The following is a 255,275-nucleotide window of genomic DNA, read 5'->3' on the forward strand; positions in this document are numbered from 1 at the left end:
ACTACCTTTGAAAATGATCTGTATTTGAATTGATTTTTCTTCTTTTTCTTTTGATTCATTCGTAACCCCAAAAACATAAAATCGGGGCTCTTTTTATAGCAAGAAAATATCATTTATTTCTCTATTTTTTTCTATTTTTTTACACTATATTTTTTGCTTTTGGACTCTCCTAGTCTGTTTTGCAGGTACAGACGTGGCGGCACACGTGGAGGAGGCGGCGCGAAGAGTGGTGCATTTTTGGCTACTGTTGCGGCGGCTGAAGATTGGATACAAAAAATCTCCCGTTTCAGTGCGTTTAGACCATTTTTTTGAAATCAATCGCACTGATATTGGTGTTTGGATTTTACCCATTGCCGCACTGGAGTCTTCTCATCATGCTGTAGTATCAGTGGCGCCACTGGAGGTTCTACATGCAGTGAGAATTTGCAACTCCATTTGAAAGATGGAAAGTACCTTTTCATCCATGCTTTTTACTTTTTCTTTTATCCTTTTACATCTAATTTTCTATTTAAGAATTTCAAATAATATTATTAATTTAATATATACAATCTTCATATTAAATTTAATAAGTATTTTTTATAATTAAAAATTAAAAATTATTTATTATTTTAAATTATTTATAATTAAAAATTTCTAGTAATAATGAAACTTGTTATGTCTTATGTTATTATATTTTTTAATTAAAAATCATCTATTTAGATACTTCAAAATTTGATCTAAGTATAATGTTACTATTTATGAAAATAATATTTATCATTGTTATAAAAAATATTTAACTTTAAAAAATTAAAAATAATTATCATTTTATCTAATAAATAATTTAAATTAATTATATAATTCATTAAAATATTGGAAGATACATTTTAATATTTTATTAATTTAATTTATAAATTCAAATATTTTAATAATTTTAAAAAAGTAAAATAATTTAAAAACTTCTATTATATATCAATTCTAATCTGATGTCCTTAATAGTCATTTTTTATTCTTATCTCACCGTTACAGCTGCGTTTGAATCCAAACACACACTCCACCATTGTTTCTAATCTCACCGCTACAATATCCAATCTCACCGCTACAGTAACTAATCTCACCGCCACCGCTGTTTTTAACCTCACCGGAGGTAAACACACCGCCCATCCAAACTAAGCCTTAGGCTGTTAGGGTTTTTTGTTTCTGAAAAAAAATTTGTTTTGGGCCATACTGGGTTTGGGCTAATTATTTGGGTTGATTGGGTTAGGTTAGTGAGTTTTGGGTTAAAACGATTTGGGCTAAAATTGGGCTTTTATCATTATATATTTTATTTGGTTTTAATATTTGTATATGGGCCGGGTAAATTTTGGGTTTGTACAACCAATTGAGTGAGTGATTGAATTTGTCAAGGGAGTTAACGATCAAGTTTAAACGACTCGCACAATTGAGACCATTGATTTGAACGATGTCCTTCATTGAGGAATTAAATCGTGGAAGCTACTTTTAGGGTTATTCACTTGGTAAAGGTTAGCTATCAAGACATTATTGCAGTTATATTACATATGGAATGGTTGGTGGTTTGAGGTTTTCCTTGACCACTATAACCGACTTATTGATTGGAGGAGAAAATCTATTGTTTGGGATCAGTTTGAAACCGAAGTTAAAATCTCGCCTGAAGCTGGAGTTTTCGTCTTATTAATTTTTACTCAAACTTAATTTCCATTGTATTTTTATCTATACTATTTTCTAAGCTCCTTACTGAGTTGCTATCACTCTCAACTAGGCCAGCAATTGATTTAAAAATTACGAAAATGCCTTTCTATAATTAAAATAAATTATGTTATTCGAGGGTACTTTTAGTCTTTTTATTTAAAAAATCAATAAAAATATGCATATGTTGGGATTTTAACCCGAACCAATCGCACTAGTAAAACCTTTAATTTCTCACATTTATTTTGATATTTTTATACATTTTTGTTTTAATAAGCACAATTTATTATCTCCATCAGTTGTATATGTTGATAATGTTGTTCATTGAGTTTGTGTCAGAAGTCAACTCAACACAACACCATGATAAAAAAATTGTAGTGCATTTAGTATTGTTAATATCATGTATTTATTTTAATATCGTACATATTTCATGGGATATTATTAATCAGTTTCAAACTATACGTTTCATTATTTATTGTGTGTTATTTTTAAAAACATATATGTTCTAAATTCGTAGTTCTCCCGCGCATACATGTGATAGGATTTCTAATTTTTATTAAATTTTTATTATTTATTTTAGATTTAGATTTAACCCCCTTTTCTTTAATATCGTAGATTTGTATAAATCTTAGTCATAATAAATCATAAAATTGATCAGTCTAGTCTTTATGGAATCAACGCTACTCCATATATTGCAAATTTTGATTTTACGTGTAAGATTTATTTTTTTTAGTTGACCAGAGATGAATCATAAATTATTTGAGGCCAAAGTGTAATTTTATCATTATGCTAACATGTAATTTGACAAAAAATTTAATCTCCATTAAATAGCAAATCTACCAATGAGAGGAGGGAAAAAAAATCCGAAGTTGCAAAACACAAGTAGAAAACAAAAGCAAAAACCCAACAAACTAAAACCCTAATTTCTGACCCCAAATTCAAAATACTATGAACAAAAAAGAAACAAACAAATAAGCCTTAGTGTCCTCAAGACTTGCTTTTCCTACTGTTACTGAAAGCACAGCAACCGACAGAGTATACAATGATGAGGCAAACTAGGAAGATAATGTTGACCACCATTACTTTCTTCCAAGAACTCCTTAGGTTGTCTATAAAACCAGCTTTACATGCTTGGCAATCGAAACATAATGTGCCCAAATCATTGCTCCATGTATTGCAATCGGTGTTGTTGATGAAGACACCATTGCCTTTGGTCCAGTTTGTTGGTCCTAGGAAGGTGAATTGACAGTCGTTTGATGGCTTACAACAACCGGACTGCAAAATAAAACATGAAACACATAAATGGAAAGTCCAAAATATATAAAGAAAAAAAAACCCAATTTAAGTCATGAAATAAACAAATTTAATATGAAAGTATTCATGGATCGAGTTAAATTAAATATTTGTAAATTGTCACACCTTACGAGATCACTTCGCAACTTACAACCTCATAAGCTAAGGTCACCTATTGACAAATCAATGACAAAACATTTACCATCCATACATTACATTTATCTGTTATCTTGACATGATAACTCATATTTAGAAGAGATACTATTAAGCTGACTAAGCTTTAAGAAATATGAAACCAATAAAAGAATGGCATGTGGTACTTTGGGAAAGACTAACGATGTCTGTTATAAAATCCTACACATATCTCCCTTCCTTCTTGGCTTCTTCTAACTCCAACCATTCTTAATTACATACAACCTCCACCTATACAACCATATTCTCCAATCATCGTCCACCATCATAATTTACACCTTATATCAACAAGAATCATCCATATATATTTCTTTATTTTCCTTAGATATATACGTTATTTTTATTTAATATTTTATAATTTTTTATTTTTATTAAAATTTTAAACTTAAACAACCTATTAACTTAATATAATTTCAATGTTCACGTTATAATATTATATATTTAATTTGTATACCACATAAATTACAAAATATATAAAACTAAAACAACATATTATAACACTTAAAATTAGTCAAGCTAAATAAATTCAAACCTTAAATATATTTTAACTCAAATTCTACTTATATTTTAAATATTTATTTTTTAAGACTAAATATCTTTTATCTATAATTTTATTTCGAGTCTCTATTCAAGACTTGAACTATTAACCCGACTCAAAAATCAATTTAATTTTCAAAAAATAATACGACGTACCTGTATGGCAGACAAATGCACCTTATAAAACTCTGTTACACTCTCATTCATATGCTGGTTATGAAAATCACTGCAAACTTTACTATCAACCAAACAGCTCTTAATCTTAAACCAATTATTCTCATCACTAACCCTCTTTTGCAACCAATTCGAATAATCCCCCAACCGGTATTCCTTATACCCTTTCCCTGACAAGACCCTTCCCGCCCCTTTATTTGTTACCACGAAAGCGAAAATCGTGCCGGCAATGCCGAGCACGATGAGGATGAACATAACGACGAGGTAAAGCCAGAGCAACCATTTCACGTGACAGCATGCGCCGACGAATCCAGCCAATGAGACTACCATGAGGAAAACTCCGACGATGATGATGGGTTTGTCGAGAAAACGTTCGCATTCAGTTATGGCTTTACGGCTGAGCCAGATGCCGGCTACGAGGATGGGGATCGAGAGGAGGAAGGTTACGAAGTTGAGGATACCGAGTAGGTTGTTGCTCAGGCGGAACGACATCGTTTTTGGGATTTTCTTTGTTGGTTTTCTCTATTAGGTCGGTTTTTTTTTTTTTTTGTTATGATGGAAGGAAAAAAAAAACAGTGATCTTATTGGAGGGCTAATGGAATGTTTATTGTCACGCGCCGTACGCGTTTTTGTAACTGCATTTGTTCCACGTGGCTAAATCATATTTAATCCAGATTTATGAGATAAGTTGGTTTAACCCACGGAAGACCGTTCTGTTTTTTTTATTAAATCCACATAACCAATTGGACTTTAGGTGCCAATTGGGCTTTAATAATATATAATTATTTGATATATTATAAATTCTAAATATATTTTAAATAATTAAAAACACTATGTTGGTTTTTTTGGTCGGGTTGATTTGAAAATTAAAAAATTGATTACCGATCGGAATAACCAACAAAATTGAATCCATAATCGAAAAAATTGCCCAACCTGTTCACTCACATTGATATTAGGTCCTAAATTAATTGCTAGGCACCCCCTATTCACTCTCCTTGTAGAAAGAATCATTTTAATCGAGTTTTGGCTTTGTCAAGGTTGAAGTTTTGAAAATCTTAAAATCTCTGTGTTTAAATTTTTATCCTATGTAAAACATGTATTGGTTCCATCCGAATATATTTCAATTTAAGTTCTACAAAATTTAAGCTCTATCCGAATTTATTCTAGTTATGAGTTGGATTGTATTGATTAGTTTTAGTTTTAATTATTTAAATATTATATTATTTGTAATTACGGTTTCAACAATACCTTGTTTAACTGAAAATTATTTAAATATAAAATAAAATTAGATATATTTTATATTTTAACTTATTTTTGTATATGTGTATAATTTCATAAAGTAATCACTTATAAAATAGTAAAAATCACACTAATAAAAAGGAGAACACTCCACAAAGAATATGTCTTCCATTTCATATGATTAGTATAATTATTAAGGAGGAATATAATGTAAAATTAAATTAATTTTATATATTTTCAAAAATATATATCATTAATATTTTAAAAAATTTCAATATTTTTATTGGTATAATTCTAAATTTCATCCTTCTAATTTAGAAAATTTGAGAAACTAATCTTCATAATTTAATTTATTAAAATCCGACTTCCGTACATTACTAAAACTAAGAAGTAAGAAGTTAGTCAAGTTATTAACCAAAACGTGAAATTGAACTAATAATTTTTGTTAATTTATTGCATATAAATTATTGAACTGTTGATTTTTACTAATTCCTTGCGTATAAATCAATGATTTCACGATAAAGTTTATCAATGTCACCTAATTAAACTTAACTTGTTAGTTTTATAAAAGTACGAGAACCAAATTCTAAAAAATTAAAATAGAAATATTAATTTTTCAATTTTTATAAACTAGAGGGAGGATTTCACAATAAAACCTACTTTTTTTTATCATACTGAACAAATTGATATACACATTTAATTTACTTAAAACTCAATATGCAATATAGCTTATATAGGCAAATAAAACATAAAATACGATAATCATATGAAAAATATTAAGGTTAAAATATGCTTTTTTTTAGTCCCTGTACTTTTTCTACATTTGGAATTTAGTTTCTCTAGTTTTAACTTTAAAATCTTAGTCCATCCATTTTCCAAATCTCAAAATTTAGGGTTAATTGTTATTTCTATTAGAACTTTTTTTTGAATTTGAAATAAAAAAACATACTCAATTCAAAGCCATTTAACAGAAAATGATATTGCTATGAACTTAAATTTCAATAGGAAACCTTTAACAGGGTTAACAATTGAATTTATATTTTTAAATCTGAAAAATAAATAGACTAAATTCTTGAAATAAAAGTAAAAGGACTAAATAGTAAAAAATGAAGAGTACAAGGGCTTGGAACACATTTTAAGCAAATTTTAATCTCATAAACATTACAAAATTTTAACGGTATTAACAATTGAACTTGTATTTTTAAATTTGAAAGGTAGAGGAGCTAAATTCCTTGAATGAAAGGATTAAATAGCAAAAAATGAAGATTACAAGGACTCAGATCAAACATTTTAACCAAATATTAATTGCATAAACATTACAAAATTATGTAAATTATATACAAATTTGTATGAATTTCAAAGGAAACAGATTCATAACCTTTCCCTACAATCTCTCAATCTCTCCAACGATAACCCGTACGCTAAGCACGTTCAAAGAACAAGACCTGGTAAAAACCATGACACACAAGCCCCCTTATCCCCAAAAGTACTGCATAAAATCCATCCCTAGATACTTTCCCCTTCACTTGAACACACACAGTCTATAGCACTAACTGAAGCTCTACTTTCTCACTTCAATGGCGGATGAACCTAACATCACACCACCACCACCAGCAGAAACTGAACCAACACCCGACCCCGAAAACAACACCCAAACCAAACAAGACAAAGGTTCAAAGAAGAACATGTTCAAAGACCTCAAAGTGAAACATGTTACAGGGATATTATCATTGGTATCCTTTGTGTTTTCACTTCCGATCCTTGCTTCTGTCACTTGGTTGCTGTATATGAAAAGTTATGACTGTGAGTGGTTGTTTAAGTTGCCGAGGTTACAGATTGGGATCAGTGTTGGGTTGATTTTAGTGTTCTTGGTTTGTAACGGGGCGTTGTTGTTTCTACGGGCACGGTGGCCGATGGTGGCGATTATTGTTGTGACGGTGCCGTTGACGTTGATGTTTACTGTTGGATTGGCATTGCTTGGTTCTAACAGTTTGGAATCGAGGAGGGTACCGGCGACGCCGTTGTGGTTTAAGATGAAGGTTGACGATGATGGGCTTTGGAATAATCTTAAAGGGTGTATTTATGATGTTCATGTGTGTCAAGATTTGGCTGCTTCGTCGATGCCGTTGAAGCCGAGTGATTTCAATAAGAAGAAATTATCATACGTCGAGGTACATTAGCATATCATCACACCGCTATTTGCATCTTGGTTGAGTTCGACTTGAAAACAATTTGATAACTATCAAGTCGAGCTCGAGCTCATGCTTAAGTAGCTGAAGCTATCGATCGAACCAAATTCAAGATTAGTAATACTAGGCTCGAACTTATCGAGGATTTCATTTTCAATATATATTTTACATTGCTAGATTACATTATTAACCTCAATATATATTATCAACCCTAAACTTAATCATGGAGTCGAACTTGAGCTTAGATACATATGAGCTTAATCAAGCTTAATTTAGTATGTAAAATAGCTAAACAAGTTTAATCGAGCTCAAGCTCGAGCTTGCTAGTATTCGAATCTGACTCCACTTAATTACATCCCTAATTCGTTCCACATAATTTGACATAATTTGATCTCTCTATTTTATAACTTAGTTAGTCCAAATAGTTAATTAGTAATATCACTAATTAATTCTTTTAGTTAAATTAGTAACAAGGACATTTTCTTAAAAACGTTGTTGTACTCATCTTTAGGTCAAATTATGATTTTGATCTGCTACTATTTTTAAATTTAAAATTTAGTCATTACACTTTAATTTAACATAACTTGATCCCTCTACTTTATAATATTATTAGCCAATCCAAATAGTTAACACCGCTATTTATTCCTGTTTAAAATAAGACATGTATTTTTTTTAACTCATCCTTAAATCAAATTATAATTTTGCCATTCTTGCATGTTTAAATTTAGAATGTAGTCATTATACTTGAATTACACGATCACTCAATTTAATTCAAATAATTAATACGAATAACTATTCTAGTTAAACACTAATTCTTTTTTTTCATAAACCAGCTTCTAACTCTTTAGGTTGGCATCAGTTTTTTATTGAGGTTAAGGAAAAAGTCCACATCAACATTTAACATATCAAATTATGCCGAATTGAAGTACAGGAATGTTACCCCTTAATTACCACCAAATACGTCATGGATACCTTGTCTTAACTCTTCTCATTAGAACTCTTAGTGGTGACTCATCGTTCGAGCGAACACCTCACCCAACAAATCCCAACAATCCGTCCACATCAAGCTGATCCCACTCGCTGATAGCACCACCCTACCAAGACTAATTAGTATAGTCCACTTGTTTGCCAATGCTCCAACCACAAAACGAGATGTGGCATCTAGGAATACTCGTATATATAAATTGAAACCTCAATCAGAGGGCTAAAGTAACCCAAAATACCTAATTTTTCCTCCTATACGTACCTACCTCTGGCCATTGAACGACTCTTTGCCCAATAGAGTGAACCGTTCTAAAACACGACCACCTCATCTGTATATGATCAAGGGAATAACTCCCAATTTTGAGTATGATAGAGATAAAAATCATAATTTCACTTTAACCCTTTTTTTTTGGTGGCAAATTACTAATTATGTAGTTATGTGCCCTTTTTTTTTAAGTCCGGATGTTGCACACCACCAGAAGAGTGCCACATGCGGTACGTAAACGCCACTTTCTGGGAAAAAGACGATACACCGGAAACCGATCCGTCGGTAAACGCCGACTGTAATGCATGGAAGAACGACAGGGACGTATTGTGTTACGATTGCCAAAGCTGTAAACAAGGTTACGTCAAGGCATTGAAAAGCAAATGGTCCAAACTTGGGGTGTTCTTGGTTTCCATGGCGGTGTTTCTCATTGCTTGTCATATGGCTCTGTTCTTGGCTACCATGTGGGAGATCCACTGTACATGATGGTAGCGCAGTGAGCGAGAGATGCATGAAAAAGTTCAATTCTTTGGTATTTTTGGTTATAGCCCTTTTTCTTTTGTTTTTTGCTATTTAATCCTTAGGGTTTCGTTTGGTTAAATAACTTGTTTTAATTGCTAGACCCTAGACGTCTAAGAGGAGAGTAGTCATGTTTTTGTTCTAGTACGATTCGTGTCGTTTTGGTGTATTTCGATGTATCATTTCAGGTTAAATGGTATTTAATGTTTTGTCTAAGATTTATAACTTATAAATTATATTTACGTTTAAAAGTGTTTATGAGTCGAACTAGGTAGGGTTTAAACCGATTCATGCATGTTTTTAGTTGCTAGCTTGAGTTCTAATTAGCCCATGGTTCAAATCTTTGCTATGTCATGGGAATGATATTCGGCCTAGGTGGATTTTGTGTTAATGCCATTGCATGCTAAATATGAAGCTTGTTAATGATGCATGTGATGGTGGATTGATGATTTTTGAATCTTCTTTTTAGCATTTTTGAGTGAGACATTAAGTTCTTTGTTTAACCATGACCAAAAATTGAAATGGTATGGTGTTGTGATGCATTCGGCCATGGTAGGAATTAGAAGGGAAAAATATGGTTGTTGTTAGATGAAGTAGAGTCTAACGAATGAGCACATATGTGCATTAGTTGCTAGATGAAGAAGAATAGGCTAGCAAGTTGTGTGCTAAGGCCGAATATAATTTTTGTATATTAATGAATAATGCATGTGTTAAATTGATGGAAAGGGAGAGGATGCTTTACTAGTGTATATATGTGTGTATTAGCCAAGTTTTGAACTTGAAACAAAATGGTGTTTAGTCAATACAAGTGACCATACTTGTAGAATGTATTAAGTGTTGCAATCGGCCCCAACATAGACATGCATATTCGGCCTTAGGAAGGAGATTGGTACAATTTTGGTTGAACTTCGAAATGGCATGTATAGGACTACCCTTTTTGTTGGGGGTCATGGACTCTTTGGACTTGTATAATTTTGGATAGCCATGCGAAAATGGCTTATATATGTTTGAGTATAATGTTATAATCATTTGGTATGGATATGGGTATTGAGAGGTGTGGATATGCTTAACAAGGATTGGCCATGGGAATGGTTAATCACTATCATAATTTGTGCTATTTATGCTAAAAGGGCTAGTTGAATCATGGAAACTATGAAATAGGTAAAGTCTACCTTAAAGGCAGATGCTGACAGCAGCAGTGATGTAGATTTGGAAAATCACTAAAAATAGTAGGAAGGGAATTAAATAGTGAATAAATTATGTAAACGAACCTTGATGAATCTATTTTCATAGGAAAGTAACGAAACGATCATATGGACAGTATGTTAAGAGATATTCAGGTTCTCGTAAGACAGGGCCAGAACGGTTTCTGGATTCCCTGTTTCGACTTTGGAAATTCATTATAAATTAACCGGAGATAATTAGGAGTCATGCCATATATGTATAGATTCCTCTTTGAGTCTAGTTTCTATAGAAACAAACGACATCAGTATTGAAGCCCTGTACAGGGAGATATCCAAGTCGTAATGCGCAAAGGTCAGTGTAGTCGATCCCTGTAACATGGGAGACTTTGACTAATAAACTGTACTAATTGGCCCAACCAAAAATTCTAGAAAAAAATATGTAGATGGACATATGAGTCTAGTATCATTCTTGCAATTTCGGCTCAATAGCCACACACAAAGAGCATGATTTATTGTTAAATGTGCATGGTTATTTGAATGATGTCCGGGCTAAGTCCCGAAGGCTTTGTGCTAAGTGACCATATCCGGACTAAGATCCGAAGGCATTTGTGCGAGATACTAATTCCGGGCTAAGCCCAAAGGCATTTGTGCGAGTTACTAAATCCGGGTTAAGTCCCGAAGGCATTTGTGCGAGTTACTATAACCGGGCTATGTCCCGAAGGCATTTGAACGAGTAGCTATATCCGGTTAAATTTCGAAGGTACGTGATTTGGGAATGAATGATCTTGCTGTAAAAATTTCAGTTAATACGCTTGAAACATCCCAACATTGAGGTATGTTTCGTATGTGCTTTGAATTAGTTGAGCCCTTACAAATAAGTATTCGCTCAGTTGATAAATGAGCTACCGGCCTTTGGCTAAGTTGATCTTTGTGTATGAATAAAAGGGTTGGTAATGTGAAGTAAGTATGATATTGAAAAATTGTGCATATGAAATTATCCGTTTAGCTACATGAATGCTATACTTTTGTTGTGCTGGAATCCCTTGCTCAAAACTTACTAAGCATAAATTGCTTACTCCGTCTCCTTGATTCTCTGTTTTATAGATTTTGGTTCTCCAGCTATCGGACTCGGGATTTTGAAGTCGAAGTCGCCCACACTATCAAAGCCCCCCCCTTTTGGTACAATTTTGGTTGAACTTCGAAATGGCATGTATAGGACTACCCTTTTTGTTGGGGTCATGGACCCTTTGGACTTGTATAATTTTGGATAGCCATGCGAAAATGGCTTATATATGTTTGAGTATAATGTTATAATCATTTGGTATGGATATGGTTATTGAGAGGTGTGGATATGCTTAACAAGGATTGGCCATGGGAATGGTTAATCACTATCATAATTTGTGCTATTTATGCTAAAAGGGCTAGTTGAATCATGGAAACTATGAAATAGGTAAAGTCTACCTTAAAGGCAGATGCTGACAGCAGCAGTGATGTAGATTTGGAAAATCACTAAAAATAGTAGGAAGGGAATTAAATAGTGAATAAATTATGTAAACGAACCTTGATGAATCTATTTTCATAGGAAAGTAACGAAAAGATCATATGGACAGTATGTTAAGATATATTCAGGTTCTCGTAAGACAGGGCCAGAACGGTTTCTGGATTCCCTGTTTCGACTTTGGAAATTCATTATAAATTAACCGGAGATAATTAGGAGTCATGCCATATATGTATAGATTCCTCTTTGAGTTTAGTTTCTATAGAAACAAACGACATCAGTATTGAAGCCCTGTACAGGGAGATATCCAAGTCGTAATGCGCAAAGGTCAGTGTAGTCGATCCCTGTAACGTGGGAGACTTTGACTAATAAACTGTACTAATTGGCCCAACCAAAAATTCTAGAAAAAAATATGTAGATGGGCATATGAGTCTAGTTTCAGGGAAAATTTACGGAACTGGATTCCGAGTTTCTGAACTCAAGATATGATTTTTAAAGCGACTAGTATGCAGATTGGCAGTGTCTGGGAAATTTTTTTATAAGTGGTTTAAAGTCTGTTAACACCTCGTGTTCGACTCCGGTGACGGTCTCGGGTTCGGGGTGTTACATTTGATTGGTATCGGACCTAAGTATGATATTATTTATAACTTATAAATAACATTTTCCCCAAAAAGTGCTCTCAAGAAAGTATTTGGGCTTGGATAGGTAACCTAACCCTTGAACAAGTTTACTTACATTATACATATTTATAAATCTTTTTATGTAAATCTATGTGTGGATTTAAATAAAAAATTGTACCCACATTTCAAGTTAGTGGTGTGCGTTGGAATCGAGAGAAAAAATTTCGAGTTAATTGAGTTGAGTTTTATTTTACCATTCTAACTCAATTTAAAAAAAAAATCAAATCGAGTTAAGTCGAATGATAATTGAGCAAGTTGATCATAAATTTGTTTGAGTTAAATTAAAAAAAATAGATATGTCAAATTAAAATTTATCATTATGGTAAAAAGAATAATTTAACATTATTTATATAATTTTTTAAATTTTTGAAGATTATTTTGAATTTTTGTAATTTTTTCAAGAGAGACTAATTTTTTTATTTTCAAAATTAGAAAGAACTCAGTGGTATATATTGTTTTTTTTAGTTCATTCGAGTAGTAAAAATTCAACTTGACTCAAACTTGAAAATTCAATTTACTTATTTGATTTTATTTGAAAAATTGAATAACTCAAAATTCAAGTTTTTCGATTTTACGAGTCGAATTGAGTTTTACTTACCTTCATTTCAAACTGAATCAAACATAGTATTAATGAGTTTCAATACTCCTAATACTTTTCTAAACTCGACCCAAATTTGATTTCACCTAACTTAAATAAAACTAACTTGCTCCGTTTTAATACCATAATCATTAAGATTTTGAAGATGAGATATTGATTCTAGGTAACATTGGAGATGAACATTGCTAGGGCCAACTTAATAAGTAGTAGAAACATGACATCAAATTATAATATATGGTTGAGGAGCATGGAATAATTTATCCAATTTAATTATATGGTGCATCAATTGTATAAAGATAGCATCAAGTTTGTGGTTAAGAGTTTTATTGTCTACTTGAGGACCACTTCTAAAATGAGGTTTAAAAATAAATAACACAACTAAAATAGGAATATAGGAATGTAATTCATTGGTGTTGATGATATGTGATGAATGAAAATGGCACTATATAAAAATTTAATTTATTTATAATAAATATAAAATTAATAAAAGTGTTAAATGGAAGTTGTTTCATTTTAAAAAATATTCAAAGTGTCATTCGTCGGGAGTTAATGGAAGATCCCTCAACAGATCAATAGTATCCTCAGTCGGGGTTTTCTCTCCCAACTTTGTTGAGAGCCCAAGTGCTTGAGGCTGCTTGAAGAGGCAACGAGTTTAATAGAGCGGGAGTTCCTCGTCAAGTAGAACCAGGGTAACGTAGACATGGGTTCAAACTCTACCAAGCATTAATGTTTACATTTCCTTAAGTAAAATACCAACAATGATCCATCAATTTATAACAGATGACACTTCAAAAATTTCTCCGAAAGAACTCCTCAACAAAAAGTACAACTAGTAGCTCACCTAATAACTCATAACTTATTCACAGAGTGGCCTTAAACTTTAGGTTAAATTCTATTTTCATCCTTAAACTTTAAAATCCAACCATTGATAAGGGAGAACATAAGTTGGTAGTCATTCAGTTAAACTGATTTCAATTAATCAGTTTTTTCTCAGTTAAACTGGTTTTGGTTTCAATTAAAATGGTTTTGATGGTGAGTTATTAAAATTCATAATCGATTTAATTAATTTAATCAACTAAATGTATATCATTTTTAATTATTTTTAATACCTAACAAATATAAATAATATAATATAATTAAAAAATTATTCATTTTCAACCGCTTGAATTATTATTTATATAATACAATTTTAAATTTTATTTAATTTCTATTTAAACGGCACTCAAGGTCATTAAACTATTAATAAGTTTATGTTTTGGGTATTTAACTTCAAAAAATTACAAAATGGTCGTTGAACTATTTGAAAGTTTTTATTTAATCACTGGACTATTAAAATTATTGTTGTATGGACTTCTTTATTCGCACCGCCTACATCAATCAAAAACTCTCTTTCATCTTCTCTTCTACAGTTTAATCTTTTCATGAAATAGCTTCGAATGTCACAAATCTACAAACCAAAATCCAAACAACTTTCTTCTCTAATGTCCAACACTAAACGTCAAAACGACTTGTATCTATGATAAGTTCTCCTACTCATCAATGTGTACTGAGTCACCAAACCCATTGTTGAATTGTCGCTCAAAGCTCACTAACTAAACTTTTAAAAAGAAAATTAAGCATCCCAGTGACTTAGATAAAAAAAAAGTCTGAATTATTCAATAATGAAAACATTCGAATAATTCATTGACTATTTTATAACTTTTTGAAGTTGAGTGATCAAAACGTAAACATACTAATACTTTTATAACCTTAGATGCAATTTACCCTTAATTTTTAACATTATTTCTATTTAAAAACAAAAACAAATTTTGTGCCAATTTTAACCTAATGGAGAGTTGGAGCTAAAAACCAAAAGCAACCCCTTAAAGGCGTTGGACGTCAATACATGTCACTACTTTGAGGGTAACCAACCATTACCCTCCCCCTTTCCTCACCTTTCCCCCTTCCCTTTATTGATAGGTTCATGAAAAAAAAATTTAAACCTCGCCTCTCATTTTTTTCCTTCACACCCATTATTTATTTTCCCTCAAATTTTCATTTACGTGATCATTTAAGCAAACCCCTTTTTTTCTCTCTCTTCATCTTGTAATTCCAAAAAAGAAAGTTAGGAATTAAGAGAAAGAATGCCGTCCCTGGAAGATGAACTGTTCCCATCGACACCAGGGAAATTTAAAATCGATAGAGGCCATAATATTAACCGTCAATTCCACCGTTGTTTCGCTTCAACCAGCACCATGTTTATATGGGCACTTTTCTTAATCGCTTTAACGGCGTCGTATTTAAGTTTCCAAAGCTTCGTCGATTCCGGTAACCGGTATTTCACCGCTTCATGGGGTGGAATCCAATGGGAGAAACAAATCCGTAACTCCGCTAAAACTAATCGTCCCGGTGGAATGTCGGTACTGGTGACCGGCGCCGCCGGTTTCATCGGTTCCCATGTTTCACTCGCTTTGAAAAAACGCGGCGACGGCGTCGTTGGGCTTGATAATTTTAATAACTATTATGACCCTTCGTTGAAGAAAGCAAGGCAATCATTGTTACATAGCCAAGCCATTTTAGTCGTTGAAGGTGACTTAAACGACGTTAAGCTGATGGCTAAGCTTTTCGACTTGGTGGCTTTTACTCAAGTTATGCATTTAGCGGCTCAAGCCGGTGTAAGGTACGCCATGGAAAATCCTAGCTCTTACGTTCATAGTAATATAGCCGGTCTCGTTACCCTTCTTGAAACTTGTAAGTCGGCTAATCCCCAGCCGGCTATCGTTTGGGCTTCTTCCAGCTCCGTTTACGGCTTAAACGATAAAGTTCCTTTCTCCGAATTAGACCGGACTGACCAGCCGGCTAGCTTATACGCCGCCACCAAAAAAGCCGGTGAAGAAATTACCCATACTTATAACCATATTTACGGTTTAGCAATAACCGGGTTAAGATTCTTTACTGTTTATGGTCCATGGGGAAGACCCGATATGGCGTATTTCTCGTTCACGAGAAATATATTACAAGGGAAAACAATCACGATATATCGTGGGAAAAACAAAGCGGATTTAGCACGAGATTTTACATATATTGATGATATCGTGAAAGGTTGTTTAGGATCGTTGGATACATCCGGGAGAAGTACCGGGTCGGGTGGTAAAAAACGGGGACCCGCACCGTATAGGAATTTTAATTTGGGTAATACGACGCCGGTTAAGGTTCCGACGTTGGTGAATATACTGGAGAAACATTTGAGGGTTAAAGCGAAAAGGAAGATTATGGAAATGCCTGGAAACGGCGACGTTCCGTACACACATGCGAATATTAGTTTGGCCCGAAGAGAATTCGGGTATAAACCGACAACCGATTTGCAAACCGGGTTGAAAAAATTTGTTAGATGGTATTTATCTTATTATGGTTATAATCGTAAAGATGTTTGGTAATTTTTTTTTTACTTTTTTTTTATAATTTAGGGTTTTCTTTTTTAAAAAGAAAAACCAGTTCAAAAGGAAAAAAAATGAGAGTTTTTTTAGGGAAAAAAATGAAATTATGTTTTTTTTCTTCTTTTGTAAGTAAAGTTTAAAGATATTTTCTTAAATTATTTTTATTTTAAATAAATATAATTATATATGTATGCAATATTTTTACGTAATATGATGTTATATCAATAATTATGTTAGTGAATCAAATTAACATTTAATGTATAAAATTACACAAAATCAAAGTAACTAAATTAAAATACATAGGACAAAAACCATATTAGGTATAGTACACTTTGAAAAAATAATAATAATGTTTTAATTTTAATGCAATAGGATTTTATTTCTTTTTTAAATCAAATTATAATTTTAAGATACATATTAAATTATTGATTGAGCTTTAGGGCATTGACGTAGTTGTTGCTGTAACAATAAAGAAGATATGGGTTCAAGCACATTTAAGCATGTGTTATCGTTCGATTTATAAGTGAGGAAATTTATGAGTAATTTAGGTATTATATCAAAAAATATATACTACATTATGTGTATATATACAAGGATAAAACAATAATTAGTTTTGAGCTTGGAAACTATTCGCAACTAGATCCTTGAATTTTTTTTGTTAAAATTAATTTTAAAATTTAACATTTTTTTCAATTTAATCTCTAAATTTAAATTCAAGGAAGAAATTAGCTCCAAAATTTGTAGCTTTATCTTTTAATCTAATTATTTTCCTCTAAAACCAAAACTAAAAGCCAACTTGATTCTCAAAATAATAATTAAGAAAAAAAACCAAGAAGAATCTAATATAATCTCCTAAGTTTATCTTCCAAATATCTATGTTGAAACTGAAACATAAAAGGATATCTGTTTTCGTTAGACCGGATGGATTCATGTATAACATTAATTTTTTCGGACCACATTTAGATTGGATTAAATTTCTTTTAAATTGAGGTCAAGTTAGGTTCAGGTTATGGTAGTAGAATTTCAAGGCGGTTTGGGGTCGGCAAGAAATCGTCTCACCCTACCTCGTTGTCATCTCTGTTCAAGAGAGATGATATGGTACTCTGAGATTGTGTCACATTATTACTTGAAATTTTAAAATATATATAAAATCAAAAAAATATTAGAAGCTATAAAGAAATTATTATGTTTTTTTAAAAGTGACTATATTACACGGTCTCATAGTGCGACATCATTATATTTTCACAAAATTCAAATTCAAGTACCAAATCGAGAAAAACTGTCAAATTTCAAAATTAATGTTAACCAAAAAAATTCAAGGACTCAATATAAAAAATTATCAAATTTAAGGACTAAACATTGATTTATCTTCTATATATAACTAATAATGTTAAGGAATTGTGTTCTAAAAGGAAATGAGTCATTGAAAGCTAATTCAGCATTGCTTTTCAAAATACTTTTGAAAAATGCCATAATAACATTTTTAAAAAGTTTAATTAAGTGTCGAAAAACGCTTTTAAAAATATAAAATGTTCATTTTAGATATAATGTTATAAAATAGAAAATATGTGTTTAAATTATTTTCAAATTCGTTAGTATTATGATACTTCAATAAAATTGTTAGAAAATAATTTATTGTAGCTCATTAATAGTACTTTAGTTTATGAAATATAAAATTTAAAATTTTTAAGTAATTAATATAAATTATTTATAAAATTTAATTTAAATACGTAAACTATATCTTAAATGTTAAAATATATAATAAGAGTAAAATTATGATTTTAAAATATAAATAATATAATAAAATGAATAGCTCAAACAATTTCGCTAGTTGTTCGAATCAAGTATTAAAATTTATCTTTTTTTTCTACACACTAACATTAAAGCTCAATTAGACTCGTGAGGTAATGAAATCGAGTTGTTTTTGGGTCACAAATTCTTTTTTTTTTTACAATAAAGATAAAAAAAAAAGAGACAAAGGCAATGTACGTATATATTGGAACAAAATATTTGCATAGTTTTGAAAGGAAAATATAAATTAATCCAAAAAATATGATATTGCAAAGTTATTCAAAATAAGCCTGTGGATGAAATCCGAATAGTTCAAACCAAAGCATAATTTATCATCTCCCTCCAACACCATTGGCTGATCGATGGGCAAAATGAAAAGATAAATAAGTAAAACAGTCACATACAAAAATATCCCCTTGGCAACACGACCAAAAACAAAAAAAATTCAAACAAACACTAGTAATTTTGTTCACAATAAATAAGTAATCCGACTAAATGATAATTTGGCTATAGTCCAACTCGCAAGCTTTCTTAAGAAAACCAACAATGGTTAAGGCTTCAGCGGAAGGGGGCCTAACTAGTGCGCAAAGCTCGCACACACAAACCCTTCCGAGGCACTAACAATGGCACCACAAACTGCACTCCTCTCATCACCACTCCACACGACATTGATGTTGATCTTCAAGTGCCCCTCACAAGGAGGCTCCTAATGAGCCACTTTTGGTCTACTAGGAAGCAACGGAGCTAACAAAAGGTTATGGACTCGAAAGTCACGATGGAAAGTCCTAACACGGATCACAATGTCTTGAGGGGTCAAAATCCGTCCTTCTCACTTATAACTTCAAGGGTTTTCTTTTTGGCATTTGTTATATATATTTTTTTGGTAAAAAAATTTATTTGTTCCCTCTCAATTTTAATCTCAGTAAATTGATATCTCAAAAAAAATTTAAAGTAACTTAATTCATATTAATTTCAAAAATGAATAGCTAACAACAATTAATCATAATAAATTTAACCCTCTAATAAAATCTAAAAAATTATAAAATATATACAGTAAACATAGTTTTTTAGATATTGGAAAAGAAAAAACATTGTTCTTTAGAAATATAGATAAGTTCCAAATAAAAATGAAATTTATAGGATTAGTTTCTGAGATAATGTAACTGTTGGCCCTTAAATTTGACAAATAGATCTACATTGGTTTTTGAATTTTTTTTTTTATTTACTTTAACCTCCTAAGTTGAAAATCGTGATTTATTTAAGTCTATTCTATTACTGACTGTGAAAAAAAAGAATATAATGTAACTTTTGACTCCTGAACTTGACAAGTATATCTATATTGGCACTTAAACTTGACAAACACGTTCACTTCGGTACCAGTACTTTTTTTGGTCCATTTGAAACTTTCATTTTGATCTCTAAACTTGAAAAATCTAAAAGTTTGATGATGTTTGCATTTTGAGATTGTACTACGTTATTACTTGAAAAATTAAAAAAAATTAGATGATATGTTGTAATCTCAGAGTAAAATTGAACCGTAAATAATTTAAATCACTAATTAATTTAATCGATTCGATAAACCAATAATAATTAAATAAATAATAATAAACTCATAAAAATATTAATTATTGATGATCGAATAAACTAACGCCATAATCGAAATTTAGTTCAAAATTGATAATGGAAAAAACCGAATTACTATTACAAGTCCATCAGGTTCAAAATACACATAATCTATTTAAGTCCAGACCGAATTATCAAATACAAATTAACGAATACTTAAAAACTGGATTGGTTGGGGTGCGCAAGGCCCGAACAATAGTGCAACACTTGGGCTACGCTTGAGAGCCCCAGTAGCAAGCTACTGTGATGGACCCTCCCCCTTAAAAAATAAATTTAATATCGTGTGGACCATTGGCCCACGTATCAGATATTAAACTGATAAGAACAGATACTACACTTGATCTTAGCCAAAAGGCCGAGAAAGGTATGCTTAGTCTCGTCATGGTTCGCTCTATTTAAAGCCAGCTTCTCGCCTATTCTCATGTTAGCTTCCTGATGTGGGATTTCTAGTTAAGCCAACTATAAAGGCCTCGAATAAAAGACTGAAACCCTTACTGAATACGGGCCACTTGGGACTTTGATTCAAGAATCAAGGCACCATCAATGAAATGTAAAAATTGTGGTTGAGGTAAAAATATAATAAATTTGTTGATGCAAAGTTCGGGTTTAGAGGTTTGTGGACAGTTCACTTTTGGAAGGTGAAGAGTGATCTTGGAAGTATAGTTAAAACAAGAGAGGAGAAAGATGGATTCTCGATGATCCCCAAATAGGGTATTACAGGCCTCACCAAAAGCTGGTTTATATACATTCTTAAGGACCCATCTTCTCTCTTTTCTCATCATATTCCCAAGACCACTCGATTTTACGATTCTCCACCCTCCGAAGATGAACAGTCCTCCAATCTCCAAACTCGAACCTTATATCAACAAAATTCAACATTATGAACAAGATAATTCAACAAGAAAATTTGTGGTTTAAGCTGCAATTTCGATGGATCCAAAACACTGCAATTTGCAATGGTAAGTCACACCAGGGAAGCAGCAATGGCAAACATCATTAGTTTTATTATCTATGTTGAAGTGGAAATGAATTAGACCACGTGGGAACACAAAAAACATATCCCATGGGGTGATTTTGAGAGGGGGTTTAGGCCACCATAGGGTGCAGAGCCGATTTGGGCCGAACACTTCCGGTTTGGTCCAAGTTGAAAACATTTTCCAGGTTTACAACATGAAATGCGTTAACATGCAAAGCTAACTGTGCTGCTTGCTTCAGTTCACATATGACAATCTGCCAGGCAACATAAGCCAAGCCATCCACAAGTTGGGATTCAAATGGTTCAAAGGCTATTTTGATCTGATAATATCGAAACCCGAAACAGGTAAAAAAAAAATCAAAGGGCGTCAATCATGTCCAACCTCACATCCGAGTCTGAGTAACACAAGAATAAGATAAAGTTAGGTAATTTCCTCGGTTTTTCTTTCATCGAGAAACCGGACTCATATTTGCCTGTATGAAAATACATATATGAAAAAGCTCAACCAAAAAGCAATTTTTGAATCAAAGTTCATTTTATATGCAAAACTATCTATTTTTAATCACAAACTCTAACAGGCAAATCAAAAGATATACAGTATATGTGCACCATTTTTAGCTCACCATGCCTTGATTTATACTGGTGCTTGTATATATTGATTCCAACATCAAATGCTTGAATTACAGCCAAAAGTACAGCATTGCCTGTTTTGCACAAAAATTGGTCACATTATCAAATACTTATGGATGCTAGAGAGTGATAAAAAGAAAAGGGCAATCACAAAACATACCTCTGTAAGAGGAACTAAATCCACCTCGGCCGAACGAGAGGCCAGTTCCAGTTTCTTTGGTCTCCAATTTTGCATCTCGGATTGTATTAAATTCAACTGTTCTCTTACATCCTTCAACAAATTCAATTCCTCTTCCCTTGCTTCTACAATTTCATCATGCCTTGCATTGTTTCTCCCACTCTCAAGCTGTTCAACTCTCTGGCTAAGTTGTTTCAACTTGGACTGATAGTCGGTAACATCGGTAGTAGCTCGGCAAATAAGACCCGATTTGCAATCAGCATCTGTATGATCTATCAGTTTATTATATAAACTTTTGTCATGGTTTACACTTAGGACCTTATTAACCTTTACACATTCAGTTCCATATTCATCTCTTAGTTTACATGATACTTTCTCAGGCTTTGCACTTAAAAAGTTATTCATCTTTATGCAATCAATCTCGTCTTTCACAGGCAATCCCAAAGTATCTTCCATGATCAAATCCGGTTTTGTTAGCCGATCATCGCTTCCCAAAACCGACTTACCGATACATTTTTCCTTTTTCGCTCTGGTTTCAGTAACTTCAAAGATATCATGAACAATACTAGTGCAACAAGCAGTACTCGAAATGGACCTTTCTAATGAATCTTCATGAGATTTTGAGACATCTGAATTTTTCTTTAGCTCACAATCTGAAATCTCTTTCACCTTTTCGTCCAATAGTCTGATTTGTTCCAAATAAGATTTAAAGTCCCCGGTCGTTGAATTCACTGAACTCCTCCTCGATTCTGACCCTAAACCACAAACTACCATATCGGAACTCCCTGTATCCGCGCTCGAACACAAATCTTGTACCGGTCCCAGATTGTTTTCACCGTCATTACTATTCTTTTTAGCACCAAAACCTATTGGTAAACTAGCAGGCAAAGAACTAAGTCTCTTAACAGTAGATTTAATACCCTTTTCACCAATGAATCCATCGGTTTTCTCGGTCGATTGAATCATTGTAAACTGTGATTCGAGATCATTCAAATCATCATACCCTAAGCTTAAAAGTTTATACCTATAAGATTGGATTTGGAACTCAAGTGAAGATATCTCCATTTCTTTTTGATACACAAGTTCTTCAAGTATTGCTAGTGATTCTTCAGCGTGACCAATCTTCTCTTCAGCTAACCTCTTGTATTGACTTGCTTCCATTTTCATTGCTGCCTTTTCACCTTGTAGGCGAAGTATCATCGACAAGGCTTCATTCGTGGCAGTCGCCGAGGATTCTCGTTCGACATCGAGCTCGGAATATAGCTTTTGAAGAAGCTGTTGCTGTGAACGAAGGGTGTCTTTTAGAACTGTGACATCAGTTTCTTGTGTTGGCAATGGTGCAGCAGAGCTTGCATCCATGGAGGATTAATGTTGGTTCTAATTCTTTTTTTCCTTACGAATATTAAGCACACAGGAAATTATGAATGGTTCTTTATATATTCATCTGAAATGCAAAGGAAAATACTTTTTCCAAGAAAGTGACAAAATAAAATAAAAAATCAAACACAGTAAAATGCAAAACAATGATTTATTTTATTTCCATAAAAGAAACATGTACTTAACTACCAAATAAAAAGTACATTACCATAATTAGGAATTTAAATTTGAGTGATGACAAGTTTTTCTTTGCTGTGCAACTAATTGCAGGAGTCTTGGCAGCATTTGGTTTTTGGTTGATTTAATTCTTAACCTTTTGCAATTAGGTACACATTGGTAAACTCTTTTTGCGGGGGTTATTTTGGTACCTGGACTAATAACTAGGTCTACCGTGATATTTAAACCCAAAAATTTGATAATGTGACACTTTAAAATTATATCACACTTTTACGAAGTCTAAAATCGGATACAAAACATGGACCTATCACACTTTTACGGAGTCTAAAATCGGATACCAATATGGACTAGTTGCAAGATAGTAGAAAGGGGAGTCAATAGCCTTGACTCCAAAAATGGTAATTCTATCATTTAATTCCTTTAAAATATATGAAATTATAAAATAATATTATTATAAATTTACATTTTAACTCTCATAAAAATATATAATTTAATTTTGTTTCTCTCTATAAAAGCTTTTCAGGATTCCCCTGGTTTCACCTTGCTTAATTATTAAGTTTAAGTACTAAAATGAAATATATATATATATAAATATCAAAGTGAATTTAATTGTTGGTAAAAAATTAGCTTATACAATATATTTATATTTTAATTTTCTTCTCAAAATTAATAACCCATTTCGATTTTTTTACCATAATTATTTATATTTTTGTTTAAATAAAATTTGAAACTTTACCTCGAATTAATATTTGATAAAATAATTCAAACCCATCAATTTAGACTTAAAAATGGATTTACTTTTTCCAAAATTTTCAAAGGCTGTTCGAAGTAACTTTAGATAATATTCACCACTTTTTTTTCAATATATAACACTAGTTTTAATATATTTTATTTAGATAATAAGTTCATTTCGCTATTTAAATTTTATGATCTTAATTCTTTAACTTTTACCGAGAAAAATTTAAGAACAAAAAATAAAATAAAAGAACTTTACCGAGAAAATTTAAAGCAATCAGATACCATAAAGGCAATACATATTTACCGCCAAAGATTCAAAAACAAAATTCAAATCACAATCTAAAAAGTTCTTCAACGAACAAAAGGTACCTTTTTTAATTTGCAGAAAATACAAACAAGTTTGATCCTCGGAGAAGCCGGCTTTGATTTACACGAACAAAAGCGATCAATTCCGAAATTCAAACAGCTCACTATTCGAACACCGAATTTTTCTACAAAGTTTCAGCTTTTATTTCTTTTCCATTAAAGAAACTCGAACAAGAAATAAGATATGAAAGCTTGGCTTGTGCTTTTCATTGCATTTAAAAAGAAGAGAGAAACAGAGAGAGAGAAAGAGAAAAGAAAATTGGTGTTTGGAAACTGCTTGGGAAAGTGGAGGTTTAAAAATAAAACGTAAGAATAAATTTCGGAAACATCAAAAAAGCAGAGATTTAGACAATGGTGTGAATTTATAGTGATTATGAATAGGGATAAGTCAATATTTAGTCACTAAATTTGTTAATTATTTTTATTTTATCTTTAAACCTTTCTTCACATTAGTCTCAAAAGTTGGGTGTTTTTATCAATTTGGTCCCTAAATTTAGATTCCATTAAATTTTGATAACGTGACATATTGATATTGTGTTATATTATTACCTGTTTTTTAAAATATATTTCAAAGTGTCACATCATTATATTTTTACCGAATAAGTTCATATATTAAATTAAAAGAATTGATAAATTTTCAGACTAATGTGAATAAAAAAAATTTTAAATACCAAATTATAATTTTTTTGCCAATTTCATACACTAAATATCATATTATTTAGGATTTTAAGTTTTAAAAGTGATTACTAAAAAAAGTGTTAAAGTTAGATTTTGTTAATTAAATTTAGATATTTATTTAATTAACGAAATCGTCACAAATTTATTGTAAGAAATGAAATCTAAATCATATGTAAAAGATTTGTGTGTAAAAAAAAAACTTTAAATGCATTAGATTCAAAGCAATTTACACTTTTGATTCGTTTATATTTAAAATATTTCACGTTAAATTTAAATTTAATGTTTCCAATGATATTTTTGAAAATAGATTGGTGGTTGAACCGATTGAGCTATCGATTTTTAGTTTGACTAATTCATCTGGTTTAAATTAAATAAATTTTTAAAAATTTTAAGTTTTTTTTTTTGCTTGGTTCAAACCATCTGTATCGGTTCATGAATCAATTAGTTTTTTATCTTATTTTGGATGGATGTACTGACCAGCTCTAAGTTCGATTTTGTAAACATTGCTTGTCAATGGTGCATTAACATTATTAGCAAAAGCTAAGGTTTTGAGATTTATGCTTAGGATCGACTCCACATTGCGTAAAACATGTGTGAATTGTTTCTAAATTTATTCTAACTTATATTCCATCGTATATGAGTTCTCTAGAGAACTATTCTAGTTTGACTCTAGATATTAGTATGATTACACTCTATAATACTTAATTATGATTGTAATTGAAATTGTACTTGTGCAACTAATCCAATCAATTAAATTAAGGTTAAAATACATCATAAATCCTTGTACTTTTAGAATTTAATCCATGTAATTTTATTTATAAGAATTTAATCTCTTTTCTTTTTCAAATATCAGATTTAATTGTTAACACTATTTTTTTATTAAATTTATTAATATGACATTTTGAAATAAGAAATAATGATTTGTGTAACTAAAAAAATGTCAATATAGTAAATCTAAATTTAACCCAATAAATAATTGAATCTAAATTTTAAAATTTTTAAAATAAAATATTAATTTTTAAAATAAAAATGCATACTAAAATTTAAATTTACGAGAAGAATCGAAAATATTGTCTTTGTTTTTATATGAATTTGGTCTTATTGGGTGGAACATCATGATTAAATTGTGAATTATAATTAATCATTACATTTGTTGGAAGCCTTTCATGATTAAAATGTCCGTTAGAAGTTAAAAAAACCTCTAAAAGCATTATCTTAACGGTTACTAAAAGCAGGTCCACATGTCTTGCCTTTGCCGCCGACCATTTCATTTGATATGTACATTGCCAGTCTCACACGGTAATAACGTCTAGGTGTCATTAAACAATTGCATGACAGTGTTTAATTTCCGAACCAGCTTTGATTCATCTCCTGCGTTGTATTAGAGGTTGCGATCATTATTTTCAAAATTATATTAAATGGATGGATAGTTAGATTGAAAATTGAATAGAATATCGATTTAAAATACGAGATTAGATTAAGTACATGAGAATTAATTAAATTAATGCTTAAAATAATGTTTTAATAATTTATTTAATTGAAACGATTAAATTGATTGAACAGAAATCAATAATTTAATCTGTTCAATCATTAGTTCGATTCTAAAAACATTCGTCATGGTTTTACTAATATCTTCTCCTCTTTGGTGGGTTTTTCTTTTTCAGCTCGAGAGTCTGTGTTTTATGCCTATGTGCTAGAGGCAAAGTAAAAAATTATTTCAAGGGACTAAACTAAAATTTTACTATCATTTTAAAGAGTTAAATTGATCAATTTACCATTTGGGGCAGGGGCGAAGCTCCTTTATGTTTTCCTGATCAGTTGGGGCCTTATTGTCCATCTCATGCGTTGTCATTTTTCGATTTATTTAAAGGAAGTTTGTTTATGAAAAAATTTAAGTAGGTTTAATTGTAAATTTCATCCTTCTACTTTATAAAAACTGAAAAATTAATCATTCTATTTTAATTTGTTAAAAATTGATCATCGTACTTTATTAAACTATTGGTTTTACTAATTTGTTGGTATAAATTATTAAACTGTTGACTTTTGTTAATTTATTGCATAGAAATTATTGCACTATTGATTTCCAAGGGCAATGGTTTAGTGGCTGTGATTAGCAGTGTCACTCAATTTAATTAACTTCTCTTTTCTTCTTTTATAAATTACAAGAATCAATTTTTAGAAAGTTAAAGTAGAAGGACTAATTTATCAATTTCTACAAGATATAAGCACCAACTTCAGAATTAGACACAACAATAAAATTTATGACCGACCAATAATTTAGAACTACGAAATTAGCAAATGTAGCATGAGAGTTTCACATGGACACTCGAAATTTCATAAGTTGACATAAATATTTTAAGATATGTTAAGTGTCACGATCTGCTAACTATTATATAATTTTTATTGTGGATTAACTTCTATAATTTATTTTTAATCTAATTTCTTTGAGGTAGGACTATTTTTAAAAAAATAAAAACTTGATCGTGTAATTATTTTCAAGACGTGACATTTAATAAGTTTGGGCTTGAAACCTTAGTATATACAATCTTCTTCTTGAGTTACGGATTGATTTGATCAGTTCTCAAATTAATCGAAATTTCTAACTTTTTTTTTTGAGTTATGAGCTTTCGTTTTTGTTGTTTTTTAATTGGATAAACTATACCTAAAGTTATTAAAATTTTAGTAAGTTTATATTTTAGTCACTTAACTTTAAAAAGTTACAAAACAATCACTGAACTATTCAAAAATTTTCATTTTAAGTCATTTGTCTGTTAAGTTTTTTTTTAATAAAAAGTCCTACCAGTGAGCTTCAAATAATGATTAGATGATTGGTACGGTAGTTCAATACCAATCAATGAGTAAAATAATATACCTTATATCAAAGTCAATCTAACAGTCAGCATCAGAGATAAAAAAAAATACTTGAATTCATGACGTTTAAAGTTGTTTTATGAACAAAAATTAAATTATTGAAGAGAAGAAAAATAAAAACCTAAATCAAATTAATTTAATTTAATTAATTAATTAATTTAATTTTATCCGAAATATACGTACCCCTCCAAATCTCTTCAATCGTAAAGCTCTCAACAACTATGATTTTGGTTGCTTAGACATCAAATGGTGCCCCTAGACTTTCTTCAAAGTCGAAACACAAGACTTTAAGTGTAATTATTGTATTGAAAATTTGCAATAATTACATGTAAGACCTATTTTGCTTGCTTAGACATCAAATGATGTACAATTCATAAATAGGTGTTACCTTACATGTATTTATTGTATTGAAAATTTGCAAAGTTAATAATGACACTTTACTTTTATTTCTTAATATAACTAGTTTTTAACGTGTTAGGTGTTTAATTTTTAATTGTTGTTACTTATTATTAACAATGTTAATTTCTCTTAATTTTTAAATAATATATAAATTTCAATATTATAATACTGTTTGTACAATTTTTTATTCCGCTGTTAAAATATAAAATAATAATATTTATCTTTACATATGAAAAATCAAATTTAATTATTTAAATTATTTAAATTTTCAAGCATTTCATGAAATTTATTTTATAAATATAAAAAAATTAAACGTTACATGTATACGATTATAAATGAAAATATTTAAAATTATTTTTACAGCATGTAGATTGAGTTTTAGCTCAGTTGCTATTAAAATAATTAAAGATGGCATAGATTTAAACACGTTCAAACACGTATTATTATTTGATTTAAGGATTTAAGGAGTGTTATAGATAACAGTAAAGATTGTACAAAAAAATTTATTTATACTCTTTTAAAATTAAAAAAAAATCAACAATTTAATTGGGTGATTATTGACTCGAAATAAAAACTTACATAGACAATTCATCAATAAGTAGTTGGAAGAAGTGAAAGAGAAAATAGATTTTTCTCCAAGTATGTGCATAAAGTTTAAATCCTGAAGTCGACATTGTTGAGAGGATTTTATTAGAATATTATCTCGACTTGAAAAATATTATACTCAAATCGTGAAACAGATGATAATACATGTGATTATAAAAGAAAATGAATAATTTAATAGTAATTAAGACATGAATAATTATTTACTATACTGACAATGCATGATTAAGAATAAAATTGTTCATTGGTTGAATAAGGCTTAGTTACAAAAAGCTTTCTAGCCGCCTAACTCAAAAGCCTATTTCATTGTTCAAAGTATTAATAATAAAAAAAAGTATATTTTTGTAATTAAATTTAAATATATATTTTTTATTATTTAAATTAAAATTTGAGTTGACTTAAAGACAAAAACTCTTGTTCAAGCTCGATTCAAATCGAGTTGTCTTATCGAGATAGACAAGTTATTTTTTAAGTAGTTTTAATCAATACACCACTAAGTATTAGTTAATACTTAAAATAAATAAATAAACGAAACATGTGTTAGTCTATCAAATTTGATTGTGAAATTAAGAGTATGTTTGGTTGGGTGTATTGGCATAGCCAATACACCCCTAATCGGTGGGCCCACTTAATCCCATGTTTGGTTGGGTGTATTGCCCTAATACGGGCCTATTACGTTACGTACGCAATCCTTATTTTCTCTGCTTCAACGCTGATTTCCAATCCCTTCCAAAAGAAAGGATTAGCTAATCGGTGTCTGTTTTACCCTTCCCAGCAGAAATCGTTCTCTACCCCACCCTCTCCCTCTCCCTCTCCCTCCCAACATCAACAGAAGTTGCCATTGAACCAAACCTCCACCCGCTCAGATCTTTCGCTGACTTTCATATTGGCATCTTTCACCAACATCAACAGAAGCGGCAAGTGCTTCTTCTCTTTTTTTACTTAATTTGGATTTTTAATTTTCTTCCTCGTGATTGTTTTGTTGACAAAAAACAGATTTGTGTTCTTCAACTATGGTGGGTTTTGCCTGTTGAAATTAGGGTTTTTTTGGGGATAAATTATCAATTCTCCTGCATTATCATTCTATCTTGTATCCTTCAGTTGTCTGTTGAAATAAGTCTAGTTTGGAGTAGAAAGTTAAAAATGCGTGGATTAGGCTTCTGTTTTTTTTTCCCTTTATTTCGCCATTCAAACTTCATGTGTGGTGAAGCCGTTATATAATGATAAAGTATGATTGAGTTTATAATGTCGTAATTACATGGTGGATTTTAATTTCTAAGCAAGAAGTTCTGTGGCTGAACTTTCTGTTTTGTCGTGGCCAAGCAGGAGTTTTAATTGTGAAATGGTCTCTGAGGATACTGTCCATGCATTAAAAATGAATAGCTGATTAATAATCTTGACAACTGCGGAGAACTTCTGATCTATTGCATTCTCATTTTTTGGAGTTTTTGTTTCATTAGATCAATTCATTTTATACAACTTTTCTTGCTTTTGTTTGAATATTTGTTTTATGCTGTTTCTCTTTTCTTGGATTTTAATTTTGATCTAAAGTCACTTGATTTTTGGATTTTAGTTTTGATCTGAAGTTACTTAAAAAGTAGCATCTATAATCTTCAAGATGTTCGATTTTCAGTATTTCTGGGTCTTATTATGGCTTGTTTGTCGAGAAATTCTAATGTGTGGTTTTGGATATAGGTTTAGTTGAGGCAAAAGTACCATGTAACCTTTTAGTTGAATGTTTTACATGTGGAGTAGTGTATAATCTATCATATGTTTTACACACTGCTGGGAGGTACTTAGTTAAGCGTTTTAGAAAGGCTCAGTGCCCCATTGTTGAGAGGCTTACAAACTCATTGATGATGCATGGCCGATACAATGGAAAGAAACTTATGGCAGTCAGGATTGTGAAGCATGCTATGGAAATTATTTATCTCCTGACTGATCAGAACCCAATTCAAGTCATTGTTGATGCCATTATCAACAGGTGGCCTATATGACCTTTAAGAATTTCCTTTTTCAAATGTATCACTAGCTGACTTTAATCTTTAAAGTAGCAGATGATGTTAATTAAAACATCTTCCAATTCTGGGTTATCTTTGTTGGATCAATCTTTGATAATCCTTGTTGATTTTTGATTGATATAACAGTGGACCTCGTGAAGATGCTACTCGTATTGGTTCTGCTGGTGTTGTGAGGCGTCAGGCTGTTGATATTTCTCCTCTTCGTCGAGTGAATCAAGCCATCTATCTCCTCACCACTGGTAATCGTGAGTCTGCATTCAGAAACATTAAAACTATCGCTGAATGTTTAGCTGATGAGCTTATTAACGCAGCAAAGGGATCATCTAACAGGTAAATAACAGCCTTTGAACTCCCGTGTTTGAACCTTATTTTGCTTTGAAACTAGGAACTGTCCTTGCAATCCCATTTATTTACCACAGCTTGCTTCATCATTCTTGTGTTGTTTGTGCAGCTATGCCATCAAGAAGAAGGACGAAATCGAGAGAGTTGCCAAGGCCAATCGTTGAGGAATTGGTAGGACTTTGCATAAACCATGGCAGTGGACACTTCTGTTTTTTATTCAGTACTTTATAAGTTACCTATTTTGTGTTCCGAACATAATATGAATGTTCCGTTATTTAAGTTGAGATGTTATTGAAGAAAGCATATCCTGTTTTGGTTATATATGTTGTACTTATTTTGCCATGGTTTGAAGCTGTTGAGTTCATCTTTGCTGCAAACAAAGAGATGAGAGTGCTTGATGTGGTTGTTTTGACCACATTAAATCGCCCTGCCTGTTGCTGATAATTAGTACTTAAAAAAGAGACAATTAAAGGAAGAAATCAAATTGAGTTTTTCCAATTATTGAGCAGATGAAATTATACAAGTCTTTCAAAAATATTGTTTTGAATTTCTAACCCAGCCAATAGAAGCAAAGAAATAAATATTAATTGGAGCAATTGTACAAACTTCTATTTGAAGTTAAATACAAAGGCCGTAACACTATTGAAATCAAGCCTTTCAACCTGCATTAACAATGGAAGAGACTGCAGTTCATCAACGTCAAATTTTATATGTTTTATGAACATGATTCTCTCTATCTACAGATAAATAAATTTTTTTTTGGAACTTTATACTACAAAAGTCGATTTAATAATCCCCGTTCTAATACTGCTTATGTTGTTTGGCTTGTTTCAGTTGGAAATATAATTTATTAGTTATAATTATTTTAAATTTTATTAAATCATATATTTTAATTAAAATATATTTAATATTAATTATTTCAAATTTTCTTTTATAGTATCATATATTATGATTTGAGTAAATTCATATAAGAATATTAATTATTAAGAATTTTATTAAATTATATATTTTAATTATTTAATAATAATTATGTTACTTTATATTTTACAGTATCATATATTATGATTTGAGTAAATTCATATAAGAATATTAATTATTAAGAATTTTATTAAATTATATATTTTAATTATAATATATTTAATAATAATTATGTTTAAATATGATTAAATTATTTATTATTGATATTAATAATCTTATTAAAATTTAAATAACAATAACAATAATAATTTACCAAAACAAATTTCTGCTAATTATAAGAATTTTATTAAATTATATATTATTAATTAAAATATATTTAATAATAATTATGTTTAAATATGATTAAAATATGTATTACTGATAATAATAATCTTATTAAAATTTAAATAACAATAACAATAATCATTTACCAAAACAAATTTATGCTAAGGGTATTCTAGTCATTTTAGTTTTTTCCATTATGCTATTACATCTCTATTCCATTCAACCAAACACAAGATTACTATTACGCCTCTATTCCATTACATTCAACCAAACAGTTGATTTGCTATTACACCTCTATTCCAATACACCTCTAATCCATTACACCTCTAATCCAATACACCTCTAATCCAATACAGCGAACCAAACGTGCCCTAAAAGAATTCATTGCACATGCAAATAAGTATTTAAATATATATAGGAACCTAATTAAACTGAGTCAAGTCCGAATACTTCTAAGTTCAAGTTTATCTCAAAATTTGAAACTTGATATTCGACTCCAGTTCAATCAAGTATCTATTTTTAAGTTCGAGCTTGACTTGAGATAAAATCAAGCTACTCAAGCTCAATTAATATAATTTATCAAGCTTGATCTCGGCTTGATAATTAAATTTAGAGTTAATAATATATATTAAGAGTAATATTGTAATTTAATAATATATCGTTTAACTAATGTATTATCAAACTCAAATTCAGCTCGATTAATAGCTTAAATGGCTCGAGCTCAATAATTATCAAATCAAATTTGATAACTTTTTCAAATTAAACTTAAATAATATCTCATCTACACTTACCGATATATTAAATAAAAAAAATAAACAGTAGAGTCCTAGTGTAGTAACAGTACACCCTCGACTCAGATTCATTAAAAAAAAGAAAAAGAAAATAGAATAAATAAGTAAAGAGAGCATCAAATTTCTTTAACAGAGGGGCTAGTAATTTTTGAAGGTTTGATTTCCTTTTGATCTCTTTTATATTTAATTATTTGCCCTAATTTGATTCGTTCCCCCTTAAGTTTGTTTTTTAAATTTATTTAAAACGCTATTCATCACTTGGATTTGATTTCGATTGCTCCGATCTGCAAATGTTTTTTTTTTCATATTTTTTTTTCTTATCATCTTCTTTTATAAAAGGCAATATATGAAGTTCCTGGATTTTGTTACTATTTATTTTTTGTTAGTTTACAGTTGAAATTAACCCCTTTTTTTTTGCAGATTTCTTTTAAATAACCGGAAGCTGGGAGTTAACTTCAAAATTTGAAGGGAGAAAAATGGTACGCCGATGATCTCTCTCTCTTTCTCTCGTTTTAGTTCATGTGCATGTGCTGGTGCATTTTAATGTAAATTTAGTGGCAACTTTTTTTCCCAATTTCTTAGTAATTTAGCCTGGTTGAGCATAAAGGATTTGAGATATAGCTGCAGTTGGTGGAATTGGATGAATTGCGATGGACTTGATAGCTTATAGTTACCGTAAATTATTATTAAAAGGATGAAAGTGCTATGAGAAAATGAAAACAATTTGTAGATCTAAATTAGTTTTAGTTGCAGTATTTGATGATTGATGACTTCAAGGTCTAGTTGAAGGAGAGTGAAATAGGCAAACGGCTCGACCTGTGGGGGACTTCGTAGTGGTGAATGGAACCGAGAACATAACTTTGTGCTTAAATTTTAAAAAGTTAAAAACTTATGTCACTCGAATTCAGATGCGAGTGTCAGATATTGGAATGTGTTCGACACGAGTAGGTTAACTTTTTTCTTATGTTTTTCCGTGTAATTGGAGGATTCTATATCTCATATCCATATTTGTAGATGTTTTGGACATAGGTACTTAAAAGAAAAATGAAGAGTTGGATAAACATAGTTAAAAACTGGTTTTGTTACTCCTCGTTAGGTGGAGACCAAATGTTTCTAGACTACATAGCCTAGCCCCAATGTTTATTCACTTGTTCAGGTGTTACTTACAAAGAAAGATGTAGTTCCAATCTGGCTGGTTTTTTATCTGAAATTCTCTGTCTAGTTGGAGTGTGGGATTTACTAAAATTCAGGATTGTTTGCTTGAATCCTTGTGGTTGATTTTGGCTTGTTCAAATAGCAATTAACATTTATCATCTTGTCAAACAGTGAATATATCCAACAGCAGCTTTCTTGTGGTTGGTAGGGACTACTGAAAAGTGTCGTGAGTTGGACTGTCTTGTGAACATAATGATAGATCATTAGATAAAGGATTTATTTGTGTTGTTGAAAAGCTTTGAAGCAAAATAGATTTGTTTGAAAACTTCCACAACTGCTCTTTTATGCATCAAATAACCAATTCCATCATTTCTAATTAAAAGAATCAGCGCTGAGGAACTCTAAACAGTTCTTCCATGCAAGGACTGGAGCAGTAAGTGTAATACAACCAAATGAGTCATAAAAGCAAAATAGTCAAGTATATTTTTTTTTCTTAGGCCAATGTTTTATGCGTGGAAGACATTGAATATATTGTCAATAGTTATTCCTATTTAGCTTATTTTTCTATTTATTAAGCAACTTGAAGCATTTTTCTGTTATATTCAAGTATAGCCTTTGAACTTTGGATTGATTGCCACAAATTTTATAGGCTATGTACATCCGTGTGAAGCGTAGCAAGACAACATACTTTATCCAGTGTGATCCAACTGAAACTACCCTAGACATTAAGCAAAAGTTGCATACCCTCATTGATCAACCTGTTAATGATCAGCGTTTGATCCTTATGAGTAATGGGGATATATTAGAGGATTCAAAAACTTTGGCAGACCAGAAGGTATGAGTTACATTCTCTTTTCCCTCATCCTATGCTGAAAAATCTTTCTGGCTGCATTTTGATATCTTACCACTGATTTTATTTTCCCATATGACACTCTAATTTCAGGTTGAAAATGATGCTGTTGTGGCACTGACCTTGAGAAAAGGTTGTTTCTTTTTATTAGTTTTCTTCTTTTGCAGCTTTCATTTCCTTGAAATGTTTCTTATTGCACATCATCCATTTACTGTAATTCTTATTTGTTAGCTTAAGTGATTTGGATCAAAAGTAGAAGAATCTTTTCCTGCCACAAGAGAAGCTATAATATATATACTTTCTAACTTGAGTCTTTGAAGATAGGTTGCCTCGCGTTTATGAGGAAATACTATTTTCTGTATTTCATTTGGTAGGTTAGAGATGACTTTGTTTCATTTACTATGTTATAAAACAAGTGAAGAAGCTTTTATTATCACTGGAATACTTGCAAACATTCAATAAATTGCATAGGATAGTGCTCTTATTTGCTATAAGCCATGCACGTTTTGTGTCTTAGATGAATGTGTAAAATGGCCTCTAAATTATTTCACTTTTCTTAAATAAGCCCTTATACACTTATTATACCCAAATAAACCCTTTTCTTTTGAGTGGTACCTAAATAAGCCTTTATTTCAAATGAAATATTGATTTAAGAGTTTATTTAGGTATAAAGTAAAGGTTGTTGGTTTCTTTAAGTACAAGTTAAAGATGAAGGACTCATTTGGATACAAAGTAATGGCTTAGCGCCTATGACTAGGGTTTTTTTTTTCTCTCTTCCCTCTCTAAAACTTCAGCTGCTAGAGAATGAGTCTTTGATTTGTGAATGGTGGCCACCGCTGCCTTTGTCCCTTTTCTCCTCCCTTGGTGGAGGTCTTCTCTGTGCTCTCCATGAGTAGAACTATCTAGAGCCTGGTAGGCTTTCTTTCTTTCTTTCTCCCTCCCTCCCTCACTTTCTTTGTTCTTCTTAAACAGCCCAGGTTCTCCATGTGCCTCCAATGTTGAATACTTTTCATTTCAAGTTTTTCTGTTAATCACAGCCAGCTTTCAACACACCTCCCTTCAAGATATTGAACTCACTTCCCTACTTTGTTTACCTGTCTGCTCCACCGCACAAGATCTTTGAACCTTGTCTGTGAACTGGCATGGCATTGACAACACCTCCTCTGACTCTCTCAAGTTCCTCTTTGGCTCTTTATGGAAAAGCCATTCAGTGGTGATGATGTGAATTTCCCCTTTAACTCTCTCGAGGTCCTCTTTAAACTATTGCCTCTCTTAGTATGTGACAATGGTTAAGTTGGGATGTCTCTTCTCCATTTAAATTGTCAAAATCATGAACGAAGTGGAACTTTTTCTGGAATCTTCCAGAAGTAGTATCTAGCCTTCCTGAAAAGTTGTGTTAACTTTTTAAAAAGTCGGTTGAGTACTGCCTTTTATTCCTTTAGATGCATTGTTTGACATGCCTTCTTCTGCATGCATGAAATGGCTCGGGGCAACTTTCTTGCATTTTGTTCTCTTTCTCTATCTCTTCAACTTCTCCGTCTTAATGTGTTTTTATATCTTTTAGGGCTGCATCTTCATGTCTGTGCCGAAACTAAGATTTAGGTTGTCTGTTACGATATCTTATATACCTAAGCCTATATTCGAAGTGGAAAAATGCCAACCCCGACGATCATTGCTGCTGCAGTTGAATATATGTTTCTCTCTTCATCAGTCTAACTAGCTCTATATTGCAATGCATTTTATATTATCAACTGTCGAGTCTTGGCAAACTTGATCTCTCAGTTTGGAGATGGATTCTATTATTGTAGTCTTGAAATGAGCGTATCACCGATATGGGTAGTTGTTAACTCATGCCTTACTTATTGTTTAGCCAGAAAGTATGAAGTTGCATCTTTCTGGCATCGTACATCATGCAATGAGAAATGAGTAATAAGAAGCATATCGTGTATTGCAACATCCGGTCTTACCATATAGTTCATGCATCTCACCTTAGTTCAATCAGCATTTTTATAAGCTTCGGTTTTTTCCTGCATGCAGATGACAACGAGTTCGAGGATGTCAACATAGTAAAACCAAACGATTTCTACCAATCTCGTGACACAGATAGTGGAAATTGGTAAGACCACAAACGGATTCTAGAAGAGGTTAAAGCTGATGAACACGGAGAAGGAGTCTCAGCGACGCAGATGTATGGTAAGCCTGATATTTTCGACGTTCCCATGATCTTTTGTGCCATGGAACTGTTTTAACAAACGGTAATTTCATGTATTAACTCTTAAAATCAACTGTGAAGATAGGAAGTTTTATGGTAAATAATGTTGAATTGGCATTCTTGTTGGTGAGATCTCATTATATATATCTAATTATAATCTTTATTTTACTTGTTGAGGGATAAATTTTTTTTCTTGAAAGTTGAGTGAATTACATATATAGCCTTCAAATATTTTAGAATTTGCAAAAATGAACTTGAAATTGCCATTTGCCATTTTCACGGGGATATATTTATCCATAAATTTTGTTTTAATGTGCAGTTTGATATATGAACTTTGATTGGATGCAATTATATACATAGAATTTGAATTGTAGTTTGATTTTGATTTGATTATGCACAGTTAAATAAATGAATACATATATTTATTTGCATATTGGATTAATATAATAGTTTGTGCATGCAATATATCAGCATAAAAATGGTGCTAATTTGATAATGTTATTAGTGATTTCTGAAAATTGAATTAAATTAAAATTTCATGTATAAAATCGCACTAATTCATGTGTATAAATTTAATATTTATCCCTATTTTCAAACATCCTTAAAATTTTAGTAATTATTTATCTCGGGTCGATAGATTTGAGTACGTGTTTAACATAAATATATTTATTTGTTTTTATCAAATGTGAATAAATGAATTCTATAATAGCTTTTTGCCTATATCCAAGCTTATTCTGAGTTTGAAAAGCTTAAAATTGGAAGTTAGTTCAAAAATATCTTAATTCAAGATGATCTAAATTCAAAATAAACACGAACCTAACATAATTTGGTTAGAAAACTAGTGTTTTCAAAATCGAATCGGCCAGTCGGATCGATTTAGTCATAAATTAACTGATACATAGATTTGAAACATGGCAAAAAATCAGTTAATCTACGAACCAGTACAGACTAATAGAACCAAGTTATTTTATAAATTTTTGAAAAATATAAAACTTTTAATAATTTATTTGATTTGAATAGGATGAATTGAGAACTGTTGACTCGATCAATTTGATCACCTATTTGATTCCAAAAATTTTCGAAAAAAAAAAGAGCAATTTTTTATACAATGAGCCTAGAACTGTCCATAACCCTCCCTACCCTTAAATGCAAGGATAAACGTGCTTCAACAGGTTTGAATTTATGTCCTCCTACTCTAAAAATAATGCTTATGTCAATCGAATTATAACTCATAAAAAACACACGCACAATCTTTTAATTTATCACTTCTAATATAATTATAGTCATAGCCTCATCCTAAGAATAACAAAAATTCACCCTGAAAAAATGGCATACTATCAAAATGTAGTTTAAATTTTCAAAATGCACTTTTATTTTTTTGATGAATTACAATAATAGGGCAAAACTTGAATAACTAACGCGACTTGAACTCAGGCCACACTTGGGGCGGTGGATATCTTGACTATTAGGCCATCACATAGGGTTCGAATTGCATTTTTTTTATACTATATTTTTTGAAAAAACGTATATAAATTATCCTCTAAAAATAATCAATAATAAGATAAATTATTATATACACCGACTATGGTTAAAATTGGTTATGTTTTGTATAGAAAACTATTAATGAGAATTGTACACATATACCATATTATTACCTAAAAAAATGTAACAAATGGAAGAAAAAGCCAATGAAAGTTACATGTCATAGAAGGAGACAAGTTGTAATCACATGCATAAATAAAAATTGGAAATTTTTGTCAATAATTTGTGGCTCAAATCTTAATGATAAGTAATGACTATAGGTCAAATTTCGGACCAAAAATAATATATATATATTGAATGTTTTAGAACCAATAATTGTGATGAGATACATTGCATAAACAAAAGATGGGTCTTCTACATGCCATGGGACTTTTCATGGGACAATCTATAAAATACAATATAACAGAGTTTGCTTGCTTATCATGAAATGTTCCGGTTGAGAATTAAGTTGTATAATTTTATAAGAGTTAAAATATAATTTTATTATCTTAATAAAAAAATTAAATCAAGATTTTATTATTTTTTAGGGTTAAAGTATAATCTTACTTAAAACTTCATAAATTTTAAAGGGTCGAAAAATAAAATTACTATTTTATGGGGTCGAGCCCTTGTTAGGCCCTCTTACTGTCGCCCATATTTAAAGGTTTGCTTAAAACTTTGAGAAGGTTAGGTAAAAAAATTAAATTCAATTAAAATATGAGTTGATTTCGGGCTCAAACATTTAAGACTCAAATCCGATCCATCTTCAAAGTTTGTAATATATTAGATTATTTAATTTAAGATACATAAAAATTAAATTTATACCGATAATGTAAACATTAAAAAGATATTAAATTATCTATGTAAAAAATTTTAATAAATAAAAAAGTATAAAAATTATTTAATATCAAATTAAAATAATATACATATGTTTCAAAAAAATATTTAAAATAATATGGATGAGTGTTGCGACCGAGCATTATAATTAAAAGAAATTCAATATCATATGATTAATAAACACCCATGAAATAAATAAATAATTATGGAAGTAAAATAAGCTAACTAAAATCAGCATATTAAAAAGAGAGCATAAAGCCTCGTTGTCAAAATAAAAATATTTCCAAACATTTATTTTATTGAACCCTAGATTAAATAAACAAGAGCATGATAATATTGGACATCACATGCAAATTCGATTGTATTGAACATGGTAGGAATAAAATAAGATATAAATTTAAAATAAATATTAAAAAAATGTAGGGTTGACATGCGTCGGATTAGCTGATGTAGCCGGTTTCGTATCAGTTCCGACCGTATTGGTTGATATGCACCATCCTGATAGAAAACTAGAGCAATTGATTCTCTATTCCGCATCATGAAAACTTCGGTCTATACCGATTGCACCGGTTCATTCCACTCAATTTCAATCACACCCGCTGAAACTTTATGCGTCGATTAATGTATGCATAATATTGAACGGAATGTTTTTATGATATATTTTTCTAAGTATGAGAAGATATTTTTTTCCTTATTTATTTCGAATTTACTGAACAATGAAATATTATTTTAGAAGCTTATTGATGATTGTTTTATATAATTGATTAATATTTTATATTTGAAAATTATTTAATCTCGTTTATTTTGTATTTGTAAACGTATATTGAATGTTTATTTTAAAATATTGACCAATACAAAATGATACATCGAAATAAATTGATATACACATCAATTTCGGTAAAAAAAAAACAGTACACCCACCAACATAGTACTGATTATAAGTAAATTCAATTAGACATCATCCAATTATATTTTTTTCTTTTTTTATCACTTAACTATGAAAAATTATAAAATGGTCCTTAATTATTTAATTTTGTCTTTTTTTTTCACTAATTGATTAACGTAAAAACGAAAATATCTAAAAATTTAAATAATTGGGTGATCAAAAAAGACAAAAATAAATAATTACGTAATTATTTTATAATTTTTTCATAATTAAATGATAAAAAGAAAAAATATATAATTGAGAGACCTTAAATTATTAACAAAAGCAAGGGCTAGGATCAAGCAAAATAGCTGTAAGATTCAAATAATGGGTTACTTTTTCATTGAAGTTGCAGCCGAAAGCAGTGGTCAAACATATGTATACACACACATACATATTGTAAAACTAAAAAGAAGCCGTCATCAATGGGGGAAAGGGACTCATTCCATGTGCAATAAATCATAATATATGGTTTGTACCATGATTAAAAGATTGGATTAATTGAACCAAAAGAAAAATTGGATCGAATTTATCGGTTAGATTAAGTGGATAAATTATAATAATATGTTTATTCTGATAAGTGTACAATATTTTAATATGTTATCAATTTAATTGTAAGGTTAAAATTTGTAATTTTTGCAATTGTTTTACGATTTTTGAAAACTAATAATTTTAAAATTCGAGATTATCCTTTCTAATAATATTGTCTCCTATTTTCAAACTTGAATTAATTACTTTTAATATATATATACCTATATATTGTAAATTTTATCTAGTATTGAATATGCTTTGTTTACATTCAAATTCGATTTAAGTATAAAATCCGAATTTATTCTTATTATGTAAACAATTTTAATCAAACTTAATCAAATAATTTTGAATGCCTCGAGTTTTATTTCGAATCTTATAAAATTCAATCCAACTTGAATTTGAGCTTTTACAATCTCAAGTGAATTATATTCAATTAAATCCTAAACCCTATAATTAATATACATTCAGGGACATAATTAGGGGGCTGATATGGTCTCGGCCTCCCTAAAATGAAAATTTTTTCATTTAGGCCTTTTGAAATTTTTTAAAACTTTAAATTAGTAAATGTAAAATTACACTTTGTCCCCCTAAAAATGACAAAAAAATTGATTTAATCATTTAAAAATTATAAAAAATATATGCTATCAAAATGATGAAATTGCATTTTTACTTACAATTTAATTTCAGCCCCTAAAAAATTTTTGATCGTGCCCCTGTTTACATTATGCGTATAAATTATCAATAATAAATCATAATAAATTTCAAATGGATATTGATGTGTGTGTATAAATAAATATTAATGTAAAAGCTTATGTTTATAATAATTTGTGGAAGCACTTAATATTGATTAAAAAGTCAAAAAGCAAAACACAAACAATGAAAGAGGGAAAAAAAAAGTGAAATGGCAAAAATGATGCATTTGGCAAATGGAAGACTAATATATCAAAATATTAATTTTCCTTTTCAATTCAACATATATTTTGGTTCATGAAAATTATTTTTTCGGAATTCATAATTATCTCTCTTAAATTATGGTTAGCATTCTAATATAGTTATTTTAAAACGTTTTATTTGAGTCATCAAATAATCGGTGTCTTATCAGTCAGATTCTTATGTCATTTTACTTGTTAGCTTGGGCATTAAAAGTTGGCTCATATCAAGACTAGGGTATAACGTGAATCAAATTTTAATTACGTTAGCACCTCTTGAATAGATAGCCTAGATATGACAAGTTAAAAGAAGTTCTAATTTTTAATATCGATGCATTCTTTTCTTTTTAACACATCAAATTCAAAGTTTTTTATGTAGTAGGTATAGATGTGTGCAAAATTTGGCCAAATGCGTAAATAAAGGGAGGCATGTGGTGGCATTGCCCCTCCCCAAAATGATAAAATTATCTTGTACCCCTTCAAATTTTAATAAATTACAAGTTAGTATAATAATAAATTTACATTTTGACCTCCAAAAATTTATAATTCATATTTGATCTCTCTAAAATAAGTTTCTAGCTTCGTCCCTGATTTTAGCCAATGTATTTTAAATATACTCCACAACACATTTGAGCTAATATTCAACGCCCGAGCTGGTTGTGAGGCTGACAAAAGGACCCGATCGATATGTTATTTTATAAATTAAATTAAAACATTTTAAAATTTAGAAATTAAGTTCGAATCATAACATTTAAATTACCATAATCTCAAATATGATGTAATTCAACTCACCTAATTAATATGATAAAGGAAAAGGGCACTCTTTTGAAGCAAAATGAATCAATTGGTAAACACTTTCGTGCAATTAGAATAAAGTATGAAGTGAAGGAAGTCCATATATGTAAATGTCCCTTTTCTCTCAAGTCTCAAGCCATTTTGCTTGGCTTTTATTTCACAAAGTCTTGGCCACTTATTATTGTATGCCTTTTGCACCTAACTTCATTTATCATCAAAATTTACATTATTTCAGTTTCATCATCAAGGGTTAATTTATCAACCTTCAATTTCATGTATGTAACTTATAATCTATGCCAATAAAGCCTTCACTCTTAAGTTATTACGAGGTCGATACAATAATTTTGAGGTCTCAAGTTCGAGTCTCATTTTATATAAATCTATAAAAAAAATTTCAGATTTATTATTGTTAGTCAGGTTATGTTTGATAAACTGAAAAATTAAATATTAAAAAAATAAGTACAGAAAATTAAAGTTATAAAATCTATTTAGTATATTATTTAAAATTAAATATAGAATATAATTAAATTATCTAATTAAATGAAAAAAAATAGAAACAATGCCTTGAGAATAGTTCATAATTGACTATTAATTTTTTAAACTATTTTTACTAATTTAATTGATATTATTTGACTGCAATTTAAATGAGTTTTTAACATTTCTAATTGCTAGTTAGTAGAATAGGCTGCGCCACCTTTGACTTGGGACGTGATGCATGGGCCAATAAGGAATTGCCATGTCACAATTTTATTTTCTTTGTTGACCAATTTGTACATTGGTGGGTCCAGGCGGCGTTATTATGTGGTTACGTAAACACCGCAACACAAAATAGTTCCTAGGAATAAGGAATATATAGAAAGAATAATTAAATATGAGTCTAAATTAGGAAATTTTAAAAAAATGGGCATAAAAATTAAAAATTTGAATTAGCCTTTTTTAATTAAATTTTATATCTTTTAAATTAATTTAAAAATAAATGTTCTTTAAAATTATTATTTCTCAAAAAGAATATCTAAAAAAATTAAAATTGATTATAGCAAATTCATAAAGTAAAAATATTTGCTGTTATAAAGCTTCATCGATGGGCGAAGTTGGAATTTTGTTAGAGATGGAATTAAATTATAAAGTTTGTATAAAATAAAAGTGTAATTTTATCTTGTATTAACTTGTAATTTTATAATTTTTTAATTGATTAAATAATTTTCTTTCCATTTTTTGACACAAATTACAATTTTACCACCTTATGACTTTTGATTCCATTATTTATAAGAGACTAAAAGTTAATTTATCCATTTAAATACCAAATAAATAATTACTACTAAAAATAATCACCATCTGAAAACTACTTTTTATATTTAATTTAATCTTCTTTCAGTATATAATTATTTTTAATAAACATTATTTTTTTCGTTAGCGTATTATAATGTTTATTTATACTACCAATGAGGCTTTGAAATAGTCGACATTTGGTTTTTGAATATATAAGCTTAAGATTCACCTTTCGCAACCATGTGTATGGCTCTTCAAGTCCCATACTGTTATCATGAGTGAGTTTTCGTTCGAGTTGGTCTACTTTTTAATTTTTTTTTTGTGTTATAATTGTTTTGTTCTATTTTATAATTATTTTAAAAATTCTATTATAAAGCAAATAAGTATAATGACAAATTTAGCCGTAAACATGTATATATTTCGTCAATTTGGCATTTATTTATTTTTTAACCAAATTTGACCTTCAACCTTTTAAAAATAACACTTAAAGAGTCAAATGATTTTTCTAATGAAAATATTGATTAAAATATTAAAATTTTAAACATGATAGCCCACATGGTAATCCACATATACTTCACGTTAAGTTTTTTAGATTTTTTATAAACTTATTTTTAAAATATTTTTATAATTTTTAAACTATTTGTTGTCGTGGTATATAAGAAAAATAGTGACATGTTAGAATGAATGACACATGAACTATCACATGAGTTACCACGCTAACATCGTTAAAAATTAACGTTTTAATCAACATTTTCAATAAAGAAAAACGATTTGACCTTTTTTGAAAGGTTAATAGCTAAATTTAGCTAAAAAATAACAAAGGTCAAATTGAAAAAGAAATAAACATTAATAACTAAATTTATCATTATACCAAGTAAATATTTGTCTTAACGTGTATGAAGCAATTGTTAAAATTTTTATCAGAGATATATTTGACACATGTTTAAATCCCGCCAACCCAATTCCCACCTGCAACATTATATCAAAATATATTTAAATGCAAAACTTAACTTAGTTATGAGGTGACATTTAAACAAATTTAAAATTTAGATTTCAACGTGTACATTAAATTTCTAGCAAATTCGGAATTTGAATCCCATTTTCTAACATCTATATATAGTAAATACAAATTTGAATCTCAACATTAAATTATTTATTTTTCTAATAAATTTAAAATTCGAATTTCATCATATACAATTTTTTTCTTAAATTGAAATTGCAACTATCTTAGTATAGGTTCTGATCATATTTATTTATTTATTGTACATGATGCTTAGAATTACTTATAATCTCTTCTCAACCCATAAATAGGAGGATAATGTACTTCAACGCACTTAAACCCACGTCTTCCTACGTTGATAACAATACACATGTCAATCAAATTAAGATTTGACGGGCAAAATTAAATAAATTTTAAAATTAAAGATGATGACAATGATTTCAATTGATATTATTAATATTCTTAAAAGCCAAAAAGAACCTACCCAATGAACAAGACTTAACATCCACCTCACAAAGTGAAAACAAAAAAGAAAATTTGAGTTAATTGATGAATCCCCTTTGAGAGAAACCACACATAATGTCACATCCCCTTTAGCTACCTTACCAAACGAATTTACATTTTAAATAATTCAATTTAATCATAATGGATTTTTGATTTATTTGTTAATATTTATATATATATTTTATACTTGTTAATTTGTCTATTTAATTAACAATTAGGACCTTCGATTTTTATTTTTATAGAATTTTTAAAATTTCACAAATATATTTACTGTTCTTTATTTTTATTTTTTGCCTTTTAAAAATTACTCTATCTTTTTTCTTTTTAGTATGACTTGATTTTGATAGTTTTTTACGTGTCACAGGGGTGAAGTCGAGAATTTTTTTCTCTAAGGTGGGGAGAGTGTTAAGAATAATATAGTTGTGTTAGTTTGTAATAGTTGTAACTCCAAAAGCCGTTAGTTTGTTGATAGTCAGCGGTTAGTTGGTTACAGCAGTTTCTGAACATGTGTATAAATACATGCATTTACTGCATGTTCATTATGTGAAAAATATTATTCTTCAGAGTTTCATCAGTGTTTTGCTTATAGTTTAACATGGTATCAATCTTCTAGTATCCTGGTATTGTTTTCTCTTCTATCCGCTGTGCAGTTCCTTGGCAAATGGCATGCAGTGCTCCTGATGGGGTCGTTGACAACAGGTTGTTTTCTACAAAGAAGATTAGTGTTTTTCTTGATGATAATACATACCTGTTATGGAGGCAGCAGGTTCTTTTGGCACTAAAAGCGCATAAGCTTCAAGGCTTCTTGGATTGGCAGCAAGTTCCTCCCGCTCAACTTATCGATGATGGTAATGGTGGTTTTCATGCAAACCCAGAATTTGAGTGTTTTGAGCAGCAAGACAGTGCGCTTGCCTCGTGGTTGTTATCTTCCATTAGTCAAGCCGTTTTACCTTATTTGATTGGTATGGACACAAGTGCTAAAATCTGGAATGCCATTGTCACCTTATATGGCAGTAAAACTACCTCCAAGTTGATGTTCTATCGCCGATCCTTGCACTCTCAACGCAAGGGTGATGTGAGTATGGAGGATTTTTTGATGAACGTTAAAAGCTGTTGTGATAACTTAGCTAGCTGTGGTGAAGTCATTAGCGACCATGAACACGTAACAGCAATTCTCAATGGTTTGCCATCTGAGTATGAATCTATCATTTCTATTATTACAGCCAGTCAAGTCCCTTATACAGTTCAAGAAGTAACCTCAATGCTTCTTGATGCTGAAACTCGTCAGCAGGTGGTTAATTGTGAAATCTCTAGTTCGGCAAACATGGTCTCTCATCAAAGTTCAGAGGCTTCTAATAATACTGGCTCCATACCTGCTTATAGGCCATCGTCTTCTAATCAAGGGCGTGGGAGAGGGCGCTCTGCTAACTCAAGAATTCAATGTCAGTTATGTGGTAGGGCTGGACATCTAGTCGATCGTTGCTACTATCGCTTCGACTCCTTCTACAAAAGTAATAACTATCGACCTCTACCACAAGAAAATTTTTGTATGGTCAGTTCCGCTCCTACTACAGTACCATGGTCACCTCCTGCTCAGCAAAATGTTCAATGGTGTCCACCAGGTTGGTGTTTCTCAGCTCCTCCAACTTCTATTTGGCCTAATTCGTTTGTTGGTAGCCCTTCCCAACAGGTTAACATGCCCACTTCCGGTATAACACAACCTCAAGCCTATGTGGCAACTCCTGAAACTGCAACAGATAACTCCTGGTATCAGGACTCAGGTGCCACGCATCATCTTACAAATTCGGCTACCACAATTAGTGATGGTGAATCATACAAAGGTCCAAGTAAGGTGTTTGTTGGGAATGGTTCAGCTCTCCCTGTTTTGACTACTGGGCAATCATCTCTTCTTACACGGTCTCGGCCATTGTTCATGCGATCGTTATTGTTTGTTCCTGGCATCACTAAAAATCTTTTATCTGTGTCCAAGTTTGCTAAGGACAACAGAGTGATGTTTGAGTTTTTTCCTACTCAGTGTCAGGTGCGTGATTTGCAAACTAAAGAGGTTCTTTTGAAAGGTTCCGTGCATCATGGGTTGTACAGGCTCCATCTCAACAAGTCCTCTGCAGGTGGATTGTTTTCTACGTGTGCTCAGTGTCTTACAGCTAGCAAAATGCTGCCTCTCAATATTTGGCATTCTAGGCTAGGCCACCCGTGTCAAGCTATTCTGTCAAAGGCACTTCTAAGATGTAATATTCAGTTTGCTGATAATAATAAAGCAGTTGAGTGTGTTGCTTGTCATTTAGGGAAAGAACATAAACTTTCTTTGTCTAAATCGAATACTACATATAGTTCACCTCTTCAGTTGATAGTTACTGATGTATCGGGACCGGCTCCACTGATGTTCAATGGTTTTCGGTACTATGCTGCTTTCACTGATGCATACTCACGTTATACATGGCTTTATTTCTTAAAGAAAAAGTCAGAGCTTGTTACTGTGTTTCCACAGTTTCATCGTCAAGCTGAAAGAGTACTTGGTGCAAAGCTTCAAATGCTACAAACAGATGGGGGAGGGGAGTTTCAAGCATTGAAAAGCTATTTAACGCAACATGGCATTGTCCAGCGCCTCTCTTGTCCATATACATCTGCTCAGAATGGTCTCGTTGAGCGCAAACATAGACAAGTGGTTGAAACGAGTCTATCTATGCTTGCTCATGCTGCTATGCCCTTGAAATTCTGGAATGAAGCTTTTTGCAATGCTGTGTTTCTGATCAACAGGTTACCCTCTCACCCTTTAGGAGATATATCACCTTATGAAAAGCTATTTAAAACAAAACCAGACTATTCCTTTCTTCGCATATTTGGTTGCCTGTGTTTTCCCAATCTACGGCCTTTCACCAAAATAAAACTTCAATTCCGATCTTCACCCTGTGTGTTTCTCGGCTACTCTCCGATGCATAAAGGTTACAAATGCCAAGATTCAACTGGTAAAATTTATGTTACTCGTCATGCTACTTTTCATGAAAACACATTTCCATACAGAACTTTTTCTTTAACACCTGTCACATCTAGTCCTGTGCCCCAGTCTAGTGCAAAACTTTTTGTTTTAGCTCCTAGTCAAACAAACAGTACTAGCACACCAACCATAACTACATCTAATACTCATTCTATGACACCTAGCCCTTCACCTGCCACGTCTGCGTCACATCCTGATTATCAAAATATATCACAAGACATGTCTAATCCACCTGACTCACCTAGACCGTCTACATCTCAACCTCTCACACATGTCTCACCTACTTCAACTCTCTCGCCTAGACTACAAACTTCACACCCTTCACATCCTATCCCTCTTAACACACATTCCATGGTCACCAGAAGTAAGGTCGGAATTTTCAAACCAAAAGTCTATTTGAGCACAGCATCTTGCTCATCTTCTGAGGTGCCCTCAGATATTCACACTGCAATGGCATCTGAGTGTTGGCAGGCTGCCATTCGCGATGAGCTTCAAGCATTGGCTCGCAACAATACTTGGACCATCTGTCCGCTACCAGAGAATCGAAGAGCTGTTGGGTGCAAGTGGCTTTTTAAGGTTAAAAAGAAAATTGATGGTTCGGTAGACAGGTACAAAGCTCGGTTGGTAGCAAAAGGTTTCTCTCAACATGCAGGGATTAATTTTCGGGACACTTTTAGTCCGGTAGTTCGCGCATCCACGATTCGTACTGTTCTTGCTCTTGCTGTTATGCAAGGATGGTCGTTGAGGCAAGTTGATATCAACAATGCTTTTCTTAATGGTGAGCTTACTGAAGAGTTGTACATGGAGCAACCCCCTGGCTTTGAAGTTTTCGAGGCCTCCGGTCAGAAACTTGTCTGTAAGCTACAAAAAGCTCTCTATGGCCTGAGACAAGCTCCTCGCACATGGTTTCAAACACTCAGACAGTATCTTGTTGAGCAGCTTCAGTTTCGAGCATCCAAAGCTGACTCCTCATTGTTTATTCGAGAGTCTGACGGGCAGACTACGCTACTCATGGTTTATGTTGATGACATTGTTCTTACGGGCAGTTCGGATCATGATATGGCAGATGTTGTTCTTCAGCTGCATAAAAAATTTGCTCTCAAGGATATGGGAGAACTCAACTTTTTCTTGGGCATTGAAGTGCAGCGCACTACACAGGGACTACTACTCAGTCAAAAGAAGTATGTTGCTGAACTACTTCAAAAAGCTGGAATGGCCGGGGCAACTCCTACTCCAACACCCATGGTAAGCACCCCCAAGTTGGTAACCTCAGATGGCAGTCCTCAGTTGGTTGATGCTCACTTATACAGAAGCGTTGTCGGAATGCTACAATATGTATGCATCACACGACCTGAGTTGTCATTCAGTGTTAATAAACTAAACCAGTTCATGAACTCTCCGAGTGAAACACATTGGAAGGCCATCAAGCGTGTCTTGAGATATTTAATTGGCACAATGGATTATGGACTGTTTCTTTCAGCAGGTCAACTTGAGCTAGTTTGTTATTCTGATGCTGACTGGGCCTCGTCAGTGGAAGATCGATGATCAACTTCAGGGTATGTGGTGTTCCTAGGTCCCAATCCAATTGCTTGGAGTTCAAAGAAGCAGCCAGTTGTATCAAGTTCATGGCTGAAGCAGAATATCGCAGCCTAGCAAATTGTGTTGCTGAACTTTTGTGGCTTCAACAGCTGTTAAAAGAAGTGGGCATCTCATCATCTAAGTTGCCGGTAATTTGGTGCGACAATTCTATTGGAACCCACCCATTGTTTGAAAAGTCAAAAAGGGTGGGCACCGAAAGTAGAAAGTAAAATTGGTTAGCAAGTTGGGTTAAAAGTTGGCATGGGATAATTGCAATTTTGGTCCCTAATTGTATAGGGACATTGCAAGTTGATCCTTGAACCTCAACTATAAATAGGCCTAACCATTTCTTACTTTCTTCATCCCACACTTGCCATTCTCTACTTAAGGCAATTGTTCTCTCTCCCTATTTGTAAACTTTCACTTGTATTTTTGGAGTGAAATATATTTGGTAGTGCCCGAGGACGTAGGCAAAATTTGCTGAACCTCGTTAAAATTCTAGTGTTCTTTATTTTTGTTCTGCATATTTTGCAAGTGTCATTGTAGTGATTTATTGTGCTATTAAATTACGATAGAGGGATATTCTGGCTAGGAAAGATCTGGTATGTAAGCGATCCTCGTGATCCACCTCTCTTTCCTGGGAATTGAACTTAGTGTGATTTTTTAGTACAATAATTTTACTCTTTCACACGCTTCCGCGCAACAATTGGTACCAGAGCCAGGTTCGTACTTGGGGAATACGACCGTTTACGGTACTATTCACGTATACGGCACTATTCACGTATACGGTACTATTTACGTATATGGCACTATTCACGTATACGGTACTGTTCACGTATACAGTAGTTGGGATTGAGGAGAAAATGGCAGCAGCATCGTCATCAGCAAGGACTACTGTGACAAATGCAAAATTTGAAGTAGAGAAATTTGACGGTACCAATAATTTTGGTATGTGGCAGTGTGAGATCCTGGATGTCTTATGTCAGCAAGAGCTGGATATAACCCTTGAAGAAAAACCTGACAAGATGGATGACAAGGAGTGGGCCAAGATCAATAGACAGGCGTGTGGTACAATCCGCCTATGTTTGGCCAAAGAGCAAAAGTACTCCGTCATGAGGGAGACATCAGCGAAGAAGCTGTGGGATATATTAGAAGAAAAGTTTCTAACGAAAAGTCTTGAAAATAGGCTTTATATGAAAAAGAAACTTTTTCGGTTCATGTATGCACCTGGTATGTCGATGAATGACCATGTGAACTCATTCAATAAAATTTTAGCAGACTTGCTAAATTTGGATGAGAAATTTGAAGATGAAGACAATGCATTATTGTTGTTGAATTCCCTTCCTGATGAATATGATCATCTTACCACCACATTGCTTCATGGGAAAGATTCAATCACATTTGATGCAGTCTGTAGTGCGTTGTATAGATCTGAGACTCGAAAGAAAGATAAAAGAGATCACAGAGATACAACTGCAGAAGTCTTAACAGTAAGAGGTCGTTCACACAGCAGCAAACCTGGTAGAAGGGGTAAGTCCAAAGGGAGACCCGCCAAAGATGAATGTGCCTTTTGTCGTGAGAAAGGGCATTGGAAAAAGAATTGTCCTAAGTTACAAAAGGGCAAGTCTATTTCTAATGCATGTGTAGCGGAGCATGATGAGGAGTCAGACTTTAGCTTGGTTGGCATGGCAATAGCATGTCAAACGGATGAGTGGATATTGGATTCGGGATGTACTTACCATATGTGTCCTAATAAGGACTGGTTTTCTAGTCTTGAAGAACTAAAAGGTTGAGTTGTTTTTATGGGCAATGATAGTGCCTGTAAGACAATGGGTGTAGGTACAATCAAATTGAAGAACCATGACGGCTCAATCCAAGTTCTGACAGATGTTCGCTATGTACCCAGCTTGAAGAAAAATCTCATCTCATTAGGGGCCCTAGAATCTAAAGGGCTCACAATCACTTTGAAAGATGGATTACTAAAGGTAGTAGCTGGGGTATTGACGGTGATGAAAGGCACTAGAAGAAATAACTTGTACTATTTAAATGGAAGTACAGTTATTGGATCAACATCAACAGCTTCTGCGAAAGATGCAGATTCAGAGGCTACCAGGTTATGGCATAGGCGATTGGGACATGCTGGTGAAAAAGCTTTGCAGACTTTGGCGAAGCAAGGCTTGTTGAAAGGTGCAAATTCTTGCAAATTGGAATTCTGTGAACATTGTGTTCTGGGCAAGCAGACGAGGGTAAAATTTGGTTCAGCAATTCACAATACGAAAGGAATTCTGGACTATGTTCACAGTGATGTGTGGGGACCTACCAAAGTGGCTTCTTTGGGAGGTATGCACTATTTTGTCACTTTTCTTGATGATTATTCAAGAAAAGTATGGGTGTATCTAATGAAAAGAAAAAATGAAGTTTTGGATGCATTTCTGAAGTGGAAGAAGATGGTGGAGACTCAGACAGGTCGAAAGGTCAAACGACTTCGATCAGATAATGGTACTGAGTACAAAAATGATCCATTTCTACAAGTATGTCAAGATGAGGGCATTGTGCGACACTTCACTGTTCGAGATACACCACAGCAGAATGGGGTGGCAGAACGCATGAATCGGACTATACTGGAGAAAGTTCGATGTATGTTGTCCAATGCTGGATTGGGCAAGGAATTTTGGGCTGAGGCAGTTACATATGCGTGCCATCTAATTAACCGATTGCCATCAGCTGCAATAAATGGAAAAACTCCTATGGAGATGTGGACTGGTAAACCTGCTACTGATTATGATTCTTTACATGTTTTTGGTTCCACTGCATATTATCATGTAAAAGAATCTAAGTTAGACCCAAGAGCAAAGAAAGCATTATTCATGGGTATAACTGGTGGTGTAAAAGGATACCGTCTCTGGTGTCCTGATACAAGGAAGATTGTTTTCAGTAGAGATGTAACTTTTGATGAATCAACCATGATGAAGAACGAGGATTCACAAAAGGATGACAAAACCAGTAGTACTTTGCAGCAGGGGGAGTTTGAAAAGGTTAATGATGATCCAGCTAATATTGAAAGAACAAATGATGAAGAAGTTTCGACCCAAGAACTTCTACAGCAACAAGATTCAATTGCATATAGGAGGCCAAGAAGAGAGATTCATAAGCCTGCTCGCTTTGATGATATGGTGGCCTATGCACTTCCAATTGCAGATGATGATGTTCCTTCCACTTACACAGAAGCAATAAGTAACTCTGATGGTGTAAAGTGGAAGCAAGCTATGAATGAAGAAATACAGTCTCTTCATAAAAATAGGACTTGGGAGTTGGTGAGACTGCCCAAGGGAAAGAAGGCAATTGGATGCAAATGGGTATATGCAAAGAAGGAAGGATTTCCTGGTAAAAATGAAATTCGATACAAGGCTAGATTGGTAGCAAAGGGTTACGCTCAGAAAGAAGGAATAGACTACAATGAAGTGTTTTCTCCAGTTGTGAAGCATTCGTCTATTCGAATTTTGCTAGCCTTGGTTGCGCAATATGATCTTGAACTAGTTCAGCTTGATGTGAAGACAGCATTTTTACACGGTGATTTGGAAGAGGAAATCTATATGACTCAGCCTGATGGATTCAATGTTGCTGATAAAGAAAATTGGGTTTGCAAACTGACAAAGTCGCTTTATGGATTGAAACAATCTCCGAGGCAGTGGTACAAGCGATTTGATCAGTTCATGAAAGGGCAAAGGTACACAAGAAGTAAATTTGATCATTGCGTATATTTTCAGAAGCTACAAGAAGGAACTTTCATATACTTGCTCTTATATGTTGATGATATGCTGATAGCATCTAAGAGCAAAGTTGAGATTGAGAGATTGAAGACTCAACTCAATCTCGAGTTTGAGATGAAAGATCTAGGTGAAGCTAAGAAGATTCTTGGCATGGAAATATGTAGAGATAGAGCTCATGGCAGAGTTAGCTTGTCTCAGAAGCAGTATTTGAAGAAAGTACTACAGCAGTTTGGCATGAACGAGCAGACCAAACCTGTAAGTACCCCGTTGGCTTCTCATTTCAAGCTTTCTGCACAACTATCCCCTTCGACGAATACGGAACGAGAATACATGTTGCAAGTTCCGTATTCTAATGCAGTGGGTAGCTTGATGTATGCAATGGTGTGTACAAGACCCGACATTTCACAGGCAGTTAGTATAGTGAGCAGGTATATGCATAATCCTGGAAAAGGACATTGGCAAGCTGTGAAATGGATTCTACGGTATATTCAGAAGACCGTGGATGTTGGATTACTGTTCAAGCAGGATAATACACTTGGTAAAGGTGTTATTGGGTACGTTGATTCTGACTATGCCGGTGATTTGGACAAGCGAAGATCAACCACCGGTTATGTGTTTACACTTGCTGGAGGACCAATAAGTTGGAAGTCTACACTACAGTCTACAGTTGCATTGTCAACCACAGAAGCCGAGTACATGGCTGTAACAGAGGCTGTAAAGGAGGCTATTTGGTTACAAGGTATAGCTAAAACCTTGGGGTTGGTTCAGGAGCATATTAACGTGTATTGTGATAGTCAAAGTGCTATTCATTTAGCAAAGAATCAAGTCTATCATGCACGTACAAAACATATCGACGTACGATTCCATTTTGTGCGGGAAATTATTGAAGAGGGGAAAATTTGTCTTCAGAAGATCAAGACTGCAAATAATCCCGCAGATATGATGACCAAGGTGGTAACAGCAACCAAGTTCGAACATTGTTTGAACTTGATTAATATCCTGCAAGTTTAACAGTTGAAGAAGGCACTATCAAGTATTGTTGTCAAAGGCAGAAAGAATTGTGTGAAGATAAGATTATCCTAATCAAATCTTCAAGGTGGAGATTATTGGAACCCACCCATTGTTTGAAAAGTCAAAAAGGGTGGGCACCGAAAGTAGAAAGTAAAATTGGTTGGCAAGTTGGGTTAAAAGTTGGCATGGGATAATTGCAATTTTGGTCCCTAATTGTATAGGGACATTGCAAGTTGATCCTTGAACCTCAACTATAAATAGGCCTAACCATTTCTTACTTTCTTCATCCCACACTTGCCATTCTCTACTTAAGGCAATTGTTCTCTCTCCCTATTTGTAAACTTTCACTTGTATTTTTGGAGTGAAATATATTTGGTAGTGCCCGAGGACGTAGGCAAAATTTGCTGAACCTCGTTAAAATTCTAGTGTTCTTTATTTTTGTTCTGCATATTTTGCAAGTGTCATTGTAGTGATTTATTGTGCTATTAAATTACGATAGAGGGATATTCTGGCTAGGAAAGATCTGGTATGTAAGCGATCCTCGTGATCCACCTCTCTTTCCTGGGAATTGAACTTAGTGTGATTTTTTAGTACAATAATTTTACTCTTTCACACGCTTCCGCGCAACAAATTCTGCTGCAGTGTCTGTGGCTGAGAATCCCACACAACATGCAAAAATGAAGCATGTTGAAATAGATCATCAATTTGTTAGGGAGAAAATCCATGCAGGACTTCTACAAGTCAATTTCATACCATATGAACAGCAGATTGTTGATGTTCTAACTAAACCAATCACACCTAAGATGTTTTCTGCTTTTCGACATGCTCTTGGAGTCTTATCACTCAATGAGCTTAAAACTCAAAAACCAACCAGTTAGGGGAATGTTAAGAATAATGCAGTTGTGTTAGTTTGTAACAGTTGTAACTCCAAAAGCCGTTAGTTTGTTGATAGTCAACGGTTAGTTGGTTACAGCAGTTTCTGAACATGTGTATAAATACATGCATTTACTGCATGTTCATTATGTGAAAAATATTATTCTTCAGAGTTTCATCAGTGTTTTGCTTATAGTTTAACAGAGAGGAGCAAAGTTAAATATTTTACGGGAATTAAAATATAATTTTATCATCGTATTAACTTATAACTTTATTGATTTTAATAAGGATTAAAACATAAAATTATTATTCTTGGAGATAATTTGCAAATTTATCATATATTTTAAGTTTTACAAATTTTAAAGGGCTTAAAAGAAATTTTTTCCATCATGACCAGCTCCCTTAGCATCTCACAATTTGATTTGTTAGTTGATGAAGTAAGATTAACAATTCGTGCAAAATAAAAGTAGAAGCCAAAATTCTTTAGCACCAAGGGTTTTAGAACTTAACCTATCAGCACACTATTTTGTCGATTCAATTGGTTTATTTGGTTCGACTAAATAAATTATTAATAGAATCATAAAAAATTTAAAAATTAAAAAATTGATTCAATTGATTTGTATCAGTTACTGATCAACCATCTCAATACATTTCTTCGAATTGGGTACCCTTATCAATTTTTGGTCCAATTGGTCTGAATGGATGGACCGATCTAATTCAAACAACCTTGTTTAGCACCAACGTAGTTTGAAAAAACGAACATGAGATCCAACTGATTGAACCTCTAGTTTTCAATTCAATTGGTTAAACTGGTTAATTCAATCATTTAGAAAATATAAAAGATATAAATTACTAATAATTTAAAAATTAAAGAAAAGATAAAAAATAATAAAATTTGGAAAATTATATTAAAAAAAACCAAAGTTTAACATGAATAAAAAAAACAATGAAACGCTTATTTTTATAAAATATATTTAAAAAAACTTTTTTTTTCCATTCCAATTCTCAATTTTTTATTGGTTCCTATCAAATCTTTGATTTTATTTAATGAGTTATTAAAATTAATTAATTTTTAATTCAACCGATTGAAATAATCAGTTTAATTTTTACAACTCTGACTACTAAACTAAAAATCAAGTACAACTATAGGGACTAATTGAATATTTAACTTTTTTTTAATGCGAAAAAAAGTTTCCAATTTATGATAAAATCTAAATTTATTAAATGTAACTCTTATTATTCAGGTTTTACTTAAACTTTCTTTACCAATTAAATAAAATTTATTCTCCCATCCCACTAAAATTTTAACATTTTGACTTTTAGCATCCAAAATGTTTCAACTTTGACTTACTTATTTCTTAAAGTTTATCATAGACAAAAAATTGAAAAATATATTATGAAAACTCTGAATGATTTAGTTATTAAATATGTTTCTAAAAAATTTTAATTAATTAAATTATTTGAAATAACTGAGGTCAAAGTATGACCCAAAATGTCAACTATGGCAAAGAGTAATAGAATATAGATTAAAATATGCTATAGGTTTCTATATTATTCTAAAATTTAGAATTTAGTCTCTATGTTTTTATTTCTAAAAATTTTAGTCTCTTTATTTTTCAAATTTCAAAATTCAGGTTCAATTATTAATATTGTAATTTTTTTTGTTAAATTTGTTAGTGTGTCATTTTGAAATAAAAAGAATACTTATTTGATAGCAATGTAACTAAAAAATGACGTTGGAATGAACCTAAATTTAATAAAATAATTTAACAGTGTTAACAATTGGACATGAATTTTTAGATTTAGAAATTAAAGAGACTAAACTCCTGGAAATAAAAATATAAAAACTAAATTTCAAATAATCAAATAATACAGGGACTTATAGCACATTTTAATCTAATATATATAGGTGTGCGAAGTCCAAATCAAATGGGGGTATTAAAAATAATTTTATTTTTTTCCCCAATAAAACAACAAAGTTTTCATAAATTTATAGAGGATTTTGATTTCAGGTGGCAGATATTAATGCAATTTAAATGTTATTAGTTGGTTTATTTGATTGCAACTTAAAGTAATGTTTTTAATTGGCAATGAATTTAATTGTTTTGTTGGTAGTGATTTTGATGTATTGTAAAATTCTCCCTGGTTTTGGAAAATTTAAAATTAATATGAACTTTTCCATAATTAAATATTTTTAACAATCAGCACTAACAATGTTTTTTTTTTAGTTTTCACTAGAATAAATACGAGAAATTATTTTATGCACCCTTCTCACCACATCATTCATGGTCCTTTTCCAATTATTTAACGACATTTTAGCAAAATTTTCCCATGTAATTGATATATTATTTTAGTAATTTTTTACCCTCAACTTGAACCTCAAATCTTAAACCCTGAACCTGAACTCGAGTTTCAAGTTTAAAGTTTGGATTTAGGTTCAGGTTTAGGATTCGGGGTGAAAAAATTACTAAAATTATGTATTAATGATATGGAAAATTTTGTTGAAATGCCATTAAATAATTAGAAAGAAACCATGAATGATGTGGTGGGAATGATTCATAAAATAACTTCTCAATAAATACAATACAATTGTAAACCTAATTAAAATATATCAATTATTTTAATAAATTAAATAGTATAATAAAATAATTTTTTAATTATTATTAAACCATTTCTACGGTATTAAAAATTTGATATACTAAAAATTAGTACCGAGTGTTCTTCAATTCTCATTTTTATTATTTTCTTAATAGTAAATAAATTTATCATAATAGTTTGTAAATAATATATTATTAGTATAATTATAATATATTAGATTAGATTATATAATTATGTTATTTCTAAAGTTTTAGATATGAAATATAAAATATAAAATTATTTATTATATAAATAACTAAAATTTGATACTTAAAACTAAAGTAATATAATATATATTTTTAAATTTTCTAGTTAATGAAAAAAATTAATAGTTTAAAGAAAAAAGTTTATTTAACTAAAATATTCTAACAAAAGCAGAACTCTCTAGTGTAATAATTTTTGGGTAACCTACTATTAATAAATTTATGTTTTGGTTATTTAATTTTAAAATATTACAAAATAGTCGTTAAACTATTAAAAAGTTTTTGTTTAAGCCACTAAACTATTAGAAAGTTTTTATTTAAGTCATTGAATCGTTCGAATGTTTTTTATTTAAGTTATTGGACTGTTAAATTTTTTTAAAATTTCGGATAGCGAGTTCCAAGTGATGATTCAAGTTCGACGATCGGTATGGTGGATTAATACCCATTGGCGAGTAGAAAAATATAACTTAGATTCAAGCCGATTTGACAGTCAGTGTCAAAGGTTAGGGAAGAGAATTGTTTGGATTTTGGTTTGCAAATTTGTGACATTTAAAGTCGTTTCATGAAAAATAAACTATAGAATAAAACGGGAATGAGCGCTTTCGATTGGTGGAGGCGATGCGAACAGAGTATGCCATACAACAACGATTTTAACAGTTCAATGACTTAAATAAAAAAATCGAATAGTTCAATGTCCAAAAACGTAGATTTACTAATAATTTATTAACACAGGATGTAGTTTAACGTAATTTTTATCAAATAAATACGATAAAGCTTCATAAGTAATAAAAATATATTTAAAATGATAAAATCAAAGGATGATATAATTTGTGGCTCATGAAATTGGCAACTAGGTCCATTTTGATACTTATTCTATTTTGGTCGTTAAACTTAGTAATTAGATCCATTTTGGTCATTGAACTTGGATACTGTCAATATCTAATGATGTGTGACTAGTGCTACTGGAATAAAACCAGATCAGACAAATTGTGAACTAATTAGTATAACAGCCCAAATAAAAAGGTTGAATCAATTGACTCGAAAACTACTTGAAATTGGTAAATCTCGAAAATTAGGACAAAAATCGACAGTTAAACAAGATGAACCGATTTAATAAAATCTCTTATTTTTTTCTTATAAAATTTTAATTATTGTTGGTTAGATGGTCAAACCAATCAAACTGGTTGAATCGAAAATTGATAGTATAACTTGTTTAACCAATTGTCCAATTATTAAAACACTGAATATGTCACTCTGATATTGTACCGCATTATCTTGAACTTAATTATCAAGTTAGGGGCTAAAAATTATATTATGTCTAAAATCAACCATATATGAATTAGTTATTTTTTAAATTCATCCTTTTATAAATTTATTAAATATTTCCTAAAAAACTAAATTAACAATAAATAAGTAAATAAATGTAGAAAAGAAAATGTCAATAAAAGTAGGTGGCGCGAAAACAACTGCCTTACTCAGTTTTCTTCTCTCTCTCAACTGAAAAAAAAAATAACAGTTTCCTGCCTTTTTCCCTCATCTTTTATTCAAACTTTTTTATTTAAATTTCTTTTATTTTTTCCTCGAATTTATCACTTTATTTTCGCACTTTTTTTGTGAGTTAAATCTCTCTTCCTTTTTTCTCTCGAAAAGAAACTGAAAATTTTTTTCAATACGTTTCCATCTCCCGCCGGAATATTCCTTCTCCGATCACCCTCCAGTTATCCGTCCTTTCTTCTCCGGCGATCACTCGTATTGGTTGCTTCTTCTTCTTCTTTTTATCTTGAATCTCAACGAATTACAGTTAATTCTCTTTGATTGAATCGCTTTGGAATATAAACTTTTTCCAGATCGGTAAGAGGTGAGATTTTATTTATTTAATTTAATAATTTTTTTTCTTTCTTCTTTATCTTGAGATTTGTTTTACAAGTAATTTTCAGCTTTCTGCTTTAAAATTTCTTCTTGCTTTGTTGATTACTTGTATTAGTATAAAAACACCAAAAATAAATAAAAATTAATTAGTTTAAATTTATCGTGAGATTTGTTTTTCAAGTAATTTTCAGCTTTCTGCTTTAAAATTTGTTTCTTACTTTGTTAATCGCTTTGATTAGTATGAAAAACACAATAATGATTACGAATAAAATTAGTTTAAATTTAATGTTTCTTTTATTTTGGTTGCTATTTTTAGCAGTTGGATTCAAATGAACAAACCTCTGCAACTTTGTCACTGATAGATTTGCATAAAAACAGTTATTTTTTTAATCACTCTATTTTTTGTCTTCAATTTCAGAGACATAACACTGTCAAATCCAGACACTACATGATTTTGGATTCTTTTCATTTTAAAAAAATTTAAACCCTCGTTTAAAATTTTAAAATCTCTAAACTATCCTGTGATTTTCCATTGATTTTCGTTCCTCAATCAATAATTTTAAAATATATATAAAAATATTTATACGGATGAATACTATGTTTTTTATCTGTATATTTACAGTTTTTTTATTTATATAACAAATTTTAAACTATTATTTAAAGTTTTCACTGTTAATTCATGGGGATGGACACTGATCTTCTTGCACGTGGTCCTCCATCTCTTTCCCCATATCATTCACCAACATTAGCACCGCAAGAAAACTTCAATTTTGTTATTTTCTTTATCCAATTATTTAATTTCTTAAACCAATTAGGATACAAACAAACAATCCTACATATTTTTCATAGTTTGTTGAACTGCACTTAAAATTTTAATTTATTGTTAATTTTTACTGTCATTTAGTTAATCAAACATGTGATCCCAGGTAAAAAAAATCCCATGTGATCAATGTATGTATTTTTATGGGAAGATAGGACATTTAAAAAAAAATTAAAAATTGATTCGATTGTTTGTTGTGATCGTTTTCATTGAATTCCTTTTCATGGAAAGTGGGTGAGAAAGAAGGGAAAGAAGCCAGCGTGGGCTGTTTTATTTATTTTTGTGAGTGAAAAAAAATCAATGAACCCTTCATTGTGGTTATTGTACCAGCCCCGCTGACCATGCATTCCCGTGACAAAAGTAGATATATTAACATTATAAAAATTAATTGACAATTAGAGTGAAATTGGTTTCTTTTTATGTTACTCAGGTACTTAAAATTTAGATATGTATTTGATGATTTCATGAAAAGTTATACTTCATACTTATATGGCGGTAATGCATCGAATTAGTGTTTTAAACATGAATATTTGAGGAAAAATGAAAAGTTGGAGTAATTTTTATATGTATGTATATATATATTCTTTTTTCTCTCTCCCCTAAGCACCTTTCTTCTAGCTGTCTTCTTATCCTACACCCCCCACCACCAGGAAACAAAAGACCAGTGGAGAGTTTGACAGTATAGTTTCTCCAATATTCCCATAGGGGACCTCTTAGTGCAATTGCATTTGCAAATTTATGTGAGATTTTGATTTAACCAGAAGCCATAGTGATGACCGTTAATCTATGTTGGATAGAATTCTACTGTAATTTCTGAACCCCCTCCAACCCCGATTGTGCCCGGTGCTGTTTTATCTTCTCAGTCTCATTCTTATGGCTTGATCTGCTTGGATTTGGGCTTTTCTTGATTAATAAGCTATGCCCATTTCAGTTAATTTCTTGTAATTCTCTAATTCTTTTATCAGTCAGATCTGGGTATCTGTAAAGATGTCCTCTTTTTTTTTTTCCTATGGTGTTTGTAATTATAACTTTGCTTTCTGCCATTCTGTAAGCATCTAACTTTTGGCTTATGCATTTGTGGCAGATTTATTGAAGGGGAAAGCATCTTCTTTTTAAGCTGCTGGAGTTATTCCAGTTATGTGTGGGATTCATGTAAAGGTTAGGCTGTTAAATGTAGTTTAGTTCTATTTATAGAAAATCCCATCAATGTGGTCTAGTTTGGAAGGTTTGGATGGATATATGTGAATCAGAGAGACGATTGCCAAAGCTTGCAGCTGTGGATACCACAAGGCCTCCTCTTGTTCCTGCTGAAAAAAACAATGCACCACTCACGACTCGACAGCCTCGAACTAGGGAAGTTAGTTCGAGGTTTAAAGCACCCAGTCCTTCGACAACGTTTGGTCCCAGGCGTTGTCCATCTCCAAACCTTTCTAGAGCAATCTCTTCTCCTTCCCAGTTGCCGCAAAATAGAGCTGTATCGGCTGAGAGGAAACGCCCCTCAACACCACCTTCGCCTCGAAGTCCATCTACACCAGTTCATGATTCATCAATAGCTGTGCAGATACCATCTAGAAGGCTATCAACAGGCCGCACACCTGAAAGTTTATGGCCTTCTACTATGAGAAGTCTTAGTGTTTCATTTCAGTCTGATACGATTTCAATTCCTGTTAGCAAAAAGGAAAAAGAAAAACCAGTTACTAATGTTTCATTGGATCGTACTTTGAGACCTTCTTCAAATGTGTCTCATAGACAACAGTCTGAGAAATCTACCTTATCACGCAAGCCTACTCCAGAGAGAAAGAGTAGTCCTCTTAAAGGGAAGAATGCACCTGATCAATCTGAAAATGCTAAGCCAGTTGAAGGTTTGCCTGGCCGATTGATAGATCAGCATAGATGGCCTAGTAGAATTCGTGGGAAATTATCTTCCAATTCATTGAATGGAAGTGTGGATCTGGGTGATAATAGGATTGTCAAAAGTTTATCCACTCCAGTTCCAGGAACTGGGTTATCTTCACCGAAGAGAATGCCAATGTCTGATAGTTCGGGTAAACCTCTAAAGAAATTTGCTAACGACACTACCAGTTTGTTATCACTCAGTGAAATTAGTCGAATAAGACCTGAGGTAATTTCAATCGATGATAAATCTCTGCGAGTATCTGGACCTGCAAGGCTCCTTTCTGCAAGTTCATTGGACAAAATGGCACTGGCAACTCATGCGCTCAAATCTCTGTCTTTGTCTGCTCCTGGATCACGACCTCACACACCAAATAGGACCTCTGTTTCTAGGGGTGCCAGTCCTTCTCGGGCAAGACCTTCCACTCCACCTCCAAGAGGGGTCAGTGCAACTACAAGGAGAGTCAGTCCATCTCGGATGAGGACATCCACCTTATCTAGTCAATCCCACAGCTCAACTTCAGTTCTTAGTTTTATTGCAGATATTAAGAAGGGAAGAAAAGGTGCAAACTACATAGAGGATGCTCATCAACTGCGTCTTCTTTATAATCGATATTTGCAGTGGCGATTTGCTAATGCCCGAGCAGAAGCTGTGCTGTACATTCAGAAAGTTACTGTAGAGGTAGAATTCTGCTCTAAACAAACAACTCTGCCCTGAAAAATATTAGCATATGCAAGGGAGATAGTCTTTGATGGTTTGAATAGGATAAATTTTCAATTGTTTGCTTCTTTCTATCACGATCCACAATGATCAGCTTCCTACCGTGATGAATTTCTTGACAGTATAGTATGCCTGTATGCACTTAGAGTACAGAAATGGCATGGGTAGTGAATTTTCAATTCTATCCTATGTTTATCAAAGAAAATTTTGATCTGTTGTTGCAGGAAATTTTGTACAATGTCTGGAAGGCTACTTTGGGTCTATGGGATGCCGTGATCAAGAAAAAGATCAATTTGCAGCAGTTGAAGTTAGAGCTCAAGCTGAACACGGTTTTGAATGATCAAGTAATGCCTGCCTCTATTTCTTCTTTGATAGCAAACTTTTATTCCCCTCATACATGTTCGATGTTAGAAGTGCTTTTATATTTATGTTTGAAATTGTACTAATAGTCTATGTGCATTTTTAGTTGTGCAACTCCTGGTAAAGATACAGGAAGTTATTCAGTGCATGCTTATGTATCTGCTTTATACCTTCAGGTCTAAACAGTTATATTTTAAGGAAATGAGGGTTCAAACTTGAATACGCCTTTTATGTGTCAAGTGTGTATTGGTACCTTCAGTAAGGGAACAAAATTCGGTTAAATGTGATAACATATCGCAACTGACTCTCTGTTGCATAAACACGAAAAGTATGCAAGTCAAGGTGTCAAGTGTGTATTGGTACCCTTCAGTAAGGATTTTCCTTGCCAACCTGGTCTGGCCCGGCCCATGACACCTCCTTTCCGAAGTGGCCTTCACTTGATAACTATTATTATTATTCTAACTGTTACTGTTACAAGGACATCACAGTTACAACTTTTAGATAAACTCCTTTTATGTTTATTGATATCGAATAGATGGAAGACAAAAAATTTATTATCTACATAAATTATATAGTCTTACATTTGGTTAAACAGTTTATGATCAACTGCTTATGTCTCCAAAAGTTCGATATAAGGTCTTATCTCACTCATTTTAAGAATATTTACTGACAGTTGGCATATTAGTATAGATACTTTTTCACTGAATTTCCATTATCTAAATGCATGTGTATCTGATTCATGCAGATGGGATATCTCAACAATTGGGCACTACTTGAAAGAGATCATATAAGTTCTTTAGCTGGAGCAGTAGAAGATCTGGAGGCAAGCACTCTGCGTCTTCCCGTAGCTGGAGGGGCAAGGGTAAGTTAGTTTACAAGAATACTTAAAATTGATATCTGAAAAGAGACAATATTGACATCAATACTGCATTTCGTGCTCTTCAGGCAGATATCGAATCATTGAAAGCTGCTATTTCCTCTGCTGTTGATGTGATGCAGGCTATGGGCTCCTCCATTTGTTCTTTACTCTCAAAGGTGTTTTACCTTCCTAATCTCCTTATTTCCCCTGTTTCTCGACCTAAATCCCTGACATTATAAGGAGAGAAAACAAATGTCAATGCCGTAGTTGATTTTATCCCGTGCTGCTCCAATGTGTGACAGATGGTTGATTCCGATATTAGCTTGAGGTTTTTCTTGCTGATTTATCTTTGATTTGGTTGTGGAAGCTTAATTGTATTTCAACATTATATGTGATGTAGGTTGAAGGAATAAACAATTTGGTCTCCGAGCTTGCTGCAATAGCTACTCTAGAGAAAAACATGCTCGACCAATGTGAAGCTCTCATGGCTTCAACTGCGGCTATGCAGGTGAGGACACATTACATGCTTGCCGATCTCCAAATTCTTGGATTGTAAATATCATGCATGTAATGAGAAATATGGCAAGGCATGAGAATAGGATTGAAAGCTATTTTCCTCTTAAAGAGAGCGAGAAGAGTTAAGGAGGGTTGAATTTGATGTTTCAAGTGGTACTTGTCATCTTCCACATGGAACATGACATATTCGGATCCCTTTTGGCCAAAGCCAACCTTCTTGTGGAAGAAAGGCTTTAACTCAGTATCAAGTTAACTCAGTTTATTTAATCATGCTGAAGTAGAAGTTTCTTTCATGTGTTAATGAGGGATATGAAAGAAAAATTTCAGCATGAAGCTTGATAGGTAATAGTTGGAATGCTCATACATGCGTGCCACGTGAGATCTTCCTTCTGCTTACCTGATTAGCTTACTTGGACTCGGGTCTGTGTTAGATACGGATCTGTATCGGACACGAATTTATGGGTAAAAGTATCATGGAGGCTCTTATACTATGAGTTAGATTGCATTTTTGCCTTTTTTACTTAAAAAATAGACAAATTAGTTTCTGTATGTTAGATTAAAGAGTAAATTGATCGTTCTGTTAAAAATTTCATACATTTCTACTGTTAAAAACTGGTCCTTATACATCAGCATGAGGTACATGTGGCACGCCATGTGTCATTTATTTGGTTTTTAGCAATAGGAATGGATCAAATTTTTAATAGAAAAGATTTTTGCTCTTTGATTTATTGTACAGGTCTTAATTTGCACATTTTTAAATAGAGAGGGCAAAATGCAATCTTGACATTTAGTATAGACTTCCATGGTATTTTTACCTGAACTTATAGTTCATAGAGGGTCAATATCTTCATAACAATATTCAAATATAAATCGAACATGTATACTATTAGACATAGATACTTAAAGAAAAAATATGGATATCCATCCCCAATATGCCATCGCTATCGAATTGGCTGGCTGGCTATTGTCAGCTCATCCCATACATGTGCCACCTGAGCTGGCTAAAATGGATTTCTGCAATTTGCAAACTTATTCTAATGCATATAGTTACTTTGTCTTATTTCACATGCATGGATGGATGCATGCATGTATATATGTATGTATTTGACAGTTTTTGGTGGTGTAATTGAACAGTTAGAAGAGTACAGTCTTAGGTCTCATCTCTTACAAACAAAACAAGCTTTGGAGAGGAATAAGCAACCAATGATGGCAGCCAAAACATTATTTCCATGGCCATAAAAAAAAAAACCAGCTGGTAAGCTAATAATATTCTGCCAATATATTATTATTATCCTTTTTTAACTTAAATGGTAATTTTTTCTTATTTCATTTTTTTTACCCTTTCAAAAGATGGAGTTACTGGCTCTGTTCTTTTTCCCTACGTGTAATTTTTGTATTACCATATGAAGAAAAAAAAAAGGCAAAGGAAGCAAAATATTTGAGTTCAATGCTGAGGTAAATTTTAATTCGAGTTTTAACCTAGTTAATTTATGTAATTATTTCTAAAAAATGGTATTTAATAAATTTAAGGTTCGTATTTTAGCATTTGTAAAATGTATTCGAGTCATGAACCTAATGTGAATTAAAATTTCAAATCAACATTGAATTATTTTGTCATTAAATCAATGTAATTTGACGTATTAATTAAAATTAGTATATAAAAATTTTATGATTAAAAACTAATTTTGACATAGAGTAAATGATGATTAAAAGAATTGAAGTTTTGTATTAAATTAATTTGGCCACCATCTCATTATTGAGAATTCTCCAAGCTTGAATGGTAAAAAGACTAATACAATTTTAATTTATTCAATTTTAGTAAATGTCTCGAGGTAAGGTTAAATTATAAGAGGTGTTTATGAATGGAATGGTTGATTTAATTTGGTCAATTTAGTTTACTTTGGGTAGGGTTTGGGTTTTCAATATCTGATTGGCTTCGTTCAGCTCGTATTAATATTGAAAAATAATAAAACATAAAAATTATATATTTTTATAATTAAATTTAAATTTAATTCAAGTTTAATTTGAGTTAATTCGTGAACATTTCTAAACCACACAAATTTAACTTATAAGTATTTACTCAAATTTGAAAACGACGAAGTCATCTCAAATAAACTTTTTGAAAAGATTAGTACGAGTCCTTTTATTACTTTCCAATACTAACAACTCTGATTAGTCACATCAAGTTAAATTGGTAGTTCTCACTTTAAACAATTATCATTTTAGAATTTCCATCTAAGAGACTCATAGAATGTCTCCAAACCTTTTATCAAGGTTGTTTGAATCCAATTGTATCAATTAGTTGGATCAAGAATTGATCGAAGTATCAATTTGGAGAAAGGTAATGAATCGATTGATCTAGAACTGATAAGAACCGGTTAAATTGGGCAAAAAATTTGATTAAATCAAATTTTTAATATTTTTTTATATATTTTTAATAATTTATTCAATCAAACTGATCAAATTGATCAGATTGAAAAATTGTTGGTCTAACCGGTTCAGCCACTAACTCAGTATCAGAAATCTTCCCCTTAACTAAAACCCCTGTCTTACAAGGTGGGCTTTCTTTTTATCAATACTCTCTGCACATCTTGTCAACTTTTGTATCATCAGGTTTTAAGTTATAATTGTGTTAAAAAGATTAAATAAAATTTTTATTCAAATTAAACTGATTGAAAAATCGAAAGTATGTCTTATACATTTTAAAGTAAAAAATTGATTGGACTGATTACCCTATTTTTTAGGTGAATTTTGTAAGTTTACAAGTAAAGTTAAAATTTATTACTTTTAAATATAATATAATATAAGGACTATATATCAATTTATAAACTTAATCAAAAGTCCTGCCCCAAAAGCTCAACTTATATTAACCTTAGACAAAAAAATTCATAAGCTGGAACCCAGCACATATTCATATTTATTAATTAAAAATTTTATTTAAGTCTAATTGAAAATATAAAAATATATTTATAAAAAATAAAATTTTATAATAATAATTAAAAGTCTCCAACTGATTTTTCTAAAATTCCATAAAACTTGTTTCAATTTTTTTCTATAAAACTGATCAGTTCATTTGGTCGAAAGCATAACTAAAATGAATATTAATAATATTTAATACATATTGGATTTTATTTTAATTGAATTAAAGTATTGGTTCTGATTTATTTCAGAGCATGCAAAATAAGGTTCTAACTATTAAGAATGAAGGGCAAAGTTGTCAATCAATGCCAAAGAAATCTACACAAACAAGGATAACGATAACGTATGAAAAATATTAATTTCACAAGACATCCTCAAACTATAATGAATATTTTAACTTGGTCCCTAAATTTTAAATTATTCTAATTAAATCCTCAAAATATTAGTGTTATATCAACCAGGTCCTTCTGTCCACTAGCCTAACTATCAATTTAGGTGTTTAATGGTTTAGATCTAACGTGATGCATATTAGAAGTGTATTATTATAAGGACAATTTGGATCTAATGAATTAAAGAAAGAAAATAACATCATAAATTTTGTTGACACATTTTCTTTTAAACATATCATATCTAAGTCAATGATTTTTGGAACTAAATCAGTGGTCATATTGATTAGGCCACCGATTCTTGATTCAATCGACAAAAAAAACTGAAATAAGAAATAGAAAAAAAAAAACAAAAACATAGATACATATAACAATAATGACATTAACATCAATTATACACTCCTATTTAAGTTAGTTTTTTTCTCATTTTTAATATTTTTTAAGTATTTGGATGGGTTGGGTCAATTGGGCCTTTTTATCTGTTGGGCTATTACTTGGGCCGAAAACATAAAAAATCAATTCTTTTATCAGTTTACCACTTGCGATTCAACTCCGATTCAGAGTGGTTCGTTCTAAAATCGGTTTAACTCCTTCGTCAAAATTGATATATTGTTCAGTTCTTGTCTTTCCGGTCTAACTGGTTGGTCTAAATCAATTTAAACAGGATAGACACACATGTTTACAATACAATTCACATGTTTTAAATACACATAATGTCAAATATGGACCAACATTTAACACTTAAATTTATGGTTATGCTAATTGAAGAACTTGAATTAGGTTGAACAGATATTGTACACCTATTAGGTTGATTGAAGGAACTTAAATGATACAACATTAATATTTTGAGGATTAAATTAGAATACATAAAAATTTAGAGACCAATTTAAAATTTAGACAATAGTTTAAGGATGTCTCGTTAATTAACCCAAAATAAATTAAAAAATAAAAAAATCCATTGTTTTTCATCTTTACCATTTTCGTGTAGCTCCTTTCTTCTCCTTTTGGTTCTTAAAAAGAGAAAGAAAGAAAATCACTTTCATCGCTTCTCTCTCTAAAATCCATTTAAAAAAAAAAATTATTATTATCTTTCTATTTGTATTCAGATTCAGCGTTTTACAAATCCTCGATTTATCTGTTTTTTTTTCTTCTAAATTTTTGTTGTAATCCGACGGTGGAGATTGAATCTCGCGTGAAAAAAGATCGAGGTATGCAGCAAGGTGATCAGACGGTGTTGAGCTTAAGGCCTGGTGGTGGTCGAGGGGGCAGACTCTTCGGTGGTCCTTCATCATCATCGTCGTCGTCGTCGTCTTCTTCCCTAGCCTTTGGTTCTGTTTCTTCTGATCTTCTTCTCTTTCGTCCTCATGGCGGTGCTTCCTCTTTCTCTATTAAGGTTCATCTCTTTCCCGATCTAATCCTTTTTGATGTTATATTCACATATATATAATATATGCATATATGTGATGTTTTTATATTGATTTGGATTTGATTTGAATTTTATATTTTCTTTGCTATTGGAATTAGTTAGGCTTTTTTTTTATTTAAAAATTGTTAGTGTAGCTGCTATTAGGTAATGTTTTTTCTTTTTGGTTTAATATAAGATCCTTAGCAAGTACATTTGATTTTTATCATTAATATTGTTGGATTCTATATCTTCAATTGCCTGATTGATTCTTCTGGATTGTTAATCTGAATATTAACATGCTTTATATTGAAATATTGTTGATCAATTGCTTTACTGTTTTAGGCTGGAGACTCACGATTCGAGGGTCGTGAACGTGTGCGGTACACTAGGGACCAGCTTCTACAGCTTAGGGAGGTGATTGTCCAATCTTGTTCTTTGTACTATACTTCATATGTGAATCAGAAATATATTATTGTTGCATTTTTCTTTAGAAATCAACCAGGAAAGAACAAGAACATGTCTTTTATTTGTATGCAAGGAAGTTGTCCAACATTTTTCGCGTTCTGCTTCAGTTATATCGAGTTGGTCATGCAAATAAGTTGTTCATAGGTGTTTGTTTTTTGTTTCAGTTTTATTTGGTTGAGACCATACAATGGCACTTTGCTTGATACGGTATCTGATTATATCCTGCTTGCCTTCTCTTAGGCGGTAGAAGTTATTGATGAGATTCTTAAAATCAAAGGAGAAATCAAGTTGGAGCTCTTTGGTGAAGATCAAAACAGGGGTCGTGCTGAAAGCATTGTAAGCCTTCTCTTGCCTTCATGGAATTACTGTATTGCAAATATATCCACCAAGTCATCATTCTTTGTTAATACTTGTTGCTTTGGTTTCTGAACTTTTTGCTAGCCATCATCAAATCAGAGTCAGAATCGTTACTCTGAACCTGATAATCGTGATTGGCGTAACCGTTCAGCACAGTTTCATTCTTCTGGAGAGGAGAGGTTCTGGGAAGCTCTTCGGGACAGAGAATCTGGAAACCGATATGACTTTAGACAACCCGAAGCTAATCAATTTAATCGTCAAGATCAACTCAATTCTCAGTTCTCAAAGGCCTCTTATGATCAAAGGGTAATTAAAATAAAAAGATACAAACCTTTTTTCTCTATAGAGTTCCCTCTATCTTCAGATTTTTACTGTTTGCCTTTGATGTTGTCTGAATTACTAAAATGCTACTTTTTTTTGTTCTTGGAGGTGTTGGGTATGTATTTGAAGCATCTTGCAACATATTACTTTGTCATTAGAATGTTTAAAAGCTAGGCATCATCGTGCTGGAATCAGCAATTCTGCTCCACTTGATTCCTTAACCTCTACGTATTTATATGGAGTCAGAGTAATTGTTCAATAAGTTGAGTCTGTAATGACTACTCTGAATTTTATTTAAATGTGTTTTTTTATGATGATGAGATGGTTCAGAACCTTACATTTTGGGAATTTCTTTCTTTTATTTGTTAACCCATTTGTTTCAGGGTCATTGCAATAGTATTAGTTATGAAGCATGTCAGGTACTTGGCTCAGACACCAATTCCCGTATTGATAATATTCAAGGAACTCTATCACTTGTAGTGTCTTGTTTTAATTTTTAGCTTTGTATTTATTCCTTTTAAGAACTGAGTTTATCCCCGTACACTATGGCTGCCATTTGGGTTTGGCATTTCATTTGGTTTCCTTTGTTGATATAGGGAGGACCAACTCCAACTTTGATCAAGGCTGAGGTACCATGGTCAGCTAGAAGGGGAAACCTTTCAGAGAAGGAGCGTGTTCTAAAGACTGTAAAAGGGTAAATATGTTGAAAATATATTTTCTGCATCATATATGTGTCTAATTTTGTTACAAACCATAAAAGCGTGTTTCTTGCATTATATATGTATCTCTGATTTCTATTGAGAAAACATAAAGATATATTTTATGCAGGATTTAATCTTAGATTAGGCATAATTACTCCCTTAAAATCTATGCAGCAAATAGACGTTGCAGTACATTTCTTTTTGTTTCTTAATAAGTTACTGAAACAAGGCATTATTGTGAACATCTGCTATTCAAATTTATTAAGGTCTATGAAGTTCTTAAATTCAGAGTTTATTTATTTATTTCTTTTTACTGTAGTTGGTAACTAACACTTTAGTTTTGGAAGTTGCTAAATATGAAAAAGAGCAAATATATCATCTGATTATCCCTTGCAAGCATTGGATTCCATTGTAAAGAAAAAACTTACCAAACCATTTTTTAAATTCTATCGAGTTCTCAACTTTGGAGTCTAATATGTTTTCTCAACATGGTTGGTATCTCTTTTTTTTTTTTTGGAGCTACTGATGTGGGTGCTTTCATGATGACAAAATTTGTCAGTGGTTTTTATTTTGTTAACCATGCTTGATAGGAACCAAGGCAATTCTTTCCTTCTCACTGAATTTTGTGCAATTAACAATGAATTATTGGTTTTCTCTGAATGGATCTGTTCTCTGTGTAGGATATTGAACAAGCTTACTCCAGAGAAGTATGACCTTCTTAAGGGTCAACTTATTGATTCTGGTATCACATCAGCTGATATCTTGAAGGTTGTTATTTGCTTGATTCTGTTATTCTTTTTGGAAATGCTATATTGTGCTCTTTTCCTGTTACCAGCGCAAGATAAAACTAATGATGGTATTTGTGTGTGTTTTTTTACAGGAGGTTATTTCTATAATATTTGACAAGGCTGTTTTGGAACCCACGTTTTGCCCTATGTATGCTCGATTTTGTGCTGATCTTAACGATAAGCTCCCCTCATTCCCACCCGAAGAACCTGGTGGAAAAGAAATAACATTCAAGCGAGTCCTCTTAAATAACTGCCAAGAAGCATTTGAGGGAGCTGACAAGCTCAGGGAAGAAGTGAGGCTGATGACTGCCCCTGAGCAAGAGATGGAGCGTAGGGATAAAGAAAGGATGGTCAAGCTTCGTACCCTTGGTAACATTCGTTTAATTGGTGAGCTTTTGAAGCAGAAAATGGTACCTGAAAAGATAGTCCATCACATTGTACAGGTTATTGCCAATACTTCCTTTCTCATCAATGGCACTTGGATTTCTAGAAAGTTATGGGAAATCATTTGTTGCTTATTCTGTCAAACAGGAACTTTTGGGGCCCGATACTAAAGCTTGCCCTGCAGAGGAGAATGTTGAAGCCATCTGTCAGTTCTTCAACACTATTGGAAAGCAGCTTGATGAGAGCCCAAAATCACGGCGCATAAATGATTCGTACTTCAGCAGACTGAAGGAATTGACTGCAAATCCTCAACTAGCACCAAGACTGAGATTTATGGTTCGTGATGTTCTTGATCTTCGCGCAAACAACTGGGTCCCTAGGCGTGAAGAGGTCAGCTAATAGATGCCATCAAATTTTTTGGGTTAGATTAGATAGAAGTTTCTGTTATGTCCTTTTGAACAGGTTTTAACTCCCAGCTCTTTTTTGTATTTGTTTTTCTGCAGGTGAAAGCCAAAACAATTACTGAAATCCATTCCGAGGCTGAAAAAAATCTCGGGTTACGTCCAGGTGCTACTGCAAGTATTAGAAATAGTCCTGTTTCTGGTGGTCCTATAAGTCCTGGTAACTGGGGTATGATGCCTGGAATGCCGGGAACTCGAAGAATGCCTGGTATGCCTGGAATAGACAATGATAATTGGGAAGTCCCTAGGACCCGATCAATGCCAAGGGGAGATAAATCTGGAGGACATATCCCGTCACCATTAGTCGATAAATCGTCTTTAATGAATCCAAGGCTGTTGCCTCAAGGCAGTGCTGGCCTAATGACTGGTAGGACAAGTGCCCTGTTACAGGGAAGTTCGACTCCTCCTGCTCAGCCATCCAACTCTCTTTTGGGTGCTGAGCCTCCAGCCCAACCTACCAGACCTGTGCCTGTGGCTGCTGTTTCTCCCGTTGTGGAGAAACCACTAGATCCGGCTGCTAAACTAAATACAGACGAGCTTTGGAGGAAAACACAGGCACTGTTAGAGGAATATTTCAGTGTTAGGCTGCTTGATGAAGCATTACAATGCGTGGAAGAACTAAAATCTCCGTTGTACCACCCTGAGTTTGTGAAAGAAGCTATCTCGATTGCCTTGGAGAAAAGCCCACCTTGTGTTGAACCAGTTTCGAAGCTTCTAGAATACTTGTTTATTAAGAAAGTTCTTACAGCTACAGACCTAGGGACCGGATGCTTGCTCTACGGTGCCTTATTGGATGATATCGGCATTGATTTACCCAAAGCACCGAACAACTTCGGAGAAATAATTGGGACACTCGTTTTGGTTGGGGGATTAGATATTAAAGTGTTGAAAGAAGTTCTTAAGAAGATGGAAGACGACCTATACAAGAAAGCTGTATTTAATGCAACAATGAGGATCATTAGCTCAAATCCTTCAGGACAAGCCATATTGGATGCACAGGCATCCGAGGTCGAGGCCAGTCAGAATCTACTCTAATGTCTCGATACAATGAACTTCCACTTATCTCCACTTCAACACAACATTGTCCACGGATTTCCCCCTGTTTTTGAGGCCCGCAACTTGTATTTTAAAGTGGAACTGCACAAGGACAGGTAAAGTTACTTATCGAGTTGTACATTTCTCCGAGGTCATAGCGTATTATTAAAGAAACAAAAAAGAAGGAACGAACCGTAATGCCACAGAATTTTCCCTCGGCCTCAGATCTAGCTAATATATGCCAAAAAAGTAGTGAAGGGAAGAATGGATACCCCTTTTAAGGAATCTAGTTGTTTTGTATTTGATTAGATTTTCTTATAATTTTTCTTTTTAAGTTTGGTTGACTTAAGAACTCAGTCCCATAAATCTCCTTAAACCACTGAATTTTCCTGGTTTTTTTTTTTTTTTTGGCATATGATGTTTCATTTTTTTCACAATTTGGGAATCAATGCATTCACTGAATCCATGACTTAGGGACCTAAAGGTTCATGTATTTGTTTTGTGTTTTTGAGATATTTTTATGTTTATGTGAATTTTTGATACGTTAATAATTTGTATTATATAAATTTTGAGATGTTCATGGTATTCGAAATGTTATTTTCTCATGTCGTATTCGTTTTGCGGTAACTCGTGTCTACTTCTTGATGCATAGGGTCTTATTATGTAATATTTCGATTTTGATTTTGGTTATAATTTTAAATAAATAAATAAAATTGATTTTTATATGTTTGGATTAATTTGGTTGGACTTGAATATCATTTGTTTAAGAACTTAAATCTGACTTGTTTGAACTTGAATATGAATATATACTCAAGTTGATATTTCAAGTATATTTGTTTGTAAAATAAATTATATTATTTTAAAGATATATTTTTATCATTTTATGTTTTTCGTATCTTTTATATAGACAACATCCACAAAATAATTCCAATTAAAACCTAATTTATTATTTATATTTAACATTTTTATAATTTTTTACTAAAACTAATTTCGACATCTTAAAATGGTAACAGTAAAATGTCAATCAAGGAAAAAGATTGGATGCTCAATAGCTAAAATAAGAGCACTAAAATGTTTTGATTTGAAACAAGAAAATATATCAAAACATAGAGAAAAGAAAATGAAGCCAACATACATTCATCTAAAACATAAATCAATCCACGCCATAAGTGTCACATAGTTTCAACTGTTCCACACCATGTTAAAACTAAGGAATTAGCAACAAATATTAATTTTGAATAACAAAGAGGAGCCCCCAGCATGATTTTTACAAAAAAGTTCCTAAAAAAAATTTAAAATTATCATCCATACCTGGTCCCATTACAGTCAAAACCAAGAAAAAAACAACTGTTTAAAAGGATCAAAGTAACAATCTTAGCTTTGCTCCTCGTTTTCCAAAGCATCCTCAGCCGCAGCAGCTGCCATCAACTCATCGAATTTCTCCGATTTCCCCAGAAGTATTTCAATCTATACAGAAAAATTGACCTGATGATGTTAGCCTCTAATATTAAGGCAAAGTTCAACCATCTTTTGAGAATATAAGAGCAGAGCATATATGATTAACCCCAATGCTTTTGCCATAAGGACATAACTCGTCATGGACTTCGTACTAATACGAGAGTAAATGCATATCCAAAACAGTCGCCTAAGCTAATTAATAGAGGTATGGGTTTCAATGGTGACAGCAACTGTTCAGCCCTAGTGCCTAAAACTTCTAAAATTTCTTTTTTATGAGCAGGTAAGTATCAACGGTTCCATCATGGCTTACAAGTGAATTTTCCAATCCCAATCCCAAAAGAGGCCAACGTTGTACCATGCCGTGAGTTTGAAAAGACCAACAAATGACAAAAAAAAAAATGCTGTTTCATCCCATTTTTCTATTGCAGAAGTGATGTCTCATCACTTCATGACAACCATTGGTTTGATTTTATTGATACCCTACTGAAAGCAATGGGGTCAATATGATAGCCTACATCGCTCCGACTCCTTATTTTTCTTGAAATAACGATGTCCAATGCATATCCAGACAATAGGTATATACAGATGAGACCCTTGAGGATTCTACTACTACATGCATACCGGTATGTATCCCCGTATACCTATGTCTGAGTAACATAATATGAACCGGGTCATAAATGTAATTTAAAGTAAACCATTTCAATTATGTTAGCAACTTACTTTTGCTTTTTGAACAGGTCGTCCCCCCGATTCCTCTCGCATATCAATGGTAGAAGTCATAATTTCTGGTATACAATACATATAGTAAGTTCAAGTTCTCAACACGAGATTGAATGCTAAAAGCTATCTTATTAAGGTTAAAGAACCTCACTTTTCTCAACAGCCAGTCCGTTGTTCTTCAATATCTCAGCAATGGTAACGACCGTAGCAATAGCTGCAGACAGTATTTAAATGCATGTCGTAAGGAAAAGAAATAGTAAAGCAATTTTTTTCCCAACACATTTTCATACGTGCACACCAACTCTAGTACACAAGCCGATGTGAGATTCATAGCTTCTCTCTAGGACCATGATACATAGCAACACATCCATGAATTACAAAACCACAAGCGATGTACACATATTTGGACATAGGTTCGAGAAAATATAACACATGAAAGATGCTCGAAATACATAAAAAATAAAATTGAACATACATCCAACCAGGGGCGAAGGGAGGCCCCCCCCCCCTCCCAATGAAAAATGGCAGCTTTAGACCTCAAAATTCATAAAATCCTAAGTTAATATATGGTAAAATTATAGTTTGGCACCAAAAATGCTAGAATTTCGATTTAGTCCTTTTGAAAACCACAAATATATAAAGATATAATCCAATATAAGGACGAAATTACATTTTAACTCTTCATAACAGTAAAAAAAAAGTGCAAAGAAGAATACCCATTCCAAGAGCAGAGAGTTCCACTTCATTGTATTGCTGCATATATCTCTGCCAAAAATGGAATCCAAAAAAAACATAAATAATTAAGAAAATTATGGGATTTTTCACATCAAGCAATGAAATAAAATGACATTTAAAAAACCCAAAATCATATACTAAAACACTAACAACAAAAAATCAAAAACTAAAACACTGCTACTACAGTTCAAGCAGGCAAAAGCAGATCAACAAGGGGAAAACAGAGAGATTTAAGCAAAAATAAATAAAACCCAGAAAAGAGAAGCAAAAAGGGTATTAAACAGTGAAACCTTAGCAAGATTAACGTAGAAAAAGAGGGGTTTTTTAGTATTGGAGACTTGAATACGGTTCTTCTTGTTGTTGTTGTTTGAAGCTGATGAATCCATGATGTTCAAGTTGTTTACTCCCTCTGTTATGCCCTCCATTTTTTGTTCCTTCAAATAAAAGAGATCCCCAACTAGCTATGTAACTGCTCCCTCACCAAAGTAAATGAGAAAAAAAAAAAAAAAGCTTAAAGGGGAAGAACAAGGTTTTCAGTTTAAAGGCTCAAAAACCCTTGAAATTGGCCCCCTTTTTCACCAGTCCTCCTCCTCCCCTTTCAACCTTTGTTCCCTTTTTCTTTTCTTTTTTTTTAAATATTTGCACTACAAAACAAAGTCGTTTTAAGTTTATCTAGAGGCTCAACATTTATGAGCCTAGCCCTAGAGTTTTAAAGAATTCGGTAAACCACACCCAATTATGTTTTTTACCACTAATTATGAAAATTTATAAAAACGGTTATGTAATTATTTGATTTTTTCTTTTTTATCACCCAATTATCTTAAATTTTTGGGTATTTTTATTTCAATATTAGTCAGTTGGTAATTAAAAAAGACAAAATTTAATAGTTAAATGACTATTTTGTAACGTTTCTATTAGAAAAACCGAATTAAATTAATTATTTTATTATTAAATTGATTAATTTAGTATATTTATATTTAACATAATTAATACTTTGAAAGGAATCAACTTTTTTATTTAACAGAGTTAATATTTTAAATTTTTTTATAATTTTACAAAATTTAAACTCTCTCTTTTTTTTTTTATAATTTGGCTTTATTGCATTCATTTTAATATTAATTTGAAAGAAATTAATTTAATTCAACCGTTAAAAAGCCCTCATGGATCACCAGTGGGCTCCAATGTGAGGTGTTTGGCAGCACACCAGTGAGCATAAAGCTCCGGTAGACTGATTTAGAAGTCCGAAAACAGGGTAATTATTATTTTACTTCTCTAATTCTTCTTTTATTATTTATTTTATTTAATACACATATCATAATTTTAATATGTCATTATTTAATATAATTTAATTTTTAATGTTTTTATAATTTTTATTTATAATTTAACATAAATACAATTTAATTTATATTGTATTATTTGATTTAAATATAATTTATAAAATACTTTTATACATTTTAATTTAATATCCCACCACTAATTTTTATCAATTTGATTATCATTATTTAAACTTTAGTCAATTTGTATTTTTTTTAGATGAAATTTTGATTAAATAATTAAAATTTTAATGACACTTATGTCACAGCCTGTTTAATAATCGATGTGTTTAAACAAAAACTTTTTTTTCCCTCTTTATAGCCTTTTAATTTAACTTTCTTGTTTTGAAGTTACAAATACAAACAATACACATTTGAATCTCTAATCAAAGACCAACCGACACAAAAAGCACAATCAAATCAATAATAAAAATATATCTGAATATAATCCAAAATAAACATGGATAAAATGTACGCATGGTAAACAAAACTAAAATCTCGATTTACAAAATCCGAACATAAAATTTAAAAGTTATCACGATTTCAACCTTATAATGCCATTTTAACTTTTAAATGTTAATGTATTTAAACTTTAACCAAAAGGGTGGTTCAATCGATTAAACTGTTATTTATTAATCTAATCTATTTGTTCGGTTCAATTGATTAAAGTATTAAAAATATTAAAAACAAAAAAAAAATCAATTCAATCGATTCAACCGACAAATCCAATCAGTCTAAACTTTTCTTACGATTCAATCCTCAATCAATTTCAATCATCAATCTATTTTTAAATTGTTTATGGTTATGTAAATAAAATGTTTCACTTGAAATTGGAAATAATAAATTTCAAAATATTTAAATAATATAAAAATTAAATTAATCAATTTGATAATAAAATAATTAATTTAATCCAATCCCTCACAAACTTGGCCAATACTTCTTCAATCGTCGAAACTATTTTAAAAAATTTTAACGTCAATGCCTTAATGAATGTGAAATAGATACTCTGAGGAGGATGTTGGCGTTTCGTACTCTGCCTGTCATTCGTGACAATGGGCTCACTTTTCATAAATATTCAAATAAACAATACAATAAATAATATCCATTATTATTAAATGGTTAAAACCCTAAAATAAATAACCATTTTTTCCATTCCATCGTTCTATATAAATTAACTTTTACAAATTTTTTTACTTGTACCAAGTAAACGACAATATTTTAATCACCGAATCAATAATTAAATCATTAATTTTTTTATTCTAACAGAAATTTAATAATTAATTAAAAATTTAAAATTCATAAAATCTTCTACAACTTAATTTGCAAAATAATAATTAACATTAAAAGCAAAATATTTAAATCAAACTAAACCAACCAATACAAAAATTGACAAAACACCAATCTTTAGAAAAATAATATCGAACCAATTGAAATGTAATGTGAATCATTACGTCACGAACCATTTTTTTAAATAATTTTTTTAACAATTAGCTTAGCCGATTCATCCACCTTCCGGTTTTAAAACACTAATTAAAATCTAAATTAAAATCTAAATTACTGGTCTACCTAAACAAAATATTAATGTTTAAAATACTTCTTTTTAATATTTATAATATGATAAAATAAATTGATGCAAAAATCATAAATTGTAATGTACGTAGCATCTAAGATGATTATTATTTTCCCCAAAAAAAAGATGATTAATATTCTTTTTGATAATTTACTTTTATGATTAAGATTAGAGAGAACCAAAGTTCCAATTGTCATGTTTTGCTACTTCATTGCATTGCTAATAGAGGTTTTTTTTTCCTAAAGCATAAAATTAATATATTTTTTTTTAAAAATCCCTTTATAATTTTTTATACCCATGCATTTCCTTTAAAGGGTTCCATCAGCTGCATTTGAACTGCCATTTCCACCTCTCCTGCTAGCAGTTGTGTTCTTCACTATCTGCATCCACATTTAAAATATTTAATATTTAAACAAAATATTTCAATTTCATAAACATTTTAACTATTTAAAATTTAACGTCTAAAAAATGATAAAAATACCATGAAAATTCTTATACTAAAAGCCAAATTACATTTTGCCCTTATTTATGTTAGATCAAAGAATTATTTGATATTTTTAATAAAAACTTCGTTCATTTTTATTGTCAAAAATTAATCATTGCATATCAACATGATATACTATCTGGTTTTTTCGTCAACCATACGAATGTTAACTATAAAAATAGATTAAATTTGTATTAAAAGCAATCAATTTGCTTTTTTATCTACTTTATAAGGATTAATTTACTTATTTTTAAGTAGAAAAATAAAATTCAATTGAACTCCTAATACTACTCTATAGTAATTTTACCGTTTAGCCCTTCTTCCTAACTTACCTAACTCCTGACACTGCATCTGCAATATGCTATTCCTATTTACTTTAGGAAATTTCTAAAAAAGAAAAAAACTCTTGAACTTTCCATAAGCTTAAAATTGGGTAAGAAATCCTATAGTTTTATAAGAACATTACAATATTCATCGTATTTTTTGAGAAAATCCTTAACTATATTCTATTTCAAGTAATGGATTTTAAGGTTGAAAACACTGTATATTTGTGTTCGAAATGTAATTTTCAACTTCAAGATCCCGACAAAGAATACTAAATATCCCAAATGCTTCCAATTGGAATGATAATTATGAGGTGAAAGTGATGTTACGTGGTGGTGATGATGATCATGTTATGTTGATGTATGGATGGATTTAAAGAGAAAAAAAGATGATAAAAAATTAATTTACTTGTCGAAGCATCTGATTCTCATTGTGCAACGTGGATAGCCTCTCTTCTAGTTCAGAGTTCTTCTTCTCCAAGTCTCTAACTCTGGTTTCCAGTTCATTCAAGTACGCCTTTTTCCTTTCCCTTGCTTGTTGCGCTGATACTCTGTTCCTCAACAACCTATTTTCAAAAAAATAAAATGTATATTGTTGATTTACCATAATGCCACTACCAAGGGTGAAACGGTAATTCCCAGATATAGTTTTACCTCTTTAAGCGCTTGTTTTCTTTATCCGCTGGGCTTCTCCCTCTCTTTCTCTGACCGCCTTCACCCGATGGTTGAGGCCGGTCCGGTCGGGTCAGTGAACCGGGTTCGCGACCGGCGGCCGGAGCTGCTGATGCTTCGCCTCCTATCTCAGGCACTCTCCGGATCTCTTCATCACTTTCCATACCTTTGAAACAAAAAAAAGAAAAAGAAAAACAAATATACAGATCAAATTTTCAGTGCAATCAATGAAAATGCGGTTGATCTGGATCGATTTTCTCGAGAAAATAAAAAGAAAAATACACAAAAAAGGCTAAAAGCTTTACAAATACCATTTTCTACTAACGAATTGCCGGGTGATGAGTTTAGTAACTCTTTTTTCATAATAAAGAACAAAAAAACGAACCATATAAATCATTTTCTCATGAAATTTTGAAATTTAAACGTCGTTTTATAGCTTTAAAAAATGGCTAACCTTCTTTGACTTCAACTTGAAGAGCAGAGCTTGAAGATCTCTCACTGCTTGAAGGTAAGGAACTAGCTGCTATTGAACTCGTTCCTTGTTCTTGCATTTCTTCGTTATAGAAAAAATAAAATTAAATTAAAAAAAATCCGAGAGATTTTTTGGGGAAATGGGAAGAAAAGCGGGATATCTATTAATGTTAATGGAACAAAAATTAGAAAGAGTGTTTGCAGTGTTGCAGAAAAAATTTTAGCCGTTGGATTTGTTATGAATCTAAGGGATGTTAGTGAATGAACGTGGAGTTATGGTAGCCATGAGGAGTGTCGTTAATCAAAGGCTAAGGGAAGATAAACGTGGAGGAACGATATCCGTTTGATTTGGAATTGATCGTACGGTTGGGTGGGAACTGAGAGGATGGGATGCAATGAATTGGGACCACGTTGTGCTGACTGACTTCTGCAAATATATTTTTTGTTACAATATGAGTCGAGTCCCCGTTTTTTCGTATCTTTTGGATTTAGTTTTTTTACTTTTGGAATAAGTATATAAAATATTTTATTAAATTTATATTTATTACAATATTATTCTTTTATTACATATATTCTAAATGAATATGTTTAACATTAAAATATTATACTAGCGAATTTAACGACAAAAAATAATATTTGTGTATAATTTGATTAAAATATCCTTTTATTTAAGAGAACAATATAAACCAATAATAAATCTGACTTGAGCCTATTACACAAATATTTTAAAGTTATAAATTTAATATTTTAACCAATATTTCTTTTAATTTTGATAAATATATTTTTACATAATTATTTTTGACCCTCAGTGTACCATAATTTAATCGTATATATTACTGAATTATTTTTTGTAATAAAAATTTCACGTACAATTTTGGAATGATGTACATAAAATAAATTAAAATACGATACAATAGGATTAAAACTAATATAAGTTGATAATTATATTAATATTAAAAATATAAATATCTTCAATCAAAATATATAAATATCTGAATTATTGATCCAATAAATATATATATGGTTGTATATATTTGGGTTGCTCACGTGCACGAACGTGTTTTTTGCACTGTAAGATTTTTTATTATAATAAAAAATATATATAAAAATAACCTACGTTGTCCAAAAGGGCAAGGATTATTAAATATAATAAAAATAGGGATTTATTTTTTAAAATAAGTAAATTAATTTTTAATATTTTGATACTCAAAATTAAATTTTCCATTGAATGTCCTAAAACTCAATATTATCTGCATTTTTTCTGAATATATATATGCCCAAGAAAAATACATTTAATATTCATATAGAAATATATGCAATTTTATCATATGAAACCCCCAAAATATCTTTTGTTTTCTTTTATTATTATTATAAATTTTGTGTGATGATTTAATATGTCTAAATAATGAAGCCAGCTGCTGCAAAAATCCATGATAGTTAATCGTTAGCTACAAAATTATGTATTCATCACTATTCTAACTTTGGTAAGAAATTTTGGGGTTTAGTTGAAATTTAATGAATTTTTTTATCGAGTTTAATTTAGTACAAAGATCAATTTGCTCGAGTTTGCTCGATTAAACTCATTTACCTAAAAAAACTTTTTTCCTATAATCAACGAATTTTTTTAATATTAATTATTTTTAAAAGTTAAGTGAGAAAGAATTGAACCATATGCCAATGAAGTAATACATATATAATGCATAATTAAATTTTATATTTAAGATTAATGTAATTTTTTACCCTTAAACTTAAAATTAGATTCATTTTGATACCTCAACTTTTTTTGAGGGTTCACTTCGATACATATGTCTTTTTGTTCACTTTGGTACCTGAACTTAACAACTAGGTCTATTTTGATCCATAAACTTAGAAAAATGTAAAAGTTTAATGGTGCGATGTTGAAAGATCATGCTATGTCACTACCTAAAAATTAAAAATTTTAAACTTTTCAAATGATAACTAAAACAATCTCAGAGTGACATCACGTCAAAGCCTAACGGAATCCAAGTTTGAGAATCAAAACAGAATTAGTTGTTAAATTCAGATATCATAATGGACAAGAACATATAAGTATCAGAGTGGAACAAGTTGTCAAATTTAATGACTAAAAATGATATTAACCCTTATCTATATTGAATTAAAATTTTCATTTATGTTAGATAATAATTAAATTTAGATTTATATTAAAAAATAAATTAACAAAAAAGAGAAGTCGATGCATCGAGTGATAAAGAGTTTAATATATTATTGAGTAAAATATCGAATTCAAATATCATAATTGAAAAAAAACAACTCTGATGAGAGCTTTGCTCCCATTTATAAGTTCTATCCGGTTCAATTTCAAATTTAAGTAAAAAGTGATTGAAATAAACTTCCTTTAAAAAGACTAAGAAAATTGAATGGTCCCTCTTTTCTTATATGCTAGGAACTTTCACAAATTATAGCAATGGAAAAGTCATTTTTCACACCCCAAACCCTAAAAAGATTTGGATTCTTTTCTCATTGCTTGGATTTTTGCTTTTAATAAATCCAAACCCATTAAAATTTTCCCCAAAAAAGTAGGAAATTTTACCCATTTTATACAGTTTTAAAGTCTAAATGAATGAATTATTTTGGGTAGAAACTTGCACGTGATATTTGGGCAATGCCATTAATGGCTATGACTTGTATAGGGAGAACATTAGATGTTAAATTTGCAATTAGTTAGTTGAAACCTAAGATCCATTAGTTCACATGTAGTAATTAATATTGTATAAACGTGATATAAGTAATAAATCAACACCACGTCGCGTTTTAAACACAGTAAAGTTATAACAGTTTTTACAAGCACTAAACTGAATAATTAACAACCAAATCAATTCAAACTAATTACACCAACTAACCAAAACAAATCCGAAAGAGAAATCGCATATTTACATGTTTAACACACGCATCATATTTATATTTGTGTTTAGGACTTGGACTGTTTTGATAATTTATATCGTATTTATATTAGCACCATTAATACGAAAAAAATTATAACACGTTTCATGCATATATGAATTGCCAATATACCACTTAAAAAAAGAACTAAACACGATAAACTTGCAATTACGACAAACACGAAATGAAAATGTGACTAATTTATGTCACTCAGACTCAGGTGTGAGGGCTAGATTTAGGTTTTTCTAAGTTTTTTTTTGTTGTTGTTGTATTTAGAGGATCCTTACAAGTCATCCTTATCTCTGTGTCTCGGACATAATATACTTCAAGAAAAATGAAGAGTACGAGTAACTTAAACTATAACCCCCTAATTTAAATCTCCGCTCTTGAATGGAACTGTAGAGTTCTAGTTGGAAACGACGACATTAAGCTGAAACCGGGTTATCTAAGTTAGCAGAATGAGGTTAGATAAAGCAGATTCGGGAAACAAAATAGATTCGAATAATGAATATCTAAAGATTCGGTCAAAGTGTCATAAAAGCTCCTGTACTAAGAGTTAGATTGCATTTTGCACATCTATTAAAAAAATTGGATCAAAGAGCAAATTAATCATTTCTATAAAATAATTCATTTATTTATACTGTTAAAAACTGACGTGCCACGTGTACATCATATTGGTGTACAAAGACCAGCTTTTAACCGTAGGAACGGATGAAATTTTATCAGAAGGACTAGCTCGCTTTTTGATCTAACCTACAAGAATTAATTTACCTATTTTTGGAGTAGAGGGCAAAATGCAATCTGACTCGGCTTCTATGGTACTTTTACCCTAAAGATTCCTATCCGAATCCACAACAAATAATAAACCTTACATCACCACAGTAAAAGAACGCATTGAATAGTGTCGGTTACCCAATTTTTTACTATACATTGTCATCCCTAAACAGTAAACACCATTTTCCTGTTCAAATAGATTTGAGGAAACATAGGCTTTTCAGGAAATAAAGATTATTTACATTTCCGAGAAGCAGCGCACATGTAATGTAACCGCATTGTTCTAGATGCTGAACGTGCGGCGTGTTTCAATCCGAAAAAACTGTTTCAGAACCATACCTTCGATATGGCTGGCGATGCTCAGGAACTCCATCCTCGTTGCGCTTATCCTCGAACCATTTTACGACTCTTTTTCGGGGCAAATTTGTTACTTGCACGATGCTGCTAATCATTGTGTTCTGCATTGTTCATGTAGAGCATTTGATATGTGAGATCATGCTCCCACAAAACAAACTTTAAGATCGAAAAGAGCAAAGAAAATACAGCATTTCTTCCCAACATGATAAGCATATCGAAACAAACTAGGAAACCTGAGGCTTGACCGAACAGGCAGCATATATAGATATAGAAATAAGCATCATAGTATATGGATTACTCAAATGCTATGTTGCTCTGATTATTCATATTTGGACACCGGGTAATAGGGGTACAATCAGTTTACAAAAAAACTCAGAAAAATTGAGCTTGTATCCAATACTCAACCCCGAGTCAGAATTGTATTAGTTTTCTGATAATTCCCCACAGATCGAAAGTACCCTAAATATAAACTTCTGAAATCAATTCCAATCCTCAAATAATATTAGCCCAAAACCACTCTATATTACTTCCAATAACTGCTCAGAGGCTCAAACACTCACCGACATTGACATGTACAATGATCAATTCAAGAACATAGATAAAGTGGTAGTAATATAAATGAATTTTCTTCAATTGGACTTACAGTAGGTCGCTTCGATCTTCGATAAACTTTTTCGAGGGTGTCGATTTGCACTTTCTTCAATCTTTTTTGAGCAGACCATCTTTGTTGCATCACATGGATAGGCTCTTTCACCTTGGGTTCATGTTTCACATTATCCATTGTTGTCTCAAATGCCAGGGTTTCTACATGTTTGGTTTCAGGCATTGGTTCCGGTTCTGGTTCTGATTCTGGTTCCGGTTCCTTGTTAACTGGTTCATCAGGCAACGTAGCACTTATCATTAGAAGCTCCGGGGGTGGCTCACGGAGCAATTCGAGGACCACAGCGCGGTCAAGACATAGCTCTGCAGCAAGAGTTTTAATCTAGGAAAGCAAGGAAAACAAAGATAGATTTAGCATTACAAAGCAACGATTTTTTAGTGCTAATATGCTCCTTATATTTGAAGAATCAAACATAGATATCGAACATGGGTACTTTCATGAAGGAAAATGAAAAGTCCAAACAATAAGTATACTCAATGAAACAAGCATGATACTCCTTCCAGAGAAGTTTTTAAAGTATTGTCCGTCTAGAGTCAACGGATCTTTCAACGGGGTCGGGTTGGTATTGCTCCCGCCGTGAACTTGGCTCTTCAGGCAAACTCTTCAAGCATAATTCTAAAGGTAACATTCAAACATCTAAATTACTAAAAACAAGAAATCTGCCAAACCCAATTAAATTTGAGATAAAATTAACAATTGGGTTATCCGCTTTCAATTCATTGATTCACTTTTTGCAGCGATAAATGCAGTGTATACATGTATATATATATGAACAACTCACACTGGTTTTACGGCGGCCGACTTTGAGAGCAGCGGCCAATCTTCGAAGCTGCCAATTCTTAAGCTTGACAGGCCTTTCTTCTACTTCATCGTCGTTGCCGTCTTCCTCGCCGTCATCTTCCACCTCTTCTTCAGCATCGTTCGGGGCTGAGCTAAATCCTTCAAAATCGAAATCCCCAAATGCTTCAGCCAAATCATTCGCAAGCCTATCGATGTCTTCTTCATTTATCTCATCACCTTCATCATCGTCATCTTCCATGTCTGGATTATCATTCTTAAGGTCTTCTTCCAGCTGTTTGAAAAGAGCTTCGAACGGGTCTCCCTCAAAATCCTCCTCTTCCTTCTCCACTAATCCTTTTTTCTTCTCTTTCTTCAATCTCTTTTTCTTCTCAGTGCTTGCCGGCTGGTTGTTCCGGCGGCGAGAGTACGCCACCGTATATCGGCGGCGAGACTGAGGTGCCGGAAGAAGATTGAAATATCTCGGTTGAGCTACGTAAACGCGTCCTCTGTATGAAGATTGCAAAATCCGTACGGATATTGAAGAGTTCACTGACAAAGCAGAAGCCATTGAAGCAAAACTTGAAGAAACAAAAATAAGGGTTTATGGTTTATGATTTTAGCTTTATCCATTTGGTTAGATCGGTGGCGAAAAAAACCAAACCGAAATACGGTTCATAATAAATAAAAGCTTAATTGTAAATTGACCCCTAAACTATAATTCATTTCTTAGATTGGTCTTTAAAGTTTTTGGAGTCAAAAGTATTACCTAAACTATTAATTTGGTCTTATTTTACCTAAAAAGGTTATTATTGGATGCAATGTTATAAATGAGATATTGGTGCTTAAGTTTGATTATAATAAATTTGAACTCAGTTAGTTAATTATCGAGCCAAGTTCAAGCTGAAATTGAGCTCAGTAATACTCAATACTTACCAACCTTATAAAATTAAATTTTATTATTGTAAATATTTATTTTATTAAATTATATTATTGCCTTTAATATATAAGGTAAACTATATTGGACTCATCATTAGTAAAAAAATTGTCACCTAATTATGAAAAATTATAAAATGGTCACTCGATTATTCAATTTTATCTTTTCTGGTCACCAATGGACTAATAGTGACAACTTTTAAAATTGATAAAATAGTAACTTTAACCTTCAATATTTATAATTGTGTCAATTTAGTTTTTATTCCAAAAAATCTAACTCTTAACATTTACATATTATGCAATTTTTTTTTAGTTTTGATTTTGTTTATGACTTCAGTCACACAACATGTATAAGTTATAATCTAAATTGTTCTCACTCTTATTCCATGTGTCTTGTATCAATTTGATTCTATTTTATAAAGGTAAACTACGCCCAATCTTACTAAACTATTAATAAGTTTACGTTTTGATTATTCAATTTTACAAGATTACAGAATGATCTTAAATTGTTCTAAAGTTTTCATTCAAGTCATTCAATCTCAGATACCGACAATCGGATTAACTTGGATCTAAGATATGTTCTTGTACTAATTGATGTGTACCGATTCACTATACCGATCATTGAATCATCACTCAGAGCTCGCTAGCTAGACTTAAAAAAAATTAATAACTCAATGACTTAAATAAAAACTTCCAAACAGTTTAGCGATTTAAATGAAAATTTTTGAATAATTTAGTAATCATTTTGTAATTTTTTGAAGTTGAATGATCAAAAAGTAAACTTACTAATAATTTAGTGACCTTGGTGTAGTTTACCCAAAAATAATTTATTATTTGTATTTATCGTTTCGACTCATTATCTTAATTTTATGTGAATTATTATTCGATCCAAGCATTGCTGTCATAAAACCAGCACCATTACAAGATCCATACCAAAAATCATCACTGTCGCTGTTTGTTCATTTCTGGGGTTTCTTCTATTTTTTCACTTCAAAGCTCTCTGTGAATGGCAGCTTCGGCATCATCATCATCATCATCATCATCATCATCAACAACAACAAAAACGATACCGGCGAGGAAAAGGGGATGGCTCAGCAACATCTCCTCAATTTCATCACGGATTTATTTCTTCCTTATCTTCCTTCAGATCCCACTTTTCAGGTCAAACCCCATTTTTTTCTCTCTTCTAAGTTCATATCCCTTCTCTCTTGGATGTTAATTTTAGCCGTGTTTTTAGCACTAGTTGTAGAATTTGTTGAGGATCTGTTTTTTTAGAATTGGATTTGATTAAAAGAAATAGTGAATTAGAAAAGGAAGCACCAAAAAGAAGCTATGAAATGTTGAAATTGATGCTTGATGTTTAATGGATCTTGTGATAATGTTGTTTTATGGTAATTTGTTGTGAGGGTTGACTTTTGGGGACTTGCCATTGTTATAAGAATTGGCCAACTGGTAAGGGCTTTTAAGGTTGTTCTAAAGGTTCTCCATGGTTCAAAGTACCACGGAATGGAGCGCAACAGTGCTTTAGGTTTGGATTCAGTGTTATTATAGCACTGAAAACGTGAATCGGGCAAAAAGATTTGGATCTAGTTGATGGACAACTTGGAATATGAACGATGATTCAATGTTCCTCAGTGATCATATTGAACATAAACCGAATCCTCGAATCACCATCAGTTCAGCTAATGCTAAATATTTAGTAAACCTAGTCGAAAGTGAGCCCGTGATTGTGATTTTGTTAACCAAAGTGAGCAATGTTTTGAATGTTACTTAGCGAAAGAGGAAGCCATTGTGTCTAACAGTATGTCCATAGGTTATGGAACACAAGATATGGAGAGGTGCCCTTGAGGATATATATTGAATGAATTCAAGGGTTCGTTTGTTTCATGAAAAATGAATCCTGAAAATGGACTTTTGAGAATTTTTTATATTTTCAGTAAAATATTTTCTGTTGGTTGGTTGTTTTCCCAGAAAATCTGGATTGACGTAAAAGGAATTCGGTTTATTCTTATTTTCTTTGCTTCTGCTTCTATTCTTAGGGGATCAATCCATTTTTGCTTGGCTTTAGCTTCTATACAAGAAGGGATTGATTCCGTTAATACTTAGGTTGATGACATTTTTTTATCCTTTAGCTTTCGAATGTCTTATGATTATCTGGTTTTTGTTCCTGAAAATGCAATTCTTGCTTTTATTTCTGAGATGCGGAATGGCACAAAGTCCTAAGTTACTGTTTTTTTCAAAATCCTTGTCTAGTGGCTCTACATGTATTCTACCTGATCTAGCATTCACTGCGATAAACCAGAATATGATTTCATGGGGCTTCCTTCATCACCTTTTTCTCTTTTGGCAGGATCCCATGCAGATCCGGAATGTGTTCAACTCCAATTCATGTCACATCTTCCCAGTTGATCGCAAGTGACATCTTTCCTGTACCTGTGGTGAAGGCAATCCTTTTTCCCGGAGCCATTACAAATGGCCTTGCCAAGAATTGGACTGTTCCGAGCTGGGACAACTTGTTAAACACGTATAACTTAACTAGTATAAAGGAATCCTCTGCATTACCCGATCTCCAGCGCTTAGAGGTTATTATCCTTGACTTTTTAATCCTTTTTTCTAATTTTTAGTTTTTAATGGATTTCCAGTATATGTGTGAAGAAATTTACTGTTATGTTACCAGTAGACCTTGTAGGGAAGCATGCACGTAATCTTAAGGGTCCCCACAATAGTTATTTGTTAACCGAAAAACATCAAAGCCGAGCATGATTTGGATTTGATCATTGTCTCTAGGGGTGTGAGAACAAGATACCTATAATCAAAAGACTTGATTTGGATTTGGACTTGGACTTGGCTTTAGCTTGAAAGACTCAATTTAGATTTTGTCATTTTCGAGCAGAGCATAAGCTTTAGCAGCTCGAGCTAACTGAGTTCAAGTAACTTACGAGCCTAATTGAGTTTTTTATTTTAGTTATTATTGAAGAAGTTTCCGTTCAATCTCTGATTTGAGCATAAGAATAGAGCTCGTTTTTTTGCTTAGTTAAATAAGCTTATTGGTAAAAAGACCATCTTTAGTCCTTTTCAATTTCGATATTGAGCAAATTGGCCCCTCTATTAAAATTCGAAGCAATTTAATCCCTATCAATTTTGAAAGTGAGCAACTAAGGAAAATTAATCATGTCATCATTGTTTTTGTCAATTGTACATAATTTTGATTGGTATAATAACAAATTTAGCCCTCAAAGTTTATGCATTAAATTTAGCCTGCATTATTTGTGTAAATGTGTAAATGTTCTAAATTTGTTGAATTTTTTTAGAATGAAGACTAAATTGACACAATATGTAAATATCTAGGGCTAAATTTGTTGTTATACCAATCAAAATTATGTATAATTGATGTAAGACAATAATGTTGTGATTAATTGTCCTTGCTCATTTTCAAAATTGACAATAATTAAATTGCTCCGATTTTTTTGAGCAGCACGAATTTGCTCAATTTCAAAATCAAGAGTTATTGGAGAGGTCTTTTTACCAAGCTTATTTGAGCTTAATCAAATGAGCTCGAGCAGTTCTGTTTTGATCTCAAATCGAACTTATTTTCTTCCCTTATAGTCTTCACCATACTTGCCACAATAGTCATCCAAATTAGTTTCCTATAAAAAATACAATCCCATAACCACATCTTGTTTATTTTGTTCTCGTACAGGTTCTAGCAGGAAGCTACTTTTGTGTGTCAGGAGCACTCGTGGGACTTCTAAAACCCGGAAGAATGAGCATGTTTGGGACACTGCTCGTAATATGGGGTCTCGTCAAGGAAGGGATCATAGGAAAACCGGCAAATACCGATCTTACAAAAGCTGTATACGTATATCCAACAATGGTGCTTGCACTAATTTGTGCCTTGTCATCGATCAAGTACGACGTAAAGAAAGTTATGAGAACTGCCCCTGCACGACCAATTGCAAAGCCTCTTCAGAGCTCTTCCAAATCTAAGCTGAAATAATCGGAAAAAAAAAAACCTCGAGTGAAAAGCTATTCTAACATTTACTTTTATACTGAACTCTTGTAACCTGTCAGCTGAAGTGTCTTTCCTTATAAATTCCGGAAATAACCTCATTCGCTGCTTTGAGTTTATTAGTTTTTAACCAATGTTGGATCTGCATACCATGCTTCAAAACTACAGATTCGAGCTTGAGAGATGCTGTGCATCCATGTTCGTTTACCACAGGCAGGCAAGGCTGTGAAATAAAGGGCTAGAATCTGTAGTTCAAAGCTGTTGCTAGCAGGCATGGCATCGAGTTCAGTAATTTGCAGAAGCTTCCATCTATTTTCGTGCTTAGCCTCGATTTAGTATCTTGTTTTCAGCCATTGATTTTTGTTCATCCTTTAGCTTCTGTTTTTTTCAGGTTTCTTGCTTTGATATTTGTTTTGTGTTTTGAATTAATTAAGTGTCATTGTGAGATTTTCATTAATTGCTTTCCTTAACTGCATTGAGAACTTTCATTTGTGAGATTTTATACATAGCATCTAGCTGAGTCAAGCTTGTACTCGAGCTTAACTCAAAATTTGGAGCTTGATATTCAGCTCAAGTTCAACCGGACATCTATTTTAAGCTTGGGTTTAGCTCAAGACGTAATCAAATTACTTGAGCTTGATTTATTTCATTTATTAATTTTTGTATTTAAGCTCAACTAAGCTTGCACATATTCAAGCTCGGCTCGATAATTAAGTTTAGGGTTAATAATATATTAATAGCAATAATGTAATTTAATAATATAAAAAATAGAACATATATTAAAAATGAAAAGCTTAATAAGGTTTGCGAACTATTTGAGTCAAGTATTATTAAATTTGAATTTAGCTTGATTAATAGTTCAAGTTGCTTGAGGTCGAGCACAAGCTTGGCTCGATAATGATCAAATCAATTTTGACTCAAAAAAGAGTCAAACTTAAGTAACTTACCACCATTAGTGTCTCATTTGCACCTTTAATTGTGATGAGAGAAGTGGAAGAGTTTATAGGAAATAAACTAATAATTTATATATCACAAATTGACATTTAAATTATACTCATTTTATTATTTTAGTATATATATTTTTTTCAATTTGATAGATGAACTATATTTTTGTCTTAATTTATATCAAAAAAATAAAAATTTCCATGTAAATGTTGTACACTTGAGTAATTTTATAGAGAAAATGATAATTTAGGTATGAAATTTTAAAAAAATCAAATACAAAAATAAGAAAACAATTATAATTGAGGGGCAAGATATGATTTATTCTAGCTAATAACCCATGACAAAGTTCATCATAGAATCTAAGTTCATGGATCAACTTGTTCAAAAGTTATCAATTTTTTAGACTAATGTGAATAAAAAAAGTTTTGAGACCAAGTTGGAAAAAAGTTTCCAAGTTCATGGACTGAGAACAAATTATGCCTTAAAAAATTCAGACCCAACATAAAAATTCTTAATTTGATCAAAACGACACAGTTTCCTATATTTTGAAAGGCCTCGGGCACAGCTTAACTTGAACAAAAAAGCCAAACAAGAAAAACGCGGCGGCGGTTGATGAAGAAAGGGAAAGAAATGGCGGAAACCATATGTCAAAGCACAAAGGATCCATGGCGAGTCTTAGAATTCTATAGTGGCATTGGTGGCATGGTTGGTATTTCTTAAAAACCCTCCTAAAACCCCAAAAATCTTAATTTGTTTCCTTTTTTTCAGTGAATTAGTATTTAATTTTTACAATGACATTTTTTTCTTTCACATTTCACTGTTTTAGAGGTATTCTCTAATGAAAGCTGGCGTCAACTATCATGTAATCGAAGCCTTCGAGATCAACGATAAAGCTAATGATGTTTATCAGCACAATTTTGGTCACCGCCCTTATCAGGTTCTCTGTAATGGGTTTTCTTGAATGATTTTTTATATGTTTTGGAATTATATATATATTTTAGATTCAACCCAGTTTATTTAATTTAGTTTCTTTTTTCCTTTTTAGTGATTTCTGGTTATGGTTCACCGTAATTTTTTGTTTTCAGTTTCTATGCATTGGTGGGGGGAGAATTACATTATAAATTTTGGGGGTCAAAATGCAATTTTACCGTTACAAATTTTTAATTTTTGGAGGACTAAACTACAATTTTACCATTGGAGGATGGGTTGAAGGCCCCTTCCCCTGCTTAGGCTATTGAAACAATGGAAGTTCTTATTATTTACATGTTTATGTTTTCGAATTATGATTTTTTACTTTTAGAATCAACCCAATATATTGATTTAGTTTCTTTTTACCTTTTTAGTGATTTCTGGTTATGGTTCACTGTAATCTTTTAGACTTAGGGGTGAGTCAGAAATTTTATAGTGGGGACAGAATCAAATTGTAAATTTTTTGGATCAAAATGCAATTTCACCAATGTATTAGCTTACAAAGATTTTTAATTTTTGAAGGACTAAACTACAATTTTACCATTGAGGGGTGAAGGCCCCTTGCCCTGCTTAGGTTACTGCAACAATGGAAGTTCTTATTATTTACATGCGCATGTTTTCGAATTATGATTTTTTATTCTTAGAGTCAACCCAGTTTGTTAATTTAGTTTCTTTTCACCTTTTTAGTGATTTCTGGTTATAGTTCACTGTAAATTTCCACTCAGTTTCTATGCATTGGTGTTAGGCTCAGGGCAAAATCAGAAATTTTATATTGAGGACATAATTAAATTATAATTTTTTGGGGTCAAAATGCTATTTTATCATTATAACTTTTCAATTTTTGGAGGACTAAACTACAATTTTACCATTGGAGGGTGGGGGAAGGCCCCTGTCCCTGCTTAAGCTACTGAAACAATGGGAGTTTGCTGTAATTTTTTCCGTTTTCGGTTTCTATGCGTTGTTCTTAGGCAACTCGAGCAATGGGAGTTATTATTTATATGTTTATGTTTTGTTGAACAATATTGGTCAAGACAGGGAAATATTCAGAGCCTAACTGAAGTCGATCTTGATAGTTATCAAGCAAATGTGTGGCTTCTTTCACCTCCTTGTCAACCATATACTAGACAAGGTGAAGCTTACTAATGTTGCATATTACACTTTAAATGGATTATTCGAGTAGTTGATGGATAGCTCTTTGAATATGGGGAAACATGTTCTTGTGTTTTGTTTTGTTAGGTCTCCAGAAACACTCTGCCGATGCTCGAGCGTTTTCATTTCTTAATATTCTCGAACTTATGCCACGTATGTCAAAACCTCCAGATATGTTACTTGTAGAAAATGTTGTCGGATTCGAGGTATGTTTCTCGAGGACGTTAACATGACCCGTATTTGTAACATGAGGTGTTTTTACTTCTCATCTTTCTAATCTCTTTGTCTCGGTGTGCAGAAACGTTGCAGACTTCAGATACTCATGCAAAAATGGTAGAAGTATTGGTAAATTCCGGTCTTGTTACGCAGGAGTTTATTTTGAGCCCACTTCAATTCGGTGTTCCTTATTCCAGACCACGCTATTTTTGCCTGGTTATCTCTCTCTCTGTCTCATATTTAGAATGTTCTATCAGTCATTCGACAGCTTATCTCTCAATATTTAGAATATTTTCTGCTATATCGAGCACTGGAATGTTACAATGAACAAATTCATTTCACTTCAACCAATGGTTATGCTTTAATCCTGAACTTCATTTATCCTATGTTCTTCCAGTTTGTTTATTCCTGCATGCATATCGTTTCTTTTTCCGTGTGCGTGCACGTGTGATTACTTGTTAATTTTATATTCGAAGAATTTCGTATAATTTATGGTGTACTTGTGCAGGCAAAACGAAAGCCTTTATCTTTTCAGTACCAGCTGTTCAATAACCAGCTTCTCTTGTCTCCGAGCCCGTTATTTGGTAACAATGAGAAGACAGTGATCGGTGAAAACAGTCAATCACAAGAGAACTGGGATAACTTAATTGATTCTTGCCAGCCAATAGAAAACTTTCTTGAATTTACATCTTCAAGTGATCAAGTAGACACGGAAACCGGTCCTTTCGCGAATGCTGAAGTTTCTGGAAATGACCAGGAAACTTCAGAGACATTTGTCGAAGGAGATGAATTCGATTTTGGTGCTATAGATCAGTTTGTAGTTCCATTAAGTCTAATCGAGAGGTGGGGAAGTGCTATGGGTATCTTTACGTCATCATTTAACTTTTCTCGATCCCAACTTCTATTTTGATGCAATTACCGATTCTTTTTGCTTAAAAGTAATCCTTAATGAAGTTTAGATATTGTTTACCCGGATTCGAAACGGTGTTGATGTTTTACGAAAAGCTATTATCGGTATGTGAAAGGTACCGGCTCCCTTTTGGCAACTATCCAGGTAAAGTTTCCTTCTTAGGATACCGATGTCTATTATGGTATGCTCGTGTAGGTTTTGTTGGTAAAAGTATCATGGATATCCCTGTGCTAGGAGTCAGATTAAATTTTACCCCATTTACTTAAAAATTGGAAAAATTAGTCCCTGTACGTTAGAATAAAGAGCAAATTGATCCTTTCTGTTAAAATTTCACCCATTTTTACTGTTAAAACCTAATATAGCTGATAGAATAACCAGACAGTTACGCGTGATGTGTCACGTGTACCTCATACTGATGTACAGGAACCAATTTTTAACAACAGAAATAGATGAAATTTTGAACAGAAAAACTAATTTGTTCTTTGCCTATTTTTTTAGTAAAGGTACAAAATGCAATCTGACTCCTAATATAAGGGCCTTTATGTTATTTTAACCAGGTTTTGTTCCTTTTATGATATGATATGATTTAATATGATATATATATGTGAATGGTCAATTTGCAGCCAAAGAACAAGGGAAAAACATCTTCCTTAAAGGAGCAGTGCCTTAGATATTTTACTCCGAGGGAGGTACATGTTTCTCAACGTTTATATTGATCCCTGGTTTTCGGTTCTCATTTACGAATTCTAACGAGTTTTCTTCGAAAATGATCAGGTAGCCAATTTGCATTCTTTTCCAAAAGATTTTCAGTTCCCAAAGCACATAAGCCTTAGACAACGGTACGATGTTGGCATTTTAGACTATTTCCATTGTTTCAACAAAATCGGAGTTAATCTAAACTAATTTTTTGATGCAGTTACGCGATGCTTGGAAATAGTTTAAGTGTAGCCGTTGTTGCCCCCTTACTCCAGTACATGTTTGCTAACCGTCATGATTTTTCAGCACAAGAATTACATTAACACCGGATGCATATCTATTTCACTTCTTCAGACACACGACCTTTGCGTGTCCAAAGTTCTTAAGCAATGGCATTGGGGCGCCACTTGAATTTAGCCTGAGAAAACTATGTTAGCTGTTGACTGAGTCGTTGCTTCTTGCATCAGGTCGGTTCTCGTAGTTCATATATTCGATAACGTGAGAGAATGTGTAGAAATCGTATTATACGTAACGTATCTTAGATGGATACGGATTATAGAATACTTTCTAAAAAAATCCAATTAATTGTTAGGCTCAGTTGATTTGCCTATACTCTCAAACTTTAATCATTTGTATTGATCATTCCTTAAAGAAAAAAAATTGTTTTCATTCAATGTATGGGAAAGTTCTTAGACATATAATCTCTATGCTTAGAAGTGGGATTTTGTGCTGTCTATGTTGGTTTGATTTTACTTTGTAGTTGCTTGGACATGTTTTTATAATTGTACAATATTTGTGATTCTACTGTATTTGTACTTATTAATTCTAAAAAAGAATACCATTTACGAGACTCCAAGTAAGAATCAAATACAGCCAGAAAATGGAAGATCATATTTTTATTGGTAAAAGTACTATGAGACTTGAAAGTCGGATTGTATTTAATTCTTTGTACTAAAAAAATAGACAAATAAGTTCTTATTCATTAGATTAAAGTGCAAATTTATCATTCTATTAAAAACTCTGTTCATTTTTACGGTTAAAAACCAATCTTTACATGTCAAATGAGGTACATGTGTCAAGTCACGTGTAACTTTTTGGTTATTCTGTTAGCTATACTAATTTTTAATAGAAATGATCAAGTTGTTGATTTTTTGTATAAAGAGGATAAAATGTAATTTGACTTTTAGTACATGGGGCTTTCATGCTACTTTTTATCTATTTTTATAAATGAGATCATTGTGCTAAAAATGACCATAAATGAGACAATCATACTAGGAAGTGATTTGGGATCGATTAACACCACCCCTCAAATTTGGTTCTGTTATTGTGGAATTAAGGTCGAATAACTTGAGTTATAGTGTAAGCTAAAATCAAGCATTTTTAATGGATTTTTTTATATTTAATTACATTGAAAAATATTTGAAACTGAATTTAAGCATGAGACGAAGTTTACGTTTTTAATTCTAGGTTATACCTTTTAAGATTGAATCTAACTAAACAAGTCTAAGTAGATTTAATTTTTATCTTCAATCAAGTTCAAGCTTTAAAGATGAAATTATCTCACACTCGGGATTGTACTCAAATAAAACAAATGAAAAACATGGGGATTAAAATTAAAACATGAAAAGCACCACATCTGCAATGAAAAGAGACTGAAAATGAAAACAAGAGTAACCCTCCCTATTTTTGCCTTATTCCTAATCTCATTTCTCCCTTTTAGGTTTTTTATACATTACCAATAATTTTTATGGGTTCTTTTCTTGGGGGGGGGGGGTGATTTTCTGCTAATTTATTATTGCAGCTTTGCTCTCCAGCCAGGGATTTTCTGGATCAGCTTGTAAATACCATTCCAATTTATTATTGCAATTTTGCTCTTAGCCATTCCTTGGATTCTCTGGATGAACCTGTAAAACCCAAAAATATAATCTATGTTACTCAAATTTGAGTATGAGTGTACTCTAGATACAATTCGTGTTAAATATTCGAATATGTCAGAAATGTTAAAAGATATACCTGATATAATCTGTCTTCTTTATAGCTTTTAGTTCTAAGCTTAAGCTCTCCTCTGCTAGTTGTCATTTCATCCAATATCTCAGCATCATGGAAATCATCATCAGTGCCTTCTGCGCCATTTGACGATTCCCCTTCCTGCATTCCGATCATCAATATACATACATGCATGCAAGCATATGTAGCCTCAGTGTCACCTATGGTGAAACACACAAATACATATGTATGCAGGGACAAATCCAGAAAATTATTTTAAGAGGGTTAAGATGAATCATAAGTTATAGAGGTCAAAGTGTAATTTTATCATATACTAACATATAACATCATTAAAATTTAAGGGATTAAATGACAAATCTATCATTTTGAAGGGTCTAGGCCACTGCCTACCCTTTTGCCTTCGTTCCTGCATACATGCATGCATGCATATGTAGCCTTAGTGTCACCTATGGTGGAAACACAAAAAAGTCCTATAGAAAGATGTACCTGGAGTGATACTTTTCTCGGGGTACCAATGAATTCTTCGTACTCGGCGGCATCGAGTTCTTGAAGGTGTTCAGGCTGGAAAAATTTTGGGAGGACGTGTCGCCGGATACTGATGAGAAGGAAGAAAGGTACCGGGAACAATATCCCAGCAATAGGTATCCATGTGACCCCAAAACATATAATGAAATACGCAATTTGGAACAATGTGAACAACAAAATGGCCTTGAATGGTACCAACTCCAAATATGATGCATGTATGGTTTCCAAGACCCTGTTTCCATACATAAGAAAGTTAGCTTAGTGCCTGAGTAATCTCGGGTTTAGGGTTTAAAGTGGGACTTACTTATAACGACGGCTCGGGGTAATGAAGAGTAGCAATATCCTTTCCCAAAATTGGCAACCTTCGAGACTATCGATGGCCATGTAGGCGAAATATCCCCATAGTACCGATGTAGGGATCATTCTTATTACGGGTACAATGAACATTGGTATTGCAACAAGGATTGATTGCAACAGGTTGCTCATCCGTTGCTCATTAACTCTAACGGGTAAATAAGCGTCGATGTGTTTCTCGGGATCGAATTTTTCTTTACCGTTGTTCCCGCCGTCGTCTTTCGTCATGGCTTCTTTTAAGTTCCTCAATTCTTTGTCTGCTGAATCATGCTGCAATGACATTTCGATGTTATGTTGTAGTGAATCTCGAGATTGAATATGCGGTGGTACGAGTTTATGATACTTACAGCAGGGGATGCATCTAATTCAATGAACACGGCTTCCATTCTTCCGTAGATTTCGGATTGGCTTGCTTTTTGTTTCATGCCTTCCTTGACACTTTTCACCATTTTTTTCCGAATCATCTGCATATTCATCAGTTATATAGTCATCGAACAGACTTTAAATGGGAAATAGTTTCGAAAACTACGGAAGCATACCTGCTTGTTGAGAACCGCAAGGCTCTTGGTATGCATCGGAGATTGCGGTAGGACACCATTCGACGGAGGGAGTCCAAGCAATCCGCAAACGAATGTCTGAAAACCATTTTGAGCATAAATTTAGTATGAAACAGAATGAAACTTGTACGACAAGCAATGGTTACGTACCGTAATCCCAAGGATCAAGATATCCCAATGGTAAGCAGAGGGTTTCTTAAGGTTAAACTCCTTTTGTTGTGCCAGCTGCGATGCGACACTGTGATCGAAGAAATATAAACCAGCTATCATCGATGCCGGTATAATGGCAGCAAAGATGTACAATGGTGGAACCCTTCCCATGTCCTTCACTACTGTCCAATGATATAGTGATTCGGGTTCCCATAGAAGTGGACAGTACAACCTTCTGGGAACTCCGGAATCGACTTTCCGGGGTACGGTATATGACAATGCTGTCCAAACCAAGACCATTAGTGGAACACCGTAGTCTGCGATTAAACTTCGAAGCCAACCTGAAAACCAGAGCCGATAAGTACATCATTCTGAAAGGACAAACAAACAAAAAAAACCGGTTCAACTGAACCTGTTCCGTAGCGCCACGATCTCGCGTTCCGTGTCATTAGAGACGTGTATAGGACCCCGAACGAGAAAATGACTGCTAGCAATCCATTAGTGTATAGCCAGTGGAACTGATGTGTCTCCCCATGAGACTCTCCACCTTCCGGCATATGGAATTCACTGACCACGCCTTTAATCGCTTCTTGAAGGAAAAGAACAGTGATCAACATGCCGAAAAGCTCGCCTGCGATCCTCGTAAACCGGTTGATTATTACGCAAGCGTTGAATATGGCGAGCAGAACGAGCATCATCGCGGTCCATAAACAGACCCTAGTGAAGGCAAAAAAACATAAAGACAAACTATCAAACATAGGGACAGAGGTGGACTGTTATGATGCCGTCAATGCGTAGGGAAAATATATTTCATTACCATGATGTCCAAGCCAAATAAAGTTCTTTGCCCAGTTCTGGTCTTTCTATACTGAAATTGTACAAGTAAGTGTACATTATAATCGTCGGTTCCGCAACACCTACTATCAACATAGGTTGACCGCCGATAATCGAGTGTATGATACCGCAGATGGCGGTGGAAGCCAATGTTTCCACCGTGCTAAGCGTGCCACCTAAAGAAAAAAAAAAGACAGTTTCATTAACGATTTCACATATGTATGATGATAGTAACGGCATGTTTTACCTGTATCTCGACTCAATTGCTCTCCGAAAGCAATAACTGGAAGAGCGGAAGCAAAGAAGATATAGGTCGTCGGAGCTAATATCCTGTTTGATAAAAACGAAAATGAATAGGCACGGAAATATATGTAGCGGAGGAACATAAAAACGGTGATTGAATCGAATGAAAGACGTACCGAAAGCCTGAGCAGAATGCACTGGCCCAATCATGCCGATAACATGCTCTTCGTCCCTTGAAGTCGCTGATTATACCCGAAAATGGACGTTTGTTGTTTTCCATAACTGAATTAAGGGAAGAAAAAAAAGGGTTTCATGTTTATATCTATGTTACTTGGATTCCAAGATAGTGTTCGAAGAAGCTTGTATGTATGTATGCATAATAACATCATATAATACAGACAGGAACCAACAATTAACTCTTTTTTTCTCAGATGTATGTATGCATGCATACGATGCGGAGGGAGGAGCAGGCAGGAGCTCTTGATCCCTTAAAATGGGAAAAATTTGCTTTAAATCCCTCAAAATTCAGTAGTTAATATATGATAAAATTACCTCACATGCATGTGATGTACATACGTAAACCAATATGATAATTATTAAGAAACAAAGACAGTGATGAATAAGAGTATATATTAAGAACCTTTTCAAAAGCTTCCTCGCCGGAGATAGAATTTTCCGATGCAAGAGGTGGTCGGAGATTTCACGTTGGAGGCTAAAAAGAAAACGAAAAAATGGCTCAGTTCTTTTGCTTCTTTACTACAACACAGCTATGATATATATATATAAAAATGAAGAAAAGTAAAATTTACTAAATAATTACAGTAAGTTAGAGAGATAGTTTTACAGTGTGTTACGGTGAGAGCAAGGTGGGTTCAAAGTTCAAACAATGAACGGTTTTTGCGGGGTCAATTTCCATTTTACCAGCCCTTAAGCTTCGGGTTTAGCTTTTTTTTAAAAATATATATAATAGTAATAAATTTGTTTTATAACAATAAAAGAAAAAGTTAGCTATTTTGAGTATAATTACAGTACCTCAATAAATAAAAATGTGCTTAGAGATGAGGATGGAAACACTACTACATGCTTGGGGCTTAGGCGGCTTGGCCCGAATCAACTCCCATCAGGCTCGTGAAGGCTTTATGTTGGAACATTGGGGATATGGGCTGTACTAGAGTTGTGCATAGCCAGGGAGCACGATAAAAAAAAAGTTTGAGTAAAAATATATACTCGAAAAATAAGTTTGGATAAAAAAATAAGGTTCATTTAGAAAATAAGTCAGTCTCGAGTAAGGTTTTTTTACTTGGCCCAACCCGAAATTTCAATAAAAAACCTGTTATTTTTACTGTTGTTTTTCCATATTTTACTGTTGTTTTCTCACTTTTTATCCTTGTTTTACTATCATTCAATTATTATATTGCTACTATTTTGTTATTAATGTTTAAATGTTGTATAACATTTGTTTTATTATTAATTTTGTTACTATTTTAGAGGTATTTATCTGTTAAATTACACGTATCTTAGTGTTATTTAAGTATAAATATTTTTTAAAAATTATTTTCAATTTGTTAGGAAATATTCATTTTAATATTTTTAGTGTATTTGGTGTATTATATTTTTATATAAAAATAAAATTAAAAAAATTAACACTGGCCAAATTCGAGTTTTAATATTTTTATCTGGATCTAACTTGAGTAAAAATTTAGGTCTATTTTTTAGACCGAATCTAAACTTAACAATTAGACCTAAAATTTTATTAGGCCGGGTTTGACCCAACCCATAGGAAACTATAGACCGACTCTAGTTGTTCACTGCCTTAAACAATGGATCTTCTTATTTAAGCTTAATTTATGTTTTCTTATGGAAATAAAAAAAAAAGAAGAAAAAAAGGTAAAGATGTTGAATGTTGGGCTAGCATTTTGGGGTTTTAGTAACCATTTAGGTGTTTCTTAAGAAGGTAGGAGCGATGGATTTTTGTCTTTTTGGAATAATTCTATCAATGTGTTCTCTTCTCAATAAATAAAAATGTCACCAATTTTTTTTAGTGTATTCTGATGGAGTACGAATGATTTTAAAGTAGTTGCTAATTCATGACGTAAGATTATGCATAGTAATGGTGTTAAACCTTTCATTAAAATCGAATTAATCGATCGGATCGATTTAATTCCACTAATTGGTTAGTTGTCGAATTTAACCGATTAATGATTTTTTAAAATTTTGATTATCGATTAATTCAATTAACTTTCTAAACAAATGAACATTATCACTGTGTAAAATAAATAAATTAAAATTATTTGAAAACAAATAGATTAAGTTACATTTTTGTTAATAATAAGCTAACTTAATAATAAATATCACTAGAAAATATCAGAATTAAAAATATATATCTTATTTGATGAAAGTAATTTTGAAATTTACTCGTCACATCCCACATCCCTAACGAGTGTTTAGTGAACCAAACATATTTTATATTTTTTTCAAAATTTTAATCATATATACCAAACATTGTAATATTATATTCTTAACGATCATATTATCATATATAACATTTCATTAAAATCTTAATACGAGAAATACGAATAACTAAAATTCAAATAAGACAACAAATATAATTTTTTTTACAAATAAACAATTACGTTACAACAAAAAATAACAATAAACTTAAAATACAAACATCATAGTTTCAATTTCATGTTATGGCGTGACGAGCATCAAGCACCAACTTTGTAAGAACAAAACATTCATGTTCCTCAGCTCTCACTCTCTTTAATTTCAAATCCCATTTTCTTATACAAATTTATGGCATCTTCATAAATTTTGGGTATGTAAAAATTAATAAAATAAACCCAATCAAAATTATATATAATTGATAAAATTATTAACATCAAGATTAATTATTCTTAATTATTCATTTTTAAAATTGACAATGATTAAATTATTTTAATTTTTTTAGAATGACCAATATACTTAATATTAAAATTGAAAGGAATTGAAGAAACTTTTTACCCCCAATTTTCAACAACCAAAACCAAACGCATTTAATATAATAATATCTATCTTTCATCCACCATTTTGAAACTTGAATGTTATTTAACACAATATTCCTCTTTTATGTCAAGCATACCAAACGTGCCCTATTAATTTTATATGTTCTACATAATTTATATTACTTATGTATAAAACAATTTAATTATATGAAAAATTACCATTTACAAGTACCCTAATGAAATTAGTAACTTTTATTTAAATTTACTAAAATTGAATAAGTTTATACATTGTCCTATGTCATAAGAAACGCTAGTATACATCAATTTTATCCAATAACTTTATATCTTATTATATCATATATATATATAGATGATAATTTATATGAATATGATTTGCAACCAGATGATATATATAATATAAATCTTACTTTAAAAAAAATATGCATATAAAAAAAACAAGTACTTTAAAAAAAAAGTTCGAATAATACATATAACTTACAAGGATGGCCGCCAATGAAAAATCCATATACATACGTATACATATATATATGCATGTATGTATATCAGCACATTGACAGTAGCCATTTGCATGTATTTCCCATGAAATAAAGGAAAAAAGTAACAATAATTTCAGGATTATGCATGCTGCTATGATTTTTCATATTTTTTTTAATGTATCCGTGTCAGTGTCGAATGTATATTTAGATATGAATTATGAATCTATGACCGTCTAACAATCTCCCAAATATGTAAAAAATTAACATCGCGTATACAACAAATACTACACTTGTACCTGAATAACATAGGTTCGGGAAAGCACTTCACGAAATTGAGGTTGCCGAATGAGTTACCAGAGCAGCAGTATTTCTAGTTGTTGGTGGCCTGTGATTAGCTGCGTTTTCTAGCCGCTCCCATGCTTTTTTCCGTTTCTCGGCGGATTTGCTTAGCTCTGCTTCTTCTTCCTTTAAATGAATAAGGCAAGACATGAAAAATCCATCATCAATATCCATGAACATCTTCCTGACATTTAAAGTTAAGTTCAGGACCGATGGATTCCAATGGTTCCGGGCATTCTTTTCCAAGGCTGGAAGTATGATGGGAAAAATCACATGCCGGTTATGTGCGATTATATTTATGATATGTTCTTTATTCCAAAAGAGAAGTGCTCTTTCAGCCACCTGAAACAAGCAGATCAATTAAAATTAAGCTTATAATCGTTCTTTTCCATGTCCCGGATTGATTACAGCAATCAAGTCAAATGATTGAAATCTTATGATAATGAGTATAAAAACCATACAAGTATAGACAACTTTCAATCAATTACAGGTTGGATGATTGCATTATGTAGACATCTCCATTGTTGTAAAACAAAGACACGTAACTGAAAAGTTTAACAGCTACCCTCATTTTAAGACATCAGTAAGTACCCACAAACTGTCGCTGGGCACGGAGTTGACCGACATATGTTACATTCAGGGCAAACATATGTAACTAAGCTCGGTCTTATTTAAGCCAACCATAAAGCTGCAAACCCTTAGTTTAGACGTTATGTAACTCGTTAAATTGGGGCCTACCCCGAGTTTTCTCGAGTTATGCTCACTTCTGGTCAAAACTCAAACATGGCGGTGGTGTATGGTAGATCAGTGTCAAATCATAAAACATATCATTAGACTAGAAGATACATCTAGTCATTACAGGTCAAACATAGAGATATAACTAAGCTCGGTCTTATTTAAGCCAACCATAAAGGTACGAACCCTTAGTTTAGACATTATGTAACTCATTAAATCAGGGCCTCCCCCCCCCCTCCCGAGTTTTCTCGAGTTATGCTCACTTCTGGTCAAAACTCAAACATGATGGTGTATGGTAGATTAGTGTCAAATCACAAACATATCATTCGATCCGAAGATAACATCTAGTCATTACATTTCTTAACAAGTTAATAGATGCGTGTTTTAAGGCAGTATCGTAAAAGGATCAAGATGAGAACATACTAAGTACGAGATGTATAATCAAGGCAATAATGAGATGCAAAGTGAGCATATTGAGGTACAGAGAAATTTACCTGGAAGTGGAAACTGTTAATGCAACGACCAATCTGCCAAGACAATGGGACCATAACTTTTTGGAATTCCACCATGTCGATTTCTTCCAAAATATCCTTCAACTCGTCGAGAAACATCACCTCCTTCTGGCTGTTCGTTATTGGCCAGTACTTCAATAACCCCTTTATCACTGTACTAGATAGCTTCGGGTCCTTATCAATGAACTGAATGACACAATAAGACAATTGTTGAAAGTAAACTCCCAAAGTTTTTGGCTTGTGCAGCGGAATCAAAACCCTCTGCAAGAAGATCTTATGCTCCTCCTTTAAAGGCAGAGCGAATCCGCTGATTATACTCCCGAAAATGTCCAACAACTCAGTGATTCCATTATGTCTCTCCTCTTCGAAAACGAATCGATAAAATATATTGCTTATATCCTTTCGAATAAGTGGCCTATGAACCATAAACTTCCCATAAACCCTATGCAATATAGTCTTCAAACACTCCCTTTCTCTCGGATCCTCAGAATCGAACAAGTCGAGCAATCTCAAAATAAAGGCATGATCTATGTACTTTTTAGCTACTTTAGCATCGAGACACGAAGAAGTGATGAACTTGAGCAGCAAATCATACACAATTTGCAAATGTGGCCAAGCTGAACAAAATATTGGATCATCATCGTCGTTTTCACCATTATTACTTGTAATAGACCGATAATTTGGCGGGAAAACCCTAAACAGATTCGTCGAACACATCCTACACATGGCCAAAATCGCAGGTTCGCTAAATCTAATAGATCCAGAAGCCACGAAATCTAATAGCTCAAGCAGTGTCTGTCTCTTCACATCTTTTTCAATCGAATTTTTAGTCGCGTCACTGAAATCGAAAGTCGCACAACAAAGGCTAACCTTACTCACGAAAAGGTTCATCTTCTCTGAATTTGGCGCGTTTTTGAACGGCAACAAAGGTTCAATTCCTGCCACAACACTCGCCGGGAAAATGGAGGAGGACGTTCGTTTCGTGGCGCAGGGACGACCGCAGCCCGAGTTGAAACTGTTGGATCGGTGAGTGTGTGGACCGGCTGTCATGAATGAGTTCGGCCGAGTTAACTCCGGCGAATCCGAATTCCCGAAACTCCGTGGAATTTTACTGAGGAATTGCCTTAACATTGTAGAATTTTAAAGGTATTATAATTTTTAAAAAATATTAAATTGAGGACCAAAAAAGATTCTTAAATTTAAAACAGCTACATTATCCAGAACCCGATTTGATGAATCAATAAAACAATTTAAAAATAAAAACACTAATCCTAGAATTTATTGATAAAAACAGATGCTCTAAAAAATGAGGAAAAATAATTTTTTTTAAGATGATGAATCTGAATTTTATTATTCCATGATTAAAAAAAGAGAGAAAAAAAATTATTACAATCCTGTGGTACAGAAAGATCCGAATAGATTTTCTGAGAATGCAAAACTGTGTGTTTGAATAGAAAGGGAAAAAAAACGGATTATTTGTTCAAAGCTTGAGCGAGAGATATTGTTGTTATCGCTTTTTTTTCTTTTTCTTTTCTTGTTATTATTTACGGTGGAGAAAATCTATTTAAACAATAATAAGGTTTGAGTTTCTTTGAATCTTTCTTTGTTGTTGTTGAAGAAAATGAAAGGAAAGCAAACTAGAAAAAAAGAAAAGAAAAAAATTCTGTTGATGAGAAAATGTGATTTTTTTGTTAAAATATGATATAGGTCCTTATATTCTTCACAAATTTAAAATTTAATCTATATACTTTTATTTTTCAAAATTTAATCCCTTTAGTCTATTGTTAACATTTTTTTTATTTAATCCATTAGTGTAACATTTTGAAATTAAATATACTATATTTTTTAAAGGATGGAATTAGAATAAAATATCAATCAAGAGTTCAATTTAATGAAAAAAAATCATAAATAGATGTGTTTAATTATTTTAATTATTTAATCATATTCCCAATATCAACTTCGAATTTGAAGACCAATTAAGAATTTTATAACTAATCTGAATATTTATTATTGGAATACCTAATATAAATTTAAATAATGAATATCCAAATATTTATAGACATAAAAGAATAATTATTTTAAAATCTAAATTCACGATATCCAAATATCAAAAAAAAATATCAAATAAATATCTTAAACCACAATCCGAATTAGTGTTTTATTATTAGTTTAGGGTTCCTACACAGCAAGCTCTCCAAACCCTCCCAGAGGTCTAAGGTTCCATAGAGCTTTTACCCTTATTTCCTCTAAGCGCTCAGTTTTGCTCTGCTACTCTCCATTATTGTAAGCTTCCTTACTTCGAAACCCTAGATATTCACTTGACGAATCACTTATTTTTGGGTGAAAATTTAGTTACTTGTGTTTGATTTTAGGGTTTGAGATTTGATTCTGTTACTTTGAATCGTATTTTTACAATTTTCATTCTCTTTTGATGATTCTCGACTTTGCATGATAATTACAATTTGAAAGGAATTTTCACCTTTTAGTTCAATTTTGTGTTTTGAAAGGTTTGTAATTGGTTATACTTTCTTTATTGTTTTTATTTTGACTTTCTGTAAGCTTCTTTACATCGAAACCGGAGATCTTTTCTTTGATTAATCACTTACTTTTTTTCTGAAAATTTCATTCGTTGTTTTGATTTAGGGTTTGAGATCTGAATACGTTTCTCTGAATGTGGTTTTGTACTCTTTTTCTTTTTCTTTTTCCTGTTTCTGTTCCGATTATTCTCGACTTTGCATTACATAAACCCCCCCCCAATGTATTAGTTATCTCACAAATGACTAATGCTTTATATTTGTTAGCTTATTTTCCTTATCAATTTGAAAGAAATTTTAATTGTCGATTCAATATTCTCTTATTATTGTTTTAACTTTCTGTTCCGTTCATTCCTCTCAATTTTGGACTTGGACAATAATCAAAGATTATTTTTCCTTATGTTAAAATTATATCTACATCCAGCTGTCTTTTCTTTCTTTTGTTTTCTGTTTTTTTTTTAAATTATTTTAATAATTAATGTTGTGAAAAAAAAATTAAATCACTATTTTGTATGTTCTTGGTTTGTATAGTCATTCTTTTGTTTCATTGATCAAGTGAACATGTAAGCTTTGATTTAATAGAATTACAATGGATTGATGATTTGTTTGGTAATTTACAAGGCACTTGTATTTATATGTGGTTTACGGTTCTGATCTAGCATGTCCAATTATCTGGCATCTCAGCAATTGATGGCACAGCTTGAACCCATTTCCGGCAAGATGTCCATGGGATTTGGGATTGATGAATCTTTACAGCAGCAGATACCATCGAATATGGCGATAGATCAGATGGGATCCATGCCTAATAATCGTGAGTCTCAGTTACCGTCAATATCAAATCAACAAGTTGGATATGTTGAGTCCCAAGCTTATACTCAGCTACCACAGCAGTATTTAATGTCTAATAAGCCAGTGGGAGAAATGATTCCCACTGTGTTGGATAGCATGAGACAACATCAATTACCAACTTTGAATAAGCGTAAGGAGCTGATGGAACCAATTGCCCCGAGTTCTCTTCCAAAGAAGTTATCACTGCCAAACAAACAAGTGGCACATATGGAACACAGGCCATGGTTGCAACCATTATCTGTTCCTAGCAAAAGACCTTTTCAAATGCAATCTGTTTCTAGCTCACTGGGATCAGAACCTTCTCTGGCATCAAATAAGAGATCAGTTCCAAGCAAAGTTGGGTCATCAGCTTCAAGGAATCAACCTGCACCTATACGGCCATCATCAAAGGTTCAGACTGAGTCATTTCAATCTGTGAGGTCCAAGATGCGGGAATCTTTAGTTGGTGCCCTGGCATTGGTTTCTCAGCTGCAAAGTGAAAATGCAATGGTGGAGAAGAACTCTGGGAAGACAGAAGAGGGTTCTCACCCATTTGATTCCGGTTCTGGCAAGTCTGATGCTGTCCACACTTTATCTGCAGAACCTCAGGGGATATTGCTTCCCAACCGACATGGTGGTACTGTCGGAAATAATAGTGAAGGTACACAAGTTGTGCAATGCAATGAGCTGCAATTTCAATCCAGCAATCTTTTACCTGATGAGGATGTTCAATTTACTGACAACTTATTTGCAAGAGATGAACTTTTGCAGGGAAATGGCCTTTCTTGGGTATTAGAACCTCAATTGAAGGTGGGAAAAGATGGTTTAAAACAATCATTACAGTCTCCACAAGAATTGGCATATCAAATTGAAGCAGAACTCTTTAAATTATTTGGAGGTGTGAATAAAAAGTATAAGGAGAAGGGCAGGTCTCTTTTGTTTAACTTAAAGGATCGTAATAACCCTGAACTGAGAGAAAGAGTTGTGTCTGGTAAAATTACCCCACACAGGCTTTGTTCTATGAGTGCTGAGGAACTGGCTTCTAAAGAGCTTTCAGAGTGGCGGCAAGCAAAAGCAGAAGAGTTCGCTCAAATGGTAGTTTTGCCAGATGTAGAAGTTGATATTAGACGTCTAGTAAGGAAAACACATAAGGGTGAGTTTCAAGTAGAGGTTGAACAAACTGACAGTGCTTCAGTAGAAGTATCTGCTGGAACTTCAACTATTCGGCGACCAAAAACTGAGGCAAAAAAAACTCCTAGAACCATTAAAACTGTTGTAAAGAAAGATGAATCAGATACTGGAAGTGAAAAGAGTAATCTAGAGGACCCAAATCTTACCATTACCATTCCGTCAAACAAGGGACCTGATCCAATGCAAGGGTTGATGGGAGAAGAGGAAATCAAGAATGTGGATTTTTTGCCTCCAATTGTTTCCCTTGACGAGTTTATGCAATCTCTTGGTTCAGAGCCACCGTTTGAGAATTTACCTGATGAGGCTGGAAAAGTAACAGCAATTTCTGCTAAGGATGACTCAGAAGCTGGGTCTGACTCAAAGTCTTTTGGTCGAGCTTCACAAGTTCTTGAGAAGACAATGCCTGATAAACCTGGAACTAGTGATGCAAGCAATGTGAAATCAGTTTCAGATGTTAAGCTGAATGACATTCCTGCAAAAACAGAAACTATAGTTTCTACAACCACTTCGAAGGGTGAACGTGTCTGGGAAGGGATGCTCCAGCTAAACCTCTCAACCACGACCTCTGTTATTTGTACTTTTAAAAGGTATGTTTACAATTGCCTTGTTATGCAGAGCTATTTTTTTCTTAGAAATTTTTTTATTTAACATAATTGGTTGTTCATCCTATTTTGTTGCATCTGTCTCTCACTCATATATATATTCAATTTATCATGATTCTCCTTCATTTTAATCTGTATTTTAGTAAATGTACAGGAATATGTTTATGTATAATCATGTACTTTGTTGATAAGTAGACAGGGCTTAAATTGTTATTACCTCAACCTTGACAATGGCCGTGTATTCTAAATAATTTTAGAAATGAATTGGGGAACATTGTGGAGTTTGCAATATCTGAGATCTTTCCTAGTTTCTTATTGTTTAAACTGTAACTATGGTGGATATGATAGATTTTAAAAGCTTATTTCTACTTTAGATGACCAAATCAAGTACTTTTAGGGCTATGTAGAAGAACAACTTTTCATGAAGCAAGGATATTAGAGTGTCATGGTATATTGGCAGCTTGGAGACGCATTTTAGCTATTTTGAATGGTTTTGTTCTGCATGAGATGTTGATTGTTGACTTGCTAAGTTTCATTGATTTTACATTTAAGGCCTCATTCACATACTTAACAATCCAATTTTGGGTGCTGCAGCGGTGAAAAAACCTCTACGAAGGAGTGGCCTAGCATTCTTGAAATCAAAGGCAGAGTCAGACTTGAAGCGTTCGAGAAGTTCCTCCAAGAGCTTCCATTGTCTCGGAGTCGTGCTGTTATGGTATCTAAAGTTTATTTAAATTGTAGTGAATTCCTGTACTTGCCATATTATGTCCAAAAAGAAGCAAAAATGAGGGAACAAAAACAAACTTATTTACCCAATTGCATCATCCATTTATTATTTTTGCGTTTATGGAATTTGGTAAAAGCTGAGTGTTCTATGTTCGTGTTTCATTTGTGTAAAATCGCGAGTCAGTTATTTAATTTAGTGTTTGTGATGGTTAATTCTGATGGTAACCGTTGATCCAAGTAACAACAGACACCATATCAAACGAAAAAAAAGTTTTATAGTTCTCCATATCAAAATCTAACATAAGAATCTGGTTTTGGATTAATGTTGCAAGTTGGACTGATTCAAGTATTTGACCTTTCATTTTGCAGGTTATTCATATTGTTTGCAAGGAGGGATCGTCTGAGAGCGAACGGCAAAGCCTGGTCGAGGTAAGGGAAAAGGGAAATCGAAACATTGAACATTGAACAAAGAATTTGTTAGTGATGGTTTATAACTCAGATACCCTTTATGCAGACAGCTGATTCATATATTTCAGACGGGAGAGCTGGTCTTGCCGAGCCTGCTTCCGGGGTCGAACTTTATTGTTGCCCACCCCATGCAAAAACACTTGAAATGCTCACCAAGGTACTTTCAAAGGACCAAATTCAAGCTCTTAATGCGTTAGATAATGGTCTAATTGGTGTTGTTGTATGGAGAAGAACTCAATTAACATCACCGAACTCAACATCACACCATAAACACATCTCGAAAAAGCAACACTTCACTTCTCAAAAAAGCAACACTGACATTGATTCTAACTCTTCGTCGGTGCTGCCGCCGATGTCTTCTCATGGCGGACTTCCTCATCTCGAACCTCCTCCTGATGATGAGGGTGACGATATTCCACCGGGATTTGGCCCTGGGACAATGTCCCGGGACGAAGATGACCTACCCGAGTTTAATTTCTCTAGTGGCCCGAACACAAACCCGTCGGGGCCACAATACCCTGCCAGGTACCAATCCCAAGCCTCTCGTTTACACGCTCAAACATCATCTCGTCCTGTTGATCAAATGAGAGAGCTCATACAAAAGTATGGGCAACCAACTACTAATACTCCTCTAAGGGTTCCACTGCAACAGTGGAACGATAATGATGACGACGAGGACGACGATATACCGGAATGGCAGCCAGCATCCCAACAACAACCCCTACCACCCCAAGTCAATAGATTTCAACAGCCAATGCAAGTTCCGGATCAACAAAATATTGCTCAGCCATGGCAGCAACAGCAACAAGGGAATTGGTGGGTTCCTCCACCTGGTTCACAAGGCCAACAATTTGGTAATGGAAGTCAATACTATGGGCAAAATGTAAGAACTGGACAGCCTGTTTGGCGAAAAGATGTTTCTGACAATAGAGGGTTTTAGTTTCGAACTTTTGTAAATACAGGCGTTTTTGTAATCTTTGATGAAAATTTTGTTTCGTTGGTTTTTTTTCTTTCGTTTTTTTTGGTTTTATTAACTGTAGTTCTTGTTGAAGCAAAGAGATCTAAGTTAATTTAAATATTTTTATTTTTATAATTTAGAAAATAAGTATTTATACATTGACTATTTATTCGCATTTACTATTATTTTATTTTTAAAAATTTTCTTTTTGATAATTTTTAGAATTAAATTTATTTTATAATGATTGAATCGAAATGTATCATCAATACAGTTACATCGATCCAATTCTTATGCTCCAAACCTTCAATTAATTTTACTTGAGAGTGCATATGTTCATCCAAAGCTGCAACTTCCTCTCTTAAAGCCAACTTCATAAAAAGGATTAATATACCCGATATTTGGTATTTAAGTTTCTTTCTTTAATCTTGATATTATGCTCTCATAAAGACATATATTTTTATACATAAGCACCTCATTGTTGAAAATGGAATAAAAACATTTATACCCAATCAAATTTTGGTACTCAATGAATGTGTCATTCATGACTCTAAAATCATCGTACATTTGTTAAGGTTCAAAATTCTGAAAATACCCTCAATGATTCAAAAAGAAATAAATTTTAGGTAACATGAGTTGACACCAATTTAATTTTAAAAAACGAACCAAAGATCAAATAGAAAAAAACCTGCATTTAAAAAAGATGATTCTGTTAAAAAAGAAATAAAATATCTACTCGGCGTTCACTACAACAAAAATTAAATTTGTTTTTTACTAAATGATATAAAATGTTAATATAAATTAAAGCGGTTAAAAATCCAAGTCTCATCAAATATAAATATCTTTTATGAAAAAAAATCCAAAAAATAAATTTAGAACAGGATTTTTTTACCGTTAAATACAGGGTTGGAAAGAAAAATCCTGATTAGATGGAATAATGAATCACATTCAACAGGACCGAATTTACAACACTGCTTTAAACCAATTCCAAAACCCTCAATTCTTTACCCATTTTAGCCTAATTTCATCATGTCTAACACATGGATGTTGAAACTTCCAAGAATCTTGGATATGCAACGAAAACCTTTTAATAAATCTATACCCGTATCGGACACTGAAATCCAAATCCGAGTAACATTGACTAATGGTGGATAAAAGTACCATATCTGTACTTAGACTGATCTTTGTGTTAAAAATTTCATCTATTTCTATTATTAAAAAATATCCATGTATGTTATCGTAAAGACCAATTTGCTCCTTAATCTTAATGTACATGAACTAATTTTTTCATTTTTGAGTAAAGGGAAAAAATGCAATACAACTCCAAGTACAGGAACCTCAATGATACTTTTAGTGCATTGACAACTCAGAATTCAGATTACATGTTTCCTACATCCAGCATACCAGGTCTCATCTAAAAAAACTTAGCAGCAAGAAAATGTAACACACAGAAAATTTTAAGTTCAGCTGTTGTCTGATGAAGAACTTTTTAGCAAACAAAACTGCCATAACAATGTGTTCAATGATAAAAAGAGCAAACAATACGAACCAAAAAGCTATAAAACCTAAAACTTTCGTTTAGTCCAACAGTGCCCTCAAATACAACTACATGGTCATTTTTCTAAGGAAGCAAACCCCGAATGTTTATTTTCGCATTGTTATATGAACAACAAGAAAGACATGTTCATATACGTATGTATGTCAAACAAAAAAGGTGATTTTACCGTACAGGCTGTTGGTTGTAACGGTTCTTCTCTTTCTTCTTTGCAGCAGCAAGCTTCGCACTCCTTGCAGCAGCCTCTTGTGCAGCAGCTTTTGCAGCAGCGTCCATCTCTTTACTAGATTTCTTCTTCTTCATAGATGCCACCTTCTTTAGCCGCTCTTTCACATCAACAGCAGCTACATCCTCCTCAGTTTGCTCGGTCCCGGCAAAGTCATCTGGCCCATTGGTAGTGTCTGTACTAGTAGGTTGATCTTGTGATTCTTTTCCTTCCTTTGATTTATCCTTCTTTTTCTTCTTCTTGGCACTTTTAGACTCTCCGGGTGGATTATCTTTCTTTTCTCCCTCTCCTCCTTTCTTTTCTTGTGCAACATCTGTAAATATAAGACATAAAGACCTAGCTTGGAAGAGACATTTTCCGCTATCGATATTTTGGAAAAGGAACAGTTCTCGATTAGAAAAGCCAGATATAACTGTAAAAGGTTGCATGCATGCACTTGAGAGAGAATTCTGTATTTTCGAAGTTCGATTCACAAACAACTCCAAGGTCTTTATGCAATACGTCTTGGGAAAATCAATCATCAAAGGTTGTTTGTCAAGACAGAAATAATCTAAGAATTTATTCTAATAATTTCTAATCTCAAAATAGGAATAACTAGCCAACTTTCAGCCAAAACAATGGGAACAATGTTAAAAGCAGATAATTACAGATCTACTATAGAAAGTAATCAAAGCACCAAGTTGGTTAAAATTACCACGCGACTCGTCATTGCTGTTGTTTTCCTTCTGTGTGACTCCAAAATCAGCAAGAAGAGCCTCCAACTCTTCGAGTTCCTTTTTCTTCCTCTCTTTCTTTGAAAGTTGTCTTTCTGCCTCTTTGGGCGGTGCAGGAATTTCAGGATCCTTTTTTAGCACAGGCTCTGGATGTACTTGAATTTCCGGTTCATGTTCATGATCTTCCTCTATATCATCATCTCCTTCATCTAAAATATCTTCTTCACTCTCACTGTCCTGTAACCACGGATAAAACAAGACATAGCTTGTCAATAAGTCAACTAATTTCCATCATTCGCTCTGTATGATTATTGCCATTCAATCATAGAGGATATATCATTTACACTCAAGGGTCTCATCCTCTTGGTAGAATAACAAATGAATAAAAAGGACTCAAGCCCTGTGAGCATGAAAGTAGATCATGTTCCGGGGGAAAAGCCATTGCAACAGAAACATCTAGATGTGCCAAAGCTTATAACAACATGATCCTCAATAGCTGCGAGCCCTATAATACTAACAATGGATTTTAAAACTAACTCGAATAAATATAAGACAAACAGATAAAACCAATATACACCACCATTAATTTCTATTATACCAGTAAAAGAAAAAAGACAGAAGACTTCATCCAGAGAGAAAGACCTATATATATAAAGCTTCGTATTGCCTTCTCCCATTTCTTTTTCAGAGGAAGGTTTCTGTACGAAAAGTGTTGATGACAGCATTTTTCTTAGTATTGCAATCAGGATAATAAGCATTCTAAGCATAAAAAGTACCCACAGTTCACCCTGAACTTGCATACAAACTGCTGGTAAAAATAATCATGACTATCACCAATTTGAAAAATCATGCCAGTAATTTTATAGCTTAGTCATACTCAAACCAGCTTCTTGGAAGAGTATCGAGTTCCTATAAAAACATTTACAATATCATGAACTCACGACCTCAGCTAGAACCTTTTCAGAAGAACTTCTGTTAAAAATTTTCTATCCAACTAAAGTATGCAGATATAGAGGCATTCTCAAGTATCACTGCTATTACTACAAATACCCAATAATCTATGAACCAAAATAGCTCCAAACTTGAACTCAAAATTGAGAACTACAAGCAGAAAACAATGAATTCAATCTAGAATTTATATGAGAACCCAAATCAATATCTCCACCCTCAAACAAGTATGCTATTGCTATCAGTTTCAGCCATCAAATCGTTGCTCAAATCATATACTACTAAGCGTTTCTATAGCACAACTTCACATAACATAATCATCCACAATCATTCAAATAAGAACAAAAGAATATCCAAGCAGAATTTTAATATATATTAAATTTCACACTAATGGATTTGGAAAAGAAATGGCAAAAGATCGTTTAACCAATAAAACTATTCACCTCTACATTAGCTGTCTTCTCTTCGTGACTCTGAGAAGGCTCCGAGGATCCCCAAACGGACTGAGGTGGAGCAGTGGTAGCATAATAATCGTCATCGTCTTCATCATCAACATCGGCCCACGATTTGACGGTGAGAGGTGCCGGAGCCCAAAACACCTGAGACTCGGCTTCTTGTTGCGACTTCTGTTGTTGTTTTTCAGACTTGGAAGAAGATTTCTTCGACCGCCGGTCCTTGTCGGATTTCTTCTTCTTCCGGAGAGTTTCGAGAGCAGCAAACACGTTCGTGTTGGTGATCACTAATGATCCTTCGTCTCTCCTGCTACCTCCACCCACCATTTCACCACCAAAATCGAAATCGAAAAAGTTGAATCGACGAATATACGAATTTTTTAAAGAACACTGAGATCGAGATGTTAATAACGAGATTTGATTTAAAATGTTGAAAGAATAAGGAATGATTGATTAGGGTTGGTTGAAATTTGAAGGGAATTGGAGATCAGAAGGGAGTGATTGTTTCTCGAGAAAAATAAAATTCGAGTAGAGAGAAAATTAGGGTTTAAAAAGGAAGCGTATTTTGTTGCAGAGTAGGGGAGTTAGGGATTATATTGGACGGGAAGAGGTAACGCAAAATAAGTAAACGCTTAACGTCGCCGTTTCGTTTTGGTAAGAATAATATAATTTTTGGCCCTTGAAGTTAGCAACTAAGTTCATATTGGTCCCTGTATTTTTTTTTGTCCATTTTGGCATTTGAACTTTACAGATAGGGCCTTTTCGGTCCCTAAACTTGATAATTGTAAAAGTTTGATGATGCAGCATTCTATGATTGTGCCATATCATGACTTGAAAATTAAAAATTTTATATAAAATTCTAGGTGATGATATAGTACAATTTTAAAGTGTCACATCTAATGTTTTAATAATCATATCAATGTTTAAACATGTCAAATCACCAATTTCCTATTCAATTAGTTTGATCAGTTCAATGTCAATGCAACAATAATAAAATAAATAATTAAAATATCATAAAAATCTAAAAAAAAAGAAATAACAAAGTTATTAAATCGGTTCAACTTGCATCGATTGTCTCTGTTTTCGATTTTTACCAATTTCAAGTAATTTCTGAGTCAACCTGTTCAACCCCTTGTTCAAACTATTATATCAATCAGTTCTCGATTCTTTCGATCCAATCTTGTTTTAGTAACACTGGCCACATCATTAAATATTGACAGAATCCAAGTTTAAGAACCAATTGTCAAATTCAAATACCAAAAATTATATTATCTCTTTAGCTTGCAATGTAGAAATCAAGTTTAGGAGTATGATTACGTGTGAGGAATATATTAACAACCTCACAACGCCCATTTAAAAAGAGGTGCCATTAGTCATGCGTTATCCTTAAATTTGAAATACTAAATTTAAATTAGATATTTAAAATAAAATAAAAATGAGGCAAAGCACTCAAAGAGAATTTAGGGAAATATGTCATGTTGGACGAGTTTTCTTGCAAACTAAAAATAAAATAACTAGCCTATTTGACCAATTAACAATTTTATTTTGACATATATGGCTAATTTAGCCCAACTTATCTTTCGAGTGACTAAAAAAAATATCACACTGCATGATAATTTATTTGAATCTCCAATTTCATATAAAAAAATATTTTAGTTATACATATGGAATTTATTTTTTTAGTCTTTAAATTTATATTTTTTATCAAATTATTTCAAAATATATGAAAAATTAAGGTTTATTAACTTTGCTGACATAACATTTATGTGGCAGTTCACATGTTATATATGCTACATTAATAATTAATTAATTTTTTAAATTAAAAATATTTAAAAATATATATTATTTTTATATTTTTTAAATAACTTAAATATTTTTTTTTATTTTGAATTTTTAAAATTTAATTAATGGTTTATATCCATGCTGGATTTACATGTATACCACGTGAGCAAAGTTAACAATATTAATTTTTTATCTATTTTGAGATAAATTGATAAATATTTTAAGTTTAAGATTAAAAGATAAATTAAATTAAGGATTAAAATGATATTTTTTTTTGTAAAATTAGAAGGATAAGTAAGTGGTTACGTCAATTACAAAAAAAAAAATCAGCTAATTATTCATAGAGCAAAAAACGAAAAGCCGCCATTATAATAGTGTTGCAACTGCTACTTTTAAGAACAAGGTCATGGAAACTCGAAATTTTACATTGAAGAAAAATGGTAAAAAGAAAAAAAAAACACAATCTTCAGGCTTAGCTAATCATGGCAAGAATAGAAAATAATAATAAACCGGCAAAAACAGTAGCAAAGATCAATGTTGCATTGCCATTTCTTTGTCTATCTTGTCATGTCTTTGCAATTGCATGTGTTTCCAGTTTCGAATGCAGCTCTTTGTCTCAAAAAAGATGATCCAACTGTGCAAGGAATTAGTAGAATACCGGTGGTGGTGGAGAAGAATAGTTTTTTCCGGCAAAAGGTGGCAATAATGGACTATAACCTGTAGGACTTGGCGGTGGTGGTGGTGGTTGTAATGTCCAACATGGTGGTCGTGGTGAAATAGTTGGTGGTGGTGGGGGTGGTGAAATAGGGTAGAGTGGACACGGCGGCGGAAGCAATGGCGGAGGTGGCAGTGAAGGTGATGGACTAAGCTTCGGGCTGCAATTAATGGCACTACAATTTAAAGGCACACAACTGAACATTTTACATTGTAATCTCGATCTTTGAAGATCTCTATTATCGAAACAGTTTTTCCGGTCATCGAATTCTTCCAAATCCAAACATGCCTGCGGCATTCCGGTGAAGAAATTATTATTGAAACTGAAGTTCATTAAGTTAGGTAACGAACAAACACGTTCATGAACAGTGCCCGACAACATATTATGCGACAAATCGAAATGTTCCAAGCTTTCCAATTTTCCGATCGATTCCGGCAATTCACCGATCAATTCATTGTTTTTCACATCAAAAACTGTTACGTTCTTCAATGATCCGATCTCTTCAGGCAAACATGAATGTAACCCATTGTTACTTAAAACGACTTCGTTTAAAGTACCCGACATGCTCCCCATACTCCTCGGTAAACACCCATGAAACCTGTTATTAGCTAAAACAATGACGGAAGCCGGCGAGTTCCCAATATTTTCCGGCAATTCAAAAGCAAACCTGTTATTATTCATAAAAATGGCGTCCAGTTTCTTTTCGAATAAAGCTTTGGGTACTTTACCTTCAAATTCATTGAACCTAATGTCGAGGAATTTAAGGTTTGGGATTCGAAGAACAACGTAAGGAAACTTGCCCGAAAATCGATTATTACTTAAATCAAGCTCGAAAAGACGTTTTAATTCTTTGAAACTCCATGGGATTTCTCCACAAAACCTGTTGGAGTTTACATGAAATAATGCTATATCATTAAGGAGTCCAAGTTCTTCCGGGAGTGTTCCGGAGATATCACCGTGGTTAAGATCGATTCCGGCGACGGTTATGATGGCGGGGTCGTCGAGAGCTGGGGAACAGAAAACTCCAGTGTAGTTGCATACATTGGATCCTACCCAATTGGAGGTTAAATTCAAAGGGTCTGAAATAATGGCTTGTTTCCATGCTTGTAAAGCTATGTAAGCAGTTTTAAGCCTTGGGTTGTCAAAGGTTAAGGATGATGATGGAAGAACTGAGTCGAAATCGGCGCCGGATTTGAACTCGCCGCCGTAATAAAACACTCTTCTACGGTTGTCGGATGTTGCAGTGGTGAAAGGAATGAATCTGAAAGTAACGAAGAATGCAATGATAAGAAGAACATTGTTAACAACCGTGTTCTTCATCAGACACAGCAATTGAAGATGTAATGGAAACTAAAATTAATGTCTGAAAAAACAAAAACAAAAAAAGATTGAATATTTTTTTAAAGCTTTGTTTAGGTCAGTAAGTAAGAAAAATAATGGTGAAGAAGAAGCAGTAGTGAAGGGAGAACTAATAAGTGTGCTAAAATATATAAAGTTAAATCACTTTTTATTGAGAAAAAAAATAAGAAATTCAATACGGATAGTAATTCGGTTCGGTGTATTAAGTTCGGTTCACATAAGAATTAAATTTACTCGGTCCATTAAATTTGCAAGTTGGGAGCTAAAAATTAAAGGTATAATATCAAATTTAATTTTAAATATTTATGTGTTTTTGTCAATTTGATAATTAAATTTTTTAATTAATTTCAATTAACTTAAAAGAAAAAGTTAAATTTCCTTTTCTTTAAGGAAAATGTCAACTAAAACCTTATGTTTTTTAGGCATGAAGATAAATTTAGCTCCTAACGTTTATTCATTTTGTCATTTTAGTCCTTTTTTGTGTTATTTTGACACTCAACATTTAAATTTTAGGTAAATTGTTTTTTTTTTGACAAAAAGATGACTGAACTCTTAAAATTTAGTTTATGCTTTACTGCTAATATGGATAATTTTTCTAGAATTTTTTACGAAATTTTTTATTTAAAAAAATATTTTTTTATGAATTATACATGAACTGTCACACTAGTGGTCACGACAATATTGTTAAAATTTTAACAATTCAGTCAGTTATTTCGTAAAAAAGTAAGTAATTTGACTAATTTTTAAAGGCTAAAAACCAAAATGACCCAAAAAGAAAAATGAATAAGAACCAAAATGAGTAAATGTTAGGAGCTAAATTTATCTTTATGCCTTTTTTGTAAAAAGATGTTGGCATGATAGCCCATGTGTACTTCATGCAGACATGATGTTGTTTGATTTATATGCCACGTCAACAAAAAAATTCAAAATTAAAAAAAAGAGTATACAAGTTTAAAAAAGATGCATGAAATACATATAGATTCCTATGCAGACTACAATGTTTAAAAATCTAAGGTTTTAGTCCGCATTATCGTTTTAAAAAATAGCATTTCAGCTATTTTTTAAAGGTTAATGTTCAAATTTAATTTTTTTTTTTTAAAGTTGAGGGTTAAATTTAACTAAAAAAAGAATAAAAACCAAATTAACAAAAGATGTAAATATTAAGGATTAAATTTAACATTATACCAAAATTAAACTTTAAATAGGTAAAATATTATTATCATGTCAACTAAATTATTAATTTCCGCGTTAAATATCGATTCAAATATAATTAAAGCATAACTAACATACGTAAATCTAAATTGCAAATAATTATGTAATTATTGTATGAACAAACCAAATCGGTTCAAATAATGATAATTTAACTCGGATCGGTTCAGTTACAAATTATAATTAAATCGATTCGATTTCAATTTAATTTAAAAAATAAAAAACTAAATAGCTATAATATTTTTAAAAGAAATATCAAAAACGAGAAAAACGATTAACACCTTTAATCACTCCACAAAAATAGGCATTAATTTCTAATCCATAGTTGGCTTTTAAATCTCGGTCAAAGAGTTAAATCCCACTAATTTTAAGTTGGACTTTACACTAAATCAAAGTTGGACTCAATATTTTAACACTTGAAATAACTAATGTATATATTTATGGATAAAATATGTTCTAAGTCCTTATATTTTATATGTTTAGAATTTAGTCTCTTGTTTTTTTTTATAGATTTGAAAAAGCAAGTTCAATTGTTAATACAGTTAAAATCTTCTGTTAAATTTAAGTTTATTACAACGTCTTTTTTCTTTGTTATGTAGCAACCAAGCTAGTTCTTTTTTTAATTTCAATATGTCCTACCGGTAAATTTGACAAAATAATTTAACCAGTATTAATAAGTGGACTTACATTTTTAAATCTGAAAAGAAGAGAAATTAAATTCCTTGAAATAAAATTAGGGACTAAATTTCAAATGTATGAAAGTACCACAATTTGGAGGATATTTTAACCTAATCATATTCAAGGACGAAGCAAATAACTTCTTATTGATGGTCAAATATGAACTTTTGAAGAGGTCAAAAGAATATTTTACCATTTTATTAACTTACAACTTTATAAATTCTAAAAGGGACCAAACTACAAATTTATTATTTTTAGGTATGGTTGTTAATTTTTTAAAAAGAGTTAAATCATTTTTGAAACAAAAATACTGACTAAAACATTAATTTTTAATGATTTAGCGTGAGAACTCATATAACAGTCCACATGTCCATCATGCTGACATGTCATTATTTGTTTTATATTACACGTTAACAAATATTTTAAAAAAGTTATAAAATTCCAAGTTCCAAAAAAAAATAGTTCATAAAATTTAGCATGAAATATACGTGTATCGTCATGCGAGCTATCATATTTAAAATTTTAACGTTTTAGCTAATATTTACATTAACAAACAACAATTTATTTCTTTTTAGAAGGTTGATAGTCAAATTTGACTCTTTTTAAAAGGTCGAATGCTAAATTTAGCTTAAAAAAAGGTCAATTTGACAAAAAGTATAAATTTTGTGGGCTAAATTTGACATTACGTCATATTTTACCAAAGCATTTTTTATCTATACTATTAATAAAATCCCTAATTGAGTTGGTGTCGCAATTCAACCGGGCACTAACTCGATTAAGGAAACTACAAAAATAACTTTTCATATTTAAAATAAGTTATACTATTCGAGGGTAGTTTAGTCTTTTCAATTAAAATAATAATAAAAAATGCATGTGGTGAGATTTGAATCAATGTCAATTACATCCAATATTTTATTTTGAGTTATTTATACGTTCTAATTTATTATGCATACTTTATTACTCCCATTAGTTGTATATATTAATAATATTATTGATTGAGATGGTGTCACATATTAATTCGACACCAACTTAGGATTGATGACAACACTACGATAAATAATTGTATTCATTTAGTATTCTTAATCCGATGTATTCATGTGTTAAAATTTCGTTTTACATAAAGTTTAATCTAATTTTTATTTTAATATCGTACATATTTCATGCGTTATTATAATTAATTTCAAAACATATATTTCATGTTTTATTGTATGTTATTTTTAAACGTACATATGTATTCTAAATATGTAATTTTCACAAGTATACGTGTGTGATAGAGTTTCTAATTTTATATTATAAATATATATTTGAAAGTAAATTTATATGTTTTTATATATCCAAAATTATATTTAAAAAATATTTATAATTTATATAAATTTTAATATATTAATAATTCGTAATTTTATTACATATTTTAAATATAATTGTTGTTGCTGTTGCCGCATATACCGTTCCATAAATAGTAACTACGACTTTCTATAAATAGAAACAATTTTCTATTACATTGAAAAATGTTAGCACATTGCAAAACCCTCCTTCACCCACCTGGTCCCATCTCACACACGCGTACACTAATACATTGTAGTGACGATCGTTAAATAAAAAAAAAAAGTTCGGAATATGGTCGTCGGAATTTTCGACGGCCTTTTTCGATCAATTTACGAAGGGTGTCTATCTAGTTATGACGTTGCCATTGAACGCAGACCGTACTACCGTAATTGTGGTTGTGCCCTTCACGACAAATCACGCCGGAGTTGTCTCCACAAGTTCTCCAAAAGCACAAACGTGTCTTACCCAATAAGGAGACTCTGGAAAGAGGGATGTTTGGCTTTAGATGCGGCCACCATGGCTTCGCCATCTCCTTCGCCGTGCATTAAGAGTTTTCACAAGGCTTTAAAGCAATCGTTGGAATTATGTAAAGAAGAAGGAGATGGTTATGAAGACAATTACTCTATGGCTAAGTTGTGGAATTGAAATATGGAAAGGGAATGAATAAATTTTTAGACCAATTTTTTTTAGAATTAAAGAAAAAGGATTAGAGGGTAATTTTTATTTTTGATGGCCTAATAAAAAATCTAGAAAGAAAAGTTTTTTGATTTATGCCATTTTTTATTAATTCCCTAAAAATTTGGTTGGTTGCTATGTAACTGGGGTTTAAAAATTTGTTCATCAATAAATCATTGCATTTTGCGTAGCTAGAAAAAATTTTTGGGTTCGGAATTAAATTATATATCTTTATAATAGTAAAAATATGTTTTGATCATTTTAATAACCTATTCTTTATAATTTTTAAAGGGTTAAATCAAATTTTTATAATCTTTTGAAGGCTAAAATATAATTTTACTATTACTAATTTAAAATTTATAAATTATAAAAGGTGTAAATTAAAATTTTACCATTTTAAGGAAGCCATGGCTCCTCTAGACCTCTACTACGGGTTTTTTACAAAATTATTATAAAAAAATAAAAAATAACCAAAATATTATAACTTTTTTTTATTTACCAAAATATTATAATTTTTTTTATTTACCAAACTATACAAAAAAAAACTTGACAACAGCCTGATCAGGCCAATCACATTGGCGGCACCAATGGTGCCAACGGACTAAAATGTAACTATCTGCAGTTTCAAGGATTAAAATAGTTTGCTTAATTTTTTAAATTAAAATAGAGTTATTAAATGAGAATAGTTTATTAAATTAAAATAGAGTTATTAAATGAGAATAGTTTATTAAATTAAAATAGAGTTATTACTTAATTAGAATTCTAAGTATCTTAATTATCACTAGACCTGTCCATGGGCCGGGCCGAGCCCGAGAAAATTTTCGGCCCGCCTCCTAGGCCCAGGCCTGGCCCGAAATATGGGCCTGAAATTTTGCCCAGGCCCGGCCTGGGAAAAATATCATAAGCCCGAGCCCGGCCCATTTTTAAAATAAACATTAAAAATTTATTTTAAAAATAAAAAAATAAAAATAAAAGTATTTTAAAATTAAAAATATATATTTATTATATTCGGGCCGGACCAGGGCCAAAAAAGTGGTGCCTGAGGCCCGGCCCGTTTTTTTGCCCAAGCCATATTTCGGGCCTATATTTTTACCCGAACCCTCCCATATTTCAGGCAGGCCAGGCCGCCCGGCCCATGAACAGGTCTAATTATCACTTAACTAATATTAGATTTAATTAAAAAAATTAATAGAAATACCAGGCATGCCTTATTGAAAAACCATAAGTAATAATAAAACTGATCACCCATAAATGTAACCCAAATAGAAAAAATAAATTATAATTATAAACTATTCTCATCAAATTTAGTAAATTTTTTAAATAAACTATTCTCATCAAATTATCAAAATAATACATAAAATTTGAATTAGTTTATACTTTTTAAAATAGTTTTACTTTATGTAAAATATATTTACTTTAATAATAAAATAAAGGGCTTTTATGAGTAAAAACTATAGATTAAGAGCTTATTTATCTACAAAAATAGGTTGAGGGCTTGTTTATTAAATAAAAAAGTGAGTTGAAGGGAAATAAAAAGAAAATAATAAATAATGAGAGCTTAGAAGGCAATTAGCCACATTTTAATTTTAGTGCGCCCACATGCACAGTAGCAATTCACTTTCAAAATTCAAAATGGTACATTTGCACGTCAGGTCTTTGAAACTGCAGATAGTTACATTTTAGTCCTTTGGCACCATTGGTGCCGCCAATCTCTTTGGCACCATTGATGCCGCCAATCTCTTTGGCACCTTTAGTGCCTCCAATGTGATTGGCCTGACCAGGGTGCTTTTTGCAGGTTTTTCTTTTCTTTTTTTTTTTGTTTTTTTAAGTATATTTTGGTAAATAAAAAAATTTATAATATTTTGGTAAATAAAAAAATTATAATATTTTGGTTATTTTTTATTTTTTTATAATAATTTTGTAAAAAACCCCCTCTACTACGCTTTGCCACTGCGTATATATATTCTTACTTATGCCTTTGTTTTAATTATCTGAATTAATTAAAATAAAAATTGATGTTTCTTCGATTTGATTTTTTTAATTATATCAGTATTTAATTATTATTTTTCGATGACATAATGATCTTTCACTTACTATATGAATCAAACCAACTAAAATTTGAATTTATTTTGGTTGATCTAGTTTAAATAATTATTGACTTTTTTTTATCGTGTTTTGGTCAAGACGTGAACAGACAAAATTTAAAATATGAATTTATCCGTGAACACATATGAACATTAAATAAATTAAACTTGATTTTGTGAGCCTTGAAATCTTTTTCATAATTGATTTATTCATCTTGAATATAAACACCCTAAAGATTTCATGAATATAAACACCCCACATTCCTACCTTTGAATGTTATTAGTGCTAGTGAAACCGAACAAAACCAACCAACTGGACCAAAAATCGATTCATATATTATTCGGACAAAACTATTGAACCGATCTACAAGTAAATAGTTTGAAAATGATAAAATAAAAAAAGAGACAAAAAATCGACAACATTACACCATTCAAAAAGAGATAAAAGTATTTGGAATCAGATTGGATTTTAACTCAAAAAATAAATAAATCAACCCCTATCCATTAGATCAAAAAACAAAATGATCATTTCTATTAAAAATTTACCGTTATAAATTGACTTGGCTAATGAAATAACCAAACAATTAAATATTACATGCCACGTGTACCTTATGCTGACATACAAAGATCAATTTTTAACAGTAAAAATGAATAAAATTATTAACAGAAACAAGTTTGTCATTTGATCTAACGTATAGGGACTAATTTATCTATTTTTTCAGTAGAAGGGTAAAATGCAATCAAACTCTCCATGATACTTTTACCTTAAAAAAGATCACATTTCCTCAATGCCAAACAGCCGCACAATAAGGAAAATAAGTTACCAACATGATAGAAAAACGATACAGCATATAACGTTCGTATGAGAATCCACCACCATTTAGCTGTAAATTTACATATATATACAGTTTTTTTTTCAAAGAGAGGGAACCTCGGAGTTCGGGACAGACGAGTCCATGCCCTGACGAACATCGCCTCGACAAAGCGGGCAAACCCTGTAAACCGAAGAGAGAGACGTTAGTTCCCGAACAAGATGCAAGGGAAATGAATGGTAATGGCAATTATACCCGTGTATTTCTTTAAGCCATTTATCGACGCAAGACATGTGAAACTCGTGTTGGCAAGGCAGAACTCGTATTTTCTCCTCTTCTTCGTATTCAGCCAGGCATATATGACACCTATATATACACGATAAGTTATAGCAGCAGTGAGAGTAATAAAAATAATCGATGTGTGATAAGATATGAGGTTTATTAAGGTATGATTAAACTGAATATAAGGACTCCTTTCCCTATCCACGATTGTTAAGAAAGAACTTACTGGTCAACTGTGTCCCCGACCTTTGATGCATCCACTTTTTTGTGATTTCTAAGAGGGAAAGAATCAACTACAGATTCGGGAGCCGGGAGTGAGACCATTGATAAGGAAAGTGATACCGGTTGACGATGAATTTCATCCAAAACCTAGAAATTTTCGTTTTGACAGAACAAAGAAACGAGATTAATTTGCAAAGCTTCACATTATCGAATATTTAATGCATGGAGAATTGAAACGTAAATCATTATTGCATTCCGTTTTACCTAGGTATTTAGTACAAAATGGAGTTTTTTAGGTGAAAATACCGTGGAGGCCCTTATATTAAGAGTCAGATTACATTTTGCCCCCCACTAAAAAAATGGACAAATTAGTTCATGTACGTTAGATCAAAAAAGCAAACCGGTCATTCTATTAAAAATTTCATCCATTTCTATTGTTAAAAAATAGTCTTTGTACATTAACATGAGGTACACGTGGTATATGACTATTCCGTCAACCAAACCAGTTTTTTATAATAGAAGTGAAAGAAATTTTTGACAGAAATGACCAGTTTGCTCTCTTAATCTAATATACAAAGACTAATTTATCCATTTTTTAGTAAATGGGACAAAATGCAATCTTGCTCTAATACAGGAACCTTTATGGTACTTTACCAAGTTTCATGTGATTACAACATATTTGCGAGTTTGCAGGGAAAATATATACAGGCAAGCTATCAAACCTACTTTTGCTATATGATTTGCAACATGGGGCTAATGAGAAGCAACATAATGACAGATGAGTGTAGCCGAGATGCAAATATTAGGATAGATGTATGACGAGATAAAAGGAAAAGTACCTCAAATAAAGCCTCAGCGAGCATAACTATTCGTGATATACTTGCACGAGCACTAGACTCGTCAGTTAACAAGAGAGAATCGCACGAGCACGTGCCATCAGGGTGGAGTCCAGATGGACAAAACGTAGTTTGCTGACTATTTTCGTCATGGCCACCGAGCAGCCTTTCCCAGATCTGAAAAAGATTCAAAATTGTAAAGAGATATTGATAAATGTTGTCACATGTTTAAAAAGATTAAATTTTTCATGCATGCATAATACCTCTGATCTCGAGTGCCGTCTTCGTTCATTCAAGCTATGGATTCTACTGGTGCTGAGGTAACCAGAATCACCTCCGGCTCCATCATAAAAGAAATCACCACTGAAATCTAGGAGCCATCTGTCTTGAGATGCTACATCGTTCCTATCATCGGATGGGGAATCATTAAGTCTTCTAGAACCGTGTCTCGAAAATGCATCCCAGAACAATCTTCTACTGTTCCTCCTGGCTTCACGATTACTTGTATCAGCACCGCCATCGGATATAATATTGGAAGAAATGCTCACAACATCAACGTGAAGCACACCTCCATCGCCGTGGCCTTGTTCCCTATTGGACACGAGAAATCCTAAACCCGAAGGTATCGATTCTTCTCTAAGGGAGTGTAAGGTCGCCAGTTCAGAGTCAAGAAGAGCGGAATCAGAACCTGAGCTATGGACTGTCATTACTTCACCCAATTGATTCTCAACAGGTATCCGATGTGAATCTTCAAGCCCTTGAGGAGATGAAATACTCGATTCGGGACAAAACCGAGATGAACCCTTGTTTTCACAGCCACTGACTGCATCCTCATTAGTTGAAAGATTTATTGAGTCATGGTCGGAAGATTGTTGTTCTTTAAAGGAAATGCTAGCTGAAGTACTACTATCCCTACGAGATTCACCACGAGAGCTTACCTGAGGAACAACCAAATCCTTACTTTCAGTCAAGCATTTCCTACAATCATTTGCTTCTACATCTCTTGAACCACCATCAATCGACAGATCCCCACCGGCTTCGTTATTGCTTTCAGCTGAAGTTCCGGTTTCAGTACCAGTGCAGCTGAGCCCCGTTTCCGTACTGCATATCGAACCAGATTCCTCTAAGGGAGTTTGGACCATGTTGGAAATCGAGTCACGGTGTTCCGAACTCTTCACTGGGATTTGGGTGGGATAATCTTCCATCTAAATCAAAAGAACGTTATTCTATCATTCCCTGCAACATATTCTCGAGCTCCCGAGTGAAATATTATAACTAAAGACAAAAAACAAGAAATAAAACAATAGCTTCCAAAACATAAACATGTTCTTGAACATGCAACCGGAAACACAAGCATTGTTGCTAATTCACTCGACTATTGCATCCTCGATGAAGACAAAAATGACGAGATGTTCAACCCGCAGCCATAATGAAGATTCAATACTGCCTTTCTGTCTACATCTTTGAAAATTAAAGCTACTTGATGAAAATTTTTAACTAAAAATGAACCTTTTTTTCGGGTCAATATATCAAGCAAACATCAATAGAGAAAACAATCAAACCAAGAGTAAAAGTATCACGGAGACCCTTGTACTAAGAGTCAGATTGAATTTTGCTTCATTTACTCAAAAAATGAGCAAATTTAATCCGTTTACATTAAATCAAAGAGCAAGCTAGTCCTTTTTATTAAAAATTCATCCATGTCTACTCATAAAATTTGACATGATTGACGGAATAATCATACATGTTTATTACATTTACACATGTAAAAATAGACAAAAATTTTAACAAAACAACCCATTTGCTCTTTGATCTATCATAGACTAATTTAATTTACTCATTTTTAGTGGAGGGAATAAAATAGAATCCGACTCCTTGTACAGCGGTCTCAGTACTTTTTAACTCTAAGCTATACTTGCTAAATTAACTCTAAGCAAGTAATACTTGCTAAATTAATGTCCATCTCGATGATTAGGTGTTGCTAATTTAAGCTATGAGCTACCATAATTTACAAAAATACTACTAAAGAACATTGATCTTCTTTATAAATTCATCCTTTTAAATAAAAGATACACAGAGAACAGACCAATAATTTATGAACTATAAAGATACACACGAAAAATTTTCAGAAAATAAAATTGTAGGAATTACCAAGCATTTAGCCACATAAAGACCAAAAATTTTACAAATAAAATCTAAAATAAATTAACAAAAAAAAAAAGAGAAACCGATTATTAACATGCTAAAAAGTAAACAAAAAATACCCAAATTTATCTGAAATAAGTGATTTTCTTATGAATTAAGCAAAACCCAGGTCGCTAAAACGTTTATTTAATTAAAATTTTTAAAAAAATTTGGGTATTGAATTTATCATCAAAAAGTCCAAAATTAGAGATCTTTTTGTATATAAATAGCAAAACTCAAATCATTTTTTATAGTTAAAATACCTCAAGAGGAGCATAAGAAGAACCGCTACTGCAGGTGAATAAAGAAGATAGTCTGGGAAACCGGTTGAATCGGAGGTTGAGTCTTCCCTGTGATGGGTTCAACCCCGGTCGACTGCTACTCGAACCCATTTTCAAGCTCTTTCTTTTTTTTCAAGCGATTTTTTGAGGGAAAATAAGAGGGAGGTTTTTTTTTTCTTCCTTCTTCGAATTGTTAACGGAGTTTTTATGTTTTAACAATCAATGACAAAGAAGACCCGATTCAAAGTTTTTACTTTTTATTTAAAATTAAAAATAACAGTGGCAACGAACCATTTTCCGTGGGCTTACGTATGTATGGCTTCCTATGTTTGTATCGCTTCCTTATATGGAATTCAGTCCTTGTAATAATAAGGAAAAAGGTCTAATTCTATATTCAGTCCTTGGTGCTTTTCTAAATATTTGAAATCCAGTCCCTAATCCAGTCCTTGGTGTTCATGGTCAAGTTGGGTTTAGGCCCGATTCCAAAAGAAATTAAGTTTGGGTGGAAGCTTGGCTCGTTTTACTATTTAAAAAATAATTTATTTTTTTATTTTAATTTAATTATAAAAATATATAGGTGTTAATATAAATTATTTTTTATGTTTTTATTATTTTAAACAGTAAAACAAGTTGGGTCGAGGCGAGGATGAAAAACTTAAGCTCATGTTTGACCAAAAGCGAGTCGAGTTTGGTCCATAATCACCCCTACTATTAACTAGCTTCCATGAGATTCTAACGTGCTTTATTAAATAGATTTTAATTTTTAAATTTAACATTTGAATATTAAAATGATACATATTTAAATTTAACGAGAATTTATTAACAATATTATTATTTAGATTTTAATTTTTTTAATCAGACAATTTAATAAACTTAATTTTAGGAAATAAAAACAAAATTTTAATAGTTCGAAAACTATAAAAACTAATATTAAACCTAAAATTTTTATTTTTTTTATTAATATCCAAGTTTAATGGTACATGCTTTTTAAAATTTATAAAATTATAAATTAATATAATGATAAAATATATTTTGGATTCCTTAAAAATTAATTAATTATTTCTAACTCCTAAAAATATTTATTTAATTAATAGAATAATCTAATCATTAATCATTAATCATTAATAACTTGCTTAATGAACTATAATTTTACTTAATTGATAAAATAATTTAGCTCAACATATCATGAATTTAAATATTATGTTTATCGATGGTCGGGGTTCGATCATCGTCCTAATTATGAAGTAGTTTTAAAATTCGTGATCAGTATTTATCCCCAAATAAGTCTACAGAATGTGAAGAATTAATTATTAGGCTCGTTCCGATAAATACATTAAAAATATATATCTTATGTTTACCAAAAAAATTTATGCGTGGCACGTTCTTGTGCCATGCTTTGAAATAAATAATAATTCTTAACACATTATTTAAAATTTAATAATAAGATAATTCACATTGTATTATAGTATTATTTTCCACTCATTTGAGTGCACTTTAGGGACATTACATGTGAGTTTATCATCTTTGTTATGAAAGTGGTGGGAAAATTAATTAGGTTGTAAAAAAAATTAAATAAAATCTTTATTATTATTTAAGAATTTGATCGAGCTAGTGTCATCTATCAATCGAGTTTCAGTTCAGTTATGAGATTATCAAAAAAATCTATTATTTTTATGAAGCAACAAATATTATTTTGAATTTATTTTTATTTTTATATAAAATTTAAGAAAATACATGATATTTAAATTTAATATATCATAATTTATATTATATCAACTTTATCATTTCAATAAACTCGTATTTAGTTTTTATATCAAATTTTTATAATTTTATTATATAATTTTTTTACCCACGTTGTGAATATGTTATAATCTAATATCCAATAAAAACCTAAAAAAAATCTATAAATGCAAACTATAACCTAAGATTTAATGCTTTGCTTGAAATGTTTGATAATTAATAAATTGGTTTTATTTATTTAACAATAATTAATTTATTTTTTCACATGATTAGTGACAATAAACTCTAAAGATAAGAGTTATTACCATATCTAAATAAGAAGGGAGAAAGTTAGGTAATATAAATTGGTGTTTGCATTGGATTTTTTTTAATGTGATATTTATGTTATTTTTCAATCCAATATAATACATGTATTTGACAAAAGGTATACATTTTTATACCTAAATGTAAGGTGTTAACTGTTTAGTGAAACTGATTTCATGAAGATTCATAACTAACTTTTATTAAATCAACCCTAAAACTCGGATTAAATCAAAACCATTGAACTGTATTTGACAAATTAGATGCAAAATTAAACAAATTCATAAATAAAACTAATTTTATTCTATCGGTTAAATAAAATAAAAATAAAATCTAATAATATTAACAATTAACTTCCATCAAATCAATCCTAAAACCTGAATTAAACACTAAAAAAAGCTAACATCGTTACTATTGGGTACCAAAATATGTATATTTTTTTTAAATGCGCGTACAATATGTAGAAGCCCAAATTTGCCGGGCCCATACCAACAAAATAACCCAAACAATAAACCCGAAGCCCAACTACCCCAGCCCATTAACCTAAGCTCAGCAACCCTAATCCCACTAACCCTAGCCACCTACCCCCCACTTGCCCACTTGCCCACTTGCGCCGAACACCACCATGCCACTGTTGGCCATGGCCACCTGCAAGAAGCCAAGTAGAAATAAACAAATAGAAAATAAACATTTGTAATCGGTTATAAAAAACCGAAAATCTCACCATTATAGAGGAGGGGGAATTTTTTATTTTTTGCTATGAAAACAAAAGATTTTCTTTCAATATTAACAGATTCAATACAAGAACCATTCGAAAATATATATACAATCAGGGGCTCTAACACCAAATCGGAGAATCAAATCTAAAACCTAAGGTGACTCTTTCTTTTTTTTTCTTTACTGTTTTGAGTTTATTTTTACATAAAAATACTAAAAAATATTAAAACATAAAAACATATGCATTATTAAGCAAAAAAAAAGGAAAAAAAAAAAGAAAAAAAATATTTTTTACCTTTTCCGGCCACCGCGTGCGGTGGCCGGCGCCGGCGCCGGCGAGCCTCCGGTGGCCGTCCGGTGACCGGCCCCCCTGGCCGGATTCCCCTTCCCCCCTCCCTTCTCTCTCCCTTCTCTCTTCCCTCTCTCTCTTCTTTTTTTCTTTCCCTCTCCCCAAATGATTTTTTTTGGCTATTTTAGGCCTTTATATAGCCCCCAAAAACGTCGTTTTGGGGGCTACACTTAAGCCTCAAAACGACGTCGTTTTGACCATTGCCCGACCCATCCGACCCAACCCGCTAGAGGATCCGCGTGTTTTCGTTTGAATGGGATATTTATGCGCGCAGTCCTTCCACTTTTTCAGGATTTTGCAATTAAGTCATTTTTCTTGTTTCCAATTTGGCCCCATAATTTCTCGCGCTTTTCGATTTAGTCCCCGCTAATGTGCTGCGTTTTAATGGAATGGAATAATTGTTGTTTCGGTCCCCCTATGTTTGGTGCGCGCTCAAATAAGCCCATTTCTCTTCATTTCCTTTCACATTTGCCCCAGAACTTTGTTTTTAATTCAATTTTAGTCCTTTTTTCGTTTATTTTCATATCTTTATTAAATATCCTTGTTATTTTTATATTATTAGTATTATTAGTATTACTATTATTATTATTATGTATTAGTATATATTTTTATTATGTACGCGTATACATGTATATATATTTTCATATTTAATATTTTTATTTCATTTTTTTCTAATATTTTATTATAATTTATATATATATACATATACATATTCTTTATTTATTTTAAGTATATATTTTTTATATTTCATATTTTCTACAGGCATATATATACTTATATATTTACATATTTTAATTCATATACTTATAAATGTATGTACATACTTACGTTATTTTATTTTTATAATATACATATTTATATTTTTTGTCTTTATGTAATATATATACATACATGCGCATGTTATTTATATATATGTAATTATGTTTTCATATTTTATAATTCTTGTACATACACATATATATATATATGTATAGACATACATATTTTCATTATATATATATACCTACATAGTTTTTTTTTGTATTTTAAATCTTTTAAAATTCATACATGCATTTTTAAAACTTTTATAATTTTATTCATTTCTTTATTATTATTATTGTTTTACTTTATGTTTATCTATTTATTTATGTGTCCATTATTATTTTTTTTAAAAATGTTTTAGTTTTTTTTTATTTTGTTTATTTACTTGTTATTGTATATAATTGATTTTTTATATATTTATTTTTGTTATCTTCGCTCGTATTATTTTTACTCGCATTATCGTAATTGTTATTCCGTCACATCAATTTTTACCCGAATTCGTAAAAAAGGAAAATTTTGGAAACAAAAGCAATACTCGATACTTGGGATCTTCGAGAGAATTGGGTCCTAACGTGCTGGGTTCTAATTTTCTGTTGAATCTAAATGCTCGAGAATGCTCTTTAATAAAAAACATAAATAAAAACTCATTATCGGGATTTCAATATGTTGTGTCCTAACGCATTGGATATGACACGTGGTTTTCTCGATATGAGGATTTTTCGAAAGTAAAGGCAATATTCCGTATTTAGAAAATTCGAGAAAATCGTGCCCTAACTTACTGAGATTCGATTTTTCTCGTTGATTTTAAGTAATCGAATATCCTTTTAAAATTAAAATAAATGAGGTTTAAATAAAAAATAAAAGGAAAGCTTACTCTCAAAAAATACAAGGTGTCGTGTCCTAACTTACTGGATGTGACATCTTGTTAATTCGAGATAAGAAGGCATTTTTCATTTTGACTTATCCAAGTAATTAAAAAAAAAACGCAATATAAAGAAGGATCTTATTTTTAAATTCTTTTCGAGTTTTTAATTTTCGACATAAAGACATTAAATAATCAACTAAGGTACCAATTTTGGGCGTGTCGAGGGTGCTAATCCTTCCTCGTGCGTAACCGACTCCCGAACCTTTTTTTTCTGAATTTCGTAGACCAAAATCGTTGTTTTCATAAAATTAAATCATTTATTAAAAACAACCACTTTTTGAGGTGACCCGATCACACCTCATCAAAAAAAGGATTGGTGGCGACTCCCGTTTTCATTCTTTTTTTCAAAATCCAAGTCGACCCCGTTTTATCAAAAAAATGGTGTCAACACAATATTAAATAAAAAATAATACAAATATCATATTAAAAAAACATTACCAAACTTAGGCAATATATATATATGTAGGTTGATTTGGTATTGTCTAATTTAGTGATGACATTGCTATTCCAACCTAATTTTTATTACAAAATCAAAATTTAATGACATTTTGTTTTCTTGGTTTCAAATCCAAACAAGTTAAAAGGTTGTTTTCTATGTAGAATTCTTACCAACTAATTGTGTTTAGTCCATTTCATTAACAAAAACTAATCAACTAATCATTTCTAGAAAATGAAAAGCAAAAATGAATTGTGCATCAAAGTGGTTTAAAAAATGATTTTTTTGATTAAAAAAAAACGAAAATTTAACCTACTTAAATATAGTGTAAAAAATGTGAAATTACATGTCAGATCCTTCAATTACATGGAGTGGATCAAATTAGTCCATCTATTACTAATTGGATTAATTTAATTATTATACTATTGAAAAAAAATCAAACAAGGCCAATTTGTAATAATGTTAACTTTTATGGTTAAAAAAAATAAATATTAACATTATTAACCGTAAATGTTAATTTTGTTGGAAATTGAACTTATTTGACTCTTTTTAATAATACCGAGATTAATTTAATCGAATCATTGTAATAGAGAGACTTGGTAAATACATTTACATAAAAAAATATACATGTAAATTTTACGAACCGAGCCGAATGAAGTGGATTTGTCTAAGTTCTGTTCAAATAAAGCTTAAGCTATAATTTAAAAACCTCATTAAATTATAAGAAATACACTTGTTTTTCAATTTTGTTTTTTAACAGTACAGATTATTTTAAAATTTTAACATTAAAGTCCTTTACCACAATAAGAAATTTACCTTTTTAACTTATCCGTAAATGATAAAATTATAAATTAATATAAATAAGTTGTAGTTTGCCCTCTGGAAAATAAAAAATTTCCACATTTAATCCTTTAAAAAATAATGGAGTCATAAATTAATAAAAACAGGACTATTCTTTGACTTAAAAAAAACTACAATTAAATTCCACCCTCTTTAAAAAATCACAGCTTCACCCTAATATTATAATATTAAAAAATAAAAATACGTAGATTTCAAAAAAAAAAGTGGGAAAAATGATATGCTAAAAAATTTATTTTTGAACAATTTTATTATAAGTTCTGATCATATCTGCTATTTTTGAGATAATATTTAGAACTACTCATAGTCCATCCACAATGCATAAATAGAAGAATAATGTGCCTCAGTTCACTCAAACCCACATCCTCTTACATTGATAATAATGCACATGTCAATCAAATTATAACTCAATCGACAATTTATCTACAATGTTTTTTCTTTCTCCTTCATAAAGTAATGCTAAAAAAAAGGACAACCAAAAATATATTATATGTTGCATAAAATAATGCCAAAAAACATACAACCAAGAGTATGTATTATATTCTATATATAAAGAATATGGTTTTGCCTTTATTATATTGAGAGGGACCAAAATGTACGAAAATGATGGGTGTTTAAGGCTAAACCACAAAATGTTGTTGAAAAAACCATGTGAATTCTCATCCACAAACACATAGAGCATAATCATAAGGGGGAATATTTATTTAATTAGACATGATAATCTGGAATAGGGTTATTGGCATTTTACTATACTCTTTTTAGTTAATTTTTGTTATTCGTCCCTATATTTTACGAAAGCTATGGATTTAATCTAGTTTTTTTAATTTTGTACTTTTGGATTATAAAATTTCAGTCATTGACAAATGATGATTTTTAAATTCATTAAATCATATTATTTTCAAAATCTAACATTGTCGTATGTGTAATGCCATATCATCTCGCTAATTAATGGATTATCGACTATCATTTTATGTTAATATTGAATTTCAAAATTTCAAAAGTATAGGGACTTGAAATGATTCATTTGGAGAATATAAACTAAATCTACAACTGTACACGCAATATATGACTAATAATTGAATTTAACTAAATGGACTTAAATTCTATTGTTTGGGTTGTGACTAAAATTTTGAAAATTTAAAAGTACAAGGACTAAAATGGATCAGATTAAAGTATAGGGATTAAATCCATAACTTTAACAAAGTATAGGAGCTAATAAAGAATTTAACCTACTGTTTTTTCCCACTACCTAAAGAATTTTCTTTTTAAATATACCTTTTTTTATTTGTCAAATCTTTTAAACGTTGTTAACAATGTTGAGGCGGCACGATAGTGTTGATTGAGATAGAGACACGTGGCGAAATGTCATGTCAACACTATTGGATCATTATTAAGTTAAATAATTGAATTACTGAAAAAAGAAAAGAAAATCAAATTAAAAATTTAGAAACACATGGGAAATTTAAAAATTGTAAATTAAAAAAATCATAAAATCGAAAATATAAAAATAAAAAAAATTATTTATATAATTATTGTTTTTTGAATTTTATAAAACTTATCTGTTATAAATATTTTTATTTTTTATATTATAAAATAATATGAAAAATTATAATATTTTTAAAAGGTGAAAAAAATTACATACTTCTTTCTTTTTAGAATTTTAACATATTTTAAGGAACTTGCATTGCAGGCCAACAAACACACTTATTTTTTATAAATTAAATATAAATGATTTTAACGTATTTAATTTAATGTAAGTAATATTTAAAATAAATAATATTTTATAAATAAAATATATGAATTGGAATTAGGATACCAAATTTAATAATTGAAAATTATTATTATTATTATTTTTCATTTTAATAGGTTTGACCCAAATTAATTCATTGTTTTTATCATCTTTACTTTTACAAAACTACTTTTAGTGAAAATAATTTTTAAAATTTTCAAAATTTAAATTTTATATAAAAATAATATGAATTTTTAATAAAATTTAAAAATATTTATTCTTTATTTTATTTATATGAATTAAATTTACATTTTTTATATTACAAACAATCAATTATTAAAAATTTAAAAAATATATTTTTACAAAATATTTAGAATGTCTATTGTTACTTTGTTTTTTTTCGAAAAAAGTTGAATTATTTTGCTTGTAATGTTTATCCCTATTTGTTTAATTTTGTTTGTGGAATTTAAAAAAAAAAAACCAACAATGGAGATAATAATAACCTATAAATATTTTATTAAAAAAAATAAAAATAAACTATAATTATATATGAAAAACACTTAAAAATTTTGGTATCGAAATGATACTATTATGTATATATAAAAACTTAATTTTAAGGTAAAAGTAGTACGAAAGTTATTATACTAAGAGTCAAATTGTATTTTATCTCTTTTACTCAAAAAATGAGTAAATTAGTTATTGCATGTTAGATCAAATAACAAACTGGTATTTTCTGTTAAAAAGTCATTCATTTCTACTATTAAAAATTGACATGGCTGATGAAATAACCAGATAGTTCCACACAACACGCCAAGTGTACCTCATGCAAACGTACAAAGACCAATTTTTAATAATAAAAATGGATAAAGTTTTAACAGAATAACTAATTTGCTATTTGATCTAATATGCATAGATTAATTTATCTATTTTTTAAATAAAGAGTGCGAAATGCAATTTGAATTTTAGTTCAAGGACTTCCATGGTCCTAAATATAATATATTCTTATAAATGATATTTGGGCCTAAGCCCACGTTTGTAAAATTAAGAAGGATCTCTCTTTTTCAATTATGGGTTGATTGATCGTTGAAAAATAGCCCTAATTTCTAAAAAAGCCCAATTTTCATTAGCTAATCCCAATTCATCATCCCTTTATGAAAGACTGAAAGCCGAGCTATTTAATTAGGGTTAGGGTTTTATCAGTGCAAGCCTCTCTCGCGGTTTTCATTTCCCCTCCGCAAGTAGCCAGCCGTTTCACACACTCAAGAAGAGAGAGAGCTCGTAAATCATGGCGGAACAGGTTCACATTCAGATCCACTATCTATCTCTTTGCTTTGCTTCTCTTTTGTTTCTGATTTTTTTTTTTACTTTTTTTTGCAGACCGAAAAAGCTTTTTTGAAGCAACCCAAAGTGTTTTTGAGGTAATTTTCAATCCTCAAAACCATGAAAGTATTTTGAATTTAGGGTTTTATTGATTTCGAAGCGTTCTTTTTTTCAGCTCGAAGAAAGGTGGGAAAGGGAAGAGACCAGGAAAGGGTGGGAATCGCTTCTGGAAAAGCATTGGATTGGGCTTCAAGACTCCCCGTGAAGCTATTGAAGGTTCTTTTTCTTTAATTTAAAAAAAAAACTATCCATTGATGTATGTAATTTAAGCTTAAAATTTAATTAAGCCATGGTTAGGGTTTTTATTTTGTTGTGCCTATGAAATATTCGAAAATGGGTCCTTTATATAATGGTATACTTACTGGAAAGAAAAGATGAATTAATTGATTGATTAATGTTAGTTTATGATAAGGAATGTGTAGAATGTGTTTTTGTAATGTTTTGTTTATTTGTTTCCTAAAGGAACCTACATCGATAAGAAATGCCCGTTCACTGGCATGGTTTCAATCCGGGGTCGTATCTTAGCCGGTACTTGCCATAGTGCCAAGATGGTCAGGACAATCATTGTTCGACGGAACTACCTTCATTATATCAAGAAATACCAAAGGCATGATTCAGCTTCGTTTTAGTCAAATCTTTGTGACGAGAATGGTCTTTTGAGAGTGAATGTTTTTTGTTTTTCTTTTCAGGTACGAGAAGCGCCATTCAAACATCCCTGCACATATTTCACCATGCTTCCGTGTGAAGGAAGGGGATCATGTCATTATTGGGCAATGCAGGTTAAACTTCTGAACCTGATGAGTATAATATTAATCCTTTTTTATAGTTGGGTGTTGGTCAGCATGCCTTAGACCCCTTTGGGGTGAGACACATTCGCTTAGGTTCACTTGAGCTCGCAAGAAAAGGGTTTTCGCGAGTGTGCCTCCTGCCTTTGACTACACTCGAAGTTGTTAATATTGGTTGTTTATAATGTGTGTATATATCTTTTTTAATGTCAGGCCGTTGTCGAAGACCGTGAGGTTTAATGTTTTGAAAGTGATTCCAGCAGGATCTTCTGGTGGTGGGAAGAAAGCTTTCACCGGAATGTAAGCTTTTCTATGGTAGTCCATGGTTATAGGAACCAATAGAGAAGATAATCAAAGAAATTAAGTTCTTAAACTGCATTTAGCTTTGAGGATATTTTACTGTTAGAATTGTTTTCTTTTTTGGGTTATTTTCTTGTTTTGATTTTGTCGAATTACGAAATACGGAATTTTGAAGATATCTTTATTTAAGTTTGGCTTTGGAATTTTTGCTTCATTCCTATTATTTTGCTTTCTAAGAATGAATTTAGATTTATGGGTGAACTATGAATGAGGGCATAAATTCTTCAATTCTTATGAACTTGCTTTGGACATATGGGTCAAATAAGATTTTGGTCCTACAATTGTACTCGAATTTGGGATTTAGTCCATGTTCTTTTGTAATTTGGTTAGATTTATTAGATATGAAAATGGTTAGATTTATTTTATTCTAAATATATTAGTGCTTTTTTGTGCTGAACGTCAAATTAATTTTCTTTTTTGCTTTTAATGAAAATTTTAATTTAAAAATAATAAATAGTAAAAAAGAAATAATCTATTTATTTTTTCTATCACAAGCAAAATTATTTCAGTCGGATTACGCATTGAATGATAATTAAATCAAAATAATCTTATATTTCTGTTTATTATTGAGATCAAAGTTTTTTTTTATTAAAAATGATAAATAACATTTGTAGTCCCTTAACTATTATTAAATTTTATTGTCATAAAATGTTGATTCAACAATTTGAAATTTTTTATTTTTGTCACTAACCATTATTTAAAATTAAGATAATAGAAACTTTTAATATTTATATATTATATATTGTATGTACATTGTATTAATTTAGTTTTGATTTTAAAAAATTAACTATTATGTATTTTCTTTTTGCAGTTTTACTTTTATTTATAATTTGGATTCTTTGGGTGATTCTAGTTTGGTATATCTCTGAAATTTAGTTGATAGATATGTTTTTTTTAAGTTTTTTAAGTGAAAAAATTACAAAGAAAAACAAAATTGAAAAAAAAATTCAGTTGCCACATTGGGTAAATTTTTTTAGAATTAAAGTCAAATTAATACAATATGTAAATGTTAAGGGTTAAAATTGTTATTATTTCAATTTTAAAGGTTGTTGTGTTATCTTTTTATTAACCATTTAATAGTGGTGATAAAAATAAAATTGAATAGTAATGTGATCATTTTGTAATTTTTCAAAGTTGAGTGATTAAGAAAAAACTTACCCAATAGTAAGGTGACAGCAATATTAAATTTTCGTTTTGATCATTAAACTATAAAAAATTACAATTTAGTCACTAAAGTTTTCAAGATTTTTTTTAGTCACTCATCCGTTGGCTCTTGACGGAATGGTGATGTGGCAGTGGCATTGGCTAAGATAAATTTAATCCTCATAATTTCCACATAATTCCCTTGTTAAATGAAACGGTGCGTTTTGCATGAATAAAAATAAACTATTCACCTTCTGCCTACTCTTTTCAAAGTTGATTGGAAAGTTAAACTAAATCCAAAAGATGATACCTACGAATTTTAGGTCACCATACCTCCTCCACAATTCCAAGAGATATGGAAAGAAGTTGTCGAAGAAAAGAAGATGCATTTACAGTGAAGTAAAAGAAAGATAACACCAAATCAGTTTTTAGACTAATATTACAGATTTCCATTTTAGTTTTTCTTTTGTCTTTGATTCTTTTTTTGTTTTTCTATCAATCTTTCGCTGTTCTCTGCAAGATTTTCGAATTTATAAATAAACACACGCACACTTCTAATAATGATCACTATACCATAGCTTACGTTTTCCTTCTAATGTTTTCGAGTACTTATAAAATAACTTTAAAATAGAGGTTAGATTTAAAGAGTTTAGGCAAAAATTATTATAGGTTAAAGTTTTGGATCGACATGTGTTGGGGTACGGTGGCCTGAAATTTGTGGGTGTTGATTTTAGGTTTAGTTTAACTTTGCAATCAACTTTGAAAAGAGCAAGTAGAGGTGGATTAAATTTATCTTAATCACCGCCACGTTGTCTTTCAATGTAATTTATCTTAAAAAAAATCTCATTTTGTGAATCGAAGTGCGAGAATATATCTCTTTCGGTTTGATTTATGAATAATTATGTTCCGATGATTTCGATCATAAACCTAAGATCCAATGAGGAAACTGATTTATTAACCAATCAAAATAATTAATTTGATTAATGATGAAATCATCCGAATCGACTCAAATGAACGGAGTAGCTGAGGGGGATATTATTGCTCACAAGAATCCTATCCAAATTTTACTTAAACCACATTTTCAGACTCAGTGAGCTGGCCTTTACTGTTTACATTTCTAATTTTCTATCCACCTTTCATGGCGATTGCTCCACCTTCTCTTCACAAATATTTGTACGCGAAATACCCTTGCGTTTCTCATGATTTCCGGTTTCGTCATTCCCTCCGTTTCTCTTGTCGACCGTTCCGGTTCACTGCTAGGGCTAGCTCCACTGTCTCTTTGGAGACGGTAAACTCTATCTCCCCCTTTTCTTTTTCCCGGTTTTTTAATTTCATTTTTTCTTATTTATACTTTGATGAAATTTCGACTATTTTTAATAACTTGGACAAAAAAGATGTTTTAAATAATAAAAATTTCAGATTTAATTATCAAAACTGAAAGTTAAAAATCATTAATTATTTCTTTTATTTGCTGAAAATATTGTGATAATTATTTTTGATCAATTTATGCCAATTGAGCATTAATTCAGATGGCATCGTAGTTGTTTTCAGTAGAACGCGAATTTAAACTCACTTAAATGCCTATAATTCTTGAAGATTTGAGTGACGGATATAAGAAATGCATATAATTTTTCAGGATTTAAGCATTCAGAAGAATCAAACAGAGGGAACAGATTTGTTTTCTTGCCCTGTGTGCTATGAACCACTTATACGAAAAGGCCCGCCGGGTTTAAACTTGTAAGTTAGTACGTACTGTATGTATTTGTTAATCTTTCTATCAGACTCGAGTACGACTATCAGACGCATTTTGCCTAACTTGCAGGGCAGCTATTTACCGGTCCGGATTTAAGTGTAAACAATGCGACAAATCGTATTCGAGTAAAGACACGTATCTCGATCTGACTGTTACTGCCGGATTGAGAGACTACACTGAAGTCAAGCCAGCCGGGACCGAGCTATTCCGGTATGAGTAGTTTCTATATACACATGGATTTAAATTGAAGAATATTTATACGTATCCGACACTTTATTTGAGTCTGAGTAATATAAACTCTGCTTACTTCTGTAGGAGTCCTTTTGTATCATTTGTCTATGAAAGAGGCTGGCGTCAAAATTTCAACCGCCGTGGATTTCCCGGGCCTGATGAAGAGGTAAATCTTGATTGGATTTGTATAATGTTTGAATTTGCCGATGTGAACATGACGTTGTTCGGTTTGATGTATCGAGTTTGTAAACCTTGTGATTTTTGTCGAATTATGCAGTTCAGAATGGCTCAGGAGTACTTCAAACCTGTAGAAGGTGGCATTTTAGTTGATGTTAGCTGTGGAAGTGGTTTGTTTTCCCGGAAATTCGTGAAATCCGGAACTTATTCTGGTGTTATAGCACTCGATTTTTCCGAAAACATGCTCCGGCAATGTAATGATTTCATCGAGCAAGATGCTTCTATTTTGGCTAGGTAATGCCTACCTACCACTTTTATATTTCTTCATAAGCAAGGAACTGATCCACACTTTCAATCGGTGAATTTTCAGCAATATCGCTCTTGTTAGGGCCGATGTTTCCCGGCTTCCTTTCTCATCGGGTTCCGTTGATGCCGTACATGCCGGTGCCGCCCTGCATTGCTGGCCATCGCCTATGAATGCCGTAAGCATTCTTTCCCAATATGTTCTTTGTCACAAATTAGAGCTTGAACTTGACTTGAAATTTGAGGTTTGACGTTTGGCTCGAGCTTTAATTAAGTTTTACTTTTAACATTCAAGCTCAATTCGGGATGAAGTCTCGATTGGGCTCGTTTACATGGTAAAAAACATATTCTTAAAGCATTTGCTTGTTTTGATCATTTTCAGGTTGCCGAAATTAGTCGTATATTGAGAAGTGGCGGAGTCTTTGTCGGAAGCACTTTTCTCCGTTATACGTCGTCTACTCCCCGTATAATCCGACCTTTCCGAGAGGTACAAGCGAATTCATTCGGATTTCTTTTTAACTTTATACCAAACATCTATGCTACCCCGACACTTTTTCTTCAAGTTTCAGTATCCGACACCCGTGTTCTCGGTTTTTTTAGAGGATTCTGCAAAATTACAGTTACCTTACGGAGGAAGAGATCGAAGCCTTGTGTACATCTTGCGGTCTTACCAACTATACAAGAAATATTCAACAATCTTTCATCATGTTTTCGGCTCAGAAGCCTTAAAGCAAGATTCGGGTTCAGATAATTTCAGATATATATATTTTCAATGCACCTCCGATCATGATCCGTAATGATTAGTTGCATAACATTATTGATTACACACGCATAATTAAAAACTATATTCAAGTTCTCACATCAACTCAAATAAATAGTTCAAGTTGAATAATTTAACTCTGATTTAAATTAAACAACTCAAATTGTTCGAACAACTTAATATTTATATATGGAATTTCTAAGTTCATTTATATTTATATTAGATTTTTAGTTCTATATATATAAATAGGAGAGTGTTGATGGGGCAAGTCGGACACTGACTTGTAAAACTCAAAACCTAGAGGAGACGGGAGGGAGGAGTTTGGGGCCTGGCCCTCAAAAATTTAAAAATTACATTTTTCTTTAAAATGTATAAAATTATAAATTAATAATAATAAAATTACGATGAGATTTTAAATTAGTTTTTTAAAAACTTGTAAAAATATTATCTAATACAATGGTGAAATTGCATTTTAATTCCTATAAGAATTTATAACTTAATTTTACCTGAATAACTATTTATTATTATTTTTTAAAATACATTTATATTTTTAAAAATAAAATTAAATAAAAATGAACAAGTCCATCTTTGGACAAACAAATGATGTCAGTTTTTGTTAGGGTTTAACCTAAGAAAATAGTAGAGAGTCTCTCTGTTTTTCACTGTCATGCATAGTTGTTCCATTTTAACTAAAATTTCTGTGTTTCTCATTTAACCAAAATAACTAAAAAAATCCCCTACTAATTTAAACACTGCTTCTAAAGCTATATAAAAGCCCCAACTAAAACATAAATCATCAACAATCTTTTATGGTGATAAAAAAATTTCATGTTCAAGTTTTTCAATTGACATGCATTCTCGGTTCCATCTCTGAACAATCTTTACGTTGCATGGCGTCAAAAATCTGGCCATTGAACACCAAGATGCAAAGCCGTACATGCTTGTGTTCGCCCACCAAGCACCCTGGTTCCTTCAAGTGTAGCTGCCATCGGCATTCCAACGAGCCGGTTTCATCCGGTTGTCGAACCGTGCCGGTCTGTGCCGCCTTTTTGAATTATAGGGGATTGGGTTCCATCAAGAAAACGAATTTCAACACGGTGAATTTGTTGCAAATGGTGAACCCGTCGTCGAGATCGAGGGTGGACATGCAAAGGATATGGAATTTCCAACCTGAACCTTCAAGGTTTTTTTTTTAATTAATTTTTTATTTAATGCCTAAAATTAACTATAGTTATTTTCAAACCCTTAGATAAGAGGATAATACACTTCAGGCACTCAAATCTACGTCTTCTTACACTGATCAATGCTAACGGAACTAAGACTTAATCGACATAAACTTTAATTTTTATCACTATATAAGCATTCATTTTCTTCTGCAACTTATCTTCTCACTAGAAAATAGTTCTTTTTTCCTCGTAGTAGTAGAATCTCTAAGGTTTTTTTTTTGCTTTTTCGTTTCATTTAAGGGGGTGAATGGTTTTCAAAATGGGAGCTTCGATGTTACCGGACCTTGGAGCCGAGATACTGATACCAGTTTGTGCGGTGATCGGCATAGCCTTTTCGCTGCTGCAATGGGTATTGGTTTCAAAGAAGCTCTCGCCGGGATCCTCCAGGAATGACGGTGCAGATTGAGAAAACGGGTTTACCGATCGCCTCATTGAAGAAGTAGTCTTGATGATCACCATATGGTTTTTGGACCTTATAATTGTTGTCGAGGAAGATCGCTTTCTAGGCTTGTCTTGAACCTTTAATGAAAGATTTGTTCTAGAGGTGTTTATGCTCGATTTTTGTTTTGAGTTTTTGTTTCCTGCACTTCGAATTCAAAGAGATTCATGGAGTTTAGTGGGAATGCCTGGTTCAACAAGGAAATGTTTTTTTAGCATTTTGGCCTAGGTGGACTAGATTATCTCGCCGAACTCCATGAACCCTTTGAGCTTGAAATTCTCTCAGGTGTCCTCGCTGGATCCCTCGTCTCTGGTGTCCAGGTAATATTAACAAGTCTTGATATTGCTTGTATCCCAAGTTACATCTTTAATGTCTTTTCCGTCTCGTAGATCGCTATCTCCGCTTCAAACACTGGTGGTGCTTGGGACAATGCTAAGTACATTGAGGTATATACATTATTTGATCGAGTCACTTTCTACAATCCATGATCGATGTTTTGAAAGTAATGGTTCTATATATACACTTGGATTTTGTTGATCACAGGCTGGTGCTTCGGAACATGCAAGAACTCTCGGTCCCAAAGGATCCAGTCCACATAAAGCGGCCATTGGTGACCCTTTAAAGGATACATCCGGTCCATCATTGAACATCCTTATCAAGCTAATGGCGGTCGAATCGCTCGTCTTTGCTGCTACACCGTGGTTCACCGATCCCAGTCTCTACCAGTTCTTCTCCAGAGATGCCATATCAAGGTTCAAACCGGGCATCGAAAAAATTTTCCCTTGAAAGGGTTCACGTACGGCGACATCAATGACGACAACAACGACAATGATGATTTCGGGCATGGATAATTACAATTGATTTGTATCTATTTCATTAGGCTTTGCAGTAGTCCATGTAGTGTAAATTTGAAGCTCAAATTTAGTAGTAAGTTCGGTAGTGATGGTGGGATATTATTCACAAATATTTCAAACACAATTCTTTTTTAATCCAAATTTAAATGAATAAAATATTTTCCAAAAAGTTTCAATATCTCGATATAATTATACTGCACTAGAAATTTTATTACATGTGTATGCGTGTGAAACTATTTAGAATATATATCTTTAAAAATACATATAATAAAAAATAAAATATATAGTTTGAAACTAATTAATTATAATAACACATAAATACATTAGATTAATACTATTAAATTTCAAATATATAAAATTTATAAGGATTTATAGTATATTTTAATCTTTAAACTTTTACGCGCGTGGAAACCATAATATAAAAAAAGCAAATGCCAATTATATAAGAATTTGATCCTAATCAATGTATAATTAAATTGATCATAACCTCAATAAAAGAGTGACCATGTTGTATTAATTTTATAATAAATTATTATTTTTTGAAAGGAATTGAGGTGTTGATGAGCTGTGTAGGATCTAGATGTAATTTTAAAAATATATTAATATTAATATAAACTTATTTTTATATTTTTTTTAATTTTTATCAGCCTCATAAATTTTAGAGTAAACTGTACTAGTAGTCACCCAATTATTAATAATTTTTTTTATCACTTAACTATGTAAGATTATAAAATGATCATCCAATTATTCGATTTTTTTCACTAATCATTAAATGGCTAATGGAAAGGCAATCTGACAAAAAAAAATCGAATAATTGAATGATCGTTTTACAACTTTTCATAATAATATGACCACAAAAAAACATACTAATAGTTGGGTGACTATCAGTATAGTTTACCCAAAACTTTATTCTTTACTTTGCCTCTAACTATTACCATTGTAATGTGGGTTAAGATTCACTTCATTACTTTTTCATCCATTAATATTCAATACAACGATCATCATTCAAATGTATAAGTCCCAGCTATTCAATGTGAAAATAAATTTATAAATGGTGATTAAATATGAATTAAATAAATGAAAAAGTAACGGAGTAAAATCAAACTCTCGAAATACCAAACCCTACATGGTACTCTTTAATTGAATAAACCAATGGTTGATAAGGGATGAACACATATACCCACTTTAGCCAAGCTTTACTAAACAAGGGTGATGCACACTTTAGCCACAAATATTGGACTAACTATGCAAATGAAAATATAAAAATAATTTAAGTGACAAAAATAAGTTAATTTTGGTTTACTATTCATATGCATACCTTGATAATTATATAACAGAAAATGCAACATTTTTTTATGGGAAGAGTTTTAATATTTGACTATATGTTTTTTTGTTTGATGAAATTTTTATTTCTTTCTTTATACTATTTAATTTCATAGATTTAGTTTTTTTTTTTAAATAATTTGATTCAGTGATAGTCAAAATTAATTCGAGACAAAACACATCAGATTGAAAATCGAAATATATCAAATTACAATGCCCATACATTGTGAGACTTAAACCTAAAATAATCTGGAGGAGAATCACATACGATATTTGTGCATGGTAAGGCTCAAATATGGGCACTCAAGATCTCTGAGTGTTAGCCTTTACCAATACTACCAAAGCCTCGTTGACAATAATATTAGTGATTTTGACTATGGTCAAGGGCCGCAGGAAGGGGGCAAACAGGACCCTGAACCCTTAAAATTGAAAAACATATATTTTTGCCCTTTAAAATGTATAAAATTATAAAATAGTAATAATAAATTTACATTTTGACCCCCTAAAAATGATAAAATTTTAATTTAGTCTTTTAAAAAATTATAAAAATATTAGCTAATATGATGGTGAAATTGCATTTTAACTCTTATCAAAATTTATACATTAATTCTACCCCTTCCAAAAAAAATTTCTAGCTTCACCCCTGATTATGGCAGATTATTAATAATAGTAGGAGGACCAAATTATATCAAATCAAAAGTGTATGGACGAAACATCTAAATTTAAGCATAGTACAAGAATGAAAACTATAATTTTATGGATTATTAATTAATAGTTTTTAATGAGTTAAAAAACTTAATTATCAGTATATCAAATAATTATTATACTAGAAATTTTATCATATACATATGCGTGTGAAAACCATAGATTTAGAATATATGTATGTGTTTAAAAATAACATAAAATAAACAATGAAACATATGGTTCGAAACTAATTATAATACATTAAATATGTACGATAAAAAAATAAAAAATTAGATTAAATTATGAATAAAACTACATTTAAACATATAAATACATCACATAAATTATACCATATTATATTTATGGAATTGAGGACTTTTAATTTTAGTGCACGTGGTCTACACATGACTTGAACATCATAGGGTTTGTTTTATAGCTTTAAATAATGGGTTTACGTAAATAGGGACTGGAACGTGACTACGTAAGGCTTTTAAATTTTTGAAAAATTGTCATTAAGTCCTTTAATTTTTTTAAATTTTACTATACCTTCTAAAGTTTTTAAATTTTCAATTAAGCTTTTAAAACTTTTTGAAAATTTTAATTGAACTTTATAAAATTTACTGCTAAATTTCTCATTAATTTACTCAAAATTTTTAAAAAATTTTAATTAAACCCCTCAAAATTTTTGAAAATTTTATTTATATCCTCCAGAATTTGATGCAACTTGCCTTGTAACATAATCTGATTAAATCTAAATTTCAATTTGTGGTTTTATATTCCACCTTTTGTCAACTTGCCTTGTAACAAAATTCAACTGCGAAAGTAATAATAAAAAATATTTTAAAATTATAAAATTTAGTTCAATTAATTTTTTTAACTCGGTTTAACTAGCTCATGAATTAATCAACTTTTTTTTATCTCTTCTCGATCGATTTTCGATCTAACTGATCCAATCAACGTACTATATGAATATAGAAATTTATCACCATTCATATTATATGAAATATTTATGTGAAAGTTAATATAATTTTGTAATATCTAAAACACAAAAAAAAATTAAAATTTTTGTCAAAAATTTAAACATAATATGAGTGTATGAAAAGTGGTTTGCAATATTTGTCTTTGGGTTAATTTAACTAATTGTCCCTAGAGTATTACTTAGATTTCAAATTAGTCCTTAAACTTTAAAACATTTTAATTGAATCCTTAAAGTATTGGTATTGTACCAATCATATCATTATGTCAACTTAGCCGTTAATTTAGATGTTGATTATTAGTTTGGATTTGACATAGAGCATACTTAAAATACATGCAACAAATTATAAACATGTGTATGCTTACCACATAAACATGTTGGATATGAAAAACAAACCGTATAAAAGAATTTAGAAGAGTATTTTTTTTAATTTAAAAAACATCAAATTCAAGTTATTGATGTGGTAGTCACACAGATGTTTACAATTTAACCCACATATATTTTAAATATACTCCACGTCAAATTTTAACTAACATTAACACCCAAGCTAAAGAAGGTCATATTTGATACGATATCAATACTTTTAAGATTCAATTAAAATATTTCAAAGTTTAAAAACCAATTTAAGGTCTAAGAAATTACTAGAATGTTTTATACATTAATAATTTGATTTTTGTAGATTCTGGCATGTTGATTTGTATGTGTCATATTCATGTTAATTTTAGTATAATTTCATACTTTGTGTAATATCTTGTTTCACATATCAAATTTTTATATATTTCACTTCTATTATTTCAACCACATATTTTTTTCAAGTTTAACAATTTAATCCTCGTCACCATAAAAATTTCATATTTTTCCACAATTTCACTTTTACAATACTATATGCATATATCATCATTTCATGACATTTATTAAATTTTTATCATAATTTTCTTATTCACATATTAAATTGCTTCACACTTAAATTTTTTTAATATATTTTTTAATTTAGTCCCTATTACCATGTAATTTATTTTTACCATATAAGTATTTTAATCAAATAATTCACTATAATATCTCATTTCATATAACAATTTTTCATGCATATTACTTCTCTTGTTTCAATTATAAATTCTACAAAATTTACAATTTAATCCTTAACATCATAAGAATTCATTATTTATTATAATTTCACATTAACATCACTTTGTAATCAGTTCACTAATATTTTCAGGATATCTACCAAACAACAAAAAATATTTTATACAAATTCATCCAAACACCAAAAAATATTAACTTTTCTAAAAAAGTCATTTTCCAAAAATCATTTTCAAAATTCAATTTCAATGAAACAAATGGAACTTAAAAAGATTTGAATACAAATATAAAACCCGAAGAATAAGTTTAAAATGGGCTGGGCCTATTTAATCCAAGTCCATTTTCGGGTTTTAAAGAGAAAAAAAACCCCGAATCCAAAACCTGTATCCTACACATTTCAGACACGGGTATATGAGGATACGACCCTCCAAATACGTAGAAAAACTTTAAATATATATAAATAAAATTGAACTGGAAAAAGTGAAGCCTCTAAATCATACAGGTGAGTAAATATATCTACATATTTACTTTTTAAGCTTTGCCACAAATGACACTATGAGATACTTGAAGCAAGAAAACCAGGCAAAAGTTCCATCACAGCTTCCGGCTAAATACGAATTCCGGTTTTTACAGAAAAGCTTGAACCGAGGGCAGAACAAATTAACAATCAAGGGGAGAGAAGACTACTTTCAAAGCCTCTCTTTGTGCTTAGCCTCATCTCGAACTCCTACGATAGTCGGCTCTTATTGCCCACAAATGTTCTACCACGAATTTCATCTCCGGCCGATTGTGTCTTATGGGTGCTGCACATTGAAATGACAATGCAAACATCTTCACTATTATCTCCGCATCAACAGCTTCTTCCATCATAGAATCCACTAGTTCCACGGCTTGTCCTTCGTTAAACTTACGGAATGCCTATATGACAATAAAACCATTAATGATGTGAATAACAACCTCGGGTTTTTGGAACTTAATGATTTGAATGCAATGAAAGTTTACCCATCTAAGTGTGATGCGCTCTTCAACAGGTCTCCTTAGATCCACAGGACGACGGCCGGACAGAATTTCGATAAGTAAAATCCCAAATGAGTACACATCACTCTTGGTCGTGAGTTGATAGGTTTTCATGTACTCGGGATCAAGGTAACCAACCGTTCCTTTCACTTTGGTTGAAATATGTGTTTGGTCCGAATCCATGGGACCAAGTCTCGCGAATCCAAAATCAGCCACTTTGGCTCTCATGCTTTCCGTAAGAAGAATGTTCGACGACTTCACATCTCGATGAATAATTTGCTTCTCTGATTCACGATAAAGAACGACATTGCTTAGAAATAAAGGAGTAAGGCCAAAACCAGCTAATTCTGCAAGTTTTATCTTACCTGCATAAAGATGGAGATAGGTAAGGCCATGAGCAACATCAATGGCAATTTCAAGTCGCTGATTGAAATCCAAGATTTTGCCGCGTTGACCTGCCAAGGAATAGTAGCAGTTACCGTTTGTAAGATTTGAGCAATATCGTTGAAAAATTGGCAGTTATTATGGTCTTGAGAGAGCTTACCATCCAAATGATCTCTTAGAGTACCATTTGGTACATATTCCGTAATAATAAGCCGTTCATTTCCTTTATCGACATAACCAAGAAGCCTCACAAGGTTCCTATGATCAATCTTGGATAGAAGTTCAACTTCACTGCTGAACTCAGTTTGCAGATTCTCGAAATGTTCCTAGACAATATTCTATGTCAACCGAAACAGCACGATCGGAAAAATAAGATGGGTTTAAACCTTAATCACAAAAAGAAGCACTACAAAAGAAAGAAGCCAAGAATTTAATTTAAGCCAGTTCCAAGTCCATCACCGATAAAGACAGTTAACATGTCAATGTATCCGAGAATCCTTCAGAAAACCAGTTTCAAAACTACTCTACTAGTGGGTTTACTTACCTTCTTTGCTCGTTTAATGGCAACCACCTGACCGGAATCTAGCTGAGCCCTGTAGACAGTTCCGAACCCCCCTTCACCTATCTGTAGAGCTGGTGAGAAATTACGGGTAGCTCTGGTGACCTGTGCTAGATTGAGATGCACTGACCCGGTTCTATTGAGGTTTGGAGACACTGAGAATACTGAAGAAGTAGGAGGAACCTTTTCATGAGGAACATGAATATTCACATCTAAAGGGGACGTCGAATCACCTGCAAGAACAGAACCATTTGTTTATGCCGCATTAACAGAGAAGCTAAATTAATGCCAAAATGGACAAGATGCACGGCTTAGGTAAGTTAAGACTCACTTGAATTCAGCTCCTTTTTAAGAACAGTAGAGGCGGTTTCTCTCTTTTTCCTATAAACACAAGGGCAGATAAAAACGCAACATGTCAAAACAATTCCCGATGCTGCTATCCCAACTTTGGACGAGGCTGAATATTTCTTCCCCTCCGGATTATCATCTTTCTTCTTTTGCTCCCGCAAGAATTTTCTTCTTCCTACGGACAATTCAGCTGCAAAAATACCCGGAATTTACTTCTATCAAGCACTAAACATTTCGTAAAACCCAAACCCGTATTACAGTGCATACCTGATGAAAGGTCCAACCCACAGTAATCAGTTCCGATATAACCTTCAAACGCACAATGCTCTGCATAGTGAAACTGCAAGGCCTTACAGAACAGAACTTTATCTACCAGATTACCATTCAAATAAAACAGTACACGACCGAATGAATTCGAATACTCTAAGCGATCAGCACCGCAAATCTTCGACTTTACTTCGAGACTGGAAGCAAAGGATCTCGATACTTGCATGAACAACAGTAGACTAAACATAAAAGCAGTCATTCTCAATGAATTAACGCACTCAAACTTCCATAAAAGAAACCCGAATTACTAACGAATCAACGATTATTCGGATCAATACAGTAATATAAACCCTAATAAGCTTTGATTCAAAGGTTATCAAACAAAAAAGCTCAAAAAATTGAAGCTTATAGTATCTCCAACTCAACAAATTAACAAAGAACAAGTAAAAAATTGGACCAAAAGTCTTGAAATTTGAATTGATTGAATCAACAAGAACAGTGAAACCCCTGCAAAAAAGTTCAACTCAAAGATATAAACTTTATGATAAAAGAAAAAAAAACTTTTTAGCCGAAAACTAAAAAATGAAGTTCCCATAGTTCATGGAGACAAATTCAACCTTTCTAAAAACCCTAAAAGAATACACAACAGATGAAAAGAATCAAAACGACCCAGTTCACCAAATTGAGAAATGAAACAGACCCAGATAGCAAAAACGTATAAAAACCTCAAAAGAAACGAAAAAAAAACCCCATAGAAATGTGGCAGTAAACCGAACCTGAAAAAGTTAAAAAAGGCGGCTAGTTATTTAAGGTCGTTGATGGTGTAAGTATATATGTATGTATGTAATTGCAGTCGTTGTTTTAGCGTGTGAAATATCGTAAGGGAAGACCTGACTTTGCCTTTGACAAGGAAGAAAGAATATATGGCGTGGGGTTTTGAGATTTGACGATTCGCATGGCTGTAAAATAGATATTTTTTTTTGGGATAAAGTGATATTTAGTCCTTCAAAATGGTAATTGTTTTCAATTTTATCTTTGAACTTATTTTTTGAGTCTATATTAATCTTGAAACTTGATAATTTTTTTAATTTGGTCCTAGGGTTCTAAATTAACCGAGCTTAAATAAATGGGCCTCTATTAATGCTATTTTATATATTTTTACGCTTGTTCGTGTTCAATTCGTGTTTGTTAATAATTTCAAATTTTTTGTTCATGTTCATTTATTTAAAATTACACGTGTTCATGTTCGTTTGTTAACTTAAACGAACACGAACATATTCATTTGTTTGTATACTTTAGTTCATGTTAGTCTCAAAGCTTGACAATTTTTCTCAATTTGATCCCTGAACTTGGATTCCGATAAGATTTGATGACAGCGGAGTGCCACATCGTCTCCTAATTTTTAAAAAAATATATATATAATTTGGAAAATACAAGAAAATTTAAAATTTGTATTTAAAAAAATTATGTGATGATGTGGTATAATCTTAGAGGGTCATGTCATTATACTTTAACAGAATTCAAGTTTAGAGATCAAATGGGTTCATATTAAAAAATATATATTGGAATAAATAATTTGATATTTTTTATACAAATGCCGAGCATTAGTCATAGACTCATAGTCCCTTCCCAACCCTTAAAATAGAAAAATAAATGTACTTTAACACACTCAAACCTACGTCCTCTAAAATAGGCAAAAATATCAATATGAATCGAACTAAGACTTAGTCAACAATAATTTGTTAGTTTTTAAATAAAAATTTCATGTATATAAATTAACATAAATTATTGATTTATTGATTTTCAAGTTAATCATTTAGTGTCAATTTTTTTTTATTGTATTCAATAGTTAGACTAACTTCTTAATTTACATAAATTACAAGGACTAAATTTTGACAAATAAATTTATAATTTGACCCACAGACTAGGGCCTTTTTCAGCACAAAGAAAAACTAGGGCCTTTTAATTTAAGTGCCCATCTATATGGGGTAAAATTTTAGTTTTGATCTATCTATTATTGTTTAAATTTTAGATTTAATTTTTTATATTTTAATTTAGTGCAACTTGATTTTTATTTTTATAACATCATTAAGTAGTCCAAATAGTTAATTCGGGTTAAAACGTTCTTGTGATTTTTTCATTAAAAATACTCTTAATTTGTCGTACATGGATCTTCTTGTGATGAAATAGATATTTAAAAAATATTTGCATCTGCATTTTAACTAGAATAATTAAAGATGTTAATTATTTGGACTAACAAGTGATATTATAAAAGTAAAAGACTAAATTATACTAAATTAAAGTATATAAATTAAATCCCAAATTGAGCATGGTAAAGGGACCAAAATCAGAATTTGACCTCCATGTAATGAGTAACTTTTCCCACATTTTTCCTTTTGTTCACATTAATCTCGAAGCTTGACAGTTTTTCCCGGTTTAGCTAATGAAATTGGATTTCATTAAAATATAATGATGTGATGCAATTATATTTTTATTTTTTTAGTTTTATATAATTTTTAAAAATATTCAAACAATAATATGATATAATTTTAGAGTTTTGTATCATCACACCTTAACGAAATTCAAGTCTGGGAACAAGATTAAAAAAAATTTACCAAAATTAAAGATTAAATGTGGCTTTATCCTATTTTTTTCAAAACTTCATTTTGGGTTTTATTTTTAGTAAAATTGTAATTTAAAAATTATACCTTTATGTTTAGAACAAAATCGCAACATGTTTATTCTCCTTTAAACCAATTACCTATTTTTAAAAATTCAAGCTTCTGACATAGATAATAATAAATGTTGGGATTTTAGAGCCATTCATTTTACCATGCAATGCAGACATTACACACGACAAAAAAAAAAAGAAACTAGCTAATTAATAATTTTTATGTTTTATTGCAATAAAATCTTCGGTGGATGAGTAACTCGGTCCATGGAAATAAGGGCGAATCTAAAAATTTACTTTTTGAAGTTAAAGATGAATCATAAATTTTTAGAGAGATCAAAGTATAATGTTATTATTATATCAAATTGTAATCTTATAAATTTTAAGGGGATTAAAAAGTATATTTACCATTTTGCATAACTAAAAGAAATTCAAAAAAAAAAACACTTCATTTAGGCATATTGCCAAACACTTAATATGCAATGTACTAATTCTAGCAATACCATGTATGAAGTTAGAAAGGTGATATTCTGCTATTACTCATCGTAATATATGTAAGTTATGGATTTAACCATTAATTTTATTTTGGTCAATTTTAATCCTATATTTTTCGCATTTTATAATTTCAATTTTAACCCAATGATAGTAGTTAGATGCATTTGGTTAAATTCTGATATTAGTCATATACTATTTGTAAAGTTGTATATTTAGTCTATATTCTTTAATTTGATTATTTTTAATCCTTATACTTTTCGAAATTTAAAATTTCAGTCTTCATGCAAGCATCAACCATTAAATTCATTAATCGACTTTTTTTGTGAGTAATGCATAAAAACATCAAGTTTACATAATTTTATAATGTGATAATAGTTTAACATATAAGGTTTTGGAAATACTAGATTTTAAAGAATTTAACTGCTACGGCTTGGACAGGACTGAAATAAAAACTAAAAATGACCAAATTAAAGTACAAAGGCTAAATCTACAACTTCTGTGTAGACCTGTTCATGGGTTGGGCCACTCGGCCTGGCTCAAAGGCCCACCCAAAATGTGAGAGGGTTTGAGCAAAAATATAGGCCCGAAAAATGGGTTTGAACAAAAAAAATAAGGCCCGTTTAAAAAATGAGCCGGGCTTTGGGTAATGCAAATTTGGCCCGAGCCCGGCCCGAATTCATTAAAGGACAAAAAATATGTTTTTTAAATATTATTTTCTTATTGTTTTCTTCCTATTTTGCTACCATTTTACTATTATGTTACTATTTTGTTGTTATAGTTTGGATATTGTATAAAACTTATTTTATTGTTAATTTTGTTATTATTTTAGAGGCATTTACTTGTTAAGTTGCATCTATCTTAGTTTTATTTAAATATACATATTTTTTAAAAATTTATTTTCAATTTGTTGGGAAACATTTATTTTGATGTTTTTAGTATATTTGGTGTATTATATATTTTTTAAAATTATATAAAAATTAATATAAAAAATAAAATGTGTTGGCCAGGTCGGACCCGTGTTTTAACATTTTTATCTAGGTCGAGCTTAAGCAAATTTTTTAACTCATTTTTCTAGTTGGGCCCGAGCCTAACAAATAGGCCTAAATTTTTAATTGGGCCTGACCCGGTCCATGCACACCTCTACTTCTGTGTAATCTATAAACTAATAACAAAATTTAATCGAAAGAAAAATAGCCAATGGACACATCACATGAGAGAAAGGAAATGGAGAAGAAACAAATAAGGTTAGGCAAATGGCTATCCTTCCTTTTTCTCCCTTAAAACAATATCTCTTTATCCATGTATCCCATTCATGGACTCACTCTCAACCCACAAATAACAATTAAAAGATTTCTCCATTTTTTCCATTTATTTGCTTTTGATATTTAAAGAATAAAAAGAATGGTATATGTGTTATATTTTTTTAAATTTTCTTTTTTTATGTTATAATTGTAACAAAAACAATGTAATTCATCAATGAGACATCGATTTAATGACAATATTAAAATTCTAGTAATTGTAAAATTTTAGATTCAAGTTCTACTCAATATAAATATATGGGTTCTCGTTCAAATTTATTCTATCTAAGAGCTGGATAGTTTGTCTGACTCGACTTGGGTCGACTTAGATTTGGACGAGAAAATATTAATTTGAAGCTAATCCTATATGCTCAAATTATCATTCATAAAAATTAATAGATATTTTCATTATTAGTACTAAATAAATAATAAGTTCGAATTGATTGTAAATAAATAAAATATTATAGCGTTTATAGGTGTGAATTAAACACTTATTTTATTATTTATTTCATATTAATTTTATTTTTCGTATTTTTTATTATTATTTTATCTCAAAATTACTAAACTGAACTCTCACCTATTCCCCGCCATCTCTTTCATTCCAACCATCATTTCACATGCTTTTGCCTTTTTCTCTTGCAATTCCTTTAGGATATGTATACCTTTTTCTCTTTGTCCTTCTCTCTCAAGACAAAGGTACACCCATTTTTTGTTTCTTGCATATGGTACGTTATATGGTTAGAAATTACAAAAGAACTCACTCTTTTCGGTAAAAATTAAGATATCTTTCGTGTTTATTTTATAATATATAAAAATTAATTTTTTAAAATTTTTCGACAGTATCATCCCGAAAATTCAAACATGAGTTATCTTTCTAAAAATATAATACACTTTATCACAACAATACGTTTGATACGTACAAACAAATCTCACTAAGAAGTATAATTCTTTTCATATGTATACTATCATGGTTATTAAAATTCCTACACAATATTTAGCTAAAAGGAAAATGCCCAATTAGATCCATTAGTTCTAAATATATTAGCTAAAATACAAAATATATGGGAAAAAGAAGGACCAATAAAAGAAAAAGGTTAGAGATAGAGAAAGAAAGCAACTATGCTATTGTGGTATACAATTGGGGACCAAAAGTGATAAAAAGATGTAACATTTGCCTACTTTCTTTTTTGGCCAACAGCATTTGCCTACTTTAGTGCAGTAATATCATCTAAATTTTTTGATAAAATCTATATATTCTAATAAAATATATTTAATGTTAAAAGCATATCCCAAATTGACAAGTTGATAAATAATGGGAAATTTTAATAGTATTAAATTGGACCAATATAAATATTTAGTTATTTCGTCAATAAAATTGTTATCTCACATAGGTCCGAGGTTATATCATTAAACTACCTATAAGATTGTTGCTGCTCGCCATTAATGATCAATCAATCGAGTTACCTTGTTGAACTAACAAATGACGATTAAATGACAAAGCTCTCTTACTCCCTATTGTTTCTCCACCTCTATTTCCTCCATTGACGACTCGAGTGAAATCACGAAACAACCTACATCCATATTTACCCCACAATAGATCATACGAAACTAAAAGATAAAAAGAAAAACTATGTACGAATGGTGGCCAATCTTTTGCCAAAGTTATAAAAGCAAAGGCGTATGTAGTTTTTGGCATTGCCAACTAGCAAAGTTTGGCTGTTGTTGGCTTTGGAGACGTATAGCTCATACAAGTTCACGTGATCTCCTTTCTTTAAGGGTTTTTAATTTTTGTTTTCTTTCTATTTCACTCACTACATATAATTTCTATATATCTATATATATTTCGTACTTCATTGCAGATAGATTTACACATTAGCAATGGATTCCACTAAAATCTCAGCTCTTCTTTTCATTTGCATGCTTTTCATTTCCTCAGCTACTCCAGTTCTTGGTTGTCGTTCATGTCGTAAAGCACATCCCAAGGCTAAGCCTATTAAAAAGCCCCATCCTGTTAAACCCCCAATCCATGTAAAACCACCGGTTACAGTCCCTCCAGTCACTGTCCCACCAGTGACAGTCCCTCCAATAGTAAAACCACCAGTTACAGTCCCACCAGTGACTGTTCCTCCTGTGAAGCCACCAGTTGAACTCCCTCCGATTGCAAAACCACCCATTACAGTCCCACCAGTGACTGTTCCTCCTGTAAAGCCACCTGTTGATCTCCCTCCAATTGCTAAGCCACCCATTACGGTTCCACCAGTGACCGTCCCTCCAGTGACTGTTCCTCCTGTAAAGCCACCTGTTGATCTCCCTCCAATTGCAAAGCCACCCATTACAGTTCCACCAGTGACTGTTCCTCCTGTGAAGCCACCTGTTGATCTCCCTCCGGTGACTGTTCCTCCTGTGAAGCCACCAGTTGAGCTCCCTCCAATTGCAAAGCCACCCATTACAGTCCCACCAGTGATTGTTCCTCCTGTGAAGCCACCAGTTGACCTCCCCCCAATTGCAAAACCGCCCATCACAGTCCCTCCAGTGACCCTCCCAGTCCCTCCAGTTACTGTCCCTCCAGTGACTGTTCCTCCTGTAAAGCCACCAGTTGACCTCCCTCCAATTGCAAAACCACCCGTCACAGTCCCACCAGTGACTGTTCCTCCTGTGAAGCCACCAGTTGACCTCCCTCCAATTGCAAAACCACCCATCACAGTCCCTCCGGTGACCGTCCCAGTCCCTCCAGTTACTGTCCCTCCAGTTACTGTTCCTCCCGTAAAGCCACCAGTTGACCTCCCTCCAATTGCAAAACCACCCATCACAGTCCCACCAGTGACCGTCCCAGTCCCACCAGTGACTGTTCCTCCTGTGAAACCACCTATCAACCTCCCCCCAGTAACAGTGCCACCAGTTACTAACCCACCAAGTGGGAAACCCTGCCCACCTCCACCATCAACCAAGGCCACTTGCCCCATCGACACACTGAAGTTGGGTGCTTGTGTGGACCTACTAGGAGGGGCTGTCCACGTTGGTGTCGGTGACCCTGTCGTAAATGCATGCTGCCCGGTCCTTAAGGGACTCGTTGAACTTGAAGCTGCTGTGTGCTTATGCACCACCCTTAAGCTCAAACTCCTCAATCTCAAGATTTATGCACCCATTGCTCTTCAGCTTCTCATCAGTTGTGGGAAAACTCCCCCTCCCGGTTACACTTGCTCTCTCTAGACCTAAGTTAAGCACTTTCATCACTTCATCATTTCATCACACACACACTGTGTGTACATACGTATTCATTCATGCTTTTCTTTAGGTTGGATTTTCCCACTAGAATGCAAATAGGTCAAATTCAGTTTTTAGTTCCTATACAATGCTCAAATTTAAGATTTAGTCACCGTATTTTTATTTGATATAATTTAATCACTTTATTTTTATAATTGTTATTAGTTAGTCCAAATAATTAATATTATTAACTATTTCGATTAAAATGATGATGTGAATTTTTCTTGAAAACACTTCTTCCAACAACAACAAAAAATTCATGTCAGCCTGATGAGTTGGAAGAGATATTCCATAACATTGTTTAAATTGAAATGGGTAACAATGTTATTGTTTGGATTATGCAATGACATTATAAAAATAAGTAAATTGAAATATGCCAAATTAAAGTATAGTGACACACCAACAAGTGTTGGATGCAGTGATAAAATATATTGTACTCTCAAAAAGAGAAATCAGGTTTAAATTTTAGAGGCGACATTATTAGGAGAGACAACACAAGCCCTGAAAGCAGTTGTCTTCATGGACCACAAAATGAAAATCGAAGATAACTTGATTTATATAAAAGAAAGACTAAATCCTAAATTTAAACTTTGTAGAGGGACCTCAGAATTTGACCTTAAAAATACAATACTCATTGAATTCCATGTCGTACGGATTTTGCAGGTTGGTAGGTTCTTATGACGAAATAGGACAAATGAGAGGGAGTCACCATTTTATCAATTGAATTGGAAAGCTATGCTGGCTAGGCTCTTATTTTTAATACCAATTCTTTTTTTTTAGTTATTTTTAAAGATTATTGCAGGTGTGTTTTTTATTATTATTATAAAAAAACAGTGTTATTTCGTATCAGTTAACTCTTGAATTATTTGTAATTTTATATTTAAATGAATGTTTTGAGTTGTTGCTAATTGATTTTTAATCAAATGCTTAAGATTGTATCGATACATCCTATACATGTTATACATATAGCACGATATTACTTGGGCTGCTGTGAACATCCTTTCGGGGATCGGTAGGATTGGAGGTTTACTGCATAACTCGAGTAGCAAAATTCTTGTACCTTTTTTTAAGAACATTGGTGAAACTGAGCTTGCGACGCTGTCAAGGAGGTTTTGTGCATGTTTAAAGCTTCGTCATGGTTTCAGTCGCATGAGTTGATGGTGGAATCAGACTGCTCAAATGTAGTTAAGTGGGTGCAGCTGTTTAATAGTCTCAGTTTTGATGGAGTTGGTGCGACGCAAGATACTAATAGGAAGCTGCCTTTGCTGCTATAGACTTGACCAGGGTTCGATTTTTGTGAAATAAAAAGTTCAAGGATTAAATTACGACAAATTAAAATAAATAACCAACTTCCCAATTATTGTAAAATAGAGATGAAATTCAATTTATCGACAAAAAGCCTTACCTTATTCTTACAATATTGTAGTTTGTTATTTTGTGTTTTTTAACTCTTTTTACCATCGATTTACTTTACCCTAACGGATGGTAATAACATTTATTACATTTGCAACTAACAAAAACAGATAAGAGTTTTATCTGCTCTCAAGGAAATGATAACCACAAGGGGCAATTGGAAGAATACAGCATCAATAGAAAATGGCTAGCTGTAAGGTTGAAGGGGACCAAGTTTTTAAGCTATGGCACATGAACCTCGTTTGTCTCTATGTTCTCAATAACATGTGGTGTGTGTTGAAATGGTCCTATACATATATATCATTAAATCTCAAACAATCAACTAAAATATATATGCAGGTTAAGTCTTAACACGGTTGGTATGGGCATTGTTGCCAATACAGGAGAACGTGAGTTTGAGTGCACTAAAGTGCATTATCCTCCTAATTATGAGTAGTTCTAAGCATTGTATATATATATATAAAAGATATATTGACAGATTAAATACACTGAAAATTTAGAAAAAAAATTTAGACATATCTATTTCTAACACATATTCATATCTAATGTTATCAGTCGGTCCAAGCATGTTGTGATTTGGGCTCAAGTGAAGTTATTTTGTTGTTTTTAACTTGTAATATTCAAAATGATTGAACAAATAAATATTTACAGGTGATTATTTAATATCTTTTGTATGAATGTTTTTAATGTTTTGCATATAAAACAAAATGTACAAGTAAATATTAAGTTACAGGCTATCTAAAGTTTAACCAATATTTATTCACATTAAATGATGAGATTTTAATGCAAGAAAACTATGAATTCGTTGATTTTACCTACCAAATTTTGGTTAGCTAAACTTGGCGTAACCAGACCATCACTGTTTTATGCTTCGTTATAGTCTTTCTTATTGTTGCTTTGTTATCAACATTGGAATCCTTATTCAATAAAGTTTGATTACGTCATTTGAAAATATTCTGCATTTGCAGGGTTTTATTCAGAGAGTAATTCACTCTAATAAAAACTATATGATAAAAATATTCAATAAAAAATGTTGAAAATAATAAATAGATAAGAATTACTTATTTATAATTAATATATTTAGTTTAATAAACATATAGAAGTTACTTGTCACCTAATAAATAATATATTCAATTTTTATATATATTCAAAGGAAAATATAAACAAGCTGATAAGGGTTTTGCTCATGGGTCGAGTCAAACCATGACCCTTCAAAAAAAATTGAATAATTATCCCGATTTGATATATAGCTCATTTTTACTATTTATATATTTCAAAAGGAAAATTATATATTTGGCAAGTTGCTACTGGAGTTTTGAGACTCCATAAGTAGGGTTGAGGAGCTGAGTGTCTTATAGAAGTATAGAAAAATATTTAGAAAAACAGAGACACATATAAGCTTTTTAAAGCTGCTTGTAGAATAAAAAAAATAAACTATCATTATATCAAATACTTACCCATTTTAAAAAAAAAATTAAAAATTCATGTTAGGATTTATATATCTTTTTTCTAACCTGATCTGGGAGGGTTTTGGTCCTCCTACATGCGCTCGAAATTCTGTTAGGTTTTTAGAATTGTTCATTAATCAAGTTGTCCACAATTGACTTAATTCGAAATATTCACCTTAAATATTATCCAAAATTATTTATATTTATAAATAATTAACATGAACTTGAAAATCAATTTTGAAAATAAAAAGATTTCGTTTGCCCAATGCTTGGAGCTCTCAATTTTATTTTATTTTTTTGAAAAATCTCATTATAGATTTTAATTATATATGCTTTTTTTTGACATAATATTTAAAGTTACTCATAGCATCTTCTCAACCCATGAATAGGAGAATAATGCGTTTTAGCGCACTCAAATTTATGCCCTTTTACATTGATAATAATACTCATACCAATTGAGTTAAAATTAAATCATCAGACCTCTCAAACTGCTTTTTTTAACATTAAAAAAGTATTTTTTTTTATATATTTTAAGACCTATTCTATAAGTGGTTTATAATAAATTTATCATCCGAAACATGTCCCATAATAATTTTATTATACAATAGAATTAGACAAATTTGTGAGTTTAAATCGAATGCTCCAATGGTGTCGGGTCTTTGGGACAAACAGAGAGTGTCAACAATATACTGACAACATGGTACATGCATTTCCATGCAATTGTCGCCATAATCTTACACGTGGTCTTATCAGTCTGAATTTGTTGGAGAATCAGGGATAAATTTTTCTCTTCTTTTCTTTCCCTAACATTAGCAAAAAGAGAAAATATATTAAATAAGAAAAAATTATATTTCGTATGAGTTAGTATTTGATATATTGATAGTGCACTTTTTTTTATTCTACAAGCAGCTTTAAAAAATTGATATATGTCTTTTTTTAAAATATTTTTAAAATATTTTACTATGCTCCGATAGGACACTTGTCAAACCTTTGATCTTACTTGTGAAATCTAAAAACTTCACTAGTGGCATGCTAAATATTTTTCCACATCTTATTAGCTTAATATGTGCATAAACAAAAAAAAATTAAGGGAAAATATTTGGTACACTATCAATAGAGTTTTTAAACTCCACAAATAAAGTCAGAAGGTTGACAAATGTCCTATAAGAGTTTAGTAAAATATTTATAAAAAAAAAGACACGTTACAATTTTTAAGATTGTTTATGGAATAAAAATAAGTATACTCCCGGTGTACATTTGGAATATATATAATTTTAAAATATTAAAATATGCTCCAAGTCTTTTGTACTTTTTGTACATTTGGAATTTAATCCTCCTATTTTTATTTTTATTTTTATTTTAATTACTTTTCATATTTCAAAATTTAAGTCTATTTACTAAAACTACTAAAATTTTCTAGTTAAATTCGTTAGTGCGATATTTTAAAATTTTAAAAAAAATTCACTTATTAACCATTTAACACGCTCTAATAAACTTGAATTTAATAAAATATTTTTAACGGTATTAATAATTAGATTTATATTTTAAATATGAGAAATAACTTGAATAAATTTATTGAAATAAAAATAAGAGGCTTAGAAGCATATCATGTCATATATATATACACACTATATCAATGTGGGATTTAAAAGAAAAAAGAAAAAGAAACGATTCCTATATGACATAGTTTATAAACTGCCATTTGTCACGATAATAATCTTCCATGTATAATTGTTGACTACATTTAAAAATAATAATTTAAAGTAAATTCTTTATAAAAATATAACAAAAAATTTGGAAAATGAAATTCCATATATTTTATTTGTTTATATACATATATTCGGTTAATATCTCTAGCATCCTCATTGTATAATAAAATGTTTGAGATTATATTTGATATAAAAAAATTATTACAGGAATAAAAAATTTCAAATTATAATTACAATTATTATTCTATTTTATTTTATACAAAATCTAAAATAGAAACTATATAATTTTTAATAATTATAACAATATGAGATGACACAATATTAACAACATATGTTGCTATATTTAATTCATTAATTATTTTTAAAATTATTTAATTTATTATTCATGATATCGATGCATTTAGATTTATTTTATTTTTAATATATTATTATACGTTATATTTTTATTGAATAAAACCAATAAGATTGTGAATATATTTCTTTTCTAAACCATTAATTAATTTAAACAAAAACCAAAATTATAAAAATATTATAATATTAATACACACAAACATCCCGTTGCATGGGAATCCCACTTAGCTTTAAGTATTTTAAAAAGGGACAATGGTATATTTGCCCCCTATACTTTAGCAAAACTTTCAATGTGGTACCTAAGGTTTCTAAATGTCCAATGTGCCCTTTGTACTTTGCTTTTGTCTTCCAATCTGGTAGCTGAGTCTAACAGCGTTAATCTGTTATCATGCCACATGTCAATTTTTGCAAAAAAGAAAAAGAGGGTTTTTGTTGAAGATATCTAAATGAGTTTTTTAATTTGAAAACGTTTTTCTTTTATTTCTTGCCTAGGAAAAGAAAAAAATGGTAAAATTGTATTAAAGCCACTTGAGTTGACTTGCCATTTTTTTTTGTAGAAAAATGAAATGTGGCGTAATAAGAGTGATCCTCGTGTCTTGACATGTTAGACATTAATGTTGTTAAACTCAAGTACTAGATTAGAAGACAGAAAAAAAGTACAGGGGACACATTGAACATTTGAAAATTGTAGGTACCGTGTTGAAAATATTGGTAAAGCACAGGTGGTGAATATGCTATTATCCCTTTTGAAAACACATATAAATGGGGGATTACATATGCCTTAATGTGCGAAACCTTGAGTTCCTTTATGTTGTTGGAATGTTCCATGAAAGTTGACAAATGGTGACAAAATTAGAAGCGTTGCTAAACACCACCTCTCGACAAACCGACCTCCGTCCCGGAAAATACGGGCTGTTCTGCCCCCACATGCTTCCATGTGAACATTATTATTATTTGTTTAATTATTATTTTGGGTTTAATTTTTTTAAAATATCTTAATCGAATCGATTGGATTGTTCTATCAGTTTAATCATCAAATTGAGGGTTAAATTGCTTAATCGAGTTGAGAAATGAATAGATGGAAGGTCAAATACAAAAAAATGGAAAAGAAAATAAATTCCGAGTGTATTTAATAAGAAAGAAAATAAAAGAGATAATTATTTTTCATATTAATACATCAAATTCGGAATAATAAATGAAACAATTTTTTTTAAGAATCGAGTTATCAACCATGTCTTTTTTACGGTGTATGAAGATTAATCTTTTTGAGAATTCATTACTACTTCTCCTAACACTTATCGATAAACTCGCATTTTCCAAACCTATCAAAGTAATGAACCAAAAGAAAATTAAAAATATAAAAAATTGAAGGAGTAATAGATAGAATTTTTTTCCTTAATACCAAAGTAGGGGAGCAATTAAATCATATTTGTTGGTTTATATTTTACAAATTAAATATAAAATTAAATAAATCCACAATTAACAGAAAGTTTATTCTATTAGTAAATTCATGAAAAATTCAAGCCTAATAATATTTGCAATTAACTTTAATCAAATTAACCATAAAACATGAATTGAACACTAAAAATTTAACATAATTATCTTTGGATACCAAAATATATAACTTTTGACAAATACAGATACCATATTGGATAAAAAATAACACCAGTACCATATTAGAAAAAGTATCAAACTCGGGTATCAAATGATATATTAAAACCTATTTCAAAATTAATATTATTATAATAATTTTTTTAATACAATGCCTACTTTTATCCGTGACTAGGGGTGAAGGCAAGGTGTAGGTAGTGGCCTTGACCCCCAAAAATGGTAGATTTGTCATTTAATCTCTTAATTTTTTTATTGAATTACATGTTAGTATAATTATAAAATTACATTTTGGTTCCTCCAAAAATTTATATTCATCCATAGCCTCTTATAGGATAATTTTTTGACTTCGCCTTCCTCATGACCCTTTTGCATCTCTTAAATTAAAGAAAAAACACGTTTAAACACATTCGAATTCACGTCTTTCTCATTATTTTAATTAATAACAATAGTGTCAACTAGGCTAAAATTCAATTCACTATAATAGTTGTATTACTATTATTTAGCAAAAAAGAAAAAGTAAAACCTTGATTCGGAAGTTAATCTAAAGGAGTAGGCAAAAATCTCGTTCCCTTAAAATAAAAAATTAATTACAATGTTTTAAGTGAATTAAATAGTAAAAAATGTATTTGAACTCTTTTTAAAATTTGAAATTCAATTTTCACCTTTCCAAAAATAAAAATTTTATAATTCAGTCTCTCCAAAAATTGTATTTTCTATAATAAAATTACATTTTAACTCTAAAAAATCTATAATTTATAATTCGAACCTTCAAAAGAAAATTGTATTAATCTCGAATTTATAAAGTTTTTACTTATTAAATAAAAATAAATCTTCGGGTGGGGTCCACGTGTTTGCCCCCACTAAAGGTAACAGTCACCGTCAGATCCGGCAATAATCATCCCAGCCGCACGTTAATTTATGAACATATATATTGTAGTTTAAAATATTATTATTTTTGAATAAAAATATTGTTTTTTTAATTAGCTGGATAATATTATGATAATAAAATAATATCCCTACATTTGTTACCAAAATCTACATTTTAAATAATAATAGGTTTAGAAAAAAAATATTAAAATAATTACAGTTTTGGTCCCTCTATAATACTCAAATTAGAATTAGAATTTAATTATTCTGCTTTAATTAGACACAGTTTGATCTTTTTACTTGTATAATATCATTAGTTAATTTAAATTGTAAATAATATTAACTTATTTTAGTTAAAATATTGATATGGATTAAAAAAAAACACATTTATATGAATAAAAAAGATTATGTTAGCATGATAAACTGGAATCTTCGTTCGCTGCTGATGGAGGATTCCTGCAAGATCGTAATGCTAGTGAATTATTGCCTTCAGTTGATATTTGGGCAATTGTGCAGTTCTGGATTCTGAACTTTGGGATATTTTCGATGGATTGAAACTTGTCCTTGATAGGGGAATTGATAGAGTCTTAATTCAGACAAACAGTCTTGAAGCAGTCAACACCATTGAAGAGGGAATAAGCGGAGATTCCAACTCTGCTTCGGTAAGGATAATTCATGCATTGTTGAAGCTTTTAAATCAATGGAGTATACAACATATTCCCCGAGAAGAAAATAAGCTCGTAGACGAAATAGTTAAGGAGGTATGAGACAGAAGAATTGGTTTACGTCTAATAGAAGATCCCATCTAGATGACTTCATGTTATTGTTGATTTTCTTAGTTGTATTTTTTTCACCAAATATATATATAAGGAATATATCTCAAATTTAAACACTATAGAATGACCAAAACTAAAATTTAGCCAAAAAATGAATATTCCTTATTTTCTTTTATGGGCTCGTGAAATCAATTTAAATTATTACAAACAATAATAATTAAAAATAATAAAAGCTAGGGTTGAATAAATCTTAAAGACCCATGTCCCAATATTCTTCTAGGGATTGATGCTTAAAAGAGAAAAACTCCCTCGTTTTTTCAGTATAAATATCCTCCCTACACCCTATAAACTCCTCATTCAATCTCTTTCTTTTTCATTTTCTTTGATCTCATTTCTTTTGCTTTTTTTTTTCGCCATTGATGGTTCCTAAGCTTTTAGGGTTTTCATTAAAATGGCGATGATGAGAAGGGGAAAAAAGGGGAAAAATATCAAGTATGGTCCTCTTTGTATTCTTCCACAGCTTTCTTGAACTGCAACTACGTCTTAGATGATGCATGTGAGCGGTTTTAAGTATCAATTGCGGTTCAATAAAGCTGTGGGAAGATACAAATAGGGCCAATGGAAAGGATTCAAATGCTTTATTATGGATTCTTTGGCCCCAAAAATGGAAATTTCTTTATATAGCCCCTTTAGTATTTAGGAAATCACAAATTAATATAATGGTGAAGTTACACGTTTAGCTTCTTAAAAAAATTTATATTCATTTCTGGCTCTCCTATGTTTGTAACTCACTCTTCCTTCTAGGTTTGATTATTGCAATATAATTGTTTATACAAGAAAAAATAATAATTTTTTTCATAACCCTAATGAACATTTGTTTTTGGAGTTTTATGGTGTAGATCTGATCCATGAGGTGTCCATGCTTGAATTGCCATTTTCTTTAATTTTTTAATGTTCTTGTATTGTCTATTTCCATCATGTTCTTGTTTTAAAGTTCAAGCAAATCATAGCCATTGTTCCACCAATAATATTTTGTGCATACATATTATTTGTTTTATTCATTGTTTTAGACCCAATCTTATAATTTCGAATACATTTTCTTTAAATTTACATTCATTTTAATTTCGACCCTAAAAATTTTACTTTGGAGGGTCAGAATTGAATTATAAATTTTTAGATATTAAAATACAATTTCATTATTATATTAATTTATAATTTTTAAAGGATTAAAGTGTACTTTTATCATTTTAATTAAGGGCTAAGAGTTTGGCCAATGTAACCATCCATCGTGTCACCTTTAGGCATATGGATAGTGAGATAATGATCCTTCAAACACCCCAAATACATATAAAATCTAAAACATAATGAACATGCTCGTACCGAACACATACTTGTGTATAACATTAAATCTAAGTCAACTATTCTATTTTAGGGAGTTAAAAATGAATTATAAATCTTGGAAGAATTAAAATACAATGTTATCATTATATTAACTTGTAAGATTTAAGTGACAATTTAACCCTTTTTTTTCTTTAGGGGCGAAAGCCATTGTCTACCCCTTATATATGCCATTGTTTGCATCACATATCAAACCTGGATGAATTATGTTGAGAGTGACTCACTTAAGATTTTGAAATTTCAGTATTGACAAGTGAGATTTTCTAATTCAAGAAGATGTGGGAAATGGCAGCAAGAGGGATGGCTGAGACGGAAGAAGAAGGTAGCCAGATGAGGCGGTGGGTGGTGAAGATGAGGAGACCCTATGTTAAGAGGGAGAAGTGATGGTGGTCTTCATGTTCGAGGTCGACGGCGGAGAGAAGGTGGCATTCGATATTCGACTTTGTTGCGGAGGAGGACAGGGCGGCCGCTGTTTGTCACCTCCGCCTTAGAGAAAAAGTTGGACATCCCAGCGGCGTTGATCGATTAATTTTGGATACTTTTTTCTACCGATCGAAAATGACCTTTTTTGCTCCAAATTTTGGAACATACTTAAATAACTCCCTTAAAACAAAAATGGTACATAACTCAACTCCCGGTAAATTTATTTCGTAATTTAGAAATTTAATTAATAATGTGAAAAAAAAATTAAAACGTATTCTATTAAAACATTTTTTTAATTATTTTTAATTTTTAAATAATATTTTTACATATATAAATATAATTCTAATAATGTACAGTATAAAAATTTTAAAATATTATACGAATAGAGTATTTATAGCCTTAACCTTATTTTAAGATAATTTTCATTTATTTATTATGTTTTAAAAAAATTAATAATTTTTAAAATATTTCTAATTATGCTGTTAAATTTAACCTAGTTATTTTAGGGCTCTCGTTTTTAATCAAATAATTCTTTAAATTGATTTAAAATTCATTTTAATTTTTTGAAACAAATTATACAGTTTTAATAAATTTTAAAATCTAACTTGGGGTGCCGTTGATTTTGGACCTTTAATTAAATATTGTATTTTTATTTGCAATAGTTTTTATAAATTTTATAATTTTAGACCTTTAATTAAAATTCATTCTAATTTTTTTATTTTAAATAGTTCTAATACAGTTTTTTTAAGCCCATAAAATCCAAGATAGTATTGCATTTTTTAGTTTCCTACATATTTTCCCAGGTACCAAACAGAAGATAATGCTTGATCCAAGTGATAGTAATAACAAAAAGCAAAATTAAAAGCTTACATTTAGTAGGGTTGTCCGGTTCTCTTGAATACTTCACCTAAGAAATGGAGAAAACAAATTAAACCAGCAAAATTAATGGGAACGAAAATAAATTAGAATTAAACTTCAATATTTCTCTAATAAAAAATTGGAGAGAGGTTTTCGAAATGAGGAAGATTGACGAACCATGGCTGCTGTGTGGAACAGTTCGACTTCGTTCCCTACCACTGCAAGAGAAGAAGTACGGAGTTAGGGTTTCTTTAGCAAATAAAAGGGATAGGCGTTTTAGGGTTTAATATTGGGCTTCCTTATTTTCTCGCCGAAAGTTTTATGGGGTTTATTGGGCAATTTTCAATTTGGCCTCACCTCTAAATTGAAGAGCCCTTTATTTATTTACTAGACTTTACCTACTTGCTTTCTATTTTCAAATAACAGTTGGACTGTTAAAATTTTGTTAATATATATTGTAGTCGCAATTCGCATCTTCATAAAAATTTAAAAAATTTCTTTAGGGTGACTTTGGATTGGCGATTGGGTGTGGTGCGGTGCGGTGCGGTACGTTTAGTTTATTTTTTGTTGGACTGTTAAAATTTTGTTAATATATAAGTGTGAGTTTGGATGGGCGGTGCGTTTACCTGCGATTAGTATAAAAACAGCGGTAGCGGTGAGATTAGATACTGTAGTATGAGACAAAAAGTAAGCTAAACGCACCGCACCGCACCCAATCGCCATCTAAACCCACCCTTAGTTTTTTATTTATTTACTTCGAAAATTTTGCACATGAAAAGGAGTAACATAAATAAGTTTGACTCTACCTATTCAGCGTTCTTTCCTTTTTCCCTTAAAATTAATACTATTTTTTGCATTCACATTTAATGATAAGTAATCTATTTTAGTCTCCTCATGAACAAAAGAACATTTAAATATCAAACGGGAAACTTGTCAATTAAAAATCCAGTCACTTGTTGTATCTCCTAGTGCCCTATATTGGTCAAACCAACTAAAAGTAACTTCACTCTTCAAAGAAATTCAAACCCAGAAAATAATAAAATTGTTGTAGCATGCGTTGAACTCCCACCATGGACTCCATTGTCTCCTTAGCAATAATCAATAATGAACAAAAGTAAAATGTGAGAATTGGATGAAATTTAAGTAAACTATATATAGAGTTGTCTTGTTTCATAATTTGAACAATATGTTTATTGAGAACACAAAAAAGATAAAAGAATAAAATTCCTTCTGTGAGCCTATCTTTAGAGCACATGTTGGCGACAAACGTTGATCTATCATACCCTTTAATCAACTCTTGAGCAAGCATTATATTGTCTATAAACTGTAATGCTTCTCCCTTTCACAGAAGCAACAAATAATGTGTAGAAGATGTGTGGTGAGCCTACTAACAATTATCCTAGTAATGCATTTGGGAACCAAGGTGTCAATATCTTTTAACCACTATTAAGTGCTTGCATCTCAACTTTCCTTCTTTTATCTTTAACTCGTGGAGAAATTTCACTAATATTTAACTGAAAATGTTTATACGTATAATTACCTTCTATAAACTCATAACTATTATCTGAAAATATAAATTAATAAATTTAAAAGGCTGGGTGGTGCAAAACAATTCCTATGCAAAAAGCGTTATGATTTAGAGGAAGAAATTCCACTTCAAATGAAGAAAATTGACGATCTCACACTCTGCATACTGTCAATCAATATTTCTCTTATTGATTTGAATTTAAGTTGGTATAAATTTTAAATCTTCAACTTTATCGTTTCAATTAAAATTTTATTTTATTTTTATATAAATTTTCGTGAAGATAACGGGAAATGGCAATAGTAGCAGGGCAGGGTGCGGTGTCCTCCAATCAAATTCAAAGGCCAATGGAGGACTCGTCTTCTCAGCCCTTCGATCATGATCAAACGGCTCCTGGCGCTTCCAAGTTCCTCTCTGACCTTCCCTCTCGTGGCCACCTCTCTTCCACCATCATCTCCTCAAATCTGGTTTTGCCGCCTTATTTTTTTCCTTTCTTACTTTCAATTTCATCTTTAATCCCGATTGTTATTGTTGATTCTTAATTTTTGAGCTTTGGTTGCTGAGAAAATGTGAAGATTGATAAGTGTGATATCGTGTGATAAAGTGAGTAGTTTTACTGAATTCAGCTTAAAACATGGGTTATGGTTAGCTCAAGAAGATAATCTTAAAGTAGGATCCAATGGTTTTAGCAGCGGAATAAATTGATTTAGGGTTCTGAATTGAGGTTTTAGGCTATCTTGAATTAGTTTGTTTCTTGATGATACTACAAATGTGGTGAAAATTATGTTTGATTAATGGTTGCTAGGGTTTGACGATGGAGAGCAATTGGTTACTTGAGCTAATGAAAATCTAATATGGATCTTTGGAGAACCACACCAAAAGCTAGCTGTTGAGGTTTGAGAGCATAGATCCATATAAACCTCATAAGGAAATCGCATACTTTCTTATGTAATATGTTTTGAGACCGAGTTACTGTCAGGCGTTTGTATATAGAGATGTGTTCTAAAGTATGATATCTTCCAAATTGCCATTTTCGGTTGTCTTTAGTAAATTATTTTTGGAGGCCTTAGTTCAGCTTAGGATAATTTCCTGTCAGTTTTGGGTACCAAACGCTTGGATGCAACAACTGAATACAATATCATGTTTGCTTGTTGCGCATTCTCTTCCAAGCATGTTGGCCAGGGTTTTGCAGTTTAACATTTGACTTGGAAAGTAGAGGTCAAGTATGTATTTAACCTATTGAAAATTCTTTAAGAGTGAAATACGTTATTTCAAGACAGTGTTAGGATTTGTATATAAAGACTTGTTTAAAGTATGATATCTTGGAGTTGCTATTATCAGTTGTCTTTAGTAAAATTCTTAGTTTCGGTTTGGGATAGTTTCCCGTGAGTTTTGGGTACCAAACACTTGAATGTACTAATTAAATACAGTGTCATGTTTGCCTGTTTAGCATTCTCTTGTAAGCACGCTTTATGATTGTTCCTTTCATCTGTTAAGTAATGAAGGATTAGGAAATTGCTGGTCTGGCACTGGAGGTCTTATCCTTTATGTTTGGATTTTGGACATGTTATGGTCTTTCTTTAGAATGTCCTGTGCTCCTCTCTTCAGCCTACATCAATTTCCCCATGTGTTCTGTGTGTCAATGGAGTTTAGATACTTCTCAAAGAATAGCTTTGTGTATTATCTCTCTGTATTTATTTTCTTTAACAATTACCTTAACTCTATCTTGCCACACAAAAGCGTCGCACATCAGGATCCTGGAAGATAGTAAGACTGTGGAGCCCCCTACCCACTTAGCTTCTTTTATTGCCCTGCTTTTGTTTCCATCTATCATTGGAACTCTTTAAGTATTTCATGCTATTTCTCTCAAAGAATCTTCCTGAAACATATAGAAAAATATAACCTATTTTCCAATTCCATTCATATAATATAATATGCCTATCGAAACAAGCAAAGAAGGGTTTCTTATTTGGTTAAAGAGCGAATCAGCTTGGTTAGGCATCTAGAGGGAAACTTGTTGGGTGACTGTGTAGCTTGAATTATTGCAATCATCTACAGTGCTGCAATATTTTGCATATATTGCAAAAATAATCATGAATTACTGCAATTACCTATACTTCTCCGTTGGATCAAAATTGTTTTGCTTATTTGCAAAGTTTTGCAGGGGGGGATGCGAGTTTATATTTGTGAGCACAATACTTCTCCTCCAGGTAACTGTAAACTTCAACTTATCTTGGACTTTCAATATGTCTTGAGGGAAACATATTCTTTACTTATGTCTTGAATTGATAATGCACTTTTTAACGTATCAGCGTTTAATAGTGATTAAATTGCTATTATAATTTGATTTTAATGTTATATGTTATTGATTTATGGTTTATGCATAAATGTAAGAAAGTAAACATCCAATAGCTTTGTTTGTAGCCTCTTATTTTATAATTTGTACATGCATGCAATTATCTGCTTGTTATCTTGTGGATTCCACAAGATAATAAGAAGAGTGCAAGAAAACTGCTTCGAGATTTGTTCTTATTCACAAGCTAGACAATTTTACTCTTCCATGTATATCCAGAGATGCAGCACATAAAGACAGACCAACAAAACATACTCATTAGGTCGCTCATGCTTAATAACAATAAGGGCGGTTCCAGTTCAAAGGATGTGAAAGCTGCTGCTGAGGGTCCTAGAAAGAGGTATTGATTTTGTATTATATTTAACTTAGCTTGTTACGATTCATTGTATACATTGGAGTTAATGGTCTTATCAGTCTCTTTAATCCTCATTTCAGGATAGGGATCTGAACATCCTTTTGTAGCTTCATTCATGGATCGCATCATGTTATATTTGCATTCCAGTAATATCTAGGGCAAAAGGCATCTTATTGCATGTGGTCAGACTTGATGTCTAGACTAGATTGTTTTGACCCTGCCAATTTTTCCCCTCAGGGCTGCTGAAAAAGTCATGGATAGCAGCGCTTCACCAAAGAAAGCCAATACAAAAAATAATTCTCAATCGGGTCAGTCAATAGATGTTCTGTCCTAGTACTACATATGTATTTGCATCCATGGTTCAATTTATTGGGTCAACATTGTCATGAAACTAGAATGTCACTTAGGTCATATATATATTTGATGTACTAAAACGAGAATAACAATTTCCCTACAGAATAATAAATAATACTGATGCGTTTTGTTTTATGTATTTTATGTCAGCCTTGGCCCATCCATTGTCCACCATGCGCTTGATTTTTCTTCTATGATATTGATCATCTGTTAGAAGTCGGTCTCTTTCACTTGTTGTGTTGCTTATCCGTAATCAGACTAAGTTGGATTTATGAAATGTTTGGTTTCATTCTACCGAGAATTATTATCTCGGGTTTCCCCTAACAACTTAAAAACTTGCAGTGGGATCAAGCAGTAGTTTTACTGTAGAGAGACTTCGCGCTCTTCTTAAGGAAAGAGGACATTCACCCAAAGGAAAGAAGGCATGTTCTTGAGAAACCTTTCTTCGATGCTTTTAACTTTTAAGCACCGTGATTGATTATAGTGGTCCAAGAGCAGTGTTTGGCGTCGTAGTTCATTTTAGGTGCAGTACAACTACATTTGTCAAGATTATCTACTTGTTTTGGATGATAAGGCTACCTACTTGCATGATCGAATACGCTTAGCTTGTTAATGATTTGTTCTAGATCTAGTGATGTGTTGAACCGTGCAGGATGAGCTGATCGCACGCTTGAGATGTGTAAATGAATCAGCCGAGTAGTTATTACATGTTGCATAAAAGCAAACATACTCTAGCTGTTTGCTCATTTATCATGAAATATGATTTGATTTCTTTTTCAAAAATTTGAGAAAGCACAAAGGACGAGTGTAAAAGCAGCAAACAGGCCAAAAAACCCTTCAAAATCGTGCATTTTATAGATAACACAATCATAGGCAAAGCTCATAAGTTTGTATCTAAGCATTAACGTAGCCAGTAAGTCTTGTTATCACAGAGAACAACATGGAATCTGTGAAATGAGGGAAACAAAAACGAGATGATCACCAAACAACTTACAGCTGCAAGTTGGCAGCCAAAATGAAGCCATTGAGAGACACTAGAAATATCCTACTAAATTTATTTAATAGTTATAATGGTATGATTACAAGCCATTCGTGTTTGATTTGAATTAATTTCTAGATTTGTAAACATCTACTTAAGTAAATTACCATTACAAATTTCCTATATGCAATGTGTCTCGACAATGATTATCTCTCCTCTCCTCTCCTCTCCTCTCCTCTCAGGAAAGCAAAAGAATGCTCTTTTTGCATCGAACATCAAACCTGCCCTAAACATTATATAAAATTAACAGAAATTTGAGACATACTTGGCACTGGTGCTGGTTTTTTGCCACTACATCCTTCCGAACTTTCAAAACACTTTCTTTATTCAAGGGCTGCGATCCAACCTGCTCAAGTAAGTGAAATTAGCAATTAACAGGTTTGTAGATATTGAATTTGAAGGATAAAAAACAAAGTGAAACAGCTGAAGCTGATTCTTCGTCGAGTTCATAGAAAGCTGATTCTTAGTGAGCTCAATGCCATGAAAAGAGTATTTAAGGCCACAAATACAACGAGTGACACAAAGAAAAGATTTTTTTTACTAGGATACATACCGGTTAAACTGAACATTCAAATACCAGACTTTGAACGACCAAATACCGAAGAATCATTACCTGCTTTTCCCTCCTCTTTAATATCTTTAAATGGCACTTTTTTATGTAGTGCATCAAATGGTACCGCGAATGCCTATAGCACAATTGGTCCTTGACTTGTGGGTTATCGTTCAACCAATCCAAAATATCTTTCGATTTGACCACTTCATCGGTATCCAAAGATTCTAACCATGAATAGACCGGTATCCACTGATCGGTGCGCTGAAACCGAGCCGGTGGAAGATCATGCTGACTTGGTTCTCTTTCCTACCAAATGAGACAAAGAGAAAAACATACGAGGATAAGCACAAAGAAGCCAAAATTTCAGTCTCAACATAACGTAAACAGTCCATAATAAACAAAAACACAGAAAATTTACGAACAGAGTTGAAGAAAACAAGCCACTTCTTTTAACTTACAATTGATTCTTTCCCCATGTTGTGAACTCTCTACTTGATAAAATTACATTACAAGAATTCCAAAAACAAAATCCAGAATAATTTCTTTATTCATTAATTTCTGGAAACGTTTCTTTCTCCATTTTTTAATCAGTGGCTAGGAATATTCAAGCAATTAATACAGAGACCAGGATATTTAAATTAAATATTTTTACTAAAAAAACCCACTGCAATAAATGCAGGAAAAAAACCTGGGTCTGGGAGGGAAATCTCAGGTAATTTTGGATTGAGAGGAGTCTTTCAATGAGCTCAGATCGTGGCATCGATTGGAGATCGGCTGGTAATGAGCCGAAGTTGGAATCGATCCAGACTTCGACTTGGCTCTCCGTCACGGCTTTTGCTTCTGGAAAAGCACCTACCCAGGCTCGAGCCAGGGTCTCCCATTCTTGGGCTTGCTGTTGAACTTCTCGGAGCTGATTTTTAGGGCTCCGATGGACGGTCGAGGTTCGCCGTCTAGGGTTTGCTCCGTTGAGTTCGACATCTACTTACAACTCTACTTAAAAGCTCCTTATCTATGGAAGAGCAAGATGAAAAAGAGCAGCAATTACTCCCCACTTCTCTCACCATTGCTTCACCATCCCCTACGTTATCTCATTCTTCATCGCTAACATACCGATCGACGACGGTGATGAGCGATCAATTCGTAGGGCCGTCATCATCACTTGACTTGCAGCTATCAATCAGTCTAAGGCCAGTCCATCAACATCCATCAAACCGTAACGATTTCGATCGCATTGAGTCATTGAAAAAACGGACGGCGGAGCAAATACGGCTGGCGGCCATCAAGAAGGCTTACGCGGAGCGAGTTCGGGAGCTCACAAAGAGGGAAATGGAGATGGCTCGGTCCGATTTCGCGAGAGCTAAACATGTTTGGAAAAGAGCAAGGGAAGATGTTGAAAAAGCTGAGAAAATGAAGGAAAGAGCAACGTTGCAGATAGATTCTACGTGCATGGAGGTCACCTGCCAATCTTGTAGGCAAAGGTTCAAGCCTTAATACTATGTTACTTTTGAATATGTGTATGTACGTTGAATGTATCCGAGTTTTTTTCACACTCAAATCTATTTTTTAACTCATTTGGATGATTTTGTTTAGGGATGAGAAATATTTTCCGAGGAAATAATGATTCGGTTTTTATTAAGTTTTGGTATTTTAAGTAATTCAAGATTGAAATAATGGCATTTTTGAAGCAAGATTTTAGAGGGAGTGGGAGCCACACATGCTTGTAATTGCTGTCAAAATCTCGAATCTGATGTATAAGAGGATATTATCTTTAATCGAATTCATGATAAAATAAAATAAAAAATTAATCAATTGCGTCATGTTCTGACACTTGGACTTGAATACCTTAACGAGTGAAATTTAGAAACTTGATTTTGATAGGAAAAAAATAAAGGCAAAAGAATGAGGCGTAAGTAATTTGAAGAAGACAGGAAATACCAGTTAGATTCAACTTGTTTTAACTATGTATATATATATATCAGAAACCAAACCACCCCACTGCACATGTCTGGGATCCAACACAAAAAACCAGACATTTTATTGATAGGATTGAATGAGCATCTGTCAGAGGAACTAAATAGTGAATTAGTGTCAAATGTCAATGGAATTTAGTTTCATTTGCGCCCTGTTAAACATCTACTCTTATTTGTTACTTATCTTAAATCCGAGCAACAGCAGTTGAAATATAGATTCATTGCTTTGTATTTGTTTATTTTAAAAATTAATTAAATGTTGATATGTTATCCACGTGTATATCACGTTAACAAAATTAACAAACGTTAAATTTTTCATTTATTTTGAAGTGATACGATAAAAATAACAAATTCAAAAACTAAAAAAACCGTAAATTTAGTGGAGGGCTAACATTTTTAAAAAGAAATTAGAGTTCCAAAAATTCATTATGACAAAATAAAATAAAATTGCAATCCGACTCTACCTGTATGGACAAGTTTAGTTACATGGTACTCTCTAACGCTGAAAATTAAGATGTCATATGCCTTTGTTGAAGCCCTAATTTCCAGCATTAACGATGCAGGGAATGTTTTTGTTCTTTTGCCGCAGAACAAAATAAGGATATTACTATATATGAACAGTCTCGGAAGAGTAAAACGTCGTAAACATATTATCACATGTATAATATCATGTTAATCTTGTTAATTGCACACAATATTTACAGAAAAGACATGTTATTTTAGTTAATGAACTTAACAACTATTGTTTGAGTCAGGATTAAATTTTCAAATTTCGAAAATATTGACTAAAAATGATCAAATTGAAAAATAAAGAAATTCAAACCAAAACTTACAGGACCGATAGCATAATTTGACCTAGCGAAATTAATTGCCATCATTCGAGTACGGATTGAAATTTTAAAATTCGAAAAATAAAAAAAAATTAAAGTTGACCAAATTCAAAAAAATACACGGACTAATAGCATAATTTGACCATATTTTTATATTATACAAATAACTTTTAGCTATGTTGAGGACCAAAGGTGTTTATGAACCAAATCAAGACCCGATTCCAAAATATTTTTCAAATTCTATTTCGATGGCTTAAAAAATTTATTTTACTATTTAAAAAATAATAAAATATTATAAATATAATTTTTATAATTAAATTGTAATTTAAAAATATCTTTTATTCTTTTAAGACCCGAACGTTGTACAGACCTACCGAGAACATATCCCAAAAACATGCTGCCTTGTCCAGGCAATGGTGGGGGATGTTTCAAAATCAGATCTGAATTTTAGTATTTTTTCCTAAGGTAGTAGAAACTAGAAACAATGGACAAGTTGATCTTACCACAAGACAAACATATAGATATTTGTAACTATCTATTACAGCTATATAAATAGATTTATATTACTCAAAAAAAATTTCATTTTTAGTGAAATATTTGGGCTCATTATTTAGAGATAAAATCTTTTAAGGATATTTTAAATATATAAAAAAATTAATATATTTATATTAAATACATATTTATATCTAACATTTGCGTCTAAATTCAAGTAAATATATAAAAAATTAATATATAAAAAAATTTAGTCCCTGTATGTTAGATTAAATAGCTAATTAGTCTTTTTTGTTAAAAAATTCATCTATTTGTATTGTTAAAAATTGGTGTGACTGACAGAATGATCAGGCAGTGCCAAGTAGTGTGCCACGTGCATATCATATTGATATATAAAAACTAATTTTTAACTATAAAAATAAATAAAATCTTAATAATATAATTAATTTACTCTTTAATCTAATATAATTTTTTTAATAATGATTAATTTATTCCTTAATTTAATTTAACGATTAATAACAGAAACAAAAATGTGTTAATGGAGAACCTGGCTGCCACCTATATTGATTGGGTCAAAAAGAGAAGAAGTGTTTTGTATTTATATAATATTAAATTATTATAGTTCTTTTTGGCATTTAGGAATGGAAAGATGTGATTGGTTTGTGTTTTGTGAATCATGGTATGCTTAAGACCACTGTAATCTGCTGCAACATTTTGTCTTATTGCCTGTATTATTTGTAACAGAATCAACCCCTTTACCTCACAGAGTGACTCTATTGAAATTCATTGGGGGTTTTAACAGATGAATTATGCACAATTACGTATGGTTGGACTTGAACTTAACCGTTATAGTTGAGAATACTACTATTTGAGTTAATAGGCAAACCATGCGCAAATTCTTCTTAAATTATTCTGGATTTAAGTCTCACACCATGTGAGGCATGTTTGATGTGTTTTGTATTGAAATTATTTTAGTTATAATTAATCTAACATATATTATTAGGTTAAACTCATATAATTTTACATATTTTTAAAATTTTTTTTTATAATTAATATTTTAATAATTTAATTATCATATTTTATATTTCATTTATGTAGATCATGCATGTCAAAAATTTGAGTTAATTAAAAATATATAATTATATATTTAAAAAAAAAAATTTAATCGTTGAATATATATTAATAAAAACAACTTTTTGAATTGATACGATAGAGAAATAGAATCAATTCGAAAATATATGCAAAGTAATATTAATAATAGAAATATTATGAAAGTGTGGAAAATTACTTAATTTTTGCACTAACATATTCCTCCCCTATATTATTTATGTTTTTATCTTCAAACCCCTGCAATTTTAGAATTTTATCTCTGCCCCTTAACAAAGTTTCTGAATTCGTCTCTGCCCGTAATTTTGGATGATAAAATGATGATGATGATGATAAAAGCTTACCATAAATGAGAAATGGAGACTCTTTAGTGTTGGTCTTCAATGGAGGCATGTTAAAGACGAAAAACAAGTCCTGAGACGTTGCCATCTTCTCCCACAGCTTTCTTGAGCTCCCATGGTGTCCTCTATCTAAACCTTTGGTAGCTTCATACATACATGCAAACAAGTACACAAAGAAAGTTCAAGAAAGCTGTGGAAAAGCATGGCCAGAACTTTTAAATTTATCAGAGAATTAAGCTTTTTTTATGGGATCCTACCCTAAAAATATACAAGGAAGAAGAAGAAGAAGAAGATGGGCATTCACTGTGTTTTCATGGAATAATATATAATCGTTTTATCAAACTTTATTTACGAGAGAGAGGAGAGGAAGGTATGGAAGATACGGCATGGTTTATAATTTAAGATGGTGCAAGTTGTCAATATCGTATATAATTGTTTAAGTTCAAACTGGTTTAAAATACGGATATTAAATTTTGTCTAAACACGATTATATTTGTATATGATAATGTGTGATTGAAGTTCAATTTATTGACTAACTTGCAACATTACTACTATATGACAAATTAAACCATTCTCTTTTTCCTTGAAAGCTTAGATGTTAATTGATAAAAATATAGTTTATTTATACAATTTTACATTACAAATCAACTCCGCAATGAACAAGAAAAGTATTCTCACTCTCGTGAACATTAAACCGGAGCAAGTCAACTTATATATTTGTGAGCGTGTGTGTGGGTGAAGTGACTTTGTTTAAATTACAATTAATGTGAATATCTAATCCCACAAAAAATTACATCTATTTCCATTGTTATAAATTTGTCTCTGTATATTAGTATGAGGCATACTTAGCATACCACGTGTAATTGTCTGATTATTTTGTCAATAACGTCGATTCTTATCAATAAAAATGGTAAAACTTTTAACAAAATAACCAATTTACTCTTTATTTAATGTATACCTCACGATATGGTACAACAGATAAGTGGATAAGTTCAAGAATAATATATGAAATCAGTGGTCACCTAGCTGTTGAAGAATGTAACCATGGATGAGTGTTTGTTTTTGTTTTGTAATTCAGAAGAGGATAGTACGGGCGCAAGTGGCTTGCTATGTAGGGGAGGGTTATAAGCCTATTATTAATAGGTACAACACCAACATTATCTGATCCTTTATCATCATTCCCTCACCCTCACCTATCATTGTATTCTTTCATACTTTTCTTATTGGGTCTTTAAATTATAGGTTAAATTTTAAATTGGTCTACAAATTTCAAAACGATATGATTGAATCCTTCAAGTTTTACTGATATATCGATTAAGTCTTTCACTCAGTTAAGCATCAATTTATGTATTACATGTTATCTAGGATACGAGATGGAGCATAACTAAAATATGATGATCAAATTTTAAACACTGAGATAGTTATAATATTGAACCAGTAGTTCAAAGTAATTAATAATAAATAAAAAAACCATAATCTGGTTTTGTCAAATAAATCGTCAATTTTTTATCCCGATTTTTTTATTTTTGATCGACTCACAAGGTGTGCTTTATATTGGATTATATACTGCTAGTTGAATCAATAAGGTTTTTGACATCAATAGTTTTGATTTATGTCAAAATTTTATATTCATTGTTGTGAATATATTGGATTAGTAAAGAAAAATATATACTAAAATTTTATAGATTTTTTCATTTAATATAATAAACATGACATCTAAAAATATATTAATTAGCAAAGAAATAATTTCCATGGTTATAATTATTTTTATAAATATATATTAAAATTTTATAAAAATCGAACCTTTGCTTTCTTTTTCTTTTTTTTTTGAGTAATCTCATTTTTTAATAATCTTATTATAAGTTTTGATCATATCTGTTATTTTAGACACAATGTCTAAAATTACTCATAACTTCTCCTCAACTTTTAAATAGGAGGATAATGCGCTCCTGCGCGATTGAATTTACGTCCTCCTACGTTAGCAATAGCTAAGGCTCAATCGGCAAATTAAACCTTTTTTAATTCGCGAATTAAAGATTTTAGTATTAAAATGAAAGTGATATGCTACTAGTTTTAGCTTAAACTAATACATACCTACCAATAAGTTATTATTGATACATATCAACTACATTACATCAAATATAAACTCAAAATAAAACATTACTCAATTAAGTATAACTATTAATTATTTAAGAGATTAAGTTTGGGGTTTGACTTTTTTAAGAAATAAACTTTTTCAATGACTAAATTTTGGGTCAAAAGTCAATGTACAAAAAAATGTGGCTCAAAAGTCAAATCTCTCAACATCAACTAAGTCAATGCAACTAATCATTAAATTTGTTTTTCTATTTTTTATGAAAATCTCATGAAATATAAATAATAATTCTGAATTTAAATAATATAATTTATTAATTTTTATTAAGGATAAATATTAAAATTATACATTAATTTTGATACAATTTATAATGTTATTTATTAATTTTAATTTGATTCATTTATATACATAAAATTTTAATTATTTATTCAATTTTAACATCTTACTAACTCCATTATATCATGTAAATTATTGATATGATATTTTATTAATTTAGAAAAATAAATTAAATTATTTTAAATTATTTCTACCTAGATTAAAAGAATAATCAAATTAGATAAAAAAATTAAACATTAATCTCATTATACGTTCTTATCATATTTGTTCTTTTTTATTCAATACTTAAAACTACTCAAAGTCCCTCTCAACCCTTAAATAGGAGGATAATGCGCTTCAGTACACTCGAACTCACGTCTTCCTATACTGGCAACAATGCCAATACCAATCGAGTTAAATAATTAAAAATAAATAAACAAACATATTTAAATTATTTCAACCTAAATTAAAAGAATAATCAAATTAGATAAATTTAAAAAACCTCAATACGATAAAATATAAAAACAAGACAAGGTATTTGAATTCTCCGAACTACTCTACCTTTGATATAATGTCTAAAATTACTTATAGTCCCTCCCCAACCCTTTAATATGAGGATAATACGCTTCAGCGCATTTAAACCTATGTTCTCCTACACTGACAATAATACTAATGCCAATCAAGTTAAAATTCAGACAATCTTTTCCAATATTTAAGCTCTTTAAAACATATCTACATTTGTGATTATATATAAAAAATTGTTGAAGTTTCTTTCCTTGAGCTGAAAGGAAAAAGTAAAGGATAAAGCACAACTAGTCATAGAGCTATTGGACCACCAAACCAACATTAGGCATATTATGATACAAATATAATCATTAGTGTTTTACTATATGCTTCAACAACAACAAAGATGGGACCAATTACTTTAGTAACTTCCAAAATAGTAGTACCATTATACGACTCAAAAGAAATTACTAAATTTAGAAATCAAAATTCATGTATTTTAAATGAGTATAATTTTATTTGTTTATTTTTATAAAGTCGTTAATTAGTATGAATAGTTAATGCGGTTAATTATTTCCGTTAAAATGTTAATTTTATTTTTCTTAAAAATATCCATTCTATCTTACTATAAATGATTTTATTTTTCATGTTGAATGGATGATTTTAAGAAAATTCACATTGACATTTTATCAAGAATAATTAATTGTTAGCCACACGGACTAACTAAGGGTGGGTTTGGATGAGCAATTAGGTACGGTGCGCTGCGTTTAGTTTACTTTTTGTCTCACGCTACAGTATCGCTACAGTGTCTAATATCACCGCCACCGCTGTTTTTACACTAACCGTAGGTAAACACACCGCCCATCCAAACTCACCCTAATTCTATTATAAAAATAGAGAGATCAAATTATGTCATATGACAACAACATATGGTAGGATTTAGGTGCAAAGTTAGAAATTTTATTTAGGAGTTAAGATAATATTATAATTTATTTTTGAGAAAGCTAAAAATTTGTATTATAAATACTTAATTAAATTATAACTTTTTGATCTAATCAAAGATTAAAAATGATTAAATTGAATCTTTTAATTTTGAGGAAGGACTATAAAACAATTTTTCCATTGAGCCAAGAGGAGGCGAAGGCTGAGGCTCATGCCCCCTTTGGCTATGCCCAACCAGTCTCCAATAACTGGTTTTAAAAATAAAATAAAATACAATCCAAATTATAATTACAAATAATACACATTCGAATATTTATCAACAAAATTAATCATTGCAAAGTATAAATAGGTGACATCAAAATTGAACCAGACCAATTAATAATCGGGTGAAACAATTTATGAATTTTTAATATTTATTCATATTGATGAGTTTTTAATTGATTATTCAATTATTATTGAACCGACGGTGTAACCGACAAAAATTAAAAATTGACAATCCAATCAATTTGATTATTAATCTGAACAAAACCTACATAAAATAGAACTAAGCTAAAATTAAAATTAAAATGAAATTGAGGATCTTATTTACAAATCTACGAATGTGAGACTCGAATATAATAAATCCTTTTCCTGATTAAATCGCTCACAAGAAAAATCTATAACTATATCAAAAGGGAATGCATAGGACACTGTAGATACGAAGCCTTAGATTTTAAACACATGGATTTTATATTTGGTTTAAATGTTTCAATTTGGTATTTGAGTTTGGTTTTGATGTTTGATTTGGTACTTGATTTTTCTTTGTCCCAACTAAGCACCTATGTTTTTTTACTAGAGCACATTGTTTAATTCAGGTACCAAATTGAGCATTAAAGTTAAACTTAAATACCAATTTGGAACAAAAAACTATATAACAAATTCAACACTAAAACCAAATATAAGTTAGCAAATGGTATATTAACAGTTAAAATATTTTAGATTTATTATCACGAATATATAACTTTTTATACATTAATAATTTATATTTTTTTGACATATTTTTTTCATTCATAATGTGTTTATTTTATTATTGATCAAATGTTGTGTTTATGTCGTGCATTAATTTTTGGAATAAAGTTTCAGTTAGTCTCTTAATTTAATAAAAAATTTTTAATTTGGTCATTGAATTTGAATTTCACTGCCATGTTATAACTTGATTTTTTTTAAAAATTATATATATATTTAAAATTTTCAGGCGTTAACATCATATAATCTTAAAATATCATGTCATTACATCTTAACAAAATTTAATTTCATAAATAAAAATGGAGAATAGCTGTAAAATTTTGGAAGTAATATGAAAAAAAGGGTTCAGGGACCAGATTAAAAAGTAGTCAATTGAATGTGTTCAATTTAGTAAAATTAGAAAGAAAAATGGAAAATAAAACTAACATCGACAAGTGTTGATTAGTTAAATTAATCAATCGCCAAGTGAATGGATTTTATTTTAATTTTTTCTTAATCAACTTTTAAAAAAAAGTTATAATTATAACATTTCACACGGTTTTTGGGATCTGAAAGGGTCACCAAACACCGCGTCTTCTCAAAAAATTCCCTTTCCTTTACAAACAAATCCACACAATTAATGAAAAAATTCATTGTTCTTCATGTTCCTCAAAAACCCAGATTATAACTTTTTTTGAATCTTCTTGTTGTTCATCTTGTCTTTTTGTTTCTGTTTCATTCATCATTTTGAAGCTATGGTGACAACTTTGCTATTATTAGCTATTCTTTTCATACTGGGTTTCATTCATATTTACTTTTCTTTTTTGCCCAATAAATTTTATTATTGGATCCAATCTTTAATCCGCAATACTTGTCCTTCATCATCATCATCTTCAGCTGTGAATTACAAAACGGCCCAGAAAATATCAGTAACGGAACGGGGAGATCCAAATAACTTGGAGTTAAAAAGGGTATTTTCCACCTTCGACAAAAACGGGGACGGATTCATAACCAAGCAAGAATTGCGCGAATCGTTAAAGAACATACGGATGTTCATGACGGAATCGGAGGTGGAAGAAATGGTGGTGAAACTCGATGCTAACGGTGATGGGTTGATTGATTTCGATGAGTTTTGTATCTTGTGTAAAGCCATCGACGACGACGACGACGGCGGCGGCGGCGAGGAATTTAAAAGATTGGGGGAAGAAGGTGAAATATTGAAGGAAGCTTTCGATGTGTTTGATAGGGATAAAGACGGGTTAATTACCGTCGAGGAATTGGGATCGGTGCTTTGTTCATTGGGATTAAAAGAAGGTGATAAGATCGAAGATTGTAAAGCGATGATACGGAAAGTTGATATCGACGGCGATGGGATGGTGAATTTCGATGAATTCAAGACGATGATGAAAAATGGTGGCCGATTAGTCTCAGCCTTTTGATTTAAAATCAAATTATAAGGTATAATTTCATTTTTAGTCCTTCTACTATGCCAAAATTCAAGATCTGATTCTCTTTTCGATCCTTTTAGGTAAAAATTTTCTTTATTAATTTCGATATGAATTAAATTGTTGTTCTAAAAAATATCAAAACATGAAAGTGAGCAATTAAGGACAATTAATAACAATGATAATATTTTCTTGTTAATTTTGCATTGGTATAATAATAAATTTAACTCTCACAATTTACACATTCTATTAATTGATAATGATTTAACAAATTTACCTTCCAGTACTTGTGTAAATGTTGAGGTTAAATTTATTATGTTTTTTTAAAATAAATGCCAAATTAACAAAATATGTAAACTTAGAGGATTAAAATTGTTATTATACAAATCAAAATTATGTATGAAAGACAGAACACCGTGATCAATTGCCCTTAATTGCTCATTTTCAAAATTAATAGTAATTAAAATGCTTCGAATTTTTATATGATCAATTTGTTCAATTTCAAAATTAAAAGAGACCGAAGTGATTTTTTACCATATTCAAATTGATAACCAGTTTTTGGATTCAAATTAAAACTGTTTTAAATAAAATTTCATGTTATTGCTTTAACAAAAGGAGTTATCAATTTGTGTTCAACTAAAGTAGAAGATGATATCCTTGAATTGTAGCATAGTAGAGGGAGTAAAATTATAATTAAACCTTTTTTTTTATCTATATGTTGAATTGGTTATCATTTTTTTAATACAGTATTGATATTTGTAACAAAGCAATTGAAAGGTTTTTTTTAGGTGTGCCTGTATTTTTGGAGTGTTTCTCTCCATGTAAATTGGAATTTTATATTTGTAAAGGCCACCAAACATATATATGTGAAGCTTGAAGTTGGTGTTTTCTTGGTCTAAATTGTGAATTTTTGGTCATGTTAGTCTTATTCAATCCACTTTTCATGTTAAAAGGTCAAATTCAGCACATATCATGAAGGTGAACTTCGCGGGCGAAGCTAGAAAAATGATTTAAAAGGGATAAATTTAAGTTATAAATTATATTGATTAATATTTTTATAAAATTTTAATTAATTAAATTGAAATTTTATAATTTTATAATTTTAATTACAAATATTCTAGGGGGAGGGAGGTGGGAGGCTAGGGCCCTGACTGCCCCCCTTCTGGCATCCCTGGTGAGCTCGTCTCAAGCATGGAGTTATCAATAAAAATCTATTTGCTGAGCTATGCAAGAAACACATGCAAAAATTTTACTAAATAGTTTACCATTATTGTTTACTTTTAAACAGAAATTATAAGTTTCTATTTTTACTTTTAGCTAAAATTTAAATTTAAATTTAAACAGAAATCAATATTCATGTAAATTTAAATTTTATTCAATTATATATATATATTAAAATTTAATTTTATCTAATTATTCACATTTAAAAGTTAAGGAATACACCCACTTATTTTCATATTACCTTAAAATGATTATTTATTTATGTAATTATGTAAACATAAAATAATCATCTAACTATAAGTAAATTTCCTTTTTGGTTGTTTAACTATTCAAATTTTTTGGTCACTAGCAATCAAATGATTAACGAAAAAAATACCTAGCAGCTTTTAAAATGAGCATAATAACAACTTTAACCCTAAATATTTATACATGATGTTAATTTAGTCTTGATTTAAAAAAATTAACCCTCAATATTTACACATTGTGTAGTTTAGTCTTTTTGTACTTTTTTTTGTCACATTGAAGGTTAATTTTAAAAGAATGAAAAAAGATTAAAAATATTATTATTCGATTTTTGAGTGTTTACATTTTTTAGATATTTTTTTATGAGATTCAGCTGATAAATTTGTTTTTCTAAAAGTAAAAGGGTAAAAAAAGAAGAAGCAAAACTCTAAAAAGATCAAATTACATGATGCGTAAATATTGAAGGTCAATTTTTTTAGAACCAATACTAAATTGACACAATATATAAATGTTGAGGGTTAGAATTGTTATTAAACAAATTTAAGAAACCGTCACATCATCTTTCCGTTAGCCATTTAATGACAAATGACCAAAATGATAAAATTAAATAGTTGTGTGACCATTTTGTATTGTTTTATAATTGAGTGACAAAAAAGAAACTTATCAACAATTAAGTGACTGCTAATGTAGTTTACCTGAAATCAAATTTTATTAATTGTTGAACTAAAATTCAAATATAACTTTAAGATGCAACCTAATTATTAGATAAAAATAAAAAAAAGTACAAAGAAAAGCTATAATTAAAGTTTGGCACCTAATTAAATTATTGCCTAAATTATGCGGTTTCTCGTTGACAATCAAATTTAAAATAAAAAAAATTGATAGAACTATACAATAAAAAATGTGGGAAATGATAAGAATATTTTTTTAAAAATATTACATTATCTTATAAATACTTTAGGTTAATATTTATTATTTTTGTAAAAAAATAATTTTTGGTCGTTTATTAATTGAGTTGATGTCCAAATGTAAATCCAATCAGATAATTAAATTAATATAGATAAATTATAATATAAATAACAATGTCTAATTAAGTGATAAAGCAACATATAGTCTCCAAATTTAGAAATATTTCGTAACTTGGTTTTTTAATGTGATGGTTTGAAATTGTGCCATGTAATCGTTTAAAATTTTAAAAAGAATTTATTATTTATATGAAATGTAAAAGATATAAAAATTATTTATTTTATTTTAAAATTTTAGTAATTTACATGCGATGACGTGACACAATCTCATAGTACCATATTATATACTTTAATGTCATCCAAATTTAGGGACCAAATTGAAAAATGCTGCCAAATATCTAGTCTAATATAGACAAAAAAAAGTTTAAGAGACCAAAGTGAAAAAAATGACAAGTTGAGCGACTAAATGTTGATTTATCCTCTAACTAATTTCCGTTTTGGACACTGTAACTATAATACTATATCGTTTACGCGGGTTTCTTCGGTTCCCTCTTTCCGATATTTTTCTTCTCCTCGAAGCTAAATATAAATATATAAAATCATCTCCATCTCTTTAAAAAAATCAATACAAAAAGCAAAAAAATAAAAAATAAAATAAAAAAAATGCAAGAAGCAGAGCTTCATGACTTATCAGACGACGCAGATTACGCCGCCTCTCAACAAGAAGTAAGCAAAAAAGAAAAATATTTTTTTTCGATCACAGTCAACGTAAATTCTTTTTCCATTTTTGGCGCGATTTTATCTCATAATTGTTTAATTTATCGATTTAAAAAAAATTAATTGCGGCTTTTTTGGCCTTGTTTGAGTAGGGATCGGCAAGTATGATGCGGTGCTACAGTAGTAAATTAAGCACGTCGAGTGAAACGGAAGGAGCTGAAATTGTTTATTTGAAGGATAATGTTGCGATTCATCCTACTCAGTATGCCTCTGAACGGATTAGTGGAAGATTGAAGTTAATTAAGCAAGGATCTACTCTTTTCATGGTGATTTGTTCGTTATTTAAGCTCTGTTTTGTGTTTTAAGTTTATGTATGTGGACGGTTTTTTTAATTAGTAATCTCATTAAGCTAATTATTTGCACCATTTCATGTAGCAAAATAGGATGGAAGCTATTGTGTTTGTATATTTTATTATTGCTGAAGATATATGTTTGTTGTTGTATTTGAATGTAGACATGGATTCATTACAAAGGGCAGAGTATGAATGCGAAGCTGTCCGAGAAAGGTTTTTTTCAGCTATGGCCTTGTGATTTGAATAGCGATTTTGTATTGATTATATGTTTGTTGTAGCTGTTGTTTGCTTGATTCTGTTATGCAGATAGAAATCTTTATACCATTAGGGCAGTGCCGTTTGCTGATGTGAGGTCTATTCGAAGACACACTCCGGCTCTTGGGTGGCAGTACATCATTGTTGTCCTTTCATCTGGTAGGAATCGTAAGCTCTATACTGTTTTTTCATGGCTTGTGGTATACCAGGTTGAGCAGATGACTTTTGATGTTGCATGTTCTACTTCTACATATGACATTCAGTTGATTTTCATGTGAAGTTTCATGGCCCTATGGAGCAAATGTATTATAAACATGAACTAATTCATTTGTTGTGGAGAAATGTTCTACCAAAATCTCTTAGGGTTATGCAATGAAAATTTGTTAACCTTTCGAGATGATCAATTATTTGAAAGCCATATATCATACAGTTCCCACCTAAGCACTATACAGAATTTCATGAACTATAATAAAGTTTGCGTGATTTGTGTTGTGAGCAGTGCAATCTTAAAGGGAGATAATAGATTCTACTCCACAATTATGGTGCCTGTGGTTCTCAAAACTTGTGAATTACACCTGAGTAGAGAAGCTGATAATCTTTTAAGTGTACTTATTTTGGTGAGATTTTTAAATGGCAGTGTGCAACGTATTTTGAGATGTGGTTCTTCCCCCCCCCCCTCTCTTCCTTGTTTGATTTCCCTCCTAGAGTTGGGTGCCTGATGTGAATAATGGAAAAAAATGGAAGGTTAAATCATTGCACAACTTTATAACTCAACTAAATCAACCTGGAATCATGCATATATGATAAAACCTGTTATAACTTGAAACTTTGAAGCATTTGATAATTGATATTCAGTAACTTAAAGAGATGAAGCCTTGGGAAAACTGGCATCATCTAGATTTCTTTAAAATGGTTTTATGTGTGAAAATTACTGCTTTATTGCATATCGACTGCTAATTTCTTTCCCTGGACATTTCAAAATTTTAGTTGTACAGTAATGAGTGCTTCTTTATCATACTGGTTGCATGGCTACTTTTACCTGGTAGTTGAAAAGATTAGCAGGGCTAGGAAATTTTGAGTTTTGACTGTGTCATCTTTTTGTTACTTCCTGCATCTCATTTGTTCATGTACATGTTCATTGAATGTCCTGAATAACCACTTACGAACTGACTAGGCATTAAATTACTACTTTATGTTTTATTTGTTCTACTTGCAAGTCTTGGCAGTTCCTTTTGATGATTATATAAGGTTCAATCTCATGGATTTATTAAGTTCTTTATTTAAAATTTATATCTCTACATTTTGTTTCATTTCTACTTTGTGGCTATTCTTGTCTTTACACTTGTGGAAAGAAATTGTTTTTCAGGACTTGCACTTCCTCCCCTTTACTTCTATAATGGAGGAGTTCGTGAGTTCCTTACTACAATAAAACAGCATGTTTTTCTTGTGAGGTTGGTTTTGCTCATTTTAAGTTCCATTTAATAGTATTTTGTGTGATCAATGGTTTTGAGTTCATTTTCTATTTTGAGTTCATTTTCTAAAGTTTTTTGTGTTATATCTGTCTTTAACCCTTGATTTATTACAAAAAAATATAGTTAGATTTTTTTGAGGCCCCTAATTTTCATCTTTTTTTCAGGTCAGTTGAAGACACAAATGTATTTCTTCTGAATGACTTTCAAAATCCTCTGCAGGTGTGTATAATGCTAATGTACCTGTTTGGTTTGTTTCTTTCGTTAATTCTTCAGCAGCAAAGTTTCCCCATAGCATTTGCTTAACATGAGATATAAGCAATACTTTAATTGCTAAATATCTTACTTTTGTAGAGGTTAAATTTTTTAAAAGCAAGTCTAAGTCTAATTTTGGCAACTAACTTTGTTCTGATCTGCTGTTAATCTTCAGTTGGGGAAACTAGATTTGTTGAAAAAAATGTCCCATTTTATTTTACTTGGTTTTATTGATCACATGTGGTCAGATAGATGGTCTTTTATTCTGAGTCTTCTAATTGATTGTGACAGCGAACTTTGTCCTCATTGGAGCTTCCCAGGGCAGTTTCCATTCCAAGCATGCCATCAACACCTGTTTTAGCTAGGGAGTCTACTTCACATGAAAATCAAGAGAGGACTGATGTGGGCGTCAGTGATGTAAGTGCTAGTATTCCTCAGTATAATGGAAGGCGGAGGCAAAAGTTCCATGACCCTGCTCGAGACATTTCAATCCAAGTTTTGGAGAAATTTTCTTTTGTAACAAAATTTGCCCGAGAAACAACTTCGCAGCTATTCCGGGAGAGTCACAGCAATGGATTTCGTCCTCTTGAGAGGAGAAAATCTAACCAGTCTGATGTTTATAGTCACAAGCCTTCTGATGATGCTGAGGGAGTTGCTGTTCAAAGCCCTGTTGAGGTATATGTTTGTTCCCTTTGTCAATTAATTGCACTGTTATTTTTTTTCCACTGGAAGTGTTTCTGTCTGTTACAGATTTGTAAAGGTTTGTGTTTTTGCATTAGGATTGAACTCTAGATACTCTTAAGCTCACTTTTAGTGCAAATACCTGTTCCCTGAAGGTGTAATAATGCAAGTGCACATCTTTCTATGGAATCTGTTCTTGGTCATGGACCAACTGGAACCTGGTATAGTCATCACCGTTTTTAAGGTGTCCTGGCTGAGCATGGCAAGTCCGGAAAAAGCCTATATTAATGTAGGATGGATCTTATTTCAAAGTTCTAACTGCTTGGTATTATGCTATTGATTAGTTTTCTGGATATGGCGGAGAAATTTAACTCTTTTATTGCAATAATAATAAGGTACCTTGAGTGGTCCATTTGATAATGAAAACAAAGAATGAGATGAGTCTGGTATTAAGTATTGTTGTTAGTTAAGAATGCTGCTTGCATTATTTTATCTGGAAGGTTTTCAACTTCTATACCCGGCAACCTGATGCTAACCTCTATCCTTGTTGAACAGAAAGTACCATATAGGGAACACAATCGTGATGGTGACGCTGCCACCAATGTGGGGACTTTTGAGCTAATCAGTTATAAGGAGGTATATAAAGGAGCATTAGTTCTATTATAGTTCTGGAGTTGTTTCCTTTTCTTTCTACATTCTACCCTTTCAGCCGTGATAATGACTTGAATGTAGATATTTAATGACATTTTCCTTCATAAGCCTTTTAGAACTGCAGATACGTGTGAATGAAATTACTGCTAAAACCTGCTTCAGGTTTCAATAGATCTTTGGGAATATGATTGCTGAATGAGAGTGTGCATAAATCACTACTCAGTGTTTGATGCATGAAGTTGAAAATAGTTAGAGGGGCCAGAAATAAGGGGGAGATTGGTTTGCGAAGCATTAGAAAATGATGAATAAGTTGCAAATATAGCTTTTGGTTCTCCGTTTAGCCTGGAGCAATTTTTTGTTGCTACTCTCCCACTAACTGAGAAAATTGGTTTCTGTCTGGATCTAGCAGCAGATTGATAAACCATATGTAGTATATAGTCCATGCTTATTAGTCGTTAACATTGAGAATATGAGTGGTGCTGGTGATGAGCTTTCCTCATTTTGCATAGATGTGATCAGATTTTGAGAAGTTGCTGCGAAGTAATCTGTAATCATAATTTGACCTGGATCTGCAATTGTGATAATGTGATCGCACTTCTTCCTTGTTTTGAGTTCTTCTCTTTTCCTGTTGGATTCAGCAATAGAGAAGTTGTGGCAAAGTAGTTGTAAATTAGGAGACAGAATCTGGGATGGCTTTACTTTTGATTTTTTGGTTCTATGTTGAACAAATCTGCAACGTAGCTATTTTGATTGTATTTATATTTATTGGGTCTTTTTCTTAATCTATTGTGAATAAAGCTGGGCATTCTTAGAAGTATTACAAGGCTGCAAAGAAAATTCAGAACATTAATTTATTTACATCCATGAATTAATTAAGAAGTGGTTGTCCTTTATCAAATTAGACTCCGGAAAATAAATTTTATTTTGCTACTCTATCTGTTTGTATGCAACCCTTCTGTAAGCAGTTCTAATTGATGGTACAAAAATGTGCATTATAGTGCTACTTTGTGTGATAAAATTGATTTCAGTCTTGTGGTAAACATGCAATTGTACTGTATTTATAATGATGATAGCAAAAGAGGGCCAATATTTAATGTGGTTGAATATTAAATTCCATATTCAGGAATAGATTTTGCATCTTAAACTAATATAATTTTTTGTCTCCATTTTCTGGCAGTTTGACAAACTCTCACTAGTATGGGGAAAACCCCGACAACCACCATTGGGGTTGGAAGAGGTAAGGAACCGGATGTGAACTTTGTTACGTGGCGTTCTATGTAATTTGCTTATTCATTTTCACCCCTTTTTTCTGGTTACGTCCTTGTTTCTGTGGGTTATGCCTCCACCTGTCTCTTGCTATATGAAACAAAATGGATTAGTGAAGAAATTTCTTAATTTCTACATTAAACCTTCCTGAAGCCTTATCGTTGAAGTTGCTTCATGTTTCAAATGCTTTCTTCCAAGGAGTACGAATTCTTTATGTGATTTGTATTATATTGCCCTTCTAAAGTCTAATTATTTTTTCAGTGGGCCACATTCTTAGATTCAGAAGGTCGAGTGGTGGATTCAAAAGCTTTAAGAAAAAGAATATTTTATGGAGGAATTGAACACAAACTACGGAAAGAGGTTTGTATTTGTAGCAGGCAATAATTCTGAGTGGATAAATTCTTTTGATTAAAAATGCATCTTAATATTAAAGACTTAGTTGTGATTTTTAGGTCTGGGCAATATTATTGGGATACCATACATATGAATCAACATATGCTGAGAGAAAACATCAAAGGTCTATCAAAAAGATAGAATATGAGACTATAAAAAGCCAGTGGCAGGTTTGCAGTATTCTATGTCTATTTGTTATGCAGCATTCTTTCCTTCCCTGCATTAAATTTGAGTTCACATCGAATTTAGTTTCAGCTTTCTTTACTCTTTAGTGCATGCAGCTGAATCTTTTGAGGTGCAAAACAAAATGTTTGTTTTCAACCTAGGATATATTTTGGGATTTGTTGACATAAGTTATATGGCTTATTGGGTGCTCTAAGCAAACCAATCACTCTTGTTATATGCAAGTGATAGTTATAAGTTATATCAGATAGTGGGTGCTAGAACATGAAATACTGAAGTGGGAGATAAAAATCTGCACCCAACTCTTTTTGGCAATTATTTTATCTCAATTAGTATTGGCCTTACTATGTTACTATAAGAAACTTAGTACTTTGTGGTGAATATTTTGGCAGAGCATCTCTCCTGCACAGGCGAAAAGGTTTACAAAGTTCAGAGAGAGAAAAGGCCTCATAGAGAAGGATGTGGTATGAATGGAACCATTGAATGTTTGATTTTGTAGTTTCATATGTTTATTTTATTCTTGAAAAGTTTAATACTGTGATTCTGAGTGTTTTTGTTGTCTTTAAGGTAAGGACAGACAAGTCACTATCTTTCTATGATGGGGATGACAATCCAAACGTGAATCTTCTACGTGATATTCTGTTGACCTATTCATTCTACAACTTCGATCTTGGTTACTGTCAGGTAATTACTTGTTACAAGCTTTATGTTGGTTGTTTTATTTGATTCAGTGAACAAACTCGAGGTGTATTTTAAATACAGCAACAATGATGTTTTAAATTGGCAATGCAAAGTACCAAAAAAGAAAAAAATTGGCTATGCATGTTCTTGGCCAAAAAACAATTGATATGCATGGGAATATGTAAAAATGCAGAATTAATCTGATTGAAATGCCGATGTGCTTAGTAAATTACATTGTGTGGTAATACTTCTTGTCTATTTCATACATTCCCTCTATGAGCTGCCAGTATGCAGAAGACATGGAGGTGTTAAATTATGACATAAGAATCTCCTAAGCAAAGCAGGCCATATGAGTAATATATAAGTGGTGATTATCATAAAAATTTGATGTTTTTCTTACGTGCAGGGCATTGAATTTTATTGTAGACTAGTGGTTCAGCACGTGAACATTTAGGCTTATAGCATGTTTACATTTTCAATGCATGAATCAGTTTCTCCAAAGTTTATATCCATTGTAGCACTTATCATCTATATGAGTTTGGTTTTGTGCTTCATCTCTTTTTCTATCCTTCTTGCAGGGTATGAGCGATCTTCTATCCCCGATTTTATTTGTAATGGAGGATGAGTCGGAATCATTTTGGTGTTTTGTGGCACTGATGGAATGCCTTGGTCCCAATTTCAACCGTGACCAAAGTGGCTTGCACTCTCAGCTCTTTGCCTTATCTAAGGTCTCAAACTTTAAACTCTTACATCACGATACACTTTTTGTGGGAAGTCACGATACACTGCCTCTATTCGGTTCATTTCATACGGTCCCTCTCTTTTATTTGGAGTGGTGTTTTTATCTCAAAATGGATCTAGTCCCAGTTTCTTGAACTTTAAACTCTGGATTTGAAGTTTGTGTTGTATTTTCTTAGGGGACTTTACTTCATGATATCAACAAAAAGAAGTTTTAAGTGTATGATGACTTCTAACAAGTGGTTTATAAACATCTAATCCAAGTAACTGAATAACTCGTGAACAGAGTTTTCGTTTCCGATTTTGAGCTATAGTCTACTTTTTTTGCAGCTGGTGGAGTTGTTAGACAACCCATTGCATAACTATTTCAAGCAGAATGATTGCTTGAATTATTTCTTTTGTTTCCGCTGGATGCTAATACAGTTTAAAAGGTCAGACTCTATAGCCGATATTCATTTCGGATATATTTTCCTTCAATCATATAATGCACATATGTTGAGAAGTAGAATAGTTTGTTGTATAACTCTTACAATGCCCTCCGACGTGAAAATGGGAAGTGTCGTTTACTATGAGATGCAAGGATAAATTAACTTTTTAACATGTGATGCGGTCTCAATTTGTTTATCAGGGAACTTGAATACGAGAAAACGATGCGATTGTGGGAAGTGTTGTGGACACATTATTTATCGGAGCACATCCATCTGTACGTGAGTGTAGCTATCTTGAAGCGTTATCGTGGCAAGATAATCGGAGAGCAAATGGATTTCGACACCCTCTTAAGGTTCATAAATGAACTGAGTGGTCGGATTGACCTAGATGCAACACTCAGGGATGCTGAGGCTTTATGTATATGTGCCGGCGAGAAAGGAGCTGATTGCATACCCCCCGGAACTCCACCTTCATTGCCTGTTGACAATGGTTTACTCTATTCTCAGCAAGATGAAGTGTTGTAAATTAATACATATATGTACACACATACATACACACATACATATAGCTAAATTTAAATTCACGGCTCTTGTAAGTTGGCCATTTTCCTTAAAATAAATCTTATAAATATATATGTACTAACTGATAAGGGATTATTTCATACGGTGAAGAAAAAAAGTACTAAACCGAGTTTATGGATGGGCTGATTTCATTGTTGTTACTTACTGGATCGGTGGTCGGGAACCAATCAGGTCATTAATTTTTTATTTGATCGGTTTTTTGGTTTAAATCAAATAAATCATTAAAAATTTAATTAAATATTAAAAAATATAAAATTTACTGTAGTTGGTTTAATTGGATTTTTTATTCAGTTCAATTGATTTGATAATTAATTGTTTTTTTTTCTGTCTTTTTGGATTGATATTTTGATTAATTTTTGATATAATTGGTTCGATTAGTAGATTAAATCCAGTTTAGATAATATTGATATTATGGAAGTTTTAACCATTTGCACGACTTGTTTGAGTAATAAAGAATAGGATTGGTGAAATGTTCTCGAATTTAATTGTTTTAATGTTATTCAATAGTTAATCATCTCTTACATCTGAATCTTGAAATATTTTTTTAGAGAAAATAAAACTACGGACAGATGCGGATGGTAACAAGAGATCTCAAAATATTTGAAAATTCTTTTTAGACTTTTAAAATTAAAAATTTTAATTAGTCTCTTAGGTTAGTAGTTAAAGATTTTAAAATTTAAATTTAAAGAATATTATAAACTGAGTGGAAATTCTTTTAGAAATATAATTAGGTTCTTAAATTAGAAATTATTAAAATATATTGAATTTAACAAATTCATGTTTTTATCTTTTTCTAACATATATTGTTTTGAATCTTAACTAATTTTCCTATAGATGGATGATGGATCCTATTTTTACTATTTACATAATAAATGAAATTTAAATCCAAATTTTGTAATCCATGTTCCCAAATGAAACATTATATTTTGAAACTTTTCATTAAACCTAGCAAAATTTTCAAAAAAAATTAATTAGATCCCTCCACACCTTTTATCAAACATTCTCATTTTTAATTAGACACAAATCTAAACGCTAAAATTCATCACTAGCTATATAGATTGAGGGTAGATTTGAATGCACGATTGGGTGTGGTGCGGTGCGTTTAACTTACTTTTTATTTCACACTATAGTATCGTTACAGTATCTAATCTCACCGCCACCGCTGTTTTTACACTAACCGCAGATAAACGCACTGTTCATCCAATTTCACCCTGAGTTGCTAGAAATACGGGGCTGGAATGCTATTGGAAGGATTGAATGGTTTCCGGAAAGGGAGCTACAAAATATACTGTCCATGTAAACACCAGGCCGCTATGTAGTGGAAACTGTTACTGATTTGAAAAAAAATAAAGAACGCGGCGGAAAGGACGTTAAGGAATCCGTGATTCCTCCCCGCCAACATGACAGCATAAAAGTAAATCTCATATTTGCACACCCACACTTCGTATTGTGTGCACTAAGCTTTTGTTTTTTTATCCCCACAGCACAATCCCATGTCCCATGAATTTGATTTTATCATGTAATTTCCGCGATTTGATGTCAAAATACGAGTATAAGGTCAACATCCTTGATATGTACTAAATGCTGAAAATCTAACATTATATGGTACGAATAATATAGGTTGGATGAATAATTTCAATTCAATTAATAATTAAATTTATATTTAATACAGGTACCGATAATCTATAAATTTATATACAATCAAAATATAATTGATCAGATTGTCGCTCGTTATGATGTATATGTGTCAACATTAATTTGCTTCTAGTGTGTTGTAAAAATGAAAATTTATTTTTATTTTTTGAAACTTATATAATTCATTAATGCATTATGTTGAAGATATGTGACCTAAATTCTTGTTAAATAAAAATACAAGCGGCAAGATAGGGGGATCTATGAGTGCGAAGGCCGAGGGCCGGGGAATAAGGTGTTTTAACCTTATTACATTACTTCTATTTGACTTTGATTAGAATATGGTTTTACAAACCTATAAATAGACGTAGTCATCTCTCCTCTTGTATTATTCGAATTCGACATAATGAATTTTCTTCTCATCTACCCGTGGTTTTCTCTCAAAAGGGTTTCCACTTAAAATCCGTATTCTATTTTTTCTCTCTTTTCTTGCCATTATCGACATTCTATTTTTATAAATTTTATTCATGTTAATAAATTTATACTACGGTTGACATAAATCTACCTATATGATGAAAAATTATTAGCTTATTATATATAAACCTTAAACGTCAAGTATCGTTTTTTAAAAATTTGTCTCTCGACTCTTCTAATAGACACCGATACTGATCGAAATGTATTGAAATTTTAATTGAAATTAAACTTAAAATACTAGATACAAAATTAAGATTAAAATGGTACCTACCATGGGAGGGTTGCATACAGGATCCAATGCCCAAAGGGTGCTTTTGCTTTTAGTGTGGAGGGGAGATATAGAGTGAGATTTGATTGCAGCTTTGAACTGCAAAAAGGTCAAATATCCCACTAAACAAACAAACATAATATTGAGGCATAAACCCACCCTTTGCAGTGCATCACGTTGAAATTGTCATTTTTCGCCATTGTCAACTCCATCTAATATCTAATTCCTTTGCCTTCACATATTTTATATATAGTTTCTGACAGATTTGAATGTGAAGGTGGTGGCCGAGTTTTCAACTTCCAATTTGTTTATGGTTGGACAACCAACTTTCTTATTCTTCAAACTTTCAAGTGATTTCTAATTAAAATTTTGCATGTACTATTGTTATGGTGTTCGCCATAACTGACCCATTGTCCTATTAAGATCGACTGGATTCTTTTTACTTCAGTTAGTATATAATCAGCCAGACCATATAGTTCGTTTATATGAGTTCACACTATCATGCAAGTGAACCATACTCAAGAAACATGTGTTGACCTTAGAGTAGGATACGTGTTGACGTGCATGAAGGCCTATTTAATCCTAGTACGTCACATCGAGAGACCGTGCCTTATAAATAGGGAAATTGACCTCCATGAAGGGAAACTTACGAGAACACTCAACAACTACATATGATATTGGCTTTCAGTTTGATCTCATTTGAAATTCAGATACTGAAACACGAATGGTTATTTTTAATTCACATAGATGTTAGGACTTAATTGAAGTTTGAATCTCAATTTTAATGGTGAATTGGAAAAAAGAAAAAAAATCCATTGAACTCAACTAAATTAACAAGCAAAGGGCCAATCCCATGGTTTAATTGTTACACACTCCCATGTATCCGCCGGTCAAATTCCGTGCTACCATTTTTGTTATCTCGGAATCTGTTTTCCATTTCAAACAAAAACAAAGGAAATCTGCAGCTCTTGTTTTATATAACAATTTCTCGGGGATTGAATAATAAGGAGTTGGATGTCTTTTGACTCAGATTTAGAGTTCAATTTTTGTAGATGAAAACAAGAGTTTTGTCTTCCGTTTAGGTATTTGATAGAACTTAGGTACCGAATTTATAATAATCGACAATGTTATTTAAACTGGACCAGACGTGTTGGATTAAGAATCGATTAGTATACCAATCCAGCAAAGAGATTAAATTGATCTCTGAATGAATAACTCAAAATCGAAAAAGAATGAAAGCGAGATAAAAAAAGAAGAAGATATTGGACCAAATTTATAAAAAAAAAAATTAATCATTTATATTATTATTGTTGGATCGACCATCGAATTAATTAAATTGAGAATCGATGATCTAATTGGTTCAACCATTAATTGGATTTTTAAAACATTGACTATTATCGAACCAAAAAAGTAACCATCAGAATGGGACAGTAATAAAAGTTTAAATTTATATTTAATGAGTTATTATATAAAACTATATATCATTAATAGTAAGGAATTAAATTAAATTATTTTTATTTATTTGGTTAAACAACGTTGTTCTTCTATAGAATTTGAGAATTAGCTCCTACATTTTAAAAGTTAAAAATTGGATCTTTTACTTTTCTTATTTAAAAATCTTAGTCCAATGATTAATATATCCTTAGTAGTTTTCATCAAAGCTTGTTAACTTAACATGTTTATTTTCTATCAACCATATGTTTTAATATCAAGGCAGCCTAATTAACATGCCGAGGTAGCAAATTTTGACATAAATTATTAGTAACATTAATCATTGGACTGAGTTTTTAAATCGGAAAGTAATAGCAGGGGTGACGGGTCATAAGGCCCTGGCCCACTAAAATGGTAAATTTATGTTTTCGCCCTTTAATATTTATAAAAATTTAAAATCAGTACATGGTAAAATTATACTTTGGCCTTCCAAAATGATAAAATTTTGATCTAATCTTTTAAAAATTATAAATATATAAACTATTAAAATAGTAAAATTGTATTTTAGCTCTTTTTAAATCATACAACTTAATTCTGCTCCCTAAAAAAATTTTTTGCCTTCGGCCTTAAGTAATAAGATTTAATTTTTAACTACAAAACTAAATTCCAAATTTCATCAAATTGCATAGACTAACAATATATTTTAACTTATTTATTTTTATAAAAAAGTATAAAAAGGGTAATAGTAACTAGAAATGACAGAGGGAATAGAAAAAAGAAGGGAAATAAATTCACAAAAAAGCTTGTCATTTTGGAATGAACTCAGTAAATCGTATTTTATAGATCTATTAAAAAAATAAATGTTAATCACAATTTTTAAAACTGCTCCATACCCAGAACAAGAATCGAACCCTGGTTGAAATGTTTTATTTATAGTTGGAAAATTGAGCCCTCCATTGCAAGCAAATTCAATGATAAGAGGCATAATTGTTTTGATAGTACAACTAGTTTTTGTTTTATATGATGATGATGTTTGTAATGATTTTTGAGACAAATTGTTGAATTTGAAAGGGCTTCAGAATAAAGGTTGTAAAATCATATCCAAAAGTGATTCTTTTTTCTAATTTAAGTTGACAGAGGTGACTTGACTAAAGGCTCTATCAACTTATGCCATTGCTTTGTTGTTTGCCAATTTTGAATTTTTTAAGGATTAATACTACCTAAATTTGGTTTTGATATTCAATTTGGTATCTGAGTTTGACTTTAATGTTTATTTTGGTACCTAAGTTTTTTCAATTTGATACTTGAGTTTTAGTTTGTCCCAATTAAGTACTTATGTTTGACTTCAATGTTGAATTTGGTATCTAAATTATTTTTTATGCCAATTAAGGATGTATTTGATAAACTATCGAAAATATTTAATATTTAAATGTTAAATTTGGTATAAATTTGTTATTTGTCCCAATTTAATATTTAAATTTGCTTGATAATCATTTTAATTGTTTATTTAATGTAAAAATTTCAACACAAAAGTGTTGAATAAGATAAATAGGTAGGTAACTACTTATCACTTAATGTAGAAATATTAAGTTAATTTTATTTATTAAAAATTGAAATAAAAATTCTTTTTTTAGTAAAAATGAGATAGTCAAATTAACATATTTACCTCTCACCCGAAACTACCCAAAATAATAGAAAATATTATATTAATAAGTTTAAAATTTTAAAAAAATTAATCTTTTAAAAATCAACATTTACTTTTATCAAACAACATAATTATGTTCAGTACTTTTATTTACAATTTTATAAAACAATTTTCTAATATAAATTTAGCACTTATAAAATTTAACAATAAAAATTCAGTACTTAATTTTTCAGCACTTAAAATTTTAATTTATCAAACACTTCCTAAGCATTTATTTATTTATTTTATTAGAGCACATGCGTCAAATATTCTTTAGACACACATGATATCATTTAGTTTGGGTACTAAATTAAACATTAAAACCAAACTAAATTACCAATTTGAGACAAAAAAAATTTTCTTATACCAAATTTAATATTTAAGCGAAACTCAAGTATATGCAAAAACTAATTGGTGCTCACATATATAAAATTCATGTATCTATATGATATCATACTATTGATAAGTACTAATTTATGTTAACTTTTTAAGGGTGAGTATTTGGTATATTAGTAGTGTACTTTTTTTTGAACAATTTTATTATAAGTTCTGATTATATTTGCTCTTTTTAAGACAATACCCAGCCGATAAATAGAAAAACAATGCGTTTCAGCGCACTTGAACTCATGTCTTTCTACCTTGGCAATAATGTTCATGCAATCGAGCTGAGACTCAATTGATTACTTTTATTTATTTATTTCACAACTAATTTTAGAAAATTAATACTTGTTTCTTTTTAAAAAAATATATTTTTAATATCATATCATGGGGTGAGTATTTGATATATTGACAATGTACTTTTTTTATTCTACAAGTAGCCTTAAAAAATAGACACATATCACTTTTTAAAAATATTTATTTCTTAATATTTTAGTATTTCCCTCTAGGCCATTTGTCAATTCCCTAACATCACTTGTGCAGATTAAAAACTTCAATGTATAAAATAATTTTACTCTAAATAGAAAGATTCTTTTTTTTTCTTTTCAAATCATAAGGGATTTGCAACGGCTTTTTTTTTTTGAAAAGAAAATGCGTTTCAGCGTACTTAAATCTATTTTCTCTTGCATTGACAACAACATTCATACTTAATTGAACTAAGATTAAATCGGCAAAACAAAATTCAAACTCAAAGCATTTTCCCTTGATAGAGAGAGATGGAAAGGAAAAAGTAAATGAAAAATGGAGAAAAGAGGGGGCCCTTTCCTTCACAATGTCAATCATTTTATCTTTTTATCACTGTTTCAGAGTAGTGTATAGGTGCATGATGAACCCCCTGCTTTTAATCTCTTTCTCTTTTTCCACCTATATAAACAACTGATCTCAAATTTCAAAATTCATTCAAAGTTCAAATTCAGTGAGGGAGAGAAAGCAGCAAAAATGGAAGAGAATAAGAGAGAAAAGAAAACAGAGGGCAAAAGAGGGTTATGGAAAGCTGAAGAAGACTTGATTTTGAAGAACTATGTGGAAACTCATGGTGAAGGCAATTGGGCCAAAGTTTCCAAGTTATTGGGTATGCACATCTTCCCATTTTTTATTTATCGAGCTGCTTGATACCCTTTTATATTTCGGTAGTCTCATTGGTTTTGATTAAATTTGATCTTTAAATAAAAAACTGTTGTTTTTTCATCTACAATACTTGATGTACTCGTTTATGTTAATTCAATCTCTAAATGAACAATCATTATTTTGTTCATCCACAAAACTCGAATGTAAAATCATATTTATCGAATTCCTTACTATTCGATACAATTGTTTATATTAATTTCTGTGTATGCATAAATAGGGTTGAAGAGAGGAGGGAAAAGTTGCAGGTTGAGATGGAAGAATTACCTAAGACCAAATATAAAAAGAGGTGCAATGTCTAAGGAAGAAGAAGACCTTATTATTCGTATGCATAACCTTCTTGGTAACCGGTTAGTATTTTTTTTAAATGTTGTTTCGAATTTAAAATTTAATCATTATACTTTATTTTTACGTTAATTGATTTAAATAGTCGACAGGATTAATTATTTTAATTAATATTGAGGCAAACATTTTAATTTATTTGAATTTATTAATGACATTAAAAAAATAAAAGATTAAGTTATGATAAATTAAAGTTTTCTTACTCTTTCACAAAAAAATGGTTTAGGGACTAAATTCAAAACTAAAATTAGGGGGTTTTTTGAAAGAAAAATGTGGGTGGGGGGCTCTTTCCAACTTTTAGTAATGTGATCACTCACCCCATTTCTCATATGATTTAGTATACTACTTTATATTGATGGTGACCAATGTTTTAAATTTATTTATTTATTGTTAATATATACATTTAACCCAATTATTTTCTATTTTTGTTCATCTTCATCCAAAAAATTTCAAAATTCAATCTTAATGAGAAGGTTGAATAATTAAGGTTTTGGTCCCTTGATTAATTGGTCTAATTCACTTTTAACCCCTCTTAAACTTTAATTATTCAATTCAATCTTTTTTAGCCTCTTTATTTAATGAAAATTTTGTATTTTTAACCCCTATAAAAATTGATATTTTAATCTAAGCCATTTTGATAGAAAAATATTTAGCTTTACCCTTTGAATTTTTTAAATTTTATACCAAATTCCCCCGCCTCTATATGAGTTGTCATCATACCAATATGGTAAAATAACTTCTAAAGTCCTTTAAAATTATAAAATTGTTTTTTTAACTCCCAAAAATTTATAATTCAGTTCAAATCCTAAATTTTTTTTCCCAATCTTCACCCTTATTGTTATTTTAATTTATTTTAATTATAGTTATTTGGATATATTAATTATAATCATAATTTTTAATTATATTCAATATTAAAAAAAAACCTTTTTATTGTAACAAAATATGTAGATGGTCATTAATAGCTGGGAGATTGCCTGGTCGAACTGATAATGAAGTGAAGAACTATTGGAATACCCATTTGAACAAGAAAACCAGTGTTTTAGGCAAAAGAAAAGGCAAAGCCATTGATGAATCCAACCATCAATCTATTCCCAATCATCAAAACAACACCAATACCAACATTGCAATCGAGAATCAAGGCGGCGAAGAACCAATAGCGCCACCGCCGGCCGAGCTGCCAATGATTTCGAGTCCGAAAACGACGACGGACGATGAAGGATCGATGGGTTTGTTGAAGGTCGATGGGTTAACTGATAATACATGGATGGAACGTGCGGTTCGTTGCTTTGATTATGATTATGATAATAATTATGAAATTGAAACTCCATTGATGATGATGAACAAGAACCTTAATTATGCACATATGGTGTTCGACGAAGAGCCTTTTACGCCTTGTTTGGATTCTTTCGTTCTTTTTGAAGCATTCGGGACGGATTCTGATTTGGGAAAAACCCAATCGTTCTTGCCTTAGAACTATCACCGCCGTCTCTGCCGCCGGTTTGCTGGCCCGGGAGTTGTTTTGTGTTGAGCGAGTAAAACTAGTGAAAAAAAAAAAGTGGGGGATTATAATTTTAACTTAAAATCCTATATGCTTAAGTTAAAAATTATAATTCTTTTCTTGAAAAAAAAAACTTTTTGTAGGATTCAATTTTAAAAATTTAAATGTTTTGTTTTATTTTATTTTTTGTAATATCGGAAATTCGTGTATTCGTATCATGTATATGTTCATATTGTGTCGTACTCGTGTTTAAATCTATTAAATGTTTTAATATTATTTTCGATATTATCTATTTGTATCGTTTTATATTTTATTTTTTTCGTATTATATTTATATATATTAATATATAATTATCATAAAAGAATCATGTAGGAATATATGAACGTGTTAAAAATTTCAATTTCAATTCTAATTTTTTTTTCTTTTTCCAAATAATGAAGTTGTTTACTATCTGAATACATGATAAATTAGATATGTATATGCATATATTGTACAGTCTATGAAAAATTTTTGCTTATAAATATGGGATTTTATTAGTAAATACATACACTAGTTTTTGGTTCATAAAGTTTTTTAATAAAAATTAGTTTTTGTTATATAATTATAATTCGAATGGAAATTAAACCCGGTATAATAAGAGGCAACAGACAATCCAAAGGAGGGGGCTTTATCCTCTAGACTAGAACATCATCAACTTTCATCTTGACTTTCGATTTTGACCTCTGTGGTACCGTGTATCAACAGACTCAAAAGATTATCTTGTAAGCACTACTCCTAAACAATGAAGTTCTGTTGGATGAAAATTAACAACCCTAATACTCTAATTCAAAACCGACCCAAAGTCGAAATTGATTCAAAATTTTGTGCATCAAGCTACCACATATTCAATATTTTCACTAATGTTTCTAGGAACAGCCTGCTTTGCCATCTAAATCGGCTCGAAAACAGAATGGTTTGCGTGCTAGATTGTGTAATGTCGCTTATGTAGGATGAGATGAGACTGGTTGATATCCGCATTACTTCACTGTAAATCGGAGAATGCGGATGACTGACTTTTCCGGTAGCACGATCAATCTGAAAATGGTTGAGAGTCCATGCAGAGGTGCACCAATTTCCGTTGATATTGACCATAAAATTCACCAACTGCAATAACATCTTCATACTCTGGGTTTAAACCAGGCAATTCAACCATTGTATCCTTATTTGATGATGACGCTGACTCATCATCTGAACCTAATACATTAGCGATAATGTCTGCATGAATTTCGCGGCAAGCTATTATGAACATGGAAGCCGTGTCCGGTTGTTGTGCCTTCCGGAGGGCTGCTAATGCCTCCTGCATTGCCCCGGCCGCAACGAACAAAATCAGTGCCCTGCATTGAACCGTCTCAAGCTTAAGAACAAAAAAAGATTGTGCATTCGATAATAAGTTCGATACGGAAATTGCTTGTACACCTCCAAATGTTGTGTTCTGCAGAAAGGACATGATCAGCCCACCTTTGTAAAACCCTACAAAAACAACAATCCGAAATGAAGTTGCGGTATAATCAAAGGCAAAGTAACTTAAAGGACAAGAAATCAGAAACCTTGCATAATCAGATCCCTTTAAATGTGCTGCTGCTAAAGTAGCAGCATCAGTCCAGCATCCAGCATCTTGTAGCTGTGTAAGAGTTAAAAGAAACCATAGGATGAAATACTCGAAACAGGAAGATGAATACGAAGAATCCCTACGGTTGTATAATGTTGATAAACAAGTAAATGGGAAACATTGAGTTTGATTTCGATAGTTGCCTTATTGTTTCAACAAACAGAACCTAACCTGTGAACAAGCTTCTTGATACCTTCCAACAGCACAGAGAAGATGAATGCCGGATAATGACCGGTCGGTTCTCACCATGTTAGCAGCAACAACCTAGATGGATCAAGATTCTAAAACCAAGAAAACGACATGTTTTAATCAAAGAGAAAAATGAATTCAGGGGCAACACTCACCTTAACTGCAAGCTCAAGAAGAGACCTTGACACTGCAGATGAAAGAGCAACAGCACGTAGAGCATTCGGATAGAAGTAAGGGCTTTCCGGTGAAGTGGACAGCAATAAACTAACAGCACCTTCCAAATTCCCAACCGAGACAAGACTGTTCATGACGCATACAAGTTATGGTTACTACTGTGGCAGCTATTTGGACATGGTTATGTGTCCAACACGAGCATATTCGAGTTTTTTAAGGTTTTTATGTATTTGGAGGGTCTCCTCGTATCCCCATACCCTAGATATGTGTGGGACATTGGTGTTGGACACTTGAGTACTTCAAGAAAAATGCGTATTACAATTACTAGTGTAATTGCAGCGACTTCACCGATCAACATTTAACCGTAGCAATGAAGTAACATAAAGGTTGTGAACTCACTCGTGTATACGGTTCTGAATTGCCTCTTCTCCCTCCAATTTCTCATGCCAAGGGATACGCTCATTAGCACTTTTCCATAAGTCTTCTTGGTCAAAAGCCATTAACCTAAGCTGACCTTTACTCTGCTACCAGAAAACATGTGTTGCCAACAAAAGTTATGCAAGACCCCTAAATGGTAACCTCACCCTTTGAACCATTAGAACATAGAACAGCTAGTAAACCATTAAAGACTTACCAAAGCATCCCCCCATCCGGTCTCAGGTGCCAATTTCCCCTTTGATGTAATTCTACTAAGTAGAGCTGTGTCATCAAGCTCTGAATCTTCCAAAAAAGGTACCTTCTCCGGAGACTTTTTTACTAATTTACTCATCAAGTGGTTCATAGCACGAGGCAATTGCAACCAGAAAAGTGCTTCTGAGACCTCACCAAATGTAGCAGCTGCAAAGGCAAACCTTGCAGCACAACCCTTATTGACAATGGTGGCATACAATCTAGCCCTTTCCTCATCAAATATGCAGCCTTGAGCAATGAACCAATGGGGAAAAAAAAAGGGATAAGAAAAAAACCAATCAAATTTTCAATAAAAGAATTAGGTACACACTGAATAGGTTGTAGGAAACCTGCCTTCCTTCCGGTAAGGTTCTAATACTTTGAGGAGCAATTCTGGCACGACAGAATCACCGACAGGTGGTAATTCGATCATGTAACTGCGAAGATCCCCCGTGGATGAAGTAGTTCTTGTAATGGATTGGGGCCTTCTATCTATAGCTGTTGTACCTAAAGTATTAAACCAAGAGGGTTTTACACCTAACTGTAAGATCATTCGCAGTGCCTGTAATAGAAGACATGAAAATGGATCATTCTTTGAATACTCATTTAACCTTTGACGCAATATACAATTAAAATGAAGCTTTCACAGTAAGCAGAAACAAGGTCAGTATCCTATTGCAACTCAAGGTAAATTACTAATGCAGTTACTAGTTAGCCATTAGTGTATTAACTTAGCACCATGTAAATGCACAACATGGTACCTAGTAATATCAATTACTAAACCATAAAGGGAAGAATAATTCTTACCAATGCATGAGGTGTCGGAAGCAATATGGGACAACATAAAGGCATCGGTCGGAATCTCTCTTTTAGATTTCGTGGCTGCCGTCCAGGGATCCTTCTCTTATCATTTCTGTAAGAATATGAGTGAGGTTACTGAACTACAGAGTAAGTGAGCTTTCACATGAATCATATAGCATAACATTATTCGTTTCATCTCGAAACTAATGCACTGATTGTTTTCATCACGTACCTAACCTTTCCATCTCTTTGCTAGCCATTCCAAACCTATCACACCCTGAGTAAATTAATTTACAGTAACAAACTATGTTGCCCTGATTGTTCTTTTCTTTAAGTACCGTGTCCAACACTCATGCCTATACTCACCCAGGTTCGAGTAAGTTAGGTTAGGTATTCTTTGCACCATGTAAACTAGATCTAACTACAATGAAGAGAAGATTGAGAATTGTGAACAAATTGTGGCACATACATGTTAACCTCGTAAAGGCGGAAGCTACTATCAGCTCCTGCAATACACAAAACCAGTGGATCATTCTCAGTCCACAAAGGCAACCAATCCAATTCTAATACAAGGGTTCCAGGACATAGAGGTTGTAAAAGAGAATTGACTAATGGTTCTGGCGAATCCTGCAAATACCAAAATATTGAACATTAAGTTCAAATGTAGAAATACTCTTCCAAAGGTCCTCCAGGAAGCCCCGTTGAAGGGAAGAAGCAGTGGTAAATGCATTTTGACACTTACAAGATCAAATACAGAAAATGTATTGTCATAAAATAGTACGGCAATGCGCCCTCGACTATGGTCCCCAGCAACAGCGGGTGAGAATTTGATTCTTCGGATTCCTTCTCTATGAGTATTAAATGAGGAAGAATGTCCAGTAGTTACATCCCACCACCTGACGACTCCTGACCTGTCCCCCATAACCTGAGAAATTAATGATGTTAGTGGCTACAGATATATCTTCAAAGAAACAAGAAAATATAAACTACCAATTGGATGGGGTCATTTAAGATACAAGACGTACAACATGAGGCAAGCGGTATGCCATGGCTGTAATCAATCCATCAGATGAAACAAATGAAGAAGAAGGCCATTTTGGTCTGCAGACAAGCAAATGATCCTTGTTAATGCAAGAGTTACATCCTTACAATAACATGTAGACATAAGCTGGCTCCATAACCATGAGTATGAATAAAAATTATACCTGAAGTCTCGGATCCTCCGGCCATGAACCTCAAAGACTCCAAGTGCACCATTAACTAAGGCAAAAGCAAAACTCTCGGAACTGTCGTCGTGCGAGCCATCTGAGCTCCCTGTCTCTGCATATGGAAGTTACACTCATAACCGTGTAACCCTTCAGGTGAGAACAGTGGTCTAAATACTGATTGATGGGAAGTAAAGAATCCTACTAGTATCCGATGAAGATGCCGTTGTGGATGAGGCTGCCTCTTCTGAAGCTGCAGCTGCATTACCGTTAGGGGATAATGGAGATTGCTTAGAGGGACCATTTTGAACTGGTCGGGGAACTGTTGGAAGAGTCCATTCCAATACCGTGAACGGAAGAGCTAATGATCTAAGCTACATGGAAGTATAGGTCATGTTAATTTATACATGTTTGATCGGAAAAATCAGAATAAACACAAAGTCAACGAGAAAAAAAATCAAGCACTGAATTTAAACCATAAGGTGATTCTGTCTCAATATAAGAGAATCCTTCATCTTGCTACTTTATTACTGGCAATTTGCGAAGCCAAATGAAATGTCATAAAGCCAGCAATCAAATCAAAATATATTCATACAGAAAGGGTATATAGTGAAATAAAGCTCACTGGACAGCGGCTAGAAACCACAAAATAAGAAGTTAAATATCAGAAATGTTACAACCCATATAGAGAAAACCTTAAGTAACAATCAAACTTACCATAATTGGATTTTTTGTCATTGCCCAAACCTCAACAGGTGCATCACGAAATACAATCAGAAGATACCTAAAAAGGTTAAAACATGACAGTATATCACATACTTTCTGAGGTCTCTTGTCTACCACCAATGCTAAACCACTCCCTTAAACCAAGGGACCCCATTCTCTATCATCAAAGCTCAATACATGCTAGTACCTCAATAGAGCAAGTGGTTGAGGCTCTCTGTTGGCACCCCAAGGATCAGGGTTCAAACACGGCTACTGCCATCCCCTCCCGAAATTGTAAATTGTAAAATGTACCAAAAAAGCAAGAGAATTTAGGAGTAGAGAAAACCTTCCAGAAGATGATGCCCTCAAAGCTCTTACAGGTGCACGTTCTGGCTTTTGTAAGGCCCGGAAAGTTCTATTAAGTCCACTTCTAAGACAAGTCACAACAAGTCTGTTATTGTAGCCTCCAATTTTCTCACTCACCTGACTCCACAATAGTACTAATATTAAGTAATAAAGCAAATGATGTTGAAGAAAAAGAAAGGTCGGCCTAGGGAAAGTAGGAACTAATTACTAGCTATCAATGCACAAAACAAGCAGCACTGTTGGAAACTTAATATGTTTACCTCTGTGTAAGAAAATGAAACCAGCCTTGAATTCCCAAGCCATCTTAGACCCCTCACTTTACTACTATGAACCGAAAATCCGGCTGCAACGGCATTGGCGGAGACATCGATGACATCAATTGTCCCATTTTGAGTACCCAAAGCAACTAGTGGAACAGCTACTGCAGGGCTATTTCCACCATCTTTCGCATAATATCATGTGATTAATCAACTTGTAAAAAGCTTATATACTGGCAATTGTTTGAGAAGAAGTTTAACAAAAAATTGAAATTCAGGAGGTGGAACTAACGAGCCAATGTAGCGGTTAAAGAAGGGGATGGCACTGCCAGCATGGTCACTGTTGAAGAAAGAAGCTGAAGCTGTCCTACTAAGCTAATCTGCAGAAGTTATTTGGCATTGAAGTATGCATGATAAAGCCAAAGAATTTGTTCGCATATATTAGCTAGCTTTCATCTTGTTCATCCATGTGCAGCTATGTCAATAAAGTTTCACTAGGAAGTTGTTTCATACACGGTCAATGCGTTAAATATAAACCCAGAAATTAAATGGACCGTTTATTTGCAGACCTTAAATGTCACATCGGGTCGGGCATCGGTCGAGTTTGACTGCTGAATTCTTGCACCATTCACTTTGTGAAGCTGCCTGCCACCATCTGCAGTAGATTCATCATTAGAAGAAATTGTGGTGTTTGCATTAGTTGATTCTTCAAAGACATTGGCATTTCTCCCTGAACTTATAGCACCATTCTGCATATCTCCAGTCCCTTCAGCAGTCAATATCCAGCTCCATAGTTTGCCATCATCAGAAATGGATATCAAATGTGTTTTAGAAACAAGGAGAGTATCATCACAAAAATCAAAAGGGTTATCGAAATCAATATCAGATGCAGTAGTTGATAATTTAGAACAAATCTTGCTGATGTTTTGTAGTATGGGCTCTGATTGGCTGATAAGGACTGAAAGGAATGATGGTGAAGGGACATATGAACCAAATGATGGCATCAAGTCTTCCATTGTGCACATTATATGTATCTGTTCTCTGTGATATAATATCCAAATAAGTACATTCCTTTTTGTGATTTAAAATGTCATTAACATCTAAACTCAGTAAAAAAAGAAGTATCTATATATCAATATGATTTAAAATGTGAAGAAAAAATAAAAATCTGAAGCTTCAACTTGCAGTGACAACAAAGCATATCACCATGGAGAAAGAATGGTAAAAGTACTGAATAGGTCCCTATACTATAGTGCAGAGTGCTTTTTGCTCCCTATACTTTTACATTGAGAAAAAAAGGTCTCTAAATGTTAGAAAAACAAGCAAGATAATAATTTTTTAATCAATTAGAAAGATTATTAATTCTACGAGAATGACTTAATTATATGATATGGTATTAATTTAGAATATGATTAAATGAGGTGACGACCATTGTAATTTAGAAGAATTTAACTCAACCTGATTTGATACCTTACATTTAAATGTAATAGTTTGAGTTTTTAAAGTTATAATATATTGATTGAACATAGCATGTTGTATTTTAAATTGTTATAAAAGTATCATTTTGCTCAATTTTCTACTGTATATGGACTTTTTTGCTAATTTTAAAAGTACAGGGACCAAAATATTTCTTACTTTACGTCGCATAGTCCCTATCTCGTAAGAACCTTCTTTGAAATATTTCCTAATTTAGTCACAAATTTTCTCATTCCTTAAATGACCCAAAATACAGCGCATTGTAAATTAGTGGTCCAGTTTTAGTTTTAGGGTGAGTTTGGATGGGCGGTGCGTTTACCTTGCGGTTAGTGTAAAATCAGCGGTGGCGGTGAGATTAGATACTGTAGCGATACTGTAGCGTGAGACAAAAAGTAAGTTAAACGCACCGCATCGCACCCAATCGCCCATCCAAACCCACCCTTAGTCTCTCTAATATAGTTAAATATGACATTTAGTGGTCCTAATTCCGAGACTAATGTGAACAAAAAAAAATTCAAGGACCAATGTGGAAAATTTTAACTAGTTCAGGAAAAATACGTAAACATAAAATGGCGTCAAGTTTACAATGCTTAAAGTATCCTAGTAAAAAAAATTCAAGGACCAAGGTGGAAAAAGTTACCTAGTAAAGGGACTAAAAACAGAATTAGACCTAAATTTGAAGTAAGCTATTTAATAGCGACAAGTTTAAATTTCAGTTAAAAATACGTAAACATAAAATGCTTACTCTTTCCTTTGCCAGATACTGAGCTTCCCATCGATGTGAGCACAATAAACCAGCTCCTGGTTTGTGTCGGGTAACACATCAAGGAACTTGGAGCACCCGCGAGGCAATGCGGCGGAGAACAGCGTCGTTTCGTACTTCATATCGAAAACCACCAGTTCCCGAGGGAACGTCACGTAAATCACATGTTCCCAGTGCGGCGAAAACGCCAAACGCACCGCGTACAGGGGAAAAACGGCGGAAGCGGGAGTCGAAGTAGAGCTCCCGCCGGTAGCGGCGGCGGCGGCATCTTTTTCTAGCTTAAGTATTTCCTTACATTTGGTTCGGATCAAAAACTTCTTGAGGGCAATATCTTCTTCTGATTCTCCCAACACTTTGATGGAAAGAAGGAACCCTTTGAGTCCGATGATACACAAGTGGCGGGAATCGAACGGATCGCGGCGGACGCAAGAGAGATATTCCGGCGAAGCGTCATACTTGAAGATGAAACGGCAAGTGGAAGTGTTGTAGAGGGAGATGTGAGAAGGACCGGAGAGGGCGGCGAGGAGGAAAGAATCGGGTCGGGCCTGGACCCAACAAAGGTCCTGGACACCCGTTTTAGAAGAAGGATCTGGCGGATCGATGGAAAGGATGATTGAACGGAGGCGGAAGTCGAGGAGAGAGATACGGCCGTGGCGGTCGGCAGCGGCGAGGATGAGGTGAGAAGAGGAAGGTTCGGTGGCAATAAGGTCACGGCGGGGAGGGAGAGGGGTCCACCGGACGGAAGTGACGAAAGGGGAGAGGGAAGCGGTGGAACTGGAGGAAGGAGAATGTGAAGGGAGCGGGACAGTGGTGACGAGCTGGAGGGAATTAGAGTCAACGACAGAGACGGAGGAGCCGGAGGCGAAGGCGAGGAGGCCGGAAGGGCTGAGATCGGCGGAGCCGAAATTGTTGCGGCTGGGCGGGCCGGGAAGCATACAATTCCACGATTCGTTGGGCAACGGTCGAAGTATTGGACTCGACATTTCTTTTCTGTAAACTGAAAATTTGAAAATTCGTTAAAATTTTATTTTTTTGTAATGATATGACTTTCCCTCGTGAGTTAGTTGGTTTTATTTGCTTATCATCAGGGTTAATTTCATCACAAGTCCCCAACCTATGGATCCAATTTTAAATCAATCCATAAACTTCAAAACATTCCAATCGAATCCTCAAACTAAAGCATTTTTCCAATCAGGTCCTTCTATCAGTGCTTTAGCATCAAATACCAGCCTGGATCTCTCGTAGATAATACTATAGTTTGAGGATTCGATTAAAACATTTTTAAGTTTTTTTGCACCAATTTAAAAATTAGGTTATAATTTGAAGACATATAGTGTAATTAACCCTTATTAGTTTTCTTATAATTTTTCGTTAAGAGAACCGTTAAGCTTGCCTGAGACGAGACTCTAGCCTGAAAATACTCCTTGCAAGGAAATTGCTTTAATTTTACACTCTTTTTTCCCCAAAAATAGGTATTTATTTGCTTTATTTTTTCCCTATTTTAAAATTTTAAAAATCAAATATATAGAATAAAATTTTGAGAATGCCGAGTTAGTCTTGACATTGATTTTTCTGACACCGACGAAAATAAAATCATTACAGTATTGATATAATATATATATATATATGTTTGGATATAAAGCTTTAGATTGTATTAATTAAAATTGGAAGGTTTATACAATAAGGTTACAAAGTATTATCAACAAAAATAAAATTTTAGACAAAGTCGACTCGATCTTCGAAATATTTATTATTTTATACCTCTAATAAAATTATGGTACCATTTAGTAAATTCTTTACGTGAATAAGTGAGGTTCTTGAAATCAACATGATAAAGTACATACCTAACGGTGTACGCTTCTCCCCATTCGAAACTCTCAAGTAAACTATAGTAGAAATATCCTTTGACATTCACGTCATTTCTTATTGCAGTTTGGAGTTGATGCAAATGTTTTTGAAGAAATTCAATTCTGCTTTGATCCTTAAGTGCCTCGGAGATCGATATGCTATCGTTGCGTTTCTCCGTATAACCATTCTCAGTAACGTAAATTGTAAGGTTTTTGCTGTAGTTTTCCTTCATAAGCTTCAGAAGTTTAGAAAGTCCTTTGGGATAAACGTAAAGAAATATACTCCCTCCCGCATTTGGACCAATAAGGACTCCATCTTTGTCAACTGTGGCATTTTACATTAGAATCTACCAAGTAGCTAGCTGATGCCGCATTTGGAGTAGATGGAATGTTTTTAGCATATCTTGAGGTATAATAATTGATGCCGATGAAATCAAAAGATCCTTTGACAAGCTCATTTTGTTCCAGTGTGAAAACAGGTAGCCTATCTTTAACCAATCTTCTCATGCTTTCTGGGTATTCTCCGTGCATCAATGGTTCCATAAACCATCCCAACTCAAAATCCATACCTCTTTTTGCTGCCTCTTTATCAAGTGATGTGTTTGAATATGGCTCATAATAATGGGAATTAAGGGCTATTCCAATTTGTCCACCTTGTGTTGCCTGGTACTCCTTTTTGTAAAGCTAAGCAGCTGTTGCATGAGCAAGAAGAACGTTATGGGCAACAATGTAAGGTTCAGTGGCTGCATTACCATTGGGACAAATTTTCCTATCTGAACATCTTCCCGGTGGACCCACTCCCATGGCATACCCCATTTTGGCCATAATTAGTGGCTCATTAATTGTAATCCAATTTTTAACTCGATCTCCGAATGTTTTAAAACAAATTTCAGCATAATCCTTGAAATCATTCACAATGCTATGATTTAAGAAGCCTCCATACTTGCTTTCAAGGGCTTCCGGGGAATCAAAGTGCAGTATTGTCACATAGGGCTCGATGCCATTTTTAATCAAGTCATCGATGAAACTGTTGTAATGATTGATACCCTCTTGATTTATTCCACCACCCAAAGTTCCATCGGGTAAAATCCTTGTCCAAGGAATGGAAAATCTATAAGCATTAACGCCAAGGTCTTTCAAAATCGATACATCTTCCTTGTAGCGATTATATGAATCAGCAGCTACCTCCAAGTTGCTATTGTCTGTTATTTTTTCTGGAAATTCTCGAATAAACTGGTCCCAAACACTCGGCCCTTTCCCTCCAAATTTAGTTGATCCTTCAATCTGCACAGCAGCAGTCGATCCTCCGAAAAGAAAATTATCCGGAAAATCTGACCTCTTAACACTCACATATTCTTTTTGGGATTCTTGAGTTGGTTGACAATTGGAAGACAAGCAAGCAAGCAAAACAAAGACAAAGATCCTTACCAAACACTTAGTTGCTGAAATCGACAACATCCCTTATAACCTTGCAGTTTCTGCAGCACTTACAAGGTTAACAATAAAAAGAAATTAAAGCATTCGAGGCCGACTGTGGAAGGATTCATGGAGGAACCACCTTTTATATATGAGTATCCATCAAACCTATCTAACAAAAATCCTAGTTTACAGTCAGTTACTAAACTAATTGTCAATCGCTAACCTGCTTATCCCAAAATAGGCAATATTTTAGTAAGTTTTATATTTATACAAATATGTTTTAAATTATTATAATATTTCGATTTAGTGGTAAGAATATCGTCTTGTTGTGATATATAAAAGTTTGGATTTAATATTTAGCAACAACACCCTTTATATTTAACGAATCTTATTATTTATTTATTTTATTCATTCTTTAATAAATGAATAAATAAAACTCAAAGTCATTAAACTATTAGTAAGTTCATATTTTGGTCACTCAATTTAAAAAAAATTATCAAATGATGACCGAACTATTCGAAAGTTTCTATTTAACTGGACTGTTAAAATCGTTGTTATATGACCTTTTCTATTCGTACCGACTACATTAATTAAAAGCTCTCATTCTCCTTCTCTTCTATAATTTAATTTATTTCATGAAACAATTTTAATATCACAAATTTGAGAACGAAAATCTAAATAGTTTTTTTTTTAATCTCTGATATTGACCGTCAAATCCACTTAGATTGATAAGAACTCGGTTCAGTGTTGATTCGAGTCATTTAGATTAACCGATCGTGAAATTAAGTAAGTTGTTAAACTTATAGCAAAATAGGCTGGAAAAATAAAGAATAAGTTTAGGCGAAAAGGATGCAAAGAGGGTTTAGGAAAATGGAATATTAGATTCGGCTAAGGCCAAGAGTGAACCAACAATATAAGGGAATGTTGACCCAAAATTTATACGGCACTTAAAGATAATTCGGTTCAGAAAATAGCAAACAAAAACCTTGACCCGCTATCTAACAAGATAGGAACCAAAGGTATAACGAACGCCACACTTGAAGTGATAAGTTCGGATATCAAAGGAACTAAAGAAAATTAAAAAAACTGAATTAATTAAACTAAACATATTAAAAGTTCAATCCGGCAATTAGATTAACAATCTGAAATTGGAACTTCATTTTGCACTTGGGCCAATTCCGACTTCGTTGTGCCGTATCGTAACATGATGTGGCTGGGATTGTACCATAGATCCATAGTAGGTTCTTTTAGTTGTCAATGAGTACTAATTCACCGTATCGATTATCAAATCGTAACTTAAAACTTGCTACTCAAATTTTAAAAAAATTAATGATATAATGATTTAAATAAAAAAATTTTAATAACTTAAGGACATAAATCAATACTTTCAAATAATTCAATAACTAACTATTTTGTAACTTTTTAAATTGAGTATTTTAACTGTTTAATAATTTATCTTTTTTCATAATAACAAAGCCAACTCAAACAAAGTAAAAGAGAGAAAAGGGAAGGGGGGGGGGATAAGATGAGATCATAAAGAGAACCTTAGGTATAACTATAAGATTGATAATGGCACTTGTGTATAGAAGATCAAAATAAGGTTTTTCTCCTCAAGTTGACGCCTTTTGGGTTCAGATTTTAGCATGACAAAATCTAGGGATTCAGTCTCTAAATATAATAAATAGTAAATAATTAAATATCATGAACACAACTTGAAAAGAAAAAAGGGTAAAATTTCAAGCTTCATTTACAAAAATAGAGTAGTTGCAATTGTACAGTTCATATACAAGGAGAAGCCTACAAGATATGATGACTTGGAAAAAATTTAAAAAAAAAAAAAAACACACACACACACAACCAAAACTAAGGTTGTAGTAATGGTGGATGAGTCACTCATCCGCCATAACCAAAGATCATCAATCTGTGAGTGTGACCACACCAAACATAGAACTGTTCAAAGCCACCATTACATAACACAGACAAAAGGAAATACAGACAAGACCTACCCTTTGAAAAAAAAACAAGATGAGATTTGATCTAAAACCAACAGACTTTTATGACTGAAAACAAAAGCTAAAACACCGGGTAGCAGCAGGACGGAAAAAGCTATGGTGGTGGTGGTGGTGGTGATCATGAGTGGAAACCTAAAACCGGGAACCATGGCTATCGAGAAACAGGCTAGCTCTTGTGTCGGGAGAGCCTGTAAAAAAAATAAAGGGATGGTTTTATAGGCCATCTCTTAAAACTGTGCCAAAGTTCCTGGGAAACATCAAGTGTAGAGCAACCGCCATGACAACCTTGTCGGACCAAAAAAAAAAAACTGCAGCGAATGTTTGCTACTACCCGGTCTTGTGAGCCGACTATATGAGTTTAATGTTCAGATCTCAACGGAGTTGTATCCATGATTAGAAAAGGATGTCACATTTCCATAGGGTCTCAACGAGCAGCTCAACGGTTCGACTGCTGATTGAATTGCAGTGCTGGAGATTTAACCCCAACAATGTCTTGCCTAGTTTTTTCAAGGAAGGCAAGCTTTTGTTTGATACTCGGGAACAACCCGAAAAAGAAAGGACTTGTAAGTTGAGTTGCTCGGCACGAGACAAGGCAGCAACACCAGAATCGGTAACTGCTGACCTTGAGACATCCAGATCACTGAGGAAAACACAACTTTCTGCTATTGCCATCAAACTTGCATCCGTAATCCTCCTGCAACCATCAAGATTGAGCAACTCAAGGGTTCCACCGTGCAGCCTGGTTAAGGCCAAAACTACTTTGTCGGTTATATTTAAGCATCCGCTCAAATTCACCTTCACGAGTCCAGCCTCACAACTCTCCAGAAGAGGCAGAAGACCTGCGTCCGTGATCCCACACAACCCACTCAGATCTACATGCTGAAGCTGAGGGCACAATCTGCCCACCACAGCGAGGCCAGCAGTCCCGAACCCAGGACAGTTCCTTACTGACAATGATTTAAGGGAATTGCAGCACGACAAAGGAACTTCCGAGGATATATCCTTAATTCCCATGCACTTTACTACGGTAAGGGATTTTAACGAACAGTTTGAGAGGACACCAATAGTCCCGGATTGGGTGATTCTGTTGCACTCCTCTAACTGTAAGGACTCAAGAGAACCTGCAGATTTGGCAAAAGCCACCAATCCGTCATCCGAAATAAAGCAACACCAGCGAAGGCACATCTGCCTCAGGTTTGCACATCCCTTTCCCATGGCTTCAAGACTCACATCTGTTACCCCCCGGCAGGATGTGATCGTCAAAGAGACCAACTTTTGTAAGCCTTGAGCATTCCCCATGACCCAAAATCCCTTCTCGCTCACGTTTTCTAGGCCGCTAAGCATTAGATTTGTCACCGACTTGCCATAGTGACCGATCACAGCAAGAGAAAAGTCTGTGATATTCAAACCCTGAAATTTAACCTTTGAAAGGACAGAAGATGTTGACGACAACAGGCTTGAAACTCCATGATCCCCAACAAGAAGGCAGTCCTTGATGGAGACAGACTGCAACTTAGGGCAAAGCTTTCCGATAGCTTGATGGCCTTCGTTCCCGATCTTGGGGCAAGACTCGATGCTCAAAGAGGTCAAATTAGGGCAGTTCTCTGCAATTGCAATCAAACCCTTGTTTGAAAATGAAGGGCACTGGCAAAGGTCAAGCTTCTCCAACAAATGGCACTCTTTAGCTATCTCAGAGAGACCTTCATCCCCAACACGAGGCACGTTCCACAAAGAAAGTGCCTTGAGAGAAGGGCAACCACGAGCAATGGCTGATAGCCCGAAGTTGGTTACTCCACTTGAAGAGCTGCTTCCCCTAATTGAAAGCTTTCCCAACCCACCATGACCACTCGTTCCAACAGCAACTGCAGCTAGCCTCATGTCAGTTGCTTTCTTCCCTTCCAAGCACCTCGTAAGATACCCATCATCTTCATCAGAAACTGAATCAGTATTCTCCTTGACCGCCTTCGAGGATTCGTACTCACCCTTGCGAATACTGATCAAAAGCATAAGCCAGTGCCTTGATACACAAGCACAAGAACTCCTTTCCCTGCCGCCTCGAAGTCGTTTGAAGATCTCGAAAAGGCACTCGTCAGGAAGGACATCGATTGAAGCTTGCTTGCTCTGCTCAAACAAAGTTTCTCCAACAACAAACGGGGCAGTAATTCGAGCTCTTTTACGAGGAGGATAGTAGACATCCACTTGGGAACTGATTGAACACAACCTACCCAAATCTGTGGAATTTGTATAAAAAGAACCCCCAGAATAGAAATCATCATCACCTGAAATTCCCAACAAAGAAAAATCAATAACCTAAAACTACCCAAAGAACATATAAAGCTCCTTCAAGGATCTAATCCAATTCTCAAATCATTCAAAGCTAACCCTAAGCTAAAACAAAAAGAACCCGTAGCTCAAAATCAAAACCATGTCTCCTCAGTGAGACATAACATCAAACACATCAACTACAACAACAAAGAACAATCAATAACCTAAAACTACCCAAAGATCATACAAAGCTCCATAAAATTTCCCACTTTGATACAAATCTTCAAGGATCTAATCCAATTCTCAGATCATATATTCAAATCTATGCCTAAGCTAAAACAATAAGAACCCATAATTTAAAAATAAAAAACCATGTCTCTTCAGTTAGAAATAACATCAAACACATAAACTACAACAACAAAACCTTTCAATCTAGTAAAAAAAGAAAAACAGATCTACAAAATTAAAAAAAGCTTACCACCGTAATTAACAAGAGCAGGCATGGTTGAATAATCCCAAACAAAGAATCTTTCAATGAATCCACCAACACCAAAACGCAACAAAACGCTAGCAAAACGCAAACCAAGTATACCCTTTGAAAGCTTGAATGCATCTAAGAAATTTGTTTAGAAGAAAAAATTCATAAACCCCAACAAGTAGGGCAAAAAAAGAGAGAGATTGAAAGAAGAGAAAAAAAAAAAAGAAGAAACTTGTTTTTTGCGTTGAACTGAAACAGAACATAAGAGGATGTATATATTTGGTTGGAAAAAACTAGGAAGATGTCATGTCTTAGAATTTTTATTTTTATTTTATGTTTTTGTTGCAGATACATTAACTGACAAGTTCTGCTATATGCAATGTATCTTTCCATAGAACCTGTCTTATTATTCTCTTTTTTTTATTATTTTCTCTCACTTTCTTTTCTAACCAAACAACCGGTTAACCCCTTTTGGCCTATGTTTGCCCAATTTTTAAGATAAAACTTTGTATGTGGTGGTGGATTTGAAATTGTTTGGTTTTCTTTTATATATATATATATAACTTAATTTATTCTAATTAAATATATATATAAACCACCAGAACTTAATATAATCTTAACTTTTAAAGGAAGAAATTTAAATAATTTAAATTTATAATTATCTTATACACTGGAGTGACTTCAACACAGAATGACTCGAACTAAATTGATTCAAAAATCTTAAAATTTCATTTGAGTTTTTAAAAATATCCTCTTATTAATATTTTATAAAAATATATAAAAATTAAAATACTTTTATATTAATAATTATTCTAAAAACATATTTAATTAATAGTTTTTTTAAAAAAAGTTAACTGAGTTAACCTCCGATCTATTTGTGACATTAATTTTCAATAAATACTATTGATTCAGAATATAAAAATTAAGTAAAGAATATTTGTTTTAAAAAAATTGGATAATATAAACCTCTACTTTTTTGATAATTACTTTATTTAACTTTAGAATAAAGAAATGGCTAATATTGCATTCAAGTAACATTGAATTTAATTATGGGCGGTGCATAAGTAACTATTTTAGGGACTTTGCATGCAAGATTCTTGAAGTATCTTGCAATTATGGTTAATTATTTTTTTTCTCAAGTGGAGAATATCATTTTCAATTACATCATTTCTCTTTAATTATGAGTTTGATTAATGGAAATTCTTATTTAAGCAAAGAATTGTACTAGGTAAAATAAAACGAAACTTATGGCCTGAGTTTGAGTCACGCTGATCATATTTATTATTCAAGTTTTATCTTATTCTTGTATTTCAACAAAAAAAATGAAATTTGAATTAGTATTTTTATTTCGATTAATTTATACATTTCTTTTTAATAAGTAGTTTGAATTTTAATATATGTATTTAGTTAATTGGATGAACTGATTGAATCGATAAAAAAAATTTTAAAAATTAAAAATTGAATTTTAGCAGTTACAATCCTTTCTCGGTGCTGATAAAATGCATGGGGTTGAAGATTTGATGATGAAAATATCATGGAGTCCTTTTTATTATGAGTTATATTATATTTTGTCTCTTCTACTTAAAAAATGAGTAAATTAGTCCTTGTATATTAGATCAATAAAAATTGGTTCTTTTGTTAAAATTTCTATTCATTTTTACAGTTAAAAATTGGTCATTGTATGTTAAAATGAGGTACACATGACTCGCCACATGTAACCGTATGGCTATTTTGTTAACCACGTCAGTTTTTAACAATAAAAATAGATGAAATTTTAATAGAAATAACCAGTTTACTCTTTAATCTAACGTACAATGAATAATTTAACTCCTAACGCATGGACCTCTATAATATTTTTACCAAGATATTACTGATAAAAATGGATAAAAATTAACATATATATACATACAAATTATTTTTTATTTTTTTAATATGTCTTAAAAAATTATAATTAATACACGTCTAAATAACTAGATCTAAAATTAAATCATTACAATATATCAACAGATTGAAAACCGAAATATATTTGTAGAGAACTATATGTGTAATATGATTTTTTTTAATAATTTAAAATAGGAAAACAATGGGTTAATTAGGGGAAAAATAAAAGAAAAAGAAAAAAGATGGGAATATGAATTAGAGTTTGATGGTTTAAAGGAACAAGTTGAACAAAGTGTGTGGTTTTTATCATGTTTGATTAACTGTATTTAGCCTTTAAATTCAGACAAGTCTCCAAGGTTTCCCAACTAAGCCAACTTTGGAATTTGGAAATCCAGCTGCCTTTTTTACTTTATTATCATATTTATGTTACATAATTAACCAACTTGATCTTAAAATAATAATAATATTATTATTAAGAAAAACTAATCATACTTAATCAATGAAATTAAAATCAGGGTAATTATATAGAAGTGAGCTGGACTCGGTTGATTTTTTTTTTTTTTGATTTTTCAAATTGTTTGTGATAATTCGATTTCATTCTTTGATTTTTTTTATAAAATTAATTTTAGTTTATTGTTTTTGGATATTATTTAGGAAAATTTTAAAAACTTTTTATAGATATTTTTTAGAAAACAACCCATAGCTTATATGGTTTTTTTTCTATGTAGAGTTTTAAAGTTTTAGTTTGAATTAAGCGTGTTTAAATCAGACCGGATTGACCAGTAAATTTATTGGATCGAGAATCAACTAGGGTACTGGTCTAGAAAAGGGAATTGTGCTAGTTGAACTGAATTTTTAATATTTTTATGAATTTTTAATGATTTATTTAATCGAACCAATCCAAACGATTACACCAATTGGACCTACGAGCCATTGACCTAACTGGCTCTACCGTTGATCTGATTTTGAAAACCTTGGTTTGGATGATTTATTTAGCTTTAGTTTGAGTTTCTGTTGCGTTGAATATATATTTGAAGAGATTATTAGTATTATTTAAACACAATTAATACATCTAAATAACTACAATCATAACCAATTATTATATAACGGAATATATTTAGACTTAAACCAAAACAAATCTTAACAAGACCTATACATGACAAGACTTAATCCAAAATAAATACGAACCTTAATCTTACTTGTAAATATAAAAATAAAATAAACAAAAATTAATTTCAATAATTTTAGTATAAGGCCAATTAAAGGTGAAATGCAAATTTTAAAATGGGAAATTTAATTAATTTTAGAAAAGTCCATGCCTCTTCAATTAGATGGTGCACTCTATATGGGAATTGAAGAATATTGTCAAACAATTCTCTCTCATCATTGTTCAACTTGAATTGCCATTTTCTAAGAGAGATTTTAAAATGAAAATGAAAATCTTCCAAGGAGAATAAGTTATTCATGATTTACATTATTGAAAAGACCCCAAGGAGAGTTGTGAACCATTACCTTTTTATGAACCAATAATTTTTTGACACACATAAATTTTAGATTTATTGCCTTTCTAATCACTTGCAAAAAGATCTGTTTAGTATTCTTTTTTATTTAATGTTATAGTATCGTTATAGTAACTAATTTTATTGTTATTGTTGTTTTTACACTTATCACACGTAAACGCGCACCATTCATTTAAAAAGGTCCTAAGTTTGGTTCTAATTTATTTTTAATTATTTTAATCAATTTTACCAAATTAATTTTTTAAATTGAAATTTTTGACTAATTGTTGCGTTTTTAATAACACTAATATCATAGCTATCTCCGTAGTTCACATATATTTCATTGTTGATGTAGATAATCTAAAAAAATTGATTTTTTAAATAATTTTTATGTAGTTTTAAAAAAAATTTATGGAGTGCACGTGAATTGTCATGTTTGTTATCAAGTCAATGTTGTTAAAAAATTTATTTATCTAATTAGTTTTTTTCATCAAAGATAATAATTTAACTAAATTTAAAAGGTTAAAGGATTAAAGTGATCCGAAAAATTTTCATTAAACAAAAATAATAATTAAATTATAGGGTAATTTATACTAAAGATCATTAAAGTATTAGTAATTTTACATTCTAGCCACTCAACTTCAAAAAGTTATAAAGTGGTCATTGGACTATTTGAAAGTTTTCATTTAAATCATTGGGTTATTAGAATCGTTGTTACTTGTTATGTGGCTTTCTCTATTCACACCACCTACACCAATTAGAAGCTCTCCTCCCCCTTCTCTTTTACAATCCATTTTTTTTCATGAAACAATTTTGAATGTCACGAATTTACGAACCAAAATTCAAATAATTTTTTTCTTCGATCTCCAGAATTGGTTGACAGATCAATTTGGATCTTAGGTGTGTTCTTTTACTCGTCAATGGATACTAATTCACAGTACTGATCATCGGATCATCGGATCATCACTTAAAACTCACTAGTCAAACTTTTTAAAAAATTAACAGCCTAGTGACTTAAACAAATATTTTCGAATAGTTTCAAAATATAAAACTTAAACCTTTATGAACAATACTAAAATTTTATCAATAAATATCGAATTTTTTTATAATTTTATTATAAAATTTGGAGTTTAGCAAAATATCACACCAATAATTCACCTTTAAGTAAAGCTTAAAGTAAGTCAATTCATTGAAATTAAATTAAATTGAAGATATTGATAAAGGCAGGTTAACCACTAATTGGAAATAAATTATGCTTTAATTTCTAAATCCATATCTTTACACAGTCATTCTCATTGGTTAGTAAACAAAACAACTTTTTTTAACTTATATAGAATTTGCCAATGCAAAAAATATATAATTTAGTAGTGTTGGTGGAATCTGATCAATTAGAAATATAAATTTATCAGTATATTGATTTGAACAAAAAAATTTGAACTAAATTTTAAATTAATCGTTCAAAATCGATTGAACCAACAATTAAATCGATTGAATTAATTTTATAATTTTCTATTAAATTAAATAAATTATTTTTGTACCCACAAAATATTAGATTGAATAACCCAAAAGCACAAATATCACTAGTAAGTTGAAAAATTGAGGAAGATGCCTCAAAATTGCATAACATGAAGTCAAATTAGGCTTGACCCTTTTGAGCTAACTTTTGGTGACGGTCGAAATGGTTGAATTTCACCAAAGTACACAAAATAAATATTCACCCATCACTTAGAAATTGCTTGTTTGAATTTTTCATAAATTAAATTTGAATTAAAAATAATAATCACCCGTGTAACTTAAACTCGAATTACACTAGTCGCATTTGTTATTCGAGTTTTACCTTATTACTGTAATTCACCAAAATAAAAAAATAAAAAAAAACTTTATTCATCGGTTAATAATTCAAGTTGAATATGATTTTTATGTACAATGAATTTGATTAGCTTCCTTCGATTAGGGGTCATATTTTTGTGAAATTATTTTTATGTGATATTTTGACAAATTTAGTGTTTTTTTTCTTAAAGAAATGGGTTAGGAACATTGAACTGTAAGTTCTAGAAACATGAAATTTGGGGTTTCAATTATTTTATATTTGATAATAATATGAATATGATCTCATTTAACAAAAATTTTAAACTTTTGACCTAAAATATTTACAAAATAACACACAAACTCCTAAAATATATTCAAGAAAAATATAAAAATAGGTTTTGTCAAATTGACAACTCCTTTTATCAACTATTTCGGCATACACCATCTCCAATTTTGAGGTTTTTATGATTGAGTTTTATCTCGATTGATATATGTATTATTATCAATATAGGAAAACATAAGTTTCATTGTGCTGAAATATATTATCCTCTTCTCTATGAGTTGGGGAGGAGCTATGGGTAGTTCTAGACATTGTGTCAAAAAGAGCAGATATGATCAGAACCTATAATAAAATTATTCAAAAAAAATAAAAATAAATAATTTGTAATTTTTTTAAATATATTTTGATTTGAGTTTTATTATCGAGTAATTTTTTTAGATTTATTTTAGTTCAAGTTTGGATATATTCCGATTATCAATCCTTTCATGCTTTATTTTTATTTTTTCGAAGGGGTATTTCTACTGTTTTCAAAATTGGACCAGATCTATCGGTCGAACCGGTTGAATTAAAAATCAATCAGGGTACTAAATTAAATAAAGTGTTAAATTAATTGACTCACAAATCAATTGAATCGGCCAATCGGATCGGTTGAACCAATTTTTTTAATAATTTGTTTAATTAAATCTAACCAACCAATCAAGCCAAAAATCTTTTTATGTAACAATCAAAATTTGAAAAGCTTGGATATTTTCTTCTTGATTTGAATCCTCATAATAAAATCAATCAAAGTTGTTGCCACGAGCTTTTCAAGTGATGCATTAGGCTGTTTAGGTGGCCGCATTCAAATCTTGTGCTTGCTGGTCCATCCCTTGCTAAAAGTCTATAGCTTCAATTATGATACCCCCAAAATTAAATTGTGGTCCAAAATCCCCAATCTACGGGTCTTATATTGTATTTAAATTCAATGTCACCAAAATATTTTCCTTTTTCATTTATTTTTTTAATGAAGACAATTTTTTCCAGGATCGCCATGAATTGTCATAATCAACGATGGGTATATGATCAAAGCCAAAGTTAGAAATTTTATATTAGAAACATTAATAAAGTCTAGATAATTTTTTTTAAAAAAAGTTAGGGGCTAAAGATAAAAATAATTTCAAGTTAAATGATCTAAATTGAATAAATAATTTTTTTAGGGTCAAAAATGTAATTTCCTATTTGACCCAAAGCTAAAAATAATTAAAATTGAACTCTTAATTTTTTAGGACTAAAAAGAGAATTATACCATTTAACCAATGCTCCAACATGCCCCTGTCTATCTTGTATAAAAACTCCCTTGCCATTTACTTTTTAATATAATAAAATTAAATTCAGAAAGAAAATATTTTTCTCTTAAATGTATGATTGTCACCTTTCACCTACATTAATTTATTCTTTCAAATATTAAATCTTGATTTGATTTTTTATTTTAAATTAAATTATTAATTTTTTGAAAAGAGACAAATAACATTCTAGTGAAAATATTGAGTAAAACATTAATTTTTAACGATGTTTGCGTGGTAATCCGTATGACATTTCACGTGTACTTCATGCTGATACATCACTATTTGTCTTATATATCATATCAACAAATAACTTAAATATATATGAAGTTCATAAACATTAAAAAAAATTAACATGAAGTACATGTGGTTCCTATACATTTTGGTAAGCATTTTTATTAAAAGAAATTAATAACTCGACTATTTTTGAATGATTAGTAGTCAAATTCGATCATTTTTAAAAGAAGTGTCAAATTTAACTAAATAATAATAAAATCATAATAAAGTTTTCATAATTTAAATTGATCCGAACTCTAAAATTAAATTATTTATTAAATAAAATTTGACATATAAATGTAAAAGAAAATTCGGATTTATAAAAAACTCGAATTTGAAATATTTTTTTATAATCCAACCCACAAAATTGATATCATTTAATCAATAAAAAGATATTCTTTTTGTTGGTGAATTATAAAAGGAGGACAAAGCCCTAACAGCAACGCGACTAGCGCGACTCAAACCCAGACCACACCTAGGGTGATGAACACTATAATCATCAGGCCAACACACGAGGTTCAAAAAAGATACTTTTAATTATTAATAAATGATTTAAAATGAAAACAGATCAAAAACTAGTTAAATTATTTGATTTTGGATCTATTGAAATCTTTCTCATCAGCTTTTTGTTGTTAGTATTCCCTATGGAATCAATGTTAGGTTGGTCCTCCTTCATTTCCTCTTATCAAAAATTCCATTTTCACCTTATTATTGGTCTAATTATTTCAATTCAAATGTTAATATGTTAGTGTTTTAATCAAATAATAATGTTAATTATTTGGTTAACTAATGACATTGTAAATGTAGAAATCATTTATTTAAAGTACCGGGACTAAATACTAAGTTTAAACATAATAAAAGGATCAAAACCAAAACTTAACCTATTTATTAAATATCAATTTTGAAAATATTAATTAAATTAAATTAAATTATTGAAAAAAAAAACAACTAATTTAACGTCAAATTTTACTATTAGTTCATGTATTATTCATAAGTCGTGGATTTAGTATTTATGCTCTAAATATTTTTCATGTTTAGTCCTTGAACTTTTTGGTTTTTAAAATTTCAATCCTAACCTAAATAGTTGCCATTGAATTTTGTTATTCACTAAATATTATGTAGCAAATATATTATCACATGCTTGCTATGTCAGTTTACTATTTCCATGTTACTTACAAAAATGGCGTGATATTTTAGTTAATCAATTTCATCGCTACCGTTTGAATCAAGACTGAAATTTTACAAGTCGAAAAGTAGAGGGATTAGATTTAAAATTTTAAAACGATCAAATCGGGAGAGCAATGACTAAATCCACAACTCTCACGCAGTGCAAAACTAACAACAAAATTCGACTTAACAGATTTAATCCTCACAAATAATGCGGAATTAAATTGATGATACGGAAGTAGGTATCAATGAATGGTGCCAGTTCATTTCATCCCCAAATTTAGCTAATCAGTTGGGTGGGAAAATACATTCCCCAAATCCAAATTCTATTTTAATACATCAATTTGTTGATTTGTTAATCAATTTTTGAGAAAAATAAAATAAAATTAGAGTAGAAAAATAGGGTGTCCTGGTACTTGGAATGTAATCAAACCTGCCAAATTCATCTGGATTTATAAATAACCCCCCAACCCAAATTTTATTCGGCTGCTCTTGTCATTATTTCGATGACCTGACTTCTTACTAGTTGATTAATTGGGTTAGTTTTGGGTCAAATTGAGTTACATTGAAAATTTTGAGTTTGAGTTATTTCGGGGTCAAGTAGGGTTTGATTTGTTTCAACTAGGAGTTTTTCGGCCCTACAAGTTTTGTTTTTCAAATTTAGTCATCCAAGTTCAAGTCATTTTGGATTTGGATTTGGGTCAAGTTCGAGTTGTTCCAATTTCAACCTATCTCGAGTTTGGATTGTTTTTTAATTTTTGCCATCTGGCTTCGCGAGTTGGTTTTTGTTTATTTTTTTGCACTAATTTTTAAAGTTGAATCGTCTTGAGTTCAAGTCATTTTAGGTTTGACCTTGAATTAAGCTCTGAACTGTTCCAATTTTTGAGTACTTCAAGTTTAGGTTGTTTTTAAGTTTTGGCCATTTAGCTTTGCCTATTGTTTTTTTTTTTCACCGAGTTATCTTGGGTCAAGTCATTCTTGATTTGAAAAATTCCCAATTAAGAGGTTGGACAAGTTTGCTAACTTTTTATCATAAAATAAAATTGTGTTAAATTTAAATTAATCGAATTAAATTGGTAATTCAGATCAAAATTTTCAAGTTTAATTTAAATATTATTTCAAATGTTAGTATTTATAATTTCTTTTTCGTAATCGAAAGAGAAAATTCTCAAACCTATGTGTTTAGTTTAATTTACAAATTTGTACACAAAAAAATTGATTTTATTAAATTTTCATAAATTTTTTATTCAATATAAAAATAATTTGATATATTTATTTCTTTGAACGTGTATAATTAAATTAAAATTAAAATTTCATATATATATTTAATCTACAATAAAAACTTTATATATATAATTACACCAAATCAAATTTTATTTATCAAATTACACATTAAATTAATTTTTTATAGTTTTGCCTACCCAAAATTACAAAAGAGAAATCAACACTAATAAGATGGAATTATTGGTTAAATTAAAGAGTATTATTGTATTTGTAATTTTCAAAATGTTTTTTTTTCATAATTATCAATTTTTTTGGGTTTGTAATTTTGCACTGTTTAATAAAATATAAAATTAAACATGACAAAGGCATGCTTAAATATCACTATCAATTTCGAATAAAATAGAGATATTATATCAATAATTTCATCTTAAATTTCAAGAAATTTTATTTTTTTCAAGATAAAAATATTGATGTAACATTTATCTATTGAGAAAGAAATACAGATAACGTATCATTTCCCAGAAAATAACATGGTGAAACGAATATGTCTATGACAACACAAATTCATGCAATCATCTCAATATCCTTTAGCAATTAAAATTAATTTATTCATATTTTTTTACTTTTTGGGGGGTTTTGAAATATTCATTGTATTTACACTAAAATATGTATATATTATTTCTCCAAATATTATTTCCCTGACGGTGGGCTTGATTTTGTCAAAGATAAACAATCTTAACAAATATGTCTTGAAAATTGTTCATTAATTTTGTAATTCTCTATCTTGATTTTTTTTTATTTTAGAAATAAAATATTTATATTTATATAATTAAAATGAAATTCTATTTGAATAAATTAAATTAAAATAAATCAAAGTGAATTAAACCATATATATATATGAACAATTTGATTATATCTATTATTTTTAATACAATGCCTAGAATTACCCATAACTCCTCCTCAACCCATAAATAAGAAGATAATGTATTTTAATACGTTCGAACTCACGCCAATTTAAATTAAACCGAAATAAACTACTTTTTTTTTGGCCAAAAATAAAGTCATTTAATTAATAAAAATGTTGCTTTCCAATTCCTAATTGTCCTTTGCAAGTACTATGTGGAAGGTGCGGTCCGGTTCGGTCACAAGTCATCAATTTTGTGATGTTTACCTACTGCGTTCATGCACCTCTTAAAGTCAGGACTTTTATTTTATTTAAAGTTTATTATATTCTCTTTTAAAATTTATGATCATGTTGTGTATATACTTTGAATATTTTAATCCAATATACTATAGATCATATATGAATTATCTACGTAATATATGGTGGTTAAGATATGTTACAAGTCGTTGACTAAGTTTTAGCTCAATTGGTATTGGTATTGTTGTTAATATAAAATGACGTAAGTTCGAGTGCATCGATGCACATTACCCTCCTATTTAAGGGTTGGGGAGGGACTATGAGTAGTTTTAGTTGTGAAAAAATTACATTTTAACCTTATATAATTAACAAAATGATTTTCTCAACTCAAAAGTCTGAATTATTGCTAATTAAACACAGCAAATTATTTTTATATTAATATCAATGTCAATATTTATTCTTTATATGCTTTATAATTAAATTTAAATAATTTTTGAATTACTAAATGTAATGAGTTTTAAATATTCGGTTCAAACTCAACTAAACAAAAAACCTGACCTTTGGATAAATTGTCCAACCAAAATCATCTATCGAAGAAATTTTTTTAAAAAATCTAGAGAGTGATGTCAAAAATTATATTTCAATATAATAATAATTAAGATTTAGGTTGGGTTTGAATAAGTAGTGAGGTGTGGTGTGTTTAACTTACTTTTTGTCTCACGCTGCAGTATCGCTATTATATCTAATCTCATCGGCCATCACCATCGATATTTTTACACTAATCACATAAATATACCACTCATCCAAACTCAGCCCTTTCAAAAAATTCATTAATATTTAATATATGAAGATTGTGTGTTGAAGGAACCATAAAGATGAAATCATCTCATAATTATGGACCGACGTGAATGAATAAATGAAAGTGAAATTTTATTGAGCAAAAATGGTATCTTCTTTGTTTTTCCTTGGTTCATAGAATTGGAACATTGTTATTAATTATGCTTATTTAAGTTTTTTTTTTCTTTGCTTATTTTTGACTGTTTTTGGGTAAGAATATATATATATTTATATATATCCTAGGGGTCTACAATTTTATAGTTCATACAGGGTTAAAATTGCTATTATATTAATTTTAAAAGTTGCCACTGTTATTTTATTAGCCAGCTGGCGATAAAAAAAGATAAAATTAAATAGTTGAATGACTATTTTGTAACTTTTCATAGTTTGGTGACTAAAAAATAATTTTACTAATAATTGAGTGACTACCAATTTAGTTTACCCATAAATCATACCGTTCGTTTTAGGTAGGAATGACAAATTTTGAACCACTTAATAGATTATAGAGTGGGTTTTCTTTTGAAATTCGACTGTGAGAGAAGATCGTAGGTATAAAATGAGTATGGTAATTATTTGTCATGCCTTATCTTATTATTTGAAATTATTATTTTACCTTTGTGTATAGAACTATTAAAATGGTGTTTGGAGAAATTTCGGTTCCAACCACAGAAGCAATTGCAACATCCACATCCATAACTTAGGGCATGTTTAGAGTTGGCAATCCTTTGAGTTAAATCTAATTGGATATTGTCATCGGCGGATCTTGGCATTAAATTTTGGAGGGCTAATTAAAATTTTAAAAACTTTGAGGGTCCTAGTGAGAATTTTCAAAAAATTTTGGTTGATCTAATTAAAACTTTAAAAGAATTTATAGGTTTAATGAAAATTTTTAAAAATTTTTAAAGATTTAATAATAATTTTCAAAACCTTTCAGAGCGAAGATCCCCTAAGCCCAAATCAAAATTCGCCTCTAGATGTTATTCTCGTATTCTATTTGAAGCTTTACGGCCCATCTTTGGAGATTGATGTAAAAAAGTAACAAGGATTGGATCCAAGCATATCAAGCAATCCAAACTGCTTGTTTTATGGAGATTGGATCGAGTTTATCCTAAACTTTATTAAGATAATTGTAGTCCCATTTTGTAGGCTAGTTTGATGGAAGTTAGTATTGAAATTTATTTGTATTTTAGCAAGCCCAAAACAACTATATATGAGAGGATTAACTTACTTGGTTGGTAGAAGAGTTAACACTTCATAATATTCAATTAGGAACCATTTTTGCGAATGCATTTTATGAGTAAAACATGAGTCATTTGGTTTTACAGTTGAGTTTTCAAGAGAAAAAAAAATAGATTAGTGGTGAGTGATCTAGATCTTTATACGAGGTTGCTACATCGTGAGTGGTAGAACTTAAACTATCACTTATATGTGATTGGAAATAGTGAATTATCTCTCTGGAAAAGACCCCCAAACATAGGTGGAAACCGAACTGCATAACCAATCTTTTTATGGTGGTATTATTTAGTTGTTTGTTGCCTCGATTATAACCGCTCATATGTCAAAGCACAAAAATCAATTTTTTTTCTAATGGTACAAATATAAAAATTTTATAAAAATGGGAGAATATTTTGTACACTGGCAGTGTATTTTTTAATTTCACAAGTCTTAAAAAATCGTCATATATTTCTCTTTTTAAATATATTTTTTTAGTATTTTACTGTAGACACTTTTCAACCCTTAACCTTGTTATAAAAAAATTCATATGTTATATATTTAAATATATTTTTATAGAATATTGTTTAAATATTTACTTACCTTTAAAAAGACTGAAAATTTTAAAAAATAACTAGAAAAAGTAAAATTGAAGTGGGACAGGACGAAACGAAATGAATGCATCCAATTAGAGGTGTGCATTTTTTTTTAAACTGAGTTTACCAACCAAACCGAATTAGTTCAGGTAATCAATTGACCACCGAATCTAATTTGATCGGATTGATTAAATATTTTTTAAAAAAAAATTTCAATTATCGATTAATTAGGTCTAAAATTAGATAATTAATTGAATTATTCTAAATTATTAATAATATATTATAAGCATCTGATACATTATATAAGCACAAAGTATAAAAATTAATGGATTTATATATATACATTCTTACAATGGCCTTAAAAAATATCATGAAAACTAAAATTATTTTAAAAATAAACAAAAAAGTGAAGAGAAAGAAAAGGAACATGTAAAAATTTTGGGTTAACTGCTCAAATTAATCGAAATTATTTCGGCACATTAATAGCTTCTAAAGAATTTGGTCTGATTAACAATTAAGGTTTTAAAATTTTGGTTATTTTGATTAATGGTAGTTTGATATTGCTATTAATTGAACTGGCCATTTTAAATACTCTTACATACATCTATAGAGGTGATAGTTATTAAGATTACACATTTACAGTGAAACGGGACGAATAGTAGAGAAAAGCATATTGATTGTAGAGTTACAATGAATTTTGGCAACATTTACTTTCGTCTTGCTCGATTATCATCCCTAGTTTTAAGATATTTTAAAATAATCTTTGATGACTATATCATACGTGTTATTTTTAATATTATAATTGCATTTAAAATGTTATATATTATATTATTTTTATATTAAATCGTCTTTTAATTTTTTATGGTACAATAATCAGGAATTTTTTGGACTCATATCCTATTTTTGGGCCTTGTTAGCTTATTTAGGTCAACTTCTTTTGGTAAAAGTATTTAGTAGGTTTTTGTATTAAGTATTGATTACATTTTATTTTCTTTATTTAAAAAATAGGTAAATTAGACATTAGATAAAAGAGTAAATCAGTCCTCTTGTTAAAAATTACATTTATTTCTATGGTAAAAAATTAATCTTTGTACGTTAGACTTGTTCATAGGTTAGGCTATTTGTCTAAGTCGAAGGCCCATCTGAAATTTGGGAAGATTTAGGTAAAAATATTAAATCCTAAAAAATGAAATTGAGCAAAAAATTTAGACCCATTTAAAATATGAGCACTGACTCGCCCTTTTTTCTTTTTAAATTTGTAATATTTTATCAATAATTTTTTTTATATATATTATGTAATTTATAACACAAAAATTAAATCATAGTAGTATATAATACTTCCATAATATAAACATTAAAAATATTAATATGACTATATATAAAAATTTTAATAAATAAAAAATATTAAATTAAAAATGATATAAATATTTTTTTATTTTTTTAAAATAATATGGGTGTGCCCAAAAATTTTTAAGCCCATATCAAGCTTGGGCTAACATGAAGTGTGTTAATCTTATGCCTAAACCTGACCCTATACATGAACAACTCTATTATACGCCTGCATGAGATATAAGTGACATCCCACGTATGATTATCTATCGACCACATCAATTTTTAACAATAGATATAAATGAAATTTTTTACAATGACTAATTATTCATTTTTTAAGTAAAGAGTACAACATGTACTCTAATTTCTAATATAAAAATATTCATGGAACTTTTTACCCCTACATGCATTTATATATATACAGCTTGATCTGTAAGTGTAATGTCTGAGGTAACCATCAAAGCAACATACTATTGCAGAAAAAATATCATTGATCTCCTTAGCTTTGATCTTTCTGCAAAAAGCTACAATTAGGATTCCCTTTAAAATCATTACTCTTTTTGCTAATGTAGGCAAAAAAAATAACATATGATTTTCTCACAAGGATAGATAGACAGATCATAAAGTACCTACATCTAAACCAATAAATAATTATGTAAATGAGCTACAAAAAAATATTGTATTAATCAAATCCTATGCCTTTTGTCAACTGATCATCATCGGCAGTTTTCGGTTATTAATTCGACAGTGTCTTCAGCCGTGTCCAGTTACTAGTATGCCGTTGCTTCTCGAAATACCGGTGTCAACTCAACTGCATTGCTTGGCAATAAAATCATCCGATGAAAACAGACTGTTTATGAGACGTTTGAGCCTCTCGGCACCGGGACCTGGCTTGAGCTCTGTAGTATTTGCTCGGACGTGCTGTGGTAGCGTTACGTTAGGATTTCCTTTGTTGTTGAACCATCCACCGGGGATGAATCCATTGGTGTTGCGGCCTAAAAGCTCTGAATCGATCTTGTCAAGGACCGGTTCATTCTTGCTGAATTTCCTGGCGAAGGGTGTGTTGCTGTCAACCATCCGTTGGTAATCATTTACAGTAAGGAAATGCGGGTGTTGTTTCGGTGGGTTGTCCCAAGATATGAAATGAAGGTCGTGGCTAATGGTGGTGTTCCGGAACTCCTTGGCATTGCAGATAACAGTATGGAAGTAGCCTTCAGGGGAAGAAAGGAAGTTTGCGTAGTACATGAGGACTATCCTCGGGAGGTTGTCCCAGCCCCATAAACAATACTCGATGAATGGTCGAGAGAGCATCATCCAAGCAGAACCTGATGAAATACGAGCAGAATCGAGAATCAGATGCATATATAAGTGTATACTAAGATCAGCTTCCAAGTTTCAACTCGACAAAACTTATCAACCAATCCGGACCAGTGTCATGGTGGGATGAAAGGAGAAAAAGAAAGAGTGCGTCCCAGGTAAGGATGAGAGAGCATCATCCAAGCAGAATTGAGAATCAGATGCATATATATAAAGTGTATCTTAAGATCGGCTTCCAAGTTTCAACTTGACAAAACTTATCAACCCGATGCATGAGAGCATCATCCAAGCAGAACCGAGAATCAGATTCATTTATAAATGTATCTTAGATCAGCTTCCAAGTTTCAACTAGACAAAACTTATCAACTGATCTGGACCAGTGCCATGGTGGAATGAAAGGAGAAGAAACGGTGTCCGGGGCTGTAGATAGGTAGAGGATTCTTTTTTTACTAGAAATCACCTATTCTAAACATATGCATGGCAAGCAACTTCACCTTAGCTGAAAAGCCGGGATATTCCAACAAAAATGAGATGATCGACTACGGGATTTCATGAAATCCCCTATTCTAGACATGCAGTGGAAAGAAACTATCATCTTGGCTGAAATGTTGGGATTCCATGAAATCATCTATTCTAAACATATGCAATGGGAAGCAACTATCATCTTAGCTAAAAAGCTGGGAGATTCCGACAAAAAATGAAACATTCGATTCCTGGATTTCACGAAATCACCTATTCGAAACATAAGCTGTAGAACGTAACTATCATCTAAAAAGCTGGGAGATACCAGCAAAAACGAAATGTTCAATTCCAGGACTTCATGAAATCACCTATTCTGAACATATGCAGTAGGAACCAAAACATTCTATATGATCTGAGCAATAATCCTATCTTATTCTTGGACTAAAACAACATCGTGTATTTGATGCATCATAGCAGTGCATAAAACCGAGGCGAATGAGTGGCTAATAGCATTAAACCACAATCAACATCAGCATTTTGACACTGCATAAAGTAGCACAGAAATGGAAATTTTTCTCACCTGTAAACAGCCTATATGCAGTTGGTACACTCCGTTTCTCCGTAACCCAAAATACATCTGATTTTCGCCGGCTATAAAGCCCTGGATCGATTATAACAGGCTTTGCTCTTTGATACCTGGAAAATCGAGCAAAAAGACATTCCTTAAGCGGATTGGCACACAAGCAACGAACACTTGCTATTTACAGCTACCTATAAATCAAATATCTCAAAAAATCAACAAAGATGAGAACAAAATATTGAAATTTTAGATGCTAATATGAACATTAAGGGATGAACCACTAACTCTTTCCATCCAATGTCACTGGTATGTTCGATAAAATTAAGGTCTCTTGGGATAGTTGACAATGTATGAAGCAGATCTGTCACAAAAAAGAAAACATACAAAATGATCCTCCAAATAGATAGAAAAAGCTTTCGAAAAATAAAGCATACTCGTATTGGACACGTACCCGTATCCAGTACTTACCCAAGTCGGAGTAATATATTAATTAGTTATAATTAGACCCTAAAAGGACAGTCTCTTCATAAACATACAAATTAAAGGCACATATATATAGATAGATATCGATACGATCCTTCAAATAGATAGAAAAACCTTCGAAAAATAAAGCATACTCACTTTGGACATGTACCCGTAGCCTGTACTTACATGAGTCCGAGTAACATGTTAATTAATTATATAATTCGACCCTAAAAAGACAGTCTCTTCATAAACATACAAATTAGAGGCGCACACACACATATACATACACGATCCTTCAAATAGATAAAAAAAAAACTATAAAGCATACTCGCTTTGGACATGTACCCGTCGCCGGTACTTACATGAGTCCGAGTAACATGCTAATTAATTTTATAATTATCTGTTCATAAACATACAAATTAAAGGCACATATATATACCAAAGGATCATAAACAATTATCTGTTCCTCATTTTCCATCAAGTATTGTGCCCAAAACCCATGTTCGATATATGATCCTTCAAATAGATGGAAAAACTTTCGAAAAATAGAGCATATTTGTATTAGACACGTACCCGTATTTGGTACTTACCTGAATCCAAGTAACATATTAATTAATTATAATTAGACCCTAAAAAGACAAGTCCTTTCATAAACATACAAATTAAAGGCACATATATATACAAAAAGGATCATAAACCATTAATACCCATGCTCGATCCTCCAAATATATAGAAAAACTTTTAAGAAAAACCTATACTCACCCGAGTTCGAGTAACATAATAATTAATTATAGTTAAATTCTAAAAAGGTAGTCCCCTACAAATGGTTATATCTAATTGGAGAAGTCAAAATCTAATTCCTAACAAAGCTAATACAGTCAACAAAACACATATACATATATAGATTGAAGATTAATCAAAATTAACAGCATTAAAGCAATCAAACATTAAAATCAAATTACCCCCAGAATTTAAATTTCTAAAATTAGTAACAATTAAAAACAATTCCCACTATTGCTCAAGCTCAAACTCACAAATAAAACCAACCCAAAATCGATAAATTGCTGAAAAAAATCTTTAAAAACTTAATAACAATTACCATCTTGTGTAACCAAAGGATAATCCGAAGCACTCAAGTTAATAAACCAATCCCAATCACCACCTTCCTTAAACAAAATAGCGGCAGCATGAAGAGTATTAGTAACCATAGTTGGTCCTCTATAAGTCACTAGATTAGCTCTAGTAACCATCCTAACATTCCCAACTCGTTTAAAAACCGGTTCGTTTTCAACCAACTCAGCCACTTCCAACCTCTCCTCAGCCGAAGCTTCCAAATCCAAATGTACGGCATACTGGTTCCTTGGATGGTACAAAGCCTTCAAAGTCCTCAACAAGCTAACCCCATCACCGGCTGAGCCGGAGATGAGGTAAGCCAGTTTAGGAATCGGGTTCGGTGAAATCGAAGCAACATGGAGCTTAGATTCCACGAACTGAGGAAGTGGGGGTTTGGGTTTGCGATTGTGGGCGTAGTTTAAAAGAGAAGGGGTTGTTGAAGAAGTTGAAGTAATGGAGATGGTGATGAGGAGAGTTGAGAGGAGAAGAGAAAATGTTAAGAGAAGGAACCAAGTTTTCTTGTGAAGCTGGAGCTTAGTTGCAGAGGTGGAATCCATTGATTCCTTTGACAAAGAAAAACAATGGGGTGGGGGGTATTGAAATCAAGAAGGATTTTTGGGGTTTCAATGATGAATCCTTTTTGGTTATTGTTTATGGGTTTTTTTTTTTTTTGTGAGTGGTGGAGTGTGTGAATCTCTCGTTCAAGCTTTTCAGTGGAAAGAGAGAGAGAAACAGAAATGGAAGTGAAAATGAATATGAAAGTCTTCTTATTTTTTATTAGGTTTAATTTTAGTCCTAATCCCTATATTTTTTTAATATTAAATTTACACTATTTGTGTATTTAGAATTTAGTCATTTTATTTTTATTTTCAAGAATTTATTATTTTTATTTTTGAATTTAAAAATTATAAGTACAATTTGTTAATACTGTAAAAATTCTTATGTTAAATCTAAGTCCATTATAATTTATTTCAAATTTAATAATAGAATTTTAACAATATTAACAATTAAACTTTAAATTTTAAATTTGAAAAATTGAATAATTAATTCCTAGAAATTAAAGTAAAAGCAATATATTCCAATTTTATACAGTATTTTAAGTTATTTTCCACTTATAAAAATTATTAATTTTGTGATGTAAAAATTAATTATAAATTAACTTTTAAAAAATTTGGTTCAAGCTTAAATAATTACAATTTTTTAACATGTGGATCGAAAACAAAACTAAATCGAGTAAATTTTAGCATGAATCAAACTGATTTTTTTTGTCAAAAAAATAAGCTGATATTTATTAATTAGGCTCAAGAAAATGGAACTGAAAAGTAACCAACAAACAGCAAAGTAAACGACAAACTAAATAGACCAGTTGTCCAGCATAAAAATAAATGAGGCCTAGAAATTAACAAACAAAATTAAAGCAAAAGAAACCCCATGAGCCTGCAGAAGCACCGTTTCAACATCCAATATCAGCCAACCAGCTCTCCTCAACACCTGCCACTGTAACATGCAACCAAGAGCAAACGTCACTTTGCAATCTAAAAAATGGAGATTCAATGAACCTTCTCCATCCTCAAAGCGAACAAACAAAACTCAGTTCCTCTGAATCCAACACAACCAGTCATTCTCCACCACCAACTTCACAGAATCCGGAATACCTGCAATCCAGTTCCCGCATATTCCTCTTCTCCGTCCTTCCATCGCCAAAACGTGAGCCGCCCTATTAATCGTCCGAGGCACATAAATGTAAGTGACTTCTTCAAACAATTGTTGTAAACACTGAATATGAAAAGTAATCGGCCTAAGAACCGATCTGTCTTCCTCTTTTTTCATAATAGATTTAATGACTGTTAAAGAGTCACCTTCCACGATCAGACGCCGAAAGCCCATCATACGCGCGAATAGCAACGCCCTTTCGCAAGCTCGTGCTTCTGCCACAAAAGCATCACCAACCTCCTCAAACAGATAAGTATCAATCCCTGCAACCTTTCCTCTACTATCTCTGGCTAATACTGCTGTTATAGCAATCTTCTTCTCCGGTAAATAAGACGCATCAAAATTAAGCTTGATAATATCAGATTTAGGAGGCCTCCAAATATCCTTGCCCCGACAACCAGAAGATAAAAGAGGATTCTTGTTAACTAATCAAGTATCAAACTGATTTTGATAAAGCTAAATCGAAGTTACAGTTCGAATCAATTTTCGGGTTCTTGATTTCTTTCTACACTATCAATTGGATTTAAATTTTTAATTCGGGTCTTTTTGAATATTAGAATGCTACATATTCAAATTTAAACTAGACAAATAAAGGGATTAGATTTCAAAATATAAAGAATAAAGGGAGTGAAGAAAAATTAAACCTTTTTCATTATTGTGAATGAAACGAAAAAATAAGAGCCATGGAAAAGTCATGGAGGAGGAGAAAAAGAATTTCATGTCGTTTGTCAATTTTGTTTGATGAGTGAAATGCACGCGCCCTTAATGGAGGGAAATTTTTTTTTCTTATTGGCTGTTTTTTTTTATTATCTAAAGGTCAAAAAATCATTCCATTATTTTGCGAAATAAAAATTTTAATTTAATTATCTTAAAATTTTATTGGATAAACTCTTGAGCTTAATTATTTTTTAAAATATTAATCCAAATTTTCAATTGAAAAAAAAAACACTAAAGATTCAGCCTTTTCTTAGGATAAACTATTTAAATAGATTAAATTCAAATAATTTGATTTTTATCTTAAATTAGAAGTTAATTTAAAAATAAAACTCTATCACAACAAATTTTGAGTTGAATTAGTTCTTAAATCTGGTATTTTTTTAAACTCGGTCCTTAATTTTTTTAATTTGATCCATGAACTTGAATTATTTTTATTTGTGATAATGTGGTACTTTGAGGTTGCTCCATGTCATTGCCTGAAATTTAAAAAATATATAAAATCTAAAAATAAAAAAAATAATTAGAAAAGAAATATTTTATTTTTTTTTAAAAAGTCAGGTGATGATGATGCAGCACAATTCAAAGTGCCACCTAATCATATCTTAACAAAATCTATGTTCACAGACCTAAATGAGAAAATCTACCAAGTTCTAGAACTAATTTTGACAAAAAAAGTTTAGATGCTATTATAAAAAAATACTAAATTCGGGACTAAATATTAATTTATCCCAATTTTTTATTATTTATACTCAACTGATTACAACTAGTAAAAATACTATAGAGATCTTTGTACTAGAAGTCAGATTACGTTTCATCTCGTCTACTAAAAAAATGTGCAAACTAATCCTTAGATAATAGAGCAAATTAATCCATTTAAAACTAATTATTTTGCGAAATAAAATATTAATTTATTTATTATCCAACTAAACTCGAATTTAATTATTTTAAAAATTTTAGCTTATCCTTTTTTGGATAAACTATTTAAATTGGGTGAGTTGAAATAATTTGATTTTCATTTTAAATTAAATTTAAATTTTAGGGATAAAACAATGTTTAGTCCGTAAATTTAATAACATTTTTTAATGTAGTTTTTTATTTGTCCACATTGATCTCAAAACTTAAAAATATTTTATAATTTGGTCTATGAACTTGGATTCTATTTAAAAATAATTATGTGAAACTCAAAGACTATGTCACGTCATCACATAAAAAATTAAAAATACATCTTAAAGTATCACATCATTATACCTTAACATAATCGATATTTAATAACCAAATCAAAAAAATTACCAAATTTAGGTACTAAATGTTATTATCCCAATTTCTCAACTGATTACCACCCAATTTAACAAGAGCCAACCTCTAGAGGACACATGATCAATGTTTTGGGTACATGAAAGTTACATGATCTTTTTATTTAATTCAAATTTTATTTTTAGTTTATTTTTAAAAAATATTTTAAAAATCAGTAAACTAATTATTATGTTTCTTTATTTAAAAATTTGCTTCAATTTTCTAATTTTCAATTAATTTAATGAATATAATAATATTTTAAAATTAAACTAAATATATATTTTAATTATTAATTATTTAAGATTCTAAATAAGGGCAAAGAGCGCGTGGTTAAAGACGTTGTGAGAGGAAAGTGGGAATTGGCTGAGTAATAATGAACCTCATGAAAGTGAAGTTTGCCGGTGGCATGATACTTGAATGCTTTGCTTTTTAATTATTAAAAAAATAAAAATTCGTAAAAAAAAAGTAAAAATAATTTTTTTTTAAAGCTGGAGGGCATTAAGCAAAATTGTAAGGTGAATGGTCATTTCAATGGGCTGATTGTTGTGAGGAATAAACACCCATTATGAGCTGACATTTATCCTTATGGAATTTATAAATACGAAAATTTAATTATTGGATTTAATCTGATAAAAATTTGAGAAAAAAAAAATCCGAAGTACAATGATGATTTAGGTTTAAGGTAAAAATCAATTTTCTTTTATTTTCGTAATAGATATTAAAAATTAAAAAATATTATTTTTATAGATTTTTATGTCGTAATTAATATATTTATTGTCGACAACAATGATTAACTCTTTCACTACAGAAATAATTGATAATGAAAAAATAATTTTAATGTACATTTTGTAAATAATTTATAAATATTTCACTTAAATATTTTAGAAATTATTACATAAATTATATTATATTAAAAATTAAGAATATGAAAATAAAATAGTAATTTTAATATCTCAAATTAAAATTAATTCACAATTTAGGTTTAACCATCACTACTTAGAATATAACATAAATACGATAAATATATATTTTATAAAATATAAATATAATATAAAATCACTTTATGTGATTTTAAAATTTTAATTTTTCATATTTTCAGATTTAGAAATTAATTTACTTTCAAGAATTTATCTTATTTAGATTTCAATACTCAATAATTATATACTAAAAAAATACTCAATATAAAAATACTCAATAATTGTATACTAAAAAAAAGTTAATACAACCTATATATAATATAATAAATATTTTAATGATGCGGAAACCCGGATGGCCTTGGATGCTTCACACAAGGTAGGCCAAGTTTCTCAACAAGGGAAGAACTCACCACATTGGTACAACTTCCACTATCGATGATCAATGAACTAGGTTGTCCATCAATCAAACATCTCGTGTGAAAAATGTTATCTCTTTGTTCGTGCCCTTCCTCTTTAAACTGGACATTTAAAGCCCTTCGAGCAACAAGTGCTTTCTCACCATACTCCAAGTATTCTTCATACTCATCATGAGCATGCACATCATCAGCATCTTCCAAAGGAGGCATCTCATCTTCGTTATCAGACTCAAAATCAACCTCGCCATCTTCTCAAATCACCAATGACTTTTTATTAGGGCATTCTCGAGCATAGTGACCCTTTCCTTGGCATTTGAAGCAGGTAATATCTTTTGGCTGCTTAATGGCACTAGGAGAAGTAGAAGAAGAAGATGGAGCTTGATTAGTAAAAGTATAACCTTTAAATGAACTAGGCATACCTCTATCTTTGGAGTAAGTTCTAGGCTCATTTGGCTTGAACCGTGCATCTCTCCCATTCCACAATCTATCATCTTGTTTTTGCCAAATTTCTCTCCAAGCAGGATTAGAAACTGAACTAGCACCTCTTGGTGTCCCTTTCTTTCGTAATTGCTTTTCAATGGTGAGTGCGATTTGAAGCATCTCTTCAACATTCATTTAGTGTTGTAACTCAACTCGATTTGCAATCTCAGGCTTTAGGCCGGCAAGGAATCTAGCCATAGTTACCTCAGCCTCTTCAACAAGATTGGCTCTAATCTGAATAGTCTCCATCTCTTTGTAGTAATCATCCACAAATCTATCTCCTTGAACAAGATGTTGGAGTCTTTGATGGAGTTCTCGATAATAGTATGGTGGAACAAACCGTTTTCATAAGATACGCTTCATTTCAACCCAAGTAGTAACAGGTTGCTCTCTATAAAGAATCCTGCTTTTACATAATTGATTCCACCATGTTAGTGCATAATTAATGAACTCAGCGACAACGTATGTTACCTTTTTCTCATCAGAGTAATTGTAACAAGCAAAGATTGCTTCCATCTTTTCCTCCCAATCAAGGTAAGCATCAGGATCATTCTTCCCTGAGAAAGAAGGAAATTTTGGTTTGGGGGTGTCATTGTTTCGTTCCACCCTTTCTCTAGGTACATACTCGGACTCAAAGTCATCATCAAAAACATGGTCCTCCCTTCGTTTAAAAGTTCGATTGCGCGAATTTGATCGGCTTATAAAGGCTTCGTTCAACTTCTTGTAATTATCGGCAATGTATCTCTCTTGAGTTGTAAGTTTTGTATCAAGATACTCCCTTTGCTCCTGTATCATCTGGGTCATGCGATGTTCGACTTGAGTTTGCAACTTTTTCATCTCTTTTTGTAACAACTCGACCAAAGGATCGTTATCTCTTTTTTGCTCATCCTCTTCATTTTTACTAGTTTGGGATCTAGTGATCGGCATGGTATCTGTGAAAAAATCACACAAACAGGAACAAGAAAATAATAATAATAACCTCACTCGTTAGCTCTTAAAAGAATAACTCTCTGAATGATTCAAAACTTGTAAATATGTTTGGAGAGGGTTACTAATCAAGATCAAATAATGGAGGTGCAAACTTCAAAGAAACAATGAAGATCCTAATTGCTTTAAGAGGCCAATAAACTTGACGATGCAATTTGTAATGGAGGCTACACGGATAAAGGAATTGTGCGTGCCTTTAATATCTGCTAACACAAGAAGAAACAATGTGTTAGAAAGCGTAAGAGAAAAAAAAACGTAGACCTGCAACGATCCCTAACTCTAAAGTTAAAGAAAAGCTTTAATAAGAAGAAAACTTAAGAAAACTCTACCCAATTTAAAGGAAAACAAAAAATCAGAAACGTTTGGTGTGTTAAGATTTTCAAAAATTGAAGCTTTAATTATATTTGAGTCAAGAAAGAAGGGAAAAAAATCAATTTTGGGAAAAAATAAAATAAAAATAATAACAATAATAGAAAAAGAAGAAACCTACGTATGAAAGGTAGGCAACTTTTTTTTTGCGCTTTTTTTTGCGCTTTTTACTCTCTTTTTTTAGAGTTTTTTTTCTTTTTTTTTGTTGTTTTTGCTTTTTTTTGCTTTTATTTAAAGAATAAGAGGAGAATAAACACAAACTTTTTTTAAAAAAAAATCGACGAAACCGATGAAAAGTGTTTTTAGTATTTTGACTCGTTTCAAATTTGATTTTAACTTCGAAAATAACACCGAATGGC

The 255,275-nt window shown here is 31.6% G+C and overlaps 32 protein-coding genes, 3 long non-coding RNA genes, 1 other non-coding gene and 2 pseudogenes across 52 annotated transcripts; 18 read left to right on the top strand and 20 right to left on the bottom strand.

Annotated features, from left to right (window-relative positions):
• Positions 1–2,483: 2,483 nt before the first annotated feature.
• Positions 2,484–4,549, bottom strand: LOC107928325 (tetraspanin-8). The gene is made up of 2 exons (XM_016859513.2): positions 3,862–4,549; positions 2,484–2,958 (listed from the first exon to the last, which is right to left on the bottom strand). Exons 1-2 carry the CDS (start codon positions 4,369–4,371, stop codon positions 2,671–2,673), a joined length of 798 nt encoding a protein of 265 aa, XP_016715002.1. The 5' UTR covers positions 4,372–4,549; the 3' UTR covers positions 2,484–2,670.
• Positions 4,550–6,637: 2,088 nt separating this feature from the next.
• LOC107928323 (tetraspanin-15) lies at positions 6,638–9,291 on the top strand. The gene is made up of 2 exons (XM_016859511.2): positions 6,638–7,289; positions 8,749–9,291. Exons 1-2 carry the CDS (start codon positions 6,696–6,698, stop codon positions 9,040–9,042), a joined length of 888 nt encoding a protein of 295 aa, XP_016715000.1. The 5' UTR covers positions 6,638–6,695; the 3' UTR covers positions 9,043–9,291.
• Positions 9,292–14,948: 5,657 nt separating this feature from the next.
• On the top strand, positions 14,949–16,532 carry LOC107928291 (UDP-glucuronate 4-epimerase 1). The gene has a single exon (XM_016859482.2). The coding sequence runs from the start codon at positions 15,159–15,161 to the stop codon at positions 16,449–16,451; it is 1,293 nt and encodes a 430-aa protein (XP_016714971.2). The 5' UTR covers positions 14,949–15,158; the 3' UTR covers positions 16,452–16,532.
• A 3,364-nt stretch (positions 16,533–19,896) lies between these two features.
• On the bottom strand, positions 19,897–24,645 carry LOC107928260 (uncharacterized). Of its 3 annotated transcripts, XR_001692584.2 has the most exons (4): positions 24,311–24,638; positions 21,632–23,041; positions 21,465–21,545; positions 19,897–21,236 (listed from the first exon to the last, which is right to left on the bottom strand). XR_001692584.2 is itself a non-coding variant. In XM_016859447.2 (3 exons), the coding sequence occupies exons 2-3, from the start codon at positions 23,006–23,008 to the stop codon at positions 21,522–21,524; spliced, it is 1,401 nt and encodes a 466-aa protein (XP_016714936.2). In that variant the 5' UTR covers positions 23,009–23,041; positions 24,311–24,645; the 3' UTR covers positions 19,897–21,521. The 3 variants fall into 3 exon arrangements, 2 of the variants coding, with proteins under 2 accessions (XP_016714936.2, XP_016714937.2); XM_016859447.2 differs by having other exon boundaries at positions 19,897–21,545; positions 24,311–24,645; XM_016859448.2 differs by having other exon boundaries at positions 19,897–21,545; positions 21,632–22,930; positions 24,311–24,637.
• Positions 20,038–20,233, bottom strand: LOC121220414 (U2 spliceosomal RNA). Its single transcript, XR_005917616.1, has one exon. It is a non-coding gene; the product is annotated as a U2 spliceosomal RNA (small nuclear RNA).
• Positions 24,646–30,427: 5,782 nt separating the features above from the next.
• LOC107928293 (40S ribosomal protein S5) lies at positions 30,428–31,540 on the top strand. The gene is made up of 3 exons (XM_016859485.2): positions 30,428–30,842; positions 31,006–31,209; positions 31,331–31,540. Exons 1-3 carry the CDS (start codon positions 30,715–30,717, stop codon positions 31,383–31,385), a joined length of 387 nt encoding a protein of 128 aa, XP_016714974.2. The 5' UTR covers positions 30,428–30,714; the 3' UTR covers positions 31,386–31,540.
• A 1,723-nt stretch (positions 31,541–33,263) lies between these two features.
• Positions 33,264–37,639, top strand: LOC107928403 (uncharacterized). Of its 2 annotated transcripts, none has more exons than XM_016859627.2 (5): positions 33,264–33,408; positions 33,675–33,733; positions 35,059–35,244; positions 35,353–35,392; positions 37,297–37,639. In XM_016859627.2, the coding sequence occupies exons 2-5, from the start codon at positions 33,731–33,733 to the stop codon at positions 37,377–37,379; spliced, it is 312 nt and encodes a 103-aa protein (XP_016715116.1). In that variant the 5' UTR covers positions 33,264–33,408; positions 33,675–33,730; the 3' UTR covers positions 37,380–37,639. The 2 variants fall into 2 exon arrangements, with proteins under 2 accessions (XP_016715116.1, XP_016715117.1); XM_016859628.2 differs by lacking the exon at positions 33,264–33,408 and adding an exon at positions 33,418–33,593.
• A 22,680-nt stretch (positions 37,640–60,319) lies between these two features.
• Positions 60,320–67,356, top strand: LOC107909192 (AUGMIN subunit 8). 3 transcript variants are annotated; one of them, XM_041098975.1, is made up of 7 exons: positions 60,320–60,728; positions 62,644–64,134; positions 64,398–64,517; positions 65,279–65,395; positions 65,479–65,568; positions 65,793–65,900; positions 67,043–67,356. In XM_041098975.1, the coding sequence occupies exons 2-7, from the start codon at positions 62,791–62,793 to the stop codon at positions 67,145–67,147; spliced, it is 1,884 nt and encodes a 627-aa protein (XP_040954909.1). In that variant the 5' UTR covers positions 60,320–60,728; positions 62,644–62,790; the 3' UTR covers positions 67,148–67,356. The 3 variants fall into 3 exon arrangements, with proteins under 3 accessions (XP_040954909.1, XP_040954910.1, XP_040954908.1); XM_041098976.1 differs by having other exon boundaries at positions 60,349–60,721; XM_041098974.1 differs by lacking the exon at positions 60,320–60,728 and adding an exon at positions 62,012–62,500.
• A 2,833-nt stretch (positions 67,357–70,189) lies between these two features.
• On the top strand, positions 70,190–75,715 carry LOC107942481 (eukaryotic translation initiation factor). Its single transcript, XM_016876148.2, has 9 exons — positions 70,190–70,606; positions 70,961–71,032; positions 71,324–71,419; positions 71,525–71,746; positions 72,358–72,455; positions 73,143–73,230; positions 73,343–73,693; positions 73,782–74,024; positions 74,138–75,715. Exons 1-9 carry the CDS (start codon positions 70,424–70,426, stop codon positions 75,128–75,130), a joined length of 2,346 nt encoding a protein of 781 aa, XP_016731637.1. The 5' UTR covers positions 70,190–70,423; the 3' UTR covers positions 75,131–75,715.
• A 536-nt stretch (positions 75,716–76,251) lies between these two features.
• On the bottom strand, positions 76,252–78,720 carry LOC107942482 (uncharacterized protein At2g34160). The gene is made up of 5 exons (XM_041098977.1): positions 78,334–78,720; positions 78,025–78,073; positions 77,460–77,522; positions 77,309–77,373; positions 76,252–76,597 (listed from the first exon to the last, which is right to left on the bottom strand). The coding sequence occupies exons 1-5, from the start codon at positions 78,466–78,468 to the stop codon at positions 76,505–76,507; spliced, it is 405 nt and encodes a 134-aa protein (XP_040954911.1). The 5' UTR covers positions 78,469–78,720; the 3' UTR covers positions 76,252–76,504.
• Positions 78,721–81,053: 2,333 nt separating this feature from the next.
• LOC121219986 (transcription factor HY5) lies at positions 81,054–83,140 on the bottom strand. Its single transcript, XM_041098978.1, has 4 exons — positions 82,860–83,140; positions 82,388–82,571; positions 82,143–82,299; positions 81,054–81,306 (listed from the first exon to the last, which is right to left on the bottom strand). The coding sequence occupies exons 1-4, from the start codon at positions 82,954–82,956 to the stop codon at positions 81,235–81,237; spliced, it is 510 nt and encodes a 169-aa protein (XP_040954912.1). The 5' UTR covers positions 82,957–83,140; the 3' UTR covers positions 81,054–81,234.
• A 3,540-nt stretch (positions 83,141–86,680) lies between these two features.
• Positions 86,681–89,017, bottom strand: LOC107942474 (protein OVEREXPRESSOR OF CATIONIC PEROXIDASE 3). The gene is made up of 3 exons (XM_016876139.2): positions 88,372–89,017; positions 87,573–87,911; positions 86,681–87,030 (listed from the first exon to the last, which is right to left on the bottom strand). Exons 1-3 carry the CDS (start codon positions 88,936–88,938, stop codon positions 86,881–86,883), a joined length of 1,056 nt encoding a protein of 351 aa, XP_016731628.1. The 5' UTR covers positions 88,939–89,017; the 3' UTR covers positions 86,681–86,880.
• Positions 89,018–90,170: 1,153 nt separating this feature from the next.
• LOC107942486 (uncharacterized) lies at positions 90,171–93,769 on the top strand. The gene is made up of 3 exons (XM_016876155.2): positions 90,171–90,464; positions 91,654–91,885; positions 93,004–93,769. The coding sequence occupies exons 1-3, from the start codon at positions 90,310–90,312 to the stop codon at positions 93,298–93,300; spliced, it is 684 nt and encodes a 227-aa protein (XP_016731644.1). The 5' UTR covers positions 90,171–90,309; the 3' UTR covers positions 93,301–93,769.
• A 1,023-nt stretch (positions 93,770–94,792) lies between these two features.
• On the top strand, positions 94,793–98,931 carry LOC107942475 (tRNA (cytosine(38)-C(5))-methyltransferase 2-like; annotated as a pseudogene).
• An 858-nt stretch (positions 98,932–99,789) lies between these two features.
• Positions 99,790–103,634, bottom strand: LOC107942478 (probable boron transporter 7). The gene is made up of 12 exons (XM_041098979.1): positions 103,508–103,634; positions 103,044–103,149; positions 102,872–102,954; positions 102,608–102,800; positions 102,203–102,507; positions 101,791–102,131; positions 101,623–101,718; positions 101,431–101,547; positions 101,034–101,353; positions 100,691–100,961; positions 100,211–100,345; positions 99,790–100,101 (listed from the first exon to the last, which is right to left on the bottom strand). The coding sequence occupies exons 2-12, from the start codon at positions 103,145–103,147 to the stop codon at positions 100,072–100,074; spliced, it is 1,995 nt and encodes a 664-aa protein (XP_040954913.1). The 5' UTR covers positions 103,148–103,149; positions 103,508–103,634; the 3' UTR covers positions 99,790–100,071.
• Positions 103,635–106,538: 2,904 nt separating this feature from the next.
• Positions 106,539–109,599, bottom strand: LOC107942476 (serine/threonine protein phosphatase 2A 57 kDa regulatory subunit B' kappa isoform). The gene is made up of 2 exons (XM_016876140.2): positions 107,917–109,599; positions 106,539–107,029 (listed from the first exon to the last, which is right to left on the bottom strand). The coding sequence occupies exons 1-2, from the start codon at positions 109,063–109,065 to the stop codon at positions 106,673–106,675; spliced, it is 1,506 nt and encodes a 501-aa protein (XP_016731629.1). The 5' UTR covers positions 109,066–109,599; the 3' UTR covers positions 106,539–106,672.
• A 462-nt stretch (positions 109,600–110,061) lies between these two features.
• On the top strand, positions 110,062–115,395 carry LOC107942483 (uncharacterized). 3 transcript variants are annotated; one of them, XM_016876151.2, is made up of 5 exons: positions 110,062–110,217; positions 111,153–113,074; positions 113,684–113,804; positions 114,185–114,244; positions 114,330–115,395. In XM_016876151.2, exons 2-5 carry the CDS (start codon positions 111,159–111,161, stop codon positions 115,221–115,223), a joined length of 2,991 nt encoding a protein of 996 aa, XP_016731640.1. In that variant the 5' UTR covers positions 110,062–110,217; positions 111,153–111,158; the 3' UTR covers positions 115,224–115,395. The 3 variants fall into 3 exon arrangements, with proteins under 3 accessions (XP_016731640.1, XP_016731639.1, XP_040954915.1); XM_016876150.2 differs by having other exon boundaries at positions 110,085–110,217; positions 111,128–113,074; XM_041098981.1 differs by having other exon boundaries at positions 110,092–110,217; positions 111,090–113,074.
• A 1,171-nt stretch (positions 115,396–116,566) lies between these two features.
• LOC107942484 (stress response protein NST1) lies at positions 116,567–119,725 on the bottom strand. Its single transcript, XM_016876153.2, has 3 exons — positions 119,124–119,725; positions 117,714–117,969; positions 116,567–117,332 (listed from the first exon to the last, which is right to left on the bottom strand). Exons 1-3 carry the CDS (start codon positions 119,457–119,459, stop codon positions 116,959–116,961), a joined length of 966 nt encoding a protein of 321 aa, XP_016731642.1. The 5' UTR covers positions 119,460–119,725; the 3' UTR covers positions 116,567–116,958.
• Positions 119,726–121,286: 1,561 nt separating this feature from the next.
• Positions 121,287–123,084, bottom strand: LOC107942479 (leucine-rich repeat extensin-like protein 4). The gene has a single exon (XM_016876147.2). The coding sequence runs from the start codon at positions 122,947–122,949 to the stop codon at positions 121,561–121,563; it is 1,389 nt and encodes a 462-aa protein (XP_016731636.1). The 5' UTR covers positions 122,950–123,084; the 3' UTR covers positions 121,287–121,560.
• Positions 123,085–129,695: 6,611 nt separating this feature from the next.
• LOC107942487 (uncharacterized) lies at positions 129,696–133,892 on the bottom strand. The gene is made up of 6 exons (XM_041098982.1): positions 133,560–133,892; positions 131,376–132,317; positions 131,116–131,289; positions 130,281–130,423; positions 130,028–130,138; positions 129,696–129,955 (listed from the first exon to the last, which is right to left on the bottom strand). Exons 1-6 carry the CDS (start codon positions 133,686–133,688, stop codon positions 129,877–129,879), a joined length of 1,578 nt encoding a protein of 525 aa, XP_040954916.1. The 5' UTR covers positions 133,689–133,892; the 3' UTR covers positions 129,696–129,876.
• Positions 133,893–136,076: 2,184 nt separating this feature from the next.
• LOC121219988 (uncharacterized) lies at positions 136,077–136,684 on the bottom strand. The gene is made up of 2 exons (XR_005917072.1): positions 136,630–136,684; positions 136,077–136,265 (listed from the first exon to the last, which is right to left on the bottom strand). It is a non-coding gene; the product is annotated as an uncharacterized lncRNA (long non-coding RNA).
• Positions 136,685–142,506: 5,822 nt separating this feature from the next.
• LOC121219989 (40S ribosomal protein S11) lies at positions 142,507–144,100 on the top strand. The gene is made up of 6 exons (XM_041098983.1): positions 142,507–142,729; positions 142,810–142,850; positions 142,928–143,028; positions 143,275–143,419; positions 143,502–143,591; positions 143,811–144,100. Exons 1-6 carry the CDS (start codon positions 142,718–142,720, stop codon positions 143,899–143,901), a joined length of 480 nt encoding a protein of 159 aa, XP_040954917.1. The 5' UTR covers positions 142,507–142,717; the 3' UTR covers positions 143,902–144,100.
• A 2,024-nt stretch (positions 144,101–146,124) lies between these two features.
• Positions 146,125–148,541, top strand: LOC107942477 (uncharacterized methyltransferase At2g41040, chloroplastic). Of its 3 annotated transcripts, none has more exons than XM_016876143.2 (8): positions 146,125–146,388; positions 146,737–146,837; positions 146,923–147,063; positions 147,169–147,250; positions 147,362–147,555; positions 147,632–147,743; positions 147,947–148,051; positions 148,128–148,541. In XM_016876143.2, the coding sequence occupies exons 1-8, from the start codon at positions 146,239–146,241 to the stop codon at positions 148,359–148,361; spliced, it is 1,119 nt and encodes a 372-aa protein (XP_016731632.2). In that variant the 5' UTR covers positions 146,125–146,238; the 3' UTR covers positions 148,362–148,541. The 3 variants fall into 3 exon arrangements, with proteins under 3 accessions (XP_016731632.2, XP_016731633.2, XP_016731634.2); XM_016876144.2 differs by having other exon boundaries at positions 146,129–146,388; positions 148,134–148,541; XM_016876145.2 differs by having other exon boundaries at positions 146,139–146,388; positions 148,165–148,337.
• A 1,398-nt stretch (positions 148,542–149,939) lies between these two features.
• On the top strand, positions 149,940–151,001 carry LOC121220386 (pyrophosphate-energized vacuolar membrane proton pump 1). Its single transcript, XM_041100088.1, has 4 exons — positions 149,940–149,945; positions 150,205–150,309; positions 150,379–150,435; positions 150,533–151,001. Exons 1-4 carry the CDS (start codon positions 149,940–149,942, stop codon positions 150,773–150,775), a joined length of 411 nt encoding a protein of 136 aa, XP_040956022.1. The 3' UTR covers positions 150,776–151,001.
• Positions 151,002–155,338: 4,337 nt separating this feature from the next.
• Positions 155,339–158,453, bottom strand: LOC107942485 (calmodulin-binding receptor-like cytoplasmic kinase 3). 3 transcript variants are annotated; one of them, XM_041098984.1, is made up of 8 exons: positions 158,258–158,419; positions 157,482–157,988; positions 157,198–157,404; positions 156,852–157,099; positions 156,468–156,633; positions 156,289–156,378; positions 155,909–156,207; positions 155,339–155,824 (listed from the first exon to the last, which is right to left on the bottom strand). In XM_041098984.1, exons 2-8 carry the CDS (start codon positions 157,738–157,740, stop codon positions 155,621–155,623), a joined length of 1,473 nt encoding a protein of 490 aa, XP_040954918.1. In that variant the 5' UTR covers positions 157,741–157,988; positions 158,258–158,419; the 3' UTR covers positions 155,339–155,620. The 3 variants fall into 3 exon arrangements, with proteins under 3 accessions (XP_040954918.1, XP_040954919.1, XP_016731643.1); XM_041098985.1 differs by having other exon boundaries at positions 157,482–157,720; positions 158,258–158,413; XM_016876154.2 differs by having other exon boundaries at positions 157,482–158,453.
• Positions 158,454–163,589: 5,136 nt separating this feature from the next.
• LOC107909209 (repetitive proline-rich cell wall protein 2) lies at positions 163,590–166,117 on the top strand. Its single transcript, XM_016836666.2, has 2 exons — positions 163,590–165,162; positions 165,873–166,117. Exon 1 carries the CDS (start codon positions 163,824–163,826, stop codon positions 165,153–165,155), a length of 1,332 nt encoding a protein of 443 aa, XP_016692155.2. The 5' UTR covers positions 163,590–163,823; the 3' UTR covers positions 165,156–165,162; positions 165,873–166,117.
• An 8,734-nt stretch (positions 166,118–174,851) lies between these two features.
• On the bottom strand, positions 174,852–176,443 carry LOC121219990 (uncharacterized). Its single transcript, XR_005917073.1, has 2 exons — positions 176,241–176,443; positions 174,852–176,112 (listed from the first exon to the last, which is right to left on the bottom strand). It is a non-coding gene; the product is annotated as an uncharacterized lncRNA (long non-coding RNA).
• Positions 176,444–177,647: 1,204 nt separating this feature from the next.
• Positions 177,648–181,433, top strand: LOC121219991 (uncharacterized). Of its 4 annotated transcripts, none has more exons than XM_041098987.1 (7): positions 177,648–177,797; positions 177,892–178,055; positions 179,753–179,798; positions 180,161–180,281; positions 180,534–180,604; positions 180,993–181,072; positions 181,303–181,433. In XM_041098987.1, exons 2-7 carry the CDS (start codon positions 177,936–177,938, stop codon positions 181,348–181,350), a joined length of 486 nt encoding a protein of 161 aa, XP_040954921.1. In that variant the 5' UTR covers positions 177,648–177,797; positions 177,892–177,935; the 3' UTR covers positions 181,351–181,433. The 4 variants fall into 4 exon arrangements, with proteins under 4 accessions (XP_040954921.1, XP_040954922.1, XP_040954923.1 ...); XM_041098988.1 differs by having other exon boundaries at positions 177,657–177,797; positions 177,895–178,055; XM_041098989.1 differs by having other exon boundaries at positions 177,660–177,797; positions 177,898–178,055.
• Positions 181,434–181,680: 247 nt separating this feature from the next.
• On the bottom strand, positions 181,681–183,131 carry LOC121203596 (uncharacterized). Its single transcript, XM_041098991.1, has 3 exons — positions 182,931–183,131; positions 182,303–182,548; positions 181,681–182,035 (listed from the first exon to the last, which is right to left on the bottom strand). The coding sequence occupies exons 1-3, from the start codon at positions 183,000–183,002 to the stop codon at positions 181,916–181,918; spliced, it is 438 nt and encodes a 145-aa protein (XP_040954925.1). The 5' UTR covers positions 183,003–183,131; the 3' UTR covers positions 181,681–181,915.
• Positions 183,132–183,253: 122 nt separating this feature from the next.
• On the top strand, positions 183,254–183,878 carry LOC121219992 (zinc finger protein SHOOT GRAVITROPISM 5). Its single transcript, XM_041098990.1, has one exon. The coding sequence runs from the start codon at positions 183,254–183,256 to the stop codon at positions 183,731–183,733; it is 480 nt and encodes a 159-aa protein (XP_040954924.1). The 3' UTR covers positions 183,734–183,878.
• An 8,448-nt stretch (positions 183,879–192,326) lies between these two features.
• LOC121219993 (calmodulin-like protein 7) lies at positions 192,327–194,167 on the top strand. The gene has a single exon (XM_041098992.1). It carries the CDS (start codon positions 192,578–192,580, stop codon positions 193,259–193,261), a length of 684 nt encoding a protein of 227 aa, XP_040954926.1. The 5' UTR covers positions 192,327–192,577; the 3' UTR covers positions 193,262–194,167.
• Positions 194,168–196,207: 2,040 nt separating this feature from the next.
• LOC121219994 (TBC1 domain family member 15) lies at positions 196,208–204,466 on the top strand. 3 transcript variants are annotated; one of them, XM_041098993.1, is made up of 16 exons: positions 196,208–196,422; positions 196,566–196,739; positions 196,928–196,979; positions 197,073–197,180; positions 198,388–198,472; positions 198,658–198,712; positions 199,037–199,420; positions 199,982–200,062; positions 201,255–201,314; positions 201,605–201,703; positions 201,796–201,906; positions 202,312–202,383; positions 202,487–202,603; positions 203,179–203,328; positions 203,669–203,769; positions 203,967–204,466. In XM_041098993.1, exons 1-16 carry the CDS (start codon positions 196,360–196,362, stop codon positions 204,289–204,291), a joined length of 2,037 nt encoding a protein of 678 aa, XP_040954927.1. In that variant the 5' UTR covers positions 196,208–196,359; the 3' UTR covers positions 204,292–204,466. The 3 variants fall into 3 exon arrangements, with proteins under 3 accessions (XP_040954927.1, XP_040954929.1, XP_040954928.1); XM_041098995.1 differs by lacking the exon at positions 201,796–201,906; XM_041098994.1 differs by lacking the exon at positions 199,982–200,062.
• A 6,619-nt stretch (positions 204,467–211,085) lies between these two features.
• LOC121219995 (transcription factor WER) lies at positions 211,086–213,530 on the top strand. Its single transcript, XM_041098996.1, has 3 exons — positions 211,086–211,347; positions 211,621–211,750; positions 212,691–213,530. The coding sequence occupies exons 1-3, from the start codon at positions 211,215–211,217 to the stop codon at positions 213,211–213,213; spliced, it is 786 nt and encodes a 261-aa protein (XP_040954930.1). The 5' UTR covers positions 211,086–211,214; the 3' UTR covers positions 213,214–213,530.
• A 356-nt stretch (positions 213,531–213,886) lies between these two features.
• LOC107909214 (WD repeat-containing protein 11) lies at positions 213,887–222,533 on the bottom strand. The gene is made up of 20 exons (XM_041098997.1): positions 221,476–222,533; positions 219,824–220,295; positions 219,547–219,634; positions 219,258–219,439; positions 218,978–219,114; positions 218,644–218,710; positions 218,132–218,300; positions 217,927–218,041; positions 217,747–217,822; positions 217,464–217,646; positions 217,191–217,348; positions 216,728–216,833; positions 216,275–216,482; positions 215,886–216,169; positions 215,651–215,772; positions 215,233–215,377; positions 215,060–215,152; positions 214,827–214,900; positions 214,696–214,749; positions 213,887–214,613 (listed from the first exon to the last, which is right to left on the bottom strand). Exons 1-20 carry the CDS (start codon positions 222,474–222,476, stop codon positions 214,310–214,312), a joined length of 4,038 nt encoding a protein of 1,345 aa, XP_040954931.1. The 5' UTR covers positions 222,477–222,533; the 3' UTR covers positions 213,887–214,309.
• Positions 222,534–223,343: 810 nt separating this feature from the next.
• Positions 223,344–224,798, bottom strand: LOC121220387 (furostanol glycoside 26-O-beta-glucosidase-like; annotated as a pseudogene).
• Positions 224,799–226,471: 1,673 nt separating this feature from the next.
• On the bottom strand, positions 226,472–229,960 carry LOC121219996 (EIN3-binding F-box protein 1). The gene is made up of 2 exons (XM_041098998.1): positions 229,515–229,960; positions 226,472–229,050 (listed from the first exon to the last, which is right to left on the bottom strand). Exons 1-2 carry the CDS (start codon positions 229,537–229,539, stop codon positions 227,165–227,167), a joined length of 1,911 nt encoding a protein of 636 aa, XP_040954932.1. The 5' UTR covers positions 229,540–229,960; the 3' UTR covers positions 226,472–227,164.
• A 14,600-nt stretch (positions 229,961–244,560) lies between these two features.
• Positions 244,561–248,781, bottom strand: LOC107909216 (beta-glucuronosyltransferase GlcAT14B). The gene is made up of 4 exons (XM_016836677.2): positions 248,011–248,781; positions 246,732–246,807; positions 246,447–246,562; positions 244,561–245,412 (listed from the first exon to the last, which is right to left on the bottom strand). The coding sequence occupies exons 1-4, from the start codon at positions 248,579–248,581 to the stop codon at positions 244,895–244,897; spliced, it is 1,281 nt and encodes a 426-aa protein (XP_016692166.2). The 5' UTR covers positions 248,582–248,781; the 3' UTR covers positions 244,561–244,894.
• A 472-nt stretch (positions 248,782–249,253) lies between these two features.
• Positions 249,254–250,576, bottom strand: LOC121219997 (uncharacterized). Its single transcript, XR_005917074.1, has 2 exons — positions 249,884–250,576; positions 249,254–249,741 (listed from the first exon to the last, which is right to left on the bottom strand). It is a non-coding gene; the product is annotated as an uncharacterized lncRNA (long non-coding RNA).
• Positions 250,577–255,275: the final 4,699 nt, after the last annotated feature.

The sequence above is a fragment of the Gossypium hirsutum genome, chromosome D08 (assembly GCF_007990345.1).
Source record: "Gossypium hirsutum isolate 1008001.06 chromosome D08, Gossypium_hirsutum_v2.1, whole genome shotgun sequence".
Taxonomy (NCBI): Eukaryota; Viridiplantae; Streptophyta; class Magnoliopsida; order Malvales; family Malvaceae; genus Gossypium; species Gossypium hirsutum.

What these genes read in the sequence shown, in the direction of transcription:
- LOC107942481 (XM_016876148.2), top strand. Translation starts at nt 70,424, where the DNA reads ATGCAGCAAGGTGATCAGACGGTGTTGAGCTTAAGGCCTGGTGGTGGT. An exon ending in CTTCCTCTTTCTCTATTAAG is followed by an intron (nt 70,607 to 70,960) that starts GTTCATCTCTTT and finishes TTACTGTTTTAG; the next exon opens with GCTGGAGACTCACGATTCGA. An exon ending in CATCAGCTGATATCTTGAAG is followed by an intron (nt 73,231 to 73,342) that starts GTTGTTATTTGC and finishes GTTTTTTTACAG; the next exon opens with GAGGTTATTTCTATAATATT.
- LOC121219991 (XM_041098986.1), top strand. Translation starts at nt 177,882, where the DNA reads ATGGCAATAGTAGCAGGGCAGGGTGCGGTGTCCTCCAATCAAATTCAA. An exon ending in CCATCATCTCCTCAAATCTG is followed by an intron (nt 178,056 to 179,752) that starts GTTTTGCCGCCT and finishes AAAGTTTTGCAG; the next exon opens with GGGGGGATGCGAGTTTATAT. An exon ending in ATTCACCCAAAGGAAAGAAG is followed by an intron (nt 181,073 to 181,302) that starts GCATGTTCTTGA and finishes TGAACCGTGCAG; the next exon opens with GATGAGCTGATCGCACGCTT.
- LOC107942482 (XM_041098977.1), bottom strand. Translation starts at nt 78,468, where the DNA reads ATGGAGGGCATAACAGAGGGAGTAAACAACTTGAACATCATGGATTCA. An exon ending in ACTCTCTGCTCTTGGAATGG is followed by an intron (nt 77,523 to 78,024) that starts GTATTCTTCTTT and finishes TACTGTCTGCAG; the next exon opens with CTATTGCTACGGTCGTTACC. An exon ending in GACCTGTTCAAAAAGCAAAA is followed by an intron (nt 76,598 to 77,308) that starts GTAAGTTGCTAA and finishes TTTTCTGTATAG; the next exon opens with ATTGAAATACTTCTGGGGAA.
- LOC107928325 (XM_016859513.2), bottom strand. Translation starts at nt 4,371, where the DNA reads ATGTCGTTCCGCCTGAGCAACAACCTACTCGGTATCCTCAACTTCGTA. An exon ending in TGCATTTGTCTGCCATACAG is followed by an intron (nt 2,959 to 3,861) that starts GTACGTCGTATT and finishes TTTATTTTGCAG; the next exon opens with TCCGGTTGTTGTAAGCCATC.
- LOC121219995 (XM_041098996.1), top strand. Translation starts at nt 211,215, where the DNA reads ATGGAAGAGAATAAGAGAGAAAAGAAAACAGAGGGCAAAAGAGGGTTA. An exon ending in CAAAGTTTCCAAGTTATTGG is followed by an intron (nt 211,348 to 211,620) that starts GTATGCACATCT and finishes ATGCATAAATAG; the next exon opens with GGTTGAAGAGAGGAGGGAAA. An exon ending in CATAACCTTCTTGGTAACCG is followed by an intron (nt 211,751 to 212,690) that starts GTTAGTATTTTT and finishes CAAAATATGTAG; the next exon opens with ATGGTCATTAATAGCTGGGA.
- LOC107909216 (XM_016836677.2), bottom strand. Translation starts at nt 248,581, where the DNA reads ATGGATTCCACCTCTGCAACTAAGCTCCAGCTTCACAAGAAAACTTGG. An exon ending in TCCTTTGGTTACACAAGATG is followed by an intron (nt 246,808 to 248,010) that starts GTAATTGTTATT and finishes TTTTTGTGACAG; the next exon opens with ATCTGCTTCATACATTGTCA. An exon ending in AGTGACATTGGATGGAAAGA is followed by an intron (nt 246,563 to 246,731) that starts GTTAGTGGTTCA and finishes TCGATTTTCCAG; the next exon opens with GTATCAAAGAGCAAAGCCTG.
- LOC107928293 (XM_016859485.2), top strand. Translation starts at nt 30,715, where the DNA reads ATGATGCATGGCCGATACAATGGAAAGAAACTTATGGCAGTCAGGATT. An exon ending in GTTGATGCCATTATCAACAG is followed by an intron (nt 30,843 to 31,005) that starts GTGGCCTATATG and finishes TTGATATAACAG; the next exon opens with TGGACCTCGTGAAGATGCTA. An exon ending in GCAAAGGGATCATCTAACAG is followed by an intron (nt 31,210 to 31,330) that starts GTAAATAACAGC and finishes TTGTTTGTGCAG; the next exon opens with CTATGCCATCAAGAAGAAGG.
- LOC107942484 (XM_016876153.2), bottom strand. Translation starts at nt 119,459, where the DNA reads ATGGTGGGTGGAGGTAGCAGGAGAGACGAAGGATCATTAGTGATCACC. An exon ending in AGAAGACAGCTAATGTAGAG is followed by an intron (nt 117,970 to 119,123) that starts GTGAATAGTTTT and finishes CCGTGGTTACAG; the next exon opens with GACAGTGAGAGTGAAGAAGA. An exon ending in CAGCAATGACGAGTCGCGTG is followed by an intron (nt 117,333 to 117,713) that starts GTAATTTTAACC and finishes TTATATTTACAG; the next exon opens with ATGTTGCACAAGAAAAGAAA.
- LOC107942486 (XM_016876155.2), top strand. Translation starts at nt 90,310, where the DNA reads ATGGCAGCTTCGGCATCATCATCATCATCATCATCATCATCATCAACA. An exon ending in CTTCAGATCCCACTTTTCAG is followed by an intron (nt 90,465 to 91,653) that starts GTCAAACCCCAT and finishes CTCTTTTGGCAG; the next exon opens with GATCCCATGCAGATCCGGAA. An exon ending in CCGATCTCCAGCGCTTAGAG is followed by an intron (nt 91,886 to 93,003) that starts GTTATTATCCTT and finishes GTTCTCGTACAG; the next exon opens with GTTCTAGCAGGAAGCTACTT.
- LOC107928403 (XM_016859627.2), top strand. An exon ending in AAACTTTGGCAGACCAGAAG is followed by an intron (nt 35,245 to 35,352) that starts GTATGAGTTACA and finishes CTCTAATTTCAG; the next exon opens with GTTGAAAATGATGCTGTTGT. An exon ending in GGCACTGACCTTGAGAAAAG is followed by an intron (nt 35,393 to 37,296) that starts GTTGTTTCTTTT and finishes TCCTGCATGCAG; the next exon opens with ATGACAACGAGTTCGAGGAT.
- LOC107909214 (XM_041098997.1), bottom strand. Translation starts at nt 222,476, where the DNA reads ATGTCGAGTCCAATACTTCGACCGTTGCCCAACGAATCGTGGAATTGT. An exon ending in TTTAACCGCTACATTGGCTC is followed by an intron (nt 219,440 to 219,546) that starts GTTAGTTCCACC and finishes ATTATGCGAAAG; the next exon opens with ATGGTGGAAATAGCCCTGCA. An exon ending in CGGAGGATCCGAGACTTCAG is followed by an intron (nt 217,823 to 217,926) that starts GTATAATTTTTA and finishes GCTTGTCTGCAG; the next exon opens with ACCAAAATGGCCTTCTTCTT.
- LOC107928260 (XM_016859447.2), bottom strand. Translation starts at nt 23,008, where the DNA reads ATGGATGCAAGCTCTGCTGCACCATTGCCAACACAAGAAACTGATGTC. An exon ending in ATTTAGTTCCTCTTACAGAG is followed by an intron (nt 21,546 to 21,631) that starts GTATGTTTTGTG and finishes TGTGCAAAACAG; the next exon opens with GCAATGCTGTACTTTTGGCT.
- LOC121219992 (XM_041098990.1), top strand. Translation starts at nt 183,254, where the DNA reads ATGGAAGAGCAAGATGAAAAAGAGCAGCAATTACTCCCCACTTCTCTC.
- LOC107942479 (XM_016876147.2), bottom strand. Translation starts at nt 122,949, where the DNA reads ATGAAGAACACGGTTGTTAACAATGTTCTTCTTATCATTGCATTCTTC.
- LOC107942478 (XM_041098979.1), bottom strand. Translation starts at nt 103,147, where the DNA reads ATGGAAAACAACAAACGTCCATTTTCGGGTATAATCAGCGACTTCAAG. An exon ending in TCTTGATCCTTGGGATTACG is followed by an intron (nt 101,719 to 101,790) that starts GTACGTAACCAT and finishes AATGGTTTTCAG; the next exon opens with ACATTCGTTTGCGGATTGCT. An exon ending in CGAGAAAAGTATCACTCCAG is followed by an intron (nt 100,346 to 100,690) that starts GTACATCTTTCT and finishes ATCGGAATGCAG; the next exon opens with GAAGGGGAATCGTCAAATGG.
- LOC107909192 (XM_041098975.1), top strand. Translation starts at nt 62,791, where the DNA reads ATGGATATATGTGAATCAGAGAGACGATTGCCAAAGCTTGCAGCTGTG. An exon ending in TTCAGAAAGTTACTGTAGAG is followed by an intron (nt 64,135 to 64,397) that starts GTAGAATTCTGC and finishes CTGTTGTTGCAG; the next exon opens with GAAATTTTGTACAATGTCTG. An exon ending in CCGTAGCTGGAGGGGCAAGG is followed by an intron (nt 65,396 to 65,478) that starts GTAAGTTAGTTT and finishes CGTGCTCTTCAG; the next exon opens with GCAGATATCGAATCATTGAA.
- LOC121219993 (XM_041098992.1), top strand. Translation starts at nt 192,578, where the DNA reads ATGGTGACAACTTTGCTATTATTAGCTATTCTTTTCATACTGGGTTTC.
- LOC121219986 (XM_041098978.1), bottom strand. Translation starts at nt 82,956, where the DNA reads ATGCAAGAACAAGGAACGAGTTCAATAGCAGCTAGTTCCTTACCTTCA. An exon ending in TCAAGTTGAAGTCAAAGAAG is followed by an intron (nt 82,572 to 82,859) that starts GTTAGCCATTTT and finishes TTTGTTTCAAAG; the next exon opens with GTATGGAAAGTGATGAAGAG. An exon ending in AGAATCAGATGCTTCGACAA is followed by an intron (nt 81,307 to 82,142) that starts GTAAATTAATTT and finishes ATGTGGATGCAG; the next exon opens with ATAGTGAAGAACACAACTGC.
- LOC107942485 (XM_016876154.2), bottom strand. Translation starts at nt 157,740, where the DNA reads ATGACTGCTTTTATGTTTAGTCTACTGTTGTTCATGCAAGTATCGAGA. An exon ending in TAAAAAGGAGCTGAATTCAA is followed by an intron (nt 157,100 to 157,197) that starts GTGAGTCTTAAC and finishes CTGTTCTTGCAG; the next exon opens with GTGATTCGACGTCCCCTTTA. An exon ending in TCTAAGAGATCATTTGGATG is followed by an intron (nt 156,379 to 156,467) that starts GTAAGCTCTCTC and finishes ATTCCTTGGCAG; the next exon opens with GTCAACGCGGCAAAATCTTG.
- LOC121203596 (XM_041098991.1), bottom strand. Translation starts at nt 183,002, where the DNA reads ATGCCACGATCTGAGCTCATTGAAAGACTCCTCTCAATCCAAAATTAC. An exon ending in GATTTCCCTCCCAGACCCAG is followed by an intron (nt 182,549 to 182,930) that starts GTTTTTTTCCTG and finishes CTCATTTGGTAG; the next exon opens with GAAAGAGAACCAAGTCAGCA. An exon ending in TAAAGAGGAGGGAAAAGCAG is followed by an intron (nt 182,036 to 182,302) that starts GTAATGATTCTT and finishes TTACTTGAGCAG; the next exon opens with GTTGGATCGCAGCCCTTGAA.
- LOC107928291 (XM_016859482.2), top strand. Translation starts at nt 15,159, where the DNA reads ATGCCGTCCCTGGAAGATGAACTGTTCCCATCGACACCAGGGAAATTT.
- LOC107942476 (XM_016876140.2), bottom strand. Translation starts at nt 109,065, where the DNA reads ATGTTAAGGCAATTCCTCAGTAAAATTCCACGGAGTTTCGGGAATTCG. An exon ending in TTAACAGTTTCCACTTCCAG is followed by an intron (nt 107,030 to 107,916) that starts GTAAATTTCTCT and finishes TGCTTGTTTCAG; the next exon opens with GTGGCTGAAAGAGCACTTCT.
- LOC121220386 (XM_041100088.1), top strand. An exon ending in CCCTCGTCTCTGGTGTCCAG is followed by an intron (nt 150,310 to 150,378) that starts GTAATATTAACA and finishes TCCGTCTCGTAG; the next exon opens with ATCGCTATCTCCGCTTCAAA. An exon ending in ACAATGCTAAGTACATTGAG is followed by an intron (nt 150,436 to 150,532) that starts GTATATACATTA and finishes TGTTGATCACAG; the next exon opens with GCTGGTGCTTCGGAACATGC.
- LOC107942487 (XM_041098982.1), bottom strand. Translation starts at nt 133,688, where the DNA reads ATGGGTTCGAGTAGCAGTCGACCGGGGTTGAACCCATCACAGGGAAGA. An exon ending in GACGGCACTCGAGATCAGAG is followed by an intron (nt 131,290 to 131,375) that starts GTATTATGCATG and finishes AATCTTTTTCAG; the next exon opens with ATCTGGGAAAGGCTGCTCGG. An exon ending in TCGCTGAGGCTTTATTTGAG is followed by an intron (nt 130,424 to 131,115) that starts GTACTTTTCCTT and finishes GAAAATTTCTAG; the next exon opens with GTTTTGGATGAAATTCATCG.
- LOC121219996 (XM_041098998.1), bottom strand. Translation starts at nt 229,539, where the DNA reads ATGCCTGCTCTTGTTAATTACGGTG. An exon ending in TGCTCTTGTTAATTACGGTG is followed by an intron (nt 229,051 to 229,514) that starts GTAAGCTTTTTT and finishes TGGGAATTTCAG; the next exon opens with GTGATGATGATTTCTATTCT.
- LOC107942474 (XM_016876139.2), bottom strand. Translation starts at nt 88,938, where the DNA reads ATGGCTTCTGCTTTGTCAGTGAACTCTTCAATATCCGTACGGATTTTG. An exon ending in TCGGCCGCCGTAAAACCAGT is followed by an intron (nt 87,912 to 88,371) that starts GTGAGTTGTTCA and finishes TTGCTTTCCTAG; the next exon opens with ATTAAAACTCTTGCTGCAGA. An exon ending in GAAGATCGAAGCGACCTACT is followed by an intron (nt 87,031 to 87,572) that starts GTAAGTCCAATT and finishes TGAACAATGCAG; the next exon opens with AACACAATGATTAGCAGCAT.
- LOC107928323 (XM_016859511.2), top strand. Translation starts at nt 6,696, where the DNA reads ATGGCGGATGAACCTAACATCACACCACCACCACCAGCAGAAACTGAA. An exon ending in AGAAATTATCATACGTCGAG is followed by an intron (nt 7,290 to 8,748) that starts GTACATTAGCAT and finishes TTTTTTTTTAAG; the next exon opens with TCCGGATGTTGCACACCACC.
- LOC107942477 (XM_016876143.2), top strand. Translation starts at nt 146,239, where the DNA reads ATGGCGATTGCTCCACCTTCTCTTCACAAATATTTGTACGCGAAATAC. An exon ending in GATGCTTCTATTTTGGCTAG is followed by an intron (nt 147,556 to 147,631) that starts GTAATGCCTACC and finishes GTGAATTTTCAG; the next exon opens with CAATATCGCTCTTGTTAGGG. An exon ending in TAATCCGACCTTTCCGAGAG is followed by an intron (nt 148,052 to 148,127) that starts GTACAAGCGAAT and finishes TTTTTCTTCAAG; the next exon opens with TTTCAGTATCCGACACCCGT.
- LOC121219989 (XM_041098983.1), top strand. An exon ending in TCCCCGTGAAGCTATTGAAG is followed by an intron (nt 143,029 to 143,274) that starts GTTCTTTTTCTT and finishes TGTTTCCTAAAG; the next exon opens with GAACCTACATCGATAAGAAA. An exon ending in TATATCAAGAAATACCAAAG is followed by an intron (nt 143,420 to 143,501) that starts GCATGATTCAGC and finishes TTTTCTTTTCAG; the next exon opens with GTACGAGAAGCGCCATTCAA.
- LOC107942483 (XM_016876150.2), top strand. Translation starts at nt 111,129, where the DNA reads ATGTCCAATTATCTGGCATCTCAGCAATTGATGGCACAGCTTGAACCC. An exon ending in GTTATTTGTACTTTTAAAAG is followed by an intron (nt 113,075 to 113,683) that starts GTATGTTTACAA and finishes TGGGTGCTGCAG; the next exon opens with CGGTGAAAAAACCTCTACGA. An exon ending in AACGGCAAAGCCTGGTCGAG is followed by an intron (nt 114,245 to 114,329) that starts GTAAGGGAAAAG and finishes CCCTTTATGCAG; the next exon opens with ACAGCTGATTCATATATTTC.
- LOC107909209 (XM_016836666.2), top strand. Translation starts at nt 163,824, where the DNA reads ATGGATTCCACTAAAATCTCAGCTCTTCTTTTCATTTGCATGCTTTTC.
- LOC121219994 (XM_041098993.1), top strand. Translation starts at nt 196,360, where the DNA reads ATGCAAGAAGCAGAGCTTCATGACTTATCAGACGACGCAGATTACGCC. An exon ending in CTGTTCAAAGCCCTGTTGAG is followed by an intron (nt 199,421 to 199,981) that starts GTATATGTTTGT and finishes CTTGTTGAACAG; the next exon opens with AAAGTACCATATAGGGAACA. An exon ending in TCGATCTTGGTTACTGTCAG is followed by an intron (nt 202,604 to 203,178) that starts GTAATTACTTGT and finishes TCCTTCTTGCAG; the next exon opens with GGTATGAGCGATCTTCTATC.